The following is a 288,358-nucleotide window of genomic DNA, read 5'->3' as shown; positions in this document are numbered from 1 at the left end:
TCCCTTAAAGCCTTCCTTTGGTCATATGTTAATGACCAGCAGGATAATTGGGCCAACTTCCTCCCATGGGCAGAACTATCCCACAACACCCACGTTGCCTCCGCTACAGAGGTCTCCCCATTCTCTGTAGTCTTTGGCCGTCAACCCTGCCTACCTCTGCCAATTCCACTCAGTGTACCTTCTGCAGCAGCCCAGTCCACAGGTCAGACCATCCGTCATCTCTGGGACCAAGTTAAGGAGCATCTCCAACAGCAGCCAACTGAGCCAAAAGAGTCACAGATGCCCATCGCCATGCTGCACCAGTGTTCCTGCCTGTGCAACAAGTCTAGCTCAGCACTAGACATATTTGCCTCAGATTGCCCTCTCAGTGCCTAGCTCCAAAGTACGTGGGGTTATTCCCCGTCATTCAGCGGGTGGGAGCCGTCACATATCAACTAAAGCTACCCACAAGCCTTAGCATTCATAACACCTTTCATGTGTCTCTTCTTAAACCATAGTATTATCCTGGCCTTCTCGAAGACCTCCTCTACCGACACAAGTCTCAGCACAATCAGAGAATACCTTTCAAGTATGGGAAGTCCTGGACATCCGATGCCATAGGGGCCATTGGGAGTACCTCCTTTCGTGGGAGGGCTTCAGGTCGGAAGAGAATTCTTGGGAGCCCTCTCACCACATTCTGGATAAAGATCTCCTCCGCGACTTCCACCTTCGACATCAAGACAAGCCCAAGCCAGTAAGGGGGAGGCCTAGAAGGGGGGCTACTGTTGCTCGACCCAGCCGCGATGGTGCCGCGACCAGGCCTGCTCACCTTGTGCTCCCTTCCACCCACTCCGGCTCCTCATCTCTAGCAGCTGCGGCCAGCTCTCACTGTCCGCGGTGCACCCAGGCATCCCCAGGCCCGTCGGGGCCTTATGACTCTCAGTGCCTCCTCCGCAGCATTGGCCCCGCCCCTAGGCACGCAAGCGCGGACTGCACATCCCTTTAAAGGGCCCAGCACGGGACTGTGGCGCCTGGTGATGACATCACATAGTTACTGTATAAAAGGCGAGGCCCCGTCCCCAGAACCTCGCCTTGGCAATCGGGTCGACACCTTGGTGTTACAAGTTTGCTGTCCTTGTTCCTGTGTTACCTGCTTCCTTGTTCCAGTCTTGTTCCAGTGTTCCTGTTTTTCCGTGGTCCTTCTTGTGTTCCAGAGTCTCTCCTGATTCCTGCTTTTCGTTCCTCCTCTTGTCGTACCTCCTCGGACTGATTCACGGTACTGACCTCTGCTTGCCTGACCACGTTGATCACTGCCTGCCTTCTGACCACGTTTGACCGCTGCCTGGAACCGACCACTGCTTGCCTCCTGACCATGCTTGACCGCTGCCTGAAACTGACCTTTGCTCTTCTTGACTACGTACGGACTGATCTTGGAACTGACCCCTGCTTTGGCTGACTACCCTCAGACGGATACTCTGGCTTTGACCCTTGCACTACCAATATGGATACTCTGCTTGCTCCTGTGGTCTCCAAACCAGCCTGCTCGAACACTACCCGCGGCCTACAGCTGACTAAACCAGTAGGCGCTGCCTATCTCACCCGGAGGACCTACATCTCATGCTACATTTCAGAGGTCTCCGACGTTCCTGGTTCAGGTCTAGTTCCTTCATTCCTCACCAGCCCCACACCTTTGCACGTGGTGGGCACACCTCTCCGCTACCTTTCCGGGAGACCCTCCGAGGCCCATCTAAGTCCAGGCGGTCTGGGTACCCAAGGACTCAACCTGTGGAAACCCTGGATTGCTATTGGCGAAGCTCCAGCTAGTCTCTGTCTCCTTGTGTGCTCCGCCCCCTGGTGGCAGGCACTCTCTTGCTCCAACCAGAGGGCCGTACCAATCCTGCACCAGGCCAAGGGTCCACCTCCAGTGCAACAAAAGAGTGTTGGCCAGGAAGATTTTTCATGATTTAAGCAGATTTTCACTCTCCTTATCAGGGGAGGGTTGCAAGAAAATATCAACCCGGGGGATATTTTTCAAATCTGGCCCACATGGTATCTATCTGACTCCCTTGTGCGCTTTCCCTACAGGATGTGTTTCAACAATTCCCAAAAGCACACCAAAATGACCCTTCAGAAGTACATCATGTGGCCTGGAGCCTGGCAGAATCGAGTAAAAAATCTACAACGTATTTCTAATTTTTCCTAAATAATTTAGTAGAATATACCCTAGACCAGGGGTGAGCGAACAGAGCTGCGGGCCCCCTTCTATCCATGCAATCAGTTGCCATTTGCCCCCAAGTCTGGTTATATCTCTCCTAATTATATCTTGGATTCCTCATCTGAAGTTAAAGTCTCATCAAGAAATCAGCTCTTGAACCAGTTGCCAATTAATGTGACAACTCAGTGTGAGCCAGGGTCTGACATACACACACAGTCTCTCAGACATACCCACACATACTCTTTCAGACACCCACACATACACTCTCGCTCTCAGTGCATGGGTGTGTCATAGAGAAAGAGTATGTATAGATGTCTTTGTTAGGAAGAAAGATAGACACACACGAACGTACACATCTCTCTCTGACACAAATATTCCATCATTGTGCTGCTGCTCATATGCTCACACATTCAGTGCCCCCGGTCTAGTACTGCCATAGCATTATGTAAAAAGGTTTTGCTTGCTGCCAGCCCTATCCTAGTGTTATGGTTTAGCAGTGTTTGGGTGGATTCCTGGGTACTCTGGCAGATGACCACGCCCACAGGGAGGAGCCCCGTGGGGAACTACAGTACTGGGCTAGACTCGGGATGCACAAACACAGAGTTAGATCTTTTATTATACAGCTTGTAGTATACCACCAGAGATGGCAGTAGTGAGGTCAGGGCCGGTGCAAGGGTATTAGGCGCCCTAGGCGAAACGTCAGCTATGCCGCCCCCCCCCCCCCCCCGCCTCCACACACAATTAACTTACATTGTGCATTAATGAAAATAACGAAGTCTGTATTTATAACAGAACACTTATTTGACATTTTTATGCCATGTAAACCATTGAGATGATTTGTCTTATCGACGGTATAGAAACTTTTATAAATAAATAAATAAAAATAAATAAAATAAACATAAACCAAAGCTATACTTGTTGCTCAAACAAAAAAAGCAGACACATCACATAATATTAAATAATTAAAATGGCAGTCAATCAAGAACAATAAACTTAAAAAGCCATCTTTACTTACCCCCTCCAGCAGCTCTCTTACTCCTCTTCCATGCAGGCTGTAGTACACACCAGAAGCAGCAATAGTGGCTAAGCTCTATACTCATGGTCCTCTTCCTTAAGGCCCATGTCTCTCACACACACACCATATCAGTCATACATGCCCCCATGACCAGTTTCTGTCTCTCACACACCAATCATCTCCCAAACAGTCTTTGACAAACACACCAGTCACCTTCCTGAACAGTTTCTCTCATGCCATACACACACAGGCTTCCCACTCCCGTGTTCCACTTACATATATGGGCTTCTCACTCTCATAATCACTTTCTCTTTCTCACACACACTCACCAGTCTCTCACTCTCATGCTTGTTCTCTCCACATGCACAGGCTTCTCATTCCCATAATCACTTTCTTTCTCTCACACACAAACACAAACACACACACCAGTCACCTGATCTCTCTCATGCATACACACACACAGGCTTCCCACTCCCATGTTCTCTTTCAGATATACAGGCTTCTCACTCCCATGCTGTATCTCACACACTCCCAGCTTTCTCACTCCCATGCTCACTCTTCACATGCACAGGCTTCTCATTCCCATAATCACTTTCTTTCTCTCTCTCACATACACACAAACACACACCAGTCACCTGTTCTGTCTTACATATACAGGCTTCTCCCTCCCATGCTGTGTCTCACACACACCCAGGTTCTCACTCCCATGCTCACTCTCTTCACATGCACAGACTTCTCATTCCCATAATCACTTTCTCTCTGTTACACACACACACACACACACATACACCAGTCTCTCTCTCATTTCCATGCTCGCTCTCCAGGTGCACAGGCTTCTCATTCCCTGAATCACATTCTCTCTCTCTCACATTCACATACACACCAGTCACACCGTCACCTTACCAACCAGTCTCTCTCTCATACATGCACACACACACAGGCTTCCCACTCCCATGCTCTCTCTCACATAATCAGGCTTCTCACTCCAATGCTTTCTTTCACATACACCCTTACAACACCAGGCTTCTTACTCCCATGCTTTCTCACATACCCAGAGTTCTCACTTCCATGCTTTTTCTCTCTTTCACACACACACACACACACACATCAGTCACATCCCTGACTGTCTCACACTCTCACACATCAGTCATCTCCTTGAGCAGTCACTTTCATTGTCTCTCACATATACACATACATCAGCTCTCTGACCAGTTTCTCTCAATCACACACACATGCTCTCGATCAAATACATTCTCTCACTTACACACAGGCTCTCAATCACACACACATTCTCTCACTTACACACAGGCTCTCAATGACACACAGGCTGGCTGGCTGCTTCTCTCTCTTTCTCTCACTCACTTCCTCCCACCCCCCCAGCACAAATGGTAGCTGCAACAGCCTCCTCCTCCAGCCCCCGCAGGCCAAAAAGGAAGAATCCCATCGGCCGCGGGAGGCTCATGCTGCTGACTCCTTTCCCGATTACCGGCTGCTTCAATTGCTCGGGGACCGATGCTGCTGTCGCCGCTATTTTTTTCATGCGGCACCGCTCTTTCTCCTTCCCGCGCATCACTTCCTGTTCCGGGTCAGGGGGGGGCGGGAGGAAGAAAAGGGCAGCCGCGGATGTCACAGCTTTTTTTTTTTTTTTTGCACCGCTGCCGTTTCCGCTGGGCTTGAACGTGCTGATAGCCCGGCGGCAACGGCAGCAGGGAGAGCAGCGGGAGAGACCGGGAGCACGCGAACCGCTGGGGGAGGTCAGATGGGTCTTTTATTTTTATCGGGGGGCGGCGGCTTAATGCAGCTCTTTTCATTTTACCGGGGCAGCGGCTGAGCGCGGCTCTCTTAATTTTACCGGGGCAGTGCCGCCCCTGGGAAGCTGGCGCCCTAGGCGACTGCCTAGTTCGCCTAGTGCTTCCGCCGGCCCTGAGTGAGGTGATCCAGAGGTAGCAGTCCAGGGACCCTCGGCAGAGGGAGCCCATCTCACCAAGTTGGTATAGGGAGATTTCGGTGTAGGTTTCCCAGCACGGCAAAGCTGTGGGTGAGAGAGACTGAGAATGAGATTACTCACTAGATGGTAGCTGTAAGGTTGGCGATTCCACCAGGCTGAAGTAGATGGTAACAGGCACCGATGCAGGGAAAGCAGGCCCTCGAGGAGCGAGTACCTGATTCCAGTAAGGCACCTGAAAGGAAAGCAGAGGGCCCCCGAGGAGTGGGTACCCAGGTTAGAGAATACCCCGAAGGGTAAGGTAGTGCTTCCATTGGCAGCAGGAAGCGGCAAAGTAGCGTAGACTGGATGAATCCAATCCTTGCTAACTCAACGAGCTAGCAAACAAGTGAAGGCTAAATACCCGGATGTTGTGACGTCACTCGAGGGGGACGCCCCCGAGGTTCGCACCATAGCTGGAATAAAGACGTGGGTAGCGTGCGCGTACCCTAGGAGGACCTTGAGAGGAACATGGCGGGAGGCAATGTCATAGCTGTTCCGGGGCTTGCAGATGCGGTGGTAGTCATCTTCCCAAGGTTAGAGGGGAGAGCAGAAAAAAAGGTGAGGCACAAGGGTCAAAGCCATCTGAGACCAATGGACGCAACACTTAGCCTGCAGCAGCCCTCTCCCTTTCTCATTCCTACCTCCACCTTTCTTGGAACCCCCACTCCAGGAGACTCACTGGTTCTACAACTACCTTTCAGAAGGAAAGACCAGCCTACAAAAACCTCTCCAACACTGCATAGGCACTTCCTCTTGGCTTGCCTCCACTTCTGCGTGCCCCCGCCACCATTCCAACGCATTACCATTGGCTGAGTGCTACAGAATCTGTTGCTTTTATGGTTCCCCAGGCTCTGTATTGCCTACTAGAGATGTGATTTGGCCGAAACTTTCGGTTCGATCTTCGTTATCGGCCTTCCACTGGAAATTTCATTTTCCCGCGGTTTGGACCAATTTTATTATGGCTGCCCCCCCCCCAACAAAACAAAACCGGAAACCTGCCCCAACCCTTCAAATTTAATTAATTGCAAACCCCCTACCCTCCCAACCCACCCAAAACTTGCTGAAATTCCCTGGTGGTCCAGCGGGGGTCCCAGGAGTGATCTCCCTCTCTCGGGCCGTCGGCTGCCAGTACTCAAAACGGCACCAATGGCTCTTTGCCCTTACCATGTGACAGGGTTATTGGTGCCATTGGCCGGCCTCTGTCACATGGTAGGAGCAATGGACGGCCGGCGCCATCTTAAAAAATGGTACAGGCCATCCATTACTCCTACCATTTGACAGGGGCCACCAATGGCGCCGAAAGTCCCTGTCACATGGTAAGGGCAAAGGGTCATTGGCACCATTTTTATTAGTGGCAGCCGATGGCCCAAGAAGGTGAGATCACTCCCAGGACCCTGCTGGACCACCAGGGACTTTTGATAAGTCATGGGGGGGTCAGGCAAGTCTTGGGGGGTCGGCAGGGTGGGGGGTTGCAATTAATTAAATTTGAAGGGTTGAGGTGGGTTTGGGGCTTTATTTTTTTTTAATGTGCCTTTTCTCCCCCCCCCCCCCCCCAAAAAAAAAACCATAAGAAAACCACACAAAATATCATGGGTTTTCTTATTTCATTCCCCTCCCCAAAACGCGACTAAATAGGAAATATTGTCTCTATTTCCTATTTTGTTGCAAACGAATGCACATCCCTATTGCCTACCTAATCCAGGGAAGAAGCGGGGAGACCAGATGTATGTCTGTTCCTCCAGGACTTAAAAAGAAAAATGAAGGCCTAGCTGAGACTGGAGAGAGCCACAGGACCCAAAGCAGTACAGCTCCAGAATCCTGCTTTCCTACTGGATCCAGTGCAGCCAGAGATGGTACAAGGGTATTAGGCAACACAGGGAAACCTTATAGCATTGTACCCCCAGCCAGCCTCTCCCACCCCACACACCATTAAAAATTTTAGGGATGTGCATTCGTTTAGAACAAATTAGGCAATTTAATTCGTTCTGTTTGGGAGACCTGAATCCCGAAACGGAGTTTTCCCGGAATTCGGGAAAAAATTTGTTTTCGGGTTAGCGCAGGGAGGAGGGGCACATTTATTTAAAAAAAAAACAACCCAACCCTTCAAATTTACTTAATTATACCCCCCCCAACCACCATCCCGATCCCCTCCCCAAGACTTACTGAAAGCCCTGGTAGTCCAGCGTGGGTCCCAGGAGCGATCTTCCACTCTCGGGCTATCGAGCCTGCCAGGAATCAAAATGGCGTCGGTGGCCCTTTGCCCTTACCATGTGACAGGGGCTACCGGTGCCATTGGACGGCCCCTGTCACATGGTAGGAGCAATGGAAGGCTGGCGCCATCTTAGAAAATGGCGTGGGCCATCCATTGCTCCTTCCATGTGACAGGGGCCAACGAATAGTGCCGGTAGCCCCTGTCACATGGTAAAGGCAAAGCGTCATCTGAGCCATTTTGATTCCTGGCAGCAGACGACCTGAGAGGGAGAGATCGCTCCCGGGACCCTGCTGGACTACCAGGTCTTTTAATAAGTCTTGGCGGGGATCGAGATGGTGGTGGGGGGGGGGGGTTGTAATTAAGTAAATTTGAAGGGTTGGGGTGGGGTGGGGGGGGTTGTTCCGTTTCCGAAAGCGAAACGAAAAAAGTTTCTGGGTTCGGGGAGTGGACCGAAATTGTCCACCCCGAACCTGAAAACGACCGAAAAAAAAATTGTGCATATCCCTAAAAATTATGCATTTATAATTATTTTTATATTAAGAATGACATTCAAAGTACAGTCTTATGAAGTAAAAGTATCATTTACAGCATGTACATTATATTTACATGCACTGCTGCAGTGCCAACCAGAAAATCCTGAAAAATAAAAAATAAAGAGATATTTGGATCCCATATTGCATTAAGCATATTGTAACATGTTGGGTGTAGGCTTGGCTCTCAGAAAGCATTGGGTAACCTGAATTACAATTAAAATATAGTAAAACTCCAAAACCAAAACAGCAATAACAACCAGCATTCAAACAGTGACAACCCTACCTATGAGATGGCAGTGCTTCAAATATTACACCAGGGTCTAACACACCAATTTGGTAACCAGAACAAGTTAAGCTACTATAGGTCCCTACACAGAAACTACATGCTAGCATAATATCTTCACCTCTGACAGGCAAGCAGAATACAGATTAACCCTCACTAAATACAGAATAAAGAGACCATAAAGTATAAATAGAAATGTGCAGACAGAAAATGAATTGGAAACTGCAACAAGCTAGATCCTGTATACAGTGCAACAATGGAAAGAGAGAAGCATTACCATTCCTCATAAAATATCAAATCAAGAAATCTAAATCAGCAATAGTAAAGCTATATTAATAAAAAGAATAAATATTTCAAAACAGCTGAACATCCAATAATTAAACTCTTATAAAACTTTAAAAAATTTTCCAAAACCAATAAAATATTTTTAAACAGCAGACACATCAGCTAATATCCAATAATTTAAACCGATAAGAATTTAAAAAATCTTTCCAGTCACCCTGAGATTGTTCTGGATTAGTGGGGGTGAGGGAGCGTACAAACTTTCTTTTCCCTCACACACATGCTGGCACGTACACACACAAACTCGCTCGCACCCGTTGACACACTCATTCACTCATACACACACACATTCCCATTGACATGTACATACACATACGCTTCCGCATACCCAATGACATATACACATACGTCAGTCACACCCACTGGCTCAAATAGAAACACACACACACGCTCAGTCATAAACGCTGACACACATACACTGCCTTGCACCCACTGACACATTATGTACACATGCATGCTCCCTCGCACACTCCCACTCTCTCTCTTTTCCCCTGGGACCTCTGAATATATATATTAAAAAAAATTGTAATTACACTGGTGGGCAGGAGGGATGCAGGCAGGGATACTAGGTGATGGACTTGCTGTGGGAAGAGGTAGGTTGAAAGGCCTATGCAGCGGGGTGGGGTTATTTTTTACCTCGGCCCCAACATAAAGGGGGCCATTGGCAGAAATAAGTCAGAGGTCATCAGTCAGAGCCTGAGGTCTTCAGCCCTGGTGAGGCAGCAGCAGGAGGTCTACTGGTTGCCTCTCAAGACAAAGAGAGTGATGGGGCAGTGTGAGGAAAGGCCTCAGAGTGTTTCATGCCACCATGGTGATGAGGGGAGGGGCACGGAACAATTCCACAGAGTTCAGCAATGCCACGGAAAAGAAAACAAAAATGCAGGCTTATAGAGCCACGCTGCAGCCGTGGAGACAAAAAAATAAAAGAAAAGCCATGGAACTGTGGCTGCAGCCATGAGAAAAGAAAAAAAAACCTAAAAAAAACAGAAATGAGCAGAGAGCCTCGGTGGAAGCTCCCAGTCAGCAAGAACAGCTACTGTGGGCCAGGTTAAATTGCAGCGGCTTCGCAGGCATGGGACCACTGCGATCAACACCAGTGTCATGTGACTGGCCTAACCAGTCCACTGGGGCATGCCCGAAGCCCCGATAAGCCAATCCGCCCCTGCTCCTTATGACTTTTAGCAGCAATCTTCTAGTATTGTCAGGTATGTATACAGTTCCAAGTCACCTTGATCCCATCTGGAAAAACTCTGATGAAAATGGGAATTTTGACTTGGAATTTAATGTTCTGTAGCTCAGCATGCATAATATTCAGCTACAGGCTGAGTTAATAAAGTTGTCAGCAAAGGCTATAGGGCACCAGAGAATGCCTTGGGAAATAAGAAGTTCACTGTTCCTGTTCAGACTCTCTAGCTGAGTCCCTCTGGAATGAGGGCTTAGCTATACCTAAATAACCTGTACATAAATATCTATAATGTAACAGGAATCCCAAGCCTGTTAATAAAAAATGACAAGAATTCTGGCTAACAAAGTCATGAATTTTAGTTTACTGGCAAACACAATTGGTACAGTATTAACTATCCTTCAAATCCTCTTCCTCCGTTTCTCCACAATTCTCCTTGTTAGAGATAAATGAATTAAATCAGAAAAACAGCTCATTCTTCCTTCATATAAGCCTAGCAATTTACTGCATTTGTTTTCCAATCCAGTGCCAGAGGCACACTTAACAAGCCTCAATTTCTGGATAACCACAATGAACATTTATGAGAGATTTGCATACACTGAGTCACAGATATATTCAAATGTATCTCATGAATCTTCATTACGGATTTTCTCAGACTGGTTAGGTGTGCTCTAGGACAGGGTTGGTAAATACTGACTTACTGTTAAAGAAGGTTCTAGTTCATTGTTGCAGGGAAAGCATTACCTTACGGTCACTAAAAACAGAATGTATTGGGAAGAAGCCCAATCGGCCCTAATTTAATATTAATGAAGAGTTGAATGACTTTTAAGAAGCTTTTATAATGTTTGTGAAGTGGATTAATCTTGTTTAGTTGAATAGAACACGACTTTCCACTGCACAAATTGTACTAATGTAATTCAAAACTGGCAAGTGATATTCGGCATGTGTTCTGCCTTCTCATGCACCACACTTAATTATGCTTAGTCAGTTGGATTCATTTGATGTGCATATTTTCAGGCATTACAAAGACATCATGAGCTACTGAATAGTTATTATGCCCAAATAAACATTATAAGGTTAGTTCCCTCATACTGTGTGGCCTTTGACAGCAGAGTCAAAATCAGACATAGTAACTCTTATAAATGCTGACATTTAGAAGATATTCATCAAAAAACAAAAATATTTCTCAAGGATCAGGAAAAAAGCTACAGTGTCAGAGACTGCTGTTAAGTCAATTAGCACAAGGCAATAAGATTCATCTGTTTCAAGCTCTCTTAAAACCGAGTCTGTTAATGAGAGTAGTAATGTTTCAGTTGAGTAATGTTTCCTAAATCCAAATTGGCTTGGAAAGAGTATATTTTGATCTTCCAGGCAATTTACAAGCTATGATAATACTGATTTCTCAAGAACTTTTGCTATAAATGGCAGGTTGGATATTGGACAATAGTTGTCCCAATCAACAGTTCTACCAGTTCTTATTTTTTAGGATCGGTTTTATTACCCATTATTTTAATTCATGTGATATAATTCCTTCTGATAGTGTAGCTGTGTTTAAAAAGGATTGGATAAGTTCTTGGACGAGAAGTCCATTATCTGCTATTAATTATGTTGACTTAGATAATAACCACCGCTATTACTAGCAACGGTAACATGGAATAGACTTAGTTTTTGGGTACTTGCCAGGTTCTTATGGCCTGGATTGGCCACTGTTGGAAACAGGATGCTGGGCTTGATGGACCCTTGGTCTGACCCAGTTCGGCATGTTCTTATGTTCTTATGTTCTTATTAATTAAGGTTGTAATTGACGGAGTGATAACATGGTGTATTTGTTTCAAGGAACTAGCTGGTATTGGGTCACGTGGGTGAGTAGCAGGTTTAATTTTAGCAATGATTTGACTGATTTCAAGTTTTGATACTCTGTTGAATGTGGACTATTTCATGGTGTCATTGTTATTGTTGGAGAATTGACAGTGAGTTACCATCAAATAACCCTGAAAGGGGATTAATCGAGATTATGAAAGCAGTTTTGCGATTTCCCTGTTGGGTCCACAGTCTATCAAAACTAAAACTTAAAGAAGAAAAGGTTGATCCATGATGGAAGGTGCTATCAGGTAAGCAATAGAATGTGTGGAAGGATAAAATCATTAATGTCCATAAAATTCATCAAACATTCATATCTTTTTTATTTAAGAAGAATGAAAAGGTGTCAGCATAAAGCCCCAAAATTTGACAAGGGTAGAAAGTTTTCTGACACAGGCCATGTTTCATAGGAACTGTGTCAGGAGGGAACCCACACTTTGGAAATGCTTTAGACCAGTGGTTCTCAACCCTGTCCTGGGGACCCCCCAGCCAGTCGGGTTTTCATGATATCCACAATGAATATGCATGAGAGAAAATTTGCATGTTATGGAGGCAGTGCATGCAGATTTTCTCTCATGCATATTCATTGTGGATATCATGAAAACCCGACTGGCTGGGGGGTCCCCAGGACAGGGTTGAGAACCACTGCTTTAGACACTTAGGGGCCAATGCAATAATTTTTGTGGAAAGCGGGCATTGACTTTTCAGCGCCTGCTTTCTTAACGCACGCATAGCATCCGCAAGTGGAGCGCCATGCAATAGGCAAATTAGGTTTTCATAACTGGCCGTCTGCCAGTAATAAATAAATAAATAAATAAATTCACATGCATTTGCATGTGATGAGCGCAATCTCATTCACTCCACGTTGGACGAGGGTTAAATAGGCGCTAATCCCCCTGTTGCATTAGGGGGTGGATTAGCGCCTATTTAACCCACGTCCGACAGCGGGTTAAACAGTGTGCTCGTGTGAGCGCACTGTATTGCATCGGCCACTTAAAGATTAAGCAAACATCTATTCAAATCATTCAAACCAGGCATACCCTGCTAATGTGGAAATAAACTTGCTTCAGGTAACTGATGTGCCATTCTCTCATTCAAACCGGACTTATACTGTTAAGCTGACATGGACAGAAAAGGTTTGCTATTAGGTGCCACATCACTATGGCCCATCACCATTATGTATATTGCTGTATATGGTAATCAATATGCCAGGAGTTAAAGTGACTATGTCCGTGTATGACACTCATGCTGACCCTGCAGAAGGAACAAGTGATCAGCATGAATCTCCTGTGCAAGATTAGCCAGTTCTAGCCTTAAGGAGGGCTGTACAGGATGTGTCCTTGAAAAACCAAAGGGCTTCAGAATTTTACCCAGCACCAAACATTAACATCAAGGGCAGCAAATCCAGTATATGATGGTGCCTGATCCCTGCATTTCCTTTAACGATCTGTGGACAGCAAAAGTGGAAGCTGCAGAGATTATATTAACCCAGTAGAGCAGTATGTTATTTACCATTTATTTATTTAGATTTTTATACTCCCACTTTTTGGCACTTCAAATTGTATTATATTCAGGAACTATAGGCATTTCCTTGTCCCCACAGGGATTACAATCTAATTTTGTACCCGAGCCAACAGAGAGTAAAGTGACTTGCCCAAGGTCACAAGAAGTGACAGCGGGATTTAACCCAGGGTTTCCATGGGTGGCAGCACACCGCTTTAATCACTAGGCTACTCCTCCACAACTATGTGCATACACTTCCACATAAGAACGAGTGGCTGCTGAAATGGAAAGGGCTACCAGTGAGACCTTCCTGGACTTTTTTCTGGATGTCCAGTGGGGAAGGCCTAGAATTTTGGATCTAGATTTGCAGATGTGGCAGACAAAGTAGAGGGGACAACTAAGGCTTAGTTATGATGAGGATGTCTTATCATGGAATGGGTGTGTGAAACTTGCAAAGACCATACTGATCCCATTCCCATTGACAGAGTTTGCCATGCTTATGGACAGCAGTATTTTCCAGGTTTATGTGATCAAGAAATGGCAGGGTATTATCTAATTAAAGTATTCCCATATGTTCCTGGGAAAATTCCAGAAGTAGATGCTATGATGCAGAGTCATGCAGATCCTAGATAAGCCTTTTTATCAGCTTCAACTGATATGGCATTTTTGCTTTTTCCTAGGCCAATCGAAGTTAGCCATTCTTATCCAGGCATTAGTTATATCCAGGCTTTGTTTTAATCTTTGGAGGATTTTATTGTAAAACCTGGAAAGCGATTTATAAATTTTTATAAATAAAAATAAATAATAAATAATAAATAATTATGGTACTACTCTATATAATGGCCTACCACAGTCTACTTAAGGGCATTACATCTGGTTCAAACTCAGCAGCATGCATAATAACTGGCTGCAGTATTAGGAATCGTACTAAAACAGTGGCCAAAGCTTTCCTTTAGCACCCTATTAATTTCTGAAATCAATTTAAGCCATTATCGTTGAAATTTGAGTCATTAAGAATTCAAGATCCGAGTTATATCTGAAACCAATCAAGAGAATATAAACTAACACGAGCATTAAGATTAACCTACGAACAGCTTTTGTAAAGACCACCCTTCCCTGAGGTGAAAATTAAATGAATAGGCACACAAGCCTTTTCCTGGGGTGACATCCAGATTATGAAATGCATTGCCAAGGGAATTATGATTAACTGATGACTAGACCATAAGAACATAAGATATGCTAAACTGAATCAACCCAAAAGTCTATCAAATACAGCATCCTGTCTTCGACAGTGGCCAATCTTAGTCACACAGTAAATCCATTCCTTGTTGTTCATTCCCAAGGATAAGCAGTGGATAAGAAAAATTTGATAACAGTTATTTTATACAGCATTTGCAACAGTAGAGAAGAAAGGGAGCAGTAGCTATTACAGGATATATTATTTAATCTGTGCATATTTTAAGCTCTGTTTTGAATATATTGTATTGCATTTACTGTTATTGCTGGTTTTATTTTGTATAAGTTTTTTTTTTATTGTTTTATACTATTATAATCATAGAAATGGAACTAATGGTTTTAAAATATGAGATAAAAATATATTAAGACCAATATTAACAAAATCAGAAAAAGGATAAGAACATAAGAACATGCCATACTGAGTCAGACAAGGGTCCATCAAGCCCAGCATCCTGTTCCAACAGTGGCTAATGCAGGCCATAAGAACCTGGCAAGTACCCAAAAACTAAGTCTATTCCATGTTACCAATGCTAGTAATAGCAGTGGCTATTTTCTAAGTCAACTTAACTTAATAGCAGGTAATGGACTTCGCCTCCAAGAACTTATCCAATCATTTTTTAAACACAGCTATACTAACTGCACTAACCATATCCTCTGGCAACAAATTCCAGAGTTTAATTGTGCATTGAGTAAAAAAGAACTTTCTCCGATTAGTTTTAAATGTGCCACATGCTAACATCATGGAGTGCCCCCTAGTCTTTCTATTATCCGAAAGAGTAAATAATCGATTCACATCTACCTGTTCTAGACCTCTCATGATTTTAAACACCTCTATCATATCTCCCTCAGCCGTCTCTTCTCCAAGCTGAAAAGTCCTAACCTCTTTAGTCTTTCCTGATAGGGGAGCTGTTCCATTCCCCTTATCATTTTGGTTGCCCTTCTCTGCACCTTCTCCATCGCAATTATATCTTTTTTGAGATGCAGTGACCAGAATTGTACACAGTATTCAAGGTGGGGTCACCATGGAGCGATACAGAGGCATTATGACATTTTCCGTTTTATTCACCATTCCCTTTCTAATAATTCCCAACATTCTGTTTGCTTTTTTGACTGCCACAGCATACTGAACTGACGATTTCAATGTGTTATCCACTATAACACCTAGATCTCATTCCTGGGTTGTAGCACCTAATATGGAACCTAACATTGTGTAACTATAGCATGGGTTATTTTTCCCTATATGCATCACCTTGCACTTATCCACATTAAATTTCATCTGCCATTTGGATGCCCAATTTTACAGTCTCACAAGGTCTTCCTGCAATTTATCACAATCTGCTTGTGATTTAACTACTCTGAACAATTTTGTATCATCTGCAAATTTGATTATCTCACTCGTCGTATTTCTTTCCAGATCATTTATAAATATATTGAAAAGTAAGGGGCCCAATACAGATCCCTGAGGCACTCCACTGCCCACTCCCTTCCATTGAGAAAATTGTCCATTTAATCCTACTCTCTGTTTCCTGTCTTTTAGCCAGTTTGCAATCCACGAAAGGACATCGCCACCTATCCCATGACTTTTTCTTTTCCTAGAATGAGGAACTTTGTCAAACGCCTTCTGAAAATCCAAGTATACTACATCTACTTGTTCACCTTTATCTACATGTTTATTAACTCCTTCAAAAAAGTGAAGCAGATTTGTGAGGCAAGACTTGCCTTGGGTAAAGCCATGCTGACTTTGATCCATTAAACCATGTCTTTCTATATACTCTGTGATTTTGGTGTTTAGAACACTTTCCACTATTTTTCCTGGAACTGAAGTCAGGCTAACCGGTCTGTAGTTTCCCGGATTGCCCCTGGAGCCCTTTTTAAATATTGGGGTTACATTTGCTATCCTCCAGTCTTCAGGTACAATGGATGATTTTAATGTTAGGTTACAAATTTTTACTAATAGGTCTGATATTTCATTTTTTGGTTCCTTCAGAATTCTGGGGTGTATACCATCTGGTCCAGGTGATTTACTACTCTTCAGTTTGTCAATCAGATCTACCACATCTTCTAGGTTCACCGTGATTTGATTCAGTCCCTCTGAATCATTACCCATGAAAACCTTCTCCAGTACGGGTACCTCCCCAACATCCTCTTCAGTAAACATCGAAGCAAAGAAATTATTTAATCTTTCCATGATGGCCTTATCTTCTCTAAGTGCCCCTTTAACCCCTCGGTCATCTAACGGTCCAACTGACTCCCTCACAGGCTTTCTGCTTCGGATATATTTTAAAAGTTTTTACTGTGAGTTTTTGCCTCTACGGCCAACTTCTTTTCAAATTCTCTCTTAGCCTGTCTTATCAGTGTCTTACATTTAACTTGCCAATGTTTATGTATTATCCTATTTTCTTCTGTTGGATCCTTCTTCCAATTTTTGAATGAAGATCTTTTGGCTAAAATATCTTCTTTTACCTCCCCTTTTAACCATGCCGGTAATCGTTTTGCCTACTTTCCATCTTTCTTAATGTGTGGAATACATCTGGACTGTGCTTTTAGAATGGTATTTTTTTATAATGACCACGCCTCTTGCACACTTTTTACTTTTGTAGCTGCTTTCAGTTTTTTTCTAACAATTTTTCTCATTTTATCAAAGTTTCCCTTTTGAAAGTTTAGCACGAGAGCCGTGGATTTGCATACTCTTCCAGTCATTAATTCAAATTTCATCATATTATGATCACTATTGCCAAGCAGCCCCACCACTGTTACCTTTCTCACCAAATCCTGTGCTCCACTGAGAATTAGATCTAAAATTGCTCCCAGCTAAACTAAGGGGGTCATTTTCTAAAGCTAGCACATGCGAAAAGTCCCTTTTTGCGTGCGATAGCTAAAAAGGGGTGGAGTCGGGGAGGCATCTACCCCGGAAGAGGAGGAGTCGGGGTGGATGCTGCAAAGACAGCATGGATGGCGAAAAGGTAAGGAGCCTTTTCGTTTCCAATTTCATGCCCAATAGTACCACCTTTTACAATGGTGCTATTGGGTGCGAAAGCCGGCAGCAATTGCACCGCGGAGGTGCAATCGCTGCCGGCTATCGCAGGCCTGCCCCCTGCACTGCGCGATTCATGCTGCCGTGGTGTTTAAAAAATATAGGTCTTAGTTTTCAGGAATATTAAGTGAGATAAATGTCCTGCTGAATATCGTTGAATAAAATTAACTAGTATACATAGTCAGAAAACTTTGAAACCTAATTGGATATAGAAACATATAGAAACATAGAAACATAGAAATGACGGCAGAAGAAGACCAAACGGCCCATCCAGTCTGCCCAGCAAGCTTCCCTCATTTCTTCTCCCATACTTATCTGCTTCTCTTAGCTCTTGGTTCTAATTCCCTTCCACCCCCGCCATTAATGTAGAGAGCGGTGATGGAGCTGCATCCAAGTGAAATATCTAGCTTGATTAGTTAGAGGTAGTAGGGGTAGTAACCGCCGCAATAAGCAAGCTACACCCATGCTTATTTGTTTTTACCCAGATTATGTTATACAGCCCTTATTGGTTGTTTATCTTCTCCCCTGCCGTTGAAGCAGGGAGCTATGCTGGATATGCGTGAGGTATCAGTTTTTTTTCTTCTCCCCTGCCGTTGAAGCAGAGAGCTATGCTGGATATGCATCGAAAGTGAAGTATCAGGCACATTTGGTTTGGGGTAGTAACCGCCGTAACAAGCCAGCTACTCCCCGCTTTGTGAGTGTGAATCCTTTTTTCTTCTCCCCTGCCGTTGAAGTTATGCTGGATATGCGTGAAGTATCAGTTTTTCTTTTCCCCTGCCGTTGAAGCAGAGAGCTATGCTGGAAATTTGTGATGTATCAGTCTTTCTCCCATGCCGTTGAAGCAGAGAGCCATGCTGGATATGCGTCGAGAGTGAAGTATCAGGTACATTTGGTTTGGGGTAGTAACCGCCGTAACAAGCCAGCTACTCCCCGCTTTGTGAGTGCGAACCCTTTTTTCTTCTCCCCTGCCGTTTAAGCAGAGAGCTCTGCTGGATGTGTGAAGTAACAGTTTTTCTTTTCCCCTGCTGTTGAAGCAGAGAACTATGCTGGATATGCATTGAAAGTGAAGTATAAGAATGGAGTGATCAAGCTAGTTGAAAGGCATCAGGAATAGAGGAAGGTGGAGGTAGTAATTTGGATATTTGGTTTGGGGGTAGTAACCGCCGTAACAAGCCAGCTACTCCCGTCTTTGTGAGTGCAAATCCTTTTTTCCACATTTCCTCTTGCTGTTGAAGCTTAGAGTGATGTTGGAGTCACAGTAACCATGTGTATGTTTATTGAATAAGGGTATTATCTCCAGGCAGTAGCCATCATTCTGGCGAGTCACCCACTCTTCATTGGCGGCCTCTTGACTTTATGGATCCACAGTGTTTATCCCACGCCCCTTTGAAGTCCTTCACAGTTCTGGTCTTCACCACTTCCTCCGGAAGGGCATTCCAGGCATCCACCACCCTCTCCGTGAAGAAATACTTCCTGACATTGGTTCTGAATCTTCCTCCCTGGAGCTTGAAATCGTGACCCCTGGTTCTGCTGATTTTTTTCTTATGGTAAAGGTTTGTCGTTGCCTTTGGATCATTAAAACCTTTCAAGTATCTGAAAGTCTGTATCATATCACCTCTGCTCCTCCTTTCCTCCAGGGTGTACATATTTAGATTCTTCAATCTCTCCTCGTACGTCATGCAATGAAGATCCTCCACCTTCCTGGTCGCCCTTCTCTGTACCGCTTCCATCTTGTCTTTGTCTTTTTGTAGATACGGTCTCCAGAACTGAACACAGTACTCCAGGTGAGGCCTCACCAAGGACCTGTACAAGGGAATAATCAAGGGAATAATGTTTGAATATATCCAGTTAGATGTGAAAGTTATCGAGAAGTGTGTATTATTCTGACAACAATGCTGGAAGCTTATGCTTGCAATGCTGGAAGCATTTTTGAGGGTTATTTTGAGGGTTGCCAGGTGAGATGGAAGTGAGGAGGGTTAGAGTAGCCAGGGGAGGGACAATAAGGAGGGAGACCAGAGGAAGAATTATTTGGAGAAATTGCAAAGGAGAACTAGCTAATGGCCTATCTTTGGGGGAAAGGTGGATCAGGTACAAAGCCTGACAATAGTGTCACTTAGGTGGGGGGGTTTTCAGCAGGCCAACTAGGTTTTTTGGAGAGGGTGTCATCCCCACTTTAACCAACTATACTCTTTGGGCCGGATTTTAAAAAGGCCCAGAGACGCGTGTAAAGCCCCGGGACGCATGTAAGTCCTGGGGCTTTACTAAAGGGGCGGTCCGGGGCAGGGCGGGGTGATCCAGGGGCGGGGGTGGAACCAGAGGCCTGCATGGCCACTGTGTGAAAGAATTGTGAGCTGGCAGCCTGCCGGCAGGCACAAAAAATCAAATAAAAATTTTTTGGGGGGGTTACAGTAGGGCTAGGGTGAGGAAAGGTGAAGGGGTGGGAAGGTCAGGTTAGGGGGAAGGGAGTGGCCTGGGTGGGAACGGGGGAAGGCAGCGCGGCTCAGCGTGCAAAAGGGGCACAATTGTACACACCCTTGCACAAGGTGCACAATTGTACACACCCTTGCGCGCGCAAGTTATAAAATGAGGTGTACATATGCACGCGCTGGGTAGCGCGTGCACCTTTTTAAAATCTACTCCTTTGAATATAGCCAACTTGTGGACACATCCAGATTTAGCCAAATAACTTACTCAGAATTAGCCTAACTAAACTCTGCCCCAGGAATTCCTCTCATTTATCCAGATAAATTTTATCCACCTAATGGCTTAGCCAGAAAAATGTATCCTTTCAAAGGGGCCCAGTATTCAAACCTCAGCGTTTATCATGATAATTCGTAAGTCAGCTGCAGACAGCCCAGCCTGATTTTGTTTTGTGTTTTGTTTTGCACCTTCCTTTTGTCTTTGCTACCACAAAATCATGAAAAAACAAGGGTTTTGCTGCTTATAGCTACTTTCATCTCTTATAATATTTTCCATAACAACCTTGCTTCCTCTCACTCTTTAATTGCATGAGTAGCTTCTAAGCATGTGTTCATTCCTAGTAATTGACTGTTTGTAAATATAGTTTATCCATTTACCCGAAAGCCTGTGGGCGCACTAGGGAAGGTTATTACCAAAGGAAATTATATTGAAAGAAGTAATGTATAGGAACTAATAGCATTTTACAAAAAGTTCAAATAGGAACAATTTTCCTTCCCCCTTGGAAGAAAAAAATTGTGCATCCAAAAGTTAAAAAGAAAATTTCTAATTTTTTCCACTACAAGTTTAAAATGGAATTAAGATTAGAGTGAAAACTAATATATTACTTTACTTTAGTTCAGTAAATTTGTAAAGACAAAATTTCTGTAAAGTAAAATTATTTTGTTTTAAATGATAAAGTCAAAGCATAGTTTCTGATAGGTTAAATCTATTAACAATGATTTTGCAGTACTGACAAATGAGGAATACATTTACTAAAATGCTTATATAAGGAGTATTTCCTTATCATTCTTTCCAATGGCATGTTTTCCCATTGTCTTATTAGTATGGATCGCTTGCTGTTTCCACATTGTTTGCTAATTTTACATTGCTGCAACTGTTAAATTAGTTACACTGATTATTATGCTTCAATTGTTAATTGCCAAGAACTTTCCATTTAATTGGAAGATTGCAATCAAAGACATTGTTCTGTAACCTGGTGGTCCCTTAAGATAATTCAGTGATTTATAGCTGTGTAACATCACTTATGTCTCTGTGCTCCACTTAATTAAGAAAGACCCAAATAAAGGGTGGGGTTGTAATAAAGGATTTATTGGTTTTCATGGGTAAAATTTCTACGCTGGTGCCACTGGATTAAGTGGAACCGTTCATCACTCTTTATATGGCTTCCTCCTGTGATTATTAATGTGAGGATCTCTGTTCTAAACTGCTTAATATGGTGTAGTTTAAACTTTATTGTTATCAATCCTCATGTACAAAAAGTATGCTAAAATTAAGGAACACAGTCCTTAGGGCATGCTTTAACATGTTGGATATAAAGATGCAAACACATATCCCATAACACACACTGTATAGCACAGAGGTGGTCATTTCTGGACCTCAAGGACCACCATATCCTTAATGAATATGCATGAAACATATTTCCATACAACTGAGGAAGTATGCATGCAAATCTATCTCATTCATATTCATTAGGGATATCCTGAAAACTAGACTGGTAGATGGACTTCGAAAACTGGAATTGTTCATCTCTGGTTTAGCATTTATACAGGTACTTGACATATAAAGATGCCCATATATGCTAAACAGTTACATAGCATGCTAATGACCTTATTAGCTATTAGCATGCTACGTCCTAAGGTCCTATAAGCAAGAGCTAAAAATAATTTGCAGTTTTAATCATTAAATTTAGATCCTATCAAGTGGTGTCTGGCACAGGCCAGTTTTGAACCAGTGTCCTGGGAGTTCTAAGATTCCACACCTCTAGAAAGAGTTATTCTCCCTCAAAGGGACTGCAGTTCAGCCAGCTATCTACTGGCTGTGTCATGTGCTGCATGTGTAGGTGCATCCATGTCCTGATAGGCCCAGCAAGGACCAGCCCTCATTGGTCAGGATATTTTGCCCTATCTCAGGCTGTTTTTCTCATCATTCATTGATTCATTGCCTGGACTCCTTTGTTTCCTGGATCCAATCTTCTGTGTTTCTAGATCCTAGTTGCCAGTGATGCATCCATTTTTCTGGATCCTTGCCCGAGTCCTTGCCTGTCATGAGTTCCTGTTACTTGTATTTCTTGGATTGTCTGACTTTGCCTTGATTTCCTGCTGTTAAGGTAAAGACTGATTTAGGATTTTATCATCCCTAGGATTCAGAAGAGCTGGAAGGCAACAAATTTTAACCAGCCTGCAAGCATTAAATGTTTACCACTCTAGGCATTGAAATAATGGGTATCTATTGACAAATCCAGGGGTGTGCATAGTGAGATTTAAATAATATTGTTCATCCTCTTGTTCTAATTTATGCTTGGCAGGCATTCCCAGAAGTAAGCCCCAGGGATCCCCAATTTCTGTGGGCTGCTCATAGCAGTATGCTCAGGGATTCCCTGACAGGGGGGCCATAGTAAATTGCTAGTGTACTGATTTGGTGCACTAATAGTTTAATACTTGGGGAGGACATCTCTTTGGCCTTACTCACATGAAGGTGGAAATTTTCCCCAGAACCCCCCACCAGACAACAGCCTTGGATCTTGCCTCCCAACAAACAGGCTCCTTAATCCTCAACAAAATAAGAAGCCTCCCCTATTCCACTCCTCATACAAAAGTGCAACCCATCTAGGGTACCATAAAATAAAACCCAGTTGAATACATCTGGGAATAGAGATGGCCGCAGATAGCTTGGTCTCATTCGGAGGGCTTCTAACTTTAACATCATTTCCTCAAAAACTTTTCTTTTTGCTGATTTCATGGGGAAATGCAAAGGAATAGCTCACACTTTCCCCCAATGTTTCTTCCATGCTAGCATCCAGCCAAGGACGTGTTTAAGATTTTGTCATGCCTAGGCACTGTTGGTGTTGTCACCCCCCACTTCTCCCTGCCAAATTAAGACAGTGCCAATTAAATCAACATTGACCAACTCATAACAGAAATAAACTAATAAATAAGAAACTTAAAGAAAATATACAACTCACAGCTACAAATAATATAAACAATTTCCTTATCCTACTGGTAGCCCATGTTTAAAGTTGCTTGTGCTGTGCTTTCTGCTCAGTGAAGCTGTTAATGACATCAGCATATGATAAATAATTTGTCAATATAGATATGAGAGTGAAGTCTGGAGCCTATGCATGCAGGACCATTTAACCACTTGTGGGGCCCTGGGCAAACCTTTGTGTATGGGTCCCTTTGTGCTTTTCCAGACTGACCCCCACTTCCATGAAAGGAACAGAGAAATGTTATACATAACTTAATTATTACAAAATTAAATAACTGATCTAGAAATAGAACAGCAATATAACTAGTCTTTCTCATGCTTATTCACTTCTCTTTACACCAGATCCTAAAATCCTATTAGGGAAACAGAACAAGACAGGCTACTATAGATCCCTCCATAGACACTACACGCTTAGCAGAATACCTCATCTTGGTCACACATGTAGAACATAGACACGTGGTCACCAAATATAGTATAAAGAGAACAGAACTGCTCTAGGTCAAACGGTGCCCTGTGCAAAAGGTGGTTATGGCGGGGGGCCCCCCACCCCTCCCTCAAACTAAACCCTGCTCCTCGGGGTATGGCAAAGGCAGGGAGGAGGTGGGAGAAGGGCAAAAATCCTGCCCTCCAGAATGACATGGATTAATGGCAGTGGGCACTTGTTATCTCTCATTCTGACCTCAGCACTCTCACAGTTGCCCCCCCATCACCACTCCTGTATTGACCTTAGAAATATAGAAATACACATTCTATAGCTATAGAAATGCTTCATCTACACGACAAAAAGACATCGCTTTTTCATTTGCTGTCAATCACATGTAAACACCCTTGGACACAAAACTATTTCAGGCACGGTCATGTGGGTAGCCAGGTGATAAGGCTATTGGGGTTTCCGCTTTAAAAGATCTTGTGGAAATAGTTTGAACACCATAGTATTTTCACCGGGAAATAAATTAAAATAGACAAATGATCTCAGAGGCACTTCTATAATTAAATTAATGTTTTTATTTTTGCTGGCAAATGGATAATTTTTTAGTTTCTTTACTTCTAGAAACAAGTGTAATTATTAAACAGAATATTTTCAATGAAAAATGCTTTACTTCTGACAATTAAAATAATTTTGTATATTTGACTTACTCTATTTCTAACAACACAGTATTCTGAATAGAAATTGGTTCCTTTACAAGAATTACTTCTCATTGAGATACTATCAGATAAGTATTTTTCTCAGTTACTTCTCGATGAGAACAAATGTTAAATTTGTTCTACTGTAAACCGATATGATGTTTCGACTAATATCAGTATAAAAAATTTCATAAATAAATAAATAATAACCTTATACAACCATTTGGAACACATTATGGGTTTTTCCATTATTTCCTATGGAAAAAATAGTCTTGACTTACAACCAACCCTCTGGAACCAATTGAGTTCATAAGTCAAGGGACCACTGTATATTGTACTGTATTATGTGAATGTGTTGTATGTGTGTTTTGATGAATATGTAGGTTGTAAAGCTTTTAACAAAAGATATTTGATATAAATACATTTTGTATTATTCATATATACAGGTATGTGATATATGTTGTTCATGTCTAACTGCCATGAGAGTGTTGCACTTTACTCAACACCGACTGGCTGTATCCTTTACACATGCATTTTGTAGTTTAAAAAACTTCATAGCTTTTATTATTGTTTGTTACAATAGACACATGCATCTATTTACTAATAAAAACATTCATGTTCATGATAATTGTCCTAAGAACATAGTCAATGAGACTGTATGATAAAAGCTAAGAGCTAGATATTAAAAGACCTGCTGGGCAGATAAAATGGCTAGTTTATTTTAGCCTGTGTCTTTAGGTGAATATTCAGCTGAACCTAATCAGCTAGGATTGTAGCTGAATATTCACCTTAGCCTAGTCAGTCAAAATTTGATAAGTTAGATTTAGTGCAGCTATGCTTCCCCGGCTAAACTTAGATGGTTAGTACTGAAAATCAGGCACTAATCAGCTAAATCCTTTTCAAGAAAAAACAAACCCATTGAACCTTCTAATGCTTATATTTAAAGTGATGGTCCTGTGGCAGCAAGATTCCCTCCTTCTCTCTGGCCATTGAAATTTTGTAATAAGATCCTGCAGTGGTGAGAAGCTCCCCCTTCTCTCCCTCCAAACCTTCAAAAGGAGTGAAAAGGCCCTTCAATAGCAGGACCCTCCTTAGTTTAGATTTATCAGACTTGATATACTACTGTTGAGTAATTATCCTTTTTTGGACAGCAGGCAGGGAGGATGGTATCTCCAGCTGATACACTCCTTTCTCTCAGATTTTAGCTGGATAAGTGCCTCTCTATATTCAAAAACTTGCCATTCAGCCACATCACTTGTGAGTGATGAAGCTAAATGGCTTTGAATATTGTCCCCTAGATCTTTATCCACTACTGCACACAACTGAATGTTGTCAGCAAATAAATAGCAATCAACATTAAACTCCTTGATGGGTACAATAGTGCAAAGATAAATATTAAGAGATCCATATTGAAAGGGGTTTGTCTGGCTAAGTTGGTACTTAACAGGATAAACCCTAGAGTTTCAAAAATCCTGTCAGTTTTATTGGCCCTAAGTTATCTGGCTAAGTAGTTATGCAGCTAAGTATTTAGCCAGATAACATGGGGACAGTTACAGGGTAAAATCCTTCTAAATTTGCCAGGTAACATTAGGACTGTGTACCCCTATGCTTATGGTACTCCCATTTTTTCACCATAGCCACCAGCTTTTCCTACCAGTACCTCAGATTGCTAGACTGAAGGGTGATACTCCCTTTCATCCATGGATCCCATAGGATGACGAGAATATAAGGATCCAGTTGAGTAGGGCGTTTGAATTTATTTGCAATTGCAGCTGCATGAAGTCCACAAGCATCAACAACTGTGTGCCAGTCCCAGTTCCTGTGAAAAACTCTGTTAACTTCTCCAGAACATTTATTATGGGAATGACCTCACCCAATAACATCCAAGATGGCTGTTATTGAACTTAGATCCTCCATAGCACCTTGATGGTGTTGCGCGTCCCGGCCACACTGGTGCCGCGACCGGGCCTGCTCACCTCGGGTTACCCTCCGTGGCTCCCAGTCCGTCCTCTCTTGCCACAGCTGCCTCCTTCTGGCGTCCCCAGCGTCTCCACCGGCTGTCTTCGGCTTCCGCCTCAGTACAGGCCTCTCAGTGGAGGTCCCGCAGGGGCTCCACGTCCTCGGAGTCCTCAGCCACAACCCTAGGCACGCGTGTGGCCAACACCCCGCCCTTTAAAGGGCCCAGGGCGGGAACCTCTACCCAGACGCCTCCTGATAACGTTACTTATCACTAGTATTTAAAGCGAGGCTCGTCCCTCAGTTCCTCACCTTGGCAAACAGGTCGTCACTTATCGTAAAGCTAGTTGCTTTACGATAAGTGATGACCTTGATCCTGTGCTTGTTCCAGTGTTCCTGTGTTCCTTGTTCCAGTGCCTGTTCCAGTGTTCCTATGTTCCTTTTCCTGTGCTTTTCCAGTGTTCCTGCGATCCTATGTTCCTGTATTCCCGTGGTCCTTCCTGAGTTCCAGCGTCTACATTCCGCTACCCAGGTTGTATCTTCTCAGACTGATACATGATACTGACCTCGGCTTGCTTTTGACCACGTTTGGACTGCTGCCTGGATCTGACCTCAACTTGATCCTGACCACTCTTGGACTGATACCTGGAACTGACCTCTGCTTGCTACTGACCATGCCCGGACCGATACCTGGACCTGGCCTCTGCTTGCTACTGACCTCGCTTGGACCGATACCTGGAACTGACCTTTGCTTGCTACTGACCACGCTCTGACCGATACCTGGAACTAACCTCTGCTTGCTACTGACCACGCTCGGACTGATACCTGGAACTGACCTTTGCTTTGGCTGACACCCTCGGACAGATACCCTGGCTTTGACCCTTGCGCTTCATTTGGACACTCTCTTTGCTCCTCCTGTGACCACCAGGCCTGCCTGCTCTGACGCTGCCCACAGCCTTCCGCAAACTAGACCACTAGGCACTGCCTATCCTGTCTGGAGGACCTTCAGTTCCTGTCTTGTTCCAGTGGTCTCCAGTACATTCTGTTCCGGTCTAGCTCATCTGTTTTCCACTAGCTGCACACCCTTGCTCTTGGTGGGCACACTGCTCCGCTACCTCTCCGGGAGATCCTCAGAGGCCCACCTAAGCCCAGGCGGTCCAGGAATCCAAGGGCTCAACCCAAGGAGCCCCCGGACTGTTATTGGTGAAGCTTCAGCTAGCCTCTATCTCCTCGTGTGCTCCGCCTCCTGGCGTCAGGTACCCTCTGGGAACCCTCAGAGGATCATACCAATCCTGCGCCAGGCCAAGGGTCCACCTCCAGTGCAAAAGAAGAGCTTCAGGACTTGTATTCCCTGTATCATGTGTAACCAATTTTGGTGCCTCTGGAGGCAATGAACATCAATCTTCGCATCCTGAGACAACTCATGATGTGGGGTCTGTTGCTCCACTTACGAATGCATTATCTGATAAGTGGAATTCCACCTGATGCCTACAATCTGAATAAGCTGGTTTACAGGTTCCTCGACTATGTTGTTTTTCATGGAGCTGCTACCCACCCTTCATGCTCCAGATAAAATGCCCTGCTATTTTTCTGCATCTCTCTATTAGTTCCCTCAGGACAAACTTCCACCTTCCATGGCCCTCAGCCCCAGGGATCCCCTTACTAGCAGAAGCAGCAAATGTGCAAAGTATTGGATCCCTTCATAGCCTCTATTGCTCACTATCCTGGTGGTGTTCCTACCACTGTCTAATATAAAAATAAATAAAATGTCTTGTGTTTCCAGCCTGGCCACAATCCTCTATCATCTCCCTTATCACTGCTATGATATTGGCTGAGGTATGGCTCTGGTCCATCACTGGGATATGCAGCAGAGCCCACCTGTACCATGCAAGTGCACCTCTGCTATAGCTGCTGCTTGACCCTGCTCTATTTAGCTGCCACCAGTGTGCCATTAAGAAGAAGAAGGCCTGCACAATGTTCTGGATGGCCCAGATGTCACTATGAAATGAATGCTACAACTCTCCTCCACCTTGGCCAGCTGTATCTGCAGCCAAGCTTCAGAAGCTCTGCCTTCAATCTCTGAGATTCACAGAAGAATGCAAATAAAATGGTGTTCGGTCAAAGTGATCTTAGTTTTACTGTCACCTAAAATGTATTTATTTTTTATTTAAGAGCTTTTATATTCTGATAACTGTTTGCACATCATATTGGTTTACAAAAACAGTAACGTTTACATGGAACAATTGTTATGATATATAGTTAACAGGAGTGTGATTAAATACAACAGTTAGTGAGTAAATATAAAATGTTAAGAGAATAGCATTAACATATGTGTGTTGGACTATGTACAGATGGTAGCAATATATATATTTAGCAGGGAAAAGAATAAGTCATTCAGAAAATAGCATAACTATGTATAATAGGTAATATATATAATTAACAGATGATAATTAAAAAAGTAAGCCAGGGGGTAATGAAATGTGTTAGGAGAGAAGCGAAGAGGGTTGAACGAGTGTTGGAGGTCACCTCGCCAGAAGGGCAGAGTTAGCAATCTGTTATCTTTTGATATCTTTTCTGCTAGGAGTTGGCAGTCTGTTAGGGTTTGCTCTTCCCAAGGGGAGGAGTTAGCAATCCTGTTGAGCTTTGCTCCCCCAGAGGGGAGGAGCTAGCAAACTGTTAGCGATTCTGCTAGGGTTAGCAATCTGTTATAGGTTAGGACTGCGGAGTAGCAATCTGTTGTAGGAGCTGCTGGGATTAGCAATCTGTTGGCAAACTGTTATGGAGTTGCTCCCCAGAGGGGAGAGGTCAGCAGCCATATAAGATCTGATCTTCCAGAGGGGAGAAGTTAGTATCTGTTATGGATCTCCGCACAGAGTGGCAACCTGATATATGAGAGTTCCCCTGAAGGGAGGTGTTGGCCATCTGTATGGTTCCTGCTAAGAAGTAGCAATTGGTTATGATACAGTTCCTGAGGAAGATGTTAGCAACAGTTGAGAGTAGACTGCAAGGTAGCAGTTAGTTGTACTCAGCTCTTGAAGTGTGAGAGATGAGCACTCTAATGTAGCATGGTGAATCCTTGGGCCGATGGCAGATGACAGCGCCCTCAAGAGGATATCATGAGAGGGACCACCGGCTAGGCTGGAGTATGGAGACAGACACAGATAGTTCTTTATTAAACAGGTAGTAGAACCACCAGAGGTGGCAGTAGTGAGCTGATGTGCCTGGCAGGGCTGAAGTCCCTCAGATCCTGGAACTGCTATCTCCGGGTTTGCTGAGCTGTAGAGAGAGACTCATAGATAGTGAGTAGACAGGGTATGCTGGATACATAACCAGAAGTAGATGATACACTCACATAGATTAATAAGAAGGCTCAGTAGCTGGAGAGAGTTAAGCCCTCAAGGAGCGAATACCTGGTTCCAGGGACAGCTCTGAGAGAGCGATGGTAACTCACAGTTATCTATCTCTGCAATGGTTTCTAGGCAATAGAGAATAGATAGTATATTCAGGAACAGGAGCCTCTAGGCGAGTACTGGTTCCTGTATGCAAACTGAAATAAGAACTTACAATATCTGTATATGAAATAACTTCTGAAATAGAAGAGAGTCTTCGGAGGGTTTTAGGAACATGGGCCCTCGAGGAGCGAGTACCGGTTCCTATCTGCAATCTGTAATAATAACTCACGATCTCTGTACCTGCGATAGCGTCTTAGACAGAAGAGAATCTTCAGAGTTCTAGGAATATGGGCCCTCAAGGAGCGAGTACCGGTTCCTATATGCAACTGGAATAGAAACTCACAATGTTCACATCTGCGATCGCTTCCAGGCAATAGGGAGTCTTCTGAGCGTTCAGGGACGTAGGCCCTCGAAGAGCGAGTACCGGATCCCGTCTTCGCAATCTGAAAACAAGAGGAGAGAGCGGGGCCCCCGAGGAGCGGGTACCCCTGGTAAGATTGAAGAGGCAGAGCAGCGGAGAATGAAGCGGGTCAAGATGATCCCCGCAATCAATCCCTTGCTAACTCGATTCGTAAGCGTAAGCAAAGACCTTTTATGTTGGAAACGGATGACATAACTACGGAGGGACGCCCCCGAAGTTCACGCCCTTGCTGGTACAAACTTCAGAGTGTGCGTGCGCCCTACGTCATCAGGAACATGGCGGATCCGCAGCATCAGGCCAGCCCGGGGACTCCGGGAAGAAACTGCGAGGAGAAGCCACGGCAGCAACTGTCCATCAGTTCCGAAGGGAGTCACCTCAGAGGTAGAGAGGGTGGAGCGAGGGCAAGGGCAGGCATGAACGCAACAACTAGGTACAGGGTGAAGGGGAGGCTGGGGTGGAGGCAGGGGAAGGGATACGGGAGCGAGCGTGAATGCTTGTTGGAATACTTGGTAGGAGTAAGGGATTAGTCAAAAGCCTGTTTGAAAAGCCATGTTTTAAATTTTTTTTTGAATGTCTGTGTAAATGGTTCTGTGCAGAGATCTGGAGGCATGGCATTCCAGAGTGATGGCCCTGCTATCAAGAAAGCTTGATTTCTTGTCGAGGAGAGGTGTGTGAGTTTGGGAGAGGGTGTGTGGATTGTTCCTTGGTACGCAGATCTGGTGGATCTGTTGGAAGTATGGAAGCTTAGAGAGTCTTGTAGCCAGTGTATTTCTTCATTGAATAGTGTCTTGTGCATAAGGGATAGGGTTTTGTATTGAATTCTTGAAGAGATAGGGAGCCAGTGTAGGTTTTTTAGAGTGGGGGTGATGTGGTCTTTCTTCCGTGTGTTAGTGAGTATTCTGGCTGTAGCATTCTGTAGCAATTGCAGGGGTTTGGCGGTGAAGGCTGGGAGGCCTAAGAGGAGGGCGTTGCAAAAATCAATTTTGGAGAATATGATGGTCTGCAGAACAGTGCAAAAGTCATTAACATGTAGGAGGGGTCTTAATTTCTTTAATACATGGAGCTTGAACTAGCAATATTTTAGTGTATGTTTAATGAAGGTTTTTAAGTTCAATTGGTCGTTGAAAGTAACGCCTAGGTTTCGTGCTTGTGTTGTGAAGGGTATAGGGGGGACTGACACATTGGAGTTTGTGAGATAAATGGGGGAGGCATTGGGAGATATGACGAGGATTACTGTTTTGTTGGTGTTTAGAGCTAGGTTCATGTTTGTGAGGAGGTGTTTGATTGAGGAGAGGCAGTCGTCCCATGTCTCAAGGGCCTTAGGTAGGGAGTCAGTGATGGGGATGTGAATTTGGACATCGTCTGCTTATAAGTAATAGGTGATGCCTAGGTTTACTAGGAGATTGCAGAGTGGTAGCATGTAGATGTTAAAGAGAGTAGAGGATAAAGCGGAACCTTGGGGAACACCACGGTTTAGTATGATTGGATCGAATTCGTTATGTCCCAGTCTGACTTTGAATTGTCTGTTTTCCAGGTAAGATTTAAGCCAGAGTGGAGCTGTTCCCGTTATGCCGATGTCAGCGAGTAGTTTTAATAGTATTTTGTGGTTGATGGTATTGAAGGCAGATGAGATGTTGAGCATTGCTAGGAGGTGGGAGTGACCATTGTCCATACCTTTAAGGATGGTGTCAGTTAGTGATATTAGAAGGGTTTCAATGCTGTAGAATTTATGGAAGCCAAATTGTGATGGGGACAGTATTTTGTGGTTGTATAGGTATCCGGAAAGGCAGAGATTGATTAATTTTTCAGTGATTTTGGCTAGAAAAGGCAGGTTTGAGATGGGTCTGAAATTGGAGAGGTCAGTGTTGTTGAGGTTAGGTTTCTTGAGTATAGGCTTGACAACAGCTTGTTTTAGGGTTGAAGGGATGCAGCCTTGTCTGAGGGAGCAATTGATGATTTCGGACAGGGGTTTTGCTATTATCGGGCCGATACAGTAAAGCACGGCCGTGGTTGCATGGTTTTTAACCCGCTTTGGACGCACGTTTTGAGCGCGTAAGACGGACACGCGATTCAGTATCGGCTTTTACGTGTCCTTAGTGCTTGCCGAAAAAGACGCGTATCCATTTCCGCCCGCCACATGTATATGATATGTTAATGATCGGATTAGCTATTCCCCCCAATACAGTAACGCATGCCCAAATTATCGCCCAAATTACCGCGTCTTTAACCTCTATATTTACTGCCTACCCTGACCCTGGCGTTAGTGTGGTGTTCAGTCAGCTTCAGACTGGACAGCGTCATGGACAACATGTATATATTGGCTCTGATGATCTTTTTCATTCAGTTGAGAAGCAGAATAAGAAATGCTCGGCAAGCGAATTCTAGAAGACGGATTGGAGAAGCCAACAGGGGAGCCCAGCAGCAAGGAGAACCCAGCCAAACCAGCCAACAGGAGAACCCTGCAGCAAGACCGGAGGAGGTATGTGTTCAATGGTACCATCCATCTCTGGGCGTCTCTGAGGCTCCGGGGGTCCAGCAGAGACATGAACGCCTTTACGGATGCTGGAGAGATGGGAGCCGCTCCAGGCCTTCCTCCGACGTCTATTAAGCGTCCTGAGGATCCGGGGGTCCAGTGGAGACATGGACACTTCTACGGACACAGGAGGGATGGGAGCCGTGCCAGGCCTTCCTCCGGTGTCTATTAAGTGTCCTGAGGCTCCGGGGGTCCTGCGGAGTCATGGACGCCTCTACGGACGCCGGAGGGATGGGAGCCGCGCCAGGCCTTCCTCCGGCGTCTATTAGGTGTCCTGAGGCTCCGGGGGTGGGTGGGGTCCAGTGGACACCTATATGGATGCCTATCTCCGGCGTCTAGAATTAGGCATCCCTGAGGCTGATTGTAGTAAAAGCTTAAATAAGAACACATAGCTCATTTAAGAATAGTAAAAGCTTATATAAGAACGCATAGCTCATATAAGAAAACAAACTTGAGAATCCCCAGTGTTGCACTATTTATATGTCCTGCTAGTAAAACTATGTACACCAGAGAATCCACAGTGTAGTATATCCATGTTTGTACTGGGAAACTTTTTTATATATGTCCTGCTAGTAAATCTATGTACACCCCAGAATCCACAGTGTTGCATATCCATGTATGTACTGTTAAACGATTTATATGTGTTGATCAGCGTTTAATTTGATTTTCTTGTGTTTGCCTCTGTTGTATTCCATGCAGACACAGCACCAGGCCATCAGCAGGCCAGGACGTTTCATTCGCACATGGACAACTCTCTTTGGCATGTGTGAGCGAGATGTTATCCGAACCTCCCGGCTGAGCTCACAGGCAATCCTGTTCCTCTATGAAGATCTGCGCTTCGACCTTGACCCCCTGGCCAATTGCCACTATGCTGTGCCAGGGTTGACAAAACTTCTTGGTGCCTTAAATTTTTTTGGTACCGGAAGTTTTCAAAACCCCGTGAGTGTCATTGCAGGTATGACACAGGCCTCCATTTCACGGCATTTGGCATAGGTGTTGAAGGCCATGATGAAGCGGATGAGGAAGTACGTCGTCTATCCTACGGATCCAGTGGAGCTGCAACAGATCTGCAGTGGGTTCATGGGTATTGCGGGGATGCCAAACATGTTGGGTGCTATCGACTGCACTCATATTGTGTTTACCCCCAGGTCAGAGGAAGAGAGTTCGTTCCGGAATCGCAAGCACTTCCATTTAATGAATGTTCAAGTCATTTGCGATGCACACCTTCGGATTCTAAATGTTGTAGCGAAGTATCCTGGGAGCTGCCATGATGCCTACATTCTCACACATTCATCTCTGGGGACCCAATTCCCAGAGGGAAAGTACGGTGAAGGTTGGCTACTTGGTAAGTGACAATGGTTATTGCCTGTGATTCTATCTGTCATATGTGCAGGTCTGGGATGTTAGGGATGTTAGGTATACAATTATGTTTATGCCCTGGTTGCTAACTCCACTCCAGTCCCTACGCACAGCGGACAAAAAACACTATAATGAGGCTAATGGCAGCACCATAAACGTGATCGAGCGCACTTTTGGAGTTCTGAAGGGACGTTTCCGATGTCTGGATCGCTCTGGGAGAGCCCTGCAGTACAGTGTAGAAAAGGTGGTGAGCATAATTGTTGCCTGCTGCATGCTACACAACACTTGTCACAGATTTGGTGTGGATGCAGAGGTAGCAGAAAACGTTCCACCAGATCTGCCTGTGGAACCAGCAGCTGAAGTGGACAACACTGCATGGGGTCATGAAGTCCGACAATGGATCATCGAAAGTTATTTCTCTTGTAAGTTCTTAAATGTTATACATTCATTTTCCATACTGCTCTTCTCCTGTCTTGTGGCACCACTACAGTCTGCAGGGTCCCATACTGATGTGGCGCTTTCATTGTAGTACATCGCTCTGCTTAATTTGAAATATTAATCATTTCTACGCCTGTACAGTCTATTTACTCTTGTTTTTGTTTCAGGAGCTGTGATCCATCCATCTAACAATCCATCCATCAGAACATTTCCCAGCAAGATGACCCCTCCATCAAACCCTTTCAAAGCTGATCCCTCCATCAAACCATTTACAATCACAAAAATATTCATTGTCTTCAATTTAGAATGGTATTTCTTGAAGTATAAAATCAGAAAACTTTGCCCATTGTAACCACATTTTCTTTCTTTCCTCTTGTATGAACATCAAAGCCTTTCCCAGCAAACAAAAAATTATTCATTGTCTTATGTTTTTAATGGTTTCATTAATATTCCATGCAGCCTATAATCAATAAACAGTTTCTACACATTTAACATACTTTTCTTTCTTTCCTTGTATGAACACCAAAGCTTTTCCCAGCAATCATAAACTAATTCATTGTCTTGTGTTTTTAATGGTTTCATTTAGATTTCTTGAAGTCTAACATCAATAAACTGTGTCTACCCATTTTATCCAACATTTCTGTCTTTCCTTGTATTTTATACTCTTGCACGTGCAGCGCCCCTCCAGCGCCAAAGATTCCCAGCCTCCTCCCCCCCCCCCCCCCCCCCCGTCTCTCCTGCCCCTATCTCTTCCTTCATACCAGATATAGGGGATGAGGATGACATCAACATTGATGTTATCAACCCAGTCTCTCCCTGCCTACCACAATGGCGATGATTAAAAAAATAGCTTTTCTGCTATGTTGTAATATTGACTACTTTGATTACTCAACATTAGTTTCGAAATATTAATGAAATTATGGGTGGGATGTGACATTAAACGATACTTTGGTTAATTGCCAAAAAGAACTTTTATTGAAAAATTTAAGATTGGTTAACGGAACGATAAGCTGAGGCAAGCTCTCAAATTGCGTCGATCAATTCCGTTATCTTTTCTCAAATCAAATTTGCTTGAGCAGCCATCCCAGCGTTTAGGTCGGATCGCATCAACCGCACTTCCTGGAGCATTATGTTGATCTTGCTGTGAGGTGAGTCCAATCAAAAACTGCTCGCTTAGCCCGTCAGTTCCAAAAAGTGCCAGTTCAAGGTCCTGTGCTACTGACACCATGTCCAATACTGGTGGAACATCAGCCTGTAGCTGAGATGGTTGCGACTCAAGAAATGGTGCCAGGGGTGCTGAATCCTCATGTGCCAGGAGTACTGATGCCTTAAGTGGTTCGCTGACAGAAGACACATCAAACAGGTTCAGTGTTACCACTTCCTCTGTGAACATGTGTTGGCTGGGGAGTCAGCGCTCGACATCGGGAACATGAAATCATCTGGTGTGGGAATGGATTCCTCGCTGGTTACATCACCATTGTCCACTCTATCTGTTGATAAAGACAGAGAAAGAGGTTGCAGTTATACTTTGTAGCCTGCTATTCTAACCATTAGGCTTCTCATCAACTCCAGGTGTTCTTTACACAAGCCACCTTGAAATTTAATAATCTTGTTTTTGTAACATATCCTGAAAGTTGGCTTAACGGTTTTAAGGTTCCAGAGTTCAATTTCTTTACCTCAACCGGCATATTTTTATATGTGTTTATGGTCAGAGAACAGTTGCCGGGATAATCACCAAGGAGAGAAGAAGCTATTCCAGAAGCATGAAATAATTGTTCTATAACCTCTGAAGAGTGCATAGGATGTTATAGCAGTACCGTCGTCACACTCTAAACATGTGGCTCATGGAAACATGTGTTAAGTGTAGCCCAATTTTAAATCCAGAGGACAAAAGAAAATACAATTTCTTTAATGATATATATATATATATATATTATATATATATATATCAATATCATTATATATGTATTTATGTTTATGAATTCAACTAATCGAACAAGAATTCTTGTAACAGGAAAAGTAAAGAGAGATGTGCCATATTTTCAAAATTTATTAGGATAGTATTACCATAAGGAGGATAACGGTAGGGTAATCATTCCCACATATCTCAAAAGAACTGTAGGAAAAAAGTGGAAATCAAGAAAAGAAAAAGAGCGATCAAACATCAGTCAACCTGTCATGAGCAATAAAGTTAACATGCAATGTAAACAAGATATATGTAAATGCACACCTTCACTTGCTGCTCTGTCAGCGCCGAACTGAGTCTGCACACCTACCATGACCTCCGACCTCACAGTTCGGAGAACCAGCTCCTCCACTGGTGTCAGCACTATATGACACGGTGGCCCTCCACCGGTCCTCTTTGCCGACGCGTGAATTTTTTAGGCCTTCTCTTTCACCTCTTTTCTGGTGTCGCGCCACTGGTGCTGCACCTGTTTAACGTCCCTGGGTGTGACCGAAAGGGAGCTCACATCCTGTGCGATCTTTTCCCAAATCCTTTTCTTCATGGAGCATGAAACCTTGGACTGGAAAAGAACTTTATATTTTTCACACACGGCACGGCACAATAATCCCTTTTCTTCATCCGTGAAGCGAGCGTTACGGGTTCGCTTTTTGGATGGCTGGCTACAAATAGTGCCTTCTTGTTGTTCATGATCAATGGCATGATCCTCAACTTCAGCGATTGTGCGTTTTCCCAGCATATTAATACCTGAAAGGCAAAAAATAAAGGGTGATCAATGAATGGGAAGACAGCATGACAGAAATTAACAAAATCTGTATAAATAAAATATACTAGAAACTAGAGAGACCCATGGACAGCATCAAGCAAGAGCCTGAAGTGCCTTCATAGTCATGCCGTTTGGACTTTGTAACGCTCCTACGGTCTTTCAGCACTTGATGAATGAAATCCTCAGAGACCTGCTATATTCATTTGTCGTGGTATATCTAGACGATATACTTATCTTTTCCAAAGACCTGAAGTCTCACCGCTCACATGTTCGCACCGTTCTCCAATGTCTCCAAGACAACCGGCTGTACGCCAAATTAGAAAAATGTATCTTTGAACAGACTCGTCTTCCATTCCTGGGCTATATTATCTCCAATCATGGTTTTACCATGAATCCTGAGAAACTTCAAGGCATTCGAGACTGGCCTCAGCCAGTAGGCCTCCACACCTTACAAAGGTTCCTTGAGTTTACAAATTATTACAGGAATTTCATCGCTAACTACTCCACGCTAGCCGCTCCACTCACGGCCAAACCTTCAAGTTTGGAGTCCCAAGGCTCAAGCTGCCTTCCACACAAGTTAGTAGGAGTTTGGTGTGAATGGTGTCAGATGGGTGGGAGAAGGGTTTGATTTTCTTTAGTAGTGCTTCTGTTTTGGATGCAGAGGTTGTTTCAAAGTAATGTAGGCTGGCTGTCATGTTGGTGGGGAGAAAATTGGTGTTGGAGGTGTCAGGAGGAAAGTTAGCTGTGAAGGTGGAGATTTTGTTATGAAAGAAGCGGGCAAAGTCGTTGCACTTACTTCTGGTGTTGGAGTCAGACATGTGTAAGGAGGAAGTTTTTGTGAGGTTGGATATAATGGAGAAGAGGGCCTTGGCATTGTATTGGAAGTTGTGTATTTTAAGGGAATAGAAGTCATGTTTTGTTTTTTGGATGGAGATCCTATAGAAATGCATGGAGGTATAGTACGAGGCGCGTAGTGTGGGCGAAGGGTGTTTTCGCCATTGTCTTTCTTTATTTCTTAGGTCATTTTTTAGGTTTTTTTTAATTCAGGGGAGTACCATGGTTTTTTGTTGTTGTGTGAAGGATTTATGGTTTTGGTGATGAGTGGGCAGATTTTGTTGGCGATATCGTTAGTGGAGTGGTACCAGAAGGAAAATGTGGTTTCAGAGTTAGATAAGTCAATTTTGAGGGTGATGTTGGAGCAGGCCGATATGAGGTCATCTCTGGTGCAGGTTTTACGGAATTGGAAAGAGTGGTTATGGGGAGGTGTGGTGGATGTTGTTTTCTTTATTGCTAGAGTAGTGTTTATAAGGTAGTGGTCAGACCAGGGGACTGGGGAGCAGGATGGGGTCTCAGTGGTGAGAATGTTAGAATTTGTGAAGATTAGATCTAGTGTATGGCTGGCTTTATGGGTGGGGTGGTTTATGAGTTGTTTAAATCCTATGGCGTCAAGGGAAGCGATGAATACTTCTCATGAGGGTGATTGAGGGTAGATGTCTACATGGAGATTGAAGTCTCTGAGTAAGATAGTGGGCAGGTCAAGGTCTAGATTTTCTATGAAGAATTCAATGAGGGGGGAAGCGTTACTATCGAGGAGTCCAGGGGGAGGGGGGGGGGGGAGGGTGTAGATTAGGCATATTTGAAACTGGGGTGATTTAAAGAAACCGATTTCATATTTAGGGGATATGTTTACCATTTGTGATGTTAGTTTGAGGTCTCTTCTGGCAGCTAGGAGTATACCACCTCCTCTTTTTTGTGTCTGGGTATGGAGAATATGTCGTAGTTGTGTGAGGGAAGTTGGTTAAGCAGGGCGATGTTAGTGTGTTTTAACCATGTTTCTGTGATAGCACAGATGTCAGGCTTAGAGTCAGAAAGGATGTCATTGAGTAGGTGAGTCTTTTTCACCAGGGAACAATGAAGTCATGACATGTAGCTGCCTGCTGGGATAAACTGGTTGATAACAATCTGAAATGTGATTGGATCTGCTCCTTTCTTGTCCCATCCCCAACTGGCTTTACTGTCTGGCTTCAAGTCCAAAAAATGCATTGTTTTGCTTCCTCCTCATATTTTAATGGGAATGAATTGTATGGAACCAATCCCCTAACAAATCTGAATCCTTTCTGGGTCAAATGAACAGAAAATTGATCAACCCTATTAAAAGCACATCTCCTTAAACTGAACCAATATGCTCTGTAGGGAGGATGAAGCATGAGAATTATAATTTCCATTTCCAAAGAGAAATATGTACTCTTTCAGCATATACAAATTTCAGAAACACACATGTATCGTGGAAACTAATTGGCAAGCAATACTTTTACAAACTATCAAATGATGTCTTCCCACTGCAAAATTCATCCTCTCTGCCATCACATAAGAACATAAGAAATTGCCATGCTGGGTCAGACCAAGGGTCCATCAAGCCCAGCATCCTGTTTCCAATGGAGGCCAAACCAGGCCACAAGAACCTCGCAATTACCCGAACAGCAGACATATTTCTCCCTTACAATGTCTTGTTAACATGAACATAAGAAGTACCATGCTAGGTCAGACCAAAGTCCACCAAGTCCAGCATTCTGTCTCCAATAATGGTCAGTCTGGGTCACGAGTACCCGTCAGATCTCCAATAATTGATCTATTTCTTGTATCTCATTCCCAGGGATAAGCACTGGCTTTCCCAAGTCTACCTGGCTAATAAATGTTTATGGTCTTTTCTACAGGAACTTGTCCAATCCTCTTTTGAACCCTACATCCCCCACATCCTCTGGCAACAGATTCCATAGCTTGATTGTGTGCTGAGTGAAGAAATTCTTCCTACAATTCGTTTAAAATCTGCTGGTTGCTAGTTTCATGGTGTTCCTTATCTTAGTGTTGTTTGAAAGGGTAAATAACTGATCCCTAGTTACCCATTCCACTCCCCTCATGTTATTATATGAGTAGTAGGGATGTGAATCGTTTTTTGACGATTTAAAATATCGTCCGATATATTTTAAATCGTCAAAAATCGTTAGAGCCGCGATACAATAACAATTCCCCCGATTTATCGTCAAAAAATTGTAAATCGGGGGAAGGGGGAGGGCGGGAAAACCGGCACACTAAAACAACCCTAAAACCCACCCCGACCCTTTAAAATAAATCCCCCACCCTCCCGAACCCCCCCAAAATGCCTTAAATTACCTGGGGTCCAGAGGAAGGGTCCCGGTGTGATCTTTTACTCTCGGACCTCCTGTGCGTTGTAGAAATGGCACCGGCGCTACCTTTGACCTGTCATATGACAGGGCAGTCGAATCGTGTTGCCGTACGGCCGGCGCCATTTTGCGCAAAATGGCGCCGGCAACACGATTCGACTGCAGGAGGTCGTTCCGGACCCCCGCTGGACTTTTGGCAAGTCTTGTGGGGGTCAGGAGGCCCCCCCAAGCTGGCCAAAAGTCCCTGGGGGTCCAGCGGGGGTCCGGGAGCGATCTCCTGCCGTGAATCGTTTTTCCGTACGGAAAAACGATTCGCGTGCAGGAAGTCGTTCCCGGACCCCCGCTGGACTTTTGGCAAGTCTTGTGGGGGTCAGGAGGCCCCCCCCCAAGCTGGCCAAAAGTCCCTGGGGGTCCAGCGGGGGTCCGGGAGCGATCTCCTATGCTCCTGCCGTCGGGGGACAAAAAAACAAAATGGCGCCGGCGCTACCTTTGCCCTGTCATATGACAGGTCAAACGTAGCGCTGGCGCCATTTCTACAACACACAGGAGGTCCGAGAGTAAAAGATCACACCGGGACCCTTCCTCTGGACCCCAGGTAATTTAAGGCATTTTGGGGGGGTTCGGGAGGGTGGGGGATTTATTTTAAAGGGTCGGGGTGGGTTTTAGGGTTGTTTTAGTGTGCCGGTTTTCCCGCCCTCCCCCTTCTCCTCCCCCCCACTGGACCCCAGGTAATTTAAGGCATTTTGGGGGGGTTCGGGAGGGTGGGGGATTTATTTTAAAGGGTCGGGGTGGGTTTTAGGGATGTTTTAGTGTGCCGGTTTTCGATTTACACGATATTTAAAAAACCCAAACTGCGACGATCCGATTCCCTCCCCCTCCCAGACGAAATCGATCGTTAAGATGATCGATCACACGATTCACATCTCTAATGAGTAGCTCTGTTGCAATTGAATTATCAGCCACAGTTGCCAATGTTTATTTAGATTACACACGTTCCTGCACAGCTGAAGTAATGCTGCCAAGGTTCAGATTAACTGTGATCAGATGCCTGACCACCATCCATTGTGAAGAAGTGACCTGGGTGATCATGAAAACTCATGAAGTACATCTTTTTTAGTGATTCTTAAAAAGATATTACAATCTACTAAGACTCCATCTTTGGTGAACAGACTAAACTGTACAAGACCCAGTGTAGGCCCTCTATACTTCTATTTTTGGCATTCTTTTATTTTGAATGTTAACATTTTATTTTTATTTCTTTTGAGGAAGAGCAGTTAAAAATAATAATGTATGATTTTTAACTGAACAAGCTTTTTTAAATGTAAACTTCTTAATTGAGATATGCACATTTCAGACTCACTTTTGTAAGTAAACAATACTTTTCAGAGGGGAATGTCATGAAGCATATAATGTGTTGAACACTTATTCTCTTGTATAATTATCCATTTAATTGTCTGCACTGCATCTGACATGTTACACTGGATAATCTTTCTCCTTCTGGATTGCTCACACTTGTAAATTCAAATTTGCTATTAATACCAATTTAACATGCAAACACCTTTCTTCTAACATATAAAATACAACAATCAATTGATATGCTTAAAGTACTGCAAATAAGACTACAAGGTTTCTAATAGGTGTTTAGAATATTGGTTTTAAGACATGGAGGAGAGGGGCTGGGTGTTGGATTAAATAAGAGAAATTGTAGGCACGTCTATTCAGGATGGTTGAGAACCAAAGAAGAAAAAACAAGCAGAAACCGACATGAATATTGGAGCAGTATTGTACATCTGGCAGTTGAAACCTATGCTTAGCAGTGTAAACTGGATAGATGGGTTCACCAGATGGGCCAATTGGTTTTTACCTTCCATCATCTATTACTTTGTTACTATTCATCCATCACAGCTCTCCTCTCCAAAAAGGCTTAGATCCCAATATAAAAGAGAAAAGGAGATTAAGAACAGTACTATGAGCTAACTTTTGAGCTTGTTTGACCTGAATTTCAAAAGTCAGAGGAAGCAAGTTAATGGATAAAAATTCATTCCAATGTATCAACTGCATCAACTCTCTAAGAACTATAAAGCTAATTTTCAGACTCCCATGGATAGGAGAGCTGTGATAGAAGAATAGTAGCATAGTAACATAATAGATAATGGCAGATAAAGACCAATTGACACATTCAGCCTGCCCATTTATCTCAGGAAAATCCCTTCTCCAGTGTGGACAGCAAGTGCATAAGTACCTGTACGTCTTGCACCTGCAAACTCCCCACTGAGAAGTATGTGCAGGAAGTTAAAAATAAACTCTCCTCATGTACTTTTCCTGGGCAGCTCCAGTGCTGTCCCAGACCCTATGCCACCCTTTTTCTTGCACTGGTGGAGGGGGGCAATTTTCAAAGGGTCTTTCTCCAAAAATAAATACCCAATCACCTGCAGATAATCCCTTTGAAAATTGTTGCGGTTCCCGGCGGTGTCCGCTCTGTGGCCGGTCCTGCTCACTTCTCCCGTCTTTCCACAAGCTCCGGGCTTACCTCCTCTGCCGCCACAGCCTGTTTGCGGCATCCCTGGCTCCCCTGCTCCCCGTCTCCGATGCCGGCCTCACAGCGGAGCTTCCGTAGGGGCTCCGCTTCTTCCTGCTCCACGGCCCCGCCCCTAGGTGCGCACGCGGCCGACGTCACCCTATTTAAAGGGCCAAGCGTGGGAAACCCATAACCGGTGCTCCCTGATGACATCACACAGTCTCACTATAAAAGACAAGGCCTGTTCCCCTGAATTGTGCCTTGGCAATCGGGTCGTACACTCCGGTGTGTCTAGTTTGGCTTCCAGCGTTTCCTGTTCCAGTGTCTCTGTTCCAGCATCTCCTGTGTCTCCTGTTTTCTTCGTCGCTTTCATCCTTGATAGTACCCTCCGGACTGATCTCACGGTACTGACCTTTACTTGTTCCTGACCATTCTTGATTGCTGCCTGGCCCTGACCTCTGCCTGTTCTCCAACTACTCTTGATTGCTGCCTGGACCCGACCTCTGCCTGACTGCTGACTACACTTGATTAGGGATGTGAATCGTGTGATCGATCATCTTAACGATCGATTTTGGCTGAGGGGGGGAATCTGATCGTCTTAGTTTTTTAGGTTAAAAAATCGTTTTATCGGGGGAGGGCGGGAAAACCGGCACACCAAAACAACCCTAAAACCCACCCCGACCCTTTAAAATAAATCCTCCACCCTCCCGAACCCCCCCAAAATGTTTTAAATTACCTGGGGTCCAGTGGGGGGGGGGGGGGTCCCGGCGCGATCTCCCGCTCTCTGGCTCTGGCTGCGTTAAGAGAAATGGCGCCGGCGCTACCTTTGCCCTCACTATGTCGACATAGTGAGGGCAAAGGTAGCGCCGGCGCCATTTTGCCCTCACTATGTCGACATAGTGAGGGCAAAGGTAGCGCCGGCACCATTTTGAATATTGGCAAATCGGCCCGAGTGCAGAAGGTCGCTCCCGGACCCCTGCTGGACTTTTGGCAAGTCTTGTGGGGGTCAGGAGGCCCCCCAAGCTGGCCAAAAGTCCCTGGGGGTCCAGCAGGGGTCCGGGAGCGATCTCCTGCACTCGTGACGTCAGGTCACAGGAACCAAAATGACAGGGCAAAGGTAGCGCCGGCGCCATTTCTCTTAACGCAGCCGTGGCCCGAGAGTGGGAGATCGCGCCGGGACCCCCCCCCCCCCCCCCACTGGACCCCAGGTAATTTAAAACATTTTGGGGGGGTTCGGGAGGGTGGGGGATTTCTTTTAAAGGGTCGGGGTGGGTTTTAGGGTTGTTTTGGTGTGCCGGTTTTCACGCCCTCCCCCCTCCCCCGATTTACGATTTTTGATGATAAATCTGGGGAATTGTTATTGTATCGCAGCTCTAACGATTTTTGATGATTTAAAATATATCTGACGATTGTTTTAAATCGTCAAAAAACGATTCACATCCCTACTCTTGATCGCTGCCTGGAACCGATCTCTGCTTGATTACCGATCTCTGCCTGATTACCAGCTGCCTGGAACTTGACGTCTGCCTGAACTGACTACCTCTGGATTGACCTCAAGGTATTGACCCCTACTTCGGCTGACCACTCTGAACTGTTACTTTGGCCTTGATTCTCGCTATACTCTCGGACTCCCTGTTCTGGCCTCCTGTGACCTCTGGACATTCTGTTCTGAACCTCAACTGTGCACTCTTGTTCGTGGTGAGCATGCCCCTGCGCTTCCTCTCGAGGAGATCCTGTGAGGCCCACCTAAGACCAGGCAACCCGGGTAACCAAGGACTCAACCTGAGGGAACCCCGGGTTGCTATTGGTGAAGCTCCAGTTAGCCTCTGTCTCCTCCTGGGCTCTGCCTCCTGGTGGCAGGCACTCTTCGTGTCCGACTGGAAGGCCGTACCAATCCTGCACTGGGCCACGGGTCCACTCCTGGTGCAACAGGTTGCCAAGGCCATGGACTCGTTGGAGTCTCCCGCCTTGCAGGCCATCCCTGGCCTAGCAGCTCAAGTCCGAGAACAACAGCAAACCATTGAGGCTTTGACTTTATCCGTGGAGTGACTACAGTCTCAGCTACAGGACTCTGTCATGGCCAACTCTGGGGGTTGGGCTCAACACCCACCTCCACGGGCTTCTCTGCTTCTTCCAGCTCCACCTAGTTTCAATGGGGATCTGCGCCTATGCCGAGACTTCATCAATCAGTGCTTTATGCAATTTGCACTGCAGCCTGTCTTGTTTCCGAGTGAGACCACCAAGATTACCTTATCCTCTCACATCTCGAAGGGAAAGCCCTGGCGTGGGCTTCCCCACTTTGGGAGCATTCTGAGGATATCCTCCATCATCTCTCCCATTTCATGATTGTCTTCAAGCAGACTTTTGAGGACCCTGGCCAACAGGCGATTGTGGGTCATCAGCTTCTTCACCTCCATCAAGGTTCACATTCGCTCACAGAATTCACTGTGGAATTCAAGACACTAGCCACCGAACTGGGGTGGCAAGAGGACTGCCTTCGGGCAATCTATTTGGACAGCTTGTCTCCTGCCCTCAAGGACAAGCTGGCTGCTCGTGAGATTCCCACATCTCTAGATGACCTAATTTCCCTGGTGGGCACGATTGATCACCGCTTATGTCAGTGACACCAGGAGGAAAAGGTCTCCCGGCCATCTGCCTCACGCCCAGTTCGTGCTACGAGTCCCCCATTGAAGGCCTTACCGGCACCTCCTCAATCACCAGAGGAGCCGATGCAGATCAACCGTTGGTGTTTGTCTCCTGAAGAGCTTCTTCACTGCAAGAAGAAAGGCCTCTGCCTATGTTGTGATAGCTCCGGACATCTTCAACAATCCTGCCCTGTAAGTCCGGGAAAACTGCAGAGCCTGAGCCTGGCAGGGACCCGAGCTTGGGCGCCACTGTTACTGGCCCCCAATTATTACTTCCTGTGTTCCTCTCCAAGGAATCACATTCCTTTGCCACAACTGCACTCGTCGGCACCGGCAATCCCTCTGCAGTCTCTGGAAGTACCACTTTGAATCACTTCTATCCAGGGAGAACACCTCCCCGGATGCATCACTCATCGCACAGTGACCTTCCGCCTCTCTGTGGGAACTCTTCATGAAGAGGAGATCTCCCTATATTTCCTAAAGCGTTCTATACATCCAGTAATCCTAGGACTTCTGTGGCTCCAGATTCATGGGTCCCAATTTGACTGGCAATCTTTACAACTGATTCAGTGGGGACCCCAGTGGCAGAACCGCTGTCTTCAACAAGTTGCTCCAGTGGTCACTGTTTTGAACTCTACAACCCTTTCCAGGTTACCTGCTCCGTGTTCCGACTTCCAAGATGTCTGCTTCAAGAAGAATGCTGAAATCCTGCCTCCACTCTGTAAGTTCAATTGCCCCATTGAGCTCCTGCCAGGTGCCACGTCTCCCAAGGGCAGAACTTACCCTCTCTCGCTATCTGAAACTCGAACAATCTGAGTACATTAAAGAAAACCTAGATAAAGGTTTCATCAGACCCTCTGACTCTCCGGCAGGAGCCAGATTCTTCTTCATGAAGAAGAAGGATGGCAGTTTACATCCTTGCATTGACTACCATGGGCTAAATGCCATGACTCGCAAGGATCGCTACCCTTTGCCACTCATTAGCGAGCTTTTTGATTGCCTCCAAGGAACCTAGATCTTTACAAAGTTAGATCTTCGAGGGGCATACAACCTGGTGTGGATCCAGCCTGAGGATATCTAGAAGATCGCTTTCAATACTAGAGATGGCCATTATGAGTACATAGTCATGCCGTTTGGACTTTGAAATGCTCCTACAGTCTTTCAGCACTTGATGAATAAAATCCTCAGAGACCTACTATATTCATTTGTCGTGGTATATCTAGATGATATACTTATCTTTTCCAAAGACCTGAAGTCCCACCGCTCACATGTTTGCACCATTCTTCAATGTCTCCGAGACAATGTATCTTCGAACAGACTCGTCTTCCATTCCTGGGCTACATTGTCTCCAATCGTGGTTTTACCATGGATCCTGAGAAACTTCAAGGCATTTGAGACTGGTCCCAGCCAGTAGACCTCCACACCTTACAAAGGTTCCTTGGGTTTACAAATTATTACAGGAATTTCATCGCTAACTACTCCACTCTAGTTGCTCCACTCAAGTTTGGAGTCCCAAGGTTCAAGCTGCCTTCCACGCCTTGAAAGAGGCCTTCTGCACCTGACCCTGTCTATGCCACCCAGATCCTAACCGCCCCTTCGTCGTCAAAGTGGACACCTCCACCATTGGGGCAGGGGTGGTCCTGAGCCAATATTCCTCCAAGGGGGCCTTAGTGCCCTGCTCCTTCTATTCGCACAAATTTTCCCTGGTAGAGCAAAACTACATGATTGGGGATCGTGACCTCTTAGCGATAAAATTGGCACTCCAAGAATGGCGCCCCTGGCTAGAAGGAGCACAGCATAAATTCACGATCTTTATAGATCATAAGAACCTCAAGCACTTAAAAGAGGCCCAGCTATTGAATCCCAGACAGGCCCACTGGGCGCTGTTCTTTGAATGTTTTAACTTTGAACTCTGCTATCATCCCGCAGCAAAGAACACCCAAGCGGATGCTCTTTCTTGCTCTCTCGGGCCAGAGAATACACCAGAAACGCTGAGGCACATTATCGACCCAGTGTGTATAACCCTCGCAGTCACCAACACGGTGCCAGCTGGGAAGACGGTGGTCCCACGCCACTTCCAAGAGTGCGTCTTCCACTGGGCCCATGACTCGAAGTTGGCCAGCCATCCTGGCTGAGCCCGGACCCTTGAGATGCTAAGAAGATACTACTGGTGGCCCTGCTTGGTCAAGGACTCCCGCAGTTATGTAGATTCCTGCCCCATTTGTGCACAACAGAAGCCTCCTACCAGCCATCATTGGGGTCTCCTCCAGCCTCTTCTGGCTCCCAGTGAACCTTGGTCAAGCATTTCAACATACTTCATTGTTGACCTGCCCCATCAAAAGGGTTATTATTGACCGCTTTTCGAAAATGGGCCACTTCGTTCCTCTGCTGAACCTCCCATCGGCCCCTGAATTGGCAAAGCTCTTTCTGAAGAATGTTTTCCGCCTACATGGACTACCCAGGAAATTGTTTCTGTTCGTGGACCACAATTTGCTGCCAAATACTGGAAATCCTTGTTAGTGCAGTTAGTGTAGCTGTGTTTAAAAAAGGATTGGATAAGTTCTTGGAGGAGAAGTCCATTACCTGCTATTAAGTTCACCTAGAGAATATTCATCCAAAGGGACATAACTCAGTTGTGCAGAGATATTCCGCAGGTTGATGTTATGGGAAAGCTTGGTTGAATAACTAAGTCTTGAGTCTTTTTTTAAATGTAATGGAGCATTGCACTGATCTGAGATCTGGCGGGAGAGTGTTCCAGAGTTTAGGCCCAGCTGTGGAGAAAGCTCTTTTACTTAATGCTGACTTCATCGGTGGAATTTGAAGGTTGTTTTTGTAGGCTTGTCTCACTGGTCTGGTAGAGGTGTGGAGTTGGAGAGGGAATTTGAGCTCGAGTGGTGCCAGGTTGTGTAGTGCCTTGTGGATTACTGAGAGCACTTTGAAAAGTATTCTGAATTTGACGGGAAGCCAGTGTAGGCTTTTTAAGATGGGTGAGATGTGGTCTCTTTTGTTGGACTTGGTTAAGATCCTCGCTGCTGCGTTCTGCAGCATCTGTAGCGGTTTTATGGCGTTGGCAGGGAGACCCAGTAGAAGTGAGTTGCAGTAATCTATTTTCATGAGAATAATTGCTTGTAGAACTAATCGGAAGTCTTTGAAATGTAGGAGTGGTCTCAGTCTTTTTAAGACTTGTAATTTGAAAAATCCATCCTTTACGATGTTATTTATGAGTGATCTGTAATTCATTTGGTTGTCAAGTATAACTCCTAGATTTCTGACTTGTGGGGTTATTGTTAATTGAGTAGACATGATGGTGCTTGGAATTGTGTAGGTTCCGTTTTGGGAGATGAGGAGATATTCTGTTTTGTTTTGATTAAGGATCAAGTTGAGGCTAGCAAGTAAGTTGTTGATGGCTTGTTGGCAAGAGTTCCAGAAGTCCAGAGTTTTTTGGAGAGATTCAGTAATTGGAATCAGTATCTGAACATCGTCTGCGTATAAGTAGTGAACGAGATTCAGGTTGATGAGGAGCTGGCAGAGTGGCAGAAGGTAAATATTGAATAAGGTTGGAGAGAGTGATGATCCTTGTGGGACTCCTAAGTTGCAGGTGACTGGTTGAGATTCTTCCTTGTTGACCTTGACCTTATACTGTCTGTTCTGTAGGAACGATTTGAACCAGTTGAGGGCCTCAACTGATTAGGTGATTATCAACTGATAAGTGATTAGGAGGTATTTCCTCAGTTTGGTGGGAATCCATAGGTGAATTGACAAGTCTTTCATCAGGAAGTTTCCCTCGGCAAGCGGAATTCAGTCATAGACGAGAATCAGGCAGTAGTCAGTGGCAGGCAGACTTCAGTCAAAACTGTATGTCAAGCAAGCCAATGTCAGAACCAGAGATTTGTCCAAGGGAAGATGGGACGGATAGGCAGGCAGAGAGGTGAGGAAAAGCACAGGCAAGCAGGAAAAGGAACTGAAGACTGGCCACAGGACAAAGATGAAGAACTCAGGAATGAAGACCAAGGGCTGTCAAGACAAAGACCAGGATGCAGGAACAAAGACCAGGAACACAGAAACGAAGTCCAGGAATACTCTGAGGCACCTTGCTCTATTGAAGGTAGTCAACCTATTGCTGAGGTGTGGATTGCAGGGAAGAAGGCCCTTTTATGGGCCAAAGGCTATAATGTCATCAGTGGGCATTGTGGGAGATTTCCCACTGTGGGTCCTTTAAATTGGGGGAAGTCGGGCACCCGCACACTTAGAGCAGCACAGGAGAGTTGGCGGCATCCAGCTGCACGTCATCAGAGTCTGGTGGCCTGCCATGCCGCAGCCCATGGCATCCAGAGCGGCGTCTGGAAGCAAGAAACACGACTTGGGGCTGGAGATAAGCATGTGTGGAACCCTGCTTTGCTTATGTCTGGCTACCAAGGTGCATGGCCTTGCCCCAAAGACCGCCAAATGCAATAGGCATCCTTTAATTCAAGGATGGATGTGAGGTTCATAGCTTTTGCTATGTCTATTAATGAGAATACAGTGACCTGCTGCAGAGGAAGAATATTTTTGCATTAACTATATTGAGCTATCTCTTATGTTGGAGGCAAGGAAGTTTTATTCCACCCTTCCTGCTTCTTGCTCAAGTTTTCCCCTTTTTGGGTTCAACTAATATTTTTTCAATTGGAGCTGATAACACATGGTCTCTATCATACAGAGACTATCTGTGCTCCCCGCTCCTCAGGTTTCTACCTACGTCATCGGAGACCTGACTCAGGCTTCTCTACTTCGTGGTTTGGCCTACATCACTACAGCTGCACCTCCCCCGCTCCGCCACTCGGGGGTGTCTCTCTGGTATACCTCTTGCACGCCAGTCTCAAGCCTTCCCACCCTGCAGCCTGCCTGGCCCCTTCCTCCTCGGAGGTCTCAGTCCAGGTATTATCTTCAGCCTGCTTGTCTACTGGGGAATTCCTTCTGACTCCTTGGGACCTCTCCAAAGCCTCACCCAGAGCTCCCTGCCGTGCCTGACCTCGCCTACCGACGGTGTGGGCCTCTGGGGCTCCTCCCCACAGCTGGTAAGAACTCATACCTCGGGCCAAGGTGTTATAATTAGTGAGGTTTGGGTGGACCCTTGGACACTGTGGCAGCTGACCATGCCCACGGGGGGAAGTCCCGTGAGGGGCCACAGGTCAGGCTCAGCTTAGGACACACAAACACAGAGATTGATTTTTTATGAGACAATGTGATGAAGCCACCAGAGGTGGCAGTAGTGAGCAGCAGAAGTAGCCCAGTAGGGCTAGTATCCCTCTGGCGCTGGAACAGCGACTCCTCCGGTAGCAATGCTGTAGTGGAAAGAACTGAGAATAATGAGTACAGTGGAATATGCACAAAGCCCCAGTATGGAGAACCCCAGGATAGGGAGAGCAGGCCCTCGAGGAGCGAGAACCTGATCCCTGAGAGCTGAGAGGCTTGAAGGTAATGTACTCACACAGCGGTTCCACGTAGGAGATGGCACTAGGGCTGGAACGGAGGCAGGCCCTCAAGGAGCGAGTGCCTGGTTCCAGGGAACAGCTCTGAGGTGAAGATGGTAGTACTCACTGGTGTTGAAGATAGCGAATAGAGATGTGAATCGTGTGAGGAGAAGTCCTTTAATGGCTATTAATCAATTTTACTTAGGGAATAGCCACTGCTATTAATTGCATCAGTAGCATGGGTTCTTCTTAGTTTTTGGGTAATTGCCAGGTTCATGTGACCTGGTTTTGGTCTCTGTTGGAAACAGGATGCTGGGCTTGATGACCCAGCATGGCAATTTCTTATGTTCTTAAGCCCATAGACCCGGCAGAGGTCTCGGCACGTCACACCATTCCTGGCCTGGCACAAAGGATCAGTGAACAACAGAAATTCTTGAAGTCTCTGGCAGCTGCCATAGACAACCTGAGTTCTCGTCTAGATGCTACTGTGACAGCGACTATGACGTCTATCAAGCTCAATGCCTCCACCTCTTCACTGACTCCTTGGCTGACTGTGCCTTTGCCGGCACCTCGACACTTTTCAGGAAACCCTCTCCTGTGCAGGGGTTTCTTACATCAGTGCAATATGCACGTCTGTCTGCAACCAGCTCACTTCCCAGATGTGATCACCAAGACTATATACATCCTGGCCCTTTTGGGAGCGAGCAGACCCTGTCCTCCGTGACCTTCCAGGGTTCCTGGCCCTGTTTCGGTTCATTTTCGAAGACCAGGGCCAATGAGCCGTTTCCAGGTCATCTCTTCTTCATCTACAACTAGACTCTCACCCTCTAATGGACTATGTTATTGAATTCCGAACCCTTGCCTTAAAATTATACTGGGGAATTCCTCCTGACTCCTCGGGACCTCTCCACAGCCTCACCCAGAGCTCCCTGCCGTGCCTGACCTCGCCTCCCGATGGTGTGGGCCTGTGGTGCTCCTCCCCACAGCTGATAACAACTCATACCTCGGGCCAAAGGTCTACATACTGTTAGCATTTTGAAGTGTTGAAGTGCATTCTTGGGTACTGTGGAGATGGCCATTCCCACGGGGAGGAGCCCTGTGAGGAACCGCAGTACTAGGCTAGACTCTATACACACAGACACAGAGAATTGTATTTATTATACAGCTTGATGGTACTGCCCAGGGTGGACAGTAGTAAGGCAACCAAGTAGAAGCAGTCCAGGGGTCCTCAGCAGAGGAGACCAGTCCCACTCTTGAGTAGATGAAAGGCAGCGCAGGATAGCAGAGGCAGGACCCCGATGTAGACTCCAAGTGCTGAAGCTGAAGGTGGAACAGACTGAGAGAATTAGTACTCACTGAGTAGTTAGCTGTATTGATGGAGATCCTGGCAGGCAGAAGTGAAGCAGTTGTAGGCACCAGAGTAGGGAGCGCAGGCCCTCGAGGAGCGAGCAACCGGTTTCCCAGATAGGTACCTGAAAAAGAGAAGATGGGCCCCCGAGGAGCGGGTACCCAGGTTAGCGATGAGTTACCCTGAAGGGCAGAGAGAGAGCTTCCAGCAGCTGCTGGGAAGCGGCAGAGCAGCTTAGACCGGAGCGAATCCAATCCTTGCTAACTCGGTTTGTTAGCAAACGAAGGGCAGGCTAAATACCAGGGGTGTGCATTCGTTTGCAACATATTGGCAATCTGCAACGTATAGGGCCATATTCGTTGTATTTGTGGGGAAGCGAAATGTATCGTGATTCCCACGAATAGAACGAATCTTCACTGAATTATTCGACCGTCTAAAAGAGCGAATTTAAACAAAACCCCCATCCTCCTGCCCCCCCCCAAGCCTTGCCAAAACTCCCTGGTGGTCCAGCGGGGGTCCGGAAGCCATCTATTGCACTCACGCCATCGGCTGCCGGTATTCAAAATGGCGCCGATAGCCCCTGTGACATAGTAAGGGCAAAGGCTATCGGCGCCATTTTGAATACCGGCAGCCGTCGGCCAGAGTGCAGGAGATCGCTCCTGGACCCCTGCTGGACCACCAGGGACTTTTGGCAAGTCTTGTGGGTGTCAGGAGGGTACAGGCAGCGTGCGTCGGGCTCCGCGCGCGCAGGTTGCACAAATGTGCACCCCCTTGCGTGTGCCGACCCCAGATTTTATAAGATACACGCGCGCGTAAATTTATAAAGTCTACCCCTGAGTTTTTAGTAGGTCTCCAGATGGGTAATGATGTACTTGTTCTCCATAAATGATCTTCAGGTGTTAGCGAAGGAAGGCGGCAGATCCCCTTTGGAAGCATCCTGAGAGTGTCATGCATTTAACAAGTTTAGGCTATGCACAATGAGTCGAAATACCAACTACATACAAGGGCCATTCAGATGATAGTATTATGCTAAAACAAAGTTTCATAAATAAATAAATAAATTATACCCAATTTTGTCCAAATTTAGGTATCAGGAAAAGCATTCCTAACCATCTCTGCCTTAACCAATCTCCTCAAACTTAAGTAAGGCATTCCATATAGTAGAGGCACAGGTCCTTGATCTGACCAATTTAAATTCTTTAAGTAATACGATCCTCAAGAGACTATCTCCTGCAGACCTTTAACAATGCTTCAGGTTATACAGTTTGACCTTCCAGTCAAGTAAGCGAGGCCGGGGGACAGGCATCTATGACTGGGCGTGAGAGATGAGGACAAGCTTGAGTGAGCCCAAGGGCAGCGGAGGTCACTAACTAGTGGTAAGCAAGAAAAGCCTCCATGTCTGTGTGTGCCAGTGGGAGGAGAAAGTGGGATGGCAATTGGCCAGCTAGTAAGGAGAGGGTGGGTTAACTTTGTGGTTCTTTAAAAAAAAACAAAAAACTGAATGCTCGTGGGGGTATAATGTCCTTCAACCGTATGCTATTGGGAACATGCAGATGAATTTATTTTTATGTATTTTACAAAAATTTGTATTCAGCATAGTTCATTATTTATTTATTTATTTATTTATTTATAGTTTTTTATATACCGCCGCTCATCAGAGATATCACGTCAGTGTACAGTGAACAGGAACTTACGCCGGAGCGTTATACATTTAACAAGTGTTAATATATAGGTATTTGAACATAAAACAAGGAAAAGCAATTAAAAACAAAACGATCATTTAGGTGTAACTTAACTGAACTGAGTTAAACAAAGCTGGAGAATATAAGGATTCTAGGAATTTAGGTATGAGGTTAGGGGAGGGTAAAGAAGAGATGGAATTCTAAGTTAGAGGTGGTAAGAAGGGGGAGATAGCATTTAGTTGCAATTAAGAGCAGTTATATAGAAGGGTATTGAGGGTAGAAGCAGATATAAGGGGAAATCAGAGATGGTGTATAAAAAGGAGGTGTTGAGTAGATAAGCAGGGCATATAAAGGAGTAGAAAGACATATGTATATCAAGTATAGGCATGTGTGAATAACCATGTCTTGAGTTTTTGCTTGAATGTTTTGGGAGATAGCTCAAGGCGTAGTTCGGAGGGCATAGTATTCCATAACAAGGGGCCGGCAAAGGAAAACGCTCGTGCTTTAGTGGAGGCATGGTTATATAGTTTGGGCAAGGGGGTCTGTAAGGTGGCGAGGTATGGATTTCTGGTGGGTTTAATAGATGTTTGAAATTGTAGTGAGTTATTAAACCATTTCATTTCAGGATTGTGGAGGGCTTTATGGATAAGTGTTAGTGTCTTGTAATGTATGCGAGATTGAATGGGGAGCCAGTGTAACTCTTTCAAAACTGGCGTAATGTGTTCCTTTGAGTTTGTGTTAGTAAGGATACGGGCTGCGGTATTTTGCAGGATTTGTAAGGGGCGGATGGCATTTTGGGTAGGCCTAGGAGAAGTGAATTGCAATAGTCCGTTTTGGAAAATAACATGGCTTGTAGAACTGTCCGGAAATCAGATGCATGAAGCAAAGGTTTCAATTTTTTGAGTGTATGTATTTTGAAAAAACACTCTTTAAGGATTGCATTAATAAATTTTTTGAGGGCCATTTGGTCGTCAAGAATGACTCCTAGGTCTCGGACTTGGTGGGAGAATTGTATGTGAGTCGATGTTATAGGTGAAGTAGGAGAGGTATGTAGTGGGGTAGGAGAAGATATGATCATGAGTTCTGTTTTTGTGGAGTTAAGGGCAAGTTGTAAGGAAGTTAAGAGATTATTGATAGAAGTGAGAGTGGTGTCCCAAATTTCAAGGGCTTTCATGATTCATTTTACATCCAATATGTATAGATGTTATGGTAACACTGAACATGACAACCTTGATTTTTAGGCTTTTTAAGCATTATTTTTAAACTTTTTTTATATTCATTGTTATTTTTGTTAAATTGCAGGAATTTAAATACTATCTTGCGTAATAAAAATATTTTTGCAACTTTTGAGTTTTGGGCTATTTTTGCGCTCGATTTTGAGATTTGTTGGGCTCTAAAAAATTTTGGTATCTGGCAACTCTGCTGGAACTGGAAATAAGAGCTATTGTTCCTCCCTACACTTGGACGCCTGGACCTCAAAGAGTAAAGCTATCCGGTGGGGAGAAGGAATTGTTTAGAAGAGTCTAAGAGGAGATGTGCACAAAGGGTCCCTCTATTTTTTTCTTTCTATGTGCCCCTTGATGCCAAGTAAAGGATCTGCCCCGCCCAGGGGTTACACATATATGAACGTTTTACATATTATGCAAGTAATAAGAATGAAAAAGTGTATTTAACTCGGAATAAACAGAAATTGCAACTGCATTCTTTGTGCGTGGTTGTTTAGCTTACGAATAGAATCGGACTAATACACAGTCGACCCGGGAAAGAAAAACTATGAAGCCCTACAAACAACTTAACTGTTGTATTTCTATTTCGACTTCTGTCCCTGCTAATTTTCGAGAAGCACAAATCAGTCTGTCGTGGTCTAACGTCTGTATATGTGTCTGTATAGCGCTGCATATGTCTAGTAGTGCTTTAGAAATAAGTAGCAGTATGTTTCGCCTATGGAAATAAGCTATACCAGTATTATTCAGAGGCACAAACCGTTCATCTGTCACCAACAGCTGACCCGTAGCCATCTGCTAAGGCTAAACTAACGAACCCTACCCTCAGCTGCTGAAACGTCACACGCACCCCAAACAAAGCAGCTATGATTATGGGTTTGTTTGGGTTTCTAGCTATCGATGCTCTCGGCTATCGATTACAGCGCGGGGAAGGGAACGCAGCAAGGCAAAGTACATCGCGAGGCTGCCAGGGAGTCCAGCGTAATCGATATCGGAGAGAGCGATAGAAGCGCCTGTCCCCTGCTTTGTGCTCCGCTCCCTTGATGAGTTGCGTCGCGGTGCCTGCGATAGGGACAGTTGCTGGAGCCCGGTGACATCTCGCGAGGCGGCGTGAAGGGGAGAAGAAGCGCGAGATACATTTAGCGAGTCGCGACGCTCTCCCGGGGCACGAGCGCTTGCGCAGTTGCTGGGGTCTCATCTGCCGACGGGTCTCTGTGGGTGGCTGTCCGCTCTCCTCTTCCTGGTGGCGGTGTGGAAGTCGGAAAAAGGACGGCTCCTGCGGAAGTGGCCGTGTCTGCGCGAGTCCAGCTCTGCCGCCGCTTAGCCTTGCTCCTCGGCCGCGGCGATGGGCCGCTACACGCCTTGGGGCTCCCGGGTTGAGCCGCTGCTGCTCCTTCTGTTCCTTGGCCTGATGGGTGAGTAGAGCCCGTTTCTGCCCTGGAATAGGTTTGAGGGAAGGGGGGAAGACCTGGACACAAAGACGAGGTCTGTGCGAGCGAGCAGCGTGGCAGGGTCTGTCGCTGGCTTTGTAGAACATGGGCTTTGTTTTATTTGAAGCTCTGCTGGATGGTATGTTGTTTCCTCGCGTCAGTTGATTGTGAGACTGTTTGGGATTTTCTTTTTTAGTTACTGATATGACAGTATAGTACTTGCAGAAAGAAAACTAACAAAATGGTTAATTCTTGCTGTTTTCATGTCTCTTTTGCACTCGCGAGCGCACTTACGTGAGATCTCTGTGTATCATAAAGCACTTATAAATTGTATATTTGTAGGTGTTGTTGTAACCCTTTTTTTTTTTCAGTGTAATAATGTTCCACAAAGCATGGTTTCTCGTCCAGACATGGGATAGAATTCAAGTAGACTTGGGACAGATGTAACTGACAGTGGGTAGTAACAAAGTTGGGAGGTTTCAATATTGTAAATGGCCCACCCTTCACTCAAAGGAAAGTAATGGTAAAGGGAGAGGTATAAAGAGAAAACAAAAGGCAGAGAAAGGAAGTTGGAGCTGGGGAACCTGCATACCCTGGGATAACCAGATGGAAACCAGTGAGTTACAACTCCCTAGAAACTAGCTGGTTCAAAACCAGCAGGATGGTGATGGCTAGGTGGTATCCATCAAAGCAAATATGTAGAACATAAGCATGGAAACTTGTATGCTTATCCATCTAGGATGGTAAGATAACAAAAATGGACTTTTTGGGACTCAGCTTGAGATACTATTTGGGATCTTGCTAGATACTCCTGGCCTGCGTTGGCCACTTTTGAAAACAGAATACAAGGCTTGATGGACCCTTGGTCTGACAGTGGTTCTTATATTGTTATGATTTGGATAAGGCGTGATATCCTACAAGAGGACAAGCTTGTGGGACAGGCAGCTGGGATGTATCCTTGGCTTGGTAGACAAAAATAACTGAGAAGACTGGATGAACTAATTGTAATCTGCCTTCATTTCCAATGTGTTAACACATCCAACTGCAGTTCTACAGTGCACTGACGTTTTATTAGAATTATCATCACGGAGCTTGTCAGCCAATCAAGTAATTTAACTTAATGAATGCCCTTTAAGTAAAATTGAAGTTGCTTAAATGCAGAGGAGAATACAGGTTATGAATCAATTGTATTTCATGTATATATTGTAGTAGAGATTATAGTAGCTGTATTGATCCTGGAGAAAACTGGAGTCTTTGTATGTTCTGACATCCTTTAAAGGACCAACATAAAAGATGTTGTAGTACATGAGTTTTCAGGACTTGGAGGGCCTATTCCTGTGATGTGAGGTCTTGAAAGCACACATATTACATCATCTTTTTATTTGTCCTTTTTATAAAGATTAACAAGAAATACAAAGATGCTAGAAGTTCAGAACTCTAAGACTTGTTCATAGTATAATAATACACAGGTTGTATTCTGAATAGTTTGAAGAGATTTTTTTATGTGGGGTAGTTTAAGAACAATCTGTTTTGGACAAGGCATTTATGGTGGTTAATTTCTTATCTGCTAGGAATTATTAATTAAATGACAGTCTTCAGTTTTATTTTAAGCATTTTATTTTCCTTTAAATGACCTGTTTCAGATATTTAACTGTTCAAAATGCTCATATTTTTTAGTCATCACAAAACTGTTCTGAAAAAATATATATACATTTTTAGCTTATAATAACAATAGTCGCCGTTGGACAGAACATTCAGTGTTATGACTGTTAACTTCAAGACACCAAGAAGCAGAAGAATAAGGGAATTTAAAGTTCTGCAAATATTTGGTGCACTGGACACTGTACTAAAGATAATCACAGAATTGATATTCCATTGTTGATGCTATTTAAAAAAATGCTTTATTACAAAAGAATAATTGCTTGTTTAGGCTTAAAGCAATAGGTAGAAACCACAATTATTTGGACTCCTATTACTTTAAAGGGAGAGTTTTAAGGGATGGAAAATCCTGGGTGCCTAAAATTTGATGGTACTGCCCTGCCAACAATTGATGCCAGCACCAGCCTGTGAGAAAATACTGCTGCTGGGTTGCAGAGAGGAGGATCCATAGCCCTCCACTGGCCCCCTGCTGCTTTTATCACAGTGGGATCTGTGTTTTCACATCCCCACTCTCTTTGCTGTGGAGTATGACAGGGCTCCATTTTAATGCCCACGCTGTTCAGCATCTACTTGTCCCCATTATGCAAGCTTTTCAGAGAACATCAGATTACGTACTGCACATATGATATTCAGCTCTTGGTCCCTCTTGGCTTGGACCCAGACAGAGCAATAGGAAACTTAAATGAATGTCTGGCAAAGATTTCTGATTGTCTTGTTGTCTGTGCCTCTGTAAATTGAAACTCAACCCACAAAAGGGAAAATTACTATGAGTGGGTAAAAAGACCCCAATCTCTTAAAGCCTTAGGTGACTCTCAGACACAGATCTTCCTTTTACCCATTAAGCCCATAGCTTGGGATTTTTACTGGACTTTAAGCTCAGATCCAGGCTGTAGCTAAAGCAGCATTTTTCAACTATGCCAATTGTGACATCTTTGCCCTTTCCAGGACGGCCCTGACTTTGCCATAGTCATTCAGGCCTGTGTGATATACCACCTCGACTACTGTAGCTTGTTGTACATTAGGATTTAAAAACAAAACTCATCCAGCATCTGCAATTCATACAGAGCGCAGCAGCTCAAATGATTAGTATAAATTAATTAGAAAGCATCATGCCCTGTATATTTGTCTTGAGTAGATTGTAAGCTGTACTGGAAAAGGGAGTGTCTTGTATGTTTTTGTACAGCGCTGCATTCATTAAAAGGTAGATTTTTAAAAGCCTTGCGCACGCAAAAACAGCCATTTACTCATGTAAGTGGCCCGAGCGGGGAGCTATGCAAATTTTAAATAGCTGGAAAGGGCACGTGTCACTGTGATGTGTGTGCGCCCAGAAAAAGAGGGTGGAAAAGTGGCAGGGCATGGGCGTTCCAGAGGTGGAGCCAGCACTAACGCTCATAGCCTCTAGTTTTCCTCAGCCGGCGCGCATAACATAACCCGCACCACTTTGCTATTGCTCCTTGTCAGGCGTAGGAATCCGGAGAACTTCAAGCAGGGGGGAGGGAGGTAGAGAGAGACCCTCTTTATAGGGCTCAGTCCGATACTCTATATATGGACCATTGTAAGGGGGCATGTTGATTCGGGGTGGGTTTTCGGGAGGAGGGTTGGTGTTGGACACATTCAGATGTATTCCTTGTAAAATTGACCTCATTAAAGAATTGTTGGACTTACAAGTGATGAAAAGGAGTTGATCCTGACCCACCTCCCGAAAGCTCACCCCGAATCAAAGTGCCCCTTACAATGGTCCATGTATAGAGTTATGAGACTGAGCCTTGTAAAGAGTCTCTCTTCCCCCATGTCCGATGTTCTCCGGACTCCTGTGCCTAACAAGGAGCAGTAGCAAAGTAGTGTGCGTATGTATGTGTGTACAGCTCCAGACATGCGTGCGTGGAGAGTATTTTATAACCTGTATGCATAGGTTATAAATTGGCACATATTTTTGTGCACGGCGAGATATGTGCGTTTATAGGTACGCGCTCAGCCTTTTTAAAATCTAGCGGCAGTAGTAATATCCATACTCTAGCTAGGGATAGTTCATCAAACAAAGTTTAAAATCTTGGTTCTGCCCACCATCTGAACCCCCAACATGCCTTCCTCTTTCCTGCAGTCACTGCTACCTTAGCATCAGACTATAGGACCTTCTGAGGATCAGTTCTAACACACTGGAACTTTCTGCCTCAACATCAGACTAGTAACAAACATACTAGCCTTCAGAAAACTATTGAAAACAGGTAGTTTCAAAAAAACATATCTCGAGGCACAGCTTTAAGATACGTGTCTCTCACAGTCCTCCACTAAGCAAGTGAAGGACAAAAAACACACCAAAAGGGTGTGTTGAGAAAGGTAAAGCATCTACAGGCACAAGATCTGTCCTGAAGAAGCAGTAGAAATTTTATTCAATCAAATCAATTGTCAGGTAGACATATCTTGCAGATTAAAGCAGTGTAATCTGTTCATAACAGTGCTGTGAGTCCCCCACACGGGCCTCGTTTCACACTGGCTGCATCTGGAGGGACAAAGCAGGAGATCAAAAGGATCTTCAACAATAATAAAACAATTATATCTCCGTGTATGCGGTCAATTATTCAAGAAGGCAAAACTGGAAAAGGGTAACAGTTTTATAAACCAAGTGTTAAATGGCGTGTCAGACTGTTTCTGACAGTCCTGTCTTCTGAAACACTCTTAGAGTGAGGGTACTGTAAAATGCATCTTAAAATACTTGGTATCATCTATACGTTGCTGAATTTATAGCTCCGATTTTCAGTAACCCACCCTAATGCCCCCATCTGTTATTTATCGGATCTTGCTGTTGTATACGTGATCATATCATGCTGTAATATAAGTTATACCGTTTTATGTAACGCAAAGCGTATAGATATACCAGTTTACTTTCATGTTTTATCTGTTTTACCTCTACACATGTAATATGTTGTTTCAAATGTAAACCGGAGTGAAGGCAGCTAGCTAAACTTCGGTATATAAAAATGTACAAATAAATAAATAATGTGATATCTGCCAAATTGTACTATGAATGTACTTGTACATCTGTGGACGCTGCTATTATTCCATGTGTTTTACTTGATGCATACTCCGTGGTGTTATCCTATGTCCTATGAGGTCCATATTGAGTAAGCCAGTGAATGGGAAAGTTTTATCTGGGTAAAGTTACCTGGATAGGTGTTCCACTGAACATCCCTTGGTAAAGTTATCGAGATAACTATAGATCAAACACTTGTCTAAGTAGGCTTACCTGGCTAACTGGGCAGCACTGAATATAAGAATTTCCCAAATAAAGTAAAACTGTGCCCCGAGAATGCCCCCAGCATAGCCTCTTTTTTTTTTTTTTCTTTTTCCTGAGTAAGTTAGCTTGTTTTTTTTTTGTCTGGCTAACTGGAAAAGTTACTTGGAGAAACACTTTGAATATTGACATCTGTGAGCTCCACTTGATGCAGATTATTTATGCTGTTATCCTGTGCCCTATGAGCTACATATTTCTGAGCTGTTGTAACAGTATTTGAGTTTTTGAAAGAAAAGTGTGAGATGATCTAGAAGAGGCTGTAAAGAGAGAAGGAAAGTTTAAAAAAATTAAATAAGGAGAAAGAAACAGAAAAGATGAAATAATGTGCAGGGCTAAAGAATTGTTCCATGGCCAAAATATTTACCAGCTGTCGAGTCTTACAGCTTCTTCCACTCTAAAATGCAGTTAAGCAAGCTCTAAAATGACAAGAAAGGAAAAGGTATTAAATGCCAGCATGTTAGTTCTGTAGTGAGAAAAGTTTTAAGTGCAGAACTGAGTAGCATATTCAGCAGCAAACTGAGAACCAGGGAAACCAGGGTTGAAATCCCATTTCTCCCACGGATATTCCTTGTGCCCTTGGGCAAGTCACTTCACCCTCCATTATCTCAGGTACAAACTTATGGCCTGATTTACTCCTATTCTGTGTTTGTAGAAAAAATACGAGTAAATCAGGCCCTTAGATTATAACGACTCTGGAGGCAAGGAAATACCTGCTGTATCTGAAATGAAATTTGTGTTGAGCTCATGTTTGGAAAGGAAAGTAATCAAATCTAAACATTTACAGCTAAACAATTCTAAATCTATACATCTTTTTTTTAACTTATTTTTTTTATTCAGGAGTCATAAGAAAAAGTACAATACTAGAAAAAAGAGCAAATTACAGTCAGATAAATGGACCTCAAAGTATCAACAATTTCAAACTCTCAAAGTCACAAATACTTCTTGAGAAGCTTTTGGTTTAACCCCCACTAATCTACGACAAAAGTAATTTGGCATGCATACCACTTATATCAGACATTCATTCTGACCAGTGCTCACACAAACATTCATTCATACAGACATACACACAAGCCAAGCACCCCTAATCTTTAATTATATATTGTCACAAAAGATGCAAGAGGAGAGGGGCCCTCTTTAATCCTAGATTTCCTGCTGTTTAAATACAAAAAAAAAATCATTATATAAATACTTAACCATCAGCTGCTCCCATAAAATACTAGGGCTAACAACAAGGCCAATTAGACAAACAATGTTTGACTACACTATATTGGGCATCCTCATCTATCCCTGTCACCAACAAGGAGGCTATCCCCAAAACTACGTCCACTCTATCTTGAACTTCCAACCAGAAAGAGCATAGTGCTGTACATCATATCATTGCTGATATTTAAGGCACTAATTTGTGTCAAATAATCAAAGTTTAAATCCTCTAGCTTTATCCAGAAAAGCCCTATGCACGGTTTTGAACTGTTCCTTAGTATAAATGTCAGGCGTCACAGAGCAAAATAATAGGATGTCAGTATCATTCAGAGTTATCACCAAATCCTTGGACCACTTGTCAGAAGATCATTAAGATGAGGTGTTTGCATATTGGGGTAGATTTTATAAATTTACGCGCGCGCGTACTTTTGTTCGTGCACCAGGCGCGAACAAAGGTACGCTGGATTTTATAAGATATGCGCGTAGCCACGTGTATCTTATAAAATCCGGGGTCGGCGCACGCAAGGGGGTGCACATTTGTGCAACCTGCGCGCGCTGCCTGTTCCCGCCGAGGCTGCTCCGAAATTGGAGCGTCCTCGGAGGGAACTTTCCTTCCGCCTCTCTTCACCTTCCCCCCCCCCCCCCCCCCCCACCTTTGGCAGATCTACACCAGCTGAAAGCAGGTGTAAATCTGTGCGCGCCAGCGGGCTGCTGGTGCGCCATCACCCGACCAAGGGGCTGGTTCGGAGGCCTCGACCACGCCCCCGGGCCGGCGCCACGTCCCCGGTCCGAACCGCCCCGGGACTTACGCGCGTCCCGGAGCTGTGCGCGCGCCGGTGGCCTATGCAAAATAGGCCACCGGCGCGCGTAAATCCAGACGGATTTACGCGCGCAGGGCTTTTAAAATCCAGCCCATTGTCTCTAATCCTCAGATACCCCAGGGAATATTTTTAAAAGCTTTTGAATTAGTTTTGGACAAAGGTCAAAAGTTCCCACTAAAGATCCCAAAGAGCCATACTTAGTCATGGAAAATATAAAATGCATTGCTTCTAAATAACCATAAAACTGGGCAATTGGGACAAAGAAATACTTCTTATGAATTGGGTATTAAAAAAAAAAAAAAAATCCCACACTGTCGACAATCCTTTGTTTATCCACACATGAAATATCCCAAACTTCTGCCTTGGTGGGAATTGAGCATGGAGAGAAATAGGGGTATACTTTTTTTTTTTTTTATAAATCTGTATGCATTTTCAAACCCTGACAAGGGAAAAAAATGTGTACCTCATCTGAAATCTGAGCGGCCTACAAAACTGCCTATAATGTAGCATGTTTACTAGAGAAGAATTACTAGTTTCTGCCTCAAGTAAAGGTACCACATCATACTTATTAAAGCCTAGTAGTAAATCATCAATCATCCGCATCTGACACGCCATGTTGTACATCTTAAATTGGGGATATTCAGCCCGCACATGGATTTGGCACATACTAATTTAGCATAGCTAATCCTAGCCAGTTTCCCTCTCCAAAGAAAATGTATAAGAGCACACTTAAAGATATTTACATCAAACTGCCACATACAGCAAGGGATCGTTTTGTAAGGGATACATAATTTTTGGCAATTCTATCATTTTGATAAATGCAGCTTTACCAAATAAAGACCATGGTAAATCTTGCCATTTAGTTAATAAAGACTTCTTTTATTAAAGCTGCTTGAATATTCATGTAATAAATTTGTGCATGTATTCTAGCAATCTGAATGCCAAGATACGTAAATTCCTCTATTGCCCAGGAAAAGGGAAAATGACCACAGAGATTTCCAGATTGGCAGAATAGAAATTGGTTAAATAAATTAACCTGCTCACTAAGCAAAGTCCTGTCTAATGAGAAAGGTAATGACTTGGAGTAATTGATATGAAGTCCCGAGAACAGCCCAAAATGCGAGATAGTGTGAACCTTAATAGGGCTCGCCTTCTTTGGGTTCCCGATGTACAACAAACAGCATGTCATCTGCAAAGAGACGAAGGGGTTTATTTTCCAAGCCGCGATAGGGCCTTATCGCAGTGGTAAGACTTAAAGTAAGGGGAAGGGAGGAGTTGGGGCGGAGTTAGGGAGGAAATTATGCTAAGCGGAGGCACCGCCTCTGACAATAATGTTTCAAACATTATCACTGGCAGTAGCATGGAGAATAGCATCACCTTTTACGGTGGCGCGATGGTCTGCAGCCGACCGCAAAGGTTCTAGAAACAGGAACTATAATAATGAAGAAAGGGGAAATTCAAGTCAAGAGCCTCTCCATAGCGTGAAAGAGTCTGTGTACTGGGAGAGTCATATAGGCCATCAGATCATGAAGACAAAAGTCAGAGAACTCATAACATAAGACCAATTTACTTTGTTGAATGCCTTCTCTGCAGGGCTCACATGCTCATTTAATCTCAGACTGCTCAGCCTCTAGTGCTAGCAGGACCTTGCTATATTAGTTAAAAAAAATACTGATTTGGGGGTGGGTAACACAAACTTCTGGGAAACTGAAAAGCTGTAGAGGACAGATTATTGCATATGTGGTGGGGAAGAGGAAGAAAAGGGTTGCTTGTATCCTACATCCATCAAATCAAAAGAAATTCTTCCACCAGATATTTCTAATGACTTGAGATTGCTCCCACTTGCTGAAAGTATGATTTTTAAAAAGGAGAAAAAGACCTCAGAATCTACCCTGTTTCTCCGAAAATAAGACAGTGTCTTATATTAATTTTTGCTACCAAAGATGCACTAGGCCTTATTTTCAGGGGATGTCTTATTTTTCCATGAAGAAGAATTCACATACCGGTATATTGTTGAACAAAAAAATGAACTCGCTCCTCAAGGGCCTGCTCTTCCTGCCTCGGTGCCTGTATTCAACTACTTCTGCCTGCTGGGATCATTTTTAACTTGCTTCCTTTTCTCCATTGGGAAAAACTGAAAGGTGGAGGCTGCTGCTGACTCAACCCTAGAAAATGACCACTGATGTTACTGAATCCTGAGAGAACGGGGCGTTGAGCACATTGACAATTTCCATCCATTCTTCTCCATTCATTTGTTGATCTTTGAGAGAATGCAGAAGAAAGGAAACTCAGACTAATCTGATTAATTTGATTCCTTCCTTCTTATAGCAATTTGTATGAGATTTTATTAATCTAGATGTCCAATTATATCACCAATATATAGGGCAGTTGCTGAACAAAACAAAGCTTGCATTCTCTTCCCTTTTGGGCTTGCGTGCTCACAGAATCACAGATTGACTGAAAAAGAAGAGTGATGCTCTTTATACAGTAATTTAAAAAAATGCAAGCTGCGTCTACGGTAAGAAGCGTCCGTGAAGCGTTAGGCCCGCGCAACCCATTTTACTGTATAGAGCGCTATACAGTATCCTGGGTGCGCTGGCCTAACGCTTCACGGACATGCTGGTATCTGTTATTTCAAATGTCGTTTCAAATGACATTTGAAATGACAGGTACCAGGAAGTGGACGGTTCTCCTACGCTTGGGATTGCCAGTCCTCTCTCCTCTCCTCCCGAAGCAAGCAACAAAAGCAAAAAAAAAAAAAAAAGCGAAAAAATGAAAAAAATAAAAGTTGCAAGAGAGGGGAGAGAGGACTGGCAATCCCTCGGTACGCTGGGATTGCCAGTCCTCTCCTCCTCCCGAAGCAAGGCGCGAAAAGCAGCCTTGCTCCGGGAGGAGGGGAGAGGACTGGCAGTGTACGGTAAAGCAACGAAGTGACTTACTTTTTTCACAGCCCTCCTCCGGAGACGGATCGCAGCTCCCCTGCCTCCTGGAGGCGAAGATGGATGCCTGCATGGGCGAAAGCGGCCCGTGCGATTGGGCCGCTCAATGCGTGACGTCACATGCCGTGACGCCAAACGTCGTGACGTCACGCATTGAGCGGCCCAATTGCACGCACAGGGGCCGCTTTCGCCCGTGCAGGCATCCATCTTCGCCTCCGGGAGGCAGGGGAGCCGCGATCCGTGTCTGTCGATTTCCGTATCCGGAGGAGGGCTGTGAAAAAAGTAAGTCACTTCGTTGCTTTACACTGCCAGTCCTCTCCCCTCCTCCCGGAGCAAGGCTGCTTTTCGAGCCTTGCTTCGGGAGGAGGAGAGGACTGGCAATCCCGAGCGTAGGATTGCCCGTCGTCTCTGTCTTGCAACTTTTTTTTTTTTTGCTTTTTTGCTTTTTTTTCCGCTTTCGTTGCTTCGGGAGGAGGGGAGAGGACTGGGGCTGCCCCAGAGACCAGCACCCATGGACGCGGCCAGGGCAGGTGAGCGAGGGCTGGGGGAAAGTTTGCCGCCTACCCTTACCCCTGCCTCTAACGCAGGGGTAAGGGTAGGCGGTAAGTTAGCAGGTTAAACGCGCGGCAAAACAGCAGGGGCCCGCGTTACTGTATGGGAGGGAATACCGTAGCTAATTCGATCGTTTACATGTGATATGTGCTAGGTCTTACTTTCGGGGGAGGTCTTATATTTAGCAATTTGGCAAAACCTCTACTAGGTCTTATTTTCGGGGAAACACGGTAGCAAGCAAAATGTATTACTTGCTTTGGATGTTTTAATCACAGGTCAAAAACCTCCCATTATTTTATTCACTGCAAAAATATTTTTATTTTTTCATTTTTTATAAAAATATTGTCAGACCTATCTTATATTATTTTCTTAATTTTTGAGATAGTAATGCTGAACTGCCACGCTTCTGATGAGGGCCAACATTTTGTATATACAGCTGCTTCAAGTCGATATTGCATGTTTGGCGGAATCTAAAAAATAAAGACAAATTAATGTCTCTTACCAACAGTTATATAAAAGTAGTGTGTTGCTTACAATATATAGAATTCAGTGTCACTTTTTAACAGAGCTGCCCGCTGTCTAAACAAAATGCTTTTACTAAAAAACGCTAGCACATGCACATTGTTTTTAAACATGCCGTGATTTTTTTTACACATGCGCACTTTCACAATGTCTTTAATGCACAGATTGTTAAAATTGTTAAAATGGGATCAAACAGGCCGCAACTTTATTGTACCACAATTAGGTGCCCGAGCCAGGACTTTACATCAGCTTCCCTGCGCACCCGCCAGCAAGGTGCGCAGATATTAACATTGCGTTGTACCCACTCCCCCCGCCACCATCAGCAAGGGGTTGTGACCACCAGCTCCCGCCACCTGCAGCAAGGAGCCTTCCGCAGGACAACTGCACCAACTTCCGCAGGACAACTGCACCTCGACACATTGCCTCTCAATTGGCTCGGGCGACCCCGCCACTGGCCCAGGATGGACCCATCCTGTGAACCCCCAAAGATGCGGCCTAGGTCCCTAACGCAGCAAAGCTTCCAAGGCATCCTGAAATGAATTTAGGAACAAGTCCTGTCCTATAAAGGATAGATGAACCCCATCTGGGCGAAACAGCCCTTTCCCTCATTCCCATGACCATTCATGACAAATGTGCCGACTCCCGAATAGGGTAAGCCAGGAACCTATTTGCCTGTTTGCTTTGGCCCGGCAGCGTTTCCAAATCTTTCTATTCATTTCAGCAGGCCTTGGAATAATGTCTGACCAACAAATTATTGTAGACGGAAGCATGGCCATAGCAGATGTCAAGTCCTTCCATACCATAGCGATAAACTTGCGTCCAGACATCGAACCCCAATCGTTACCCCCTAGGTGAATAATCAGAATTTGTGGTGGCCCGAATCGCACTACGCTCCTCTGTAGGCAGGGAAGCAGTTCATCCCAGCCCATGCCTCTGCGTCCCAGCCAACGGATTGTCGCGTTGTACTGTGTTAAGTCCAAATGCGCCCCGTACGGACACCCCTGGGCATGCTTGAAAGCCCACGTGATGAAAGAGTGTCCCACTATCCATATTCGACAACCCCGACTTCTCGGACCTGAAAAGAGAGAAGTGTTAGTATGTTGCACTGTTTATAGGTTTCCTGGGCGTATGTAACCTTTGAAGGCGCCCGATTTCCAGCGCCCAATACGCTGAATCACACCTCCCGGTAGTCCGGCTTGAGCGGCTGAAGTAGCTGCACCTATTCAGAAGTAATGTGTTCCAAAATGGGACGCGTCCAATCCGAGGTAAGTTAAGCACTTGCGTAGCACCATCTCAAATTGAAATTTGGTGAGTGGTCTGCCATCTGAGTGAACCAGAAATCTGGATCCTTCGGCCGGGCGAAGTTCCACGAAAGCCCTATAGTTGGCCAATGGACAGGTCTTGCAGTTGGGAATGGCGCGAAGAACTACGTATGAACCTTTTCCCATCTGATCTGTTTTGGAACGAGGTATAAAAAGTATGATGGAATCTGTCTCCCGGGTGACGAACTGAGAACGCAAACCTGAAGACTCCCAACCTTTGGTGGCCCTGGCCACTAGTTCGCTGACCCGAAAAGCTCCAAAGAATGCGAAAACGAAAGCTACGCGAAACAAACGTGTTTCATATTCAGAACTACATATGTGTGTTAAACTGTCCCATAGTCTCAGTAGCGTGTAGTAGGGAATGGGATGTTTCCCTTCTACTGTTTGTGTCCCCTCTACATCTCGTGCACCTCATTTTGCCCATCCCAACAAAACACGGCGTATCAAAAAGTGTCCGACTGGGAAACCCCAACCGTGAGCTCTCATAAAGAAGGAAAAACCTGTTAGTTGTCTTGCCACTGCTGCCCTTGATGTCCCATCCGCTTTTGCCGCCTCTATGTAGCGCATTATGCCCCATTCTGAAACTGCTCCCCCACGCCACCCCCGTTTGGAGAAAAAGGAAACCACCTTCTCAGTCCCTTTCACGTATGCAGACCACGTGGAAGGGGCTAGTGACATTTGTAGCAACTTCCAGGCTTCTGGATACCAAACTGCCAAAGGAAAGCAGGCACTGAAGCTCCCTGTGGATCCGCCTCTGGCCCGAGTTTCCAGAAGGTGTCCCACTTTGAACGAGAGAGAGAATCAGTCAAAGTGTTAGAATCACCTGGTACGTGCAGCGCCCACGCAGTCACATTTAATTCCATGCAGCGAAGAATGAATTTGCGCAGTAAATCAGATACTAACATGTTTTTTGCTGCTCTCTTGTTGATAACCTCAACCACCCCCTGGTTGTCACACCAGAAGATCACTTTTTTGTTCCTGATCCGCTCGCCCCATAATACAACCGCAATGACAATGGGGAAAAAGCTGTAGGAAGGTAATATTCCTGGTAGTGCCACACTGTGCCCACTCCTCAGGCCACTGTGCCGCGCACCATGTTCCTTGAAAATATGCACCAAACCCTACCGATCCTGCCGCATCGGTAAACAGTTCTAATTCGTGATTTGACACAGCTTCGGACTGCCACAACAACGTGCCATTGAAGTTGGACAGGAATCTGTTCCAGATAACCAAATCCTCACGGATTCTCTTTGAGATGCTGATATGGTGGAAGCTTTTCTTGACTCCCATCATAGCGGCAGACAGCCGCTGCAAGAAGGCTCTTCCCATTGGGATAACTCTACAAGCAAAGTTGAGGCTGCCCACTAGTGATTGGACCTGCTTTAACGCCAATTTCTTTGCGCCCTGTGCTTGTGAAATCAGTCGTTTGAGTTCGTTCACTTTTTCTTCTGGTAACCGTGACAGCATGGATATGGAGTCTATTTCGATGCCCAAGAAAACCAGCCGCGTGGAGGGCCCAACTGTTTTTTGTTTTCTGCGATGGGTATACCAAACTTGTTGGCGACATTGTGAAAGCAATGCAATAGGTCTGCGCAGTCTCTCGCATGAGGACGACCAACAAATAGAAAGTCGTCTAAATAATGCACTATGTTCGCCGATCTGGATTCTTGTTTGATCACCCAGTGTATAAAAGAGCTGAAAGTTTCGAAGAAGGCACACGCGATAGCGCATACCATTGGTAGGCATTTGTCCACGAAGTAACCTCCTTCGAATTTAAAACCCAGCAATGGAAAACTCTCCAGATGTATCGGTAGTAAACGGAAAGCTGACTCGATGTCAACCTTTGCCATCAGTGCCCCTTGACCACATATCTGTACTAGCCGCACTGCTGAGCTGAATGACTGGTATCTTACCGCGCAGAGCTCGTGAGGAATGAAGTCATTGACCGATCCACCCTCCGGGAAGGACAAATTGTGGATGAGTCTAAACTTGCCTGCTTCTTTTTTAGGGATGACCGCAAGGGGGGAGAGTACCAAGTCCGGGAAGGGGGGTGTGTGGAAAGGTCCCGCTATTCGTCCTAACGCAATCTCCGCGGACAGTTTATCCTTGACTATCCTGGACAGGCTGCGCGCTGAGGGGCAGTTTGCACCGCCCCCGACTCCGGCGGGGCCCTTGAATGGGATAACAAAACCGTCCGAGAAACCTTTCCACAAGAACAAAGATGATTCCGTATTGGGATACTTAAGCAACCATGGCTTCAATGCATCAACTTGCACCGGCGTAGGTGCTATGCCGAGGTCCTCATTTCTGATTTCCTTTTGGCGCTCCTCCCAAGGCAGGCCCTGTACTCCCTTCTCCTGAGTGCTTTCCACATTTTGAAGCCGGATGACCTCCGCAGTTGAGACATTTGTCGCGGAATTTGCATTCCGGGTAATTGCATGACGCACGGTTGAATCGCCAGCAGACGTCTGACATACCTGCGCCGACTCTACCGGGAGCTCCCGGTGTGTTGCTGGCACGAAAGGAACGCCCGCCCTTCCCCATGTGCGCGCCCGCCAAGACGCTTGGTGCCAAGGAAGGAATCTTGGCATTCATCTGTGTCAACCATAAACCCATGTCTCTCGTGCGCCAAGAGAGAAATTTATTCTCTTCCATCCGGTCTCTGAAGCGCTCATCGTAATTAAGCCAGGACCAACCTTCGTAGTCCTTGCTGGCTGCCAATATCGTATCTGCGTATGCCAACATCGGGCCATACTGGGAGCTATCATGACGGCCTATTACGCTAGCCAGTCTCAGGAATGCCCGTATCCAATTTAATACAGTCCTTGCAACTCTATTCTTCTGTATGCTTGGGAAGCGTTCGATTCCTCTCTTTTTTTTAACTTTTTCTCTCTGCTCCTCCTCCCTTCAAGCAGGCCGAAGAGATCGATATATTTCCTTTGTCTAATTTTTTTCCGCATTGCCTTGGGCACCTCCTCCCAAAGTTCTGACAAGGTATCTAATGCTGGCGCCCCTCTGTTTTGCCACTTATCCCCTTTTTCTGTGTCCTCGCTAGAGGACGATCCAGAAGAACTGGAACTGGAAGAGGATGTAGAGGAATCGGAGGAGCTAGACCTGGGGCCCTTGTGCTTACGCTTGGCCTTGTCATGCTTCCTGGATTTATTGCTTGTGCCCTGCTCTGTTCTAGCCCCTTCTGGCAGTGCTATTCTTGCATTAGGTAAATTAGGGTAGCAGTCCTGCTGTACGCCGGCATTTAATGTATTAGCCACTGTAACGTGCGAATCTGCCCCGATACCAGTCTCACCTTCGTTTGCAACCTCTCTTGTTATGGAGCCAGCTGCCGAAGTCACATGTCTGGAGGTACTGTCTGTCATTTCGTTCTGTTCGATATCATAGAGCCACTCGCCCAATGTGGTTGGTCTCTGAGAAGAAAAGGAGACAGCAGACGGCGCCGGACCTAGCATATCTGACGTGAAGGTGTTAACATCATGTGGACGTGAGGTGTCCCAATAGGTGCCGCGACCTGGCTGTGATCCGGTGACTCTCCCCAACCCCGGGTGGGGGTAGTTGTAAGGGAAATCCGCCTGCTGGCCTGGATGGGTCACCTGAACCACTGAGGGGAGATGGCGAAACGCGCAGAGGGTCGAGACCGTTCCTTGTCCGTAAATCAGGAATGGGCCATCGTTCCGAATGGTAGTAGTTATCATTTAAGACGGGGGTGGAAGGACTTTGCCCCACTTGAATCCTCGCGACCGGACCCCACTCACCCGAGTGGGCTGCAGTCGCCACTGTGTCCTTGCTTTGCCTTGCCTGTCTGCTTGCTGGGGATCTGAGGTCGACTGGCTCCTCTTGCGACAGTCTGATGTTCTCGTTGTGCTGACCCAACCTTGTGGAACCGTTTACCGATCCAGTGTTATGCTCCATATGACCACGGCATACCGTACTTTGGCTGAAGAAAGTGCCTCTCGCGGGAATGTTAGGGCAGCGTTCTGCTGTTTCTACGTCGTAAGCTTCAACTCTCGTTGTTTCCGTGAGGCCAGCTGTGTCGTGGAATCGTCTACCAGGGATGTCAGTGGCACATGGGGCGCTGTGCGTTGGGCTGGGCTGCAGCCGTTGTTTCACGATCGGTTTTTCTTTTTGTGCGACCTCTTCCTCTTTTTGTGTCTGGTGGTTCTGAGTTGTCCAAAGTCTGCTGTGCTCGAGTGGAAAGTACTGTCTTGGCCTCAGATCGACAGGGCTTGGCCTGGCGTCCCTTCCCGCAAGGCATCTGGCCTGTCGTTTACTCGCCCATTGTGTCTCCTGGTGCCACTGTGGCCTCCTCGGATTCCACCTCACGTGGGCCGAGGTTAGGGGTTATGTGAAGCAGGTTTCCATGTCCTGGCTGGAACAGATGTGGCTGCATCCCGTGGAGAAGATTGGTTGGGGTCTCCATGAATTGGTGCTGAGGCGCCAGGGGTTCCATCCGGGTTGCTGGGTCGCTGGGACCTGAAGGAAGCGGAGGCAAAAGTGTGCCTGGAGCACAGGGAAGTGGTGAGTCAGCTGGAAGGCCAGTGAAGCAGAGGCGGGGGGGGGGGGGTGGGGGACAAGTGCAGAGCAAATTGAAACCCTTTTTTTTTTTTTTTTTTTTTTTTTTTTTAATCCCAGCGCTGGACCAGGGGGTGGCGGTGGCGGAGGTGTGCCCGTCAACGCGGGGGGGGGCAGTGCAGCATGACGGCACATGAGAACAGCCGGGGGGGGGGGGGGGGGGGGGGGTGGGAGGCAGGGGCTGGCGTGGAGCGGGCTAAAATATGTTTGTTTTTGGTTTTTTTTTAATGTAAGTCGGCAGGGGGGGAGCAAGGAGGCAGCACGTGGGAAGGATCGGGATGGGCGGACATGTGGGAACTGGCCTAGGCGTTTGGGGGGGGGGGGGGGTTTAACGTGTGCACGGCGAATAGGGGCCGGGCACGGGAAGGTGGGGGCGCGTGAATGGGCTTAGAGGCCGGCAGAGAGGGCCTGGAATGCTGCTGCTTGCCGGGTTGATAGGGCGCACGCGGCCACGAAGAGCACGCGGCTGGGGGGGGGGGGGGGGGGTTGGTGCGGGGAGCAGGCGGGGTGGGAATGGGTAGCTGGAAGGGAACCGGCGAAATATATATATATTTTTTTTAAGTAATTATCCTGCCCAGCATAGGGTGCCCGGGCCGCGTGGCACGGGGGAAGGCGATTCGGGCAAACAGCGCAGGGGGGACGGCGGGGTACTTGCGCGGCGGCGATGCGATCCCGAGAGTGTCGGCAGGTAAAGAGGGAGCTGCTGGCGCTCCCTGGGAACCTAATTGGCTGGGTTCCAGCCGATTGGTTCCCTTCCTCTCAGGGAGCCAATTAGGGCTCCCGGCCTGCCTCCCCAAGGACCGGATTCATCCTCGGGGACAGCAGCCAATAAGCGGGCATGCGCACACAGCGGCCCGCTTTCCCCCTTCCAACCTCCCCTCCCCCCCGGTGCTGGCGCGGCGTGTGCCTGGCACCCACATTATGCCCGGGCACCCCGATACTCCGGGGTGCCCTTCTCTTCTCAATCTTTTGAGACAGTGCTTGTGCTAGAGTTCTAAGATTTGTTTAGTTTTCTCAGTATACAAAAATGGGCATGGACGTTCTATGGCATAAACCACATAGTCTGATGCACATCATAAATTGTTTAAGTTGATATTTATGCTGATCAAATGAGAACGGGTAAATGTGAATCGGTTATTTACTCTTTCGGATAATACAAGGAATAGGGGGCACTCCATGAAGTTAGCATGAGGCACATTTAATACTAATTGGAGAAAGTTCTTTTTCACTCAACGCACAATTTGCATAGGCCCAGCGATGCGCGCAAGCCCCGGGACGCGCGTATGTCCCGGGGCTTGAAAAAAGTGGCAGGGGCATGGCCAGAGGCCTTCGTAGGGCCTCTAGGCCGGGTGATTGCACGCCGGCACTTGGCTGGCGCGCGCAACCTACGCCTGCCCAGAGGCAGGCGCAACTTGAAAAATAAAGGTCGGGGGGGGGTGTTTAGATAGGGCTGGGGGGCAGGTTAGGGAGGGGAATGTGGGGGGTAGTGGAAGGAAAGGTTACTCCGAGGCCGCTCTGATTTCGGAGCGCCCTCGGAGGGAACAGGGAAAGCCATCGGGGCTCCTCTAGGGCTCGGCTCGTGCAAGGTGCACAAGTGTGCACCCCCTTGCATGCGCCGACCCCGACCGCACGCATGTTATAAAATCGGGCGTAGATTTGTGTGTGCCAGGTTGCGTGCACAAATCTACGCCTGCGTGTAGGTGCTAAAATCTGGCTCATAGTGTAGCTGGGTTTAAAAAAGGTTTGGATAAGTTCTTGGAGGAGAAGTCCATTATCTGCTATTAATTAAATTAGCTTAGAAAATAGCCACTGCTATTACTAGCAACAATAGCATGGAATAGACTTAGTTTTTGGGTACTTGCCAGGTACTTGTAGCCTGGATTGGCCACTGTTGGAAACAGGATGCTGGGCTTGATGGACCCTTGGTCTAACCCAGTATGGCATGTTCTTATGTGCTTATGATTTACAAATTCCATGATCTCACAAAAGTGAGCAGCTTCCACATCTATAGTGTCCTCTGAGGACAGCTCCAGATACAGTACTTGTTGGAGCCAGATCAGATATTGAAAGAAGTGCAGGGCTCACATGTTCCTTTAAGTTTTTCAACCCAATATAAGATACCTGAATCTTTTTGTCTCGAAAGCATTCATGTAAATTCAAGATGAATTGATGTTTCCTCATGATTTTTACAATCCCCAGCATTGATTTAAATAGTGTGAAACAAAAGTCAATGTTCCATCCCTTGAATATTCTCAATTATTTTTGTTAAGAAGATCTCTGTTACTGAATAATGCTCTTTTGTGAGCTCGCCTGATATGCAGGAGATCAGGACAGGATGTTGACTCAGTTTGAGCAAAGATGGATTTTTCGATTAAATTCTACTGAACCATTTGGGCTTAACACCCTGAATGGGCTTTATTCATTTGGGATCAAATCAGTATTATTTTATTGAACTTAAGACATCTCAGTATTCATGTGGATGCAATAAATAAGAGTGATTTTTTTTTTTTGCTCTTATTATTGGGTAACGTGATAAGGAGATATTAACCAATGTTAATGATCATTGCATTAAAGACAATGGGGCGGATTTTAAGAGCCCTGCTCGCGTAAATCCGCCCGGATTTACGCGAGCAGGGCCTTGCGCGCCGGTGCGCCTATTTTACATAGGCCTGCCGGCGCGCGCAGAGCCCCAGGACTTGCGTAAGTCCCGGGGTTTTCCGAGGGGGGCGTGTCGGGGGCGTCGGGGGTGGGGCCGAGCGGCGCGCCATTTTCGGGGCGGGACGGCGTTTCGGGGGCGGGCCTGGGGGCGTGGTTTCGGCCCGGGGCGGTCCGGGGGCGTGGCCACGCCCTCCGGAACCGCCCCTGGGTTGCGTCTGGGTGCGCCAGCGACCCGCTGGCGCGCGGGGATTTACTTCTCCCTCTGGGAGGCGTAAATCCCCCAACAAAGGTGGGGGGGGGGGGTTTAGACAGGGCCGGGGGAGGTGGGTTAGGTAGAGGAAGGGAGGGGAAGGTGAGGGGAGGGCGTTAGCGAATTCCCTCCGAGGCCGCTCCGATTTCGGAGCGGCCTCGGAGGGAACGGAGGTAGGCTGCGCGGCTCGGCGCCCGCCGGCTACACGAAATCGGTAGCCTTGCGCGCGCCGATCAAGGATTTTAGCAGATACGCGCGGCTACGCGCGTATCTACTAAAATCCAGCGTACTTTTGTTTGCGCCTGATGCGCCTACAAAAGTACGCGAGGGCGCCCTTTTTGTAAATCTACCCCAATGTGAAAGCATGCATTTGTAAAAAAAAATCACAGAATGTTTAAATACAATGTGCATGTGCTGGCATATTTTGGTAAAAGTATTTTGTATAAAAAGGGGCGACACTGAATTCTACGCATTGTAAGAACCACACTAATTTTTGTATAACTGTTGGTGCAATATAAGCGATATTAATTTCTTTAGTTTTTAGATTCTGTCATACATGCAATATTGCCTGAAGTAGCTGCATATGCAAAACTATGGCTATCGTTGTTGCCATGGCGGTTCGGCATGAATATCTCAAAAATTAAGCAGATATGTCTGACTATTTTTTATAAAAAAAAAAAAAAAATGTATAAAATATTTTTAGTGGGAGGGTTTTGACCTGTGAATAAAATGTTGAAGGCAAGTAAAAAAAACTTTGCTTGCTGGATTCTGAGGTCTTTTCTTCCTTTTTAAAAATCATAATTTCAGCAAATGGGAGTAATCTCAAGTTAAAAATATCTAGTGGAAGAATTTCTTTTTATTTGTGAGTTTACATATAGCTTTCAGCTGCCTATTTAGTTTGGAGCATATTCATAAGCTAAAACATCAGCATATGCATTCTATGCAAGAGGCAGAGAACATACATTTGCAGGAGACCAGAAAACAGCTAGGTAATTTGTGAGAACAGAAAGCGACTACACAGTCTATTTTTTACAAATTTAAGATAGGCAGGTTTGGAAATAAAGTAGGCTGTCTCTTACCTCATCTGACCAACAGTGAAAAAAGTAGATATTTTATCTCTGCTGTTAAACCATCAGTGGGACATAGAATGCATAGGCTGTCTGAAATTTCTCAAGCTTTTGTTGTGCTTCTCTTGGCCTAATCTGGAATTGCCCATTAATTTTTTTTTCAAAATGTAAAACTAGCACGACTGACTTCAGAGCAGATAGCTCGACTAAATGAGCCAATTTTGGAGAGAGTTTTTTTTTTTTTTTTGCATATCAAGGCACTGAAGCTTTCTACGGCGGCAGGGCTTGATGGTCTGGGTAGTGAATTTTATCTCCTATTAGGACAGTTGATTCTGCCATCTTTGAAATCCTATGTTTGAAGCGGTTTTCTGCAGTTATGAGCAGATTTAATCACAAGCTTAGATAAAAAAGGAAAAGATCCTTTATTGCCCGAGTCCTTCTGCTTGTTTCCCTCCTTATGATGTGAAACTATTCGTATCTGTTGTAGCTAATTGGCTGGGAGGTGTGATCTCCTTTGTAATTGGCCCTGACCAAATTGACTTCATGCGTAATACTGTGACCAAGCCAAGGACAGATATTCTTTAAATTCCGTATCATAAAAAAGAGCAGAATTCATTCTCTATGGGCATGGAGCACCTCTCTCCCCATAATATACAGATAAGATAGTACATTATCAATAATTGTAGCACTCTTCACAGTTGTTTACTGTTCACAAAACTCTTCTGTTCCCAACTACTATGTTAACTCCATTTGATTGTATGATAATTGCATTTTGTATGACAATTGCATATTTTGTAAACCGTTATGATGGCTCTACCGAATAACGGTATATAAAACTCTACAAATAAATAAATGAGAAAAGAGACCAAGTGGGAGTATGCTCCATGGTGCAGAAAAAAAGTAAAATCTGGCTCATCCGGATGGAAAATACTCCAAATATACATAAGTTGCAGTTCTGAGGCTAGGAAGTTCAGACCCAAATACTCCCATTCCTTCTTGAATGGTTTTGATGGTGTACAATCAATACCTACTTTCAGTAATGATATTTAATTCTTCCGCAAGAAGTATGGAATAATAAAAGTACATGGATATTGTAGCCAAAATAGTAAAAATAACTGATGATTATAAACGTTTGGCGCACACAAAATACAAATTATTTATTTTAGACGCTACCCATGACAGTGGCATACCAGCCATGCGGGGTTGTCTGTGCATTTTTCTAGTTAAACAGGAAATTTTTTATTGATTAAGATCACCACTCCAAAATGCCTAGAGGATAAAGAGGCTGCATAGCAGCTACCCACCCAATCTCTTCATAACTTAGCATGTTCGTTTTTTTTTTTTTTTTAATCCAAATGAGTTTCTCCTAGGTAAACTACATCAGCTGTTTGTTTTAAACATGTTCAAAATCTTTTTCCTCTTTATGAGGGAATGGATTCCTTCAACATTCAACGAGAATACATTGGGTTTATCCAGCATCCCAAAAGCAGAAAAACCCACATGGAGAATAAAATCAAACTTAGAGCCCCCCCCCCCCCCCCCAGCTAGGCTCCCCAGGGTCAAAGAATAAACACCCTTGCAAGATCATATATGCAACTGTATGCAGAGTGCTAAAAAAAAAAAAAAAAAATCAAGCATTCATACACCACCTCCCACACTCGCCTGAACAGTGGTCACACCACACATACTTCTCCCCTCTCTCAGCAATACCCTAGCTTTGAATCCTCAAAACCACTGGTAGAGAAAAAAACCATCATGTCAGCAATAAGCAGAATAAACCTTGCCAGGTCCCTGACAATATTTAAGTAGGGCGCAAATACTAAAGAGCATATAGAAAGCATAAAAGTCACAGAAACATCAAATGCTATCAATCCCCTATGTGATGACTGTGAAACAAAAATGTAACAACAGAAAATAGTCCATTAACACAGCAGGGCAGCCTCCATCCACAGAGAATGAGAACGAAGCTTGCTCCATGGCAAATTACTAAAGCTTTGGTTGCACGGGTCAGCGCTGATAATGAGCCTCAAAGTTGGTGTGGAATTTCAGAATAGAGTTACAGCCAAATATCACACTGCCCTCTGGCCATCTGGAGATGCGCAGCAGCACGTAGAGCAAGTTCCTTGCTCGTGCTTGAAGAAAGGAAAAAAAAAAAAATCTCTTGCACAAGTTGGCTAAGCTTCACCTGGAGCACACGGGAAGATACAGCCTTGCTGCTTGAATACCATTTTGGCATGTGCACCACACAGCTCCAGCAGTACCAACGATTTAAAAGAAAAAAAAAAATAAAAAGTCACACAAAACACGACCACATATTGCATTATTGCAGTGTTTCTCAAAACAAGAACCATATAAGCAGTCATTGGTCAGATTTGAAAAAGAAATCCCGAGAACAATACTCTTCTTTACTTCGTCAGCTACGCCATAAATTTCATGACCTCCACTTCCGTGTTCAGAATTTTTGTTGACCCCTGGTAGGTGACCTACAATTTAACAGGGAATTGAAGTTGAAAATGGATGCTTTTATTATGTGGAGTAGTGCAGTAAGGTGTGATCTCTTTGCACCCTGCCAAAACTTTAGCTGAGAAGTCCAGAAAATAGAAGAACCCAGGAGCCTTCATACTGCAAGTCGCATTTTTTTTCGGAATGCTGCCATTATCTCCACCTTGTCAGCAAAGTTAAAATCTTTTGTAATGACTTGCTGGGGCTTAGAATTGTTGTTAGTTACGGTATGTTTCCCAGCTCTCTCTGCTGGAATTGTTGCTCTGTGCCCCAATAAAGTGAGCTGCTCAGGGATCCACTTCTCACAAAAGTTTTTAAGATCAGAATCTTTAACTGTCTCGGGGACCCAATCACTTGAATGTTACTCCTCTGGGAGCAGTTTTCAAGGTCTTTGACCTTATTCAATAATATAATTGGTCGTTTGACTGCTGCAACTAGGATACTTGCGCTTGTAACGCCACTGACCTGTCCTCTTGCTGAGAAATCTGGCCATTCGCCTCCTGCAGCCTGGTAGCTTGGGGGTCAACCTTTCTTCTCTTTTATTTCCTTGAGACAGGACTGCATTTTAAAGAGGTGATCTTCTAAAACATCCATATTGTTTTATTAATGTATGATCATACTGTAATCCGCTTAGTACATACTATTGTTATAAGTGGAATATAAACATTTTTAAATAAAATAGATTTAGTTATCGATTTAGGGATTTCTAATGATATTTCCTTAATCAAGTCCTCGGGTATCATTTATTTCTTTATTTAAAAATACTTGTATGCCACTACTTCCAAATAATACATTTACTGTGGCTTACAATTGAACATCCACAATGAAATAATACAATAAAAACATTACATACAGCATAAGTTCAGATGTCAAACCCTATAATGCAGGTTTGGCCTTGTCTCCTGCCACTTTCTGGACTTATCAGAGCTGTCTAATAACAAATCTGTCCATGCACTTCTCCAAAAATGTAAGTACTACTCTGATAAGCTGACACAACAATATATGCCACAAAAGTTGTGAAAAAGCAAGGTTAAGAAGCAAATTTGCTGGGTCTGCTTAGGAGCTCCTCAAAGGACATTTGCTCATCAACACGTCATCACATGACTCCCCATACATCATCTTTTTATATAATTTTTGTATGTGTAACCTTTGCTTGAGTATATAAAAAAAATAATGGAATATTTCAAACAATTATGTGAAATAGCATATTTCTAAGAGGCTGCCTCATCCAATAAGACTGCTTGGAATTTGATGGATAGTTCTATTTGGCCTATAATAACAAAAAAGAGGGTATTTCAAAGTAGTTAATGTAATAGTGGGAGGAATTGAGGATCAAAAGTATTTTCTGCGACATTTTGCCTCTTTCATGATGAGATTGGACACTTGGGCAGGTAGCTCAAGAATATGTGTGAGCTGCAGATAATATAGCTTTTACAAGAGGCAGGTGGGCCAGAAGAAAGATATTGATCGGCTAGATTTGGCCCATGGACTATAGTTTGCCCACCTTGATCTAAAAGATGCTTCTGAGATAGGGATCCAAGATGGCCGCGGAGGAATGAACGGTTGAACGCTGAGCTCCGGAGCGAAATTCAGTTTTGGCTTTATTACCTGAAATATTCTTTCTTTCTAATCTGCTTGATAGCAGGATGCCTCATACCAAACGCAAAGCCAAAATTAGAGAAACTACATCAACGCCGATTTCCTCTAGCAGACAGCTCCGTATTGAGGAAGCTTTCGCCAGACTAGTGAGTGAACACCCTGAGGGCGGAGCCGCTGGAAGCCTTGGCGGAGAGCAGACGCTAAGTTCCCTGGCTCAGGAAATATCACTAAGCCCGGGTGCACCTTCTACGCCTGACCCACCGTTCGGGAGAATGTTCTCCGAGCAGAATTTACCTGCTACGCCACAGGATAGAACTGCTGAAGGGGCCGTAGTCCAGAGAAGGAGTGACGAAAGTCTCTCTCCTTCGGTGAGTCAGAGCATGCCTGGCTCCAGCGACCGACCAGACCCAGCATGGAGGCGAGCTGAGGAAAAAGGTGAGCCCCTGGATAAGAGTAAAGGCAACGAGGGAATTCAAGTTGTTTGTGGGCTTCCTGAAATTAATCCTAAAAATATAACTTTGACTGAGATTATGAAAGCTATTACCTCTATGGAGAAATGTATTTTGCATCTGACAACAATGGTAAAAGAAAGCATTGAAAAGCATCAAGATACAGAAAGAAGAGTGGAAATTCTAGAGAATTCTGTTAAGGGACTTGAGAAAAAATTCACAGATGTAGAAAAAATTCAGGGGAACCTGATAAAATCTGAAAATATACAGATGGTAAAAATGGAAATCCTCGAGAATCATTTAAGGAGAAATAATATAAGGATACTGAATTTTCCTAAATTGAGGTTACTATCGCATCGTGAGTTATTCAAAAGTTACCTTCAGAATCTGCTTAAAATCCCAGAACAAAACTTTCCAACGATTGTTAGAATTTACTATTTGTCTCAGAGGGATAAAGAAAAAAATCCAGATCAAAAAGAAGATTCTTCGTATGATTTAACAGATATATTAGAAAAATCCCACGAGTTAATAGTGGAGGAAAGAGCTACCCTTTTTATACAATTTGCTATGCCGTCTGATAGAGACTTAATTATGAAAACTTACTTCCGTAATCAACATAAAAAATTTTATGGATATCCATTAAACATTTTTCCGGACATAACGAAGATTACCCAAATTAAAAGAAAAAAATTTATCGCCATGAGGGAAGAAGTTATTGCTAGAGGTGCAAAGTATATTCTCAGATTCCCATGCTATTGTTTGTTAATTCTCCAGAATTCACGATTTATTTTCAGGGAACCAGAACAACTACGAGTTTACCTCGACTCCCACTCTGTTTAGTTCCAAGGGTTGAAGGTATATGTGTATTTCATTTACTGTGTTTTAAATTTCTGAACAAAAATGTTCTGTACATTTGTTTTGAAAAATCCAATAAATAAATAATTAAAAAAAAAATGCTTCTGCCCGCATCCTCATCCACTCCTCCCATTGGCAATACCTACTTTTGTGGTGTGGATTGTTCTTCCAGTGCTCCCCTTTGGCCTCTCAGCTGCACCAAGAGTCTTCACCAAATGCCTAGCTATAGTAGCAGCACATCTGTGCCATCAGGGACTTCTCTTAATTGAACGGCTGGCGTGTAACGGTGAATTCCCAAAGAAGAGTTCTAACCTTGATAGCGAAAGCGATTCATCTCTTGCAGTCACTGGGCTTCTTTGTGAGTTTCAAGAAATTGATGTTGATTCCTTCCCAATAAATCAAGTTCATAGGTGTGTGGATAGATTCCCTGCAGGAGTGAGCTTTCCTGCCTTCAGATTAAGCTTAAGCTCTCCAGCAATTGGCTTTACAGACCATTGAACACAGATCAATCATCTAACAGAGAAGTGCTGGTTAATCTTGGTCACCTGGCTACAGCAATTGATGTAGTCTTGCTCACCCTCCTGCACATAGTCTTCTGCAGTGGAGCCTTCGATTCCAACAGGATCACCTTACTCAGCCCCTAACAATCAGCACAGAAATTTCAATGGAAATGAATCAGGAACGGGTAGATGTGAATCGGTTATTTACTCTTTCGGATAGTAGAAAGACTAGGGGGCACTCCATGAAGTTAGCATGGGGCACATTTAAAACTAATTGGAGAAAGTTCTTTTTTACTCAACGCACAATTAAACTCTGGAATTTGTTGGCAGAGAATGTGGTTCGTGCAGTTAGTATAGCTGTGTTTAAAAAAGGATTGGATAAGTTCTTGGAGGAGAAGTCCATTACCTGCTATTAAGTTCACTTAGAGAATAGCCACTGCCATTAGCAATGGTTACATGGAATAGACTTAGTTTTTGGGTACTTGCCAGGTTCTTATGGCCTGGATTGGCCACTGTTGGAAACAGGATGCTGGGCTTGATGGACCCTTGGTCTGACCCAGTATGGCATTTTCTTATGATTTGGTGGCTGGAACACTTGATTTTACAGGATAGAGCACTGCTGCAACAAGCTTATCACCAAGTAACCTTTGTAACTCATGCCTCCACAAAGGGTTGGGGGGGGGGGGGTCCACCTAGATCCTTTTCTAACTCAAAGGAAATGGTCATTTCTGGAGAAACAATTTCAAATCAATCTCTTCATTTTGAGAATAAGGTATACTCTAATAACTTCTCGCCTCCTTCAAGAAAAGAACATTCTTGTCCAAACAGACAATCCATGTTGCCATGTTCTATGTAAACAAACAAACAAAGAGGCACAGGATCGTGGAGAAGCGATGATAAATATGGGAATGGGCATGCAGATATCAAGTTATACCGGAAGCGACCTCCCTTAGAATCTCCAACACATTGGCAGATCACCTCTTCAGACTCTTTCATCCACATGAATGGTCCTTTCAACAAGTCAATAGACTGTTATGTCTCTGTGGATTTCCAGCAATCAACCTATTTGCTTGAGAACAAAAAAGAAAACTAGAAGTTTTGTTCATTCTTCCCAGCAAACTCAGCTCTACTGAAATGCAGATTTCATGTATGATTTTACATCAGTTTTACTAATAGCCAGAACTGTGCAAAAAAGTACTGAAGGACTCGGTCCATCTGATCCTCGTAGCTCCAGAGTAGCCCAGACAAGTCTAGTTCGTTTATCTAGTACAGCTATCCAGTTATCCTCTGATACCTCTTGGATTAGAACCATACCTTTTTAACTCAAGAAGAGGGATGTCTCTATTTCATCCAAATCTTCCCTCTCTTATCTTGATAGCTTGGATGTTGAATGCTCAATGATAAAATTTGTCCTTACCTAAAGTAGTGGAAGACATATTAGTGTCTGTCAGAAACCTTCAGCTAGAAGAGCTTACGGTTGCAAATGAAAAGTTTTCCAGGTGGTGTCAACACAACAATTTGGATCCGTTCAAATATGAACCAAAAGAATTACTAAAATATCTGTTCTCGCTTTCTGAATCAGGCCTTGCCACTTCATCAGTAAAGAGTACATATCGGTGTCATAGCAGCTTATCATGTTCACATTGAGGTTAAGCCTTTGTTCATTCATCCATTAGTGTCAAAATTCATGAAAGGCTTGTGGCATATTCAGCCACCAGTTGTAAAAGCTCCTGTTCTGTGGCAAAAAAAAGAATGATCACATTACAGGAATGCTTGCCGATCTACACTGGCTCCCAATTGAACAAAGAATTCAATATAAGGCCTTATGCATAATACATAAACTAATCCATGATGAAAAAGCTGACTGGCTTAACACAGCACTGCGCGTACATGTCCCACAAAGAAACCTAAGATCTGCTAATAAGGCTCTACTAACCGTTCCCTCTGTCAAAACAGCACGCCTCATGCAAGTTAGGAAGAGAGCACTATCACTGGCTGGCCCCGTGCTATGGAACACCATGCCACTCGAAATAAGACTGCAGAGAAACTTCAAAATATTCAAATCTAATCTGAAAACCTGGCTATTTAAACAAGCTTTTTATAAAGATAAAGAGAAGGAAAAAAAGTTGATTGATTAGGATGCACCAAACTAGAAATTGTTATTTGTAACCTACAAATGCACATTAAAGTTAAATTCTTTCCGTCTAATATGCTCCCTACAGACAAACTTAATGTACACACATAGTTTATTGAAGTAAATTGTTACCGCACTATGATGGCACATGATTAATTATAATCTATACCACTTACTTTATTCATTATCGTGCCTTGCTGTAAACCGTTGTGATGGTTATCTAACTTAACGACGGTATAGAAGAGCTTTTAAATAAATAAATAAATCTAAATGTGATACTGGCATAACTGATGAAGCCTCCCTTTTGAACTGTTGGAGATAACCTCACTCAAATTTCTAACATGGAAAGTAACATTCCTGTTACTTGGTCTCAGTAACCTCTGCTAGAAGAGTGAGCAAACTTCAGGCACTAGTTTACCTTATATGCATTTTTTTCACAATAGGGTGGTTCTCTGTACCCATACAAAATTTCTGCCGAAGGTTGTTTCAGCATTCCATATTAATTGAGCTATTGTGCTCTCTACATTCATTCACATGAAGGTGAGGAACCCCTCATACCTTTGGACTGTAATTGGGATTTGGCTTACTACAAGAGAAGAACTCTTATCTCATTGTCAGGCCTCTTGACTATTCGTCTCTTATGATCCCAGTAGATTGGTCATAACCAAGGCCAAAGAACATTGTCCAATTGTCTAGCAGAATGCATCACATGCTGCTATAGGCTAGCAGTCCTTCAAATTACAGACACTATCAAGGCTCATCAAATTAGAGCATGGTTGCATAAGTGGTTCATCTGAGAGCCATACCTGTTGTGTCCGTCGGTACCTGACGCCCTCTCTCCGCCCTCCTTACCTCTTTGGCGTCTCCCTCTTCGGCAGCGGGAAGATTGGCTGCCGTGGCGTTGTTCTGCCGAAGTCCTCCGGCGTCCTCGGACCGGCTAGACGCTGCAAACAGCCATATTCCTGGATGCCTAGGGGTGCGCACGTAGATCGGCCCCGACAGAAGTTCCGGCGATGGCGCAAACCTCGGGGGCGTCCCCCGAAGATAACATCACCCGCGACGGATATATAAGGTCTTAGAATTTGCTAACACATCGAGTTAGCAAGGATTACTCTACCTAAGCTACTCTGCCTCCTCGGACTTACTAGGGGTACCCGCTCCTCGGGGGCCTCGCTCTCTCCTTTGTTTTTTTCAGGTGACAGTCTGGAACCGGTACTCGCTCCTCGAGGGCCCTCGTTCCCAGACTTACTTGGTACTCTCTTCTGCCTGGAAGTCATCACTGCCAACTACATCAGTGAGTTACCATCGCTCTCTCAGAGCTTTCCCTGGAACCAGGTACTCGCTCCTCGAGGGCCTATACATTCCAGCTCCTGGGCTTCTATGAGACATTGTGTGAATGTTACCATCTGGTTCAGTACATGAACTCTGCATACCCTGCCTACTCACTATATTTCAGTTTCTCTACAGCTCAGCCTCCAGGGATCGCTGTTCCAGTATCTGAGGGATTACAGCCCAGCCGGGCATTCCAGCTAACTACTGCCACCTCTGGTGGTTCAGTATACTGTCTAATAAAAGAACTAGTGTGTGTCTGTCTCCATAATCTGAGCCCTCTCGGGCTCTTCCCCTGGGGGCATGGTCATCTGCCACCGGTCCAAGAATCCACCCACTACTCTCCTAAATAACAGATTGCTAACTCCCTAGCAGACAACTATCTCAAACTGAACAATACCTTTCAAAGACATCTGAAAAGCTGCATCATTATCGTCAGTACATGCCTTTACTTCCCATTATTGTCTCTGTGGTCTCTCAAAGAGTGACAGTAAATTCAGGCAAGCAGTTTTGCATTGACTATTCACCAAGTAGTCTACTCCATACAGTGAGGTCCGGATTGCTTATTCAGTAAGGGGTAGATTTTCTAAGGTGCGCGTGTGTGCGCTTCCCGGTGTAAACACATTGACACACTGATTTTATAACATGTATGTGCATGTTATAAAATTGGGCTGCGTGCACGTGTGTGCCGTATTTTGTAATCCGCGCGTGCAAGGAGGGGGGGAGAGATTTAGGAAATTCCCGCACGATGACGCATCCCGGCCTTCCCTAGTTCTCTCCCAGTCTGCTCCAATTAAGGAGCGGATTGGGAGGGAACTTCCCTTCCTTCCCCTTCCCCTCTCCCTAAACCTGCCCTACCATACCTTTTTTTTTTTTCCAAGTTGCTGCTCCTTTGGAGCAGTAGTAAATTGCGCACACCAGCAGGCTGCTGGCGCACGCTTCCCCGTCATGGCAGCAAAGAGCCCCGCCCTTCCCCACTCCCCCAGACTGCTCCTTTATCTGGGTCCAGCACTTCGCCGCATAACGAGGGTCACACATGTGGCTGAGCCCCTTTGAAGATATGCAAGGCCCAGCCGTGAGCATAACCCCCGTTTTTTTTAATATGCGCAGGGGAATAAAACCAGCCGTAAATGTTCTGCTGCAACCCGCATGAATAGTACTTTCTGTAGATAGCAGGATGAATTAGCCATACTAAATGCCACACTTCAGGAATGTGAACCCTTCGACTGGTGTTGGATTGGCGCTACCTAGTTTGTGTGGGCATGGAATAGGCTCTGACTGGCAGCGGCTAAGGTGTTACAGGATGCAGTTGGGGCAGACAGAGACTAGGCAGAATTGAGGAGTGGGCCAAGATTGAAGTTGGCAGAGTTCAGGCAGAGATGAAAGCAGGCTATGTTTAGGGCTGGCAGAATTTAGGCAGAGCAATGTTGAAAGTCAAGCCGGTTCAGCAATGAGAGGACAATCCAAAGGCAAGGACAGGCAGGATTTAGAAATCAAGCAAGAAGACCTGCAAGGACAGGAGTTAGAATCAGGAGTAAAGACAGCACCTAGACAGATGTATCCAGAAGGATCTGTTGCTGAGGCACTGATTCACTGCACTGAACTTCTTTATATCCAGAAAGAGTGTTGATGACGCTAACTGGTGCCCACAGGAAGTGCTGAATGCAGGACCTATAAAGGCTCAAGAGCTGCAGTCTACTTCCTAGTCAGAGCCACTGGATGCTGGGAGCTATGTCGGAGGAGCCTGTGGTTAGGGGGTGCTGCTGGAGAGATAAGGGGCGTTACACTAAATATTCACTTGTCTCCCTGAAGAATCAACTACCTAGCTAGATTTAGCTAGGCTCACGAGGCAATGCCCATGCAGAAATTCCCACACGTACTCTGTAGACAAAAGCTCTACTGGCTATGAGAGAGAGGTCCGTTTGGTGCCGCTGGATGATGTCACCCAGCCATGTTATGGCTAATTCTTCTTGCTATCTATGGAAAACACAGTTTACAGTAAGCAAACTTGCTTTATTTCCTACATCATGTGAAATGGTTACAAGATTTACAAAATTTTATAGCAATTTGAATTTTGATCTGCATGTTATGCATTTTGGGTCTGGGGTCCTGTCTAGAATAAGTCTTTTGCATTTCATTTTTTTTTTCTTAGTTTTAGCAAAATAAATTAAATGAAATTTTCAGATTTGAGATTGTATAGAAAATCGCTTTAGGAATATTTTGTTTTCCATGTTCCAGTGACCAATGAGATTTTCGTGTTTTCTATGTAGCAAACTATATTGTAGAGACTGGTGTGGTTGCCTTTGTTGCAGAACACTAGATATTATTTGATGGTCAATCCATTTCAAAATCAACTTTTCAGCTTCTGGGCACATCCATCTTGTACTGAGCAGCCCAATACATTGTCTAATCTCCTGGTGATTTGTTATTGGGGCGCTCCAGGGCGGGGCCAACATTTACGCACGTAAATCCAGATTTTAAAAAACTGGTGAATACAGCATGCATCGGGCTGTTATTTGTGCATATTTACTTCTGCTTTTGTTCAAGTGTTAAGCCTGAAAAACAAACAAACTTGTTATAGCTAAAAACTGACTGGGTGAGATGTCTGGATAAACTGAAGGGAATGTAGTCTGAAGAACCTAATGAATTTTGATGACCTAGAGGTAGACTAAGTGGTCAAACTAGTTATTTCCTTCATGGGCACATGTGTTTAACCTGGCTCACTAGCGCGTGTTAAAGCCGACAAATGCTAATGAAAGCTATTTGAGCGTTTCCTCATGTAACCACTTAAAATTAGGAGCATAGATACACGCGTTGGGTGTATTTTAAATTACAGACATGCGCTTGCCCGGACGATTTAAACTTCCAGCGCATGTAAGCCTGAATACTCATACACGCTGAAGTGGGTGCATGCATGCTCATTTTAAAGTTACCTTCTCAGTATTTTTGCTAAAGCCTTGTCCTTCCTGAGCATCCCTTGGTCATCTAGTGGTCCAACTGACACTCTCACAAGCTTCTTTCTTCTAATGTACTTGAAAAGATTATATTATTATTATTATTTTGCCATTATGGCAAGTTTCTTTTCAAATTCTCTTTTGGCCTGCTTTTTAATGTTTTATATCTAACTTGCCAGTTTTTATGCACTTCCCTATTTTCCTCATTTGGATCTTCGTTCCATTTCTGAAAGATATCCTTTTGGTTTAACTGCCTCTTTCACTTCTCCGTTTAACCATGCTGGCCGTCTTACTGAGTACTGTTTTATAATTATGCTTATTTGCAACTTGGATACTATAATTTGTAGGAATTGAATTACCATCTGATTTCCTGAATCTGAGCCACTTTCCTGGAATAGTTTATAAACAAAACACAAGAGTTGAATGTGACCTGCCAGAGACTTACCATAACATGTCTGTGTGCACACACAAGTGAGTAAACTGTAAAGCATCTTTTGAAGTTGAGGCAGATGCTTCAAATTAATCATACTTGTTGAGTGAAATGCAAAAGTAGGAAAACCTGCAGAATCAAAATGTCATTTAAATGAGGGATCCCATTCGCCAGACATATGTTTAAGAATTTTTAACTTTTTTTTTTTTTTGCACTTTGGAACTTCCAAACACTTTGACTTTATTTCTGTATTATAAACATGTTTTATCTTTTTAATCTTTTACAGCATAGCTGTGCAAGTTCCTTTTTGTAAGGAAAGCAGGATATAAGTTCTCATGGGCGGCTGACATCATCTGATGGAGCCTGAACTGGTGAAGTTTCCTTCATACTTTCTGGAAGTGTTTGGCATGCACCACTGAACAAGCGCATGCTGTCCCAGTTCACAGATATCATGCAGGGCACCCTAGAGTACTTGTTTTTTCCACAGAGGCCAACAGTCACATTTCTCCTTTCTCTGAAAAGAGCATTTTAAAATGTATGTTTTATCGCAGGCCCTCTTGTTTCATCTTGTCTCACCTTTCTTGAGTTCAGTAGGTTGGTTTCTCGGTTGTTTTGCAAGTTTTCTTATTCTTTCTGTGACTGCCATGCTTCGGTATGTGTGCATCAGTCAACATCAGTAGTTTTTTATTTAAAATTGAGTAGTTTGATTTCATCTCGCTTATCTTTTGGCCGATGTCCCAAAAAAGGGAAGAAAGCCAGCAGCTTCAGCAAGTGTCTTTGGTATTGCCACATCATGTTTAGCACAGATCCCCATGATAGATGTGTTCTTTCTTGGGGACAACCATGACATCTCTGAGAGTTTCACATGTAGGCAGATGACTCCCAGAGGACATTGTTTCGGCTTAGAGCTGATGGAACAGCTCTTCAGGAAAAGCAAGTCTGGTCCATTGAACATTAGCATTGAAGGGCCCAGGAGTTGCTTCATAAGAATATAAGAACATAAGAAAGTCCCCTGCTGGGTCAGACCAAGGGTCCATCAAGCCCAGCATTCTGTCTCCAACAGAGGCCAAACCAGGCCACAAGAACCTAGCATTTACCCAAACACTAAGAAGATCCCATGCTACTGATGCAATTAATAGCAGTGGCTGTTGCCTAAGTAAACTTGATTAATAGCTGTTAATGGACTTCTCCAAGAACTTATCCAAACCTTTTTTGAACCCAGCTACACTAACTGCACTAACCACATCTTCTGGCAACGAATTCCAGAGCTTTATTGTGCATTGAGTGAAAAAGAATTTTCTCCGATTAGTCTTAAATGTGCTACTTGCTAACTTCATGGAATGCCCCCTAGTCCTTCTATTATTCGAAATTGTAAATAACCGAGCCACATCTACTCGTTCAAGACATCTCATGATCTTAAAGACCTCTATCATATCCCCCCTCAGCTGTCTCTTCTCCAAGCTGAACAGCCCTAACCTTTTCAGCCTTTCCTCATAGGGGAGCCATTCCATCCCCTTTATCATTTTGGTTGCCCTTCCCTGTACCTTCTCCATCGCAACTATATCTTTTTTGAGATGCGGTGACCAGAATTGTACACAGTATTCAAGGTGAGGTCTCACCATGGAGCGATATAGAGGCATTATGACATTTTCCGTTTTATTAACCATTCCCTTCCTAATAATTCCTAACATTCTGTTTGCTTTTTTGACTGCTGCAGCACACTGAGCAGATTATTTTAAAGTAGTATCCTCTATGACGCCTAGATCTTTTTCCTGGGTGGTAGCTCCTAATATGGATCCTAACGTCGTGTAACTACAGCAAGGGTTATTTTTCCCTATATGCAACACCTTGCACTTGTCCACATTAAATTTCATCTGCCATTTGGATGCTCAATCTTCCAGTCTTGCAAGGTCCTCCTCTAATGTATCACAATCCGCTTGTGATTTAACTACTCTGAATAATTTTGTATCGTCCGCAAATTTGATAACCTCACTCGTCGTATTCCTTTCTTAATCATTTATATATATATATATATATATATATATATATATATATATATATATATATACACAAAAAAACCCAAAACTGAGATGTTTGGGAAAGAAAAGCACTATTACTTCTTATTGAATTAATTCAAAAATTGCATTGTTCAATTAAAAATTATTATGCTTTATTGAAAGTATAACACAATATTAATTTTACTCTTTTTGTAAAGCCTACCTACATCTAATACAAATGTTTTTAACTACTCAATTTGGATCACACTGTCAATGTCCACAAACATACAATCTTAAATTCAATTGATATTCACCCTCAACTCTATACTGCCTCTAATCTCACTCTGTCCCGCATTCACCCAAATAACACCAAAAATAGTTCTTTTACTTCAATATGGCTATTGGTCTTCTTTCGTGAGAAACACCTCTTGGTTTTCAAACCTCTATGTTTGATGTAATTTGCTAGTACTTAATGATATATACGAGACCAAGTCAAAAGGCTTGGTCTCAAATAACTCTTTTGAGCATTCACACAGATGATCCTCAGGTCTTCTTAACAGGTGTCCCACTTATAAATTATTCTCTTGTGTCCCAACAAGGACCTTGTTTCACCTATTAGGCTTCTTCAGGGGACTTAACTCGAAAAGACCAGTCACCAGCACAGAATTATCTTTCCCTCCTCACGATTCTGCTATTACTGAAAAATGGTCAAAACAGAGCAGTATCACACTTTGAATTACCTATTCAAATGAGTACAATTTTAATATAAACATTACATATATTGTTTTATCTAACAGCTCACAATAATATATGGCAATATTTATTCACATATGACTGATCAAAATATCATAATGTGATTCCAAAATAATCCAAAATATAAATACTTTTTGAACAGATGATTATTTAAACAAACATTCATACTGAACACACTCCTACCTGAACAATCAGGAGTGGGTCAGAAAAAGCATCCCCGAATCACTATGGCCACATTACTCCCCTTGGTTTAATATAAATATTCCCCGATTCAGGAATGCACCTAAAAATATTTCATTAAAAAAACCACAGTCAACTCTCCATCTCTTAACCATTCCGATGATAAATTCAGACTAATAATTTTGTTCTAATTAATTTTTCTACAGGCATCATATTTAAACACTCCCACGGTTTTACTTACTGTTACTACAGTTTTATAAAACTCTTATATCATCTGACACGAACTTCTGCAAGAATCACCACTTGTCAATCGAGGGTAATTAAACCCTTTGAATCTTTACCTACAAGAATATTAAAGGTATAAACTGCATATACAACCTTAATAAAGAGTGAAACCTTATGAGAACCCCCCATGTATGATATCTTTCCACGCACCTTCATGGAACAACTTTATGCTTCAAAAACCTCCGGAAATACTCAAACAACGGAGTAACATCTAACGCCGCCTCCCCCAGTTGTTATCTTGAACATTGGGTAAACGACACTAGTCTTGTCTTGATCAGGAAAAACCCGATGTATTTCTGATCTCTTAAGATTTTATAAGTACTACACAAAAAAGAAAAGGAACACTATTTCATAAAACCTATTGCTGTACCATATTCTCTCACCCACCATTATATATTATAGATAACACTCACCCTCGCCGTCCCTGCGGCTGTTTACGGTCTCTCCATCTAAAATGTTTGGTCAGACCGCCACATTCAAACCGCCTAGTTATACTCCTCCCCTACTTTCAAATCCACCCATTCAAACTGCAACCCTACCAAAACCACCAATCTTACTGCATCCAATCCAAACTTCCCCATTATCTCCTACTTGTGCCGCGCTGTCAGTACAGCCCTCAAACTACTGCTGATTTCTTTATACTACCCTACGGAGTACTTGTCTGTATTCACTATATTGATATTATCACAAACGCGTTCATTAGTTCTCCCACTGTCAGTTCATTACTTCTCCAACTGTTAATGCAGCCCTCGAACTACCACTGATTTCTTTATACTACCCTACGGAGTACTTGTCTGTGTTCACTATATTGATATTATCACAAACGCGTTCATTAGTTCTCCCACTAATGGTTAAACACTCCTATTCATTCTACCAAACCCAATCTTGTCTCAACAACACCAATCCTCAATATGTGTTGTTCTACCTCAAGACATCAATCCTCAATGTGTGTTGTTCTACCTCAAGACGTCATGATCTAATCCTTTCAATCACTGTTGCATTTTTAAATAAATGCCTCCCATTCTATCATGGTGTTTAATCCCTTCGGTGTTATTGTTTGCCAATAATAAATAAACCTTTGCTCTGTTTGTCGCAGATCTTGTGAAACATTTCCCCCCCTACGGTTCTGTCATTGTTGAAGAATGCAAAATTTTAATTGCTCCTCTGTATGTCCAAACTCTTGCCAGTGTTTTACTAATGGTGAATCAACCTTGCCAGTGTGAATACAACTCCTATGTTGTATTATTCGGGTACGTATAGGCAATTTAGTGTGACCTATATATAACTTGTCACACGGACATTTGATTACATAAATGACTTTAGCAGTGCTGCAGTCAAAATGTGCTCTCAAAATTTGTCTATGTGGTAATGAAGGATGTTGAAAAATTTTTGTCACGAAAACGTGTTTGCAAACTGAACATCCCTGGCAAGTATACTGTCCTGATGTTTCTTCTATCTGCTCCACGTGTGTATCTGAGTGTACTAATAAATCAGGTAAGTTGTGTCCTCTAGTTCGAGCAAAAAGGGGGCTATGTTGTAAACATTCATGAAAAGTCAAAACATGCCAATGCTGCAAGATAATGTCTTGGATGCTATATGACTTCTGGGAGAACGGTAACACACAGACTATCCGATCATTTTCAGCCTGGTGGCGAGTTTGAAGTAATAATGTACGATCTGCATATAATCCTCGTTTATATGCCTTCCTCACTATTTTAGATGGATAACCTCTTGCCAAGAATTTACTTCTCATCATTCCTGCTTGTTTCTTATATTCCTCAGTAGTGGCACACAGACGCCGTAATCTTAAAAATTGCCCTACAGGAATATTGGCTCGAAGGTTTTGTGGGTGGAAACTCTGAAAATGTAACAAATTGTTCCGATCTGTGGGTTTGACATAAATTGATGTTACTAGCTGATGATCCTGTTTGAACACCTGTAGGTCCAAAAAAGAGATGGACCTTTCATGAAAACTGAAAGTAAATTGTAAATTCGGATCCTGGCTATTCATCCATATTTCAAACTCTTTCAAAGCTTGATGGGTATCTGTCCAAACGAAGAAAGTGTCATCAATAAATCGAACCCAGGATAAAATGCTAGACCAATATGTTGAAGGATATATATATTGTTCCTCATATTTGGCTACATACAAACAGGCCACGGAGGGGGCCATAGTGGCCCCCATAGCCGTCCCCTGTATCTGTTGATAATATATATATATATATATATATATATATATATATATATTGAAAAGCACCGGTCCAAGTACAGATCCCTGAGGCACTCCACTGTTTACCCTTTTCCACTGAGAAAATTGACCATTTAATCCTACTCTCTGTTTCCTGTCTTTAACCAGTTTGTAATCCACGAAAGGACATCTCCTCCTATCCCATGACATTTTAGTTTTCCTAGAAGCCTCTCATGAGGGACTTTGTCAAACGCCTTCTGAAAATCCAAATATACTACATCTACCAGTTCACCTTTATCCACATGTTTATTAACCTCTTCAAAAAAATGAAGCAGATTTGTTAGGCAAGACTTCCCTTGGGTAAATCCATGTTGACTGTGTTCCATTAAACCATGTCTTTCTATATGCTCTACGATTTTGATCTTGAGAATAGTTTCCACTATTTTTCCCGGCACTGAAGTAAGACTCTTAGGTCTGTAGTTACCCGGATCGCCCCTGGAGCCTCTCTTAAATATTGGGGTTACATTGGCCACCCTCCAGTCTTCAGGTACAATAGATGATTTTAATGATAGGTTACAAATTTTAACTAATAGATCAGAAATTTCATTTTTGAGTTCCTTCAGTACCCTGGTACATTGATATTTCCTTGATGTCATTCTCCATTGACAGAGACCAGGGAGCCTAGATCATCAACTAACACCTCCCACCTGATGAAAGTGAAGAATTCTTCTTCATTGGTATTAATATCAAGAAGGACTGATATTGAGCTTCAGGCAAAGGCTAAGAAGCATTAGCATCTGTCCCTGTCAGTGAACGATGCAAGGAGATTCTGGCTGCGGTTGTAAATCCCCCTAAATATTCCTGCAAATGGGGCAGCTCGCCCTTGCAATAGTCTTGGGAGAATTGACAGCCTCTAAAGGCCCAGATGCTAGCCACAGATTTCTCTCAAGTGGCCAAGAAAGTTGTGACCACTACTCCTGTTTTCCATGTGGTATTTGCATCGGCAGTTTTTGCTAGCATCAGTGCATCAACATTATTGATAGCCTTGCAAACTGAGGTCCAACCTCTGCTGGAGACTCATGGCATCTTGCAGAAGGAACATGCTGCCAATTCCTGGAGAGATAGTATTGAGAACTATCATTTTTTTGAAAATGTTGAGTGCATTGGGGACGCTGGGAAGCTTTCTCCCAGGCACAGATGTTTTTAGACACCAACAGACGATGTATTTTTACAGAGACCTTATCTTCTAGCCATATGGACCACACTGCCAACCTATGATTCTGTTTGAGAATTTGAGTATTCATTAAGCTGCTACGCTACTCCTTGAAGTAATGTGTTCAGTTCTGGAAGCCATATCTGAGAGAGACAGAAGCAGTCCTGAAAGTGGCAACCAAAATGATGCTCGTTGTACACCAAAAGACAAATGAAATAGGACTTGAAGACCTAAATATATTTACCTTAGTAATGAAAAGGGGGGGGGGGTGGTATAATACAGACTTTTAAACACCTGCAGACTGGATGGGCCATTTTGGTCTTTATCTGCCATCAGTTACAATGTTATTATGTTAACTAGAATAAACACAAAACAAAAAAGTGTGGTGCAAGTCCATGACTCAAGGGCTTAGTGGCAGAACTGTATGTTGCCATGTGGAAGACATGGATTCCTCAATCAGGTCTTTTGTTCTTCAAGTTGTTCTGTTCCTATCTTCCTGGGCACACACCACTGGAGATGCATCCTCCGTGAAAGAAGATAATGCTTCTCCTGGATGGCAGGTACCAGGTACAGGATCACTTCTGTCATTGCAAGCTGATGCTCTCCTTTTAGGTGATTGTATTCCTCCAAAGCCGCACAGGGGATGCCAGAATAGAGGTCGAACCATTCTTTACATCCCTGAAGAGCTTCTGTCTTCCTCAGCTCTTTTAGGTTTGCCACACTAAGCTCTAGGAATTCATATTTGTTCTCTGAGAGCTACTGTAGAAGTTGTACTGGACGCGCACGCACTACCTCTCCCCAACAGGCAGGGAGTCATACATGTTGCATTCTGTATGAGAGTGGGTAGCCCCATTCTGCTACTGGACTTCTCTCTGCATTTTTTATTATTATTACTATTATTGGTTATTAAAGGGAACAGAGCAAAGGTCAGCAAAGAAGAGTTCTGCACTTTGGGGCGGATTTTAAAAGGCGCGCGAATAGCCTACTTTTGTTTGCGCTCCAGGCGCAAACAAAAGTACGCTGGATTTTAGTAGATACGCGCGGAGCCGCGCGTATCCGCTAAAATCCTGGATCGGCGCGCGCAAGGCTATCGATTTCGTATAGCCGGCGCGCGCCGAGCCGCGCAGCCTACCCCTGTTCCCTCCAAGGCCGCTCCGAAATCGGAGCGGCCTCGGAGGGAACTTTCCTTTGCCCTCCCCTCACCTTCCCCTCCCTTCCCCTACCTAACCCACCCGCCCGGCCCTGTCTAAACCCCCCCCTTACCTTTGTCGGGGGATTTACACCTCCCAGAGGGAGGCGTAAATCCCCGCGCGTCAGCGGGCCTCCTGCGCGCCGGGACGCGACCTGGGGGCGGGTCCGGAGGGCGCGGCCATGCCCCCGGGCCGTAGCCACGCCCCCGGAACGCTCCCGACACGCCCCGAAAACACCGCGCGGTTCGGGCCCGCCCCCGACACGCCCCCCGACATGCCCCCTCCGAAAACCCCTGGACTTACGCGAGTCCCGGGGCTCTGCGCGCGCCGGTAGGCCTGTGTAAAATAGGCTTCCCGGCGCGCAGGGCCCTGCTCGCGTAAATCCGCCCAGTTTTGGGCGGATTTACGCGAGCAGGGCTCTGAAAATCCGCCCCTTTATCTACAAGCCCTCGGGCCACAGTTTCTGAAGACTGTGTGCTTTTTTAACCCGCTGCAAATGATGGCGAATGCAGGATACAAATTTTTAAAATAAATATGTAAACCACCACCAGGATCATTGAGGAGATTTTGTCTTTAATCTTCCCATGGATTTACAGTCAATCAAGAAACCAAATAGACTAAATGAAACTACTGAACATCATGTACTAGCTTGATCACTACATACTTGAGCATGTTCTCTTACAGAGTTTGATAGACACTGACTATTGAGCAGGCTGCTGTATGCAGTGATCAGTGGAAGTCAAATACCTATTGAAATACAATACTTGAGTCACCACTAGTGGCTGAGAAAACTGCCTGGAGATTTCAGGCTGTGGCTGCTATAGTCAGTCTGGTGACTAATTTGAAGCGAGGAAGCAAAGTAGTGGTATAAGACAGGAAGTACTCCAGCTTCATACAGGCTATATAGTCAGATATGAGTCTTGCCAGTACTATGGGATAAGCCTTACTTTTTTCTCTGAAGGATGTAACCACATGGGTAAAAGGAATGAGATATTTGCCTTGCAGTCAGAACTATACAAACACATACGGTAATAAGAAAATAACCCTTGACTACAGCTTATGTGAAAGTATGAAAATCAATATTTTTCTGTATAATATATGCACAAACAGATGCTTATAAGAATGTCTGGGGAACAAATAAACAGATTATAATACAATACCGGAGACTCTGGGTCTTTTCTCTCAGTTCAGCTCTCATTATAATTCCTGCCTATCCCACCTTGAATCCGTATATTATGTCCTTGGCAGGTGCATGCTTAGAACAATTTCCTAAAGTTTTGCCAAAATGGCCAATGAGGAAAACCTACTGCATATGTCTCAGGGCCACTCTAAAAATGGTGGAGTTACCTGTAATTGCCATCTTATACAGACATTCTCACTTGTGAAACTACTTGCTCTTGCATTTTTCTCTGAACCTAACGAAAAATCAGCATATGTATATCTAATGTCTCAGATAAAAATTCTGAGTAGTTGCCATGTATGTCAGCTCTCAGCACTAGTAGCTGCTTGTATTGGACACAAAACCTTTAACTTTCTCTCTCCTGGCATGCTCTAAGTAAGTGGTCTTCTTATACTTTTAATTAAATCCTGTCTCCATTTTGTACTGGGTATCCATCTGCTTGTGACCTTGAAGCTTGCAGACTTCAAGTTAAGTGAAGGGAGGGCTGTGGGCTGCAAAGTGTTCCAAGCTACTTCTAGTGAAGGGGGGGGGGGGAGGCTACCTAATAGACCAGAAATCTGTAATTTCTGCAGTACGTGTGTCTGTATTATCTTTTCAGGCAAAAATATTCATTACTTTCCAACAAGTATGTGCTCACCTTGTACATATAACTGTATTTTCTCTCTCATCTAGGACTAAATTCTCTTTATGCTTCTCTTACTAACTAATATACCACAGAGTGTGGGCAGACAAAAAAGGGAGAGACTGTGATTCTGGTGAACTTCTCTGTGCTGCTGTGCTTGTTCTCCTTTTCCCAGTTGTCAGTAATAGGAGAAAAGAAGATGGGAAGATGCAGAAGGAGCAGACAAGGCATGAAGAAATAAGCTGTAGAGCAACAAAATGAGGGAAACAGAAGAGGATATCTATTTTACAATAATGTGTAGGGCCTGAAGTATATACTTAAGGCTTACCAGTCAAGGGGGGGGGTGGTAATTACTTGTGGTAATGGTAATTTTATTTTGTTATACCAATTTTCATATAATATCAAAATGGTGTATTATAAAAAAAGAAAAAAAAGAAAATATATTTGTATTATAAAACAAAACAACATTCAAACATCTGCGTCCTATGTTAATCAAAACCCTGTGAGAATAACACTTTAGTAGAGGTGGAAGGAAGGCTAAATGACTACTGGCATGGTTGAAAGGTGAGGTGAAAGTCTATAATATCTAGAAGATCATCTTTTAAGAAATGGAAAAGGGATCTGAATGAAGAAAACAAGCAACAGCATAAGCACTGGCAAGTCAGATGCAAAGCATTGAGAAGGAAGACAGAGAATTTAAAAGGAAGTTTGCCGAGAATCAAAAAACTCAATAAAAGCTTTTCTGTTACATTCAAGGTAAAAAGCCTGCAAGGGAGTCAGTTGGATCATTAGATGATCAAGGAGTAAAAGGGGCACTTTAAGGATGACAAAGCCATAGCAGAGAGACTAAATAAATTTGTTGCTTCGGTATTCACTGAGGAAGATGTAAGAGAGATACCCATAAAGAAAGCAAGGTCCTCATGCATACTTAATATTCTAAAACCCTCATAGAGGCACTACTAGCTTGATATTATTCATTTGCCTTAAATCATAGGGGTAGTCCATGGTTTTTAACAATTTTTTAACTTTGCACATAAAATGACTTAATTCATGAAATTTTCACAAGATATATCACAGTTAGTCGGCAATCCCGATATGGTCCATGTTTCAAAATAGGATTCTGCGTTGGGGTGTCCACAAACCAAATATCCTTAGAAGGCAGTAGTCATCTTCTTCAAATCTTCAAGTATTATAAACCTAAAAAATGAAATGAAATTCATGGTAGTATATTTCAAAAAGAAAGTGTTCAGTTTGCCAATGAACTAACAGAGAGCTGACCTGATGTTGACAGCGTCTCTGCTAAATGTGCGCCAAAACTTTTAAACCTAAAAGATTAAAGAAAGGGCTCAATGAATTAAACTAAGGAGTACCAAGCAATTTCTAAATTAAGTCCACTAGGGGAAAGAGTATTAAGATAAAAGATCCAGAATTGTTCTCTAAAACATAATAGCTTGCCAAACACCAGCTCTAGGGGGAGGAGTGACCTGTTCCAAAATACCCAATGAGAGATCTTGAAAGCAGTGGTTGAAAGTCAACAATATTCAGCTATCGGAGCCTGAAACTTCTGCATCTGAATACAGATCTGATGCTCGGTTAGTCAGGTCTTCACCATTCTTTGTCCTTCCAATGTAATTTGTGGGGCAGGGGCAAGTAATAAAGTAGATCTCATGAGAGGACCTGCAATTGATGGTACTGTATAGTATAATTTTATTTGAAACAGGGTCAGTCATTGTCGTGAGAGCACAAAATAAGAAAATACCACACGGGGAATGACCACTCTGTAAAGATGACTGGGGAGGATTGCACAGCTGACTTTGAGAGTGTACAAGAAAATCACGTATATTCTATCCTCTTTTATAGGCAGTCCTTGGAGAAAGCTGAAAGGTTGAATACAATTGTAGAATAGAATATTTATGTATCATTGATGCTATGCAGGGAGCGACGTGTAAATATTGTAGCACACAAGCCCATAGTCTGATGGGTTGTTTTTTTTTTAATTCTTTATTTATGATTTTTCAAATACAATTTATATACATTGTATTGAGGAAATACAATGTATTTATTTATTTATAGTTTTTATATACCGGGAGTTCCTGTATACAATACATATCACTCCGGTTCACAGTTAACAGAAGAACTACTGCCGGGGGGCAGTTTACATAGAACAGTTTACATGGAACAGTTTACATTGAACATAAGCTGGATATAAAAAAAAAAAACCTTTTAAACACAATTCTTTTCTAAACATGATAAAAAGACTCCAACCTATTAAGTGCCATTACAAAGGGGGAGATACTTATTCTCCATCTTAGATAAATGGGAGAAACATAAAGATATTAACTAAATACATGACATACGTGGTAATAACTATCTCTATTTAACTTATTACCCCATTTGGTCTATAGGAGAAGATGTAGCAGGTTGTTGTCTCAACCGTTGTTCAAGAAATGCTTTTAAGTGATCAGGAACGAAAAAAATATATGATTCTTCCTCTTTACTAATATAACATTTACAGGGAAACCTCAATTTATATGAGAAACCCAGTGACAACACCTCTTGGCGAAAGGACAAAAAGGACTTTCGCCTTTGTTGTGTTGCAACTGCTAAGTCGGGGAAAATTTTATGTGGTTTCTCCATAAATGAAACAGGAAATTTGTTGAAGTACTTTTTCATGATCTTATTCAGATCATTTACAGTGAAAAAAGTAACAAGAAGAGTACCTCAGTCGAGTACCCTTTCATTTGAATTTTCCAAAAATCTCGTAAGATCCCCCTGAAACATTTCTTGGGAAATATTCCTATTCCTAGTTGACTTTGGTAGAAAATAACAGTTATTCACAACCGGTACTTCCCCAGGGACAATACCAAGCGCTTCTTGAAAAAAATTTGTCAAAGTGATTAGGGGGGTTTCCCCTGTCACTCTGGGAAAATTTATAATACGCAAATTGAAGCGCTTTGTAGTGTTCTCTAGGGCCTCCAATCTAACTGCAATTTGCTCTCTATCCTTTGCAACAGCAATATTGAATTCCTGACATTTCACACCATTATTTTCCAATTGAGTAATTCTTTCATCGGATCTTTTAATATGATCTTGAATTTGAACCGAATCCTGGGTATATCTTAAATTATACATATCCATTTTCCCTTCCAAAACTTTAATATTAAGAGACATTGCTGCAACCATTTCCCATATAGTGTCCAAAGTAACCAGTTCAAGACATACAGGCAAGACAACTTCTTTGCTGCTAGGTGCCAAAGCATCATCAGATGTAGACCCTAAAACCTCCTGTACTGCAGCTGGGTTTAAAATACTTCCAGCTGTGTCCAGGTGGCCACTGATTTCATTTAGGGTTGAATCATTGCTTAGTCCAGATTTTCTTTGAACTGGAGGAAGTCCAACATTAGGACTTAAAGAAGCCTCCTCTGTAGAAGTGGGCAGTCCTCCCACACTACCCAACTCACCAGGATCTTTGGCCTTCTGGGATTGAGAGATAGGTGGAACTAGAAAGTTCGTGATTGCCTGTTGGATAGGTGACGCTAAGGGGGCGGGTAGGGCAGGAAAAACCCTAACCCTTCCCTTCCTTTTGGCCGGCATGATGAATACTCTGTCTCATTGGCAGTCACTATCTTTCACTATACCACTCATTCAAATGGAGATACGCGGAAGGGAGAGAGTTGAGACCATCAATTGAAAGAAAATTTTTTTAAAGGTACCTGAAGCAGTGGCTGTGGCTGTATCCGGCGGAGTCCGGCAGAGTCCGATGGAGCGCGCGCCCCTTTAGCATGCGCGGCTTCAGCGACGCGCCGGCTCTGCTGCGCGCCGATTGTTCTTTGATTTTAAAGGCAGCTGCTTCCTCCTTCCGGTCCGGGGCTCCGCCCACTGCCCTCGGCTTCGCCCTCACTGCACTGTCTAGGCTGGGACACCCCCGGAGGCAGGACACACAGGCTAGCAGGCAAGCAGTTTTTGTTCACAAACGCGGTCTCCTCTCACCCATCTCTCCCAATCTGATGGTTTTGTACCGTCTTTCAAAAGCCATGTTCTTTCAGCATTGAAAGCCTGCTTATAGGCACATCTGTTCACAGAGCAAGGGTACCCCTGCTCTAATAGATGCGTACTCAACAGATGTGATTGTGAAAGAAAATCATGTTTGTTAGAGTACAAGCATTGTATCCTTAAAAATTAGCCCACTGCTAGGCTGGCTCTCAACCGGTATGAAATATAATTGGAAAAAATCAGAAAGTTGTTTCTGTCAACTGGTTTCTGAAATAGAGTGGTACCAATCCCTTGGTTCTCTCGATTAAAAAAGAATGTCCAAAAATGGAATACGTTGGTGATGAAACTCCATAACAAATTGCAAATGATGATTGAGGGTATTCAGCCACGAAACAAATTGTTGAAAGTGAATTAAAGGTGATGATCATAAAAAAAAAATATCAATATAATGGGACCACGTGATGACATTCAAAAAAAAAAAGGGGGAGGAATATTAAATGTTCTCCTCAAAATCTTACATAAAGCCATTGTTGCTCCCACTGCTGACCCGTGTTTCTATAAATAAAATTGGTCCTGAAATTGAAATGTTTTTACACAGAGCAACTTCAGCCAATCTCAGAATAAAAAAAGTAGGTATTCTTTGCAGTTTGGGGTGCTGATCCAAGATATTACAAAATTTGCCCAGCGATCGTCTCTGAGGAATATTTTGTACAACGCTTTGTCAAGAGTAACCATCAGAAAATCAGCCGGTAGTAGTGGAAGGTCTTGGACAATATTCAGCATATACTTAGAGTGCTTTATATAAGATCGTGCTTGAATCACAGCAGGCTGCAAGAATGAATCTACAAAAATGTCAAAGGTTCTAGGACTGAACCTACAGAGGCTACTATAGGCCTCCTGGTGGATTAGTCAGACATTTATGAACTTTAGGAAGTGTATAAAACATGAGTTTTAGGGAAACTCGGAGTCAAAAATGAAATTTCCTTTGAAGTGAGAAAACCACTACTTTCATCTACAATCAGCTGGCTAACATCTGCAGTAGGATCTTGATCAAGTCTCTCATCCATAAGTAGAGTCTGACAACTGCAAGATTAATATCACGTTAATATTGGTCTTGGTTCTATATAACAATGGCATCTCCTTTATCAGCTTGTTTTAGTAACCAAATCCTGATTACACTGAAGTTCCTTGAGAGCCAAGGACTCAGCTCAAGGGAGGTTATAGGATAGATGAGGTGGATTGGTTTCCAGTAGAGTCAAATCAGTTAGGACTAGATTTATGAAAGTCTGTATGTCGTCATCTACAGGTCCTGGAGGGATCCAACTTGATTTAGGATGTACCATAGAAATGTCTAAAGAAGGGTTCTTAAAAAAAAAACAATCTGCTCTGAAGAAGCAATACATGTCAGTCCAACTCTAGTAAGCGTTATAGGGATATGGAGGGACAAAAGATAGACCTCTGTTCAAAACTTGTGCTTGTGCAGGTGAAAGGAACTTACCAGACACGTTTACAACTGCAGATCCTGGCGATACTGCGACTGAGTATAGGGGTTGTTGGTGCCCTGAGTTGGGTGGATAACAATGTGTTGAGTCTTGCAGATAGTATGAAGGCTGTTGACCCTGGTATGGGCTTTTATTATGGGAAGGCGCTGCAGCTGGGGCTAAAAAAGGCTGCTGTGGCTGATTTGCTATTACTTCAGACATACATTGAGTGGGTTCTTCATGTAAACCATCATCTGATCCAAATGAACAATCAGTGTAATCAGGGAAGGTAACATATTGGATTTGTGCTTCAGTTGCTGCCATGACTGAATCAAATCACAGTGAACCTAGAAGATGTGGTAGGCCTGATTGACAAACTGAAGAGTAGTAAATCACCTGGACCGGATGGTATACACCCCAGAGTTCTGAAGGAACTAAAAAATGAAATTTCAGACCTATTAGTAAAAATTTGTAACTTATCATTAAAATCATCCATTGTACCTGAAGACTGGAGGATAGCAAATGTAATCCCAATATTTAAGAAGGGCTCCAGGGGCGATCCGGGAAACTACAGACCGGTTAGCCTGACTTCAGTGCCAGGAAAAGTAGTGGAAAGTGTTCTAAACATCAAAATCACAGAACATATAGAAAGACATGGTTTAATGGAACAAAGTCAGCATGGCTTTACCCAGGGCAAGTCTTGCCTCACAAATCTGCTTCACTTTTTTGAAGGAGTTAATAAACATGTGGATAAAGGTGAACCGGTAGATATAGTATACTTGGATTTTCAGAAGGCGTTTGACAAAGTTCCTCATGAGAGGCTTCTAGGAAAAGTAAAAAGTCATGGGAAAGGTGGCAATGTCCTTTCGTGGATTGCAAACTGGCTAAAAGACAGGAAACAGAGAGTAGGATTAAATGGACAATTTTCTCAGTGGAAGGGAGTGGACAGTGGAGTGCCTCAGGGATCTGTATTGGGAGCCTTACTTTTCAATATATTTATAAATGATCTGGAAAGAAATAAGACGAATGAGATAATCAAATTTGCAGATGACACAAAATTGTTCAGAGTAGTTAAATCACAAGCAGATTGTGATAAATTGCAAGAAGACCTTGTGAGACTGGAAAATTGGGCATCCAAATGGCAGATGAAATTTAATGTAGATAAGTGCAAGGTGATGCATATAGGGAAAAATAACCCATGCTATAATTACACAATGTTGGGTTCCATATTAGGTGCTACAACCCAAGAAAGAGATCTAGGTGTCATAGTGGATAACACATTGAAATCGTCGGTTCAGTGTGCTGCGGCAGTCAAAAAAGCAAACAGAATGTTGGGAATTATTAGAAAGGGAATGGTGAATAAAACGGAAAATGTCATAATGCCTCTGTATCGCTCCATGGTGAGACCGCACCTTGAATACTGTGTACAATTCTGGTCGCCGCATCTCAAAAAAGATATAATTGCGATGGAGAAGGTACAGAGAAGGGCTACCAAAATGATAAGGGGAATGGAACAACTCCCCTATGAGGAAAGACTAAAGAGGTTAGGTCTTTTCAGCTTGGAGAAGAGACGACTGAGGGGGGATATGATAGAGATGCTTAAAATCATGAGAGGTCTAGAACGGGTAGATGTGAATCGGTTATTTACTCTTTCGGATAATAGAAGGACTAGGGGGCATTCCATGAAGTTAGCATGGGGCACATTTAAAACTAATCAGAGAAAGTTCTTTTTTACTCAACGCACAATTAAACTCTGGAATTTGTTGCCAGAGGATGTGGTTAGTGCAGTTAATATAGCTGTGTTTAAAAAAGGATTGGATAATTTCTTGGAGGAGAAGTCCATTACCTGCTATTAAGTTCACTTAGAGAATAGCCACTGCCATTAGCAATGGTAACATGGACTAGACTTAGTTTTTGGGTACTTGCCAGGTTCTTACGGCCTGGATTGGCCACTGTTGGAAGCAGGATGCTGGGCTTGATGAACCCTTGGTCTGACCCAGTATGGCATTTTCTTATGTTCTTATGAGTAAACTACTTCTGTCTTATAATCATTGTCGTCTCACAGCAGTATACAAAGTTTGTCTTGCTTCAAAGATGCTCGAAATTGCTTAATCATAGCAGTATGTTCCTCAAGGGATCTATCAAACTGGTCAATAGTTGCGATATGTTGAAGCTGGGACTGAGCAGCTTCGACCGAGATTTTCAGAATGTCAGTGGTCTTCTTAGTGGTCTCAGTTACAAGTAGTATGAGATCCAATGAACACTTGTTAAGGATCACAAGTAATTTCAAATTAAATTCTTCATCTTAAGTGAAGACCCTAGGTTTCTTTGCATCTGCAGACTGCAGGGAATCATCTGTTTAATATACTACAGTAGAGTGGAATTATACAGTTCTGCATGGATGAGGCATTTGTCTTGAACAAGCAAATCAGACCAAGTCAAAAGTTCTCGCTGGTTTCAGATTCATCAGTGAAATAATAGAGAGCAGATTTGATGTTAAATGTCTCTACTCCAAGAGCTACATTGGAAAGACGAAGAGAACTGTATTCAGATGCAGAAGTTTCAGGATCTGATTGTTGAACATTGTTTGACTTTATACCACCATTTTCAAGATCTCTCATGGGGTATTTTGGAACAGGTCACTCCTCCCCCCAGGGGTGGTGACTGGCAAGCTCTGTAAAATTTTAGAGAACAATTTTGGATCTTTCATTTTAATACTGTTTCCCCTGGTGGACGTAATTTAGGAATTTGATTGGTACTCCTTAGTTTAATTTATTGAGTCCTTCTTTAATCTACTTTTGGGTTTAAAAGGTTGTACTTTCGGATACAGATTTGGTGCATATTAAGCAGATATCCTGTCAACATCAGGTCAGCTCTCTGTTAGTTCATTGACAAATTGAGCATTTTCTTTTTGAAGTATACTATTGGGCATTTCATTTCATTTTTAGATTTGTAATGCCTGAACATTTGAAGAGGATGAATATTGCCTTCTAAGGATATTTGGTTTATGGACACCTGCTGATGCAGAATCATATTTCAAAACTTGGACCCTGTCAGGATTTCTCTTCATGTTGCCGACCAACTCTTTTATACTTTGTGAACTTTTCACAAGATAAGTCATCTTATGTGAAAGTTTAAATAAAAAATTTTTTGTTAAATAATTGTGGATTAGCCATATAATTTGATATAAGGTAATTGTAGGCCTGTTATACCAAGCTGGCAGTGCCTGTTATGAGGGCTTTAGAATACTAAATCTACATGAGAATCTTGCTTTGAGCACTTGATCTTTTCCTATCTTTAGAGATATACCTATGCCAGAAATGATATTCAAGCGAGATGATTCAGAGGAACTGAAACAGATCTCAGTGAACATGGAAGATGTACTAGGGCCAATTGAAAACTAAGGGTAGCAAATCACTTGGACCAGATGGTATATATCCCAGAGTGCTGAAAGATCTGAGAAATGAAATTGCGGACCTGCTATTAGAAATTTGTAAAGTATTAACATCATCTATGATGCCTGAGACTGCAGGGTTGCCATTGTAATGCCAATTTTTAAAAATTGATTAAGGGGGGGTGATCTAGGAAACTACAGACCAGTGAGACTGATGTCTGTGCCAGGCAAAATGGTAGAAACTATCATAAAGAACAAAATTTCTGAAATATAGATAAGAATAATTTAATGGAACAAAGCCAATATGGATTTAGTTAAGGGGAAGTCTTTCCTCACAAATTTTACTATATTTTTTGAGGGCAAAAATAAACATGTGGATAAAGGTGAGCCATTTTAGTTAGTATATCTGGATTTCCAGAAAGCATTTGACAAAGTCCCTCCATGAGAGACATCTTAGGAAATTGAAACGTCTTGGGATGGGGGCAGTATCCTATTGTGGATTGCCAACTGATTAAAAGATAGAAAACACAGAGGGGTAGATTTTCAAAGGGATACGCGCGTACCCCCCCCCCCCCCCCCCGAAAACCTACCCCAAACCCCCCCTGCGCACGCCGAGCCTATTTTGCATAGGCTCGGCTGTGCGCGCAAGCCTTGGGACGCGCGTAAGTCCCAGGGCTTGCATGGAGGAGCGTGTCGGGGGGGCGTGCCAGAGTGACGTGGCGTTTCGGGGGTGGGCCTCGAGTCACTGGCTCACCTTTATCCACATGTTATTCACACCTTCAAAAAAAGTAACAGATTGGTGAGGCAAGACTTTCCTTCGCCAAATCCTTGCTGACTTTGTATTTTCAGTAATTTTGTTCTTTATAATAGTTTCAACCATTTTACCTGTCACTGATGCTCTGCAGTTTCCTGGATCATCTTTGGAACCCTTTTTAAAAACTGGTTTTACCTTGACTACCCTTCAATCTTCAGGTACTATAGTTGATTTTATTGATAGATTACTAATAGTAGGTCTCCAATTTCATTTTTCTGTTTTCAGCACCATGGGATATATACCATCTGGGCGATTTGGTACTCTTTAGTTTTCCAATAGGCCCTATTTCTAGTTTCAGTTCACTGAGATTTTTTTCAGTTCCTCTGAATCATCAACTTTTTAAATATTTCTGATTTGGCTATCTTCTTTACATAAGAACATAAGAAAATGCCATACTGGGTCAGACCAAGGGTCCGTCAAGCCCAGCATCCTGTTTCCAACAGTGGCCAATCCAGGCCATAAGAACCTGGCAAGTACCCAAAAACTATGTCTATTCCATGTTACCATTGCTAATGGCAGTGGCTATTCTCTAAGTGAACTTAATAGCAGGTAATGGACTTCTGCTCCAAGAACTTATCCAATCCTTTTTTAAACACAGTAAAGACCGAAGCAAATAATTCATTTAATCTCTACTATGACGATATCGTCACTTAATGACCCTTTTACCCCTTGATGGTCCAACTGATTCCCTTGCAGTCTTTTTGCTTCAAATGTACCTGAAAAAGATGATATGAGTTTTTGGTTCCACAGCAAGCTTCTTTTCAAATTCTGTCTTTGCCATCCTTATCAATGCTTTTCATCTAACTTACCAGTGCTTATGCCATTTCCTGTTGTCTTCATTTGAATCCCTTTTCCATGTTTTGAAAGATGTCCTTTTGGTTAGAATAGCCTCCCTCACATCAACTTTTAAACATGATGGCACTCGTTTGGCCTGCCTTTCACCTTTTATAATGCATGGAATGCACCTGGTCTAGGCTTCCAAGATAGCATTTTTAAACAGCGTTCATACCAGATGTAATCACTTAACCTTTGCAGGTGTTCCTTTCATTTTTTTCTTAAACATTTTTCTCATTTTATCATAGTCTCCCTTTGGAAAGTTAAATGCTATCACAGTGGATTTCCATTCCATTCCATTCAGTTATCAAATCAAACTAGATCATGTTAAGATCGCTATTGCCAAGTGGCCCCCAACACTATTACCTCTCAAACCAAATAATGTGTTCCAGTAAGGATTAGGTCTAAAATAGTTCCCCTTCTTACTGGTTCTTGTACAAGCTTCTCCATGAAGTAGCCCTTTATTTCATCTAGAAACTTTACCTCCTTAGCATGTCCTGATATGACATTTATCCAATCAATACTGGGTTAATTGAAATGCCCCATTATTACTGTTGCTAATTTCTGCTAGCTTCCCTAATTTCTGCTAGCATCTGTAGGTTCATTCTGGCCAGGTGGATGGTAGTACACTTCCGTTGCTATTCTATTTCCCATCTTACATGGAATTTCTATCCATAAAGATTCTACAGTGCATTTTGATTCCTGCAGAACTTTTATCCTGTTTGACTCTTTGCCTTCTTTAACATATTGTGTCGCCCTTCCGCCAATTTGATCCATCCTATCATTGTGTTATAATTTGCACCCTGGAAAGACAGTGTCCCATTGGTTATCCTTCTTATACCATATCTCTGAGATGCCAATTATATCTACCTCCTCATTCAGTGCTAAACATTCTAACTCTCTCATCTTATTTTTTTAGACTTCTAGCATTTGTATGTGGACATTTCAAAGTATATTTTGTTTATATTAACAACCTGCTTATCAGTTGACAGAGGTAATTTGGAATCTTTGTGCTTGACTGCTCTTTACTTAGAGACACTGAGCTACTTTAGCATTTATTGCAACCTCTCTATCAGGAAACCCTAAACTTCCCTGTTTTGTTATCCTTCAAAGATACATCAAGGCTGCCTGGGCCCCCACATGGATGGGTTATATAATGGCATGCTTGGTATGCCCAGTGAAGCACAGTCAAAGTTCTAGTAACTTTGACATACAATTTATTTATTATTATTTTTTATATACTGACATTTGATCTGAGATCACATCAGTTTACATTTAAGTACTGTAGGTATTTCCCTATCCCCAGAGGGCTTACAATCTAAGTTTTGTACCTGAGGCAACGGAGAGTAAAGTGACTTGCCCAAGGTCACAAGGAGCGACAGCGGGACTCTAACCCTGGTCTCCTGGTTCGTAGCCCACTGCTCTAACCACTAGGCTATTCCTCCTCCTGGCCAGGCTCCACCAGATGATGTCACCCACAAGTAAGGACCGACATTCTAATGTCCTCAGGGAGCACCTGTTACACATTAAGAAACTGCTTTTTTCCTAGCGTATAGCCAGATGGACTCAGACCAGTGGGTTATATGCGCCTCTGCTAGCAGATGGGAGACTGAGTCAGATTTCAAGCTGATGACATCTTGGGTACATATACCCCTGCACTGACTTCACTTCCTTAGTATCACTCCGTCTCCTAGCAGATGCGGACACTATCCCATACACTAGCACAGTGTTTGGAAACTTGCAACAAGAAGATAAATTTACCTTAAGAAGATCGAGCCCCGCTCTCCTGCGGTGATACCTAATGGTCCCTCCCCAGTTGAGAATTCCTGAGGTGATCTCTGATATCCCTCAGAGGTGTGCCTTGGTCCCGGTGTAGACTTAGCCCCTAGAGTGGCTGAAAGGCAGCGGGTGCACATCCGAGCATGACAGTGAAAGTAAAACCCTCTCCCCCCCGCAGCTGGAGACCGTCCGATGCATAAGCGGTAAGCGCTGATGCCGGGTAAGAAGGAAACTTTAAATTCAGGTCTTTGGTCTCCAGAGCTCGGATCGCTGTACCGACTCTTGTCTGTGGCGAGTTAAAACGGGGGCACCAATTGGGTTGAGCGGCCTCGGTTAGGCTAGGCCCTGATCTGGTGCAAGGGTCCACACACGTGGAGACCCTAAAGGGGGCGCCATCTTACACGAGAGGGTCTTCGGCGCCATCGTCCCTTCCCCTCGGCGATAGGCGCAGGACAGCCTGGTGGCCGATGCGCATAACTTGTGCGCATCCCATAGAGTCGCGCGCACAACGGTGTACATAACGCAGAGCCGCGCACACAGCCAAGCCACACGCACACCGGAGCGCACTCCAAGCGCATATCTACGGCCGCGCACAAATCCTCACCGTGCACATAACTACGGACGCGCACTATTCTCGCACGCATTGAAACTACTTTGTGTGCCCAAGCATAAATTCAATGGCACCAGCGTCCAAGAAGGTCAGAAGGCATTCTCTTTGTATTGCCTGCCACATAAGAGCTGTGCAGCATGAACTGGAGTCCTGCCTGTGTCAGCTTTGTGAGGAAGCCCAAGGGGAACCAAAGCCTGGTCCTTCACTGCCTGAGGTTGGGTCTGGACCGGACCTAGGCAACTCCGAGATGCCTACACCACACGAAGGCACCTCAGGGGCTCCTATTCCAGCTCCACTTGGGATTAACATGGACCCAGGGACCTTCTCCTGTTTAGAATTTTTCCAGGGGCTGCAAACCTTTCTACAGGCACAATCAGCCCCGGCTGCAACACAGGCTCAACCCCTGCCAGAAGCACAAAATCCTCCCAGCCTTACTCGAATGCCTCGCCTAACTAAGAGTCTCCCTGACAGGGACCCAGGTAGGACTCAGATACCTCAGATGATGATGACGGCTCCTTGGAAGTAGGAGAAATACCTCCAGGCCTGGAACCATTTATTTATTTATTTATTTATTTATTTAAGGTTTTTATATACCGGCAATCATGAGGACATATCTTGCTGGTTTACATGAAATGGGGTGCATTAAATACATCAAACTAAAACTGTGGTGATCGAAGGAAACAGTTACAATTAACAAGGGTCACAGAACTTGGAGAAGAAGGAAGAGATAGGAAAGAATAACTGGTTAGACAAAATACAAATTAAATTAATTAAATACTATGTACAAATGGTATTGTTAATGGTTGAATGTTTTGGGGAGTCCTTGGATTGAGTCCTTGGATTGTGTCATTAGATTGTGTCTGGGAAAGCTTGCTTGAATAACCAAGTCTTAAGTCCTTTCCTAAAAGTTAGGAGGCATGGTTCTAGTCTGAGATCTGTAGGAATGGAATTCCATAGAGAAGGGCCAGCTGTGGAGGTGGCCCGATCTCTGAGGGTAATGTGTCTGGTCGTTTTCGTGGGAGGAACTTGGAGGGCGCCTCTGTAAACTTCTCTGGTAGGTCTTGTCGAATTGTATGCTTGGAGGGGGATTTGAAGATCGAGGGAGATGCGTTGATGTATAGTTTTGAAGATGACACACATGGCTTTATACATGATACGGAAGTATATGGGTAGCCAATGTAGCTCTTTCAGGATGGGAGTTATGTGGTCTCTCTTTTTTGCGCCTGTTAGTAGTCAGGCTGCTGAATTTTGAACCATCTGTAATGGTTTGGAATAGGATGAGGGCAGACCTAGCAATAGGGAATTGCAATAGTCTAATTTTGAGAAGATGACTGCTTGGATGATCGTTCTGAAGTCTTGAGCATGGAAGAGAGGTCTTATCCTTTTCAGGACATGGAGTTTATAGAAACAGTCTTTGGTTGTTTTGTTGATATGTGCTTTGAAGTTTAGCCGGTTGTCTATTATCACTCCTAAGTCTCTAACTTGTGAGGTAGGTAGGTTGGTAGGAAGAGAAGAGTTAGAGCTATTGTTCTCAGGAGAGATGAGTAGGATTTCTGTCTTGGAGGAGTTTAAGATGAGGTGAAGGCTGTTGAGTAGTTGTTTGATTTTCAGGTGGCATGATTCCCAGAAGTCAAGAGTTTTAGAGTATGTGTCTTTGATGGGGATGATGATTACCATACCGAACCATGCTTCGTTTCTTCCACAAGAATGAATTACCAGCCCTTGTTTCCCAGACTACAAAGACTCGGGGTATTCCAGGTATGGACCCCATGGCAGCCCCAAAGAAGAACAGGCCTCATGCTACTTCCCTATGATGGAGGCCATCCAGGAACTGATTGACCTGGAGTGGGATACTCCGGAGGCCAGCTTTAAAGGAGGTCGGGCCTTGGAAGCCTTGCACCTTCTGGAACCAGTGGCCAAGGAATGCCTGCGCTGTCTCAAAGTGAATGACCATTCCCGTTGAGGGAGGGGCCGCATTGAAGGACACTCAGGACAGAAGGTTGGAGTCCATCCTTAAGCAGGCCTTTGCAACAGCAATGACACTGCAGATTGCCTCCTGCTGCGCCCTGTTTGCTCCTCTCCAGAGAGGTAGATAGCTCCGGAACCTATACGGGCAGGACGATGGAACCTGCAGCAGTCTTCCTGACGGACGCAAGCTCAGACCTATTGCGTACCTCAGCCAGAGGAGTGGCCTTGGTAGTGGCAACCAGAAGACAGTTATGGCTGCGAAATTGGTCTGCTGATGCGACCTCTAAAGCAAATCTCACGAGAATGTCCTTTAAAGGATCTCTCCTATTTGGAAACGAACTGGAAAATTTAGCCAGCAAGTGGAGCAAATCTCTATTGTCTCAGCTACCTGAAGACAGGGGTAAAAGATCCTAGCGCCCCCTCGCCCAGAAGAGCCAGTGGCAAAGGTTCTCAACACTTTAGACCCTACAGGAACTCGCAGTTCCAAGCATCCCGTCCCTCCGGAAGGCACCAGTCCTTTCGGAACCGACAGGCCCAGGGGCAGGCTTCAGCCGTGCCACCGAATGAGAAGGGGCCGATCAATCCATGGGAAGAGGAAATAGGTCGACTTTCCCTTTTTTTTTTTTTTTTTTTTTACAAAAGGTGGGTTGAGATCATGTCTGACAAATGGGTGCTAAACATCATTCGAGAAGGTTCCTCTCTGGAGTTCCGCAACATTCCTCGGGACAAATTTATCATGTCGCCCTGCCACTCCCATACCAAAAGACTGGCAGTGGAAGCCACTCTGACGAGATTACTCAGCCTGAAGGCAATAATGCCGATTCCTGCATCCCAACAAAATACGGGGTGCTATTCCATTAATTTTATCGTTCCCAAGAAGGAAGGATCATCCGGCCCGTCTTGGACCTCAAGAACGTCAACCGTCATCTGTGGATACTTCACTTCCGCATGGAGACCCTCCGCTCTGTAATAATGGCAGTACAACCAGGGGAGTTCCTAACCTCCCTGGACCTCTCCGAAGCCTTCCTTCACATTCCAGTCCATCAAGAACACCGGCGCTTTCTACGCTTTGCAATATTGGGTCACCATTACCAGTTTTGAGCGCTACCCTTTGGCCTGGCGATCGCCCTCAGAACATTCTCCAAAATCATGGTGGTTGTGGCGGCAACACTATGGAAGGAAGGAATCTTGGCCCACCCTTACATGGAAGACTGGCTGATCAGGGCAAAGCCTTCGGAAGAGAGCCAGCAGGTGACCAGCAAAGTCAAGAACCTACCTCGGTTGGGTCATGAACAGGGGCAAGAGCAGTCTGCAGCCCTCCCAGTCCCTAGAGTACCTGGGGCTCATTTCGATACCAGACAGAACAAAGACTTTCTTCCTCCCCCAAGGAGAAGGAAACTGATAGAATTGATATCCAATGCACGCCCCAGATTATGGGACTATCTCCAAGTCCTAGGCCTCATGGCATCAACCCTGGAAGTCGTACCATGGGCAAGGGCCCACATGCGACTGCTCCAGCAATCCTTGCTCTCACGCTGGAACCCACACTCCCAGGACTACTCAATTCGTCTCCAACTTCCAGCAGAAGTACGTGCTCAGCTTTAGTGGTGGCTACAGGAAGACCACCTAAGCAGAGGAGTAAACATATCCCCACCGAACTGGATCTTGCTCACCACGGATGCGAGCCTGCGAGGGTAGGGAGCCCATTGTCAGGAACTGATGGCCCAGGGACAATGGAGCAAGGAAGAGGCGGGATGGAACATAAACTGCCTGGAAGCTCGAGCAGTCAGACTAGCTTGCCTGTGATTCAGCCACAGACTCCGAGACAAAGCGATTCGAGTAATGTCAGGCAACGCCACAACGGTGGCCTACATCAGCCGCCAAGGAAGAACCAGGAGCCAGCAGGTGACCCTGAAGATAGATCCTCTCATGGCATGGGTGGAGATAAACCTACAAGGGATCTCGGCCTCCACATCGCAGGAAAAGACAACGTCTCAGCAGAGAGAGTCTGGACCCGGGAGAATGAATGCTGTTGACCACAGCCTTCCAACTGATAGTGAATCGCTGGGGTCTACCAACCATGGATCTACTGGCCACCTACGTCAGTGCCCACGTCCCCAGGTTCTTCAGCCACAGATGAGAGCCACGCTCCCAAGGGATTGGCGCCCTCTTCCAGACCTGGCCAGAGGAAGTCTTACTGTACACCTTCCCCCGATGGCCATTACTGGGCAAGGTCATCCGCAAGATAAAACACCACAGGGGACTAGTCCTAAGAATATAAGAAATTGCCATGCTGGGTCAGACCAAGGGTCCATCAAGCGCAGCATCTTGTTTCCAACAGAGGCCAAACCAAGACACAAGAACCTGTCTAGTACCCAAACACCAAGAAGATCCCATGCTACTGATGCAATTAATAGCAGTAGCTATTCCCTAAGTAAACTTGATTAATAGCCATTAATGGACTTCTCTTCCAAGAACTTATCCAAACCTTTTTTGAATCCAGCTACATTAATTGCACTAACCACGTTCTCTTGCAACAAATTCCAGAGCTTAATTAGCCCTGGATTGGCCAAGACACCCATGGTACGCAGACATGCAAAGACTCCTTGCCAGGAGCCCTCTGTACCTACCTCCACACAGGGACCTTCTCTAGCAGGGCCCAATCCTTCACGAAGATCCATCTCTATTCTCTCTTACGATTTGGCCCTTGAGAGGACTCGCCTGAAGAAATGCTGTTACTCGAAACCCGTGATTGACACCCTTCTACGAGCGCACACGTTCTCCACATCCCTGTCATACATACAGATCTGGGGAATATTCGAAGCCTGGTGCGAGGACCGCGGGACTCTCCCGCGGACATCCAGAATCCCCATGAACCTGGAGTTTCTGCAGGACAGTATGATGAAGGGACTGGCTCTCAACTCACTCAAGGTCCAAGTAGCCTCTCCTGCTTCAGAGCCGAAGTGAACGGTATCCATCTAGCAGCTCATCCGGATTTGCTTATCTGTACACCCTCAGACTTAATATCATGGCGATATTAAGTCGGAAGTTTCAAAAGTTAAAAATTAATTAAAAATAAAAAAATTTAAAATCAAAACCGGACGCTCAATTTTGCTGGCGTCCGGTTTCCAAACCCGTGGCTGTCAACGGATTTGAGAACAGAGGCCAGCAAAATTGAGCGTCGGCTGTCAAACTTGCTGACAACCGCTGCTCCTGTCAAAAAAGAGGCGCTAGGGTCGCGCTAGTATCCCTAGTGCCTCTTTTTACCACGGGCCCTAATTTGAATAATTTGTTTTATTGAATCGCGCGCACAGGAGAGCGGGTGCTCGCCCGCTCTCCCGCGAACTTTACTGTATCGGCCTGTATGTGAGTAAAGCATGTTAACTGCACATAAATCCTGACTATAGTTCCCAGCAACAAAATTCTTGCTTCTGTCTATTGACTAACACTACCATCATAAACTTTACTCCACCTCTGACAGGAGTAAAAATTTCAGTGCTAAAAAAAATGAGTAAAACCAGTACAGCTCTTTTTATTGAGGGTTAATAGCTAATGCCTTTATTGGATGGGATTTCCATTTGAAAGCAAAAGCAATGCACAACTTTATGCACACAGTTTTTGTGCACAAAACACCTTACTGCATCAGAAATAAAATTTTACTGAGTGCACCTTATTACCCTGGGCTTTAATGTTTAAACTCTAGAAGGGTGTGTATGAGGGGAATATGATAGACATTCATATACTTAAAAGATATAAATACACAAGAGCAATCCTTTTGGTGGAAACGAAATTCTAGAACAAGAGGTAAGACTCTAAAGGGGTAGATTCAAAGGTAATGTGAGAATATGTTTCTCAGGAAGGGTGATGGTTGCATGGAGTGGCCTGGGTGATAGAAGCAAAAACTATAACATAATTCAGAATAGCATGGTATATGCACAGAGAATACCGGGTTTTGAAGACTTGCGGTCAGCTAAGGTCTATAGCATGCACCAGGAAATAACTTGGGCACACTAGGTGAGTCTTATGGGTCTTGTCATTTTGTTTTGTGTTTCTATGTTAAATGTTCTTGTCTAATCAGGATGTATGGATTAAGGTTTTTGTTTTTGGTTGGGGTTTTTTTGTTGTTTGAAAAGTTTGCAAAGAGGCAGAGACTGTAAAGTTCAGTATGTTAATAACATTTTCTCAGTTCTGGGGTCATTTTTGTGATTCCAGTAAAATATCTGAAAATTTTGTACCAATTTTATCTTACTTGGAAATTAATTTGTTCGTTATGTTTAATTCTAGGAAATGGTGCTCTTGCAGAACATTCTGAAAATGTGCATATTTCAGGAATGTCAACTGGTAAGTCATTTTTTTGTAATGTTTAAATTTCATGCATGACTTAAATGGCAAATATTGAAAGCCACCTGGTATCTTATGAAGAGATATTTGGCTATAAAAATTATTACTGCCTTTTCCAGCATGTAATAAGGAACGAAGCAACTGGAACACAAAAAAATTCTCATAAGATAAAACTGATTCCTGAATGAACAGATTATGCCTTTAAATGGCTTGCCTAATTATTTTTCCATATAAACACTGAACTAAGAGCAAAGTTGGTAGAAGTTGAATTGCCTTATTTTCAATTGAAAAGTTAGACATAATATAATTTGAGGCAGTTACCCCCAGAAATAATAGATTTAGTTGGTTCAGTTGATAAAGTATAATGTTCAGCTTTCATGACTGAATAGTTTTAACTAATTGCACTTACTTCTTTTTATGTTTTGCAGAAAGATTTATTGAGTAATACAATACTTAAGATATTTTTCAGAAATGGATGGATTTGCTGCATATGCTTAGATACTAAAGTTATTGAAAAATTCATTAATGTCTTGATTCATCTAAAATATATTTGGGCTGAAGAGGGTGATTTTGTAAAAAGTGTTTTAAAATAAATACCAAAACATTAAAAAAAAATAAAATAAATAAAAATAGTAACTGTCATAAAAGAAGATATTTGGTAGTTACTCATCCAAAAGAAAATTTATAAAAAAGATATTTGGAGTGCACAGAAAGCACTACCATTCCCCATTAATATTCTCTGTACACAGACTTAACTCTAGACTTTCATATACCCAACTAGCTATGTGCTTTTTATTTCCCTTTGGAAGTGCTTGGATCCATACAGATTTACTCCTACTCGAGGCTGGCATAAGACCAGGACAGAGCATTGTAGTTGCCTTGCAACTCACTGTATTTCCTTTGGGAACAATATCTGACACTTTTAAAACTTCTTTAAACCTGGAGAAATACAGAAAAGATAGCTGAAATGAATCCTGGAATGATTTACTGTATCATACAGTATCCCTAGAAAAATGTTACCCATTCGTTATTTTTAAACATTGGCTAAGGTTTCTCATACAAAAGTCACTTTTAAAGGGTGAAGGCTGATATTGACTGTGTGTTTTTAAAATCAGTTTAATATACTGTTCTCCTAGGTCAAACAGGATGGTAGTCCTCACAGATGGGAGACATCATCCGATGGAGCCCAGCTCGAGAGACTTTTTTGTCAAAGTTTATAGAAACCTTGGCAACTGAGCATGCCCAACATGCTATTATCCATGCTTCCACGTGAGGTCCCCCTTCAGTCTCTCTTTTACCGTGGTGCAGTTGCCTCTTTGTTCTTAGAGCTCTGTTTCTTTTCGGGTTTTTTTTGTGTCAGAAATCGGGATTTTTCCCCATCCATCATCAGGTTCTCCTTTGCAGTTGGTACCTTTTTCCTTCCCTTTCGCGGTCGATTCCTGGCATCCCACTTTTTGGTGGCTCCCATTTATTTTTCATGGCGTCGCCCGGTTATTGCGGGTGCCCCTAGTGCCCGTGGACCACGTCCATCATGGATCCACATCAGGTTTGCATCCTCTGCCTGGGGGCCTCACACGACATCCGAGGGTGTCAGCTGAGTGACCAGATGACCCCCTAGGGCCGTCGTGCTTGCCTGGACAAAATGGGGAGACTTTTCAATTCCAAACAATCCGCTCCATCCACACCTGCGTCGGGAGTCCTCGACACCCGGGGTTGAGGGGAACCACTTGTTACACTCCCTCTCACTACTTCTCCGACTGCATCTTCAAAAGACTGAGGGAATGATGATTTGTCTTCCATGATCTCGCCTGTTTATAGGACATTGAGATCCTCTGCTTCCTTGGTGGCGGGGGAAAGACTGGGCCGAGCACAGTGGGAGATCCCGCAAGCATAGACACCAGTCATCCGTCAGCGCGCAGCTCTGGTTCCAGAACAGTACTGGGGGATGCTGTACTGCCACAAATATTCCCAGAAGTCCCAGGCGTTACCCCATCAATATCACTGCCAGGCACCGTGCATTCTCAGAGAACCAAGGAAGCACTGGGATGCTTCGTTCCCCTTCCTCAGTCCTGGCTTCACCGAACTTTCAGGAGGAGTTGGATTGAAGAGTGCAGAGTGAGATATTCCCCCCCCCCCCCCCCCCATACCGATGCCGGAGCCTGCGCCGTCTATCTTGGCACCCCTGCTCGATCGCCTGGATGTCCTTCTTGGCGCCTTTCTGATGTAACTGGTGCCCGAGGGACCTTCGGTTCCCCATCTGCCAAGATTCCCCATTCGGGAGCGATCCCTATTATTGGACCTCCGAGGAGGAAGATTCGGCCAGTGCTGTGTTTCAGAGGCCTCTGTTCCCCAAGCCTTTGCCCGGGCCCTCTGGCCTCCAGCAGCTCCAGGTTCCCCTGTAACCAGGGAAACCATTGATTCCTGCGGTGTCCTCAGTGACTTCGAAACCTTCTGAGCCCACGGCTACGGTTCTCCACAGACCTCGCCCACGCCAGCCCCACGATGGCCTTAGTGAGGAGGAATCCCTTATAACCTGTGGGGGGAAAATTCCTCAGTCTTCGACTAAATTCTCAGATGATCCCCTTTCCGAGCCTTCCCCTCCGGAGGAAAGGCATCAATCCCCCCCCCCCCCCCCCCCCCCCCCCAGAGGACCTCTCCTTTATGGGGTTCATCAGGGCCATGGCCGAAACTTTTCTTTTACAACTCCTCATAAGATGTTGGAAATACTCCAATTTGTTGACGCTCCTAAGGAAATCGTAGCGGTTCCCATCCATGACATCTTTAAGCATCTTCTCCTTCGGATATGGGAACACTTGATCTCCATATCTCCAGCCAATAGGAAGGCGGACAACACCTATTTGGTACAGCAGGTCTTGGGATTCGAGAGGCGGCACCTCGCTCACCAGTCAGTGGTCGTGGAGTCTGCCCTCAAAAAGGCCAAACGTTCCCATACCCATGCCTCTGCCATTCCGTGGCGAGAACATAGGGAGCTCGATGCTCTGGGCAGAAAGGTCTTTCAGGGCGCTATGCTCATCACCCATATTGCCACATACCAGTTGTATATGACCCAATACAACCGGAATCTGTGGAAGTGGGTCCAGGACCTCACAGAGAACTTGCCAGAACAGCAACAGGAATCGCTCTCTGTCATTGTCCTGCAGGGTCTAGAGGCTGGCAAACACGATGAGAGATCCACCTACGATGTGTTTGAGACAGTGGTCCAGAGGTGCAGGAGAAATTGGCTGATCTCCCATGCACAGGTGACAACCTTTTTGGGGGCAAGGTCTGAGATGTGGTGGCTTAGTTTAAGACCACCACAACGCTCTCCACTAGTGCTTCGGATGCTCCTTCCTCTGCCAGGAAATCTTCCAGGCCAAGCTCCAGGAAATCCTTTTACAGGTAGAGGAAATATTAACACCTCCCCCCCCCCCCCCCCCCGCCTCTTGGGCTCGTATGCCGCGCACTAGCTCCAGGAGCCGCTCCTGCCAGCAGCGAGCACCTAAGCCTCAGCCAGTATCCCCGGCTAAGGGTTTTTGACTGTCAGTGAGGAAGCACAAGTCAGTCAAACGTACCCCCGGCACCGGATCCCCCAGCAGGAAGCAGGCTTATCGGCTTCGCCAATACTGGAAGGCCATCACTTTGGGCCATTGGGTCCTTACCATAATCTGTATGGTGTACAGGCTCAATTTCAGATGGCTTCCAGAGAACTCTCGCCCATGTCCATCGTAGGGTTCGTCCGCCAAGCAGGTCATACTTCGGACAGAACTCTCCGTCCTTCTCACAGCAGGAGCAGTAGAGTTTATTCCTCACCCTCAGCAGGGCCAAGGGTTCCATTCGAGGTATTTCCTCATATCGAAGAGAAACTGAGGCTTGCACCCCATTCTGGACCTTAGGGCATTGAACAAATTTCTCTTAAAACAAAGGTTCAAGATGGTTTCTCTGGGCACTGATCCCTCCTCCTGAAAAGAGGAGACTGGCTCTGCTCCCTTGATCTCAAGGAAGCTTATGGTCAAATAGCTATCTTCCCCAGCCACAGAAAATACCTCTGCTTTGTGATGGGGAAGGCTCACTACCAGTGCAAGTTTCTGCCCTTTGGGTTGCCTTCAGCCCCCTCACGTTTTCACCAAATGCCTAGCATGCCTAGATGACTGGTTGATCAAGAGCGATTCCCACACAGAGGTGCTGAATGCTTTAGCTCTGACCTGCAATCCTTGGGGATTGTTATCAACTATCCAAAGTCTCACCTCTGCCCATCTTCCCAACTGGACTTTGTAGGAGCAAGGCTGGAAATGGCGCAGGCGAAAGCATTTCTGCCCCAAGATCGGGCTCTTGCACTCAGCTCATTAACAACCTTTGTGTGCAGCAACTGGCATGCGAGTGCCAGCCTTCTGCTCCATTTGTTGGGCCACGTGGCGGCTTCAGTCCATGTTACCCTTCTTACCCGCTTGTGCATACGAAGGGCACAATGGATCTTGGGGTCACAGTGGCAACAGACCTCCCAGGCCCTCGAGACCTGTCTTTCCGTCATGGAACCTTTTGAGGGCATCTCTGTCCTATTGGGAAACCTCTCCAATTTGGAGCAGGGAATTCCCTTCCAGGCTGCCCCGCCTCAAGTGGTCCTCACCAGCAACGCCTTTCCTCAGGGCTGGGGAGCCCTTGTGGATGGCCTTGACATGCAGGGTCTGTGGACCGCTCACGAAGCTCGCTGTCAGATAAACTTTATAGAACGTCAGACTATCCGTTATGTCCTCTGGGTGTTCCGGGACCGGTTTTCATACAAGGATGTCCTGATTTGGATGGACAACCAAGTTGTGATGTGGTATATCAACAAACAGAGGCACAGGATCGTTCCGCCTCTGTCAAGAGGAGGTGCAAGTGTGGTCTTGGGCTCTGTCATGGGGGATATCACTACGAGCGATGTACCTGCCTGGGACTTTGAACATACTGACGGACTGGCTGAGCTGCTCCTTTCAGCCGCATGAGTGGGCCCTAAACTTGGAGATAGCGGGCAGAATTTTTCATCAGTGGGGAACCCCAGATGTGGACCTCCTCGCCTCTCCATACAATTACAAGGTGAGCAGTTTCTGCTCCCTGTTGCCGGGGGGCCGGACATCTGGCTTTCGATGCCTTCTCCCTTCACCGGGGGAGGGATCTTCTGTATGCATACCACTCCTCTTAAAGACCCTACTGAAGCTTCAACAGGACAGAGGGACCATGATCATCATGGCACCTTATTGTCCCTGACAGATCTGGTTCCCTCTCCTTTTGGATCTGTCGTTCAGAGATCCCATTTGGCTGGGGACCACGCCCGATCTGATAATTCAGAACCAGGGCACCCTCCACCTTCCGAATCTCCGGGCTTTGGCCCTAATGGTGTGGATGTTGAGCGCTTAGTTCTTCAGCCCCTGGATCTCTTGGACAGTGTTTCCCAGGTGCTGGAGTCTTCTAGAAAGCCTTCCACCAGGAAGTCTTATAGTTTGAAATGGAGAAGATTCTCCACTTGGTGTTGTGGGGCATGACTTGGATCCATTTACATACCCCTTTCCCAAGCTGTTGGATTACTTGTGGCACCATTCCAAGCCTGGGCTTCAAACCAGCTCAGTCAGGGTTCATCTTAGCACCATTAGTGCATACCATAACGGTATTACTGGCACACCCATATCGGTGCATCATTTAGTGGGTCATTTTATGAGGGGTCTACTTCAATTAAAGCCCCGTCTTCGGCCTCCCGTTGCGTCCTGGGACCTCAACATTGTCCTGGCATGGCTCATGCGTCCACCTTTCAAACCGCTGCGTTTGTGACCCGAAGTTCCTCACCTGGAAAGTTTTATATTCCTAGTGGCGATTATTTTGGCTCGTAGAGTCAGCAAGCTTCAGGCCTTGTTTACATACCCACCATATACAAGATCGTGTGGTCTTACGTACGCACCCTAAATTCCTACCTAAGGTCGTGACTGATTTCCACATCAGTCAGTCCATTGTTTTATCCACCTTCTTTCCCAGGCCTCATTCCCATCCAGGGGAACGGGCTCTTCATACTTTGGACTGTAAGAGGGCTTTGGCTTTCTATTTAGAATGCACAGCTGGTCACTGGCAGTCCACTCAGCTCTGTGTGTCCTTCGATACCAATATATTGAGGGTGATGGTGGGTAAACAGAATCTATCCAACTGGCTGGCGGATTGCATTTCCTTCTGCTGTGCGCTAGCGGGCCTTCAGTTGGCAGACCGAATCAAAGCTCACTCTTTGCGTTCCATGGCGAAGTCTGTGGCTCATCAGCGAGCAGTTCCAGTTGCCAAAATTTGTCGCACAGCAATGTGGACTTCCCTTCACACATTCGCGGCCCACTACTGCTTGGACAAAGATGGTAGACAGGGCAGTCCATCCTATGCATTCTCTTCCAGACTTAAACCCAACTCTCCCAGCCTAGAGCCCCTGGTCAAAACCAGGCTGTCCTCTGCTGACCAACAGTACCGCCCGTTTGGCAATTTGTTTCAATACCTGTTTGTCGCACCTGGCTGACGGGGACAGCTGGAGCTTGATATTCACCCATCTGTGAGGACTACCATCCTGTGTGTCCTAGGAGAAAGCAGAGTTGCTTACCTGTAACAGATGTTCTCCTAGGACAGCAGGATGTTAGTCCTCAGGAATCCTGTCCACCACCCTGCAGAGTTGGGTTCTCCTTTTGTTTTTATTTTTTCGCTCTTATTTTTTCTCTGTTACGAGACTGAAGAGGGACCTCATGTGGATGCACGGATAGTGGCATGCTGGGCATGCTCAATGTGCCGGTCAAAGTTTCTAGTGCCAAGCTCCAATAGATGATGTCACCCATCTGTGAGGACTAACATCCTGCTGTCCTAGGAGAACACCTGTTACAGGTAAGCAACTGCGTTTAACGACTAGAATTTTGCCATCACTACCATTCCTCCTCTTCTAATGTAAACCTATTTTCCTTAATTCACATTTTCTCTGAGGACGAGAAGATATATCATCCGAGCAACTGGCCTGCTCTTTGCCTGCCTTGGATTCCTGTCTAGCTTCTCTGGACTGATTCTACCTGAACACGGTCTTTCTTGATCACTCATGTTTCCAAACATACCTTCCAAATTACTACAGATGCATCCAACCTGGGCTAGGGAACTGCCCTAGTACAGCTACACACAAGTGTGTGTCCTCCCCCCCCCCCCCCCCCCCCCCCCGAGTCCTCTAAGAAAAATCATTGTAATTTGATCTCTTCGTGATATGGATAGTTCTAAATGCTGAATAGGCCTTCAGAGATGGAGAAAGCTATTCTAGTTCAGACAGCCAGATATCCATATTGTAGCTAAATAAGCAGGGAATAACGGAATCCTGCCTCCTGTGCCTGGAATCTTTCAAGGTGTGAAACCAGGCATCCTCTCATTGTGGTGACCTTATATGCCACTTAACTGAAAGGAAGAGAGAGTATTCTGGTAGACATAGTGACAACTAGACAGAAGTCGGGGTCTTGGGAACAACAGATAGGGGGGGCAAATTAAAGTAACATCAAATTAAAGTAACATCATGGCCACATGCCTTTAAATTGGTTATAAAAGATAAAAATAAGACAAACTCCCAAGGTCCTATGCAATTTGAAACTGGGCAGATTTTTTTTTAATCTCCCAGTAAAACTACCATTAACATTTTATAGCCTCTTTGAATTAATTATTTTGTATGTACATGAGAGTGAAGTCTATGCAGGAAGGGACAGAATCTCAATATAAATTGTATACATCCAATTCTGTAAACACACTCCGCATTCACAGAAATTCCCCCAGTTGACAAAAGGGTGCTGACCCTTAGAACTAATCAGAAAAAAAAAATTCTAATACTGTTCCACCTCGCTTTGCTCTTCCCCAGCACAAACATCTTCCACTGTCAAGTAACACAAAACTCTGCGCAAAAGCAAAAAGACTCAGAACCTATATAACAAACCTCCCATACTATAACAGAACTGACTTGAACAGCAACAACTGTATCTTTTGAAAAGACCACACTGTAAGGCCATGGAATACTAATATGCCTCTTGTAGAGGAAACAAAACAAACTGGATTGCTGCAGACACGTTTATTGTGCCATTTAAATGTACAAGTTTTACATTTTATGTTTTAACCATCAGACTTATTCATTTAAATGGCCCATAAACAGCAGGGTACAACAAACTTGTTTTGATTGTTGTACTCTGCCATAATCAATTTTATTGGAATTTTTGTAGATTTATAAGATTAAATAAATGAAATATTTATTATGAAGCAGGAAACAAGCGAGAGAGTCAGTTGGACCGTTAGATGATCGAGGGCTTAAAGGGGCATTTAGAGAAGATAAGGCCATTACGAAAAGACTATATGAATTCTTTGCTTTCGTGTTTATTAATGAGTATTTTGGGGAGATGCCAGTTCGGAAATGGTTTTCAAGGATGATGATTTAGATGAACTGAACCAAATCACTACGAACCTGGAAGATATAGTAGGCCAGATTGATAAACTGAAGAGTAGCAAAGGACCAGATGCTATACCCCCAGGGTTCTGCAAGAACTCAAAAATTAAATTTCAGACCGATTAGTAAAAATTTGTAACCTATCATCAAAATCATCCATTGTACTTGAAGACTGAATGATGGCCAGTGTAATCCTGATATTTAGAAAGGGCTCCAAGGATGATCCGATAAGTCTGGCTTTGGCACTGGGAAAAATATTGGAAACTATTCTAAAGAACAAAATCACAGAACATATAGATAGACATGGTTTATTGGAACACAGCCGGCATGGATTTACCCAAGGGAAGTCTTGCCTCACAAATCTCCTACATTTATTTATTTATTTATTTATTTATAACTTTTCTATACCGAAGTTCAAAAAACAGAGTTAATTATCACTCCGGTTTACATTGCAACATTTAACATGGTGACAGAAAGTAACTGTCTTACATAGAACAGGAGGAGAAACTTGGATGCAAATTAAATTAAACGGGGATTAATAAACATGTGGATAAAGGTAAACTGATAGATGTAGTGTACTTGGATTTTTAGAAAGCATGTGACAAAGTCCCTCATGAGAGGCTTCTAAGAAAACTAAAAAGTCATGGGATAGGAGGTGATGCCCTTTTGTGGATTGCAAACTGGTTAAAAGATAGGAAACAGAGAGTAGGATTAAATGGTCACTTTTCTCAAAAGGGTAAACAGTGGAGTGCCTCAGAGATCTGTACTTGGACCGGTGCTTAGAATGTGAGCCCTCTGAGGACAGAGAAATAACTATAGTGCCTGAATGTAATCAGCTTTGAAGTGCTGAAAAAGTGGAATATAAATAAATATATAAAAAATATATTTATAACTCATCTGGAAAGGGAAACAGCGAGTGAGATGATCAGATTTACAGATGACTCAAAATTATTCAGAGTGGTTAAATCACATGCAGATTGTGATACCTTGTAGGAGGACCTTGCAAGACTGGAAGACTGAGCATTCAAATAGCAGGTGAAATTTGTATAAAAGTGCAACGTGATGCATATAGGGAAAAATAAACTTTGCTGTAGTTATGCTATGTTGGGTGTTCTATATTAGGAGTTACCACCCAGGAAAAAGATCTAGGTGTCATTGTGGAAAATACATTGAAATTGTCGGCTCAGTTTGCTGGAGTGGTCAATAAAGCAAAGAATGTTAGGAATTAATAGGAAGAAAATGGTGAATAAAACGGAGAATGTCATAATGCCTCTGTAACGTTCCATAGTGAGACTGCACCTTGAATATTGTGTGCAATTCTGGTTGCCAGTTCTCAGAAAATATATAGTTGCACTGGAGAAGGTTCCTGGGACAACCAAAATGATAAAGGGGATGGAACGGCTCCTCTGTGAGGAAAGGCTAATGAGGTTAGGGCTGTTTAGTTTGGAGAAGAGATGGCTGAGGGGAGAATATGATAAGAGGTCTATAAAATCAGGAGAGGACAAGAACAGGTAAATGCAAATTTGTTATTTACCCTTTCAAATAATAGAAGGACTAAAGGGCACTTCATGAAGTTAGTGAGTAGCACATTTAAACAAATTGAAGAAAATTATTTTTCACTCAACGCACAGTTAAACTCTGAAATTTGTTGTGCTTAGGATAGCTAGTTTAGCTGAGTTTAAAAAAAAGTTTGGATAAGTTCCTGGAGGAGAAGTCCCTAAACTTCTTTTAATCAAGTGGAATTAGGGAATAGCCACTACTATTACTGGCATTAGTAGCATGGGATCTATTTAATGTATGGGTACTTGCCAGGTACTTGTGACCTAGATTGGCCACTGTTGGAAACAGGAAGCTGGGCTTGATGGACCCTTGGCCTGACCTGGTATTGCAGCTGCTTATGTTCTTATGTTCATAATCTGCTACATCCATACCATGTGATCTGTGCAGATCACATGTAAACCTACGTAATAAAACACAAAAACGCACTATTGCATATTCTCATATTTAAACACATTGGGTCAGATTTTAAAAGCCCTACATGCGCTAGGCAATGCGCATAAAGCCCTGGGACGCGTCTAAGTCCCAAGGCTTCGAAAAAGGGGTGAAGCCAGAGGCCTCCGGCACAATGGCCATTTGCCGCTGTGTCGGAGGATCACGTACCGGCAACTTGCGCCTGCCCGGAGGCAGGCAGAACAAGTAAAATAAGGGGGGGGGGGGGAGGGTTTAGGATAGGGCTAGGGGGCGGGAGGGTTAGGGGAAGGGAGGTTAAATTAGGGAGTTAGGAAGTTCCCTCCCAGGCCGCTTCAATTTCGAAGCGGCCTGGGAGGGAATGGGTGAAGGCCGCGGGTGTCGGCACGCGCAGGGTGCACAATTGTGCACCCCCTTGCACGCACCCACCCCCGATTTTATAACATGCGCGCACCTGTTCCTAAAAACTAGGAACACTCAATAAATTTCAGTCAGATGAACACACAGATCGAACACTAGAATATTTTTTAATTAGCTCTGCTAATGCATACTCCTCCACATTTATTGCCTTTAAACCCTTTCAGCTCTGACAACCAGTATAATGCTTCTAACCAGAGATAATGTGCTCATGATACTTTTAATATTCATGCTACACTATTCTGAGCTAACTGTAAAACATGTAATAACATTTTTGGCAAACCTATATATATACACTATCAAAAAATACCGGAAAAACCTGTCTCCTTACTTAAACATAAACTCTATTAAAGACAAGGCCTCAATTTATGCTCACTCAATAACACATTTTTACATTTGTCATCTAATAATCTTTATTTTTCATTAATCATTTCATTTTTTTACTTTTTAAACTGTATAAATACTAAAGTTGAGATTAAAGGGCTGAGGGGGTTTAAATGTACAGATGGGGTATGAGTCAGGATGAGTGAACGTGTGGTAGTTTTTAAATTAGCAAAAAAGAAACACATGCATTTAATCCTGTACGTTACAAAAATGGAACAATACACATTCCAATCTCTAAAAATTGAAAACACATTCAGGCAAATTTTTATAGGGCCATGTGCGTAAAAATCGGAACTTACGTGGGTGGCTGTGGCGCGCATTTTCAAAAGGGCTCGGCCACATGTGTAAGTCCTGATACGCACACAAGTGGCAGGCCCTGAAAAAGGGGCAGGCCGGGGGTGTAGTTTGGATGGGGTGGGGAGGGGCGGGACGGAGGCCGGCTGGGACAGCAGTCATTAGCTATTGTTCCGGGGAAGTGCGCGCTGGCGAGCTGCTAGCATGCGGAAGCAGTAAGTAAAAAAAAAAAAACCAAAATAAATGGGGATAGTTAGTTAGGTTAGGGGTTGGGGTGGAGAAGGGGAAGAGGTAGGAAGAGTAGGGTAAGAGATTAGAAAGTCCCCCCCCCCCCCCAGTCTGCTTCTTATTTGGAGCGGACTGGGAGGGAACTGGGAAAGGCCTGATTGCGTTGCCTCGCATAATTTACTAACATCCCCCCTCCCCCCCCCCCCCCGGCATGCACCACCTGCACATGCGCACATGGCCAACGGATTTTATAACATGCGCGGCCGGCACGTGCATGTTATAAAATCGGTGAGTCCATGTGCGCACGTCGGGAACCACGTGCACATGGACACGCACGCACTCCTTTTAAAATCTACCCCATTTTTCTTTTGTACTGTTTTCTGGGCATTGGTTTTTCTTAACGGGGTTATTCCCAGTCTCACTTTTTTCCTTTTTTCTTTTATCAGTCTTCTCCTAATTTCTTTCAAGGGTTTCCTACTTACTTCTCATTTTTCTCTCTACTTCTGTCTTTTTCCTGTCCTGTGTCTGACATTGATCTTTCCCTTTCATCTTTTTCTGCATTTCTCTCTCCTTTGCCTCTCTATCCATTCATAGCTAAATTGTATCCTTCATTCTCCCCTTCTGTCACCCTCCAGTGTATAATCTCCCTCTCTTACCTCTCACTACATACCATATTTCTATCTCTCCATCCTCAGCTTCCAGTTCCCTCTCTGCTTTCATTCACTCATTTCCACAGCCTTTACTCACCCCTCCTTGTCACCCATTTCTTTCCTTTCACAGTCTATTATTGTCCCTCTCTCTCTTTCATTCACTCTTTAATCCCGCATTTTCATCCTCTTTTTCACCCCCTTCCCAACTCTCATCTACTTTCCTCTAACTTCCATTTCCTCACCTGCCCTATCTCCTTTACTGTCACTCTTCACCTTCTGGCATCCAGCCCCTATCTTCTTCCTCTTACTCCCTTCCCAGCTTCCCACCTCCCTGTTTCACCAAATCTGCAGTCCCATTTCCATACTCATCCTCTTCATAATTGTCCCTTAATCTTTTTACATTGCCTCTCAACACCTTCCCTTCCCCTCCACGTCTTTCATATCCTCTTTCCCTCAAGATGTTCTTTGTCCATTTCACCCACTCTCTCTAGATGCTCTTCTCTCCTCATTTTCTACCTCTTCAAAGGTTCAACTCCCCTCCCTTTCACCCCTCCTTCCAAATGCTCTTTTCACCTCCTCCCCCATCAGACCCCCATATGTTTCCCCTCATCCCTCCTCCTCTAGCTAGTTTCTCTCTCCCCAGCTCCCACAGGCTTCTCAGTTCCCCTTCACAGTCTAATTAGTCCCTCACCAGTTTCTCTCTCTTCAGTCTCTCACCAGTTTTTCTCTTTTTCCTCCTCTAATGCCATTAACCCTCCACCATTTCTCTTGTTCTCCTCTTCCCCAGTCCTCCTTCATTTTCCCTCCCCTTCCTGCCACTGTTTGAGGGCTGCCACATCTCCTAGCCCCTGCTATTGTCTTGGCTTTTGCTTTGTCTGTGCTGGCCAGCAGTGCATGATCAGCCTACAGGAGGTGCAGGCCAGCAAGTTTTGAACATGCTTGCCTGACTGGTAGAGTGGCCCGTGTTTCCATGGACACCCCTCCAAACTTAAGGACTGGGATGGAAGTGGCAGGGTTACCTTCTGTGTTTGAGGATCCCAGGAGGGAGGGGGGTGGCAGTTGCTATCAGTTAGCAATCCTCAATCCTCTCATCACTTGGACTTCAAGCACGCCCCTCCATATACATTGCTTTATAAAATGTTATTTCAAGCAGCCTCATAAAAACATCAACCATAACCTCATTCACCCACAGTTTTACCCTCCAATACATATACACACCTCCTCTTCACATACCCATATATATTCCCAATTTGCAACCTCCTTTCTTAAATATACACATTGCTAAGCACACAACCTCCTTTCACAAGCATAAACTTCTTCTCATGCACTGCCAAAGCCTCCTCTCTCTCACACTCCCTCTCTCACACTCATGCTGAATGCATGTTTCTTTCTCCTTCACACTGGCTCTTCTCTTCCTTTACCTTCCAAATCTGCCCTCCGTAGGCAGCTCAAGGTTGGATTATAGATTTCAGGAAGACAGGGCTGCTAACAGGGAGGAGAAGCAAAAGTAAGTATGTACAGCATCTCTCACCCAAATGGACATAAAGCTAAAAAGAGTAGATCAGGTATTGGACATTACAGCAAGAATTTTAAAAATATATAAATCATTAAAACATTTTCAGTTATGTAATAGGATAATCTGAAAATAAGACATGTTTATCTTTGCCTTTTGTCCCCATATCATAATGTTCTCTCTCCTTCTGGTTTTTCTTGAGCCCTTTCCTTCTTTTTTTTTTTTCTTTCCACCTTTTCCTTTTATGATGGTCCCCTTTCTCCTGCTCCCCCTACAATTGATATTGTTACCCCTTCATGCCACTTCTCATCATCTCTCTTCTCTCCAATCACAGCCCAGCTGTCTCCCAGCCAGTTCTGCCCTCCCACCCTCTAACCAGGAAGCCTGAGAGGGAGAGGAGGAGCTGTCACCAAGAACTGGATTTCCATTGTCTGGTCATACTTCTGACCAGACACTGCAAAGCATCATTAAAATCTGGGCTGTCGAGAGCAAAACCAGACAATTGGCAATCCTCCCAGTTAGACAGCACAGACCATAGGAGCAGTAGAGACAGCAGCATGGTTGCCTGCTGCTTCTCTTGCTGGGTCCAGGTCATGCAGCATGCGCAGCTGCTCTCCTTATCAAGAACAGTGGCCAGCAGCAGGATCACTGTTTAAGCACCACACATCAACTACTGGTACCTCAGGGCCAGTCTCTTGGTAGGAGCAGCACGATCTTGCAGCTCCTTCCGCGAGACTGATTCCATGGCAGCAGGAAATGACTTGCGCCATTTGAACACTGCTCCTGCAGCCAGCATGTGGGGGTTGGGCAAGAATCAGTTGCTCTGCACTACATTGAACCTGACAGAGGAAACCCAAACTCTTGCCCAATCCAGTTTCTGAAACTGTCCAAAGAATAACTGTTCTGCTTTCTATTTTTGCCCCACCCCTCCTGTTCACTGCAGAGAACAGGAGAGAGCTGAGGCTAGAAAACAGCAGGGAGCAAAGACAATCCACTCTGCTCCCTAATCTATCCCCTCTCCTGACATTCAGGGACATGAGAGGAGGAGGTGAACCTGGAATAGAGATGGCAGAGCAAAGAAGGCTGTGCCTTAGAACTTCTGTTCTGTTATCCCTTGTCTTGGAGGTAGCACTGTGGGGGTAGCACTGTGTCTAGTGGTGCCAAAATCCTAAATCAGTCACTGCATATACCTCAGACCACTAGCATAGCTGATCCGAATATTTGATTATAAAATCATTCATCTATGTAGATGATCTCCAGCTCTTTCTATCAAAGGACCTGGGCCTTTCAACGGTTATATTTCGATTTCGATTTTTTTTTTTTAATATTCTGCTTTTCGTACTTTTTTCAGCGCTTCAAAGTGGATTACATTCAGGTACTGTAGGTATTGCCCTATCCCCAGAGGGCTTACAATCTAAGATTGTACCTGATAAAATAAAAGTTAAGTATGTGTCTCTCAGCCATCCAAAAATGGACTAAAAACATCAAACTCTATCTGAATCCAAATAATAAAGAGATCATTTGGATACAAACATGCCCAGCTTGGCCCATGTTGAAAACAACATGGTTTCCACAATTCATATACCTTCTATGGCACATCACCATATGAGACAAGTACAATGGACCCTAAAGTCCCAGTGGAACCAGATAATTCAGGAATTTAGAACATCTCTGTCGTGGAGGAGTTCAAAGATTCCCTTTTTTGGTAACTTGCATTCCATTTTGGTCTGAGATTTCCCTTCCATATTTTTCATTACCAAATTATCTTAATTATAGAGGCTTCTGACCTGGGTTAGCTTGGTCATAATCAGGGGCTTAGCATCCAGGACCCTTGGTCTCTCCAAAAGGAAGGGGTTGTACATCAACCTTCTTGAGCTACAGATAGTTTTAAATGCTCTAAAGGCTTTCAGAAATCAAATAATCAATCAAATTGACCTAGTCCAAGTGCAACCAGGTAACAATGTGCTACCTGAAAAAATGGGGAGGAAAATACTTCATCACCCTGTCAGGAAATTGTCAAGTGGTGGAATTGGACATTCTCTCAAGGGATGATCATAAAAGCCATGTACCTGACAGGAAGAGAAAGCATCCAGGCAGACAAATTTAGTCAACATTTAGATCAGGATGTGGCAAACACAATTTTCCCTGAATGGGGCAGGCTTAAGTCTGGACCTGTTTGCAACAGTCCAGAACAGGAATGTATCGGTCCTTTCCTGCAAGAGATGATTAGAAGACAGAATAGCAGCTCACCTCTTTTTCCTTCCTTGAGGAACCGGACATCTGAATATGTATTCTTCCATATTTGAGATGGCCAGAACATTGATACAACTTTGAGGAGACCAAGTTGGGAACTTTCCCAAATCTGAACACACAGAAACAGGGAATGTTGCTCCATCCCATCAACCAGGCTTTGGTCTTCACAGTCTGGATATCGAAGGGGATGGAATATGATCTCTGTTTCTCTAGCAATGTGTCTCAAATCCTTGTATCTTCTAGAAAAGAATCCATGAGGATGTTTTCCATCTGGCGTGAGGGCAAGGTTCTAGATCTTTTCTCTTGTCACAGATTTTTTTTTCTGATGATGTGATAGAGAAAAACAGTGTGGGTATTTATTGTTAATGTTACCCTTTTTGTCAGGAAAGGAAAATAGTCAAAATTATTTCCTTTGACTACATAGCTATGGCATGGGACCTTCTGGAGAAATTTCAGCCTGAAGCAAGAATAAATAAATTCAGATTTGATGACCCCCAAGAGACAAATAAGATTCATAGGTATAACCCTTTGTGCAGATCTGTGTGCATAACCACAGTGGTTATTGGAGCATCTGTAGGGGCTCCTGCCCAAATATCTGTTTTGATTCTTGACAAATTATTATTATTTTTTACCATCCCTGGTAATGTTCAAATATCCCCATTTGACGGTTTGCTGTTCAGGAACACTGGAATATTGTTAGATGTTTGCCCTCCAGAGCCCAAAAATATATAAACTGAATTGAGCCCAAACTGGAAAATATGTTTACATGTCCTTTTATATTGCAAGATGCTGATTTCACTTTAATTGTATTAAAGTAGAGAGAGTTATTTTTCTCGTATGATTTTTTTTTTAACCTGAGGGCATATTCATTGAACCCTCTTACACATTAATACCATAATCTTTGATTGATATATGTATGCTGTTCAGTCTGTATTTGTAGCAATAAAATACAGCTATTAATTGATAAAATGCATGTGAAGGTGTAATAGCACCATCTATTGGATTTGTAAGAAACCTTTTAGAATTTTTTATGGCATCTTTGTTGGTTATGGTATCTTTTAAAAGAACCAATAAAATGTCGTACATGAGCTTTCCATACTATACAGGTCTCCTTTTTTTTTTTTTTTTTTTTTTTTAAGGTGATCTATGCTGTATTGAAAGATCATGTACTTAAATACCTTCTTTTAAAGGCTCAACAAAAATAATCACAAAGACTACAGTGTTTTCCAGGACAAATACAATTACTGGAATTCAGTACTACAAATCTTTAAAAGGAAAATACTAGTGCAACGTTTTACAAAAATATATATTAAGTACATGTTCTGTAGCACAAGTATTTCCTTATTTAGAATTCGTGTTTGAAGTGACACACTACAAGTGAAAAGAAATATTTTGCACAGGAATACAAAATTCCAGAATATTTTCTGGAGTGATATCATTTGATAATGTAATAATCAATGGGAGGGGGAAGGATATCAAAGACCCTACAATGTCCATAAAGTCCCAAAACACAATTTTATTGTATATAAGCAAGCAGAAAGGTTCAAAATGTCAGCATTGGGATTCAAACATTTAAGCAGCCAAGGAGACATTAGCATCCGCTTAAATCTGTGAAACCAGACTTGTACAGTCCCTTATGAAACGACTTTAAAAGATTTTCTGAACCAAGTGGTTATCTATAAATTTGTTGATTATTTTGACCCTTCATATCTCTCCAGAACTGCATTCAGGGCTCTTGGTCTGCCCTTGAAAAGTTACATCAGATAAACTTCCTCGAGCTCCAAGGCTTTCAAAGATTGGCTGTCTAACAATGTTATCCTTGTGCAGATGGACAGCCAAGTGGTGATGTATTACATCAACAAGTGGGGAGGTATGGGCTTGTACCTTCTATTTCAGGAGGTCATCCAACTCTGGAGTTGGGCCATCTCTCAGGAGATGGTTCTCAGAACCACTTACCTAGCTGGAGTGGAGATTGTGCTAGTAGACAGACTATAAGAAAATGCCATACTGGGTCAGACCAAGGGTCCATCAAGCCCAGCATCCTGTTTCCAGCAGTGGCCAATCCAGGCCATAAGAACCTGGCAAGTACCCAAAAACTAAGTCTATTCTATGTGTTCTTACAGCTAAATGAGTAGTCTCTGAACCAGGGGTAGCAAACCACATCATCCACTGCTGGAGAACACCAGTGATGGTCTATTCATGTCTCCTTGGGACAGAAAAGTCCCTGTCTTCTATTCCAGGCAGAGGGTGTGTGGCAAACTAGTCTGTAATGTTTTGCCTTGCATTGGGGCAAGGATCTTCTGCACATGTATCCTCCAGTAACTCTAGTAGTGAAGGCTTTACTCAAGCTCAAAGACAAGGGGACCATGATTTTCATAGCCTCCTTTTGGCCGAGATAGGCCTGGTTCCCGCTTCTGTAGGAGATATCTCTCAGGAAACCAATCAGGCTGGGAATTTCCACAGATCTCATCACTTAGGATCAAGGCAGGTTGCACCATCCCTTCCTCAAGTCCCTGTCACTCACTGCTTGGATGTTGAGAGGTTCTCCAACCTCTTGAATTGTCTGAAGATGTTTCTCAAGATCTTTCCACTAGAAACTCCTATGGATTTAAGTGGAGGTTTGCATGTGGTATGAGCAAAAGGTCCTAGATCCTTTCTCCTGCTCCACACAAAGCCTGCTTGATTACCAGACTAACTCAGTAAGGGTCCATCTTAGTGAGATAAGCGCATGCCATCAACATGTAGAAGGTGGACCTGTTTCTGTACAGCCTTTAGTTGTACGTTTCTTGTGGGGTCTGCTTCATTTGAAGCCTCCTACCAGATGCACTTTCATAGTTTCTAAAGTCTCACAACAGGTTATTGACCTAATGTTTGCACAGATTTATTTCAGAGAAATTACAGATTAACTACCCCAAAGCAAAGAGTAACTTCAGACTTTAATTAAAAGTTAGTTTGTCCTTTAATCACCCTGGCAAACAGTGGTTGAAAGAGACTGGTAGCTTCTCTCTGTTACGACATCTGCATCTGTGTTCATCCATGTGTAGGTCTGGAAGACTCAACAGCTGGGTGCAGGCATCTCAGATGAATGTCTGCTTAAACACTGAAGAACAGGCAAGAATGCAGGCAGGCAGGCTTTTATTGATGCTGGTCCCAAGGATGCTCTACATTGATATTGGCGGGAGATTCTTTTGGCAGGCTTTTTGACTTTGTTTTAACTCGCTTTTATAGAAGTCAGTAGACATAATACATGCATAGTCAGTGCATATGGATGAGGGCCAAGCACATCTCTCTGATTAGAAGGTTCATACTTTTTTATAAGAAGTGACGAGTTCTGAAGGACCCACAGCTAGTCAGGTTTTCGGGATATCCATAATGAATATGTATTACAGATATTTGAATGCACTGACTCCATTGCATGCAAATTTATCTCATGCATGTTCTTTGTGAATATCCTGAAAACCTGACTGGCTGTGGGTTCCCCTGGACAGGTTTGGGAACCACTGGCATAGAGAACTGAATGGATTCTAAATTACATTAGCGGTAAGTGCTCCAATCGGCATCCAAGCTCTTTGTTTCTAGCAAGGCTAATGGTAGACAGACTGGCTCTCACACATCCCCTCCTCAGATCCCCTTGCTCCTCGCTACCCAGTGATCCTCTGCATCATGATCTTCCAATCCTCCCCACTTGGCAGAAGGAGCAGCACTTTAACATAGTATCAGCTTCCTATGCTGTTTGAGTCCAGTCTAATGGTATGAGCCATATGGATCCCAAAAATGAGGTAGGCAACTCCAGTCCTCAAGTGCTGCAAACAGGCCTAGTTTTAACGATATCCACAATAATTATGCAGGAGATATGCTTTCATTGTATGCAAATACATCTCATGCATATTTGTTGTGTATATTCTGAAAACCAGTGCTATTTGTGGCACTCAAGGTGGTGTTGCCTTCCTCTGCCATTGATCTTGAGCCTCGTACCATGAGACTGGCCCCTTATAGCACGGGAGTTGATGTTTTTTAAGCGCTATTCCTACCAACAAATGAGAAGAAGCGGTGGGTAGGGCAGTTACTGTACATTAGGATATGGAGAAGATAAACCAGATTCTGCACTGCTTAGACTCCATAAGCTGGCACAGTGGGTTGTGCCAGCCCTGCAAAATAAAGAATATCCATAATGCTTTGCATCCTCCCATTTTTTTTTTAGTTCAGAGAGAACAAGCTCCTTTAAGATATACTCAGAAAATGGTGGCCTGAATTGTCCCTATACTAACCTTAAAACTAGCTCCCAGTATACACAGCCAATAATAGTTTAACCCTTCAAGAAATGTTTTCTCAAGATTTAAACAATCTTTCCCAGCAAGTCTAACTTACCACCATCAGAAGAAGGTTCCGCTGTCAGTACTCCCTCTGAATTAAGAGATTGGATATTTCAGCGAGATAGCTATCTGAAACATACTTCAAAATCAAGCATGAAGTACTTAAAGGAAAGAGAGATGTAGGTTTTGGAATGGCTTTCCTAGTTCCCAGACCTGAATATTACTGAAAATGTGTGGGGAGTGCATGCAAGGAAACATAGGAATGTGCCTATGCTAGAAGAATTCTGTAAGGAGGAGTGGGAAAAAATTCCAAAAGCAAGAATAGAAAGACTGAGTGGCTACAGGAAACATCTGGAAGCTGTTATTTCTGCCAAAGGAGGTGTTAAAAAAAAAAAATACTAACTGAACAAGTGTTCAAACTTCTGTACATGGCATATTGAATTTATAATTATTTCAGTCTGTTAAAGTCAGCAAATAGTAATATTGCCTTAAAAATTTCTGGAATGTGACCTGTTTAATTTTCTACCATGTACAGTTTGTGCCAACTTCTGTTCACGTAAAGATCCATTGAAACGTACTTTGACCAAGGGTGCCTAAACTCTTGCATACAATAGTATTTGGTGGTAGCTACATCAGCCTGTAAAGTCAGTAAGCTCTTGACCCTAGTGACATTTCTGCTGTATATTAAGTTTCATCAAAATAAAGGGATGCTGTGCACTGACCCAAAGTTCTGACTAAAATTGTATTGAATTTCTACCATAATCAATTAATTGTCCTTCTACCAATTTTCCCAGTCCACACGCTTTGCACAATCTGGATTGCAAGAGAGCCCTTGCTTTCTATTTGGAGCAGACCACATTTCTTAGAAAGTCCACCTGACTTTTTGTTTTATTTTATCCAAACAGGCTGGAATTGCTGCAGCCAAATAGATACTTTCTAACTGGATAGCAGATTGCACCTCTTTCTGTCATGCCCAACAGTTCTAATATTAGATGGCTATGGCAAGGCTCATAATGTTAGAGCAATATCTGCTTTGATTGCCTATCTAAGATCAATTTCCATTGAAGAGATTAGCAAAGCTACAACCTGTATTCACACATTTACCTCTCATTGTTATTTGTCACAAACTCTTGACAGGTTTGCTCTGTTTGTCCCTTAGGGTTTATTTGAAGGGTTGAATTTAACTTCACCCCACCACCATATCTTTTTTTCACGTAGATAAGCAGCTGAATTAACCATGCTGTATGGGTACGTCCTCCGTGCCACTAGGTGGCGGAGCTCTCAAAGTCTAGTAAGACAGGATCACCTCAGGCTTCTCAGTCTAATTTTTTCCATGCAACATAGTGTACGGAGCTCTCTACTTCTCCTCACTATACTTGTAAAAACCTATATCTATATGTAAAAAAAAAAAAAAATAAATAAATAAATAATCTCTAACAAGAAGAAGAGAAAAAAAAAAAAAGGAAGACAGAAATCTTCCTCAACAGACTTGCCCTCACGAGATTGCTTAACATCTCGGGGTACCCCCTCCCCCCGCTCCCAGCCGATGTGCTGCTTTCACTTGTCTCCTCGGTTAACCCCCCGGCCTACCCGGGCAGGCACAGAGTAGAGACTGGGGGAGGGGCGCCCTTCACAGCTGATCTTTCCTGTGGCAGGCCGGTGAGTTGAGCGCCAAATTCATGCAAGCGCCGAGGCATCGATGTTCGTGCCATGGCTCCGAAACATCGACTTGCACGCCGGCGCACCGACTGATTGACGTCAGCTTCGGCAAGCTGAGGACATTGACGTGTGCGCCGGAGGTCCGGCGCTTCGCGTGCGCCAGAGCGCGGGCTCATTGCAAGTGGCAGCGCACTAAAATCAGCAGACGCATAGCTAGCATGCCGAGTCATCGATGCAACCACAAGCGCACCTAGGCATCGATATCAACCTGCAGTGGCCTTGATACGAGCTTCGGACATCCCAGCCATTCATAGCAGCATCGGCACTGGCGCAGCATGCACCTGAGCTTCAGCACGGGCGCCAACTGCACCAAATGCACCGAACATTGACACGGGCACCAGGGCATGCCAGAACATGGGCGGGGACGCCGGGGGCGCTGAATGTCAATGCGGGTGCCGGTGATGCCGAACATCGGCGCGGGCGCTGGATGCGCATGGCCATAGGCGGGGGCATTAGGTGCATAAACGCGGTTATGCACGCCAACACCTAACAACATCACGGCATTCGCCGCTATTAAAAAAAAAAATAATAAAGTAAAATAAGAACTCAAAAACAGCCATGAACGCGCCGAAGTGCCAACGGGATGGAAAGATGTTGCAGCTACAACGGAAAGACCTCAAAGAACAGCTGTGTGCCTAACCACGCTAAAGCCTACAAATGGACATTACTAGAAAAAAGAAAAAAAGACAAACTTCTTACCAAGACAAGGGAACACTGCTACATCCTCTTTACTTCTCCCTACGCCTCACGGCATGGAGACTGGAAGGATCGCTTACCAGCACTTACGCATTTCTCTTACCGTTAATGAAATATTGTCAGCATGGAAAGGGTCAACCACACTTAATTACCAGAGAAAGTGCTCCCATAACACTTCCTGGTGCACATCAATGGGTCTCCACCCATTAACTTATTGCCTCAACGGCTTCTCTCCTCTCTCCATCTGCTTACAGCAAGGGCCTTGCTACGTCCTCGCAACAAGTTCCTTTAAGCACTCCCACAGCTTATCACATTCATCTGGCTGGAGAGCTTATTTCATGTCATTCCTTAGTTTCCAGCTTCATGAAAGGAGGATTGCACCTAACCACCGGTACCGTGGGTCGTTAATATAGTTCTCGAACAGCTAATGCTTTCACCTTTGAACCTTAGGACACTTTTCACCTTCGCTACCTCACATGGAAAGTGTCTTTTCTGGTTGCTTTAACTTCTGTAAGGAAAGTAAGTGAGTTACAAACATTGGGTTCACTACCCTCTTTATCGTCAATTCTACCATGACAAGTTGGCCTTGCGCATTCACCCAAAATTGCTACTAAAGGCTATTTCAGATTTCCACATTAACCAATCCGTCACCTTATCCAGGTTCCATCCAAGACCTCATGCCAATGCCATTAAGGACAAGTTACGCACCTTGGATTACAAACGCGCTCTGGCTTACTACAAAAGCACACTCTGTCACCCAATCGACCCTCTCAACCGGGTCTTTTGTTTTATCCAAACGCACAAGGGCGTCCAGTGACGAAAATAACTTTATCCACAAGCATATCCAACTATTCCAGTTCAACTTTAATAGAAGGTCTCACACGCTATCTGCGACTTTAAGGGCACATCACATGCATGCAATAGCAGCCTCGATTGCCCCTCTCCGTCAAGAACCTCTCATAGGCGTTTGTACCGCAGCGACATGGTCATCGCTACACACTTTTCACATCCCACCTTGTTTACACAAACAGACGGCAGATGATCCTTTTTCGGATGGACTATCCTACAGGAGTGTACAAATTTCAAACAAATACAGCCTTCATAGGAACTGTCTGCCACTATTATCGTATTGAGCAAAAAAAAATTTTTTCAATGACATACACTAATTGCTCAATATGTCAGCTGGGGACTCCCATACAGAATGGCTAATTCAGCTGCTTATCTACGTGAAAAGAGCAAGTTTGCTTACTGTAAATGGTGTTTTCCGTTGATAGCAGATGAATTAGCCATGCTGACCCGCCCGCCTCCCCGGACAGTTCTAACATACCTACCTTGCTTTCAAACTGACCGAGGAGCCTGAGGTGATCCTGTCAGGATACAGGAGGGAGGGAGCACCTAGCTAAAAGACTTTACTAGACTTTGAGAGCTCCGCCACATAGTGGCACAGAGAATGTACCCATACAGCATGGCTAATTTATCTGCTATTTATGGAAAACACCATTTACGGTAAACAAACTTGCTCTTATTTATTTATTTTATTTATTTTTTTTATTATAACTTAAGGTTTTCTACCTCCTCTGTTACCCCCACCCCTGAAACAAAAATAATGGCACAAATATTATTCTGCCTATTGGTGTTTTGTTTTCCTCCGATATATCCTGCTTTTTGATGAAACAAATTAAGTTGGTTACCTATAACAAGTAAGTTTCTGTATATCCCAGGATAATTGGGGACACATTCCCTCCTGCCTCCCCTTTTGGAGCTGGCTTCTATAAGCTGTTATATAGGACTGAGGGGACCTTCATGGTGGTGGTTGTGCAGGAAGGTGCTGCATATAACCAGTAAAGTCTTCTTGGCTGTTCTGAATTTTGCATGAAATGTTCTGTATCAGTGCTGTCAGATGACATAACCTATATTCCACTTGCATGACTTATTCTTCTGTTAACTGAAAATACCTGTTAACAAGTATGCAACTTATTTATCCTCAATTTTAGTATTTATTTGACTAATCATCAGGGATAATTACCAACATTTTTTTCTTTTTCCAGTTAAATCATGTTTCTAGTTTATTGTACATTTTCCATATCTAAGACCATCTAGTAGAAGGAGGAAAAAGTTATCAAAACCCAGAGCTTGTGAGTGCACAAAAGTAAAGCTCAACAAATTGTAAATAAAAAGGGTTTTCAAATGCCATTTTGTATTCAATCATTATTTACTGTTATATAAATACATAATTATGTAAACTATTAAAGGCCATGCCTAAGGGAATGGACAGTATGAAAAGCAGTCTAAGAGCTGAAGGATTATTCAACTGATTTCAGCTAAATATGGAATTATGCATTCAGAATGCAAAATTCTGAGGAAGCGCTACATGATGGAGGATGAGATACTGATGTTCACAGAGCAGGAAAGAGACCTTGGGGTAACTACAACCATGATTTTCAAGATTGCAAAACAGTGTGATTAGGTAGTGGCCGGAGCTGGTGGCATACCAAGGTCCGTTGAAGGAAGCATAACTAGTAGAAAAAAAGGAAGTGATTATACCATTGTACAAATTGTTGGTGAAACCTCACCTGAAATATGTCCAGACTAGAAATGTTTCAGAGAAGGACTGCCAGAATGGTGGAGGGTATGAACCAAAAGCCTTATGAGCCAAGGCTTATGGATCTAAATATGTATACCCAAGAGGAAAGGAAAGACGGGAGGGTTATCATATGGACATTCAGATACCTAAAATTTGTTAATAATGTAGAAACTGTAAACATTTTTCAGTGAAAAGGAAATTCTAAAGGAAGAGTTCATGAGATGAGGCTCCAAGGGAGTAGACTCTTGAGCAACATCAGGAAATATTTTTTCACAGAAAGAGAGGTGGGTGTGCAGAATGCCTTTCCAGAGTAGGTGGTAAAGCCTAATATGCTAACAGACTTCAGGAATGCATGACATAAGGTCCCTTAGTTGCAAAAAAAGTGAAGAGAAAAGAGAAATATGATCTAGCACATGTGGTTAAGGTGCCCAATTCAAACGATTCGCCAAATGTTGGGGCTACCACAATGGCAGGTGAGTAATGTGAAATGTTAGAAGTCTAGCAAACCATTCATTGGGGTATGCCTGGCAGACTGCAGTGACAGAATTATCTAGCAGCTGGGTCTGTCTGGCAGTCTGCAAGTACAGTGATAACTAGAAGTCCCAGTGGAAATGCAGGTGCTCTCAGCTCCTCTCTGCTGATGCTTGGGTAACTACCATACTTTCTATTGTTAGTTATTTAGATTATTACAAAGCCTATGGTTAGATAGGGAGAGGGATGCTGGAGGATCTTTATGCCATAGATGGTAAAATACAAAGGAGGATAATGACAAAAAGTGTTCACCCTCTATGGCTGGTGACTGGGCTATATCCTTAACACTCTAGAAAGAAATAACAGGGCACATTGGATGGACCTTTTCGTCATTTCCTGCCATCACCTGCCATATCTAATAGTCTGTGGCAATTTTTCTTTTCATTTACCTTTTTTGCCTATTTAAATTATTCCTGATTTCTTTCAGACATTTCTTTCTGCTTTGTAATCATTACATGTTTTATCTATACATATAATTTTGAAAATGTGTCCTGATGATTTAAAATGTAATTGGATTACTTTCAATATCTTTCAGCTTGTGGAGGAATTCCAGAACAAATTAGGGCTCCAAGTGGGATAATCACCAGCCCAGGATGGCCTGTTGAATATCCTGCTAGAACTAACTGCAGTTGGTACATCAGAGCAAATCTAGGGGAAATAATTACTATAAGGTAATTTTGCTATGATGCAATTATAACAGTCTAGAGGAAATGTATTTTCTTGATCTTGCTATTTCAAATTTAGACTAGTAATGATCAGCAATTTCACTACAACCTTGAAAAAAATGCAGAGGTCTTTATTCAGACACAATCCAGATAGCAATGTTAGCCAGATAAACTTATCCGGCTAACTTTGGAGGCATTTTCAACAGTGCAGCCACACTATTGAATATAGCCATCTATCTTAATTAGTTAGCCAGCTAAGTCTAGTCGAGTCAAAGAGCCGACAGCTCTTTGACTCGACTAGACTTAGCTGGCTAACGCATCTGGTTAACTCTGAATATTGGAGTTAGCCGGTTAACTTAGCCAGCTTATTCAGCTCCTCCCAGTTATGCCCCGGACCACCCCTAACTTATTCAGCTAAATTCTAGCTCCCTAACTTCTAGCTGGCTAGAATTTAGTCAGATAAAGGTTGAATATTGCCGGGTAAGCCATTTAGACAGATAACTATTATGTTATTTGTCTAAATGGCTTTGGAATATGGAACTCTCAATGTATAAACTCCACTTGTACATTCATCTCACAGTATTCAAATCAGAGCATAAAAATTGTTGGAAATACAATGTATTGTATACCTAGTCATATTAAATAATTTAAATTGAATAACTTTAAATTTGGACTAGCAACTGGGAAATTCACATACATAAATTTAATGACTTTTCAATATTTTTTGACTTGCAAAAAAATATTTTTAAACCATCTAGTGCAAAATTGCTTCATTTGGCTGCATTCATTAAAAAAGCTCAATCATACTTATGCATAATAGAATATGTAAAAATTTACAGTACAGAAGGCTACAGTTTACGAATCTATTACAGATTAAAAAAGGATAGAGAAATGTTCTCATAACAAGCAAACTCAGTGGAGTGTTACATATGGGTCACATGCTTCAAAGGAAAGGCTGAAGAGCTTTTGAGAAGAACCTTTTCCATAGGCATGTTGGTAATACCATGTGCTACCAGAACAACTGCTAATCACTTTCATCATTATCTGTCCAAGCAGGAATATCTTGCCAGATCTGTTGCCAATGAACCATTTTGGGGTTTTGTTTTTTCACTACCAATTTGTTAATCTGAATCTGTGGTGCCTCATATTGGCTTGGGCTTTCTACTTTGTTCTACAGTTGTCTTCCTTTTCTTTTCATAAGAAAGTTTCTCCCTTTGATTTGGATATATTTTTTTCTTGGAGATGTAATCAAAGCAGGCCAGCAGTGTCATTTATTTATTTATTTGATTTATATTCTGCTTTTTCAGCACTTCAGAGTGGATTACATTCAGGTACTATAGGTGTTTTGCCATCTAAATTCGTACCTGAGACAATGGAGGGCAAAATGACTTGCCCAAGGTCACAAGGAGCAGCAGTGGAATTTGAACCCTGGTTTCCCTGGTTCATGGCCCAGTGCTCTAACCACTAAGCTACTTCTCCACGCCAAGTATACCAAAGTACTCCTATAAGATGTCTATCACCAGAAATTCACAAGGATTTTCACAGCTTGCCTAGACAAGAAGCACAGTATCTCCAGTTATGACACTTGTAACTTTATGTTCCATGGAGTGGTTTCTAATTGGCAGAAGAGGCTTTCAGTCATTGTAATCATGAGGTCATAGGAACATCCTTGCTCATTGTAGTCCATGAATAAAAAATGAATATGCACTACCATGTTCATTCTACTTCAGATTTGACCACAGGGAATGCCCATCCGTAGCACAATAGTCAAGTTGGATGGCAGAAAGCCAAGGAACCTAGAGTTCATGTGTCTCTGTCACTAGGCTAGAATCCTAACAGGCTTCACCTGATGGAAGAAGCTTTTGCTAAAATGTTGTATTTGGGATTTTTTTCCATTATAACAGATTATTAGGTCTGAATGACTTATTGGCTGTATAGCTTTTGGAAGGAAGTGCATACTTTTTCTTTGCATTAGCCTCAAGATAAACAATAGGAATTTCATTCTGTTATAACTAAAGGAAAGAAGTTTAGTGTGCATCTAGTCTGCTCAGCCTCTTTTTAAGCTTTTAACACATGCAAAATTGAATGGCTATGGGCTTCAAACTTCAGATTTGAGGACAGCCTTATTGATATCCAATAAAAACAAAAAAGGAACTAAACATAATCAAACCAGTCTTTTTAGAATGGTATCATTTTGTTGTGCTATTTGTATGAATCAGTTCATGCTCCGCATGAGACCTGAAATTAACAACCCAAGCATTGTTGAAAAATATGTAGTTATAAAACAGTCTAGTGTTGTCTAATACTGCATTGAATCAAATGTATCTGTAGTGAAAATGGAAGTATGTATATAACACGGTTTTGACATCTTTTAGGCTCTAAATTTCAACCAGAGTTAGTCCAGAGTGATCAAATGTAGGCTTGTTTTAACAATTTTATAGGGATAAAGAATAGTAAGATCTTAAAAACAAAAAAAATATATATCAATTATTTCCTCACTTGATAAGTGACACTTGAATTTTCTTCATAACTTATTTATCCTCTGGGGAAAAAAGCTTGCAATTCAATTGTTGTCCAAGTTCATAACACCAAAACATAGTGAATGGGGACTTTGGCAGCCAAAGCTATTCAGAGTTGAAAATGCATAATTTGCCTCATCAGGGGTTATAGTGGCCTCCATTGCCATTCCTTTAGTCTGCCAGCTATCAAACATAAACATGCTGAGGTAGATCTTTAAAAAAGTACGCGCGCGAACAAAAGTATGCCGGATTTTATAAGATACGTGCGTAGCCGCGCGTATCTTATAAAATCCGGGTTCGGTGCGCACAAGACTGCGCAAAATCGGTAGCCTGCGCGTGCCGAGCCGTGCAGCCTGCCTCCGTTCCCTCTGAGGCCGCTCCGAAATCGGAGCGGCCTCGGAGGGAACTTTCCTTCCGCGTCCCCCCACCTTTCCCCCCCTACCTTTCGTTGTGCAAGTTTCACCTACTTGAAGCAGGCGTAACTTGCGCGCGCCGCCTCGGCATCCCCCGGCACAGGCCGCAGTGCCGGGGGACTCGGGACCGCCCTCCCGGCCCGCCCCCGAACCATCGCCACGCCCCTGGACCGCCCCTGACCCCGGACACGCCCCCGGACACGCCCCAGGACTTACGCGCGCCGGCGGCCTATGCAAAATAGGCACGCCGGCGCACGAGTGCCCTGCACGCGTAAATCCGGCAGGATTTACGCACGCAGGGCTTTTAAAATCTAGCCCAATGTATGTATCAGTGTGTCTAAAATATCTTGCAAAATCTGAATCACTTCATCTTCAGGGGAATTTGTATTTAGTGATTCAATGTCAATAGTTACCAAAGTTGCATCATCAAAAGAACCTGATAGATTCTAACATTGTAATAATATCTGCAGATTTCCTAATATTTGAGTGTAGTAATGAAATAAATGAGCACAAGAAAGTATCAATAAATATAGACAGGGAGGATAACTTTCAAATAAATGCATGCGGCAGCTTATACATGTATAGATGGTGGTGAGCAGATCTATACTAGTATTTTATAATCTATGCATATAATATATACACACACTTTATAAAATAAGTGTATCGCTACCCCGTAACATAAGCATGTATGTAGGTTTATGCACAAATACATGCAATGCATAAGAACATATATCAATGCATTGTGTACACATACTTTTCCTACCTATTTTAATATACACATGTAATAAAGTAAGACTTACTCGTGAGCACCCTGAAACGCCCTTAGACTACCTCTTTTTTACATGCATATATTAGTGATAAGCCCTTATATATATATATATATGACCTAATCAAGACGCTTATCATTATTAATGGTCACTGTAGGTTCACCCTATAAAGGGAGATAAAAAGATGAGTCAAATAACAATAAGTTCTCACTGATATAATCTTGTCTATTCAGCACCACAAGTTGGTCCACCTTTATCCACAGTTTAAATGGCAATATCTGTCTCATTTCTCAAGGACTTTAATGCCAAATGTTCATCCCATGTCATATTTCAAAAGGAGTTCAAAGGATGTGACGCTAGCATGCAGTCTTCCTAACCAGTTCCAGAAAAGTAAAAATAGCTGGATTTATGGGGCCAAGTGGCAACCATTTAGATGGTCTAGAAACCACCAAACTTACAAATTCATCTGTAGCTTGCTCAGAAAAAAAAACAAATAATTCAAATATAGAATTCTATTGAATTTTTGAAGACATATTTCACCTATCAGATGAGCAAAGAGTTTACTTCTTTTGTAGACCTTACTGTTTGTTTACCTGGAGACCATTTTGGTTTTTCAATTTTTAGGAAATTAACTGATCATAATATAATACTCTTTTGAAATTCTCTAGTTGTCATCCAAGGAGGCTGCATGAAAATCTTCCTACTGGACAATTTGTATGGCTCCGTGGGTTTTGTTCTGCATCTGGAGAATTTAAATCTCGGTCTCATAAGATGAAAACATGTTTTTATGATTGTGGCCATCCTTATTGTTAAATATGCCTGCATTTGAACATGGTGGGCTATCCATGATTTACAGCCTAAAAGAAATTAAAGTGAAAACCACTTAATTGATGTACCTCCTTTTTCGCTGCAGTACATTTGGTTCAATGCAGTTTTAGATAATGCTGCAGTGGTTTAAAACTACATATTTTTCAACAAATATTTGCCTTGATAAGAGGAACACAGTATTAGAGATCATATATTGTGTTCTTTTTTTGAATTGTCTTCAAAAGAAGTTTCATCTTTGGAATTACATATAGGATTCCATTTTTGCAGAGTATGCATTATATCCCCTCAGTCTTGAAAATGGTGATACTCAGCCTTGCTGATATATCTTATAAAGGAGAAAAACATGCTGAGGACAAGTTGAAAAAGGCCTTAGATATCATCAAGGATTAATGACCATCCTGCACACTCTATTGGGGTCAGATTTACAATTGGATCCAGAAAAGATGATCAGTTTTTTGCCCATGCTCCTTATAATCTCAGATGGCTGGACTCTAACTATCAGTGGAAAAGGATACAGATTATACTTTTTGGGAAAGTCCTCCAAATTATTCTATCTAAAGACATTCAAGACTGTGTTTCACCAGAACCTGCTGAAGTTTAGAGGCCCATCACAGGAAAGAGAGAGTGTGTATGTGTGTGTCTGGGCAGTGGGTGTGCTGGGGGTGTTATTCCAAATGCTACCTACTTCCCAGGAAGAATGAGGGATTGAGACACAACTTAAATCTAAGAATCCCAGCCCTCTATCTGAAAAAGGAAAAGTTCAGGATTATTTTCTTGGACACCATTCTTCTTCTTTTAAATTGTGAACATTAACTACATTCTCCGTAGGCAAGCAGGGGGAATCCAGCCAAACAAATGGATGTGACCACATCCTCAGAAGCCCATCTGAGCATTTTGCATATGTCAAGTAGTGCTATATAACAGGCCGATACAGAAAAACCCATGTGAGAGCCGGTGAGCACCTGCTCTCCCGACGTGTGCCCAGGCCACTCTCCTGGGCGCGCGATTCAGTAAAAAAAAAATATGTAAATGAGGACCTGCTATAAAAGGAGGTGCTAGGGACCCTAGCGCCTCCTTTTTGACAGAAGCTGCGGCTGTCCGTGGGTTTGACAGCCAACGCTCAATTTTTCCGGTTCGGTTCTCGAGCCCGCCGACAGCCATGGGTTCGGAAAACAGACGATGGCTAAATTAAGCGTCGTTCTTCCAACCCGCGGGCCTTGGGAAGATTTTTTTTTTTTTACATTTTTTTTTTTTACTTTTTGGGGCCTCCGACTTAATATTGCTATGATATTAATTCGGAGGGTGTACAGAAAAGCAGTTTTTTCTGCTTTTCTGTACACTTCCCCGGTACTGGCCAAAATTAATGCAGGCATTTGGCAGGCGTTAATTTCTGAAAGTAAAATGTGCGGCTTGGCGTTTTCGATGCGCTATTACCCTTTGATTTTAGAGAGGCATATCAAAACCCAAGTTGCTTGATCTGGTTGTAACATGTTACCAATCTAAGGCTTACCTCCTTAGAAGTTTGCAAAGCTGCACTGAGTTAAGTCCATTCATCATGAATCTCACTGCCCTTTGAGATTCAATTTTGACTATTCTTGCTACAGGGGCTATTTTTAAAACTAAATCTAACTCCCACCCTCCAAAAGCACACTTCTGCAACCTAAGGCTTACCTCCTTAGATGCATCGGATGGCCTCCCCTCTGACCTGTCTCCTCTCAACGGCAGAAGGAAGTCTCCCCTGGAAAATCTCTCCTTCACAGGCTTTGTCAGATTGATGGCCAAAGCCACCCCATTTAATTTTCGGTGAAGCCTCCTAAGGAGAACATTGTAGTCCCAGTGCACGAGATCCTCATGGAATTGCTGTTGAGGATGAGGAAAAATCCCCTCTCAGTGGCTCCTGTGAATAGTAAGGCAAACACAGTATATCTTGTCCAGAATGCTCCTGGATTTAACAAGCAACAGCTGCCACATCAATCGGTCATGGTCAAATCTGCTCTCAAGAAGACCAAGTGCACTTGTACCCATTCCTTGGGGAAGGATCAGAGGGCCATGAATATCTTGGGGGAAAAAGTGTTTCAGGGTGCTATGCTTATCGCCCACACAGCGGTCTACCAGCTCTTTATGGGCCAGAATGTGCAGGACATCTTGAAACTGATGCAGGACATGGCTGAGCAGCTGCCTCAACCCTCTTCAGTCCCTGGTGCACAAAGATCTAGAATGCGGAAAACACAGGGTTTTTTTGAGGTGGCATCGAAGGTCTCTGCTGCAGTGATTGGCACACGCAGACCCAATTGACTGCGGAGCCTTGGATCTCCATCAGGAGGTACAGGAGCGACGAGCTGTCATGCAGAGCACAGAAGAGAATCTCTTAAGAGATAAGGTGAAGTAAGCAGTGGCCCAAATTTGTGAACCACCATGCAGTCCTCCAACAGCTTTCCACTATATTCAGGACCTATCCTCCTCATCTAGGAGGCCTTGTAGGTCTGGCCCCAGGAAGTCTTTCTTCCACCCAAGGAAATACTGTCCTCTGCCACCTCAATCTCATCAGTAGCAACAGGCCGCTCGTCGTCGTCCAAGACAATAGAGGGCCCCAAAGCCTCAGCCAGCACCTCAGTCAACTCCAGGGATGGGGTTTTGACTAGATCAAAGGGAGAGTTGCCAAGACCATTGTAACTGTGGTGATGGATCTTCTAGTCAGGGGCAGGCTGCGGTTCTGCACGAATTGGTGGCCCAGTATAACCTCACACCAGTGGGTCCTCACCATCATTCACAGAGTTTGCAAATTAAACCTTGAGTGCCCCACCAAATTGCCCTCTAAATCCATTTTGGGGACTGGTAGTACATCAGGAAGTGCTTTTGTCGGCGCTCTCCTACCTCTTTAACAGTCAGAGCGATTGAGCTCTTTCCACCAGGGCAGAGAGGGCAGGGATTTTTACTCCTGGTACTTCCTGATTCTAAAGAAAACAGGGGGACTCAGTCCCATCCTAGACCTAAGGGCCTTGAACAAATTCCTCAAAAGAGAAAAGTTCAAGATGGTTTCCGTGAGCACCCTGATCCATTTCCTGCAAAATGGGGATTGGCTTTGCTTTCTCGATCTAAAAGACGCATATATCCACATCGAGATCTTTCTCAGCCTCCGGAAGTATCTCCAGTTTGTGGTCGGAGAACAGCAGTTGGTACTTAGTTTTTCCATTTGGGCTAGCATCTACCCCAATGGTCTTTATGGAATGCCTGGCCATGGTGGCAGCGCACTTTTGCAGACTAGGAGTTTGTTTTCTCCTATCTGGATGATTGGCTGGTCATGAGTACCTCTGGGGCAAGGGCCGAAGGGTCCATGCGCTCAACCATCTGGGTGTTGGAGTCACTAGGTTCGTCATCAACTGCCCCAAGTCTCATCTCAGCCCGTTAACTCAATTGGAGCTCATCAGAGCCCTGCTAAACACGGCTCAGGCCAAGGCTTTCCTGCCATTGCAATGGGCCATCACTCTGATGACCTTCATGGCAGAGATTCAGAAGAGCCAGTAGATATCAGCATGGCATATATTGAGACTGTTGGGCCACATGGCCGCCACAGTACATGTTACTTCCTTGGCATGCATGAACATGTGAGGAGTCTAAAGGACCTTGTGATCTCAGTGGCTTTGGGCCATTCAGGATCTGCGGGACTGTCTCTGTGTCATCCCGTCCCTCCAGGAATCCTTGTCAGGGTGGTGGGAAATTCCAACAACAGGACATCAGTCCTCAGAAGACCCACCCGCCTCGCTGTGGAGTTGGGTCTCCACTTTGTGGGTTTTAATCTTTATTATTTTTTTCTTAATTCTGAGTTGTAAGTCTGAGGGGACCCCATGTGGACATGTGGTATATTGCATGCCAGAGCAAGCTTAGAAAGGCTCAGTCAAAGTTCTAGAAAGTTTGACATAAGATTTCCATGCCGGATTCCATCAGATGACATCCTGCTGTCCAGGTAAGCAATTCTGTGTTATCTATTCTCAAGTTTGTATGGGACCTAATTCATAGGAAGTCTCTCATTTCCCATATATTTTGGTGGTCACCAGTTAGTAGAATCAGTGAGCGCCATCCTATACTAAATGTTACAATATTAGTCTGGGCATGGGTCATCGCCCCAGGTAATGGCATAAACTTGTAACATTTTTACCTATTTTAGTCAATTATCCTTCCAGTATTCTTCCCAAAGCCAAATTCACAAAGGAGAATCTACATTTTCTTTGTGGGACTGCAAGAGGCATTACCTTCTTTGTGGATTATCTTTTCAGTTTTGAAGGTTCTGACCAATTTTTTTTTTATTTCTTATGACAATAAACTGGCTAATTCTTTGAGTAACAAACAGTATCATCTTTTAATTGATAGCCATAATTTCTCATTGTCACCTGGCAGCTTTGATTTTAGAAAGGCATATCAAAACCCAAGTTGCTTAATCTGGTTGTAACATGTTACCAATCTAAGGCTTACCTCCTTAGAAGTTTGCAAAGCTGCACTGAGTTAAGTCCATTCATCATGAATCTCACTACCCTTTGAGATTCAATTTTGTCTATTCTTATCTTTTTATTTATTTATTTATTTTAAGTATTTCTATACCGGCATTCGCGATAAATATCGCATAATGTCGGTTTACAATTAACAAGTAGATAGGGAACAAAAGGCAGAGAATAACATTGATCTAAGTAATAATAGTAATAGTAGTAAAAACATTAAACAAGAGAAGGCTAAGGAATGCAGTTACAATAAAACAAGGGAGTAAATATAACTTGGATCAGAGAAAAGAAGCAGGGGTTTAAATATAGATAACATATATGCCAGTCAATGTGCTTATAGCGTTGAATAATTGCCCTTATGAGGTAGTGATATTAATTACTAAGATTAAGGCAAAGTCTGAGCGAATAGGTAATGATGGAATAGGTTCAGTTTAGTTCAGGGTTCAGTTTGGTTCAGGAAAGGCTTTCATGAATAGCCACGTTTTAAGTCTTTTCCTAAATGTAGGAAGGCAGGGTTCCTGTCGCAAATCTGGTGGGATGGAGTTCCACAGTTGTTGGTCCTGCAGTGGAGAAAGCCCTGTCTCTGGCGGTTATGTGCCTCATGGATTTGGAGGGTGGTACTTGTAGGGTTTCTCTATAGGACTCTCTGATTGGTCTTTTGGACGTGAATTTTTTGAGAGGAATTTGAAGGTTGAGCTGAGAGTGTTGATGTATAGCTTTGTAAATAATGGTTATGGACTTATATATGATTCTGTAGTGAATTGGCAGCCAGTGCAGATCTTTGAGGATTGGTGATATGTGGTCTCTTCTTCGTGTGTTAGTTAATATTCTTGCAGCCGTGTTTTGGACCATCTGAAGGGGTTTGGTGTGAGATGATGGAAGACCTAATAGCAAAGAGTTGCAGTAATCTAGTTTAGCAAAAATTATTGATTGTAGAATAGTTCTGTAGTCATGAAAATGGAAGAGTGGTCTTATTCTTTTTAAGACTTGGATTTTATAGAAACAGTCCTTAGTAGTTTGATTTATGAATGCTTTTAGGTTTAACCTGTTATCCATGATAGCTCCCAAGTTTCTTACTTGTGGAGTTTGTAAATTGGGTGGAGGATTTGAGTCGATGTTACTGTTTTCAGATGAAATTAGGAGGAGTTCGCTTTTTGAAGAGTTTAGTATTAGATTAAGGTTTGAGAGGAGTCCATCAGTTTTTTGAAGACAAGTTTCCCAGAATTCTAGAGTTTTGGTGTATGATTCCTTGACGGGGATGACTATCTGGACGTCATCTGCATACAGAAAGTGTTTAAGGTTTAAGTTGGTTAGCAGTTGGCAAAGAGGGAGCAGGTAGATATTAAAGAGTGTTGGTGAAAGGGAGGAGCCCTGTGGAACTCCCGTAGATGAAGAGTAATGTTGAGATTCTTTGTTGTGAATTTTGACTTTGTATTTTCTGTTCCCTAAGAACGATTTGAACCATGATAGTGCTGTTCCTGTTATTCCGATATTTGCTAATTGAATTAGTAGGGTGGAATGGTTAACCGTGTCAAAGGCGGCTGAGAGGTCCAGGAGGATCAGTAAATAAGTGTGACCTTTGTCCAAGCCCATGATGAGGTAGTCGGTCAGTGAAATTAGTAGTGATTCAGTACTTAAAGCTTTTCTGAAGCCATATTGAGATGGGAACAGAATTTTGTTCTTCGAGGTAGTCTGATAGTCTGGAGTTGACTAATTTTTCCATTACCTTAGCTATGAAAGGGAGATTGGATATAGGACGGAAATTGGTAGGATCATTAGGATTTAAGTTGGGTTTTTTTAAGAGCCCCTGTATTCTTGCTACAGGGGCTATTTTTAAGAGTGAATCTAACTCCCACTCTCCAAAAGCACACTTCAGCTTCAAAAATTGCATCTTGTTTTTTGTTTTATTCTATACCAAAAAAGGATAAAAGACCAAAAATGTTTTCATTTCCTTTGATGGTAGTATTTGTTTTGTTTTCAAGTTTTTATTTGCCCATAGCCATGTATTCCACTAGATATGACTTACTGAGTCTGCTTTTTTTTTTTTTTTTATGAGAGAGAAGTTACTTGGCTGCAATTATTATTCTCCAAAAACAGCAGCAGAGTCAGCTCAAATTTCTATTTTTTGGGGAGTTATTCTTTGTACTCTTTTTTGCTTTTTGTTGTGCTACTCATTAAAATCAAATGGCAGTTGGTATGGTAGTGTGTGGGATTCCTACCACAAATGTCCTAAAACGTCTAGAAAGTTTTCTGAATGTTTTGATGACAACACACATGACTCTCCAGCATGACTTATATGTGCAACTCCATGAAACTGCTGTGATTTAAAGAAAACAATTATAGGTAAATAACTTCACTTTACACTACAATCTTAGCTTTGAAGCTCATTTAAGTGCTACCTCAAAAAAACAATTTATTTCCTAAGGTATTTTGTTAAACACTTATTCCAGGATGTCTCTTGCTATAAAATTTATGAACTACCTCTTCGTTCTTTTCTTTGGGTTAATTTTCTATCTTTATTTTCTTCTCTTAAGCTATAAATCTTTTTGTGGGTGGGATGTGTTGTATTTTATATTTTTGTAATATATCTTACACTGTGGAGAGGGGTAACTGTGTTAGTTTGTATTAGCAAAAACGACAGAAGCTGGTGGCATCATATAGATTCATACACAAATATCCATCCAAACTTATTGTATTAGTGAATAAAGGACTTTCATATGGGATAGCATTGTATACGCCAATATGTTGTAGACCCTTGGGATTTGTAATCATTGATCCAAATATTAAAAAAGATCTTGTGCTGCGTGCATCTTCTATTATTTTATCCATAAACCTTTTACTCTGTGTGATTACTCTGAAACTATCTATAATTAATACATCAAAGAACCTCCAGATCAGAACTAAGGTACTTAGCTAGATCATTGAGCCTTATAAGATGATCAGAAATGCTCCCAGATGATGATAAACTGGTGAGGACAACTCCTTACGCAGTTAACTGTTTCAATAGTACTGTATCAGAGGAAGCAAAGTTGCAGATTATCTTCAAGTCCTGTGAATCCTCCTTATGGTTGGACCTTACCGACTTGATAAAGAAATTAATTTGAGAAAAAATGCATGAAAAGACTTTAATTGAAAATGTGAAACGACATATAGCAGCATGTAGACTGTTAACAAAGTACTCAAGTTGTTCAAAGATAATTCAGAATATATTTCCAAATGGATAGCCATTTTGAAGAAGTGTTTTTGTGATTTGATGGTACTTATAATTGAATTTACAAAAAAAGATGATTTTGTAAACACAACTTTTCAGTCTTTGAATCATTGAGCAAGATTAAAGAGAACATCTCACTCTTTTATTTTAAGCAATGCTTGGAGATTTTCAGAGATCTATGGAACAATATTGTCCATCTTTTAAGCAGGTGAAAATCAATAAATTATGGCATGATCAGAGTGACTATGAATCTTATACTGTATACTGGTGGATACTGAAGCTCTGGAGCAGAATCGCCAAGAATGAATCATTCCGTCTATCATCAGATGGTAATTCTAGCAAATCAGATGAATCAGATGGTCCTGAACAACATCTGAAAATATATAATGATGATTTTTCAATTAAAGATTCACGAGCACCACATTTTTCAATGCAGGTTGAGGGAACAGAAGCACATAATGGAAATACAATGATCAGCGATATCCCAACCACAAGGGAGAAGGTGACAGGTACAGTGAATAAATTATGGACTGTCCAATCACATGGTCCCAGAGCAAGAAACATCAGCAGTGATCAGTCTTTCTTATTGTGTCTTATCAGAACAAGAAGCAGTATTAAATCAAAGCTTATCCTTTGTCACCACATCCCAACACGATCCTTTTAGATGCCAGAATTTTTTGTTTTGGTTTATCAGGTCACTGCAAGTAAAGTTATTTTCCTGTGAAATTACTGATAGTTCTATAATTCACAGGAAGTGCAAGTGGATCCCTCCAGGACCAATGGACCAAAATATAGCTATATTCAGAGATTTGTTATTTCAAAATCTATAGACAATAGAAAAACAATCAACCAAGACTTATTTAATCTTAGTAAAATAGCTAATGCAGTATTACATTTATTGTCACAGAACAATTCAGTGGTTCTTATTACTAAAGAAATATCCATTTTGCGCATACAATGTTCACACACACATTATTTACAGGGTTCCAAAAGTTCCTAAGTCAGTTATATCACCTGCAGCCAGACCCATAATATTACCCAGTGAATCATTATTAGAACCCTTATCACAATTTGTTGATTATTTTTTTAAGTTAGAGATTCCATTCTTCTAGTGCTCACTAGACCATTTTAAAAAATCAGTTGATAAGTGTTGACATCGGTGCTGCTTGCACATCTCATGATACATTCCACCTGAAGAAGATATCTCTGTCAAAATGCTGCCCTGCATCAGGGTTTGAAATGTTGGACAGAAACTTGAAAACATGCAGTCAAGAAGAAATAAAGTGCACCTTTATACACCATGGGGAAGTTACATGGGCATTAAGATAAGTGATGCGATTTATTTTTTCACATTGGATTGGTGCACTAATGAATATCATTTTGAACCCCTGACTTATGATTATACTGAAACTAGGCATTTTGGTTTGCACTGAAATCCAGCAGATGTTGAATGTGTTTGAGGTCATGTAGGTTTCTTTCAAGATTAATATAATGAAACAATGGAAAAAAAAAAAAAAAGAAAATTTGAGTAGGATTGACTCATTGCATATTATTCATGTTACATTGATGACACCTTTTTTATATGGACATGGTCGGTGGAAGAGCTTAATTTCACTCATGATTAAACATCTGGAACACAAATTTGAGATTTACCATCACTTGGAGTTCGTCACAAATCTCTTTTTTTTCTGGACATAATGATTTTGAATACGAAACAAGGATGGCAAACCACATTATTTAGGAGACTGGTGGAAAGAAATAATTTATTGAAATTTATCAGTCATCATCCAAGAACTCTAAAGTTGGGTTTGCTGACCAGTCAATTTTTTTTCAATGTATCAGTTGTATTCATCATTGACAGACTTTCAGCAACAAGCTAAATCCTTAGCAGCTCGCTTTGTAGCAAGAAGCTATCCATATAAGTACATCCAGACAACATATCTTAAAGCACGCTACTCAGAGAAGCTGTTTTGCAATACAGAGTTGAGAACAAGCCCTCTTTGGTGTGCACATAATCATAAATGGAAAGGTCATCAGCTATTGTGACATCTATTTACAAGCTTTGGTTAGTTTAGACAGAATAAAATGATTGCTGAGCAACCAACATTTGCATACACAAGAGGCACTAATATCCGAGAACGTGTTGTGAAAGCCGTACTTCTGGATATCGAATTGGATCCCCCACTGTCAACAGCAGGTCACTCACAACTTGCAACTCTTATGACCTAAGTAAGTGATTTGGTTTCATTAGGTGCATTTGTTAATCAAGAGAGCAGTGAGCCACTCTGGCTGACTAACTGAAGTTAGACTGTTTGTATTTCCCAACCCTCCCACCCCTCACCCACCTACCCCTAGCTCATCCTTTAATTTACAGGCAGGTGCCACTTTCAAAAAAACAAAACAAAATAAAAAACCTTATTGAGAGTTTGATCATTCTCCTGTAGGCCACTACTAGACATATAGTGAATTCACTAATACACTTAAAGGACATTAATTAGACACATTCCTACTCCCATAGCAACATAAAACTTAAGTAGGAAGTGAACAAATTTGAGATGAAGGCTGCAGTCCAGCAGCAAGAGGGGGGCTTCCCAGTCTTTTGCATCGAGTGTCACAGGTATGATTTTTTACCCGCTGGTGAGAAGTTGTACATGTGCGTGCAATGCAAAGAACTCCTGGCTCTCAGAGAACGAATCTGATCTTTGGAGGCTAAAGTGGCAGACCTGGAGGAGCTGAGGCAGACAGAGAGGTAGATAGATGAGACCTTCAGAGACATAGTAGCCAAGTCCCAACTTCAGACTGGCAGCCCTGGTGCTGCCTTGGAGGAAGAAGGTCTCATGATTGGAGAGCATCAACCTGGTGCAGCAGGAAAGTATCCTGTAGCAAGGACCTCCTCTCCAGGTGATGCATTGTCCTTTCGCACTGAGGATATCTCCCCAAGGCCTACTGCCCAGGACGGAAGGCTTTGGTCGGCCATCATAGTTGGTGATTCGATTATTAGGCAGCTGGGTGGCTGGTGGGCGTGAGGATCGCCTGGTAACATGCCTACGTGGTGCGAAGGTGGTGGACTTCATGCATCCCCTAGATACGATTTTAGACAGTGCTGGGGAGGAGCTGGCTGTCATGGTTCTTTTCTTTTCTTCTCTTTCTGGCTTTCTGGCTCTCTTTCTTTTCTCTTTCTCTTTCTGGCTTTCTGGCTCTCTTTCTTTTCTTCTCTCCTCCCAGTTCTATTACCTTGTTATTTGTAACTGCTTCCTTCTACACAAATAGGTTATTGAATTGTTTACTGTACACCCCTGTTATATGTAAACCGGCATGATGTGTTTGCAACATGAATGCCGGTATATAAAAATTTTAAATAAATAAATAAATAAATGGTACATGTGGGCACCAACAACATAGGAAAATGTGGGAGGGAGGTTCTGGAAGCCAAATTTTGGCTCTTAGGTAGAAAGCTTAAATCCAGAATCTCCAGGGTAGCATTCTCTGAAATGCTCCCTGTTCCACGCGCAGATCCCCAGAGGCAGACAGAGCTCCGGAGTCTCAATGCATGGATGAGACGATGATGCAAGGAAGAGGGATTCAGTTTTGTTAGGAACTAGGGAACCTTTTGGGGAAGGGGGAGTCTCTTCCGAAAGGATGGGCTCCACCTTAACCAGGGTGGAACCAGACTGCTGGCACTAACCTTTAAAAAGGAGATAGAGCAGCTTTTAAACTAGAACAAAGGGGAAAGCTGACAGTCGCTCAGCAGCACATGGTTCGGAGAGAGGTATCTTCAAAGGATACTAATGATGCATTAGAATTAGGGCATCCCAACAGTGAGGTTCCAATAATAAGAAAAGTAGTCCAAGTGCCTGTAACTAAAAACTCACCTGAGCTAAAAAAATTCTAACTTATCCCTATCAATTAAAAAGCAGAATAAAAATACAAACAAAAAACAAACTTTGTAATGTTTGTATGCTAATGCCAGAAGTCTAAGAAGTAAGATGGGAGAGTTAGACTGTATAGCAGTGAATGATGACATAGACTTAATTGGCATCTCAGAGACATGGTAGAAGGAGGACAACCAATGGGACAGTACTATACCGGGGTACAAATTTATATCGCAATGACAGAGAGGAGCACCCGGGAGGTGGTGTGGTGCTTTATGTCCGGGATGGCATAGAATTCAATAGGATAAACATCCTGTAAGAGACTAAATGCACAATTGAATCTTTATGGATAGAAATCCCTTGTGTGTCGGGGAAGACAATAGTGATAGGAGTATACTACCATCACCTGGTCAAGATGGTAAGACGGACAGTGAAATGCTAAGATAAATTAGGGAAGTTAATCAAATTGGTAGTACGGTAATAATGGGAGACTTCAATTACCAAGTTCAAACAATGTGGAACCCAAAATATTGTAAATAATAGCCTAAGAAGGTGTCAGCAAGCCTGAACGGTCTTCTCAACCATTCACCTTCATCATTTTTTAATACTTCAAAAATCATTTTTATATAAATTTTTTTTCTTTTTTACTTAAAATAGTCCTCCATCCATAGAGATTACGATGACCCAGACTCTTGAAAGTAATTTGTTTACACAGCCCAACACGGCCAGTGTTTCGCTTATCAGCTTCCTCAGAGGCATGCGAAAAACATTTAAACAAGAGTCATTAACCCATTTAAACAGGACGTAGCGTCTCAACCATCTCATCGGGAAAACACGGCCAGTGTTTCGCTTATCGGCTTCCTCAGGGGCATGCTATTATTTACAATATTTTGGGTTCCACATTGTTTGGACTTAACTTTGTTGTTGTGGTTAACCGCTGACTCCTTTTGTTTAAGTTGTAGACTTCAATTACCCCAATATTGACTGGGTAAATGTATCATTGGGACATGCAAGAGAGATAAAGTTCCTGGATGGAATAAATAACATTTTTATGGAGAATTGGTTCAGGAACCAACAAGAGAGGGAACAATTTTAGATCTAATTCTCAGTGGAGCACAGGATTTGGTCAGAGAGATAACGGTGGTGGGGCGACTTGTCAATAGTGATCATAATATGATCAAATTTGAATTAATGACTGGAAGGGGGACAGTAAGCAAATTCACGGCTCTCATGCTAAACTTTCAAAAGGGAAACTTTGATAAAATGAGAAAAATTGTTAGAAAAAAACTGAAAGGAGCATCTACAAAGGTAAAAAGTGTGCAAGAGGCGTGGTCATTGTTTAAAAAAAAAATACCATTCTAGAAGCACAGTCCAGATGTATTCCACACATTAAGGAAGGTGGAAAGAAGGCAAAACGATCACCGGCATGGTTAAAAGGGGAGGTGAAAGAAGCTATTTTAGCCAAAAGATCTTCATTCAAAAATTGGAAGAAGGATCCAACAGAAGAAAATAGGATAAAGCATAAATGTTGGCAAGTTAAATGTAAGACATTGATAAGACAGGCTAAGAGAGAATTTGAAAAGAAGTTGGCCGTAGAGGCAAAAGCTCACAATAAAAACTTTTAAAAATATATTCGAAGCAGAAAGTCTGTGAGGGAGTCAGTTGGACCGTTAGATGATCGAGGGGTTAAAGGGGCACTTAGAGAAGATAAGGCCATCGCAGAAAGATTAAATGATTTCTTTGCTTCGGTGTTTACTGAAGAGGATGTTGGGGAGGTACCCATACTGGAGAAGGTTTTCATGGGTAATGATTCAGATGGACTGAACCAAATCACGGTGAACCTAGAAGATGTGGTAGGCCTGACTGACAAACTGAAGAGTAGTAAATCACCTGGACCGGATGGTTATACACCCCAGAGTTCTGAAAGAACTCAAATATGAAATTTCAGACCTATTAGTAAAAATTTGGAACCTATCATTAAAATCATCCATTGTACCTGAAGACTGGAGGATAGCTAATGTAACCCCAATATTTAAAAAAATGCTCTAGGGGCGATACGGGAAACTACAGACCGGTTAGCCTGACTTCAGTGCCAGGAAAAATAGTGGAAAGTGTTCTAAACATCAAAATCACAGAACATATAGAAAGACATGGTTTAATGGAATAAAGTTAGCATGGCTTTACCCAAGGCAAGGCTTGCCTCACAAATCTGCTTCACTTTTTTGAAGGAGTTAATAAACATGGATAAAGGTGAACTGGTAGATGTAGTGTACTTGGATTTTCAGAAGGCGCTTGATAAAGTTCCTCGTGAGAAGCTTCTAGGAAAAGTAAAAAGTCATGGGATAGGTGGCAATGTCCTTTCGTGGATTGCAAACTGGCTAAAAGACAGGAAACAGAGAGTAGGATTAAATGGACAATTTTCTCAGTGGAAGGGAGTGGGCAGTGGAGTGCCTCAGGAATCTGTATTGGGACCCTTACTATTCAATATATTTATAAATGATCTGGAAAGAAATATGACAAGTGAGGTAATCAGATTTGCAGATGATACAAAATTGTTCAGAGTAGTTAAATCACAAGCAGATTGTGATAAATTGCAGGAAGACCTTGTGAGACTGGAAAATTGGGCATCGAAATGGCAAATGAAATTTAATGTGGATAAGTGCAAGATGATGCATATAGGGGAAAATAACCTTTGCTATATTTACACAAAGTTAGGTTCCATATTAGGTGCTACCATCCAAGAAAGAGATCTAGGAGTCGTAGTGAATAACACATTGAAATTGTCGGTTCAGTGTGCTACGGCAGTCAAAAAAGCAAACAATGTTGGGAATTATTAGAAAGGGAATGGTGAATAAAATGGAAAATGTCATAATGCCTCTGTATCACTCCATGGTGAGACCGCTTCTTGAATACTGTGTACAATTCTGGTCGCCGCATCTCAAAAAAGATATAATTGCGATGGAGAAGGTACAGAGAAGGGCGACCAAAATAAGGGGATGGAACAGCTCCCCTATGAGGGAAGACTAAAGAGGTTAGGACTTTTCAGCTTGGAGAAGAGACAGCTGAGAGGGGATATGATAGAGGTGTTTAAAATCATGAGAGGTCTAGAACGGGTAGATGTGAATTGGTTATTTACTCTTTCAGATAATAGAAAGACTAGGGGGCACTCCATGAAGTTAGCATGTGGCACATTGAAAACTAATCAGAGAAAGTTCTTTTTCATTCAACGCACAATTAAATTCTGGAATTTGTTGCCAGAGGATGTGGTTAGTGCATTTAGTATAGCTGTGTTTAAAAAAGGATTGGATAAGTTCTTGAAGGAGAAGTCCATTACCTGCTGGGTTCAAAAAAGGTTTGGATAAGTTCTTGGAGGAGAAGTCCATTAATAGTTATTAATCAAATTTACTTAGGGAATAGCCACTGCTATTAATTGCATCAGTTGCATGGGATCTTCTTAGTGTTTGGGATATTGCCAGGTTCTTGTGGCCTGGTTTTAGCCTCTGTTGGAAACAGGATGCTGGGCTTGATGGACCCTTGGTCTGACCCAGTATGGCATGTTCTTATCTTATCAGACCATCATGAGTCTAGAATGACAACATCCCACTTCTGGTTTCAAAGTAATTCAGAAAGATAACACCAGCTGTCAGACTGATTTTGTAATCTATGTGATACAATGTCCTTGGCAATCTGGTTTATATAAGCAGAACCAAAAGAGCTATCTACTAGAGATTAATTGAACATCGTAGTTAAAGAATGAGAGACTTTCGGCACCAATAGTCCAACATTGTGTAGAGCATTTTCAGGTATATACTGAACATTTATGGACGATCATCAAATATTTGCAGCTTACCCTAGATGTAATCAACATGGGAGCAATTATGGATATCCACTTTGAATACGATAGTACTACATGGTCTTTATGAGGAGATTGATTGGTGGTCATTAGTCTGTTTGGTGCCCTTTAAATTTGTTTTAGTCACAAAAATGGAGGTCCCACTAGTGAACTGTGGGATACATTTTCAACACTGATTGGTTAACTATATTGTTTAGAGAAACTTAAAAATGGCATTTCTCATAGGATTCACATGACTTCAGAGATATGCTGCAAACTTGGAGCAGTGTTGGGAGTCATTACCAGTTTACCATCATCCCGGGAGCATTTCTGGTAATCATATAATGATCAGCAAACCAATTGAATACCTTAGTTCTGATCTGGAGGGTCTTTAAAATATTAATTATAGATAGTTTAGGAGTAATCACATAGTGCGCAATAATTTTGGATAAATAATGAAAGAGCAACAATGTTTTAATATATAAAATAAATAGAAGAAATGAAGCACAAGATCAGTTTTTATTATTTTGGACCGATGATTACAAATCGCAGGAATCTACATCATATCGGATTATACAGCGCTATCTGGTATGAAGGTCCTTTATTCACTAATACAATAAGTTTGGATGAATATTTGTGTATGTAGCTATTTTCCATGTCAGTGGTTTTCATTTAGGGCACCTTATAGATTAACTGATTTATTAAAGTGGACTTTTGTCCTTGAAAGTTCATGCTTTATAAGATGCACATACACTGGCATTTATAATTGTCAATGATTTAAAAAAAAAAAAAAAAACAAACGAAAAACAAAATGAAAAAACTGAGATTTACTCTTCATTAAACTTTTTAAAATTGAAGTTTCTTTAATTTGTTTCCCATCTTTGAGATGTAATTACAGTAAAACTCTCATTTGTCTACTAGACATAAATGTAGAATAAATATAAAGGTGCCTTAAGTAGTAGCTTTAAGATACAACATGTAGTATCTATTTTATGGTTTTAGCAGACTTCGTAAACTCAGATGCCAGGTCATCATGTGCCAGTTAGGTTATGTTTTTATGCTGTGGTTTAGTTATAAGGGAAAATGAACAGTAATATTCTATAAAGATTAACAGTTTGCTTTAGTAACTCAGAAGGGTGACATCATTCGACAGCGTAAACATGGAACACATTTTCCAAAATTTTCCAATGAAGATTTTAAATATCTCTTCCTTTAGAACAGATGGTCACATTTCTGTGCTCTGCTTTGATCACTGCTTGCTGCAGTAATTTTTCAGTAGGTTTTCTTCTAGCTTCTCCTTTTTGTTTAGGCAGCAGTATGTCTTGTGTGTTTCTTTTTTCCTTTTCATTTTTTTTTTAGTTGTTTTGACATTGTAACATTTGATTTCTTTTTTGTTTTCCCTGTTGGTAGCTCACTTTCGCAGCAATTGTTTTACGGGCTTTCTCAGGTGCTGACCTTACTTTTTCTCTTCAGGCTATCTTGCCACATAACATTTTTTTCTCCTTTTGATTTTATCAATTTTTCTGATGATGGGAAAGAAGGCCAATGGCTTCAAGAAGTTCCCAGACTGTAGGCAAAAGATGTCCATTACTCACCATCATAAGGCCTGCTACTAATGTCTGAGTGAGAATCATATGTCCTGCTGCAACATCTGTTCTATGATGTTGCCAAGGGCCATAAAGATTTACAAGGTCAGACTAAGTTAAAAAAAAACCAAACAAACAAAAAAAAAAACTCCATTGAACTGGCATTGAAGACACTGAACGAATGTCAGCTGCTGAAGGAATTGCATATGCCAAGGAAGTTAGTGACTTTTTTGGTGGCAAAGCCTAAGGAACAGTTCTCATAATCCTTGTTGATGCTGAGCTTTGAACTCTAACCAGTTGCTCACAGAGCCAAGGAGAAATGGCACTAAGGGGTTATCGATGGAGAAGGTACATAGACGTCAATCTCTTCATACCAGAGTATGCTATTCCACACTCTAAGCAATTGTGCAAGGAGGAAAGAAACAGTCTCCGGATGTATAGCCTTTAGCTTTTTGTTTACCTCAAGATAAATTGAAGAAAGTCAGTCCTGCAAAGCCTTATTGACTTTTCAGATCAGCGGTCATTGAGGAGGAAAAAATTAGAGAAGCATTTGTCCAGCACATGAAGAGTGCTAGACATCAAGTGTCAACTGATTTGATTCCATTTGGAGCATCAAGTAATCTACCAACCACAGCATCATCTGTGCATCTTCTGTGCAATATTCGATATTGGTGTGACAAGCCATAGTCAAATGGTCCCTGAGAGGGAAGCTTCTCTAGACATTCACTAATGACTGGCTCCAATGCCCCAAGAGTCAACCATTGGTGCTAAAAGGCAGCCACCTTTAGTTTGAAAAGTCTTCTGTTTACATTGAGTGGCACTGAATGTTCGTGGACATTCTCTTACAAGTAAGAGGAACTATGCTCTGAAGAGGAATTCTCATCTGAACTCCTTTTGGATCCCTTTCCTTCACAGTTAAAGTGTAGATCTCTACCTGAAAACCTTTTCTTTTCAAATTTAGTTTATACTGTTGCCAGGTTTATTCCTAGTCAGTTCCAGGAAAAGCCCAGGACACCTTTATTTGACCATCTCAAGTACCTGGATGACAGAAGAGTTGGCAGTGCATCTACCAGAAAGTGCATAAGAAGAAAGATGCCAAATATAATGTCCTAGTGACTGAGGGATTTGACTCAATTGTTACATCTACCTTTGGTGGTTGAATCCATGCTGAATTGTGCCAAACATCCAAGAAGCATATTTGTCTCCTCTTCCGCCCATACGCCCCATCTCCAAGGCATTAATCTCAAAAACTGAATCATTTGGTAGGAGTTGTCATCAGAATGCTCAGCTTCAGTCCTGTACAGCACATTACCAAACTTACACAGTACAGAACTTACAAACTGTTCTCAAGGAGCACTAGGATTCACTGACCACCTTTATCAAAAGGATCTAGGTGAATTGTCACCCCTGGCTCAAGACAAGGTGTGTGAGAAGCATCTTCTACATTCAGCATGTAATGCTATTGAGATGGCATATATAGCCTTTGCATTTGCTATAGAGGAGCACATACTCATGGCCATGAGTGTCTAGCTTACATAAGGAAAGCTCACTGATGTGCCTGGTATTAGAGGGACATTTTTTTGGAACTAAAGCCAGAAGTAATTAAAATCCTGAAAGACAGCCATTCAGTGATGAGAGCTCTCTACATATTAGTACTGCTCGTCACTTCTGTAGCACTACTTGATATATTTGATACTCTATAAATACACAAAAGAGATAGTTCTGCTATGTAGCGCTTTTAATCTAATCAAGGCAAAAATACATGATTTTCCAGTACCAGCTCCTGCCAACTTTTCTACCAAGACAATTTTCAGGATCAGGAACCCAGGAAGCAGTTTTTCCATCTGAGGAGGTATGTCCAGGATCCACCTTGTCCCAGGCAGTAACAGGACTTCAGGCCTCATCAATGTGAGGTCAGAAATACTAAGCCCCATAACATTACCTAGTTAAAACTAGGGATGGGATTAGGACTTGATCCAAGGCAATAGCCAAAACTCCAGTCTCCGTTCTGGAGAAACACTGTTGAAGGGGGCTGAGGTTTTACACAAGCCATTGACCTACAATAACCTTCAACAGTTGGACCCTTGGATAATATTGGAAGGCTACATATTGCATCTATTGGGAATGCCTCCAAATTGCCCACTGAGAAGAATGTTATCTCACAATTTGTACAGCTCAATACAACTATTTCCTTCTTAATGTAATTTGTAACCATCTGTCGTGGCCATCATAATAGGCACTCCCAGTGTCCAAATAGCTTTCTTGCCTTCTCTTTAATCATAGGTCAGTTTTCAATTTTTTAAAGTTTTATGTAAATTAAAAAGTCACTTATCTTGTCCTTTAAGGCTGACTCCCTGACACGGAGCTGTGTTTCGAGCAACAGTTTACATCAAGGGGACCTCATCTTTTGACATTTTAAAAAATGCAAATAAAATTACTTATCTCACAATGATTTGGCTCCTCATAACATATCTACTCATGTCATGCTTCTGTGAAGCCTTGTGGAGATCCTCATTGATGAGTCTTTCAACTCAATTGGCACTTTTAAGTTCTTTGATTTAGATTTGTTGAAAAAAAGTTTACTGAAAACTGCAGCGTGGATCCATGTTTTGATTAAATAAAAAAAAAAATCTGCATCAGGGAAATGATTCCAGGAATCTCTCACAATCCAGCCTGCAAAGAAACTAGAAGGCAGAATTTAAAAGTACCACATGCAACATCACAATCAATCAACGTCAGAACATAATCTTCATAATACATTGGTGAAACCTCATTTTAAAAAAGCTTATTTCACTGATCCATATTGAAAACGTGACAGGTGGCGATAAAGTATACCAGTCAAGTTTATAGTTAATACCATGAGGTTGCACAGACTTTAATGTGAAAATCCAGTACTTTTCTCTAAGTTCTGCAGCAACCAGCATTTTCTCAGTGTGGATCTCCAGTCCTAGTCCTATTCACAATGGATCCAAACAGAAAGATATCAGCATTCTACTCCAAAAGGAAATCATAAAGCATCAGATATTTTCTTGCATTTGGCTTCTCTGCACATATCTTCCAATTCCTCTAGAGTCTGATCTTCAAACTAACTCTGTCAAAGTATACCTTAATTCAGCTGGCATATCATAATGTAGAAAGGAGACAAATTTATGTACAACTGTTAGATGTACAGTGCTGAGACAGTATAATAATTAGAATTGCAAGTTCTTACCATGATACCCTTGTTGTTCAATTGAAACCAATTTTTTTCTTATGCAATTAAAAAAAAGTTTTAAATTTGGTTTCTTGACATACAAAAATATACAAATTAGGAACAATAAGACTGAGAATTAGTGAAATACTATCTGAACCCCTAGTTTTCTTAGGGCAACTAATTGGCTATTTAGAAATGGATGCTTAAATTGGTGAACAGGTAAACCACCTTGTAGAGTATAAATTGTACTAAAATACAGACCATCCTAGGAGGTTCACAAACTTGTTCTCAACAGCATAAGATTCATTTGGAGCTTCCTTCATTTGAATCTTCCCATCAAGCCATCTGCAATACCATGGGATCTTGGTGTGGTTTTAACTCAGTTTATGAAAGTCCCTTTTGATCCTCTAGCCTGATGTGGCCTAAATTACCAGGGACTGGGTCCAAGCAGAGTGGAAAGCAGCATTGGTGGCATTGGCCGTGACAATAGCAATTCATCTCTCCTGTCTTCCCTTCCTCCCCTGCCACCCCCCATCCCTTATTCACCCTTATCCTCTGGAATAGGAAGAGGACAACAGTGTTGCAGTGCCATGGGACAATGCATCATTGTCCTCCACTGCTAGGGCCAAAGTGTCGTGCTTGGAAACACATGACACCCCAGCCTGGTCAGTGGAGGCAGAATACACAACCCAAGGCACTGCAATGCAGCTGTCCTCCTCCTAGCCCCAAGCTGAGATGGGATGGTGAATGAGGGGATCGGGGAGGGGAATGGAATGGAAGTGAATGAGGGATAGTGAGGAAATCATGAGGTGAGTGGAACAGTGAGTGAGGGGATTACTGTACAATGCGAAGGAATGTGAGGAGAAAGTGAATGAGGAGACTGGAGGTTGGGAGGGGGCAAGATTAAAGGAAGAAAATAATTTGAGGGATTGTGAGGGATGGGGGATGGAAAAAATTGCCATTGAAAGGGAGGGAATATTGGAGGGGGGGGAAGATTGGAAGGGGCATGGAGAGTGAATGAAGGGATCACGGTAGTTGTAAGTGAAGTGAGGAGATTGGAAGGGGGTGTAGAATGTGAGTCAGAGGATTGGAAGGGCTTGGTCTCAGAAGAAGTAGATATTCCCTCCTTTTCTCAGATCTCCACTTTTCTGGTCCAGGATACACTTTTCTTTCTTCTTCCTTCTTTCTCCTCAACTCTTTCCACTTTATCCCACTGCTTCCTGATTCCCTTTAGAACTCTTCCCCGTCTCCCTTTGAGATCTCCTCCCCTTTCTTGCTCCCCCCCCCCCACCCATTCTCTATCCCCTTTCTCTTCCCAGCACTAGTTGTTTTTCCCTGCCAATAAAATAAATTAACCAGACACAAGAAATATCAGAAAACAACTTATGAAAATATCAGAAAACAACTTTATGAACAACTTTATGAACATGTCAAGTTAACATGATTTAATATGTAAATCAATTCAGAGTTATGCAACTGTTCCAGATAATTGTCACACACAGAGAAACTTTGCCACAGAATTTTCAAATTCTTACCACAGAATCATAGAAACTTAGAATTGACAGCAGAAAAGGTCTTTATTGACCCATCCAGTCCACCCAATCTACTCTTGAACCTGATGTAAGGAACTGGTGACTAATACTAAATTCCATCATGGTGTGGCGTAATAGCTTAGTGCTTAGAGCCGCAGGCTGAGAACCTGAAAAGACAGGGTTCAAATTCATGTGTCTTCCTTCAAGTCACTTCACTCTCTATTGCAGAGGTGGCTAACTCTGGTCCTTGAGAGCCATAAACAGGCCAGGTTTTGAGGATATCCATTGTATGAAAATCTATCTTATGCATATTCATTCTGGATATCCTCAAAACCTAGCCTGTTTGGCTCTCAAGGACCGGACTTGGCCACCCCTGCTCTATTGTCTCAGGTACAAACTTAAGGGGCCTATTTACAAAAGCTTTTCTCCCATTCTGTCTCTATAGGAAAAATGCTTAGTAAATGATCCCCTTGTAAATCCTCTGGGGACAGGGAAATACTGTAAGTACGTAAATGTAACTCACCTTCAGCTACCAATGAAAAGGTGTGAACTAAATCTAAATAAATTAAAAATAACAGGGTAGTGTTTCACATGCATCCTAATTTCTGCCTAAACTTCTACCTTAATCAGTCAGTTGTCCTTCCTTCATTTTTTCCATGGCCAACAAAGATGAACAAGCCCTTCATACTTCCGATTGTAAGGCAGCCATCACCTTCTATCTGTAGCAGACTAAAGCCCTTTGAAGGCCTATCCAATTTTTTGTTTTTTTTCCAACAGTAAGCCTGGGATTGCTGCTTCAAAGAAAACTAATTGGATAGCAGACTCCATACCCTTTGATTACACCCAATCAGGTTTGACCTTGGAAGGGCATGTCAAGGCCCGTAATGTTAGGGCCATTTCTGCATCGGTGACCCATCTGAAGTTAATCTGTATTGAAGGATTATACAAAGCTATGACATTGACTTAGTTTCTCAGCCTTCTTCTGGAGGCATACCTATCTAGTCAGATTTTCAGGATTGCTAAACTGAATATGCATGAAATAAATTTGCATACACTGGGTCTCCATCTAATGCATATTAATTGTGACAGTCCTGAATACCCAACTGGATAGGTGTGCCTTCTGAAGAGGGTTAGGAAACATTGACTGAGTTCACATGTTTATATCGTATTATTGTGCAGATCCAGACTGCCAATGCAACAGTAGGATTGGGCAGGCTATTCTACAGGGTCTCTTTGAAGGTTAAAGGCCATCTCCAGCTTATCCAGGGCCCATTTGTTTTGTTTAAAGTGGTGTTCCATCTTAAAATAATTAACAGCATAAAACCCATCAAAAACAGTGTTCCACTCTAACAAGTTGTTGCTTTCCTCCTTTTGTTAGACAAAAACCTTTATCTAAGGAATCCCATCTGTATGACTGAAGTGAATGCCTGTCTTCAGAGAAGCTAAAGCTTCTTACCTGTACAGATATTCTCTGAAGACAGCAATTCACTATTCAATATCTCTCCCTCTTTTCCTTCTGCTGCTGATCTCATTAGCTTAATTGCAGAACTGGAGCACATCATGGGAACTACTGTGCATTGCCCAGAGGGGTCATCCTGGTCCTCGCTGGAAAATGTGTTCCATGTTAATGTTGTTGGATGATAACATCAGTCTGTGTAACTAGTCAACTGCTGTCTTTAGAGAACACCCATTACAGGTAAGCAACTTTGCTTTATTACTGTCTTTACCTTTACAGTTTTCAGGACTTTGATATTCAGACATCACGACTATGCAGTTCCGATTGGTTAACAATAGGAACCTACAGGAATGTTGAAGGCTACAGAGCGTGTGGCTCCATAATTCCAGCACCCTACATCTCTTCGCAGGAACATGTGTGGATCAAATTTCATTCAGATGACAACATATCCAGAAAAGGCTTTAGGTTGTCATATTTTTCAGGTATGCAGTATGTAGTGTAAATGGGCTTGCCTCTGACCAGTGGTCTGAATTCCTGTAGATTCGGCCAGCAGGTTTAACTTATTTGTTAATGAGCTGCACTGGTAGAATTGGTCTGTTAAGTACTTGTCCCTTCCCCCTCATAAAAAAAAAAAATTGGTTAGCTACATGTTCGTGGGTTAATATAAATAAGGATGTCTTACAGAAGCAAGAATATATGCAGAGTTAAAAGTAGTATAAAAATAATGAATAATAGTCTTATGAGGAAGTTTGATGACACATTTTCGTTTAGCTTTAGAAAAGAGGGGCACAGAATCTTGAATATCAGACAGGAGTTGATCCCGGGAAAAGTGATCAAGGTGAGAAAAGGCCTGAAAGTGGGAAGAAGCTCATTTATCATGAGGTTGAAAAAGAAAGGTGCAATGAGTAGAATTTGGTGCAGAAAGACAAGGGGGAGGATAGCTACTTACTTAGCCATGGATGCATTTGAAAGTTAGCAATAGAATTTTGTAACAAGAGTAGAATCTGACAAGGTGGGTATAGAGTTGAGAGATGACATGAAAACAATGAAGAGACATTCAGCCAGATAATTTTGAGGAAGAGTCTGGTCAGCAGAGCATTGCAGTAGTCAAGGTGCAAGAAAGAAAGAGGCACGGAGGGTTTGCTTTACTAATCATTTTTCCTCATAGACACAAAATGGCAAAAAAAGTCTCAGTACATCAAGCCTGAATGAGAAAGGAGTTGGAGCAAGCAGACAAGCAGGGGAAGGGTTTCCCCAATAGTGTATAGCTGGAAACCTGAGAAAAACAGAGGTTGAATTTGAGAAGAGAGTGACAGGGATTAATATGTATACCAACATCCCTAACAAAAAGCTTTGGCTTGATAGTCACACTAGAGGAGAGAGAGATAAACTAAAGGTAGAAAGCATGGACATGAAGGAATGCAGGAGGTAGTATTCAAGGTACTAGCACAGTGGAAAGCAGACAAAGTAATGGAACCTGTTGAAGTACATTTCAGAGTACTAAAGAAACACAATGAGGTGCTACCAGTACTGCTCAATGCTTATAACTATGTAACCCGTGTATTAAAATTCCACATTTATTGATAATAAAAATATCCTTTCTTTAAAAAATAAGACATTTGCTAAAAAAAATTTTTTTAATAATTTATATTTTTATTGATTTTTCATGTTTAAAACAGAAACAAAATCATCAAGAATCAAAAAAGAAATACATTAGAGTTGGTACAGTTAACAACCTTCCCAACTCTTTCCTTCAAAATTACAATGACCATACATTTGTTTTTTTCATAATCAAAAGAAAAAGGTACTTTTGTCAACCTAAACAGAGGCTTGGTAGCATTTAGGGAGAATACTATATCACATGACTATAAGTTCAAAAAGAAAAATGCACAATACTGTACTATAATTATACACTTTCACTGGTTAGTGGGGAAGAGGTAGTTATTTTTCTTTGGTCAATAAAGTTTAACTGGTCTGGTAGAAAAAATATAAACACATCCTGTTCTTTCCTTATTACACATTTACAGGGAAATCTCAGGTTAAATATATACCCCATAGCTATTACTTCCTGACGGTAGACCAAAAACTGTTTTCTCCTTATCTGTGTAGTAAATGAGAGATCAGGAAAAAAGTTTTATAAATATACTTAGTGTCAACATTTTGAATGAAAGGTCAAAACACTTTAATGCAAAAATCCCAACATAGCTATGTTTTGGTACTCTTGTGTCTTGCATTAAGGGAAAAGTCTTGTCTAGAAGTTACCAGAGAAATGCTGCAGAAAAACACTTTAAATGGGCTATACAATCAATATATAAAACTTACAAACTGGGAAATGCACCAAATTGAAACACCGAGGGGAAAAATCACATAATGTCAACAAACTGATGATATTGGTGAATTATAGTTCATCAATTAGAGCATGACTAGAGTACCATTCACTATGATTTGTTGGGAGACTATACTGCCTTTGTCAATACTGACTTTTGAACACTGAAAAGCCATGTGATAGTATAATATATCATTATTGGTAGACAGCAATATAATAAATATCAACAGAAAAAGATCAACTGATTCCATTCAGTCTGCATGATTATTCCTGTCCATGCTCTAAGGATATATCCCAGCTGCCAGCCAGAGTATGACCACTTGTAATATAATTCTCCTTATCCAAGAAAGTTTTTGTTGCCTACCTCCTCCACCATCTTGACTAGGTGAGCATACAGGTGCTACTATTTAGTTCATATCCAGCACCCCCTACATTCCCACAAGGCTTTGTTGTAATATAAGTGCCTGAATATTTGGCCTCCTAGGTCCCTAAGGCCCTTTCAAATAGTACTCTGCGACCACCATCCTACCACATTGACCCAGCAGTTCTCTGTAGAGTTCTAGCTTTATTTACATAATTGCAAAATTAACTATTGTCAACTTCAACTTAACTGCAACTTCAAATTTATTTTTATATTATGCCTTTATCAGTCATTCAAAGCAGGGAACACAGTCAAATAGTAACTTAAGACAACAATGAATAAAGATTCCTTCATCTGTTGCAGCAGTATAATTTATATCAGTTCTTCTAGGACAAGCAGGATTGTAGTACTAACACATGGATGACATCGGGTGGAGCCCAGCACAGAACTTTGATCTCAAAGATTCTAGAGCATTCAGCATGCCCTACTGAGCATGTGCAGCTGTAGTGATGATCCTGCTCCCTAGGCAGAGTCCCTCAGTCTTTTTCTTTTCTGCAGAGCTGTCTCACGGTTGTGGAGCTCATTCTTTTTTTTTTTTTCTCAGAAAATGTTTTTTTGGTATTTAGCTTTGCTTTCTCCTATAAGTTTTGTAAGGGATTTTTTTCTAGAGCTACAGCTTTTTTCTTCTGGTAGTTTTGTTCTTGTTTCCAACTGTCTGCCGGCCTCATGGTGGGTTCTCCCCTGTGCAGCCTGGCAGAGTCTGTTATTTAAAAAAAAAAAAAAAAAAAAAAAAAGCTTCTGCAGGTTTTGTAATTGTGCCCTCTCCTTGCTCTGTCTGTTCTTTCTCTTTTTCCACAGTGCTGACAGGACTGGGCTATGCAGTCCATCGGTGATCTTTGTAGAGCCTAGGGACTCACCTACCCGGGCTGGAGTTCCATGGTGGCTCACCGATCACTGAGCATCAGTGGATTCAGATGGTGGAAGGATTGAGAACTCATCCTCCCCACGTATCAAGGAACTTGTCTCCACAGGCAGGAGCCTTGGATGATATTGCCTCCTCTCTTGCTTGCCATCCTTGGCAGTGCAATCTTTGAGAGAGAGTTGGTGAGTGGAGCCTGGGCTAGCAGCTTGCTGCCACAATTTGGTGCCATGCCCTTGAACGGTTGCCCATGCACTGCTGTGACCAGTGCACTGTTCATCCGATGAATCGATGTCGGGACCACGTCTGGGACCGCGGCCCATCCTCTGGTATCATGGTCATCTTGATGCTGTCAAGGTCCGGGACACCCTCGTTGCGTCGACATGCGTGACTGCCCACGATGCCACGGTGGCCTTCAGTGCTGACAGCATCTGTGGAACTGGAGTCTTGCTGCACTGGTTTGGGCATCAAGGCCTCCCTGCCCTCTGTGCCGCTGTGCCATGGTGCTGTGCACTCGATGACTTTGTGCCCTCTGTGCCGGGTACTCGATGACTCTGTGTCGTGGTGCAGCGCATTCGGTGACTCGGTGCCCTTGATGCACTCTGTATCCTCGGTGCTGAGGTGCAGTGCACTGGATGTCACGATGCACTCTGACTCTGTGTCCTCGATACGCTCGAGACCTCAGTGCCATGGTGCCTTTGCTGCACTCGATGTCACAGTGCTTTTGGCTCAATCCCTCGGCACAGTGTCCTCTGTGCACTTGCCATGGTGCCCTCGATGCACTTGATGTCTCAGTACCCTCACAGCTTTCGGTGCTGTTGTGACCACAGTACCATCGATGCCGCTGTGCTCTCAATGTCCATGCTGCTCTCTTTGCCAGCAGAGCCGTCGACGCCTTGATCTGTACAAGTGGGTGTATGGCCACCCTATGGGCTGCCAAGGTCGAAGTGGCAGGCCATCGATACTGCGGCAGCCCTCTCCGCCATTGAAGGCATTCCCTGAATGCCGCTGGCCCCCAATAGGTCATCAAGGTGCACGGCCTTGTTGCCATCATGGTCTCAATGCCATTGACTCCCTCGAGGCCATAGAGGTGTGGGGCCACCAGAGAGGTCTTCAGACCACTGATGCCTCTCGTTACCGCCTTGGCTATATTGAGTCTCCACCGACCAGGCACTGGATCCACCATTGAGCGCCCTTGTTACCTCTGTGGCCGTCAACCATCGGGACTCTCTGAAGCTCTGCATGACATGGCAGCCCTCGAGGGAGGGGATGCAAAGGCGTTTGGTCTCTTGTGGATCGAGCAGGGGTAGCCACCTACTCGGTACCGTGGTGCACTGGTGCACTTATCCGCAGTGGCCCGGTGCCCTTGGGGGCGCCTGTGCAATGTCCACTGCCAAGCACTGGGAGACTCGGAGCTGTCCCTCCAACTGATAATTCCAGAGTTGTAGGCCCCGCCAAAATGCGCACACCATCGATATTAATGGTCACTAGTGAGGCTCTCGTCAGCCGTACTCCTTGCAAGGCAATCGAGCTCGCAGCATCGATCCCACTGGCCGAATTGCTGAGCCGAGGGGAATTGCTGTCAGCACTGGCGGTCATCAGTTCCTTTTGATATCGATGACCTGTCTGGGAACTGCAGAGCCTCTCCCTGCAGTCGCCCATGGCTTCATTGGTCCATACCTTTGGGCGTCGGGGCCAACCAGTAAACTGCTTACAGATTGCAGGACATGTCCGCAGTCCTCCATAAGCAACTGTACTCGTCAGGGACTTTGCTGCAGTGGCTCCCAGTGGGACTCGTAGATGAGCCGGTTCTGACACAGTTCGATGGCCTGCCTCTCAGAGCGTTCTCTGGTACTGGAGTGGGTCGATGCCATAGGTCGCCATGCTCCACCATGCCTTACCCAGGGCACCAGTGGTGCTGGGGATGCCACTGTCACACTGTACTCTCCACTCCGCTGGAATTACTATGGCATTGACGCGCAGCCGGCAAGGTTTAGACAGTTGAGGCCTCTGTTCCAAGGATCTCAGACGCTGGCAGATAGCATTCTCCCTGGCTGTGCATTCCTCAGCCATACTAGAGTTCTGCCATCTTTTGGCCTGGTCTTGGACTCCATGTCGGTCCGCACCACATAGTGCTGAGGAGCAGTGGCAGGGGATGCATCATTAAACACACTCTGCTTGGTCATGGGGTGGTGTGTAACCACTGACACTGGCACGTGGTTATCGACCCTCGCTGGGGTGGGATTTCTCCTACAAGCACGGCACTCAGGATCATGAGTGTGCCACCATTCATGGATGGGTTACCACTTCATGAGTTCTGCCCAACGACGCTTTTGCAACCGAGGGCTTCCAGTTGCCCTCTGTCGTCTGGGCATTTGTGTGTGCGCGTGCTTGTTCCCTCCAGGCAGTCACAATAGGTTGTGTTCCGCAGCTGCAGGACTGACCTAGGACTCCACTTCTGGTCGGATCCTAAGGTGAGTGGACATTGCGAGAGTGGCTAGAGTGCCCTCTCCTTTCTCAGCAGAGGCCTGTGTCTTTCGCCCTTTACCATATTCTTGTGGAATAGTCCCTAAGACTCTGTTCCTGAGAAGTTTTTCTCTGATCCGGGGCCCCGATCCTCTGCATTGGTTCATCTCCTTGGAGGCCAGGGCCAGGGAGCAGCTGAGGCAGTCGTTGGACCCCCGAGGTTGGTGGCCTGTGGTAGGTTAGTCACTTCGGAACCTCGGCAGTTTGTGATTGTGCATATACTCTCCTTCGGGAAATCGCTCAGTCTGTCATGATCAGGAAGCCCTGATCCTGCGGCTTTCCTCTTCCCCTTGAAAGGGAAGATTCCTCTGGGTTTCAGGGCAACCCTTTCGGGTTCTCCTCTGGATGTCCCATTGTGCACCACTTTGAGGGGTGTCCTTTGTTTCCATTCCCAGACGAGGGATGTCACTACTCTGACAGGCTCCAGCCCCAAGAATATTTGAGTTTAGCACTCTCCCTTGTATGCTTGAGGCGCGGCAGGTCAATCCTCAAGGGATCCTGTCCAGTGTTCCCCCGGCGATCTTCCAGGTTTCCTCCAGTTCGGAAGCTACCTTGGTCTTTACTGGACTCTAGCGTCTTCCTCAAGGTTTGTTATCAGTCATCCTTTTCTGGGGGACCCTCCTCTGCGAGGAGTGTTTTAGCCATCAGCTGTCTGTGGCTGAGGGAATTGAGGGCCCAGTTCCGACGTGAGGGGCACTGCCCTCTGCTAGTGGCAGCGTGCAAGCTGTTATTTCCCCTTATTTTAGGATTGTCCTGTTTGCTGACAGAGCAGTCCTGGGTCATGTAGCATTGTCACAGTGCTGTCAGCAATTCCCCTCGGCTCAGCAATTCGGCCAGTGGGGTCGATGTTGTGAGCTCGATTGCCTTGCAGGCAGTATGGCTGACGAGAGCCTCACTAGCGACCATTAATATTGATGGTGTGCACATTTTGGTGGGGCCTACAACTCTGGGATTATCAGCTGGCGGGACAGCTCTGAGTCTCCCAGTGCTCGGCAGTGGATATCACACAGGAGCCCCAAGGAAACCGGCTCATGTACTCCCTTAAGAGCCTTCAGGGCTTCTCCCTGGGGACAATTACTCTTAGTTTCCGCTCTTTCAAGAAGACTGAGGGCTCCATCTCAGTAGGATACTCCCTGCTGTCTTCAGCAGTGAGTTATTCTCTTGGAGTTTATACCCAACAGGATTAATTGTGCTTGCCCGGGCGGTTCGCCGCTCTGCCTCCTTGTGTTCTTTGCTCCTCCCAAAATTGGTTTGTCGGGGTGAGTGGAGAAGAAGCTGTGGTATCTCTCCGTATACCTGCAGGGAGAGCTATTGCTCCCCTGCTATCCTGTGACACTACTGCTGAACTGGCTCTGGCAGGCGTTCTTGAGTGAGCTTCAGGCATATTTTATCTCTCTACCAAGAACTTTGGGCTACAGATCTGTTTCAGAGATTGTTCTCATTCTCTGAAACCCTTGATAATGTCCTGCATGGTCAGCAAAGTCTGATGCTTTGGCACGCAGTGTCTGTCCCAGGCCCTGCCGTGAGTGTTCTGCTTGTTCTTCGTGGAATGGCATGGGTTTCTTTTGCCCATTCGGCCTGTCAACCATACATGGGCACTCTTCTCCAGACTTTTGGCTGTCAGTGGTCGACAGTCTCTTTCTGGAGGGCTCTCTGACCCCAGTTTGTTTTTTGGTTGTTTTTTTCAGACCGACTGTGTGGTTTTTTTTCAGACCGACTGTGTGGTTTTTTTCAGACCGACTGTGTGGTTTTTGTCCTAGAGTCTCTTATTTACATCTCTGGGTCCTTCCTGTATCCAAGAGGATCTAGATCCACTGTTTTTGTCAGAAACCCTGCTTGACTGTTTCTGTGAATCACAGTTGCTTCTGCTTGCACTCGCATCACTCCCCTGCCTCAGGCATCCCTGCTACACATGAGGATTTGTGTCTCACTCTTTTTCTTGGCTTTCTTGGTAGAACCCAACTCTTCTCCAGCTTGCACCCCTGGTGGGTGGGCTTCCTCACAAGCAAAGGAGGGAGGGAGTGCTCCAGCACACTGCGGTTTACCACTTTGTCCTGCTCGGACAGCCTGGAGCTATATATTCACCCATATGTGAGGACTACTATCATGCTTGTCCTAGGAGAAAGCAGGGTTGCTTACTTGTAACAGGTGTTATCACAGGACAAGCAGGATGGTAGTCCTCACATATGGGTGACATCACAGGATGGAGCCCAATCACGGAAAACTTCTGTCAAAGTTTCCAGAACTTTGACTGGCCTCTACTGGGCATGCCCAGCATGGCACTAACCCTGTAGTCAGCAGGAGTCCCCCTTCAGTCTTCTTTTTTCCGCGCAGTAGTAGCCTCTTGGTTAAGGAGCTCTGTAGAGATTCCTGACAGGAATTTTCCTCACGGAATTATTAAAAGTTAATTTGCCCCACAGGGGTCCCTCTGTTTTCAAGCTGATGTACTCCGGTAAGTGTCTACTCGTTTTCTGTCGATTACTGTCGAGTTTGGCCCTCGCGGCCTACTGGCCGTCGACTGTACCACGGCTTGATTTTTTCTATGGCCATGGCATCAGGGTTCCGTTGGTGCCTGGACTGTACTCGTACCATGTCCATTACAGACCCCCATAAAGTCTGTAATGTGTCTTGGACGCGAGCACGATGTCTTGACCTGCACCAAATGTGCCCTAATGTCACCAAAAGATCGCAAGGCCAGAATAGAAAAGATGAAACCTCTTCCGTGCTCAAACCCCGACTCCGTCCATTGCATCGACGTCATCTGAACCGGCACCGTCAACTTCGTGACAGCATCGACCACCGGCCGGTGACCGCCTGGCATAGACGACTTCTCGGCTATCGACACCCTCTACTCCCCCTCAGGACCGAGGGGATCGTAGGGAGAAACATCGCACTTGGCACCGAAAGACTCGGACCATTGAGGGAGCGAAATCATCAACCTCGCCATCGTCCGAGCCGCCATCGAAGAAACCCCATCCAGAAAAGGCACCGACCTTTTCGGCGACCGGGTCATCGAGGCAACCCTCCCCTGATGGGGCATCGGGAGCCGCGACTCCACCTTTAACAGTGGTCCCTCCGGCTATGCCTCTGCCTCCTTCTTCTGTTCCGGAGCTGGGGCTGCTTGCTCCAGGTCTCTGAGAAGAACTGGACCAGATGGTTCAGGAGGCCATCGACAAGGCGATGCATCGACTCCAGGTTCCCCTGACACTGGTACCGATAGTGGAAATGACCACCGACCCGATTCCAGCAGCGTTGGCACCACTGCTATCCAGGATGGAAGCGCTAATCGCCGCTTTTCCACCGATGGACCCCAGGTCACCGATGGCTCCAGAGCCCTTCCCGCTTGCTCTGTCATCGGGTGGAGAAACACCATTCCGCATCCCTCCATCGGGAGTTCTGCCGCAGCCATCAAGGCCAATTCCATCAATGCCGATACGTCCATCGGCGCCATCGAGCCATCCATCGATGCCCTCGATGCCTGCGCCGAGACCTTCGATGCCTTCATCAGTGCCTCCGGTAATTCTTTTGATTCCTTCGGAGCCTAGACCAGGGCCTTCAGGTAGCCAACCACCCCATCCCCCTCTGTTTCCTACAGGGACAGGTGCTGATCCTTATGATACCTGGTCTGATGACTCCTCACCAGACACCGATGACTTGCCATCACCACCTTCACCCACTGAGAGTAGAAAGCGTTCTCCTCCAGAGGACCTTTCTTTCATAAATTTTGTGAAGGAAATATCTGAATTGGTTCCCTTCCAATTACAGACTGAACAGGACGATAGACATCAGATGATGGAGTTGCTCCAATTCCTTTGTGCTCCCAAGGAAATAACCTCCATCCCTGTCCACCAAGTTCTTCTCGACCTCCTCCAGAAGAACTGGGAACATCCTGGCTCCAAGGCACCAGTCCACAGAAAAGCTGACACTACCGATTTGGTGCAGTCAGCTTCAGGTTTTCAAAAACCTCAATTGGATCACCAATCTGTGGTAGTTGAGTCTGCACAGAAGAGAGCAAAAAGATCAAAACCTCATACTTCCTTTCCCCCTGGAAAGGAGCAGAAGTTTCTAGATGCCATTGGTCGCCGAGTCTTCCAAGGATCATTGCTCATCTCTCGAATAGCCGCTTACCAGCTTTACATGACCCAATATAATAGGCTCATATTTAAGCAGATACAAGACCTGACAGACTCCATGCCTCAGCCTCTTCAAGAACATCTACAAACCCTACTTAATAAGGGTTTTGAGGCAGGCAAACATGAGATCAGATCATCTTATGACATCTTTGACACTGCAACCAGGGTATCTGCAGCTGCTATTTCAGCAAGACTATGGGCCTGGCTCAAATCTTCAGACCTTCGACCTGAAGTCCAGGACAGATTGTCCAACCTCCCCTGTGTCGGAGACAATCTGTTTGGAGAGCAGATTCAAAAGACAGTGGCTGAATTAAAGGACCATCACGAGACCCTAAGATAACTCTCTCTGATGCCTTCGGATTACTCTTCCAAACAGCCATTCTGGAAAGACTCTAAAAAGTCTTTCTTCCATCCGAAGAAGTCCTACCCGCCACCAACCAGATCCCGTTCTACGAGACCATTTCTAAAAACACAGTCTCGTCAGACCAGGAAACAAAAGCCACAAACAGCCCCCCAGCCGGGCCCTGCTTCTGGCTTTTGACTCTCGCTTAGAGAGCAGCAGCCAGCTTCCATTACCCCACATACCAGTGGGAGGTCGATTGTGCCATTTCAACAACAGGTGGCACTCAATCACCTCAGACCAGTGGGTCCTAGCGATAATTGCTCAAGGATATCATCTCAGTCTTCTCTCTATCCCACCGGATTCCCCACCTCTAAGGATGTGGAAAACATCCGACCATTCATTGCTCCTGGAATAGGAGGTCTCCCTCCTTCTCCAGTCCAGAGTAATAGAACCAGTACCATCCCCTCTGAAAGGCCTCGGGTTCTATTCCCGGTACTTTCTAATCCCCAAAAGATCGGGAGGCGTTCGTCCAATTCTGGATCTACGAGCCCTAAACAAGTACCTCCAGAGAGAAAAGTTCAAGATGGTAACCTTGGGCTCACTTCTTCCTCGTCTACAAAGAAGAGACTGGCTCTGCTCTCTAGACCGCCAGGATGCATACACTCATTGCTATAATGCCATCTCATTGCAAATACCTGATTTTTCTCGTAGGCCCCAAGCACTATCAGTACCGAGTGCTTCCATTCGGTCTCGCATCTGCACCACGAGTCTTCAGAAAATGCCTCGTCGTGGTTGCAGCCTTCCTCAGGACTCAAGGTGTTCACGTCTGCCCCTATCTGGACGATTGGTTAATCAGGGCTCCGACTCATCAAGCCGCTCTGTCGTCCCTACATCTCACCTTAAACACTCTAATTTCACTCGGATTTCTCGTCAATTACGACAAATCCGGCTTAGTCCCAACTCAAACCTTATCGCTTATTGGGGCAGACTTGGACACCTTGCAGGCAAAGGCTTTCCTGCCTCGACAACAAGCTCTCATTCTTGTGTCTCTGGCGAATCATTTGCAGTCTCAACATTCAATCACTGCACATCGTTTTCTCATCCTCCTGGGACACATGGCATCCTCAGTTTAGGTCACCCCAATGGCCCGCTTGGCCATGAGAGTCATGCAGTGGACTCTAAGGTCACAATGAAACATAGAAACATAGAAATGACGGCAGAAGAAGACCAAACGGCCCATCCAGTCTGCCCAGCAAGCTTCACACACTTTTTTTCTCTCATACTTATCTGTTTCTCTTAGCTCTTGGTTCTATTTCCCTTCCACCCCCACCATTAATGTAGAAAGCAGTGATGGAGCTGCATCCAAGTGAAATATCTAGCTTGATAAGTTAGGGGTAGTAGGGGTAGTAACCGCCGCAATAAGCAAGCTACACCCATGCTTATTTGTTTTACTCAGACTATGTTATACAGCCCTTATTGGTTGTTTTTCTTCTCCCCTGCCGTTGAAGCAGGGAGCTATGCTGGATATGCTTGAAGTATCAGTTTATTCTTCTCCCATGCTGTTGAAGCAGAGAGCCATGCTGGATATGCATTGAAAGTGAAGTATCAGGCACATTTGGTTTGGGGTAGTAACCGCCGTAACAAGCCAGCTACTCCCCGCTTTGTGAGTGCGAACCCTTTTTTCTTCTCCCCTGCCGTTGAAGCAGAGAGCTCTGCTGGATGTGTGTAGTATCAGTTTTTTCTTCTCCCCTGCCGTTGAAGCAGAGAACTATGCTGTATATGCATAGAAATTGAAGTAACAGGCTTATTTGGTTTGGGGTAGTAACCGCCGTAACAAGCCAGCTACTGCCCCCTTTGTGAGTGCAGATCCTTTATTCCACATTTCCTCTTGCTGTTGAAGCTAGAACGATGTTGGAGTCACAGTAAGCATGTGTACGTTTATTGAATAAGGGTATTGTCTCCAGGCAGTAGCCATCATTCTGGCGAGTCACCCACTCTTCATTGGGTTCAATCCCTTCAGCCCCTGTCGACCATTGTCCATGTAACCGACTCACTCCATCTCTCTCTCGCCTGGTGGACAAATCAGACCAATCTTCTACAGGGCTTGCCCTTTCAGGCGCCAGACCCTCAAATAATTCTCACCAGCGATGCTTCCAACTTTGGATGGGGAGCCCAAGTGGCCGATCTGCAGACACAAGGTTCTTGGTCTCCAGAGGAAGCCAAACACCAGATAAATTTCCTGGAGCTGCGAGCAATCCGATACGTTCCCAGAGTATTTCAGGATCGCCTGTCCAATCAAGTCATCCTGATCAAGATGGACAACCAGGTGGCCATGTGGTACATCAACAAGCTGGGAGGAACAGGCTCCTACCTTCTGTGTCAGGAAGCTGCACAGATATGGGCGGAGGCCCTCTCCCACTCAATGTACCTCAAGGCCACCTACTTGCCGGGAGTGGACAACGTGTTGGCAGACAAGTTGAGTTGCACCTTCCAACCGCATGAGTGGTCTCTAAACCCCTCATTAGCGAACACCATCTTCCAAAAATGGGGTTATCCTCAAATAGACCTCTTTGCATCACCCCAGAATCGCAAAGTAGGCAATTTCTGCTCTCTCACTCGCAGCCAACATTATCCACCAAGAGATGCATTCTCCCTATTATGGGTAACCGGTCTCCTATACGCATTCCCTTCACTTCCACTTCTCTCGAAGACTCTCGTGAAGTTACGTCAGGACAAGGGAACCATGATCCTGATAGCTCCCCACTGGCCCCGCCAGATGTGGTTTCCAATACTTCAGGATCTCTCCATTCGCAGGCACATTCCTTTGGGAACAGACCCGCTTCTAATCACTCAAAGCAACGGGTGCCTTCGCCACCCCAATCTTCAAGCCTTGTCCCTGACGGCATGGATGTTGAAAGTTAATCCTTCAACCTCTTAACCTTTCTGATCCAGTTTCCCGTGTCTTGATTGCTTCATGGAAGCTTTCCAGGAGAAAAGCTTACTCTTACAAATGGAACAGGTTCGCATCATGGTGCTCTTCTCAGGCTCTTGATCCCTTTACCTGTCCAATCCCGAAGTTTCTAGACTATCTCTGACACTTGTCAGAATCAGGGCTAAAAACTTCCTCTATCAGAATGCATGTAAGTGCGGTAGCCGCCTTCCATAAAGGTGTCGGGGATGTCCCTATATCAGTACAACCCCTTGTCACACGATTTCTGAAGGGCTTGCTTCACCTCAAGCCTCCACTGCGTCTTCCGGCCCCTTCTTGGGACCTCAACCTGGTTTTGGGTCGGCTTATGAAACCACCATTCGAGCCTCTTCATTCCTGCGATCTTCGCTATCTAACATGGAAAGTGATTTTCCTCTTGGCAATCACTTCCGCTCGCAGAGTTAGTGAGTTACAGGCACTAGTTTCCTATCCGTCTTACACTAAACTTCTGCAGGACCGGGCAGTACTCTGCACTCACCCTAAATTCCTACCTAAGGTAGTTTAGGAGATTCATCTCAATCAATCCATCATACTACCTTCCTTTTTTCCTAGGCCCCATTCCAATCCAGGAGAGCAGGCTCTGCATACCCTTGACTGTAAACGTGCTCTAGCTTTCTACCTAGACCGTACAGCTGCCCACAGAAAGAGCACTCAGTTGTTTGTCTCTTTCCATTCTAACAAATTGGGACAGCCTGTGAGTAAGCAGACTCTCTCCTCCTGGCTAGCGGACTGCATATCCTTTTGCTATCAGCAAGCGGGCATTCCACTTCAAGACCGTGTTAAAGCACACTCTGTAAGGGCCATGGTGACTTCAGTAGCACACCTACAATCGGTGCCTCTTCCTGACATTTGCAGGGCTGCCACCTGGAGTTCTCTTCATACTTTTAAAGCCCATTATTGCTTAGACAAAGCAGGAAGACAAGATTCCATCTTCGCCCAGTCTGTATTGCATAACCTATTTATGACGTGACGTACCAACACCCTTCCGCCTGCCTGGTGGGGTTCAGGATGCCCTCTCACAAATTCCACCCCAGTTGTTGTGCCTGTTGCATGCCTTTGGGTACATTTGGTGCATGTTCTGACATCCTCAGCTCGGTACTCACCCATATTTGAGGACTACCATCCTGCTTGTCCTGTGAGAAAGCAAATGTTGCTTACCTGTAACATGTGTTCTCACAGGACAGTAGGATGTTAGTCCTCACGAAACCCGCCCGCCACCCTGCGGTGTTGGGTTCATTTTCTTATTATATTTTTCGGCATTGCCTGTAGCTTTGTAACAAGACTGAAGGAGGTCCCCTGCTGGCTGCAGGGTTAGTGCCATGCTGGGTATGCCCAGTAGGGGCCAGTCAAAGTTCTGGAAACTTTGACAGAGGTTTTCCGTGATTGGGCTCCATCCTGTGCTGTCACCCATATGTGAGGACTAACATCCTGTTGTCCTGTGAGAACACCTGTTACAGGTAAGCAACATTTGCTTTCTCCTAGGACAGCAGGATGTTAGTTCTCAGGAAACTCTCCTACCTCCCCTGGGAATTGGTTTCTCCATGAATAAGCTATATCATGGATTGAGGTACTATGCCTAGGGGGCAGGGTTATCACTACAGCTGCTCATGCTCAGTAGGGCATGCTGAAAGCTCTAGAAATTTTTAGATCAATGTTCCGTGCCAGGCTCCATTCGATGATGTCACCCATGTGTGACGACTAACCTCCTGCTGTCCTAGGAGAACACTTGTTACAGGTAAGAACATAAGAAAATGCCATACTGGGTCAGACCAAGGGTCCATCAAGCCCAGCATCCAGTTTCCAACAGTGGCCAATCCAGGCCATAAGAACCTGGCAAGTACCCAAAAACTAAGTCTACACATGTTACCATTGTTAATGGCAGTGGCTATTCTCTAAGTGAACTTAATAGCAGGTAATGGACTTCTCCTCCAAGAACTTATCCAATCCTTTTTTAAACACAGCTATACTAACTGCACTAACCACATCATCTGGCAACAAATTCCAGAGTTTAATTGTGCGTTGAGTAAAAAAAGAACTTTCTCCGATTAGTTTTAAATGTGCCCCATGCTAACTTCATGGAGTGCCCCCTAGTCTTTCTACTATCCGAAAGAGTAAATAACCGATTCACATCTACCCGTTCTAGACCTCTCATAATTTTAAACATCTCTATCATATCCCGCCTCAGCTGTCTCTTCTCCAAGCTGAAAAGTCCTAACCTTTTTAATCTGTTCCATTCCCCTTATCATTTTGGTTGCCCTTCTCTGTACCTTCACCATCGCAATTATATCTTTTTTGAGATGCGGCGACCAGAATTGTACACAGTATTCAAGATGCGGTCTCACCATGGAGCGATACAGAGGCATTATGACATTTTCCGTTTTATTCACCATTCCCTTTCTAATAATTCCCAACATTCTGTTTGCTTTATTGACTGCCGCAGCACACTGAACCGACGATTTCAATGTGTTATCTACTATGACGCCTAGATCTCTTTCTTGGGTTGTAGCACCTAATATGGAACCCAACATTGTGTAATTATAGCATGGGTTATTTTTCCCTATATGCATCACCTTGCACTTATCCACATTAAATTTTATCTGCCATTTGGATGCCCAATTTTCCAGTCTCACAAGGTCTTCCTGCAATTTATCACATTCTGCTTGTGATTTAACTACTCTGAACAATTTTGTGTCATCTGCAAATTTGATTATCTCACTCGTCGTATTTCTTTCCAGATCATTTATAAATATATTGAAAAGTAAGGGTCCCAATACAGATCCCTGCGGCACTCCACTGTCCACTCCCTTCCACTGAGAAAATTGTCCATTTAATCCTACTCTCTGTTTCCTGTCTTTTAGCCAGTTTGCAATCCATGAAAGGACATCGCCACCTATCCCATGACTTTTTACTTTTCCTAGAAGCCTCTCATGAGGATCTTTGTCAAACGCCTTCTGAAAATGCAAGTATACTACATCTACTGGTTCACCTTTATCCACGTTTATTAACTCCTTCAAAAAAGTGAAGCAGATTTGTGAGGCAAGACTTGCCCTGGGTAAAGCCATGCTGACTTTGTTCCATTAAACCATGTCTTTCTATATGTTCTGTGATTTTGATGTTTAGAACACTTTCCACTATTTTTCCTGGCACTGAAGTCAGGCTAACCGGTCTGTAGTTTCCCGGATCGCCCCTGGAGCCCTTTTTAAATATTGGGGTTACATTTGCTATCCTCCAGTCTTCAGGTATAATGGATGATTTTAATGATAGGTTACACATTTTTACTAATAGGTCTGAAATTTCATTTTTTAGTTCCTTCAGAGCTCTGGGGTGTATACCATCCGGTCCAGGTGACTTACTACTCTTCAGTTTGTCAATCAGGCCTACCACATCTTCTAGGTTCACCGTGATTTGATTCAGTTCATCTGAATCATTACCCATGAAAACCTTCTCCATTACGGGTACCTCCCCAACATCCTCTTCAGTAAACACTGAAGCAAAGAAATCATTTAATCTTTCCGCGATGGCCTTATCTTCTCTAAGTGCCCCTTTAACCCCTTGATCATCTAATGGTCCAACTGACTCCCTCACAGGCTTTCTGCTTCGGATATATTTTAAAAAGTTTTTACTGTGAGTTTTTGCCTTGACAGCCAACTTCTTTTCAAATTCTCTCTTAGCCTTTCTTATCAATGTCTTACATTTAACTTGCCAATGTTTATGCTTTATCCTATTTTCTTCTGTTGGATCCTTCTTCCAATTTTTGAATGAAGATCTTTTGGCTAAAATAGCTTCTTTCACCTCCCCTTTTAACCATGCAACTCTGTTTTATGTAAAATAAAACCAAAAGTACAAAATGCATAATATCCAATAAAATAAAAAGAACCAATCCCTACCCTGCCAATTCCAGCCTATAACAGATCCTGATATAGAATTCATGATGCAAAAATTACTTGAGATCCAAAACAATAATCGTATCACATCATTACCTTTCTGTATATAGTCCTATGGTTTGCCATTGTTAATTCTACAGAGTCTAAATCCAGTTGATTACTACTAGTTTTGTGCAACCTGCCAGGCAGACCCAGCCTGTCCCCTAATTTGTAGCCTTTCTAGACCATCTTGACTGCCACTTCCTTTCTTTTCATTCTTTACTCTTGTGACTTGCAATGTTGTTAGGTCATGCTTTCACTATCGTGTTTGCTCTTTGCAACTAAAGATTTTTTGTGCTTATCCCATGCTTTCAGTGAAGATTGCTACTGTTTTATGCTTCACCCCTGGATATCAATACAACAATCCCAGCAAATGTTTGCAGTACTATTTATTACTTACTAATATATGAATTTACGTTCAGTCCAAATACCTGCAAATAGTCATTCTCCAAGGACAAGTAGGATAGCCAATTCCCACAAGCTGCCTTCGATACCTTTAATTACCATCTCCTGATCCAGTTCTTAAAGGGTATCAGTATTGATGACACTGCCCTAAAGTGGTTTGAATCATTCCTTGCCAACAGATCACAATTGGTTATGTGGGCCAACAAACTGTCCTGCCCTAGAGAGAGAGAGCTCACCTGTGTAGTTCCTCAGGACTCCGTCCTCTTCCCGATACTTCCACATCTTACATGCGTTTTATCTGTGATCTCATTAAGTCCTTCAATATCGAGTGCCACATGTTTGCGGATAACATCCAATTCTGCATCAAAATAGGGTCTGACCAAACTTCATTTAATAGCATTTTTAAATTACTTTCCAGATTAAAAATTGCCCAAAGCAATGTATGAAAAATACAGAAGATAAAATTACATTAAAACTCAATAAAAACTAAATATAACATTCATATATACATAAGCAGTACTGCTCCTCACTGTTAAATGTCCTTCCATCTCATGTCCAACTACCTTTGGGACATAAACCATGTTTTCAAGCCTTTCCGTAATTCTAAAGATCCCCTTTCTCTCTCAACATAAGGGGTAGTTCATTCCAGATTTTAGGAATTGCTGCAGAAAATGCCCAATTTTGAAAATATATAGGCCTAAATGATCTAGCTGCTGGAAGCTGAAGCTGAAATCAGTGGTTCAGTCTTAAATTAGGACTACTAACTGTCCGCCTGAATCGATCTTTCAAATGCAGGGAACACAATCACTTCAGTACCTTAAATGCCAACACCAAACACTTAAACTTACACTGTTGTACAATAGGCAACCAAGGCAGTTGACTAAGTAATGGGTCTTCAGGAGTGTGAAGTGAACTACCTGTGGTATGGTGCACTGCAGAATTTTGTATTATCTGCATTTTTTTTCATCATTGTACCTCAAAGCCCCAAATACAAGGCATTGTAATAATCAGTTTGTAACTAAGGCATAAAATACTTTCTTTAAAGCATTAAGTTCCATAAAAGGTTTTAGTTGTATTAACTTTAACCTCACGTATGCATTTCTTGCCACTTGTAAAAATCTGTTTTTCTAAAGCAATAAGCCATCTAGTTTTATTCTCAAGGACTTTACTTCATCTCTCTGTATCAACTTTTGTGCCCCAACTAATGGAAAAATATGGCTACTATTCAAATCTATTTGCAACAACTCTGTTTTACTAGTATTCAAAACCAAGCTGTTCTTCTTTAATCATTTGCCCACTGTCCATAAACATTCATTAATTCAACAAACAGTATCTACATCAGCTCTACTCAGGGGCAGTACTAGCTCTATGTCATCTGCTTAAATAGAGGTAAAACCGAATGGCCAAATAATATCACCTAGATAGGCGAGAAAGATATTAAAAAGAAGAGGAGACAAAGACAAACCTTAAGACACACCATATTGAAGTTCTCTAAAAGTAGATAGGTTTCCTTGGAAAAACTTTTTTGTTCGTTCTTATAAAAAAAAAAAAAAAAGCCACAGACTTTACCCATTACTAGTCTCAATAATTATCTTATAGCAGTAGCCCAAAGGCCTAGCAAACACAACCTCAGACTAAACCCATCTAAATCAAAACTCATCTGGCTCAGCAGCCAAGGTCACCCTCAGAAATTGCTTCTCTCACTAGCAAGTACTGCCTTATATACTAAAGAGCCAGTATGAAGCCTAAGGGCTCAACATAATCAAAACCTCACAGTGGAACCCCACATGTCAAAACTACTTCATGTATCTGCATCAGTCTGCCAACTACGTAATTTCCTTGATAAATACAATCTTGCTACTGTAATCCGTGTGTTAATCACCAGCCAAATCAATTATTGTAATTCCCTATACAGTGTTAACTCACAATATTGTCTGAAGTGCCTACAGCTCCTACAAAGTACTATCAAGATAATTTTGATAGGCTTGATATGATCAGCTGCTTTTGCATCTATTTTACATCAACTTAACTGGCAGGATAAAATTTAAAATTCTGTCGTTAAATATTTAAATAAACAGGCATCTGAATACCTCAACTTTTGTTCCCTTACATGCAACGCCCTCAAGGGAACTCCATTCTGCTGAAATGGTTCTTCTTTACTTTCCTCTACTGACTGATGCCTGATTGTCCTGCATTGAGACTCCATGCTTTCAGCTGTTATGCACCAAAAAACTTAGAATACAGAACCACTAGCCCTGCACCTAGTGCCATGCTATCTTAAGTTCATGAAAAAATTCAAAAGCATGGCTTTTCAGCTAGGCCTTCCCTCAAGACCCACATCTTCAGCTCACCTTCTGAAACCCAACGAGGGCATGTGTTGTATTCCTCAGAGACACAACTAAGTCTTGAAACAATTCACAAATGGATTTTCCTATGCTGGATCTCAATGCCACGTTAATTGCAAATTCTGATTTAACTGTAAGTTTTCTAATATCTCTGTTCATTTACATTTATTGTAATCTGCCTTGAAACCAACTTTGGGAAAAGGTAGAATATCAAATGTTCATAAATAAATACTATATTTAAGCCAGAAGGCATGAAACATAGAAGCGCAGAATATCATGGCAGATCATTGTAAGACTCATCTACTGTGCCCAGTTTCATTCCTGGTGTAATGCCATAGACCCCAGTTCATCTCTGACTTTCCAATCACTTGAGAGAGTCCAATTGAAAATCCACTCTTCTGTGTTAGAGCTGATCACTCTCGCCATCTCAATGCAAATGTAAATACTCATGTGATGCCATATTTCCAAATAGTGAACAATAAAAGGAATGTCAATTTTACAAGTTCTAAAAAAGCTCCTCTGTTCAACTAATCAGAGACAGACTAGTTTTGATTTTGCCAATGTATAGACATTTGCATGGTAATGTATGATAGATATCTTAACTTGCAATTGGTGAAATACTTCAGTTTGTGAAACTAACGTGATGGAATTCCGTTGTCTAAAAACTGTGAACATATTGGACTATTTCAATATTAGAAATTATCTCATAGCTTTTAGTCTTAACTTCTACTTTTTAAGGGCTCATGGAAGAAGACAACAAGCCCCCAGACATTTCTACCTTGCTTAAAAGTGAACAGCAAATATTCCTCAAATATAGGATGCTTTTGTAGACTGGACCAATGTTTGCTTGATGCTTCAAATTTGTTGTGCTCTTGGATCTCTATATTAAAGAGGGCTTAGCAGTAAGGCTTCTATGTTCAGCTATTTAAAGATGCAAATTAAGATGCTGTGAATGGTTGATTTCCTATCGTGTAGCAGTTGGACTCAGGACCAATGGGTATAGTGTACGCCTGATAACAGTTGGAGACGGATCAGGTTTCAATCTGACATCGGCCCCTAGTACATATACCCCTGCAGGAAGTGCAGCTGTACAGTATTTTCCGTCTCCATAGCAGTTAGAGACTGTCTGCACGCTCTCACAGCATTAGAACAAATTCAACGAAGAAAACCAAAATTCGAAAGAAAACCTACCTCTGAAGACGAGCCCCGCTCTCCTGCGGTGATACCCTCGGGTCCCTCCCCCAGTTGAGAATTCCCGAGGTGATTTCCGTGGTCCCTCGGAGGTGAGCCTCAGTCCGGCGGCCGAATCACGGCGAGGACCTAGCCCCCGATCTCAGGCGCGGCTGAGAGGCAGCGGGTGCACCCTTGAGCGCGGCGGTGAAGGTATTTGCCCTCTCCCCCTGCAGCCGAAGAATGCCCGGAACAAAACCGGGAACCGCCGAAGACAAGGTAAGGTAGAAATCTTCAGCATAGATGCCGGTCTCCGAGGTTCGAGGAGTCGCACAGGTCGCCGGCCGGGACCATTGCCGCCGGGTTGATCCGCCCTAGCAGGGCCAGGCCCCGGTTAGTGCCAAGGGTCCTCCCACATGGAGACCCTCCGAGGTGGTCGCCATATTGCCCGCGTGGTCGCCGTCGCCATATTGGCCCTATTGATCCGGACGCACAAGGCAAGCTAGGCGCACAAAATACATGTGCGCATAAAGTTACATGCAGAAGGGCCATGTGCGCATAAAGTTACACGCACAAGGGCCACGCGCATAAGATATACGTGCATCGCGTGCATACCAGTGACTTGGGCGCAAACCTACGCGCACAACTCGCACATACATCTTAGACGCGCTGGAGCACATAAGGATTTACACGCCTATAGCCATGGCACCACTGGAAACGGAGCTCAAGGCCTCTGCCCAGCATGCCATATCATAGCCACACAAAGCGAAGAGGCCAACGCCCTGTGCGCTCAGTGCGAAGAGGCCCTGGGAGATCCAGTCCAGGGCCAGTCCCACCCAGGGCCGAGTACTAGCTCCTTAGTGAGTACCCCAGACCTAGCAAATTCCAGCAGGACACCCCCTCAGACGGGGACCTCCAGGGACCCAGCGTCTATCTCATGGGTGGAATTCTTCAAAGGGCTACACACCTTCGTCCACATGCAGACGGAGCCTCCGGCTAAACAGCCACAGCCTCCACCAGAAGACCTTTATCCCTCAGGCCACACTAGGCCAAGACAAATGTTTCCACCGCCCAGAAGCCCCACCTATGGGGACATGGACAACTCTGAAGAGGAAGCAGAGCCCCTAGAAGAGGGGGAACTCCCCCCTGGGACAGAGCCTCACCGAACCATGAGACGCTTCTTCACCAAGGACAAGCTCCCAGATCTGGTCACCCACAGCCTGAAGGAGCTCGCTATCCCGGGCACAAGTGCTTCAGGGGAGCCTAAGACGAATCCCCTGCTAGAGGGACTCCGCCAGACCTCTCGTCATTTCCCCCTCTTACAAGCCGTCCAGCAGCTAATTGACCTGCAATGGAGTGCTCCAGAGTCCACATTCAAAGGGGACGAGCTATGGCAACCATGTACCCCCCTGGACCCGGCGGCCAAAGACCTTCTGACATGCCCAAAAGTGGATGCCATGGTCTGCGTGGTCTCGAAGCGCAGTACTATCCCAGTGGAGGGAGGAGCAGCGTTCAAAGATGCTCATAATCTGCGTCTGGAATCCATCCTTAAACAGTCCTTTGACGTCACCACTATGTCTCTACAAATAGCGGCCTGCTGCACAGTAGTGACTCGTGCCTGCCTATCTCAGACCAGGAGCAACACCCCTGGAGAGGCCATGGAACCAGCAATATCAATCCTTGCGGACTCTGCCTCCAATCTGGTGCGCACAGCAGCCAGAGGAGTGTCATCAGCTGTGGCTGCCAGGAGACAACTCTGGCTCCGAAGCTGGTCGGCCGACGCATCTTCCAAAATGCGTCTCACAAGGATGCCCTTCAAAGGATCCCGTCTGTTCAGCAGTGAACTAGAGAAACTGGCCAACAAATGGGGCGAGTCCCCATTGCCGTGCCTACCAGAGGACAGGAATAAGAGAAACCAGCGACCCTTCCCCCAGGCCTCCAGGGGGCAGAGGTTCACAACGCTTCAACTCATACAGAAGCAACTATAAAGCGCCCCACCCTACGGGCAGGAACCAGTCCTTTCGGAACAAGCACAACAAGAGGGGAACCAGCTCGGGTCCAGGCCCCTGCCACACCCCACAATGAGATTCAGCCGATTCGTCCAAGGGAAGAAGCCATAGGGGGCAGACTAGCCCTATTCTACCACAGATGGATAGAGATAACTTCGGACAAGTGGGTCCTAGCCATCATTCGAGAAGAGTACTACCTGGATTTCCTACGAACCCCTCTGGGCAAGTTTGTAGAATCCCCCTGCCACGACCTCTCCAAGAGGGTGGCAGTGGAAGCTGCACTGACCAGACTACTGGCCCTCGAGGCCATAACCCCGGTGCCTCCACAAGAAATAAATACTGGGCATTATTCCGTTTATTTTATCATCCCCAAGGAAGAGGGAACGTTCAGGCCCATCCTGTACCTCAAGTCGGTCAACCGTCGCCTGAGGATTCCCCGCTTCCACATGGAAACCCTGCACTCCGTAATAAGGGCGATTCAACCGGGGGAGTTCCTCACATCCATGGATCTTTCGGAGGCCTACCTTCACATCCCAATTCATCAGGAACATCAGCGCTTCTTATGCTTCAAAATCCTGGACCGTCACTACCAGTTCCAGGCACTACCCTTCGGGTTAGCTACAGCACCCCGGAAGTTCACCAAGATCATAGTTGTGGTGGCAGCAACACTGAGGAAGGAAGGAATCCTCATACACCCTTACCTAGACGATTGGCTAATCAGGGTGAAATCCCCAGAGGAAAGCCACCAAGCAACCAACAGAGTCAAAACTCTACTGGAGAGCCTTGGATGGGTGGTCAACACAAACAAAAGTTGTTTGCAGCCCACATAGTCGCTAGAATATCTAGGAGCCCGATTTGACACCAAAGAAGACAAGGTCAGCCTGACTCCCACAAGGAGATCAAAACTGAGGAACCGGTTACGAATCCTGCTGAGCGAACCTCGCCCCACAGCATGGGATTACCTACAAGTCCTCGGTCTGATGGCATCCACACTGGAAGTAGTGCCATGGGCGCGCGCTCACATGAGACCCCTGCAGCGATGGAATCCACTGTCTCAGAACTACGCCGTTCGTCTATCACTCCCGGGCAGGGTCCGGACCCAGTTACGGTGGTGGCTGCAGGGCAGCCACCTAAACCAGGGGGCAAGGCTATCTTCACCAATCTGGACCCTGCTCACTATAGACGCCAGCCTGCGAGGATGGGGAGCACACTGCGAGGAGTTAACCACCCAAGGGTAGTGGAACACAGAAGAGTCGGGATGGAACATCAACCACCTAGAAGCGCGGGCGGGCAGACTAGCCTGCCTGCGATTCGATCACAGACTTTGAGACAAAGCGGTCAGAGTAATGTCGGACATCGCCACAACAGTGGCCTACATCAACCGTCAGGGGAGAACCAGAAGCCAACAGGTGTCTCTGGAAATCGACCCTCTAATGTCATGGGTGGAAGTAAACCTCCAGGAGATCTCAACCGTCCACATCGCCGGGAACAACAACATCATGGCAGACTACCTCAGCAGAGAAAGTCTAGACCCAGGAGAATGGAAGCTGTGGGGGATACCAGACATGGACCTTCTAGCAAACCGGTCCAACGCCCAAATACCCAGGTACTTCAGCCGCAGGCGGGGAACCTCAGTCCCAGGGGATCAATGCCCTGGTACAGACCTGGCCACAGGGGACCCTATTATACGCCTTCCCGTCGTGGTCCCTATTGGGCGCAATCATCCACAAGATACAGCTGCACAGAGGACTAGTACTTCTAGTGGCCCCGGACTAGCCAAGAAGACCGTGGTACGCAGACATGAGAAGACTACTAGCAGGGACCCCCCTGCCACTACCTCCACACAGAGACCTGCTTCAACAAGGACCAATCCTCCACGAGGATCCAGCTCAATTCTCTCTTATGGCCTGGCCATTGAGAGGGCTCGCCTGAGAAAGACCAGATACTCGGGGGCTGTAATCGACTCCCTACTCCGAGCACGCAAGTCTCCACATCTTTAATGTACATAAGGATTTGGTGAGTATTCGAAGCCTGGTGCAAAGACCACGACATCATGCCACGCTCAATTAACGTTCCCGTGATCCTGGAATTCCTACAGAACGGGCTACAGAAGGGTCTGTCCATCAAGGTACAGGTAGCCGCATTGTCATGCTATGGCTCCAAGAGCGAGGGCGACAGCATAGCTTCTCACCTGGACGTTTCACGCTTCCTGAAAGGAGTCAAGCACATCCGCCCACCACTAAAGTGGCTGGTACCTCTGGAATCTCAACCTGGTCTTGGATTTCCTAGCAGGAGTCGCCTTCAGGCCCCTCCGAGGTCTGTCCCTCCGCCTGTTAACTTTAACGACAGCATTCCTGCTGGCAGTGTGTTCAGCCCGCCGCATTTCGGAACTACAAGCACTGTCCTGCCGTGAGCTGTTCCTCAGGCTCACGGCAGGACAGTGCTCACGGCAGGAACCATCCAGCTACGCACGGTCCCTTCGTTCCTTCCCAAAGTGGTGTCACACTTCCATCTTAACCAAACCATCTCGCTACCATCGCCAGATGAGTCGAAGAATTCGGAAGAAGCTCGTAGTCTACACCACCTCAACATCGGCAGACTCCTATCCAGATACCTGGAAATGTCGGAACCCGTATGAAAGACGGACCACCTGTTCATCCTCCACAGCAGGAAGAGACAAGGGGAAGCGGCCTCGTGGGCAACCATAGCCCGCTGGATCAAGGAAGTCATCAAGGCAGCCTACGTAGAAACAGGCAAGCCACTTCCTCTACAGGTCAAGGCCCATTTTACTAGAGCCCAGGCAGTGTCCTGGGCAGAAACCAGAATGCTGTCACCCGCCGAGATTTGCAGGGTGGCGACATGGTCCTCCATCCACACCTCCAGATTCTACCGTCTGGATGTTCCGGCTTGGGAGGACATGGCATTTGCAAGGGCAGTACTAAGTGGGTCACGGGCAGCCTCCCACCCGGTTCGGGAGTAGCTTTTATACATCCCATTGGTCCTGAATCCATCTGCTACACGATAGGAAATGGAGAAATTACTTACCTGATAATTTCGTTTTCCTTAGTGTAGACAGATGGACTCAGCATCCCACCCTTGGCTGCCATTACTTATGGAATTTCGAATGATACAAGGGTAAGCCATGCTTTCCTTCACTTTGGACACCCATTCTACCAGGTGTCGACGCCTTCTGTTTGAGGGCACTGGCGGTCTCCAGCTATAGCCAATTAACCAGATCAAGTTAATCAAGTTATAAAGTTTAACCAAGTTATGAAGTTATTCAAGTTAATCAAATTAGTCGGTCACTCATGTATCCACAATGCTTTTCGAGGAGAATACTGAAGAGCTGCACGTCCTGCAGGGGTATATGTACTAGGGGCTGACGTCAGATTGAAATCTGATCCGTCTCCAACTGCTATCAGGAGTACACTATACCCATTGGTCCTGAGTCCATCTGTCTACACTAAGGAAAATGAAATTATCAGGTAAGTAATTTCTCCAATATAGGCACCTAAATGAACTTTAAGGCTCCTAAAACTAGGCAAGGTATTAAATCTCCTAAATTTAGGCTCCTAATTAGGTGTTTGGTGCTAGAAATCAGTGCTGCACTCCTAAAATTGTTCTCCACCACTGACCATGCCCCATTTATATGGTATCGAAATTTAGGCTTTGGACATGGCAAAATCTCTAAATTCAAAATTAGTTGCCTAGATCTTTTGAATATTAGCCTTTTGGTGTAAATTATAACTTTCAAATTGATTAACTTAAATGGTTATTGTAAAAGCAATTCAGTCAGAGTTTTTTTGTTTTGTTTTTTTAAAGCATCCTTGACACAGTGGGGTTATCCTCTGTTCAGGAATCATTTGACCATATCTTGCTAGTATTCGTAAGTAGTAGATCAGATATCTAAATCTTAAATACCTATTGATAGAGTTTTCTTTGTTGTCTACTGTGAAACTTTGAAAGTGAAGTAGCATATTATGATTCATTGCTTCCTGAAGATAGTAGCTGGAAGCTCAATTGTAATTCTTCTTGATCAGGATATATAAATCTCAAGGGAATGTCCATGATAAACTTTAAATTAGGCTCAAAAGAATTAAGCCATGTATGAAAATTACTCGTTACTTCAAGTATCTAACCATAATAAAAGTATCACAAATATGTTTCTACAAAACTTATAAAAGAGGAATTTTTTCTTATCTTAGTAGTTCTGTAAATTGTTACACAAGAATGGACCAGTCCTCCTTATTAACTAAATGGTATGTACTACTACTAGTACTAATTAATATTTCTATAACACAATTAGGCATACATTTACACACACAAAATAAAGACAATCCTTGCCCCATGAGGTTTACAATCTAATTCAGACACACAGACAAGACAATTTCTTGTATTCACGTACGTACTATAGTAAAAACATATTTGATGGTGGCCCCGTCCCACCTTCCCAGCTTATGTCATCCAGGGAAGTCTTTTAGGTAATCCCAGCAGAGCGGGAAGAAGACAATGCTTCTAGAAGCTCCCCCTATTTTCCACCTTGGGGGCTGATGGAAGAACCTAGTACGAGCCCTGGGATCCACTATGCTTTAGACTGCAGAAAGCCTGTAGCTACCTCTCATTGGTCCGGTGTGTCTCTGCCTCCACCCTGCTAATGACAACCTGAGGAGCCTTTTAGATGACCCGTGCTGTGGAGGTGGGTTGCTCCTTTAGGAATAGCTGAGAAGACTGGGAATCTTATGTTGCAGGTAGCCATTTTGGGTTAGGGATGGAATTGGGTGTTATGGGAAAGAGGGTGATAATGGGATATTGTTTAATGGATGAATTAGTGAGAATGGGGTATTTGGATCACATATTTTCTATATTGTTATGTATATATTAATATAGTGCTGCTTTTTATTTATTAGCATTATGATTTGCATTTAAGAATGTATTTTTATATTCTATAACTGTATCATGTGTTTATATTACTTTTCAGTTTTTGTAAATTTTGTTGGCTGGACAATTTGTGTGTTGCAGTATCTTTTAGTATTCATAAAGTAGTTTTTCATAGAATGAATTCATAACTTAATATTTCATGCTTACATATTTGATTTGCATGCAGAAAACATCATGTAGCAGGAATGGCCAACTCAGGTCCTGAGCATCCACAAACAGGCATGGTTTTCAGGATATCCACAATGCATGTGTATGAGGTAGAGTCGCATGCACTGCCTCCACTGTATATACAAAACTTTTTTATGTATATTTATTGAGAATATCCTGAAAACCAGACCTGTTTGTGCCCTTCAGGACCAGAGTTGGCCACCGATGGCCTGTTGTATAATCTCAAATGCCTATTTATTTTTCATTGATTTTAAACATTGTAATGATTCATTTTCAAAATGTATTTCTTCCAGGGAGGTCGGATGAGCCAATCTGTGATGGTGACCAGTTTCATTGTGATAATGGAAAATGTATCCCAGAAACTTTGAAATGCAATAACATGGATGAATGCGGAGACAATTCTGATGAAGCACTTTGTGCCAAAGTTATTTCCCCAACAGCTGCTTCTTTTCAACCTTGTACCTACAACCAATTCCAATGTCTTTCTCGCTTCACCAAAGTTTACACTTGTCTTCCGGAATCCTTAAAATGTGATGGAAACATTGACTGCCTTGATCTTGGAGATGAGATAGATTGTGATGTTCCGAAATGTGGGCAGTGGTTGAAATATTTTTATGGTACTTTCAGTTCTCCAAATTATCCTGACTTCTATCCCCCCGGTAGCAACTGCACTTGGCTGATTGACACTGGTGATCATCGCAAAGTTATTCTGCGCTTTACAGATTTTAAACTGGATGGAACTGGTTATAGAGATTATGTCAAAATATATGATGGATTGGAGGAAAACCCACATAAACTTTTGCGTGTTCTTACAGCTTTTGACTCTCATGCTCCTCTTACAGTTGTTTCTTCTTCCGGGCAGATCAGAGTGCATTTTTGTGCTGATAAAGTCAATGCAGCACGAGGTTTTAATGCTACGTATCAGGTAGATGGTTTCTGTTTGCCTTGGGAGATTCCATGTGGTGGAAATTGGGGCTGTTATACTGAGCAGCAACGATGTGATGGCTATTGGCATTGCCCCAATGGAAGGGATGAAACCAATTGTAGTATTTGCCAAAAAGAAGAGTTTCCTTGCTCCCGGAATGGTGTCTGTTATCCTCGTTCTGACCGCTGTAACTACCAAAACCACTGCCCAAATGGTTCAGATGAAAAGAATTGCTTTTTCTGCCAACCAGGAAATTTTCACTGTAAAAATAACAGATGTGTATTTGAGAGCTGGGTATGTGACTCTCAGGATGATTGTGGTGATGATAGTGATGAAGAGAATTGCCCAGTAATTGTGCCAACCAGAGTAATAACAGCTGCTGTCATTGGAAGTCTTATCTGTGGACTTCTGCTTGTCATTGCATTGGGATGTACATGCAAACTTTATTCCTTACGAATGTTTGAACGAAGGTAAGTAGCTTAAATTTTTATCACAATTGCATTAAAATTGGGCAACATTTCCTGACATGCGGGTATCCCAATTTAGGATTTCTTTATCTTTATATTTATTAAAATGTATTCATCGTCGACTGCAAAAGTCTTCAACTTGTTAATCTGTTTGACATAAGAGCGAAAGACTTGTAGTAGAGAGAGAAGGAATATGTTCCTATGATTGATTTTACTGAGACCACTCTGTTATGTGATCTAGCATCATTTTTAAGTGAATTTACAGATTGCATTCAACAAATGCAAAAGAAAAATAGAAAACATTTCCCCAAACAGTTGGCTTTTAGGGGGCACTTTTCAAAAAGGATTAAGCTGACTAACCACTGAGTGCATAAATGTAGCTACTTCATTTCATTAAATGTCTGTTATCTATTTTTAAAATAAGCCTTGTTGAGGGAGTAAACTACATACATATAATTGTATTTTCAAATATATATATGCATAGTTTCTTCCCTATAGCACCAGCCACAGGAAGAAAAATATTTATATTCTGCCTTTCATGACACTTCGGAGCAGATTCTACCCAAAATCAAAACAACTGCAGGTCAAATATCTAGTGAAAATACTCAAAAAATCAACCCAATACTTAGGATCACCACAAAAGCTCATAGCTTATCTTGCATATAAATTGAGAGATCTCAAACCTTGCACCTCAACAGCATTCGTGCTGCAGAGAAACAGTCATCATTAGTCTCTCTTATTTTATATATTTCTTAGCGTTTAGACAGGTGGATGCAGAACAAGTGGATTATGCACCTCTACCAGCAGATGGAGATGGAGCAAAGCTGACATTACAGTATATATTCTCCTGCAGTGACGACAGCTCGCCAGTTTTCACCATCTCCAGAAAATGGTGGATGTGCATCTCCCTTCTGGGGATTGCTTATAGTTTTTAGAGGAAAAAAGAGGATAGAAATTTAATTCGCCCCGCTCTCCTGTAGTGATATCATATGGTCCCTTCCTCAGTTGAGAATTCCTGAGTGGTATATTAGATCCATCCCTCAGATGAGTGCCTTGGTCTGGTAGCCGGTTTTCAGCCGGCTTGGAAGTAGCTGTAAGAAACAGCTGAAAGGCAAGCGGATGTAGGAAGGCAAGCATGGAGGTAACTGTATATACCCTCTCCCCCAATTCTGTACTCATCCGGGACAGGCTGAGCACTGGTAAAGAAAGAAAAAGAATACAGAGGAGGATTGTTCTTTTCTGGTCTCCATACTTGGTACGCCAATCTGACATTTGTTCCCACCTCAAGGGGAGCTGAGGGGACGTGGACAGCCTGGCGGTTGAGCAGTCTTTTGGCTAGGTCCCACTTTCAGGTTTCTTTCTTTTTTTTTTTTTTTTTAACTTTAAATTCGAATACAAACATATTCGATAAGGAAAACATAGCACTGAAACAATATAATGGTAAGAATAAAAGAAACCAATTATACAGTATCTTTGTTAAAGATTACCTTATACAGGGGGATTTAGAAAATAGTCTAAGGGCAAGACCCTACATAACAAATTTAAACTAAATAGTTATAAGATAGACACTGTTGATTGTAATCTGCCAACTCTATATAAACCTGACCATTAAGAGGAAGAGGGGGATGCTTGGAGTTGGGAATCAATTAAATTCCTCAGCTGTGGGGGATCAAAGAAAATAGATTGTACTTGGACCGGTGCTTTTCAATATGTATATCAATGATCTGGAAAGGAATACGACGAGTGACGTTATCAGATTTGCGGATGATACAAAATTATTCAGAGTAGTTAAATCACAAGCAGACTGTGATACATTACAGGAGGACCTTGCAAGACTGGAAGATTGGGCATCAAAATGGCAGATGAAATTTAATGTGGACAAGTGCAAGGTGTTGCATATAGGGAAAAATAACCCTTGCTGTAGTTACACGATGTTAGATTCCATATTAGGAGCTACAACCCAAGAAAGAGATCTAGGCGTCATAGTAGATAATACATTGAAATCGTCGGCTCAGTGTGCTGCAGCAGTCAAAAAAGCAAACATAATGTTAGGAATTATTAGGAAGGGAATGGTTAATAAAACAGAAAATGTCATAATGCCTCTATATCGCTCCATGATGAGACCACACCTTGAATACTGTGTACAATTCTGGTCGCCGTATCTCAAAAAAGATATAGTTGCAATGGAGAAGGTACAGAGAAGGGCAACCAAAATGATAAAGGGGATGGAACAGCTCCCCTATGAGGAAAGGCTGAAGAGGTTAGGGCTTTTCAGCTTGGAGAAGAGACGGCTGAGGGGGGATATAATAGAGGTCTTTAAGATCATGAGAGGTCTTGAACGAGTAGATGTGACTCGGTTATTTACACTTTCGAATAATAGAAGGACTAGGGGGGCATTCCATGAAGTTAGTAAGTAGCACATTTAAGACTAATCGTAGAAAATTCTTTTTCACTCAGCTCATAAAGCTCTGGAATTTGTTGCCAGAGGATGTGGTTAGTGCAGTTAGTGTAGCTGGGTTCAAAAAAGGTTTGGATAAGTTCTTGGAGGAGAAGTCCATTAACTGCTATTAATCAAGTTTACTTAGGGAATAGCCACTGCTATTAATTGCATCAGTAGCATGGGATCTTCTAGGTGTTTGGGTAATTGCCAGGTTCTTGTGGCCTGGTTTGGCCTCTGTTGGAAACAGGATGCTGGGCTTGATTGACCCTTGGTCTGACCCAGCATGGCAATTTCTTATGTTCTTATGTTCTTAATAATAATACAGGAGGCCCCCAGGGAGATGACTTCAGGTCTCATAGATAGAAATTTCCTTGTTTGATCGAGTAGATGGCTAAGTCTGGGTAAAATCCAAACTTTCTCGCCTTTAAATGAAACATTGCGATGAGAAAAAAAAAAACGAAGGATATTATTTCAATCTTGTAAAAAAAACAAAACAAATAGTAATAAAGTAGCAAGAGAGAGAGATTGAGACTGAACACTAGAATTCTCGAGAAAATCAGTTAAATTAAATGATGTACCCTGAGTAACTCTATTTTGGCGATCACTAGCCAATATCATCTTTTTAGTTGATGCTAAGCAGAACATTTTCTGAACTGGAGGAAAATCTATTTCTGATATTTGCAGAACTTCTTTCAAATAAATTTTAAACATTTCCAATGGAGAGATCAAAGGTATCTGAGGAAAATTTATAATCCATGGATTCAAATTTTTAGATAAATTCTCCAAATTTTCAAGTCTGTAAGATACTAATGCAGATTCTACAATCTGCTTAGATTGTACTTCTTGAATCTTTAAAATAGAATCTTCCAAATTGGATATCTTGGTTTCACAAAACTGTAAACATAAGTCTTGATGGTAAATATTTGAATAGATTTCAAAAGTAAATGAGATTAAAGATGAAACTGATTTTTCAATAGAAACCATAACACCCCATAGGCTATCAAGTGTCACAGGAGTAGGCTTGATAATAGATGATCTAACCTGGTGGGAATTGATAGCTGCTAGTACCTCCTGAAATCGGCATCTGGAGCCACCAGCACTTAAGGAATCGCACCGATAAATCTCTCTCCAAAAGCATTGCCTCCTAATGACCTCCCCAGCTCCTGGAGAGGAGAAGATATTTCTGCAGGTTCCTGCCTTGAATTTCCATCTTCAGCAGGAACCTTGACTCCGCTCGACAAAAGAAGGCGTCGCCAGCATCTCAGGTTTCTTTCTTGTTCACCAAGTGGCAGGCCGCAGCGGCATTTTTGTGCATTTTTTTCCTGCGCATTAGGTTGCCCTATTCAGATCCGTTAGTTTGTGCAAGTACGTCTGGCTGTGCATCCGGTTTGGGTGCCTAGTTGGGTGCCTAGTTGGATGCTTAGTTGGGTTCCTGATGGGCATCCAGTTGATAAAGGCATATATTTCAGAACACACACACGTTTACTTATACGCACAAGTTAAGCAGTGGGTGCTCAGTTTTTGGGCGTTCATCAAGGCTTAAGGTTGCACACCTAAAATTTGGACTCCTAGTTTTTTTGCAGCGCGGATACAACTGGATGCACACTTCTCAGTCACCTGTTTGTGCATGCTGATAGACTGATGTCACCTGTAGCTAAAAATCTCATTGTCCTCTGTGCTGCTTGTCATATTCGGGCATCTCAGCCTGGCATTCCCTCTAACTTGTATCAGCGCTGCTTGGAGTCTCAGGTGGAATTGCATTCGTCTGATTTTACTAAGCACGGTTCTTCCCAGCCTGATGCAGGTCTGAGTAAAGACATGCCAGATGGGTCGCCTGACTTTGGAGCTCCTCTAACTGGTTTGTCAGCAGGGGAAGGTAGTGCACTGGGCATAGGAGAGGTACCTTCTGGGTTTGGCATGGATCTCTTTGCCTTTTCTTGGGTGGAATTTTTTTCAAGGATTGCAGTCTTCAGGCACAGTCCTCTGCCCCGGCTAATCGTACCAGGTCAGAGTCACAGGTGGTGAAATCCTGCATGCCTGGTGCTATGGGTAAGCGTCAGAATGCACCTAGGTCAACGCCCAGTCTTCCTGATAGGGATTCTGATGGCATGGATGATGAAGCCAATCCTTACTCCTTGGAGGATGGGGATATTCTTCTGGGATTGGAACCATACAGAACTATGTTGCAGTTCTTTCATAGAGATGAGTTGCTGGCTCTGATTTCCCAGATATTGAATATGCTGGGAGTGCCTGGGGCTGAATCTGTGTCTGAAACAAAGAAAGATCCCAATTTGACTTCTTAATGTAAAGCCTCATGTTTTTCTCTATAATGGAGGCCATTCAAGAATTAATTGATCTTGAGTGGGGTGCCCCTGAAGCGAATTGTAAAGGGGGATGAATCTTGGAAGGACCGTACCCCCCTAGAGCCAGCTGCAAGAGAGCAATTGCGCTTTCCAAAAGTGGATGCGCTTGTGTGTGCTGTCACCAAGCAAACTACTAGGGAGTGGAGGAGTAGCCTAGTGGTTAGAGCAGTGGGCTACGAACCAAGAGACCAGGGTTTAAGTCCAACTGTTGCTCCTTGTGACCTTGGGCAAGTCACTTTATCCTCCATTGCTCAGGTACAAACTTAGATTGTAAGCCCTCTGGAGATAGGGAAATACCTATGGTACCTGAATGTGAAGTGCTGAAAAAAGTGCGAAAAGTGGAATATAAATCTAAATAAAATCTACATAATTACTATTCCCGTAGAGGGAGGAACAGCCTTGAAGGATGCACATGATAGAAGAATTGAGGCCATCCTTAAGCAAGCATTTGAAGCAATGGCAAATGACTTTGTAGATAGCTTCTTGTTGTTCCCTGGTGGGTCGTTCTTGTTTATTTCTTTTTCATGAGGTCGATGAAGCTGGTGTGAATTCCACGACAATAATGGAACCAGCAGCTGCCTTTTTGGCAGATGTGGGCTGCGATTTGATCTGCACTTCAGTCAGAGGGATGGCTTCAGTGGTAGCAGCCAGGCTTCAATTATGGCTGAGAAATTATTTGGCCGATGCGACCTCCAAGTCTAACCTAATGAAGTTGCCCTTTAAAGGCTCGCTCTTGTTTGGGAGCGAGTTGGAGAAAAAAGCCAATAAATGGGGTGAGTCCCAGTTCCCTCAGTTGCCGGAGGATAAGCAGCAGATGCCGCGTTCCTTTAGCATGAGAGGCCATTCTAGGGGATCCAAGGGTTTTCAATCCTACAGAGGAGCGGCTTTTCAGAGGACTCAGCCTTTGGGTAGGTCTCAGTCTTTTCGTCCCAGACAGCCCAGATGGGATGCAGGCTCAGGTAGCAAAACCTCCTGAGCCTCCCAATGAAGGTGTGCTAACCCACCCCTGGGAACAGGAAATAGGGAGTCCCCTCTCTCTCTTTTAGCAGAGGTGGGTCGAAATCACGTCAGACTCCAGTGGGTCCTGGAGGTGATACAAGATGGATATGTGCTGGAGTTTTGCAGTGTTCCTCGGGACGTAATCATGGTGTCTCCCTGCCACTCCCTGCAGAAGAGGCAGGCAGTGGAGTGTACATTGTCGAGGCTCCTCAGTCTGAGGCTGTGGTTCCAGTGCCTATCTATTTATTTCATTGTGCCCAAGAAGGGAGGGCTCTTTTCATCCCAAGCTGGATCTCAAGGGGATCAACCGACATTTGCAGGTGACTCCATTTTCGTATGGAAACCTTGCGCTCAGTGATAATGGCCGTGCAGTCGGGGGAGTTTCTGACATCCTTGCATTTTTGTACCTGCATATCCCCATCCGGCTAGAGCATGAATGATTTCTGTGCTTTGTGGTTTTATAGCGTCATCAGTTTCAAGTGCTACATTTTGGTTTGGCCACCACGCCCAGAACTTTTTCCAAGATTATGGTCATTGTGGCAGCAGAGTTGAGAGAGAATGGGATTCTGGTCCACCTGTACTTGGACAATTGACTGATTCTGTGGGAAATATGAGCTTTGCCAGCAAGCCATGTCAGGGTTTTACACTATCTTCCCTTCTCCCTGGCCTTGCACTGAATAAAAGCATCACTTGTGCTTAAGCCTCTCTGCCTAGGAAAGGATACCTGACTGTCATGTATTTCTCTAGCTTATAATTAATCCTGATTGCCTGAAATAAGGGCTGGGTGTTCCCTAGTCAGAGGCAGGACAAAGTCAGGAGGTATAGATTTCAGCAGCCAATGAAATGATCCATACACCCCCCCTGAGCCAAGCCAATAGTGTGGTGATACGTCTGTTGCTATGTGGAAAGGAACCAATCATGTGATGACACATCATCTGCCTTTGTATGAATGTACAATAAAAAGAGGGCCCTGGGGAGTGCTCAGTCCTTTTTTCTGCCTGCCATGAAAGCTGCCTGATGCGTATTCATTGCCTCCATATTCTACATCTGGTGATCCCACGACGTGATGATAAACTCTCTGCTCATTCGGCTGGACATAGCTTAGGTACGTACCGTTCAACAGATTTGCAATCGTAAGTATTTTTAAAGTACTTTTTAGTATTTTTTAAGTATTTTTCAGCAAGTTTGTTCCCCACATTCGTGAGCATGGGAAGTGATTTGTCTGTACAGCAAAGGCTACATGCTAGGGAGCTGCAGAAAATCATCAAGAATCATTATTTCATCACCAGAAGGAAAAAAGCACAAGTCAGCCTGGGGGACTTAGAAAAATTAATAAGTGAAATAGCTTGCCGTTGCCCTTGGTACGTTTGGCCACCACGGCCAGAACCTTTTCCAAGATTATGGTCATTGTGGCAGCAGAGTTGAGAGAGAATGGGATTCTGGTCCACCTGTACTTGGACAATTGACTGATTCAGGCCAAGACTCTGGAAGAGAGCCTCCTGGTGTCACGCAAGATGATCTCCTTGTTACAGGAGCTCAGTTGTGTGGTGAATCTGGCCAACTGAGGTCCTCCAGTCAGCCCTTCCAATCGTCAGAGTATCTTTGTGTTTGATTCAACATGAAACAAGGCAGGTTGTTCCTGCCAGAGGATCGTATTCAGAAGTTGATGATGCAGGTGCATCTATTTATTTATTTATTTATTTAACACTTTTTTATACCGACCTTCATAGTAAATAAACCATATCTATTGATGAACAAAAAATGCCAGATAGTGTGGTCTTATCTACAAGTGCTTGGATTTTTGGCGGTGATCCTGGAAGTGGTGCAGTGGGCAAGGGTGCATATATGTCCTCTTCAGCGCACTCTGCTGTCTCGTTGGAACCCACAATCTGAGGACTATTTGATTCTGCTTCATCTGCCGATGGAGGTCTGCACACACCTACAGTGGTTAACAGCGGATCATCTGAGAAAAGGGGTTTTCCTAATCTCACCAGACTGGCTACTACGCACGATAGATGCAAGCCTCCAGGATTGTGGAGCTCACTGTCATGAGCTGACGGTGCAAGGGCTCTGGAGTGCATAAGAGAATCTCTGGAGTATCAATTAGCTTTAAGCCATGCGGTCTGGTTGGCATGCTTGCAGTTCAGCAATTGATTGCTGGGTCGAGCAGTCCGAATAATGTCGGACAATGCGACAACAATGGCTTTACATCAATCAGCAGGGAGAGGAACCAAGAGCCAGCAATTGTTGCAGAAAAAAGCCCATGTTATGGAATGGGCGGAAGTGCATCTTCAGGAGATCTCAGCCTCGCACACTGCAGGAAAAGACAATGTAAAAGTGAACTTTCTCAGCAGAAAGTCTGGATCGAGGAGAATGGGAATTGTCAAATGAGACATTTCAGCTGGCAGTGGACCACTGGGGCCTTCCATTTCTGGACCTAGTAGCGACTTCTTGCACTGCAAAGGTTCCTCGTCTCTTCAGTCGCAGGAGAGATCCGAAGTCCTTGGACATCGATGCCCTCGTGCAGGAGTGGCTGGTGGGCAAGCTGCTGTATTCCCCCCCCTCCCCCCGTGGCCCATGTTGGGCAGGGTGATTGATAAGATTGAGAATCACAGGGGTATGGTGCTTCGGGTGGCAACAGATTGGCCCAGGAAACCATGGTATGCAGATCTGTGAAGGCTCCTAGAGGACTCTCATTTTCAGCTTCCGGCACACAGGGATCTGATGCGGCAGGGGCTTGTTCTTCACAAAGATATGACTCTATTTTGTCATACAGTATGGCCCTTGAGAGAGCTTGCTTGCTGAAGTGTGGATATTCTTCTGCGGTGATTACCAGCTTGCTGCGAGCAAGAAAGTTCTCCACTTCCTTAGCCTGTCTGTGGGTTTGGCGAGTGTTTGAGGGGTTATTCTCATTTGGTTAAGATCCTGCTCATTTTGGAATTTTTGCTGCATGGATTGAATAAAGAGTTGGCCCTTAATCCCTTAAAGTTGCAGATAGCGGCTCTTATCTGTTTTGAGGGGGGGAGGGGGTGAATGGTGGACTCTTGTCGGCTCATCCAGATGTGGTCCGTTCATTGAAAGGAGTGAAACATCTTCATCCTTCCTTGTGGTTACCGGTGTCCTTGTGGAGTCTTAATCTGGTTTTGGAGCTCTTAGCGGGCCCAACTTTTCAGCCAATGCGTAACTTTTCCTTGAGGTTACTGACCTTGAAAACGGTATTTCTTGTGGCAATTTGTTCTGTGCGTAGAGTATCCAAGCTGCAGGCCTTGTCGCGATACGGCTATGTACTGTTCCATCTTTTTTGCCAAAAGTGGTCTCTGATTTTTCACTCGAATCAGTCCATTTCCCTGCCATCTATGGACAGGAAGAGAAATGTGGAGGAATATCACCTGTTGCGACCCTTGGAAGTCAAGAGACATATCATTTATTTTTATTTATTTATTTTTAATTTTTATATACCGAAGTTCTTGTGAGAATTACAAATCACTCCGGTTTACAAAAAACGATGAACTGCCCAACTGAGAAAGGGGGCTTTACATGGAACCATAGAACAGATGGAACAATATCATGAGATATCTGGAGGTTTCTAAACCTCTCAGGAAGATGGATTGCCTATTTGTCCTCCATGGTGGAAGTAAACAGGGCAAATTGCCCTGATGCAGAGAGTAAATGTTGCATTCTCTTGAAACGCTGTTAGGCATTGGGTTGACCGGACATATTCGCCCACATTTTTTGACCAGGATAAGTGACCATGACTTTATTTAAGCACTATAGACTTTATTAAGAAATTGAGTGTGATTTTAATTGCAAAATTTAAAAAAAATATAAAATATGAGAGACCGATGACAGTGCTTCCCCGAAGCACGAATGCTGTTGAGGTAAGCTTTGAGATCTCTCAATATATATGCAGGATAAGCTACAAGCGTTTCTACTGGATTGATTTTTTTGAGTAACTTCAAAGCCAATTACTTTCAAGTACTGTAGATATTTCCCTATTCCCAGAGGGCTTAAGATCTAAGGGGGTTATTTTCTAACTCTATCGCACGCGAAAAGGGACTTTTTGCGTGCGATATCTAGATCGGGGCGGAGTCAGCACCGGAAGAGGAGGAGTTGGGGCGATGTCGGGGCGGACGCCACGGAAACTTCACTGACTGCAAAAAGGTAAGGCCCCTTATCGCCGCCAGTAGCACGCCCAATAGCACCACCTTTTACGATGGTGCTATTGGGTACGAAAGCTGGCAGCGATCGCACCGCGGTGGTGCGATCGCTGACGGCTTTTGCAGGCCCGCCCCCCTTTACCACCGAATTTAGAGAGGCTTGCGCAGTTACGGCGCAGAGTTCTTTGAATCATGCGGTAACAGGAGGTGAAGCGGGGGGCGGGCCTGCGAAAGCTGGCAGCGATCGCACTGCGGTGGGGCGATCGCTGCCGGCTTTTGCCGGCCCGCCCCCCTTTACCGCCGAATTCAGAGAGTCATGCGAAGTTGGAAAATCCAGCCCTTAGGCAGCGATAAGAGTTCTTACCTTTTTCGCAACCAGCGATGTTTCCGCCGTGTCTGCCCCGGTGCCACCCAGACTCCTCCTCTTCTGGTGCCGACGCCGCCCCGATTTAGCTATCGCACGCGAAAATTCCCTTTTCGCGTGCGATAGGGTTAGAAAATGACCCCCTTAATTTGTAGCAGGGCAAAATATTTGGGTAGTTTTCCTCTGAAAATTTGTTACATTGGTAGTTTTGTACCTGCATATCTTGTATCTTATTGATAGGTGGCTTAATGGAACAAGTCCACGGGAACTTGTTACTCGGCACTTTGCCCCAATGTACAAAGCACAAGCATACTCATACTTTTGCTTTTAAATTTCCCTTACGTACAAAGTACCCACAAATATTTGCACTTACTTTTTATGCAGCTATGTTTTTCTCGGAAAATATCATAACTGTGAACTTCAAAGGCATGGCCTGTCAGACTGAGGGATTCCTATCCATCTGCAAAAGTAGCATACACAAGTGCAGCATCTAAAGCAAATCCTACAGGAGGCAAAAATAAAGTTTACCATGCAAAACAAATGCCAAATATTTGTTGAAAAAGTATATACATGGAAAAATGTAGAATACGGTGAAGACTTCAATACCAGAATGCCAATCGCTTTTACAAGTCATTTGCTTCAGTATGAGATATGCTCTATTTGTTTGACTGTCTGTCTAAAGTAGTCAAATACACTACATGAGCAAATAATGTGTTCTTCCTCTCTATAAATGTTTCAAAGTGCAGTGTATAAACATGCATTCAACAGGCCTGCAACAGAGGGAAAGTGTTAAGTGCCCAAAATGCATTGAGTGTTAATAAACTATAAGAAAAATGTAAAGGAAAAATCTTAACATTGATGGGCTCAGCTTCTATAGTTATACACTTACCCAAATAGGAAGCATAATAAAATAGTGAATGACAACAGATAAAGACCAAAAAGGTCCATCCAAACTACCCAGCAAGCTTTTATATTATTTTTTTTTTATTTTATATATTTTTATAGTAGTAGCAGCTGCCACTCCAGGCAGGCCACCCCCAATCCCTCTGTTAAAAATAATTGCAGCTGCCACTCCATGCAAGCTACCCCTAAGCCTTCTGTTAAGGGTAGTAGCAGCTGCTTCTCCATGAAGGCTACTCCCAAGCCTTCTACTAAGGGTAGTAGCAGCTGCTGCTCCATGCAGGCTACCCCCAAGCTGTAATGTAAACTTTAGTGTAATAGGAAAGTTGCCATATTTCTTCATTTTCATTCTCTAACCAGCAGGGATCCCTTGTGGCAGACGCCCTTTTGAATTCCATTACTGTTCTTGTCTTCACTGCCTCTTCTAGGAGGGCATTCTATGCATCCACTACCCTTTCCATGAAGAAATATTTCCTGACATTGTTTCAGAGTCTTCCCCCTTGCAGTTTCCTATTGTGACCTCTAGTTTTACAGCATCCTTTCCATCGGAAAAGATTTGATTTTTTTCTGCATACCGTATTTTCCGGTGTATAAGATGACTTTTTAACACCTGAAAATCTTCTCGAAAGTCGGGGTCGTCTTATACGCCGGGTATCGTCTTATAGGGCAGCTCTTCTCACCTGTGTGTCGCGTGCTCCCGGTCTCTCCCGCTGCTCTTCCTTCCCTGCTGCCGTTGCCGCTGGGCTATCAGCACGTTCAAGCCCAGCGGGAACGGCAGCGGTGCAAAAAAAAAAAAAAGCTGTGGCATCCGCGGCTGGCCTTTTCTTCTTCCCGCGCCTGCATTTCCTCCCCCCCCCCCCCCCCCCCCGGACCCGGAACAGGAAGTGATACGCGGTGCACGGGAAGAAGAAAGGCCGTGCCACGTGATAAAGTAGCAGCGGCCGCTGCAGCATCGGCCCCCGAGCAATTGAAGCAGCTGATAATACGGAAAGGAGACAGCAGCAGGAGCCTCCCACGGCCGATGGGATTCTTCTTTCTTGGCCTGCGGGGGCTGGAGAAAGAGGCTGCTGCAGCTACCATTTGTGCTCGGGGGGCGGGGGAGGGGACAGGAAGTGAGTGAGAGAGAGAGAAGCAGCCAGCCAGCCTGTGTGTAAGTGAGAGAATGTATTTGATTGAGAGCATGTCTGTGATTGAGAGAAACTGGTCAGCAAGCTCATGTGTGTGTATATGTGAGAGACAATGAAAGTGACTGCTCAGAGAGATGACTGATGTGTATGTGAGTGTGAGAGAGAGAAAAAGCATGGAAGTGAGAAATTCTGGGTATGTGAGAAAGCATGGGAGTAAGAAGCCTGATTATGTGAGAGAGAGCATGGGAGTGGGAGGGCTGTGTGTGTGTGCGTGCATGAGAGAGAGACTGGTTGATAAGGTGACTGTGTGTGTGAGAGAAAGAGACTGGTGTGTGAATGTGAGAGAAAGAATGTGATTCAGGGAATGAGAAGCCTGTGCACGTGGAGAGTGAGCATGGAAATGAGAGAGAGACTGGTGTGTGTGTGTGTGAGACTGAGAAAGTGATTATGAGAGTGAGAAGCCTGGGTATGTACGGTAAGCAGAACACGGGAGTGGGAAGCCTGTGTGTGTGTATGGCATGAGAGAAACTGTTCAGGAAGGTGTCTGGTGAGTGTGTCAAAGACTGTTTGGGAAATGATTGGTGTGTGAGAGACAGAAACTGGTCATGGGGGCATGACTGGTATGGTGTGTGTGTGTGTGAGAGACATGGGCCCTAAGGAAGAGGACCATGAGTATAGAGCTTAGCCACTACTGCTGCTTCTGGTGTGTGCTACGGCCTGCATGGAAGAGGAGTAGGAGAGCTGCTGGAGGGGGTAAGGAAAGGTGGCTTTTTAAGTTTATTTTTCTTGATTGACTGCCATTTTAATTATTTAATATTATGTGATGTGTCTGCTTTTTTGAAATATTTTATTGGTGTTTGGAGAATGTTTAATAGTTTTTATGAGTTTTTAATTGTTGGATGTTATTCTGTTCATAGCTGTTTTGAAACATTTATTCTGCTTATTAGTATAGTTTTACAATTATTTCTGTGTGGGGATCTATAGCTGCTTGCTAGTTCTCTTTTCCTAATAAGAGGTGTATTGGTTTTTAGGGCCTGATTTAATATTTGTAGTGTTGCCTTTTCATAGATAGGGTTGCTCCTGTTTGAGTGTAAAATTATTTTTTTTCTTAAAAATATGTATAAAAAAGGGGGGGGGTCGTCTTATACGCTGGAAAATACGGTAATTAATTCTTTTCAGGCATTTGAAGGTCTTATAATATCTCCACTATTTCTTCTCTTCCAGGGTATAAATATTAAGGTCCTTCAGTCTCATCTCATATGGCTTTCTGTACAGATCCCACCTCATTTTGGTCACTTTTCTCTGGACCACTTCCATTCTGTCCTTATCCTTTTTGAGATGAGATCTCACAAACTGAGCACAGTATTCAAGGTGAGGCCTCACCAAGGATCTATATAACAGCATTATCACCTTCTTTTTCCTTCTGGTTATGCTTCTTTCGAAGCAGCCTAGCAGCCACTGCTTTGTCGCATTGTTTTGCTGCTATCAGATGATCAGACACTATCACCCCAAGATGTGTTTCCCAGCTCGTGCATATCAGTCTCTCACCCCCTGCACAGCCCTGTTGAGTACCTCTATGCAAGTGTATTGATTCTGATAGGAAACCATTACGGGCAAAGCGGAGAGCGGATGATCATAAAGAAGATGTATACAGCCTATAAAGGATTCCCCACATCATACCAACGTAACACCTCAAATAAATAATCCCATTCAACAAGATAAAAAGTCTTTTCTGCGTCAAGCAAAACTGCAACCATCTGTTCAGGTAATTCTTTAGCAACAAAAAGCATATTATGAAGAAGACAAGCATTGTTGGTGATAAAGCGACCTTTCATGAAGCCAGATTGATCAGTATGAATGAGCTTACCAGTAACAGAACCTAATCGAAAGGTCAGCAGCTTAGCTAAAATTTTATAATCAATATTAAAAAGTTAAATAGGTCTATAATTTAGTCACTGAAAGGGAATTGCGATAAGTCTTGGGAAAGACAATTTTCACATCATTAAAATGTCAAGCAGAAAGTTTGGTAGTTTACATAATGTGACAGCAACTTAGGGGTTGTTAGTTTTGCAGAAAAGGCTTTGAAGAATTCAATGGTAAACCCTTCTAAATCAGATAACTGCAAAGGCCCTCTGCAACTGAAGAAAAGAGAGCCAGCCTGACCACCTGTAGTGAAATCAGGGAATCAAGTCTGGCTTTCTCCTTTGCAGTGAGTGAAAGATGATTCAAAGCAGACAAAAATTTAGTGAAAAGAGAGGGATTAAGCATAATATTCCCACCATCATCTCGATTTAAGACACGCTTCCTGCATTTCAGTTGCTTGGATATTATTGATGTAAAGAGTGACTCCTCCCCCATTTCTGTCTTCTCTATCCTTTCTGAACAGGATATAGCCTGGTATGGCTGTATCCCATTCATAAGATTAATTGAACCATGTTTCTGAAATAGCAACAATATCCAAGTCCACCTCTACTATTAGGGCCTACAGATATGAAATTTTATTTCCCAGACTACAAGCATTTGTGCTCTTAGCTTTCCAGATTTTCTCAGCTTGCTGTTCTTCCTGGATACCTTTTCTTTCCTTTTGTTTAAAAGTGCCTATTGAGCTGACGTTTGTTCATTTCTCTACTCACTGTCTTTATTTCTCGGGGATGACATTGAAACGTCTTTCTCCTACCCCTTTAGTTTAAATGCTTGTGACATATGATCTGAATTTCATACTTCGGTTACTTTGTCTTGCCATGACAGATGTAGGAAATCTTTACAATATAACTTTTTTCTGTTCTGTGCATGGCCTCATCCACCAATATATCCAAAATCATTTTCCTTACAACAGGGTTTGAGCCATGTATTGAAGAAGTATATAAGTTTTAGCCTTTCCTTCCCCTTTCCATGAATAGGTAACACTTGGGTTATAGTCTTCGCCATGTGCTCAATCTGCTTCTCCAGGTTCTGGAAATCTCTCTGTACTGATGCTGTTTCTAGCAAGGTCATTGGTCCCCAGATAGATAAGAACATAAGAAGTGCCAGCCTGGGTCAGACCAAGTTCGATCAAGCCCAGAGTTCTGTCTTTGATATTGACCCAATCCGGGCCACTGGTACCCATTAAATCCCCAATAGTTGATCTGTTTCTTATATTTGAATCCCAGGGATAAGCGCTAGTGTTCCCATGTCTTCCTGGCTAATAACCGATTATGGACTTTTCCTTCAGGAATTTGTTCAATCCTCTTTTGAACCCCACTATGTTAGTTGCCTTGCTGTCCTCCAGCAACACATTACATAGCTTGTTTGTGTGCTGAGTCAAAAAAAATACTTCCTATGATTTGTTTTAAATTTGCTGGTTGCTAGTTTTATGTGGTAGCCCCTAGTCCTAGAGTTCTTTGAAAGGGTAAATAACCATTCCCTATTTATCCATTCCCACCTCAGTCATGAATTTATAAATTTCAGTCATAATCCCCTCTGTTGTCTCTTTTCCAAGCTAAAATGTCCTAATCTATTTAGTCTTTCTCTATAAGTGAGGTTTTCCATTCCCTTTATCATTTTTGGGGCGACCAGAACAGCATACAGTTCTCAAGAGGCAGTCCCACCATGGATCAAAACAAGGGCATTATGATATTCTCAATTTTGTTCTCTATTCCTCGCCAAATAATTCCTAACATTCTGTTTTGTTTTGTTTTTTACCACCACCACACATTGAGCCAAAGATTTCAAAGTATTATCCACAAGGACTTCAAAGTCCTTTTCCTGGGTGATGACTCCTAACACAGAACTCAGCATCATATATTTGTAGTTGGATTTATTTTCCCATCTGTGCATTACTTTGCACTTGTCCAGATTTAACTGCATCTACCATTTAGAAGCCCAGTCTCACAAGGTCCTTCTGCAGTTCTTCACAACTGCTGCCATTTTAACAACTGAAAACAATTCTGTGTCATCTGCAAATTTGGTTACCTCACTCATCCCTTTCTCCAGATCATTTATGAATGTGCTAAATAGCACAGATCCCAATACATATCCCTCGGGCACTCCACTAACAACCTTTCTCCATTCGTAAAATTGACCATTTAGTCCTACCCTCTGGTTCCTATCTTTTATCCAGTTACCAGTCCACCATAGGACACTGCTTCCAATCTTAAGACCTTCCAATTTCCTGAGGAATTTCTCATGAAGGACTTTGTCAGATACCTTCTGAAAATTAAAATATACTATATCAACAGACTCACCTTTGTCTACATGTTTATTTACACCCACAAAAAATAATCTAGTAAATTGGTAAGGCAAGACTTCCCTTTGCAAAAGCCATGTTGACGCTCTCCCTTTAAACCATGTCTGTTTATATGGTCAGTAATTTTGTTTTTAAGAATAGTTTCAATCATTTTGCCGAGCACCAAAATCAGTCTCCCCAGTGTATAGTTTCCCAGATCATCCCGGAACCCCTTTTAAAAACCGGTGTCATATTTGCCATCCTCCAGTCTTCTAGTATCATAGCTGTTTTAAATGATAGGTTGTAAACCACTAGAAACAAGTCTACAATTTCATTTTTTAGTTCCTTCAGAACTTTGGGATGAATACCATCCAGTCCTGGTGATTTGTTCATCTTTAGCCTTTCAATCTGAGTTATTGCGTCTCCAGTTTCACAGTGATTCCATCTAGTCTGTCATAGTTATTGCCATCAAAAAAATGTTTCCAGTGTGGGCATGATCTTCAACATCCTACTCATTAAAGACACAGGCGAAGAATTTGCTTAATTTTTCAGCTATTTCCTTGTTCTCTCTGATTACCCATTTACTCCTTGGTCATCTAACAGCTCAACTAACTCCCTCAGACTTTTCACTTCGAATATACTTAATGTTTTTATTACTTGTTTCTATCTCTGTGGCAAGCTTCTGTTCAAATTATTTCTTAGCCTGCTTAATTACTTTTTTACATCTAACTGGCCACTGTTTATGCTCTTCCCTACTTTCCTCTTTTGGGTCTGTTTTCCATTTCTTGAATGATACCCTTTTAGCTTTAATTGACTTTCTCCTCACTGTGAAACCACACCAGCGCTGTTTGCTTTTTCCTTCAGCCTTCTTTAATGCACAAAATATATTTTGTCTGGACTTTAAAGATGATAATTTTAAACAATGTCCAAATCTCATGCAAGTTTTAAACCTTCTGGATTGTTCCTTTCAGTTTTTCTAACAAATTTCCTAACTTTTCCATAATCTTCATTTTTATAGTTAAAAACTACTGCAATTGTTTTCCTTAGTATTCCCCCTCCAGTGATTGTCAAATTGTATTGTATTGATTTTGGGGGTCTTACTTTCTTCATTAATTGCATTGACTATCTGGATTGCATTTCTACCAGCTGAGCATCCTGGAAACCATTTAACTATTATGTTTCCCTCAAAATAAATTCCCAAATTAGTGTCTCTGATGACTGATTCACCAGTTACAAAGAACTTTCTGTTGTGACTTTTGATTATGGGATTGTTGTGTGTACTTCCTTTTTTTCAGATACCACTTCAGTTTCCATTGCTAGAGCATCTTTATTTTGCAATACAGAAAAGGTATTTTGTACCGGTATCATTTGAGAAAGCTGGTGTCTTCTGTGTTAAGGATCTTCTCCTAGCTAATTTCTTTATGTCAATAATTTTACTTTTTCTTTACTTGCAAGTTATAGCTTGGCTGAAGAATCTGTTTTTTGAAAAAAGACATTTAAAAGGTCTGCTCTAATATTTTAAGAGAGACTTTGTTTGGTAAATCTACTCTTGGGAACAATGATTGGATTTAACTTTATTTCGCCCATTTTTTTAAACCTTCCTCTTTCTGGGGAGGGGCCATTGAACCGAATGTGCTTGATAATCTGAACTGTTACATTTCCTCCCCACCTCCCTCTCTACCCACCCATTATTTTAGCACATTTGAGGATGATGTAGTTATTTTCCCAAAGGCGCATCGGTCCTCTAATGTGAGTCCCCTATGGTCCTGCAGGAAAATTAAAGGGCCAAGGTGCCCAAAACATACCCCTGAAACCAGCAAAAAAACGACCCCAGAGGTAATTAGAGACTCCCGCCCACCTCCCCCTGCCACTTTCTGAGACTGCTCTGGTGCCCCCGCCAAAAGAAAAGAGGGCCATCACTGTGCAATGGCCTACGCCCTCCCCTTAAACCAAAAAAAATGGCTTTTTAGCCACAAGACTCCCCTCAAATAAGGACCTTCCTTTCCCCCTCCAAAGAAAGTTAAATCCCTGGGGTCTGGTTATCCTCCCTCAATCCTCCAAAAAATAACCGTGGCATTCTTTGGAGGGGGGGGAGGGCAAGTGAACCACAAAGCCCCCATACCTCTAAAGTGAATCTTCGATAGCCAGCGGAGGCCCAGAGCATCTAACTTCATGGAGTGCCCCCTGGTCCTTATATTATCCGAGAGAGTAAATAACCGATTTATATGTACTTGTTCAAGTCCTTTCATGATTTTGTAGACTTCTATCATATCCCCTCTCAGTCATCTCTTCTCCAAACTGAACAGCCCTAACTTCTTTAGCCTTTCCTCATAGGGCAGCCATTCCATGCCCTTTATCATTTTGGTCGCCATTCTCTGCACTTTATCTAGTGCAGCTATATTCTTTTTGAGATGTGACCAGAATTGCACACAGTATTCAAGGTGCAGTCTCACCATGGAGAGATACAGAGGCATTATGACATCCTTCATTTTATTTGCAATTCTCTTCCTAAACTTCCTAACATTGTTTACTTTTTTGATCATCACAGCACACTGGGCCAATGATTTCAATGTATTATCCACTATGACGTCTAGATCTCGTTCCTGGGTGGTAGCTCCTAAGATAGAACCTAACATTTTTAACTATAGCAAGGGTTATTTTTCCCTATATGCATCACTTTGCATTTGTCCATGTTAAATTTCATCTGCCATTTGGAAGCCCAGTCTCGTAAGGTCCTCCTGCAATTCATCACAATCTGCTTGAGATTTAACTACTCTGCATAATTTTGTGTCATCCCCAAATCTGATCACCTCACTCGTTGTACCCCTTTCCAGATCATTTATAAATGTATAAAAAAGCACCGGTCCAAGTACAGGTCCCTGAGGCACTCCACTGTTTATACCTTTTTCCACTGTGAAAACTGACCATTTAATCCTACTCTCTGTTTCCTGTCTTTTAACCAGCTTACAGGCCGGTGGAGTACACTGTTAGCCCAGGTTTTCGACGCACTAGCTTTACCTCTTGTACAGTAAGGGGTAATAGCGCGTCAAAAACGCGTGTCCAACCCCCCGAAACTAATAGCACCCGCAACATGCAAATGCATGTTGATGGTCCTATTAGTTATTCCCACGCGATACAGAAAGTAAAATGTGCAGCCAAGCCGCACATTTTACTTTCAGAAATTAATGCCTGCCCGCGCCGGCTTTTCTGTACATTTCTGTACAAAGCGAGGCCCCAAAAGTGTGTAAAAAAAAAAAAAAAAGTAAAAATTAAAAAAAAACAAAATTAAAAATCAGCCCACGGGTCGGAAGATGGATGCTCAATTATGCCGATATCCGTTTTCCGAACTCATGGCTGTCAGCAGGTTTGAGAACCGACGCCGGCAAAATTGAGCGTCAGCTGACAAATTTGCCGACAGCCACCGCTCCTGTCAAAAAGGAGGCGCTAGGGACGCGCTAGTGTCGCTAGCGCCTCCTTTTACCGCGGGCCCTAATTTGCATAGGCCACTCTCCTGAATCGCGCGCCCATGAGAGTGGCTTGTGTGCGCGCTGGGAGAGCGGGCGCTCACCAGCTCTCCCACGCGTTTTTCTGAATCAGCCTGATAGTATCCACAAAAGGACATTGCCTCCTATCCCATGACTTTTTAGCTTTCTTAAAAGCCTTTCATGTGGGACTTTGTCGAACACCTTCTGAAAATCCAAATACACCACATCCTCTGGTTCTCCTTTGACCACATGTTTAATTACCACTCAAAAATTGTAGGAAATTTGTGAGGCAAGACTTCCCTTAGGTAAATTCATGTTGGCCGTGTCCCTTCAAACCATGTCTATTGAAATGTTTTGTGATTTTATTCTTTATAACATTTTCCACGATTTTTCCCGGTACCGAATTCAGGCTCACTGGTCTATAGTTTCCTGGATCACCCCTGGATCCCTTTTTAAATATAGGGGTTACATTGGCCATCTTCCAAACTTCAGGTACATCAGATGATTTTAATGATAGATTACAAATTAATTGAAATAGGTCTGAAATTTTATTTTTTAGTTCTTTCAGAACCTTGAGTTGTATACCATCCAGTCCAGGTGATTTACAACAGCGGATAACAGTATAGAAATAAACATTAAATCTTTCCTGTTCATGCTGATGAATTTGCACCCAGACATTCTGCCCCAGTCGTTACCCCCTAAATGGATAATTGGTACTCATGGCTGATCGAATCGTGCCAGCCTACGCTGTAAACATGGAATCAATTCATCCCAAAGCAACCCCTACACCCCAACCAGTGAACAGTCACACCGTGCTGAGTTAAATCCAGCTGTGCCCCATAACGGCAACCACATGCATGCCTATAGGCCCACACAATGTACGAATGTCCAACAATCTCTGCAGTCGGCCCCCCCCCCCCCCCCCCCCCCCCCCCCAGCATGCAGAACCTGTAAAGAGAAGACAGTTAGTAAACTATGAATACGTCATAAAAACCCTGGGTGCACATACCCCTCAAAAGCATCAGACTTTCACCGACCAGTCCTCTGGATCACACAGCCAGACAAGCCTCAATGAGCCGCTGATGTTGCAACTCCAATTCTGAATGAGAGAGTTCCAAACCAACCCAAATCTAAACCGAGCATGACACAGTTGGTACTTGGTCAGTGGACAAAGGTTAGAATGTGCTAAAAAAAAAAAAAAAAAAAGAGATTCGCCCATCGGTCGAATCTGACTAAAAGCTATAGAATTGACCACCGGACAGGTACGTAAACCCAGAACAGCTCACAGGACCACAGAAGCCCTCTTACCACCCTGATCAGTTTTAGCCCTAGGCGCGTAAAGAATAAGTGAATCACTACTCAAAGTAATATGCTGAACTAACAGTCCAGTGGACTCCACCCTTTTTGCCGCCCTAGCAACCTGCTCACTAATCTGAAAAGCCCCAAAATACACAAGCACAAAAAGCTAACCAGAACAGAGAGCATTTGTACTACGACACACAAATGCTCGCTATCACATCCTATAAGCTAAGTAAGATATCAGTAATGGGCAGCTGCCCATCTGAACCCAGCACGGCACCACTGGACCAACCAAGCAACAAGCAACGGACCAAGAAAGCCCCAATCGTGTGTCTGCATAAAAAAGGAAGTCCCCAATAACTGCCTAGACACTACTACCTTCTAAGCCCCCTCTGCCTTCACTTTCTCAATAAATTGCAACAAGAAAACATCAGGGACAGGGCCCCACCACCAGTCCATAGATACAAGAAAAGACTCCACCTTGTTGGCTTCATTCAAGTAATCTGTCCCTGTAGAAGGGGCTAGTGATGCTCGCAGCAATTTCCTTGCTTCCAGGAACTAAATTTCCATAGGAAAGGAGGTACTGGTGTTAAGAGCAAGCACCACAAAACATCCGTACAAATGCTCAAATCTGCCTTGCCCACAAATAAAATATCATCTAAATAGTGGATAATGTTCAAAGTCCCAAACTGCTGTTCAGCTACCCAGTCGACAAAGGTTCTAAACACCTCAAAATACGCACATGCGATAGAACATCCCATGGCCATATATTTGTCAAAATAAAAGGAGTCATTGAAACGAAAACCCAACAATGAGAAATTTGCAGATGAACCAGCAAGAGCCAGAAAGCAGACTCAGTATCCACCTTGGCCATCAAGGGCCAACAAAGGCCCCCAACCACTACGCCGAACCATCCGAACTGCCAAATTAAAAGAAGCATATCGCACAGCACAGAGGTCTTGTGGGATAAAATCATTCATATAACTATCCTCAGGGAAGGACCGATTATGTATCAATCTAAATTTGTCAGGCTTCTTTTTGGGTACCACCGCTAAGGGTGACAAAACTAACCACTGAAACTGAGGTTCCACAAAAGGACCCACAATTCTACCCAACCCAGTTCCTCCACACAATTTGTCTCTTAACACATTTACCATTTTCCATTCTGAAGGACATTTTTCCCTAACCCCCCCCCCACGGACGCCAGCCCCGAAAAAGGGATACGCAAACCATACTTAAAACCCTGAAACAAAGAAGCACAACCGCTACACTTGGGTAAGCCTCAACCCAAATCTGAGTAGGAGCCCCCCCAAAGGACTCATTTTGAAGCTTTCTTTGCAGTGGGCCCCCCAGAGGCTCTATCACCCATCCACTTAAGGCATTTGGATACCAGCTCCACAACTGGAGCATTCGTGCCGGAATTTGCTGTACGGAAAGATGCAAACTGAATGGTTGAAACGCCAGCAAACATCAAGGAAACCTGTCCCTGTTCTTCCCGCACCAACAGGGCTGCCTGCTTGACCCACTAGTTATACCATTCACGTTACCCACCGAAGAGGAAGAGACCTTGCTATTCATCTGTGTTAACCACACGCCAGCGTCTTGAATGCCCCAGGACATAAACTTATTCTTCTCCATACGGTCATGAAATTGCTCATCATAATTGAGCCAGGACCAACCCTCGTTGGTCCTGGCTCAATTATCTGGCAGCCAAAATCACATCAGTATAAGCCAATAAAGGCCCATGCTGCGAAGTGTCATGATGACCTACAACACTTGCCAGATGAAGAGAAGACTGGAGCCAGTTAGGTATATTGCGCAAAAACCTTTTTTTGAGTCCCTGGGAAACGTGCAACACCCCTTTTCTTTTTCTCCTTCCTCCTTCCTCTACGACCTGCCAACAATTGAAATATATCAATATTCTTGTGATGCCGAATCTTCTTCCTAAGAGACCTAGATATATCCTCCCACAATTCCGAGAAAGTCACCAATGTTAGGGCCCCTCTATCAGCCCCTTTATCCCCCGTCTCAAAACCAGCCAAAGACGAAGCACATGAAGAATCCGATGAGGAAGAAAAGGAGGTAGATTATGAAGAATCAGAAGTATTGGATCTATCACGCTTCTTCCTATGCCCCCCAAAGAATTACCAGACTTACCCACGGTGACGAGAGATTCTCCCACAACAGGCAAACCCTCTGACGAACTCGTCACAATAGAAACAGGAACACGCTGAGCCGCCACCTCCCCTGCCTCAGATGAGCCAACAGCCGTTAACTCACTGTTGTGTTGTGCTCAGTTCAACCTCTCCAGGAGCCTTGATCAATTGCCCGGATGCATTGGCTGCCGCTGACGCTAGGTCATTTCGGCACCCTTCCTTACATGAGGGACCTGGACTATCCATTGATTCTCGCAAAGTATGTGCCTGTGAAGGAACAAAAGCTGCCGAAGCAGCAGGCCCAACAAGCCCCGCTATCCTAGGGTCCCTGTCAGCCACCCTTGATGCCTCAGGCAAAGAACCCCAACCTGAAAAATAGTCTGAGGTAGGACGCCACAGCCCCTGACCAGGGTTGCCGAAAGGAACTCCACCAAAGTCCGAGCCGGCTGGCCAATAACAAGGGATGCTACCTCAGCTACCCCCACTCGAAGAAGAAAACCTCCCCAGAAAACACGGCCCCAGCCAAGGCACTTCGGAACCCTTCCCTGCTACAGGAAAATAATGTACCCAATTTTCCCATAACCCCCTAAAGTTAGCGGCCTGACCCCCAGTCCACAGGGATTCCAACACCAGGCAAACCCCCCAAATGCCCATCAGCACCAGCATGCGAAACCCCCCAAGCACTGGGGCCACCCCATTCGGGCCACGAACTTCCAGGCCCCACTGAACCTGAATTATGGACCCAACCCGATAGATACTCTGCAGCCTGACCCTCTGAAGGGGCAGGAAATGTGCAACCTGGAATTTCGGCGTTAATCGACTCTGACAGACCGAAAGCAAAGGCAGCAGCCATGGGAAAACACAATGCAGCTGCAGTACTAATAGCCCCTGCAACCACTGAACCCACAGCTTGAGAAGGAGGCACAACAGGCCCAGTTGAGGACCATGCAGCATCAAAGGCCGAAGCCCTCTCCCCCTGCGAGGCCTGCGGGAGTGCCGTGACTATGCACGCGAGAGCGCGTGCCCCGGCCTCCAAGTGCACCCTTGGGAACCTGCGCCCTCCTCATATAGCGGCGCAGGAGGGACCACCTCTCCCTCATCGCCGGCAGGCAAGAACCGCGCACTCACCAAGGAGGGGGGGTCCCGATCCAACTGCAGGTCCCACTGGGCTGCTCACACCGACACTAGCTGCCATCACCGCAGGCCTCAGGGAACCGCTCGCCTCCCTGACATCTTCAGCTGCCTTAGCCACCTCCTCGGACTCCATAGGGACAAAACCGCAACAGCGAACCAACCGCGTGGCCTCTCACCGAACGAAAGCCAACAACAACAGCATCGACAACAGATGAGTAAACTCAACACTGTGCACTCCCCCCCCTAAACCACCAGACTCTTCCCATTAACCTATAGGCCCGGTGCCGAGGAACCAATCGACTCCCGATCCCACCATGGTTTGAATTGAAACCATGCAACAACTCCTAACCTGACAGACTGGAAATTCCCATCATAACTGACCTCCCCCAATCCGCCCCCCACCCCCACCTGTTCTCGAAGTGAGCCTGGCACCATATTACTACGGGCCACAAGGTACAAGATCCGTCTGCCCATCCAAACTGACTTTTTTTAAGCCTATAAGTTTAGGGTTTTTCAGGTGGCCAGTTCTGAGGAGGTTTGACCCATGAGAATAGTGACCACATCTCAGGCAGAATGGATTTGTCATTTGCCGAGAAATGCAAGGCATATACTTGGAGCTATGTGCATGCTTTCACACAATATTATGAAAGTGACAAGTGGTCATGTGCTGAGGCAGCATTTAGAAGACAAGGCTTCTATGAACCCGCACACCCTGTTAAGATACTATTTTGGTAATTCCTTATGTAGTTCAAAATGATACAGAGGAAACATTTATTTTTCCAGTTAATTCCTTTTCTGTTAGTTTCACGTAGTGTGGATCATCTAACTCTTATCTTCTGAAAACATATATAGCATATGAAATACAAAAACTTAGACCAAACTTGCATTCTCAGTTATAAAAGGACCCTAAGTTTGGTTTTTTTTTTTTCTAATAGTTTGTTCTGAACTTACATAGTCTTGGGGGTTTTTTTTATATAGTAGTGTTTGACATAGAAACATAGAACATAACAGCAGATAAAGACTATATATGGCCTATCCAGTCAGCCTATCCATACCTCCTGTTCATCTGTACAATCCTTTCCTCCCCTCAGAGATCCTTTGTGCATAGAAACATAGAACATGACAGTAGAGAATCTATTCCATTTGTATGTTAGCAGAATGGGATGATATGTAATAGTTTGTCTCTGTCTTTCATGTATTGTTTATAAAGACTTCATAAACAATACATGAAAGACGGAGGGAGAAAAGAAAAGTAATAAGGGATGTCCTGGCATGGGAAAATTGGAGTGTTTGCAAAGCAGTTATTCTGTCACTTTCCCAGCAGATGGCACTACTGTATCTGGCTCAGGAAAAGAATTGGGGAAGGAAGATTTCTGTTATTCAAAATGTCTTTTTTATTTTGGATCTCCTCATCACTAGTTACTTCAGCAGTATGTTTTAAGTATTAAGATATGGAATGTCTTGAAATCAAGGTTGGACAGGCAAAAGGCACTGCATAAATCTAGGTTACAAATAATAATAATCTAACAATAGAGTCTAAAATTACTACTAATCATGGATCACCTTAAAAATGTAAATAAAATCACCATTGTAATTAACTAGAAAACGTTTTCTCTTTACCAAGATTAGTTTAAAGTAGTGTGATTGCCATGTTTGTTCACTTCAGTGCACGGAAATATAGGTCAATTTTGTTGTGTTATGTGTGTGTGTGGGTGTATTATTTATAGTCTAATTTTTGGCACTTCAAAGTGGATTACATTCAAGTACGGTAGGAATTTCCCTGTCCCCAGAGGGCTTACAATCTGAATTTTCACCTGAGGCAATGGAGGGCAAAGTGACTTGCCAAGGTTCAAAAATTTGTAACCTATCATTAAAATCATCCATTGTACCTGAAGACTGGAGGATAGCTTATGTAACCCCCATATTTAAAAAGAGCTCCAGGGGAGATCTGGGAAATTACAGACCGGTTAGCCTGACTTCAGTGTCAGGAAAAATAGTGGAAAGTGTTCTAAACATCAAAATCACAGAACATATAGAAAGACATGGTTTAATGGAACAAAGTCAGCATGGTTTTACCCAAGGCAAGTCTTGCCTCACAAATCTGCTTCACTTTTTTGAAGGAGTTGTTAAACATATGGATAAAGGTGAACCGATAGATGTAGTGTACTTGGATTTTCAGAAGGCATTTGACAAAGTTCCTCATGAGAGGCTTCTAGGAAAAGTAAGAGTCATGGGATAGGTGGCAATGTCCTTTCGTGGATTACAAACTGGCTAAAAGACAGGAAACAGAGTAGGATTAAATGGACAATTTTCTCAGTGGAGTGCCTCAGGGATCTGTACTGGGACCCTTACTTTTCAATATATTTATAAATGATCTGGAAAGAAATACGAGTGATGTAATCAAATTTGCAGATACAAAATTGTTCAGAGTAGTTAAATCACAAGCAGATTGTGATAAATTGCAGGAAGACCTTGAGGCTGGAAAATTGGGCATCTAAATGACAGATGAAATTTAATGTGGACAAGTGCAAGGTGATGCATATAGGGAAAATAACTCATGCTATAGTTACACAATGTTAGGTTCCATATTAGGTGCTACTACCCAAGAAAGAGATCTAGGCGTCAGAGTGGATAACACATTGAAATCATCGGTTCAGTGTGCTGCAGAAGTCAAAAAAGCAAACAGAATGTTGGGAATTATTAGGAAGGGAATGGTGAATAAAACAGAAAATGTCATAATGCCTCTGTATCGCTCCATGGTGAGACCGCACCTTGAATATTGTGTACAATTCTGGTCGCCGCATCTCAAAAAAGATATAATTGCGATGGAGAAGGTACAGAGAAGGGCTACCAAAATGATAAAGGGAATGGAACAGCTCCCCTATAAGGAAAGACTAAAGAGGTTAGGACTTTTCAGCTTGGAGACGAGACGGCTGAGGGGGGATATGATAGAGGTGTTTAAAATCATGAGAGGTCTAGAACGGGTAGATGTGAATCGTTTTTTTACTCTTTCGGATAATAGAAAGACTAGGGGACACTCCATGAAGTTAGCATGTGGCACATTTAAAACTAATTGGAGAAAGTTCTTTTTCACTCAACGCATAATTAAACTCTGGAATTTGTTGCCAGAGGATGTGGTTAGTGCAGTTAGTATAGCTGTGTTTAAAAATGGATTGGATAAGTTCTTGGAGATGTCCATTACCTGCTATTAATTAAGTTGACTTAGAAAATAGCCACTGCTATTACTAGCAACAGTAACATGGAATAAACTTAGTTTTTGGCTGGATTGGCCACTGTTGGAAACAGTATGCTGGGCTTGATGGACCCTTGGTCTGACCCAGTATGGCATATTCTTAGAAAAAAACAGCCTCTTCCATATTGAAGATGTATCACCTCTGACCAAACAATGTGTCTAACAACGGATGCTGTCATCACAGAAGTCTATAGTCAGAAGTGTAGTTGAAAGGTACATAAAGCAGTAGTCTTCTTCATCTCTAAGTGGCAGAAATGTGCAGGTGCCAGGTCCAGACAGAACATAGTGTACATGTAAACCTTGTGTGGTGTTAGATGCTCTGACACTAATCACCCCACAAGAGATTACTTTGGACCCCTTACTTGTGTCCTCATTCCTCTTAAAAGGCATTCAAATATAAAGCTTTTTTAGGTATGACCTTTTAAAAAAGATTTAATCTCCTTGCAGCCTGCTTGAAGAGTATGTCATCCCAAAAAGTGCCCTCAGTGAAGAGTTCATAGACAACTGTGTACAAGTCATCGAGGTTTGGAGGATAGAGCTTCCTCACTGCCCAAGATCAGACAGTGATGAGGTCTGCTGTTGCTTGGGACCAGGCAGACTTCACCAGAATGGCTCCCACCTCTGTACTGCCTTGGGTTGGTGATCTGTACACATACCTAATAGCTGATCTATGATCCTTAGCTAATAGATATGTACAGAACACCACCCCAAGGCAGTGCAGGGGTGAGAGCCAGTCTGGTGAAGTCTGCCTGATCCCAAGCAACAACAGGACTCATCACTGCCTGGTCTTGGACAGTAGGGGGAAGCACTATCCTCCACATCTCCGGGACTCATCCACCATTGTCACACAGCAGCCTCTATGAGCTTTTCATAGGGGTCACTTTCTGGGATGACACGGTCTTCAAGCAGGCAGAAAGTAGACAGAGATACATAATCATGATGTTGGGTAGTGGACAATTGATACAGCTCCAGTTAGCAGCAAACCTGTCCCCTATAATTAGCAGGACCAAAGTGCCACCTAATCTGTGCACCAAAACGTATGCAGCTACATAAGTCAGAATCACCTGTAGGCCTTACCTGCCAGCTTAAACATATAGCAAAGTAAGCATCAAGTGATGAGGACTTGTGTGGCAGGGTCACAGTCTAGTTACCAATACATTTTCTGCAGATAAGTGGATAAGTAGGCCTCTGTCTAGAAAAACAGGCAATGAAATCGGGATCCTGGCAGGATTCCTGCCCCCCCTCCCTCCGCAACCCACTGGCCAGGACCCTTCCCCCATCCCATTTATCTGATTAACATTAAAAGGCCTGGCATGATGCCACCATTTGACGTCCACTTTCGCACCAACCCTGCCATCTCCAAAAGAAGTTGACATCATCAAGCCCCCCATCCCCAAACATCACTGCCTCCCTGGCATCTGAAGCTTTACCAACCACTTCCCCCCCCCCCCCCCCATACCAATACAAATAGGCCCACTCTAAGTACTAGTAGGAGAGCCTCAGGTGGCGGGGAGGGAGGTGTACACTACAGGCAGATATCTACTTATCCGGCAAAGTTGCACAGCATATGTGAGCTCTGATGCTGCAAGTTTACACACTTCCCTCTCGACTGAATGAATCAATACTGTCAGGCCAAGGTGGAATGTTTGGTTTCAATCCGTGAGGCCATTTTCTCCCCCGCATAGCTGTAACATCCATTGTAAAGAGTAGAAGCACAGGATTGCTTGTGTCCAAAGCCAGTGTGTGCTAATTGGGTGCACACACTGTACATGCTCTGGCATATGCATTGGTGTGGTAAGGAAGATTAAAAACAAGCCCCACATCACCCTCACTCACAGATATAGTCAGAAGCTAACACAGCACTTTCCTCACCCAGACACACACAGACACACATCAGTTAGGACATTGTTGGTAGACTACCTCCAGCACTTTGGTTACCTACTGAGGCCCAGATATGCTGTTCCTTGCCTATTTGTCATCAACCATCAATGATGTTTGTGGCAAGCTTGCCCCTACCTGCCATTAAGGTAGTCAGTCATAACTCCTCACAGAAAACAGTCTACACCTGGCAGCCTGACAGCCATCTGTCAGAGCTATATATGCTCAAATTTGTCCTTGTTACAGACATGTGCCCCTCCAGGCCCAAGGTGCCCCAAAATGCTTGTCTTTCTACATAACATTTGAAAGTGCAGAAGATATCATGCCTACCACATGATACCTCTGGGAGCAGTTGCCCTATACATTTTTGCACAATGCCAGGCTTCAGAAAGATGCTTAACGTTGGCTCAGTATTTCCAAATGGCTACCTGTGACATGTCAGGCTAGGTTATTAGCTTCTAACACAGTTTTGCCTTCGATTCAGTGAGGTGAACCTTTTGTTATGTAACATGGGTGCTGATAAAAAAAATGTTTTTAAAAATCGCTGAGCTATCCATTTCATTGGTGACTTTCAACAATATGTGAAGGCATGACACTATCCTATTCCCAGTCCAGCCTTCTCATAGTCATACCAATATCCTTGTATAGCTTCCCCGAGCAGCTAACATAAACATGACAGCCCAATGGCCAAGGCCCTCACCATCTGTACATGAGTTGACTGTTTGCTTATGTAGTTGTAGCAGGGCCCAGATATGCATGGTCATGTGCAACCCCTATGAGATATGCTAGCTTGCAGTGGCCTGTGAGAAGTTTGGGATTGCCACAATATTTGACATGTACTTCCCAAAAGGCTGTAACTGAAGGCCTGCTAGGTAAGCATTCTGATGTCATTACTGCCTTAGGAACAGCTGAAGTAGTGCTGACACCTGTGTACTTTGTAGGCCCTTTTGACACTATGCATCCAATGTACATGTGGAAATCTTTAGATGCACATTTATTTTATTTATTTATTTACGATTTTTTATATACCGATGTTCATTTCAAAAAGAGATATCACATCGGTTTACAATAAGGTACAATAGGTAACATGGATATCAGCTAGGGAATCTGGCTGTAATGTGAAGTCTGTGATTGATGATTATAAGTGTCAACTTGTAGCTTGAAGCTATGCCTTTAAGCAGCTGAGCCACTTGTGATTTCTATGACTTCTGGAGCACTTGGCTCTATGTCCTAGGCCCTGCTGGAGTTCCATCATATCTAGGCCACTATCTCGCACATGTGAGGGCTAGGACAGGGTCCAATGAGTAACTGAGGTAAGCAAGAAGGTGCAAGCTATGTACACTGTGTTGGCAGTTGTGCACAAATGCTTGGGCAAGATATATCTCTTTTGGACTGATAATCACTATGAATACATTAGGCCAACCACATCTCTTTGGTGTAATGTTTATTTAGTGTCTACTTTGTCTACCACTGTCTGTTGCACCTATTGCTCTATTATCCTGATGTTGCCTGACCAGGCCTAAGTGGTTTCTGTTACACACTGACCCAGGCAGAGGACCTGTGAGTAAAAGATAAAGATGAGACCAGCTCAAAATACTCTGCTGGGCTATCTTCCATGGAAGGGTAAGGAGTAGATGAGGATTAACAGGCAAAACAGCATTGTATGACGCTTTGCTGAAGCTGCCTGACGCTTTGCTGAAGCTGCCTGTCAGTTTGTGGTCTCCCCGGCTTCTGTGGGGGAGACGGGATCCTCAGGTAGATAAGGAACAATGTCTACTGGGTTACGTATCATAGAACCATTATGGAATACACAGCAGAGCAGCACTATTTATTTATTTATTTAGCATTTTTATATACCGATTTTCCAGTAACAGAATTACTCAACGACTATGGGCAGGGTGTACATTAAAGCTCCCCCTGTCTTGTCCAAACAGCAAAATCTAATTTTGAGAACTCCAAAGGTGCATTCTATGACACAACAGATAGAACATAAGGCCTCTTTTTACTCATCTCCGCTGGCATGTTGGGAATAGCAGTGGCGTGAGAAGGCAGGTCCTGCAACCATATCCCAATTCTCCTGCAGCAAAGAGAGAACGGTTGCATCACTTGCACCATTCGATGTACCTCAGGGCCACCTACTTGCTGGGAGTGGACAGTGTGCTGGCGGACAAGCTGAGTCGCGTCTTTCAACCGCACGAGTGGTCTCTCAACCCCTCTGTAGCGAACTCCATCTTCCAACAATGGGGATATCCTCGGATAGATCTCTTTGCGTCCCCACAAAACTGCAAAGTGGAGAACTACTGCTCTCTCATTCACAGCAAACACTCTCAACCCAGAGATGCATTCTCCCTCTCATGGGCAACCGGTCTGCTCTATGCATTCCCTCCACTTCCTCTTCTCTCGAAGACTCTCATGAAGTTATGTCAGGACAAGGGAACCATGATCCTGATAGCACCTCACTGGCCATGCCAAGTGTGGTTTCCAATACTTTAGGATCTCTCCATCCGCAGGCACATTCCCTTTGGAAAGGACCGCTTCTGATTACTCAAAACGAGGGTGCCTACCTTTTGCATACTCATCATCTTTGCATGCTAGCACGCGACACGATAAACATCGCATGGCTAACGTGCATTAGACCCCATTTATCGCTCCATAAAGTCTGTTAGATTGTGATCCCTCTGGGGACAGGGAAATACCTACAGTATTTGAATGTAATCTGCTTTTGTAGTGCCTGAAATGAATATAAAAAATCAAACAAATCAAGAGGTACATAAAAGTAATGATCTTCTAGTGTGCCTATTAAAACATAAATATATTGGGGTGAATTTTCAAACCTTTACACACATACATGCATAAGTAGCCTCTACTCGTGTATTCTGAATTTTCTAAAAGTCTAAAATGTGTGCATATTTTCACTTTCACATGCACATATATGCTGGATTTTCTGAGTCAGGGACAGCACTTAGGCTAGTCAGTTTGCTATTTTAAAATATACATATGAATGTATATTTCATTCCAACTGGCATATTTTTATACCTGTTAATTATCTGGCATAAATGATATTAAGCATGTTTATTGTGTAGTACTGACTGGGTGGGAGGTCTGGGTGAATGGGGAGGATGTCAGACTGAAAACCCAAAGAAGATCTCATGACCTGAAGAAGGACTAGGCAAACTAATGAACTAATAGGTAAATAAATTAACTTCATTTACGTGTGCATGTTTTAAAATTGACCAACTTGTGCACATAAATCGGGCTTGAGCGAGTACTTAATACTTTAATTTTATGCATAAAATATTTGTGCGTATTTTTTTAAAACAGGTAGGAAAATGATGCACGTTCAATGCATTGATATACATGATTTCATTGCATTATATGGCTTATGTGCGAACACTACATATTTCCTTATGGGGTAGAGATATGTATATTTTATAAAACATGTATATGGCTAGAAAATATTTGCATATATCTGCTTGTGTAATTGCTGCTGTGCACATTTGTTTGAAAGGTATAATTATGTATAAATTATCTAAATCTATATAATGTAAAAATGTTAATCAAATAATAAATAGACAAACCAACCATCAGAAATCCATAACATAAATTTAAGGCTTAAAAACACCCACAAAATATAAGAAATATGAAAAACACAGAATTTTAAAACCATAGGAATATTAAAAAAGTTTAATGATTTTTGGTCAATTAGACCTTGAAGCATGTTTTTATGTAATTGTGATGCTCAGCAATAAACTTTTATTATATATTCTTGGATGCTGACAATTTTTATAAGAGTTTTTTTTAATTATTTTTATTTTATTTAACTTTAGCCAACTTTAATTATTTATTTCTATTGTTACTTTGTATTTATGGTATACCATTTGTTATCTTTATACCTACCACCATGGGCTGTATTTCAGACCTTTTTAAGCGACAAACAAGAAAGTTATGTAATACAAGGATATGATCTCTGGTCCTTGAGTCAAACAGATCTGGTTTTCATGCCATCCAAACTATATAAATTAGCCTCGTTCTTTGATCATATATATGCAAAAAATGTATATTCGTTGTGGATATCGTGAAAACCAGATTTTTTTATAGCCCTCACTTTCAAGACCACTCAGTCCTCTTCAAATATTATGTGCTCATGTACTATAACATCTTTTTGTTGGCTCTTTAAAGTTTAAAGGATATTACAACCTGCAACGACAGATTTATATGGAAGCATGATCACTTTATTTTTCTTGTTGGTGGTTATTCTTATAATATACATCAGCATCCTGTCTTTTGCCACTGCCTTATCAATCTGCTTTGATAGCTTAAGGTGCCAAAGGATCCCTAGATCCTGTTCTTATTAGTGCATATCAGATAAGCAAGGGGCATCCAAGATGGAAGGTAATAGAAGGGGGGAATAAAAAAAAAGAAAAAAACTGTCAGCAACCTTTACCTTACTTTTAAATATTGGCTCAAGTTCCCTATGCCAAAGCCATGTTTAAAAGGGTTGGCCTATTTTTCCTACAGGGAATCATAATGCTTACTTTTTAAAAATTATTTTTTGACATATTATAACAAATATAATCTCATAACACACATCCTTTTCTTTCTTAATATAAACCTAGTTATTTTTTTTTACATTTATTTCTTTCGTCCATCTCATCTTTCTCCAAACTACCCAATGAAGATACCAGGAAGGTGACTACATATCTGAAAAGGGATAATGAGGTCTATGCATATTATAATAATGGTTATGAATTAATCATGCAAGGCAATGACCCTTTTAAAAGCCTAAATGTTGAGGGTATTCGTTTCTCCATAATCTATATAACTTCTGATTTTGTTGGGATTTTGAACATAGAATTTTATTCTTTTCTTCTGTTACATATCGATTGGACATTTTTCTACACTATAAATTTGGGTGACTCCAGCACTTTTAGCATATATAATGGTAGAATAAAAATGTCAGAAGAATATATTTTCTATTATATCAAAACAAATGTGCTAAAATGGTAAAGTCTGTCTTGAAAAAATATCATGAAAAAAAATTAAAAAAAAAAAAATTCCTTCCCACCTCCCACCGCCTTGCAAGACCTATTCAATTTCTACAGTAGTGTAATATGACTGTTTTAACTCTTGGAGTTATGGGTTCTTATTGTACATGCATGTGTGTGTATTTATTCTTCACAGGTCCTTTGAAACACAGTTGTCGAGAGTGGAAGCAGAGTTGTTGAGAAGGGAAGCTCCTCCATCTTATGGACAGTTGATTGCTCAGGGTTTAATTCCACCAGTTGAAGATTTTCCTGTTTGTTCACCCAACCAGGTATAATTGTGTTCTTTTCCAAAACTGGAAAGCATTTGGCATCCTCAAAAAGCTAGCCAACTCTCTTGGTGCTATTTTAGCATCTGTAAACTGGTCAATTATATTTATAGTATAATGATGTTAAGTAAGTCTTTGTTGACAGAAAACCATTCTTAGAAACAATGTATCCCCGGATGGGTACAGCCTCTTTGTGGAATTTTCACTTCTCAAGCTTTGCATGAAGGTGGTACTCATGCAGGCGTCTTAGGACTTTAACATCCTCCTGATGACTGCAGATCTTGAGAAAAGATCAGTATATCATTGAGATAAACCACTACGCATTGATACAGTAAGTCCCATAAGATGTCATTCATCATATTTTGAAAGACTGTGGGTGCGTAACTTAAACCGAAGGGCATGACGAGGTATTCAAAGTGTCCATCACGGGTGTTAAAAGCAGTCTTCCATTCGTCGTCTCCTCGAATTCGCATCAAGTTGTAAGCTCCTTTTAGGTCTAATTTGGAGAATATTTTGGCCTCTTGGAGCCTATCAAACAGTTCAGATATTAAGGACACGGGGTACCTGTCCTTGACGGTAATCTCATTCAGACCCCTGTAGTCGATGCAGGGGCATAAGGTGCCATCCTTTTTCCCCACGACAAAGAAGCCTGCACCAGCAGGTGATTTGGAAGGTCTAATAAATCGCTTTTGCAGATTTTCTTGTATGTAGGTAGACATAGCTTTGGTCTTAGCTACTGAAAGAGGGTAAACTCTTCCTTTGGGAGGTTCTGAATTTGGCTTCAGATTTATGGCACAATCGAACTCTGTGTGGTGGAAGAACATCATCTGCTTGCTTTGAGAAAACATCCTGGAAGGAGGCGTATTGTGGAGGTAAGCCAGGTAATGATGGGGTAGTGGGCATGCAGATGAGCGGTGAAACTTCAGCAAGACTCCGACCATAAAAGTCTGGTCCCCACCGAGACAGTTCCAAGGTAGCCCAATTAAATTATGGCATATGGTCTTGAAGCCACGGCAGCCCCAATACCACCGGATGCATGGCTTTTTCTAACACTAGAAAAGAAATTGATTCAGAGTGTAGAACTCCAGTGCACAGGCCGATGGCCTGGGTGGTCAGTGAAACTTCTCCAGGAAGTGGTTCTCCATGGATGGATGTCAATAGCAGAGGCTTATCTATTGGTGTGGTAGGAATCCATAGATGTTTAACTAGGCACTTCAGAATAAAATTACCTCCAGCACCGGAGTCAATGAGGGTGAGAGTCTGAAATTCGAGACCTCCGTAAAGTAGAGATACGGGTAATGATAATGGAGGAGTAGGAGACGTCAGGCCCAGGAGAAGTCCTCCTGCATATCCCAGGCCCGTCAGTTTCCCGGGCAAATGGGACAGGTTTGGACTGCATGACCCGATTGGCCACAGTACATGCACAACCCCATGCACTTGCGATAACGTCTCTCCTTAGAGGTCAAATGGCTTTGGCCTAGTTGCATAGGCTCTTCCTCCTCTAGGGGTGCAGACGGTAAGCTGGAAGCAATAGGCACAGGTTTAGGACGGTTAGCCCCCACTGTAGACTTTCGTGGACTCTTAGCCTCTTGAGTACGATCACGGATACGGCGGTCAGTTCTCCCTGCTAGTTCCATCAGGGACTCAAGGGTATCAGGCAAGTCACGAGCCACTAATTCGTCCTTTACGCGAGAGTGGATACCCTCCATGAATATGGCACGTAAGCATCCAGTGTCCCAATATAGTCCGGATGCTAGAGTCTTAAATTCAATAGCAAAGTCAGATGCTTCCTCTGAGCACTCTTCACAAGCTTCTGAAGAGATTCTTTCAGAACCTTCAGCCGCGGAGGAAAGGCGCCATTCCCCTCCAGAAAACCTCTCCTTTGCCAGCTTTGTCAAGGAGATGTCAGAGACTATTCCATTTAAACTGGTAACGGAGGAGGACGCCAGACACAAAATGCTGGAGGTACTGCAATTTATGGATGCTCCAAAAGAGATAATGGCCATTCCTGTCCACGAGGTTCTTCTAGACCTCTTACACCGCCTCTGGGAGCACTCAGGAACTGTGCCTCCAGTCAACAAAAAGACTTGACACCACATACCTGGTACAACAAGCCCCAGGTTTTCAAAAGAGCCAATTACCCCAGAGTCAGCTCAAAAGAAAGCTAAACGGTCTCACCCTCATTCTTCTGCCCCACCGTGGAAAGAGCAAAAGTCATTAGATGCCTTAGACCGCAGAGTATTCCAGGAGTCAATGCTAATGGCTTGTATAGCGGCCTATCAGCTTTACATGACCCAGTATAGTAGAAATCTCTGGAAGCAAGTCCAGGATTTCTCGGAGACTTTACCTGAACAGTTCCAAGAGGGCTTGTTCTCCATCCTACAAAAAAGATTGGAGGCTGGGAAGCATGAGGTCAGGGCAGCCTACGATGTTTTCGAACTCAGATCGAATGTCGGTATATAAAAATAATAAATAAATTAAATTAAATAAACTGCTTCCAGGGTCTCAGCAGCAGGAATTAGTGCTAAGCACTGGGCTTGGCTTAAAGCCTCTGACCTCCATCCAGAGGTTCAGGACAGATTAGCTGACCTTCCCTGCACAGGGGACAATTTATTTGGTGACAAGATTCAGGAGGCAGTAGTGCAGCTCAAGGATCACCATGAAACCCTGCGCCAGCTGTCCACTGTCACTTCAGATACCTCGGCTGCAACCGGAAGAGGTATGAGACAAGATGCCAGGAAGCTAATTTATAGGCCACGGAGGTACTATCCTCCTCCATCCCGTGCTAGGACGTCCAGACCTTCTCACAGAGGCCAACCTAGTCAGCACAGAACCCCTAGGACACAGCCAGCCCCCCAGACTCGTCCTGCAGTGGGGTTTTGACTCCTATCTAGAGAGCAGCAGTCAACCTCCATTGCACCCCCCAGCCATTTTACTGGTGGGAGGCGGTCTATGCCACTTTGCTGTTTATAGTAACCCCCGGCTACCATCTAAATTTCCTTGCTATACCCCTGGACTCTCCACCAGTCCAGGCATGGAGCCTAAACGATCACACAATGCTCCTCAAGGCACAACTCTCTCTCCTACTGCAGTCCAGAGCTGTGGAACCGGTTCCCCGAACACAGCGAGGAAGGGGTTTCTACTCTCGATACTTTCTAATCCCGAAGAGAACAGACGGTATACGTCCTATCTTGGACCTCCGCACCCTAAACAAATACCATTGCAAGGAGCGGTTCAGAATGGTTTCCTTGGGAACCATGCTTCCACTTCTGCAGCAAGGAGATTGGCTCTGCTCTCTAGATCTTCAGGATGCTTACACCCATATAGCAATTTTTCCTCCTCATCGCAAGTACCTATGATTTGTAGTGGGACACAAATACTTACAGTACAGAGTTCTACCATTTGGCCTTACCTCAGCACCCTGAGTTTTCACGAAGTGTCTGGCATTCATGGCAGCGCAATTGAGAAGCGAGTGTGTCCACGTCTACCCATATCTAGACGACTGGCTTCTCAGACGTTTATCCAGGAAGGAGCACTTCACTCCCTCCATCTTACCATACAGCTGCTGAACTCATTGGGATTTCTGATAAATTATCCCAAATCCCTTCTCACTCCATCACGCCAGCTCTCTTTCATCGGAGCAGATCTAAACACCACCATGGCCAACGCGTCCCTCCCCGAGGACCGTGCGAAGACACTGTTCAACATGGCCAAGACAATCCAGCGTCGTCAGACAGCATCAGCTCTTCTGCTCCTAACCTTACTGAGGACTCGGCACAAATATAATGCCAATAAATATTCAAATGATTTTATTGAAAAAAAATTTTTTCTCTTTTTTAATTAGAACCAACATGTGCTAAAGAATATCACATATTAAAACTATTATCGACGCATCATCATTCTGTCACCATACATCCCATACATTCATACACCCATACCCATAATACCCTAAAATTATGCCAGTAACTCTTAAATATACCAATACCATACAATGTTGACAAGCCCAACATATAGCTTTTTAGTGATATAACATATATATTATACAAGATGTTATAACGTGGCTACAATAGCCTACATACAAGATAATATTAATTATGCAATCATGTGTTATATATAAGTATGTATTATCATTGTTATGCATCCAACAGGACACCTGTTTCGCCCAAAATTAAGGCTTCCTCAGGGAGAAAAGTATATATTATTATATCAGCAATCTGTGCTATCATCACTTAATTGACACTTCCTTGATGCGAATAGCATTGATGACAACCCATCACAAAATTATCAATTGCACATGATCCCGGTCTCTATACCTGTGAAGAAAAATGAACAACAACATCTATTTTAAATCACCAAGCGTCTTATATCCGAGTGCGTACACCCTGTGCACCGCCACCTTTAGAACAGTACCAACCATTCCATTAACTTTATTTATATGCATGATCTTTATCAACTTAAAAACTTCCAGGAATCCACAAAAAACCTTTCGGGTGACTCCACTGAACCGCCAGTCATAGATAAAATCAGCCACGATTGTTATCTTCAAACTTCATGAATTATCCTCCTATAATACAACCATAACACAAAACTTCATGAGTTATCCTTGCTAAATCTCAAGCGAATGAACATTTGATGCGTGTACCATGCACTAGCTTCAAAACAACGTTACGCACTGGTCACTCAAAAGACGCCTTAATATCTATTATATATACCGCTAAGTTCAAAATAAATACACAGAACTATCTTACCAGTATCATCATAAGCCGAAACGCCATGGGTAAAAAGATGTTCTAATACACATTTCTTCCTGAAAAGCACATCATTCAACGATGCCGACCAAATGCCTCCATCTGCGTAAAATACCTGCCTCCTGTGCGCGCGCCGACAGCGTTATTTAAACTGACCAAAAACCTATCACGTACCCAAACACTTGACGTGTTACGTTCACGTTTCCAAAGCGTACTACGTTGCCAAAACGTACTACATATCCATGAAGTGCTGCGTTCTAGTTGCTATAACGTGCTATTGTTTTTGTTGCTATTCTTATAACTACAGAGAAAACTCAATGACGTCCTCCGTACACGTCACCACAACATACTAAGATTAAATGACCTATTACTTACGATGAAATGGCATTCTTAATTTGAACTACGATTAATCACCATAAAAAGCCTGTAGCTCACTGTTCACCCATGTGTGAGGACTACCATCCTGCTTGTCCTGGGAGAAAGAAGAGTTGCTTACCTGTGTTCTTCTAGGACCTCCTAGAGTTGCTTACCTGTGTTCTCCTAGGACCCTGTGTGGCGACAGGGTTGATGGCATGCTGGGCATGCTCAGTGTGCCAGTCAAAGTTCTAGAAACTTTGACAAAAGTGTTCCGTGACAGGGCTCCATCTGATGCTGTCACCCATGTGTGAGGACTAACATCCTGCTGTCCTGGGAGAACACCTGTTACAGGTAAGCAACTCTGCTGTCTAAGAGATTGACAGGTGGGCACAGAAGATATGAGAGTAGGGGGATAGGAAGTTACTCTGAGCCCTAGGTCTGGGACTGAACCAGTACTTGGTTCTCAGCTGACGATGGAATTAACTTATCTCTGACAGATGGAGAGAGATAAAATTGCAATATTTTAGTACATTTGAATGTTAATAAATTTAGCTGAGATCTAGAATTTCAAATGAGTACAAATTCACTTATAAATGAAAAGTTTAAAAATGATCTCTAGACAGGCCTAAGAGCGACACTAACCATATATTTTTCTGTGGGATCATATTTGGATAGAAAAAGTCAGAAGTACTGCCAGTTTACAGATACAACATGTAATTTCCCAAATGACCAGATTTGCAACTTCCAGCCCTATTAAGAAATTATTTTGTGTGATAACAAGGAGTTGTGATTCCTCTTTTGGTTCATGCAGATGATGTATTCTTTTTGGCACAGAGTGGCGGAGCCAGAGAGAGGATTAGAATGCACAACCAGCGGTTCCTCAGTTGTCCCAACTCATGACAGTGAAAGTCACAATGTTAAGCTTTGTGCATATAATAAATCCCTTATTTTGAATATAAAGAAAGAGGTTTTAATTATTTAACAGATATTTAATTAATATTGGTTTGAGGGGGCATCTAATTAATGTCCGTCCAGGAACAAAGAAGTGACATTTGGGGCATTCCCAGGGTGCAACTTCACTTTTGGAAACTGATCTTCAGTGCTACCCAGACAGAATTATCCAGGTAATTCTGGTTGTCCAGCTAGCTGTCCTGAAGTTACCCGGATAAGTAGAGGGAAAATAGTAGCAGGCCAGTGGCACCCTGCCCAGTCCCCCTCTGTAAGATAAACTTAACAACTAGCAGGCTGAGTACCAACTGATTTCTGCCTCCCTCCTCTTTGCCCCAGGATTTTAAAAAAAAATTGTAGTGGGCCAAGTGGTGCCAATTTCCCCCTCCCCCCCCCCCCCCCCCCCCCCACTCCCACCACTTCCTCTACATTTTTAAAAGGTGATGCAGCAAATGTCCTCCCAAGCCTTGAAACCCCAAAAAGCAACCATTGAAACACAAAAGGAGAGGCTCTTACCTCCTTTCACTGTGCTGAATATTAAGTGCTGGTACAATTGGCAACTTCCAACACTTTATTTTCATTTATTGATGCACTGTGTATATTAGTAGTTAGAGCAGCAGGCTACGAAACAGGTTCAAATCCCACTGCTGCTACTTGTGATTTTAGGCAAGTCTCTTCACCCTCCATTGCTTCAGGTTCAAAACTTAGATTGTGAACCTTTTGGAGAGAGGAAAATACCTACAGTACCTGAATGTAACCCGCTTTGAAGTGGCTGAAAGGTGGAATATAAATCAAATAATTAAATCTCGTTCAGATCTTGGATCTCAGATCTAAACAAAGTTTATTTATAAAGAGAAATTCAAGATGATCATGTTGCCCATGATCTTGTTAGACAAGAGATATTGGCTTTACTCTTGAGATGTGAAAGATCTATATACACACATAATGATGCATCCAGATCACAGACTGTACCTCAGATTCATCATTAGCCTCTTGTGTCTACATTTGTTTCCAAACCTAGATGATTTCTAAACTAAAGTAATTCACATGCCACAGCAGAGGAAGTGTTAAATTTAGTAATACAACAACTAGAACATCCAGGATTTGTCATAAATTATCCAGAAATCCAATCTAAAACTCAACATCCTAATTAGAGTTCATTGGAACTCTATCAGATTCTTAGGAAGCAAAGGTGTTCCTTCTCTCCAACAGAGTAACTGATTTGATATCTTCAGTGATCAAGATTTCCACAGCTCATAATTCCCTCATCACATATTGCCCTCATCACATATTGCCCTCATCACCAGATTCCACATGTTGGTCCCAGTAGGCATTAAGAACCTAGTTGAATCATCTTTGCAGAGCCTACAACACCAGATAGAAATGACCAAAGAACTAAAATAAATTCATTTCTCAGTCACTTTTAAGGGACAGTCTGATGACAGGCTTGCTTTTCACAAGGCCCTGAAGCAGGTTATTCTAACTACAGATGATTCACTCCTAGGCTGAAGAGCAAACAACCAAGGCTTCTAAACACAAGGCCAGAAGATGAAATACCACATCATCTTTAGAATTACAAGCCATGTGGCTTGCTGTTGCAGCTTTCCAACACCTGATATCCAACAAGATTATTTTAATCCAAACTAATAATTAGGTACATAGAGAGGAACTGGAGATTTTCAGGACTGGCCACTTTTAGAGATGGACCTTGGTCTGACACAGTATGGCATTTTCTTATGTTCTTATGATGATATCCGAATTTGGACTATGGCAATAGTTCATGCATCTATTCTCTGGGCAGCTTATTTGCCATGCAAGGAAAACATGATAGCAAACAAACTTAACCAAGTCCTTGGCCCTCCTGAATGATCTCTGGACCATCAGGTACCAAACAGCATTCTCTGTCCTGGGGAATCCTGAAGATAGACTTGTTTGCTACCCATGTCAACAGCAAGGTTCAAACACTGTACTTCAATAGGAAGTCCCCACATAGTCTAGCATTGGGTGCCTTCTTAATATGCTGAGGAATAGGCCTTCTCTGTGCCTGCTATCCATTACCATTAATAGCCAACAACTTGTTAATTTATAATTTTCTTTATTTAATTTATTATACATATAGTTTATTTCTGACCCAGATTCTGTCATCATCTTCATCTGTCCATAGGAATACAATTCATTTGATCTCTCTTTGAGGCCTGGTGATACAGAACTAAGGTACCTTGCTTCATCTGAACATCCACTCTTTAGCTCTGAAGGCATGGATGTTGAACAGACAGTAATTTCCTCTTTCAGCCTTTCACACAATATTTCTCAAATGTTCTTAAGAAAACTGTCAACTGCAGCCTTACATTTTCAAATGGAAAAGGTTTTGTCTATGGGCTATATATAAGAGCTTAAATCCCTTCTCCTGCCTTGTACCAAAATTACTAGACTATCTTCTCCATCTATCATAGAAACATAGAAATGACGGCAGAAGAAGACCAAACAGCCCATCCAGTCTGCCCAGCAAGCTTCACACATTTTTTCTCTCATACTTATCTGTTTCTCTTAGCTCTAGGTTCTATTTCCCTTCCACCCCCACCATTAATGTAGAGAGCAGTGATGGAGCTGCATCCAAGTGAAATATCTAGCTTGATTAGTTAGGGGCAGTAGGGGTAGTAACCGCCGCAATAAGCAAGCTACACCCATGATTATTTGTTGTACCCAGACTATGTTATACAGCCCTTATTGGTTGTTTTTTCTTCTCCCTTGCCGTTGAAGCAGGGAGCTATGCTGGATATGCGTGAAGTATCAGTCTTTCTCCCATGCCGTTGAAGCAGAGAGCCATGCTGGATATGCATTGAAAGTGAAGTATCAGGCACATTTGGTTTGGGGTAGTAACCGCCGTAACAAGCCAGCTACTCCCCACTTTGTATTGCGAATCCTTTTTTCTTCTCCGCTGCCGTTGAAGCTATGCTGGAAATGCGTGAAGCATCAGTTTTTCTTTTCCCCTGCTGTTGAAGCAGAGAGCTATGCTGGAAATGCGTGATGTATCCGTCTTTCTCCCATGCTGCTGAAGCAGAGAGCCATGCTGGATATGCATCGAAAGTGAAGTATCAGGCACATTTGGTTTGGGGTAGTAACCGCCGTAACAAGCCAGCTACTCCCCTCTTTGTGAGTGCGAACCCTCTTTTCTTCTCCCCTGCCGTTGAAGCAGAGAGCTCTGCTGGATGTGTGAAGTATCAGTTATTCTTCTCCCCTGCCGTTGAAGCAGAGAGCTATGCTGTATATGCATTGAAAGTGAAGTATCAGGCTTATTTGGTTTGGGGTAGTAACCGCCGTAACAAGCCAGCTACTCCCCTCTTTGTGAGTGCAAATCCTTTTTTCCACATTTCCTCTTGCTGTTGAAGCTTAGAGCGATGTTGGAGTCACAGTAAGCATGTGTATGTTTATTGAATAAGGGTATTGTGTCCAGGCAGTAGCCATCATTCTGGCGAGTCACCCACTCTTCATTGGCGGCCTCTTGACTTTATGGATCCACAGTGTTTATCCCACGCCCCTTTGAAGTCCTTCACAGTTCTGGTCTTCACCACTTCCTCCGGAAGGACATTCCAGGCATCCACCACCCTCTCCGTGAAGAAATACTTCCTGACATTGGTTCTGAATCTTCCTCCCTGGAGCCTCAAATCGTGACCCCTGGTTCTGCTGATTTTTTTTCCTACGGAAAAGGTTTGTTGTTGTCTTTGGATCATTAAAACCTTTCAAGTATCTGAAAGTCTGTATCATATCACCCCTGTTCCTCCTTTCCTCCAGGGTGTACATATTTAGATTCTTCAATCTCTCCTCGTACGTCAACCGATGAAGATCCTCCACCTTCCAGGTCGCCCTTCTCTGTACCGCTTCCATCTTGTCTTTGTCTTTTTGTAGCTAACTTGAAAACATAACCATACAGGAAGGAAACCAGATTCTTCCATCCTCTAATAACTCATTTTATGAAAGACCTACTTAAGTGTTTCCCAGCCAGTGTGCCTTCAGACCCAATTAGGTATGCCATGGAAAAGTCTCCATTGACTGACGATCAGATGCAAGCCAGCACTTGGGCTGTGCTGTCAGTATCACACAGCAACAAGTGACCCCTGAGTGGCTCTTCAATGTGTAAAAACTCCTTTCTGAGAACATTTGTAATCATGCATGCATTTTCCAGCATGAGCCTTGGAGTGTGGTAATTTATGAGCAGAATTCAGGGCACGGATAGCTGGGCCCCTGTTTGTGCAGCACACACACTGCCGCTTCCTTTGAGTCCTTCCACCCTCTGTCCTATCTCCAGGCTGAGTGAGATGGGGAAAGCATGCACTGAGCACTGGATGTGACTTTCTCTGACTGCTGGAAGTGGCAGCAGTGAAGAAGATCTGGCAACCACATGCAGCAGCCAGGGGTGTAAGGTAAGTAACTTAAGTCAGCTGCCCGCACCACATCAGCATCTTTCTTATCCTGCATTTGTAAATAGAGTAAGCTGGTCCATCATGACAAGTTCATATGTGTCTCCCACCCCCTTTCTCCCTTTGTTTTAAAATTTTGGAAAAAGACTGATGGGACTTCCAGTGCTTCTGGAGCTCTTCTTTTGGTCATACAAGTCCTTTCCATGTCCACACTGCCTGCTCCATGGAGACTGCTGGGCCATACAACAATTTTGTTATTATAGATATGTCTTTGGCTGGAAAAGGTTGGGAAACACTGGCCTACTTCATCTTAAGCATCCTATAAAACCACCTACACTCTCCTGGGATCTCTTTGCAGTCCTCACTCAGCTGTTGAGACCACATTTTGAGTCCATAAATGCTCGTCTCTTTAAGTATTTATCCTAGAAAGTAGTGTTCCTTATTGCAAAAAGAATCGGCAAACTTCAAGCATTAGCAACTTACACACTTTACTCAAAATTGTATCAACACTTCCAAAAATTTCTTCAGAAAATAATCTCTGATTTCCACTTAAATCAGTCTGGTTTTTCTTTTGACCACCTCTCTGACTTCATACTAATAGGGCTGACTTGGCCTTATATACCTTAGATTACAAAAGAGCAATGTCTTTTTACATTGACAGAACTAAAGATGTTAGAAAATCCACCCAGCTCTTCATCTTTTATTACTCTAACAGACCTGGGCTAGCATTCATAAAACGTATAGCTGCAAATTGAATCTCAGAATGTATCTTTCTTTGCTACGTCAAAATTGGCCTCTTGCTAGAGAGTCATATAAAAGTACACACGGTAAGAGCAATGACTGCCTTTATAGGTCACCTTGACTGTAGCTCTATTGAAGAAATATATAAATCTGCTATATGGATTTAGTGCATACACTGAAGTACCACAAGGATCAGCACTCTCCGCCACCCTCTTTAACACCTATATGCTTCCACTCTGTCATCTGCTTTCTGGACTTGGACTCACCCACTACATCTATGCAGACGATATACAGATTCACATTCCTATCCATAGATCTCTTGCATCCACCAATAAAAATGCAGCGATATATTTAACAATCATCAAACAGTTATTATCCCACATGAGGCTCATGTTAAATGTTGACAAAACTGAAATCATTTTCCTAGATAGAAGACCTACTCTTGGCAAGTTACCCGCCCTCAAATTAGAAGATCAGCTGACTACATTAAATCCTGTCCTTCATACCCACAACCTGGGAATCATAGTCGATTCTGAACTAAATTTTAAAAAACACATTTCAACCAAAATAAAGGAAGGGTACAGCAAATTTCAGACTTTAAAACGATTGAAACCATTACTAAAGCCCTCTAACTTCAGATTAGTACTCCAACTTCTAATTTTTGCTAACATTGACCTCTGCAATTCTCTACTACCTGGCTTACCATCCTCCACCATACTTCCTCTCCAAATTCTACAGAACTCTGCAGCCTGAATTCTAACAGGAACCAATAAACATGACCATATAACACTGATCCTAATATCCTGCACTGGTTACCGGTTAAATATCGAATCGAATACAAAGTCTTATGTATTCTTCACAAAATCATATATGGTGAACAAACAGACTGGCTTAATGCTGCCATTAGGATTCACATTCCACAATGCAATCTCCATTCTGCTAATAAAGGTCTCCTAAATATTCCCTCTGTCCATTCAGCTCACCCCTCTCAAATAAGAGATTGGACACTATTATTGGCAGAACCCAAGTGCTGGAATTCCCTCCCAATAGAGACACGGCTTCAACAAGATCTAAAAATATTCAGAAAGGAGGTAAAGACGTAGCTTTTTACAAAGGCTTATCAGGATCCAACATGATTCTTTTTATAACCTGTTAAAGAGCTTTTCTGTTTCAGTCCTGACTTTGACTATGTTATCCATTCACGCTTTTATTGAATACAGCTGCCTCTAGTATTTTATTTTCCTTGATCTTATTATCTTTTATTTTATTCTATTAATCATGTATTTTTTACTCTCCATTTTATTTATTACTATACTCTCTTATCTTTACTATTTATTGTAAAACTCTGTAAACCATTGTGATGGTTCCCAAACGACGGTATATACAAGTTATTAAATAAATAAATAAATAAAAATAAATACTACTCACTACTGCTGAGATATTGACTCACGCCAAGATAATAGAATTGGGCATTCAGCGTTAAATATTTTTGAGTCCGTTTTTTTTAAAGATTTTTAATTCCTTTCATCCAAAAGTATATTTTTTGCAGGCTATTTTCAGGAGAGTGTGCATAAGGGACTTTGTCAATCTTAGTTTATGAGTCCTGTATGTGGAACAGATTGCTCCTGCTTATTCATGGAGAAAGCAAATTTGTTTATGTGTAACTTTGGACCACAGGATAAATAAATTACACATACCCTCCTACCTCTCCTTGGAGTTAAAACATTTTTTCTCATAAGCTTATGAGTAGGTCTTGTGGCACATGGCTCTGCGGTGCTGACTGTGCATGAGTAGAAAAGCCCTCTAGGCTTTTCTAACTCTAGCTTATAAGTATTCTGTTGTCAGCAGTGTCAGATGATGTCATCCACAAGTGACTGATTTATCCTGCTGCCACAGTGGACATCGGTTACAAGTAAGCAATTTTACTTTCTTAAGAATTTGGAAATTTGCCACCTGTTCCATTAATGTCATCCAGTACCAGGCTGCTGAGCTTATAGCTTTGGAGTCTGTTCAGTTCACAATGGTGAAAATTATATAAAACAAAAAGCATTCTAGTACAGAAGCATCCCCTTTTACTTAAATTAGCAAAACTATTATGAACTCTGCTTATTTGGCAAATAAAGGCTCAAAAGAAGATTGCCTTAAAAGTTAATATTTTGATTGCAAATTCCTGAGTGAGCAACCTTAATACAAATCAAAGTCCCAAAATCTATTATCTAGATAGGATTTAAAACATGATGTGGTCACCCATTAACTTTATTTCTCTGGACATTCTAAAGTGTGGGGTTCATATTTGTTGTATTAGGATTAGGGTGTTTGAGGACTTAAACTTTACTTATCATAAGGGATTGCATTTTAAAACACTGAAATAGATTTTTTTTCCCATTCCATTTTATTCACATTTATCTGTATTGATCCATATAGCATAACATTTTTTACTGCAGCTTTCTTTTCTTTGAAACCTTTTTGGCTTGGGTAATTTTGAGATCTGAGTATCTGAGAAAATTGAACAATCTTTTTAAACTCATACATATCCCTTATATGCATGATATGAAAAGAGAACAAGTAAAATATAATTTTAACATTTGTAACAATTTTTATTCTTTTTGCAGGCTTCAGTTTTGGAGAACCTAAGATTAGCAGTTCGATCTCAGCTTGGATTTACCTCTATTAGGCTACCCATAGCTTCCAGATCTAGTAACATATGGAATCGAATTTTCAGCTTTGCACGATCACGCCACTCAGGATCACTTGCATTGGTCTCAGCAGATGCAGATGATGATATTGTAAGCCAGAGTGCAAGCAGAGACCCTGAAAGAAATACTCATCGAAGTCTGTTTTCAGTCGAATCCGATGACACAGACACAGAGAATGATAGAAGGGACACACAAGGAGCTGTTGGTGGTGTTGCTGCTCCATTGCCTCCAAAAATTCCCCCAGTATCAGCAATAGAAGCTGTGGTAGGAGCTTGTGGAAGCTCTTCAAGTCAGAGTTCCAATATTAGTACTACTGAAAATGGAAGGGAAATACCAGGTGTGGAACCTCCAGTTGTGAGTCCAGTACGTCAACAGCTGTCCAGTGCATTAAGTCGAATGACCCAAGGCTTACGCTGGGTACGCTTCACTTTAAGACGGTCAGGTTCAATAAATCAGCACCACAGTCCACTGAGACAGCTTGACAATGGGGGAAGTGGAAGAGAGGAAGATGATGATGTTGAAATGTTAATTCCAGTTTCTGACATAGCATCAGACTTTGACATGAATGATTGTTCCAGACCTCTACTTGATCTTGCTGCAGATCAAGGCCAAGGACTCAGGCAGACTTACAATGCAGCACATCCTGGAGTGAGACCATGTAATCGAGATGGGCCTTGTGAGTGTTGTGGTATAGTGCACACTGCCCAGATACCAGACACCTGTTTAGAAGCAACACTTAAAAATGAAACCAGTGATGATGAGGCTTTGTTACTTTGTTAGGTACAAATAGAATAGGGGAAGACGTGTACAGGTTGGAGCAATATGCAGTCATTGTTTTATATTTAAAAATAAATGAGAACTAATTTTTAGGTTCACATAGTCCAGTTCAAGATCATGTGAAAAAAATATTTTTAGCCCTCAGGGTATAATAATCATTTCTAATACTGGGTAACTCTGTGAAATACAGTTTAGTGTTTTTCAATAAGCATTATGGATACTCAGAATCCATTTCTTAAGGGACAGTGTTTCCCTAATGATACACATTAGGGACATATTTTACACTGTTACAGTTCGTATACAGGATATAGGATCGATATCCTGTAGAAGTTATCCATATTAATTGTAAATTCTAACTTTACAAATACACTTAAATAGAACAGTCTGGAAATAAGAGCCATGTTGATCCTTTCATATTAATTGACATTTGCACTGACCATTTTTTTATATGAACCTTTACCAGTGATTCTCCCAACTGAGTTGTACAGACAAAGTAGCATGAAGCTACAGGTACGTAAAAGATATAGAACAGGAAATGTTGCCCCCGCCCCCACCCCCGAAAGGGGAGAGTCTTTCCTCATTGTTCAGCTTTTCTTTCCAGCTTACTTTTCTAACATAAGTCCATTAAAATATAATAGTATAGCATTACTACCACCAATTAAACAAAAGGTCCATTAAATCCAGCATCCTGTCTCTAATCATGGCCAGTTTGGGTCACAAATACTCAGTAGATCCCAAAATGTAGACCTATTTCTTGTTGCTAACTCCCAGGGATAAGTGATGGCTTTTCGAAGTCCAGCTGGCTAATAAATGTTTATAGACTTTTCCTCCAGTAACTTGTCCATATCTCCTTTAAACCCTGCCATGCTAGTTGTCTTGCAAATGAGGTAGAAATGTGGAATACTGCATGTTACAGATTTTTTTTTGTTAATTTCCACTGATATGTATAATTCATAGTTTAATTTGGTTGTGATATTATGATGGATACCTTTGAATTTATTTTCATTATTAACTTTCAGTCCCTTACTATAAAATAGCAAAATGAAGAAAACCTATGCAGCCATTACTGTGTGCTGTAGAGGCTGCCAATTCACTTCAGCTATTGTAGAAACAGTCCTTTATGTGAAAGATCTCTAGTTGTAGAGTTACAAAAGAGAGAACATTTAGCTAGTATATTATTTTCATTGGGAAAACAGTATTGTGTTATAATTTAGAAAAAATATAATTTAGAAAAAATATTGAAACATTCAGCCTGAATATTTGTCACTTTCATTATGTGTAAACTATATTCTGCTTCAGCCTCTGTTTTAAGCACATCTTGACAGTCTAAAAACATCAGTATGCCAGATCAGTCTTCCTTGTGCTTGCACCTATTTGAAGCCATTAGGGCTATTATCTTTAAAGAAAAAAAAAAGTGCTCCAAGGAAACTTCCAGAGACCATGAATGCCAAATGCCAACATTTCTACTGAAATGCAGTTCCATTGAAATGGAGCTAACCTAATAGTATAACAAATAACAGCCCTGATAGTCCTTTATTTTTTTTTTTTTTTTAGTTACTGAAATGTTTTTAGGGTTTTGCTTACAACAAAAACTCTAAAAATATCCTTAATTAGATGTTTTAAAATTGACTCTCAAAAACACACATAGCTTTGGGGTTTGGTAAGCCATAAAAGCAATGGAAGAAGGGTTATAGAGGACTGCAACTTATAGGATGAACTTTAAATAAGGGAATCTCATTGTCAATATAGAAATCTTTTTAGTTAAAAAATCTGAAAAGAGAAGTAAACAAATTTCCACAGTTTTGGAGATGAAATATAGAAATCCATTTTTTGTTGATATCAGTCTCAAGACTTGCAATAAAAGTCCTTGATCACTATAGTGCAAGACAGCATTGGTACAGTACTGAATGTTGGAAGGAGGACAAGAAAAAAAGCTCTTAAAAATGTATATCTGATATAATTTATTTTTCTCATTCATTCTGCTGCATCATGGTACAATAATTTCTAAACGAGATTATATATTGAGTTATGTTAAATGATTGTAAGGTTCACATTATTGCAGCACTGATAGAAATAAAATATATCTGAGGAATAGCTTAGGGGAATGCAACTCTTAACTGATTTCTTCCTTTCATACATGTTAGCAAATATATACTCTTGGGAAGTATCAACTACTAGGAGGTCTGGAACTACACATTTTGTTAGTGCAAAACTCACTTAACTGAACAACACAACAAAGGAATTAACAAGATATGTAGCCTGGATATCCTGTATATGATACTTATTGTAATAGTACAAAATATGTTGCCAAGGATATGGTCCTTTTACGTAATAAGTTTATCCCATTAGTTTCAGATATGTGTAGCTTTCAGTGGAGAGGTATGATTGCTCAGGAGTGTTTGTATCATTTTTCTTTTTTATTAAATAGATATATATATATATATATATTGCTGCCAATATATCTTATAACTTAATATAATAATCTGCTGGTAAAGATTGCAAAATCTAAAATGTTTGTCCTATGACATTTAACATTTTGGCAAATTATTGTAGGGTACCATTAGAAGTAAAGCTACTTCTTTTGTTCTTGTTTCTTTTCAGTCAAACATTCATAGTGTACAGAGAAATTTTAAATTAATCTGGTAGGAATAACTTTCAGGGACTACTTATCCACATATTCTGTATTCTTAATTTTTTACTTTTTATTTGCCACATGAAAACTCACCTTTTCTAACTAATCCTCGCTGTAAAACTAATTGTTAGATCAACTTTGTTTATGCTGCAGTGAAACTTGTCTAAAAAATTCGTTTTGGTTTACACTGACATTTGAAACATGCTACAATGATACATTATGGGTACAAACGTAATAGGTTATAATTATTGTAGCTTGATTTTTATGGTATTCCATTGATGGACTGTGGTGAAAAATAGCTTGGCTTGTGAAGATGTAGAATATATGAAAGCAATGTATTCCCTGATGGATGACTTTAGTTATGACTTTCAACTCCTTCCTTAAGATATAAATTTGAACTTGCATTTGTATGTAAAAAGCAGTTCTGTAGATTTTATATAAAATTAGCTATACAAAACTGAAGAAATTGAACTTAGCTTGATAATAGAAACAAATGATATCCAAATTAAAGCCATTCATTTGTTTTTTGTTTTTTTTGTTATAATTTAAATTGTATTATTCAACACAGAAAGAAATACAAAATTTTGGGCTACACCAATTACTCAAATGTAGCAAATAAAAATAGCTAAAGCTAAGTGTATCCTATGCTTAGTCTATATGATTTCTGAAATGTCTACAAGTATTATACAAGTTCCAAATCATATGTTTTCCCTGGGTAGATACCATTCCATTATGTTAATAAAGTGCACGTTCCACTTCTATTCGCCAATATATCCCCAAGAGAAATGACAGTAAAGAGGGCATGTAGAATGACTGGATATAGCCTGTATACTGTAAATTTGCAAGGACCTAGGGTATTGCACTAAAGTCATATGTGTCTTGATTGAGCTCAGTGCCCTTGCACTATCACTTTAAGTACTATTATTGTCCGGTACTACAATGAATATATGATTCCAAGACTATTTTCTTGAGTATTGCTTTTTGATTTCTTTTTAAAAATTTTGCTACAAAGGATATGCAGTACTAAATCCTTATTTATTTGTTTTATTTAAATAATGGGCTGAATTTCAACTGGTTATTAGGCAAGTATTTTGTCACTCCATATAATATTTTGAGTTTTCTAATTTTTGTATTATAACAAAACGTCAGTGAGAGAAAAATGTTAAGTGTTCTAAATTGTATGACAAGTAGGTTTATATGCAGCTATCAACATGAATATTAAGAACCTACTTTTCAGAAACAACATGTCAACTGCTGTTTATTTATTTTGCCAGTCTGTTTTAGTAACTTTAAAGATTCATTATAAAAAATGTATTTGTGTGACTGTATCCTATTTATTAAATTTTAAATACTTTGCTGAGTGTCATTTTAAAGCATGTTTAAAGTCTTGTGCATTTCTGTCATGTGTTATGCTGTCAGGCAAATCTGACTCTGTTTAAATATGTATCAAAAATTAAAAGGTTTTTGCTAAGTGTTAAGGTAATTTCTTCAGATAAATTTAACATCTTTTTTCCATTTTTAACCTATATAGACTTGTATGTAATAACTAACCAGTCGGGCACAACAGGCTAGGGGCTGGATAAAAATTGTACGTCCACTGTTGGATACTCAATTGTATGTTATAACAAAACTGTGAAAAGGGATTTAGTAATTGACATTCAAAAATTAGAATTATATCTTCTATTTTCAAGTTTTAATTAATAAAACACCTGGATCCAATAAAATAAAATAGGTGTTTGGATAAACACCAGAAAATCACCACAGCCCCTAATACTCTCTCACCTCTTGCCTGCTTTGGATCCTTCACTCTGTTTATGTGCCTTTTCTGTGCTGACAACAGTGCAGCTGCACAAGTTTTTAACAGATGATAAGCGTCCAATCTCCTACCTCCTGCAGGCTCCACTGTACACTTGTTCCAAAAGGCACTCATCAGACCTGATGGTAAGAGTACAGAATGAGCAAAGACAGTAGCGACAGCGGTGGAGACAAAATGTTGATCTGGGGTTAGTAGGATGTGGGGCAAGAATACTGGGGCTGGAGTTGCATGAGGAAAGAGTGCGGAGCTGGGGTTATATGGGAAAAGACGTTTGGACAGTGGGGGGAAAATATATAGGTATGGGTATGTGCTGGTGACTGAGGGAATGCTAGTGCTGATGCTGGTTATTGGGGCAATAAGATTGGAGTTTTGCTATGGCTGGTCCTAGCTACAGGATCACTTCCTGCCACAGAAAGAAAATTATTACCTTGGACCTGACCTCTAGGTGATGCTGTATCCTTTTGCACAGAGGATGGCTCTCCAGGGCTGTGTGCCCAGGTGGGAAAGGATTAGGATGATCGTTATCATAGGTGATTTGATCATTAGGAACGTAAATAGGTGGCTAGTGAACATGAGAATTGCTTGGAAACTTGCCTGCCTGGTATATAGGTAGAGGACCTCACATGCAACCTAGATATCATTTTAGAAAGTGCTGGAGAGAAACCAGCTGTCATGGTACATGTAGGTACCTATGACATAGTGAGGTTCTAGGGGCTAAATTTAGGCTGTTAGGTAGGAAAATTAAATCTAGAACCTCCAGGGTTGCGTTCTCAGAAATGCTTTGCATTTCATGTGTAGGAACCCAGAGGCAGGCTAAGCTCCAGAGCCTTAATGCATGGATAAGAAGATAGTGCAGGGAAGATTGTTTTAGATTTGTTAGGAACTGGGGAACATTCTGGGAAAGTGGTAGCCCATTCCAATGAGATGGGCTCCACCTTAAATGGACAGGAACCAGGTTGCTGGCGTTAATATTTAAAAAGGAGATAGAGCAGCTTTTAAACTAGACCATGAGAGAAAGCTGATAGTCGCTCAGAAGCTCATGATTTGGAGAGATGTATCTTCCAAAGATAATTGCAAGACAGGGAAGTTAGAATATCCCAGTAAAGAGATTGTGTTTAAGGCTGAAGTAGCCCAGACTAGTGTAGACAAAGCACCTAGATGCGAATGACTCTAAACTGCCTGTATCATTTGTTAACAAGCAGTTTTTGAATACAAAGATAAATGAAAGTACAAATAAACATACTTTAAAATGTCTGTAGGCAGATGCCAGAAATATTAACAGTAAGATTGGTGAGTTAGAATGGATGGCAGAATTTGAGGTTGTAGACATTATAGGCATTTCAGAGATGGGGTGGAAGGAGGATAATCATCAGTGGTACACTGTGATAATAGGGCCTAAATTATATTGACATAAGGGAGGTCGAATTGGTGGAGGGGTGACATTATTTAAAAGATTGCAAAGTGTTAAGCATGATAAAAAAAAAAAAAAATTACAATAAACAAAATGCACCATGGAATCCTTATGAATAGAATTTGCATGTGTGATGGGTAAAGTATAATAGTGGGTGCATACTACCTGCCACCTGGCCAGAATGAAGAAACAGACTGTGAAATGCTAGCTGAAATTAAGAAAGCAAAAAAATTTGGCAGCACAATAATATTGGGAGATTTCAATTACTTCAATATTCAGTGGGTCTATGTTTCATCAGGACATATTAGAGAGGTTAAGTAGCTAGAGGCCATAAATGACAGCTTCATAGAGCAGATGGTCCTAGAATTGAGGGCAGCTATTTTAGATCTAGTCCTCAGTGGATCGCATGGTGGGGCCGTTAAGCAAATGCAATCAAATTTGAAATAATCACTGGAGGAAACACATTTATTTATTTATTTAATAACTTTTATATACCGGCATTAGAAAGACACATCATGCCAGTTCACATAATAACAAAAGCATGGAAATACATTATAACAAGGGATTAGGGGAAGGGAAAATAGAAACTAAGGCAAGGCAAAGAAAATACAGAATTGCAAACTGATTAAATAATAATAAATTAAACCAATTGTTAATTGACAAGTTCCAACGGAAAAAGGCAACATTTTAATAAAAACATTCAGGAGAGTAGATCAGAATATAGGGGGGATACTATAGAATGGAGGTATTTGATTCACAGGGGGAGGTAGACTAGTCTGGGTAGGCCTGATAGAATTAAATTAAAAACCTGGCTGTTCCAAATTTAATTGGGCAAGATTCTAAGCGAAGCGTCGTGGGCATGGAATTCCAGTGTGTAGGGCCTGCGATAGAAGAGCTCTTTCCCTAGAAGATGTGAGGTGTGCTATTTTTAGTTCCTTTGTGAACTGTCCTGGTAGGATGGTTCTGAATGACAGAGCTGAATGGTATGTCGAGCCAGAGGGAGTTGTGAGAGAAAATGGATTTGTGTATGGTAGTTAGTGTTTTATGGAGTATTCAGAAGGGGATTGGCAGCCAATGAAGGCCTTTCAGAATCGGGGTGATGTGATCGGTTTTATGGGTGTTAGTAATGATTCTGGCTGTTGCATTTTGTAATATTTGGAGCGGTTTTATCGTCGCGTATGGGAGTCCTAGGAGTAGTGAATTACAGTAATCAAGTTTGGAAAAGAGGGAGGTTTGGATAACAGTGCGAAAATCTTGAGAGTGTAGCAGTGGCTTAAGTTTTTTTAGAACATTAAGTTTGTAAAATCCGTCTTTGAGAATGGAGCTTACGTATTTTTTCATGTTTAATTGTTCATCCAGGAGGACTCCAAGATCTCTTACCAAAGGGTTGATTTATAGTGGATTTACAAGAGAGGTCGGGAGGTAAGTGGGGTTTAGGATGGGGGGAAATAAGGAGTAGTTACGTTTTGTTGGTGTTCAGAGCGAGGTGGAGGTTCGTTAGGAGAGAGTTAATGGGAACGAGACAGGTTTCCCAATTAGTTTAGGTTTCCCAATTAGTTTACATTAAGCAAAACTACAAGAACAAATCATTTTTTAAGGGAGATTATGATAGAATGAGGAAATTAGAAAAACACTAAAAGCGGTTGCAAGGGTTAAAAGTTTACTGGACGCATGGACATTGTTTAAAATACATTTTCTCATAGGACAAGCAGGATGGTAGTCCTCACATATGGGTGACATCACAGGATGGAGCCCAATCATGGAACACTTTTGTCAAAGTTTCTAGAACTTTGACTGGCCCCCACTGGGCATGCCCAGCATGGCACTAACCCTGCAGCCAGCAGGGGTCCCCCTTCAGTCTTCTTTTTTCCACGCAGCAGTAGCCACGAGGTTAAGGAGCTCCACAGAGATTCCTGACAGGAATTTTCCTCACGGAATTACTAAAAAGTTTCATACCCCACAGGGGTCCCTCCTTCGAATTTTTGACTCCGTGGCACTCTGGTAAGTTTTTACCTGTTTTCGGTCGATTCCTGTCGAGTTTGGCCCTCGCGGCCTACTGGCTGTCGACCATACTGCAGCTCGAGTTTTTTCATGGCCATGGCGTCGGGGTTCCGCCTGTGCCTGGACTGCAATCGCACCATGTATATAACAGACCCTCAAAGTCTGTAATGTGTCTCTGATGTGAGCACGATGTCCTGACCTGCACCAAATGTGCCCTAATGACACCCAAAGGTCGCAAGGCCAGAATGGAGAAGATGGACCTTCTCTTCCGTGCTCAAATCCCGACACAGTCTATTGCATCAACGTCGTCAGAACCGGCACCGTCATCTTCGCACCAGTATCGACCACCATCCGGTGACTGTCCGGCATCGATGACTTCTCGGCCTTTAACTCCCTCTACCATCCCCTCAGGGAAGCCTCGGACCATCGAGGGAGCGAAATCATCAACCTTGCCATCGTCTGAGCCACCGTTGAAGAAACCCCGTCCAGAAAAGGCACCGCCTTTTCAGCGACCGGGTCACCGAGGCAACTCTCACCCAAAAGGGGATTGGGAGCCGGGACTCCGCCTTTAACAGTGGTCCCTCCAGCTATGCCTCTGCCTCCTTCTTCTATTCCGGAGCCAGGGCTGCTTGCTCCAGGTCTCCGAGAAGAACTGGACCAGCTGGTTCAGGAGGCCACCGACAAGGCGATGCATCGACTCCAAGTTCCTCCGGCACCGACACCGGTACCGATCATGGAACCAACCGCTGACCCGATTCCGGCAGCATTGGCACCGCTGCTCTCGAAAATGGAAGCGCTCGTTGCCGCTTTTCCACCGATGGATCCCGGGTCACCGATGACTCCGGTGCCCTCTCCGCTTACCTTGTCATCGGGAGGAGAAACACCGTTCCACATCCCTCCGTCAGGAGTCCTACCAATGCCTCAGCCATCGATGCCGATATGTCCGGCGCCACCGATCCATCCATCAATGCCGATGCGTCCATCGGCACCACCGATCCATTCCTCGATGACTTCATCGGTGCCTCCAATTATTCCTTCGGAGCCTAGACCAAGACCTTCAGGGATTCCACCGTCCCGTCCCCCTAGGGTTCCTAGAGGGGCAGAGGCCGATCCCTACGATACCTGGACAGACGATTCTTCACCAGACACCGATGACTTGCCTTCACCACCTTCTCCTTCTGAAAGCAGAAAGCGTCCTCCTCCAGAGGACCTTTTCCTTCATAAACTATGTGAAGGAGATGTCTGAATTGGTTCCCTTCCAATTGCAGACCGAGCACAATGACAGGCACCAAATGATGGAGTTGTTGCAATTCCTGGATGCTCCCAAGGAAATAACCTCCATCCCCATTCACCAAGTTCTTCTGGATCTCCTCAAAAAGAACTGGGAACACCCTGGCTCTGTTGCTTCAGTCAACAGGAAGGCTGACACCACTTATTTGGTACAGACAGCCCCAGGTTTTCAAAAATCTCAATTGGATCACCACTCTGTCGTCGTGGAATCTGCCCAAAAGAGAGCAAAGAGATCAAAACCTTATACTTCCTTTCCCCCAGGCAAGGAGCAAAAATTTCTAGATACCATTGGTTGCCGGGTCTTCCAGGGCTCAGTGCTTATCTCTCGGATTGCCTCTTACCAGCTTTATATGACCCAATACAACAGGGTCTTATTCAAGCAGATACAGGACTTTGCAGATTCCCTGCCGCAGCAATTCCAGGAACAGCTTAAAACCTTAGTAAACAAAGGTTTTGAGGTGGGCAAGCATGAGATAAGATCATCTTACGATATCTTTGACACTGCTACCAGGGTATGTGCAGCTGCTATCTCGGCGAGAAGATGGGCCTGGCTCAAGTCTTCGGACCTTCGCCCTGAAGTGCAGGATAGATTGTCTGACCTGCCCTGTATCGGAGATAATCTGTTCGGTGAACAGATTCAGCGAATGGTGGCAGAACTCAAGGACCATCGTGAGACCCTGAGACAACTATTTCTTTCTTTTTTTTTTATATTTTATTAAATTTTCAACAGTTTTTACACTTCATGAAAACAAGAAATTAGTGACATAATGTGATGACATAATGTGATATCATTTCTATAATATCATCTTAATATTAAATGTAAACATAATCATTCAAATCACATTCCCCTAAACCCCAAAACTGGAGGAGACGATACCTCATAATATATTTAAATATATAATTTTAACAATAATTCCGGGAGTGAGGAGTAATACTATTTCTTAATTGGCTTCTGTCTCTGATAATGAAATTTGACTTTTATCTGATAGAAAAGTTTCCAATTGGATCGGATCTAAAAATCCATATCTCTTTCCTTTATAATTCAACAGACACAAGCATGGAAATTTCAGAAAGAATGTAGCACCTAGTGCTATCACTCTAGGTTTTAAGGTCAAAAAAGTCCTCCTCCTTGCCTGAGTGGCTCTATCCACATCAGGAAAGATTTGGACTCGATGTCCACAAAATAAAATATCTTTTACTGCAAAAAATTTCTTAAACAACTTTTCTTTATCCTGTTCTGCTATACACGAAACTATCAAGGTAGCTCTGTTATTAATCAGGTCTACCGACTCTTCAAGAAAGGATGGTGAGGAGGATTCTTCCTTTTCAGCTTGTCCTCTAGTATTCCTAGTGGCTTTTTTTGGCAAATAATAAATTTTAGAAAGTTTAGGAATTTCCTCCTCCTCATGTAACAGGTTTTCCTTGAGAAATTTCTTGAATAATTCCCAGGGTGAGAGAAGTCACGTTAAAGGAAAATTTATAATTCTTAAATTCTTTGCTCTAAATAGATTTTCCATATATTCCAAATCTTTGTGAATGGTCAAACTATCCCTAACAAAAGCATCTCCAGAACTTTGCATTAATTGTAATTTATTAGTGACCACCACCATGTCTTTTTCACATTTCTCTATTTTCTTTCCCTGAGATTCAATAGACATCTTATTCTCCTTAATAACAGATAACAAAGAATCATTCATCTTAATTATATTCCCGTCTAGTTTCATTATCATTTTCCCCAAATCCTCTAAGGTTAGATTCCCCTGAATACTTCCAGGGGAATGACTACCCTTAATACTCGGAGGTTCTATTTCTTGAATTACAGAAGTAATATTGTTCTCAGTCCAAATGGCTTCAGCCTGGTTCCTCAGGCTGATATCCTCTTGGACTTGTCCTACCGGGTTTCCAGCTGAGTCCATTGATGTTATTCCAGCTGGCTGCAGGGGAGACTTTGGGCCTTCGCCAGGACTTAAGGAAGCAAAGGACACTGCTCCCAAACTGTCCTCTCTTGGCGGTTCCACCATCCTAACCACGTGATGGTTCATGGGTCCTATGCGGGGGTGATGGCTTGGAGAAGAGGTTAAGATCCGGGCCTTCCTCTTTCTCCCCATTAAGGGGGAAAGTATCCACCTAAGGAAAAAGGCTACAGAGATTCTTGCCGGCCTTCGGCCTAAGCCGGCCCAAGCCGTGCGCCCCTTTGGCTTGCGTGGCTTAGGCGTGGCGGCAGCGGGGCGCCGCCCCTCCGCCGATTTTGTGGTTGGGGGACGTCAGACTGACGTCACTAGGCGGCGCCCACTTTCGCCTCAGCTGTTTCTCAAACCGGCACAATGTTCCTGAGAAGGAGCGGACCTTCTCCTCACTGCTTCTTTGCGTCTCCTCTCAGTTTCTGCCTCCCCTCTGCCGATTTGTAGTCGGAGGGCTGGGGGACGTCGGACTGACGTCACTAGGCGGCGACCACTTTCGCCTCAGCTGTTTCTCAAACCAGCACAATGTTCCTGAGAAGGAGCGGACCTTCTCCTCACTGCTCCTTTGCGTCTCCTCTCAGTTTGTGCCTCCCCTCCGCCGATTTTGTAGTCGGAGGGCTGGGGGATGTTGGACTGACGTCACTAGGCGGCGACCACTTTCGCCTCAGCTGTTTCTCAAACCAGCACAATGTTCCTGAGAAGGAGCGGACCTTCTCCTCACTGCTCCTTTGCGTCTCCTCTCAGACAGCTCTTTCTGATGCCTTCTGATTATGCCTCCAATCAGCCATTCAGGAAGGATACTAAAAAGTCATTCTTCCTTCCAAAGAAGTCCTATCCACCACCGTCTAGGACTCGTTCCACGAGACCTTTCCATAAGGCCCAATCTCGTCAGACACGAAAACAAAAGCCACAAGCAGCTTCTCAGCCGGGCCCTGCTTCCGGTTTTTGACTCCTTCCTAGAGAGCAGCAGCCAGCTTCCACTGCCTCAGATACCAGTGGGAGGTCGATTGTGCCATTTCAACAACAGGTGTCACTCAATCACCTCAGACCAGTGGCTCCTAGCGATAATCGCTCAAGGTTATTATCTGAACTTTCTCTCAATTCCACCGGACTCCCCACCTCTACCAACGTGGAGAACATCCGACCACTCCATCCTCCTGGAACAGGAGGTCTTCCTCCTCCTCCAGGCCAAAGCAATAGAACCAGTACCCTACTCTCAGCACGGCCTAGTGTTCTATTCCTGGTACTTTCTAATCCCCCAAAAATCGGGAGGTGTTCGTCCAATTCTGCCCTCAACAAGTACCTCCATCGAGAAAAGTTCAAAATGGTAACCTTGGGTTCTCTTCTTCCTCTTCTGCAAAGAGGAGACTGGCTCTGCTCTCTAAACCTCCAGGACACATACACACACATTGCGATAACTCCATCTCATCCCAATACCTGAGATTTCTGGTAGGCCCCAAGCACTATCAATACCGAGTGCTTCCATTCGGCCTCGCGTCTGCACCACAAGTCTTCACAAAATGCCTCGTAGTAGTTGCAGCCTTCCTCAGGACTCAAGGTGTTCACGTCTACCCCTACCTAGACGATTGGTTGATCAGGGCTCCCGCTCAGCGAACTGCTCTATCGCCCCTACATCTTACCGTACACACTCTGATTTCGCTAGGATTTCTAGTCAATTACGACAAATCCTACTTAGTCCCATCTCAAACTTTATCATTCATAGGGGCAATCTTGGACACCTTGCAGGTAAAAGCTTTTCTGCCTCGGCAGCGAGCTCTCACTCTCGTCTCTCTTGCACATCAGCTACAGTCGCACGACTGCACGCCACTTCCTCATCCTGCTGGGACACATGGCGTCCTCATTTCAGGTTACCCCAATGGCCTGCTTGGCCATGAGAGTCATGCAGTGGACTCTAAGGTTACAGTGGACTCAATCCATTCAGCCCCTGTCGACCGTTGTCCATGTCACCGACTCACTACGTCAGTCTCTAGCTTGGTGGAAAGATCAGATCAATCGCTGCCAAGGCTTGCCTTTCCAGGCTCCAGACCCTCAAATAATTCTCACCACCGATGCTTCCAACCTCGGCTGGGGAGCCCATGTGGTCAAACTGCAGATACAAGGATCTTGGTCTCCAGAGGAAGCCAAACACCAAATAAATTTCCTGGAGTTTCGAGCAATCAGATATGCTCTTAAGGTATTTCAGGATTGCCAGTCCAATCAGGTCATCCTGATTCAGATGGACAACCAGGTGGCCATGTGGTACATCAACAAACAGGAAGGGACGGGCTCCTACCTTCTGTGTCAGGAGGCTGCGCACATATGGGCAGAGGCCCTCTCCCACTCGATGTACCTCAGGCCCACCTACTTGCCGAGAGTGGACAATGTGTTGGCAGACAAGCTGAGTCGCACCTTTCAGACACACGAGTAGTCTCTCAACTCCGTAGTGGCGAACTCGATCTTCCAACAATGGGGTTACCCTCATACAGATCTCTTTGCAACATGTCAAAACCGCAAAGTACAGAACTTTTGCTCTCTCACTCGTAGCCAACACTCACAACCAAGAGATGCGGTTTCCCTCTCGTGGGCGACAGGTCTCTTATATGCCTTCCCTCCACTTCCATTTCTCTCAAAGACTCTCGTGAAGTTACATCAGGACAAGGGAACCATGATCCTGATAGCACCTCACTGGCCTCGCCAAGTGTGGTTTCCAGTACTTCAGGATCTCTCCATTCGCAGGCACATTCCCTTAGGAAAGGACCCGCTTCTGATTACGCAAAACGACGGGTGCCTGCGCCACCCCAATCTGCAAGCCTCGTCTCTGACGGCATGGATGTTGAAAGATTAATCCTTCAGCCACTTAACCTTTCTGAATCAGTTTCCCGTGTCCTGATTGCTTCATGGAAGCCTTTCACGAGAAAATCTTATTCTTACAAATGGAACAGATTTCCTAGCATGTAGCCAGATGGACTCAGAACAAATGGGTATAGTGTGCTCGTGCTAGCAGTTGGAGACGGATCTGACGTCAGCACGGGTACATATACCCCCACAGGAAGTATAGCAAATCAGTAATTTCCGTCTCCAAAGCAGTTTGGCGTGCCTGCACGCTCGCTGAGCGTGTTTTCCAATACTACTTTACTTCTATTTTCTACTTCTATATTCTACTTACTAAATTTCTACAGGAACATCGAGCCCCGCTCTCCTGCGGTGATACCCTCGGGTCCCTCCCCCAGTTGAGTTTTCCGGGGTGATTTCCGCGATCCCTTGGAGGTCTAGGCCTCGGTCCGGTGGCCGAATCGTGGCAGGGATCTAGCCCCCGAGCGTGAAGGGCTCGGGTCGGGCTGAGAGGCGCCTCTGTCCCGGCGTGGACTTAGCCCCGAGCAAGACGAGTTCGGCGGCCTAGAGGCAGCAGGTGCATTTCCTCAAACGCGGCGGTGAAGGTATTTCCCCTCTCCCCCCGCAGCTGGAGACCGCCCGGGTTCCAACCGGGAAGCGCCGAGGATCAGGTAAGGCTTATATCTCTTACTTTTGGTCTCCAAGGGACGAGGATCGGCGGCGTTGCCTGTATGCGGCACGACGAGGTCGCCATTTTGTCGGCCTTGTTCAGGTATTGAGCGCCCATGATAGGCGCCTGTATATGATTAAGCGCATATTATTGAGCGCATATTGTATATCATTAAGCGTATATTGCTGACCGCACATTATTGAGCGCATATTGTATGCTATTGAGCGTATATTGCTGACCGCACATTATTGAGCGCATATCATAATCAAGCTAGATATTTCACTTGGATGCAGCTCCATCACTGCTCTCTACATTAAAGGTGGGGGTGGAAGGGAAATAGAACCAAGAGCTAAGAGAAACAGATAAGTATGAGAGAGAAAATTTGCGGGGCAGACTAGATGGGCCATTTGGTCTCCTTCTGCCGTCATTTCTATGTTTCTATGTTTCTATGTTTATTGTATATCATTGAGCATATATTGCTGACCGCACATTATTGAGCGCATATTGTATATCATTGAGCGTATATTGCTGCCGCATATTATTGAGCGCATACTGTATTGAGCGTATATTGCTGCCGCATTGAGCGCATATTGTATTAAGCTGCCGCATATTCTTAGGCGCATATTCTTCAGTGCTACATTCACAAGCCGCAATGGAACATTCGGACACCCCAGCGTCTCTTGCGGCGGCGCCTCCTGCTTCAGGTGTAAAAGCTCTCGGCCTCTGCTCAGCATACCAGCTTAGAGCCACGCACAGCGAGGAGCCAGACTCCCTTTGTGCCCAATGTGAGGAGGCAGTGGGAGCCTAGGGCCAGGACCAGTCTCAACCGAGGTTTGCTGACAGTTCCCCAGGGGCCACCCCGGATCTAGCGGGCAGTCTCGACCAACCTGGGGTTCCGGGGGACCTGGTACCCCGACGACTAGAGACCGCTTCCATTTCCTGGGTGGATCTCTTTAAGGGGATCCATGCCTTTGTACAGATGCAATCAGCTTCCCGTCCAGGCCCTGCTGCTGCTCCAGCTGATCCTGCCACTGGACCTTCGTGCCCTTATCGTGGGCACCCGCCTCCGGGCAGTCCGGTTCAGGCGGACCTTGATGTCTCGGAGGACGAGTCCGAACCCCCCGAGGAGGGGGAACTTCCCTCGGGGATTGAGCCATATCGAACCATGAGGCGGTTCTTTCCCAAGGAAGATCTCTCTGATCTGGTATCTCAGTGCCTGGCGGAGTTGGCTATTACAGGTCCCAGCACTACGGTGCCCTCTACGCAGAACCCTCTGCTGGAAGGTCTTCATCCTACAGCCCGCCATTTTCCCTTCTTACAAGCAGCACAGCAACTGATAGATTTGGAATCGGCTGCACCAGTGGCCTCATTCAAAGGGGGTCGGGCCCTGACGGCATGTACCCCCTGGAACCGGCAATCAAGGAGATGCTGGCATGCCCTCAGGTGGACGCCTTGGTTAGCGCTGTGGTCAAGCGCACTACCATTCCAGTTGAAGGGGGGGCGGCCCTCAAGGAGCCTCACGACCGGCGACTGGACGCCATCCTGAAACAGACCTTTGAGGTGGCAGCTCTATCTTTGCGAATCGCAACCTGCTGCACAGTGGTGACGCGTTCCTGTTTGTCACAGGTCAGGAACAATGCTCCGGCAGCTGACATGGAGTCAGCTCTCTCGTTCCTCACGGATGCCGCATCTGACCTAGTCCGTACGACAGCAAAAGGGGTCTCATCCTCTGTAGCTGCCAGGAGGCAGCTCTGGATACGGAACTGGTCAGCCGATGCTCCTTCGAAGACACGCCTCACCAGAATGCCCTTTAGGGGTTGTTTCCTGTTCGGCAGCAACCTTGATAAACTGGCCAGCACATGGGGCGCCTCTCCAGTACCGCGACTGCCGAAAGATAGGTTCAAAAGGAACCAGCGCGCCTTTCCGAGGCCCTCCAGAGGTAGAAGCTCCCAATGCTTCACTCCCTATAGGAGTCGCTACCAAGCACCTCGTCCTCAGGCCAGAAACCAGTCCTTTCGGACCAAGCAGCATAAGAGGGGAGCCGGCTCGGGTTCACGGCCCGGCCGCGCCTCCCAATGAGAATCAGCCGATCCATCCGGGGGACAGAGCCATAGGGGGCAGGTTAACCCTCTTCTACCCCAGATGGGTCGAGATTACGTCGGATCAGTGGGTCCTCGCCATCATCCGAGAGGGGTATTATCTGGACTTCCATCACCTCCCTCCGGACAGGTTTGTGGAATCTTCGTGTCCAATACACAAAAAGGCGGCATTGGAAGCTACCCTGGCGAGGCTCCTGTCCTTGAAAGCCATAATCCCAGTACCTGCATGGGAAATGGATTCTGGGCACTATTCCATTTATTTCATGGTACCCAAGAAAGAGGGCACTTTCCGGCCCGTACTGGACCTCAAGTCAGTCAATCGATACGTAAGGGTCCCTAGGTTTTGCATGGAAACTCTGCGCTCCGTCAAGACCGCAGTACAGCCAGGAGAATTCCTCATGGCCTTAGACTTGTCGGAAGCCTACCTGCATATCCCGATCCATCCGGATCATCAGCGCTACCTACGCTTCAAGGTTCTAGGACGCCACTTCCAATTCCGGGCTCTGCCCTTCGAGTTGGCCACGTCACCGCGGACCTTCACCAAGGTGGTCGTAGTGATAGCAGCGGCACTCAGACGGAAAGGAATCCTGGTCCATCCCTACCTAGACGATTGGCTGATCAGGGCGAAATCACGAGAGGAGAGCCATCGGACAACCGACAGAGTGATCGACCTTCTGGAAAGCTTGGGCTGGGTAATCAACCTCAGCAAGAGTTGCCTACAGCCTTCCCAGTCGCTGGAATACCTGGGAGTACAGTTTGACACCCAGGCAGACACAGTCAGTCTCACTACCAAGAGAAGGTTAAAACTTCAGACATGTATCTGGTACTTGATGAGAGCCAGTCGGCCCATAGCTTGGGATTATCTGCAGGTTCTCGGCCTCATGGCATCCACCCTGGAAGTGGTACCTTGGGCAAGGGCCCATATGAGACCTCTGCAACGCTCCCTGCTCTCTCGCTGGAGCCCCCGTTTCCGGAACTATTCCACGCACCTACCTCTGCCTGCCAGAGTACGGACCCAGTTACTGTGGTGGTTGCAGTCCAACCACACGAGCAGGGGGTCGAAGATGTCCTCCCCCACGTGGACTCTGCTCAACACAGATGCCAGCCTGAGCGGCTGGGGAGCACACTGCGAAGGACTCACCGGACAAGGGCGGTGGAACAGAGAAGAGTCAGCGTGGAACATCAACCGTCTAGAGGCTCGGGCAGTCCGATTGGCATGCCTTCGATTTGCTCACAGACTGAAGAACAGAGCAGTCAGAGTGATGTCCGACAACGCCACCACGGTGGCATACATCAACAGTCAGGGTGGAACCAGAAGCCGACAAGTATCTCTGGAGATCGCCCCACTGATGGCTTGGGCAGAGGCGAATCTTCAGGACATCTCCACCGTCCACATTGCCGGGAAGGACAACACCACGGCAGACTTCCTCAGCAGAGAAAGCCTAAATCCGGGAGAGTGGCAGCTGTCACCCACAGCCTTCCAGATGATTGTGGATCACTGGGGGATTCCGGACATGGATTTACTGGCGGCAAGTCCAATGCTCAAGTACCCAGATACTTCAGCCGCAAGCGCGACCTGTTCTCACACGGCATCGATGCCCTGGTTCAGCCATGGCCTCCAGGGACTCTGCTATATGCCTTTCCTCCGTGGCCTCTGCTGGGCGCCATCATCCACAAGATTCAGAAACACCGGGGCCTAGTTCTTCTAGTGGCACCAGACTGGCCAAGTAGACCCTGGTACGCGGACATGAGAAGACTGCTGGCAGGGGAGCCTCTTCCCCTGCCTCCTGTACGGGACCTTCTACGTCAAGGTCCCATCCTCCACGAGGATCCAGCTCAATTCTCTCTTACGGTCTGGCCATTGAGAGGGCTAGACTAAAGACTAAAGAAAAGAGGTTACTCGGAGCCCGTGATAGATACACTCCTCCGAGTTCGCAAGTTTTCCACATCCCTTACCTATGTCAGGATCTGGAGAGTATTTGAGGCATGGTGCGACACTCATGGCACCAACCCACATGCGACTACTATCCCTATTGTTTTGGATTTCCTGCAGGATGGACTTCAGAAGGGTCTCTCCCTCAGCTCCATCAAGGTTCAGGTGGCTGCGCTGTCTTGCTATGGTCCCAGGAGGGATGGCAAGACCATCACCACGCATCCAGATGTTTCTCGCTTCCTGAAAGGAGTCAAGCACATTCGTCCGCCACTGAAGTGGCCAGTGCCTTTGTGGAACCTCAACATAGTTTTGGATTTCCTCGCGGGATCCACCTTCAGACCCCTTCGGGGCCTGTCTCTCCGTTCTCTCACTTTGAAGATGGTGTTCTTGCTGGCTGTATGTTCAGCACGCCGCATCTCAGAGCTACAAGCACTGTCCTGCCGTGATCCATTTCTCAGAATCACTCCTGAGGCTATCCATCTTCGTACGGTTCCCTCCTTTCTACCTAAAGTGGTTTCACAGTTTCATCTTAACCAAACCATATCCTTGCCTACCATGGCGGGTTTGAAGAAATCTGAAGAAGGGCGTTTATTACGCCATCTCGACATTGGCAGATCGCTGCCCAGATATCTGGCAGTGACACAGGAAGTACGAAAGACGGACCATCTGTTCGTCCTGCACAGCGGAAAGAAACAAGGTGAAGCGGCCTCGCGGCCCACCATTGCCCGCTGGATTAAAGAAGTTATCCGAGCAGCTTACGTAGAGGCTGGGAAGTCTCCGCCTCTACAGGTCAAGGCTCATTCTACCAGAGCACAAGCGGCATCCTGGGCAGAATCCGGGATGCTGTCGCCTGCAGAAATATGTAAAGCGGCGACATGGTCCTCCCTCCATACCTTCTCCAGGTTCTACCATCTGGATGTCCAGGCCAGGGAGGACACAGCATTTGCGAGGGCGGTCCTACAGGGTCCTCAGGCAGCCTCCCGCCCAGGCTGGGAGTAAAGCTTTTGTACATCCCATTTGTTCTGAGTCCATCTGGCTACACGCCAGGAAATGTTGAGATTACTTACCTGATAATCTCCTTTTCCTTAGTGTAGACAGATGGACTCAGCATCCCGCCCAGCTGCCTGTGTACATGGGTTTCACCGATTCAAGGTAAGCCATGTCATCTGTTTCCATAAGAGCGTCCCCTTTGCCAGGTGGCGACGCCTTCCGGTTGGCAATGCTGGTGGTCTCCAGCTACTGTCAATCGGTCAGGGGAATCAGATTTCACTGAGCGTCAGTACACACATCCATAACAGCTTTTGCAAGGAAGATTACTGAGTTGCTACGCTTCCTGTGGGGGTATATATACCTGTGCTGACGTCAGATCCGTCTCCAACTGCTAGCACGAGCATACTATACCCATTTGTTCTGAGTCCATCTGTCTACACTAAGGAAAAGAAGATTATCTGGTAAGTAATCTCAACAATGAAGAATACTGGGACTAGTGCATGTGTCCCGTCAGTTGGGCTGAGTCTGGATTGACATTTTAGAAATTAGGGGAAGGCTCAGAGGAAAAGCCAAGTCTTAAGTTTTCTTTGGAAGGTAAGAAGGCAGGGTTCCAGTCTTAGGTCAGTCGGCAATTTGTTCCAAATGACTGGGCCCGCTGTGGAGAATGCATGTTCTTTGGTGGAAGTTAGGCAGGTGGATTTAGTTGGTGGGACTTGTAGGGTTCCTTTATATGCTTCTCTGATGGGTCTTGCGGATGAGTAGAATTTGAAAGGGATCTGAAGGTCTAGTGTGAGCTGATTGTGGATGGTTTTGTGGATTATAGTGAGTGCTTTATGTAGGATTCTGTATTTTATTGGCAGCCAGTGCAGGTTTCGGAGTATGGGGGTGATATGAGCTCGCTGGTTGGTGTTGGTTAAGATTCTGGCTGCTGCGTTCTGGAGCATCTGTAGTGGTTTGGTGGCGGAGATGGGGAACCCCAAGAGTAAAGCATTACAATAGTCAGTTTTAGAGAAAAGGGTTGACTGGAGGACGGTTCTGTAGTCCTGGAAGTGAAGAAGGGGTTTGAGTCTTTTCAGAACTTGAAGCTTATAGAAACAGTCCTTAGTGATATTGTTAGTTAGATGGAAAACATTAGTAAGACAAGCCAAGAGAGACATTGAGAAAAAGCTTGCCAGTGAGCAAAAACTAATAATAAAAACCTTTGCAAGTATATTTAAAGCAAAATGCCTATGAGGGAGTCAGTTGGGCCAGTAGATGATAGAGGGGGCAAAAGGGGTGCTCAGGGAAAACAAGGAAAGAGCAAAAAAAACCTGAATGAATTATTTGCCTCTTCCTTTAGAGAGGAGGATGATAAGAACATACCTAAATCTGAAACAGTCTTTAATAGTTATGTTTTATTTGTTCAGAATCTTATCTGTGACAATGGAGGATGTTTGGTTTGTTTGGTTTTTTTTATTTTTTAGTTTTTTTAGTTTTTGGGTACTTGCCAGGTTCTTATGGCCTGGCTTGGCCACTGTTGGAAACAGGATGCTGGGCTTGATGGACCCTTGGTCTGACCCAGTATGGCATGTTCTTATGTTTTTATGTAGTAGATCAAATTGACAAAGTATAGAATAACAAATCACCAGGACCAAATGGCATCCATCCCAGAGTTCTAAAAGAACTAAAACATGAAATCACTAACCTGTTACTAGTACTCTGTAACATCATTTTAAACATCTGTGATTGCTGAAGAGTAGAAGATGGCCAATGTGACTGATTTTTAAAAGGGCTGCAGGAGAGATCAGGGAAACGCTAGACTGGCGAGTCTGACACCAGTGCCGAGCAAAATGGTAGAAGCCATTCTTAAAAAAAAAAAAAAAAAACAAATCACTGGCCATATCATAAATGGACATGACTTAATAAAGAAGAGTTAACATGGTTTTAGCTAGGGGAAGTTTGGGCTTTCCAATCTTTTAGAATTCTTTGAAGGTGTAAATAAACATATAGATAAAGATAAGCGGGTTGATATAGTATATTTGGATTTTTGGAAGGCATTTAACAAAAACCTCTGTGGGATTCTTCAGGTGTTTACAAAGTCATGGGATAGGAGGCAGTGTTACCTTGTGGACTGGTAATTGGTTAAAAGGCAGGAAACAGAGGGTAGAACTAAATGATTAATTCACCAAATGGAGAAAGGTCATTAGACTACCACAAGGATTGGTACTGGGATCTATGCTGTTTAACATATTCATAAATGCTCTGGAAAAGAGAAGGATGAATGAGGGAATCAAATTTACAGATGACACAAAATTATTCAAAATTGTTAAAATGGCAGTGGATTACGAGGAACTACAAAAATCTTGTGAGACTAGGAGACAGGGCAACTAAATGGCAGATGAAATTTAATATAGAAAAATGCAAAGTGATGCATAAAGGGAAAAATAATCCCAACTGTAGGTACTCTATGCTGAGTTGTCTATTGTAAGTCACTACCCAGGAAAAGGACATTGAAGTCCTTCTGATCAATGCAGTGAAATCCTCTGCTCAGTGCATGGTGGTGGTCAAAAAAGCAAATAGAATGTTAGGAATGGAGAATAAAATGGAAAATATCATATTGCCTCTATATTGAGCCAGGATGTGATCGCACCTTGAATAATTGTGCAGTACTGGTTGTCCCATTTCAAGAAAGACATAGTGGAAGTAGAAAAGGTGCAGAGGAGGGTGACAAAAATTTTGATAAGAGGCTGGAACATTTCTCCTATGATGAGTCTCTGCAGCCTAGAGCTTTTCAACTTGGAAAGAGACAATTGATAGAAGGTTTTCCATTCATAAGCAACCTAAATTAGCCATTATATGTAAGCAACATCATCTGGCAGCCCGAACGAATCATCTCTCCAAACTATTAGAGCTTGGAGCTCTACTGAGCATGTGCGGGAGTTGCCTCGTGATTCTCCTCGGTCATTTTTTATCCAAGCACAGCATGGATGTTAACTCTGCCTCTTCTATATTTTTCTGTAAAAATCCTTAAAACCTTTTTTAATTTGATATTTTTCTTCAGTTGCCACAACAATACTTTTTAGAGTTACCCACAAAAAATTAAATAAATAAACCAGCCAAGCATGACTTTCTTTTCCACCATAGCCGGTCAGAAGATGAAATCAACTACAGTATGTGATTTCAAAAATTATATCTGTGGAAAGATTGTCCCTCACCAACAATCACAAATTGTGTTAATGAAGCCTTGGATCAGTAAAACTGCTGTGCCTGTGGACAGATGTTCCCGCACTTGCAAAGATCCAGGGCTCATCGAATTGAGCAACTCCGTAAATCTCTCCTCATCCCACAGTGCAGCTTTCTCTGCCTCTCCAAGAAAAGAGTTGAGCAGGAACTCCTCAAAAACTCCCCTGTTGGCTCAGACCAAAGCTGCTGGGTCAAGTTCCACCAGCTGCCCTGCATCAAAGGCAAAGCAACATCAATCACTGGAGCCATCACAGTTTACGTCAAAGAAAGTACAAACATTCTAAGTGGAGTGCACTGGCACTATTAATGCTATCATTGGCGGCATTGACAACGCATCTTTTACTGATGCAAGTGAGGTGCTCAACGCAGGATGCTCTGAGGTGCTTAACACACATCTCTCCAATGCACTGGACAGGACATACAGAATTCTGGTGCACTTGATGCATCGATGCATACAACGCGCCAGTCACTCAATACTTGATACTGCAACACCACAGAAATGTGAGACCTTGATGCCTGCTAAGGCATATCCCCTGCAGACACACAATCCCACCATGCACGGTGCAAGGACTCATAGTGCAGCGCTGCTGCAACCAATGCTATATCATCAACCTGTACCAGATTCCTCAATGCGCATCTCAAAAGACCCATCGAAACATACCAAAGCATTCAAGATGACCAAATACTCTACCCCATCAAAGCCACAGACACATCCATTTCAGACTTTATCAGGCTATTTTACCAATATAGCTCATCCTAGATCTGTAGGAGAAGAGTGCAGGTTGCCCTTGCTGCCACCAATAACCAGGGTGCTCAACCTGCCTAAACTAGTAGTGGAAGGACTTCCCCTGGCGACTGCAGAACCAGTGACCTCCATAGTGCTGCTTACGTCTAACAGACAAACATTCTTATGCAGGAGCCTATCCTGGTCTCAGACGTTGTTACACCACCTGTGCCAGGTCAAAAAATATATCAGTGACTCAACCAGATCACAGACTTGCTGAGGAGTTTCTTTACCTCTCTGATCAAGGAGATGGAAGGAACATTCTAGGCTCTCTTTTCTATGATGATACACAGACCAAAATCTTGATATCACCTATAGGGGAAACTCATTAAAGAGGACATCCATAAAAAAATGGCGGACCTTCCCAGCTTACAGGAAAATCTCTTAAGCAAAAAGCTCCAGGAGACTGTTCAGATAAAAGACTAGAATGTGGCAGTGCAGTCACTCAATGGCTCTTGAACAGCCCTCCACGGTGATATGTCACTTCTACCCATACAAACAACCATACCTCCACAGGAGGCTTTACCAGTCTTTTCAACATTACAGTCTGCTGCTCCTTCCAGTCCAGTATCAGCTTCTTCCATCCAGGATTTGGCAAAGAGAATGCCTTCAGCAGAAATTGACACAAGCCCAGCCTAAACGGGCCTAGATTTTGATCCCGCCAAATACTCAGTTTCTGACTCCCTAGTAGGGGGAAGAAACAATGTTTTGTGGAGTAGTGGAGTTAGATTACCAAGGATCCCTGGGTCCTCCAACTTATGCAGTCAGAGTACCAGTTGCATTTATCTTGGCTTTCATCCCTCCCATATTGTTCAGCATTCCATCTGGATCCATTTCATTCACCGCAGCTTCAACTGGAAGTGCAATCACTTCAACAACAAGCGATAGATCCAATCAGAGCATTTCAGCATGCTCTGGGCTTCTATTCCCAATACTTCCTTTTCCCAAGAAAACGGGTCTATAGCCCATTCTTGACTTCAGATTCTTGAATTAATATATACTCTGAGAGAAATTCAAAATTAACTCCCTCAGCAACATCCTGCCTTATATACAGAAGGATGAATGGATGTGTGCCTTGATCTAAAGGATGCATATGCTTACATACCCACCTACCCTTTGCGCTGGCACTACCTCATTTTCCAAGTGGATACTTCCCACTATCAATACAGAGTACTCCCATTCATAGAAACATAGAAATGATGGCAGAAGAAGACCAAGTGGCCCATCCAATCTGCCCAGCAAGCTTTCACACTTAAGTATGAGAAAAATATCTATTACTCTGACCGCTTACTCTGACCGCTAACTTTTTTTTTCTATCGGTAACTTTTTGGTTCTAATTTCCTTCCACCCCCGTCTTTGTTGTAGAGAGCAGTGCTGGAGCTGCATAAAAGTGAAGTATCAAGCCTAATTGGTTAGGGGTAGTAATCGCTGCATTAAGCAAGCTACTCTCATGCTTATTTGTTTACCAAGCCTGTGCAATTTAGTCCTTGTTGGTTGTTGTCTGAATATAAATCCTCTTTTCTTCATTCCCCCCTTGCCATTGAAGCAGAGAGCTGCTTGGATATGCATTGAAAGTGAAGTTGCAGGCTAATTTGGTTTGGGGTAGTAACCGCCGCAACAAGCAAGCTACTCCCATGCTTATTTGTGAATGCAAATCCTTTTTCCCACATTTCCTCTTGCCATTTAAGCATTTAGCAATGTTGGAGTCACATTAACTATGTGTATGTTTATTGAATAAGGTTATTAATCATCAGGTAGTAGCCTTCATTCCTTCAAGTCACCCCCATGGCTCTACTCTTCATTCACATCCTCAAGACTTTATGGATCCACAGTGTTTATTCCATGCCCCTTTGAAATCCTTCACAGTTTTGGTCCTCACCACTTCCTCTGGAAGGGCGTTCCAGGCATCCTCTTGTCAGCTCCAAGGATATTTATGAAATGTCTCGTAATAGCGACAGCTCATTTTCACCAGGGAATACAAATCTTCTCGTGCCTGGATGATTGGTTTATGACAGCGAACTCTAGGGATGAAGGGATCCATGCTGTGAAATCGAGTATGGAGCCCACTCAGAGACTCAAATTCATTGGGTCTTGGATAAACTCAATGCAAGAAAGAGAGCATTCCTGCCTTCCAACCAAGCAAAACACCATGAAAATTACTCTTGAACGAGTAGATGTGACTCGGTTATTTACACTTTCGAATAATAGAAGGACTAGGGGGCATTCCATGAAGTTAGCAAGTAGCACATTTAAGACTAATCGGAGAAAATTCTTTTTCACTCAACGCACAATAAAGCTCTGGAATTTGTTGCCAGAGGATGTGGTTAGTGCAGTTAGTGTAGCTGGGTTCAAAAAAGGTTTGGATAAGTTCTTGGAGGAGAAGTCCATTAACGGCTATTAATCAAGTTTACTTAGGGAATAGCTACTGCTATTAATTGCATCAGTAACATGGGATCTTCTTAGTGTTTGGATAATTGCCAGGTTCTTGTGGCCTGGTTTGGCCTCTGTTGGATACAGGATGCTGGGCTTGATGGACCCTTGGTCTGACCCAGCATGGCAATTTCTTATGTTCTTATCTGCAGCCTACTCTCTTCTTCACGCTCGTCCACCAGACGACTCCTATAGACCAGTGAGCCTGACTTCAGTGCCGGGAAAAATAGTGGAAACTATTCTCAAGATCAAAATCGTAGAGCATATAGAAAGACGTGATTTAATGGGACACAGTGAACATGGATTTACCCAAGGGAAGTCTTGCCTAACAAATCTGGTTCATTTTTTTGAAGGGGTTAATAAACATGTGGATAAAGGTGAACTGGTAGATATAGTGTATTTGGATTTTCAGAAGGCGTTTGACAAAGTCCCTCATGAGAGGCTTCTACAACAACTAAAAAGTCATGGGATAGGAGGCGATGTCCTTTCGTGGATTACAAACTGGTTAAAAGACAGGAAACAGAGAGTAGGATTAAATGGTCTAATTTTCTCAGTGGAAAAGGGTAAACAGTGGAGTGCCTCAGGGATCTGTACTTGGACCGGTGCTTTTCAATATATATATAAATGATCTGGAAAGGAATACGATGAGTGAGGTTATCAAATTTGCAGATCATACAAAATTATTCAAAGTAGTTAAATCACAAGCAGACTGTGATACATTACAGGAGGACCTTGCAAGACTGGAAGATTGGGCATCCAAATGGCAGATGAAATTTAATGTGGACAAGTGCAAGGTGTTGCATATAGGGAAAAATAACCCTTGCTGTAGTTACACGATGTTAGGTTCCATATTTGGAGTTACCACCCAGGAAAAAGATCTAGGCCTCATAGTGGATAATTCTTTAAAATCGTCGGCTCAATGTGCTGCAGCAGCCAAAAAAGCAAATAGAATGTTAAGAATTATTAGGAAGGGAATGGTTAATAGACTGGAAAATGTCATAATGCCTCTGTATCGCTCCATGGTGAGACCGCACCTTGAAAACTGTGTACAATTCTGGTCGCCGCATCTCAAAAAAGATATAGTTGCGATGGAGAAGGTACAGAGAAGGGCAAACAAAATGATAAAGGGGATGGAACAGCACCCCTATGAGGAAAGGCTGAATAGGTTAGTGCTGTTCAGCTTGGAGAAGAGACGGCTGAGGGGGGATATGATAGAGGTCTTTAAGATCATGAGAGGTCTTGAGCGAGTAGATGTGACTCGGTTATTTACACTTTCGAATAATAGAAGGACTAGGGGGCATTCGATGAAGTTAGCAAGTAACACATTTAAGATTAATCTGAGAAAATTCTTTTTCACTCAACGCACAATAAAGCTCTGGAATTTGTTGCCAGAGGATGTGGTTAGTGCAGTTAGTGTAGCTGGGTTCAAAAAAGGTTTGGATAAGTTCTTGGAGGAGAAGTCCATTGATGGCTATTAATCAATTTTACTTAGGGAATAGCCACTGCTATTAATTGCATCAGTAGCATGGGATCTTCTTAGAGTTTGGGTAATTGCCAGGTTCTTGTGGCCTGGTTTTGGCCTCTGTTGGAAACAGGATGCTGGGCTTGATGGACCCTTGGTCTGACCCAGCATGGCAAGTTCTTATGTTCTTATGTCCTTGGTCACATAGCAGTGGCCATGTATATTTTTCCATTAACCCGTCTTCGCATCTGCTACCTCTAGTGGGGTCTGGTAGCTAGTGGTAACAATTGACTGAACTGCTGTCATTTCAAGTGCAAAAGTGGCTAGGAAATGGGAGTACAGTGGTGACTATACCCATGAATTCTCAAGGAAGGAGCCCCTCTTCACTTGCTCCCCTATCAAGTGGTTCTGGTGATGGATGCCACTATCCAAAGGTGGGGAATGCACATCAGAGCCCTTCAAGCACAAGGCAACTGGACTCAAGAGAGCCACTATTAAATCAATCTTCTAGAGTTGAGGGCAATCAGAGCTCTATCAAATCTGCTCATCTTCTTCAAGGGAAGAGCATTCTTATTCAATCCGACAACCATGTTGCAATGTTTTACATCAACAAACAATGAGTAACGAGATCATGGCCTCTATAGAATTGGGCCGAAAGAAATTGAGCTGCTCTACAGACCCCACCTATCTGCCGGGAATCCCCAATACACTAGCAGATCGACTTAGCAGACTGTTTCAACCACAAGATCAGTCTCTACAGCAATCAGTGGCCAACAAACTCATCATCTAATGGGGTCTTCAGCATCAGTGGACCTGTTCATGTCACAGCAGTTACAACACTAAATCAATTCTCATTTCTACCAAGCAATCACAGACTAGCACAAGATGCTTTCCTCCTCAACTGGGGCCAAAGCCTCATGTACGCATTTTATTGTTCATTCTTATATCCAGAGCATTGCAGAAGGTTCTTCAGGACTATGCTTGTCTAATTGTCATAGCTCCGGCGTGGTGCAGACAGATCCAATATGTATAATTTATACAACTTTCCAGGCGTCCTCCCTTACATCTGGGACAGACCCTGCGCTGTTGTCTCAGGAAGACAGGATATTGTACCATCTCAACCTTTCAGCCCTCAATTTCACAGCTTGGATGGTGAGTGTTCAAGGATCTCCACTTACCTACAGAGATTGTGGACATACTATTCTCACCTAGAAAGCTTACCACTATAAGAACTTATGTTTTCAAATGAAATATGCACTCTAAATGTTGTCATCAAAAAGCTTTGGACCCATTTTCATGTGAGCCAAAGCATCTGCCGAAATATTTGCTCCACCTTTCTGACTCAGGCCTCACCTGAGTCAGAAAGGTACTATAGCAACTCACCATACTCCAGTAGCAGAAAACTGATCTCTACCCATCTGCTGATATCTCATTTCATGAAAGGTCTATGGCATGTCAAACCCCTGATACAAAAGCCATCTGTTCCATGGGACCTGAATGTAGTCCTTTCCCAACTGATAATGCTTTCTTTTGAGCTATTAGTCAACTTATCTAAAGTACTCGTATGGCAGGTGCTATTCCTAGTCACAGTGACTTCCACTAGGAGAGTCAGCGAACTCCAACCTCTCGTTCACTATCCTCCACATGTGCAATTCTTCCATAACAGGGTGGTTTTCCATACCCCTCTGAAATTTCTCCCGAAGGTCATCTCATCTTTCCATATCTATTAATCCATCATAGTATCTAAATTTCCTAGGCCCCCTGCATGACAGCGAAAAAGCCCTACATACTCTGGACTGCAAAAGGGCCTTAGCATATTGCAACAAACAAACTCAGCCACATTGTAAGACCTCTCAACTGTTTGTCTCATATGATCCCAAACAGACTAGGAGTAGCGGCTGCCAGATGTACCTTGTCTAGCTGATTGGCTAAGGGTATTCCGCATTGCTACATCTTTGAGGAACTGCAGTCTCACCATGAAGTGATAGAGGCATTATGACATCCTCCGTTTTATTCACCATTCCCTTCCTATTGATTCCTAACATTCTGTGCTTTTTTGACTGCCACAGCACACTGAGCAGATAATTTCAAAGTATTATCCACTATGATGCCTAGATCTCTTTCCTGGGTGGTAGCCTCTAATAGGGAACCTAACATCATGTAACTACAGCATGGGTTATTTTTCCCTATATGCATCACCTTGCACTTGTCCACATTAAATTTCATCTGCCATTTGGATGCCCAATTTTCTAGTCCTGCAATTTATCACAGTCCGCTTGTGATTTAACTACTCTGAATAATTTTGTATCATCTGCAAATTTGATTACCTCACTCGTATTCCTTCGTATTGAAAAGCATGGGTCCTAGTACAGATCCTTGAGGCACTCCACTGTATACCCTTTTCCACTGAGAAAATTGTCCATTTAATCCTACTCTCTGTTTTCTTTTAACCAGACATCACCAGACATCACCACCTATCCCATGATTTTTACTTTTCTTAAAAGCCTCTCATGAGGAACTTTGTCAAATGCCTTCTGAAAATCCAAGTACACTATATCTACCAGTTCACCTATATCTACATGTTTATTAACCCCTTCAAAAACGTGAAGAAGATTTGTGAGGCAAGACTTGCCTTAGGTGAAGCCATGCTGACTTTGTTCCATTAAACCATGTCTTTCTATAATGTTCTGTGATTTTGATCTTTAGAATGCTTTCCACTATTTTTCCTGGCACTGAAGTTAGGATAACTGGTCTGTAGATTCCCGGATCACCCCTGAAGTTCTTTTTAAATACTGGGGTTACATTAGCCACCCTCCAGTCTTCAGGTACAATGGATGATTTTAATGTTAGGTTACAAATTTTAACTAATCTGAAATTTCATTTTTTAGTTCCTTCAGAACCCTGGGATGTAAACAGTCTGGTCCATGTGATTTACCTCTCTTCAGTTTGTCAATCAGGCCTACCCCATCTTCTAGGTTCACCGTGATTTGGTTCAGTTCATCTGAATCATTACCCATGAAAACCTCCGGAACGGTTATCTCCCCAACATCCTCTTCAGTAAACACCGAAGCAAAGAAATTATTTAATCTTTCCACGATGGCCTTATATTCTCTAAGTGCCCCTTTAACCCCTCAATCATCTAACAGTCCAACTGACTCCCTCGCAGGCTTTCTGCTTCAGATATATTTTAAAAAGTTTTTACTGTGAGTATTTGCCTCTACAACCAACTTCTTTTCAAATTCTTTCTTAGCCTGTCTTATCAATGTCTTACATTTAACTTGCCAGTGCTTATGCTTTATCCTATTTTCTTCTATTGGATCCTTCTTCCAATTTTTGAATGAAGATCTTTTGGCTAAATAGCCTCTTTCACCTCACCTGTTAACCATGCTGGTAATTGTTTTGCCTTCCTTCCACCTTTCTTAATGTGTGGAATACATCTGGACTGTGCTTCTAAGATGGTATTTTTTAACAATGTCCATGCCTCTTGCACACTTTTTATTTTTGTAGCCGCTTCTTTGTTTTTTTCTAACTATTTTTCTCATTTTATCAAAGTTTCCCTTTTGAAAGTTTAGCGCTAGAGCCGTAGATTTACTTACTGTCCCCCTTCCTGTCATTAATTCAAATTTGATCATATTATGATCACTATTGCCAAGCGACCCCCACCACCGTGCCCTCTCTTACCAAATCCTGTGCTCCACTAAGAATTAGATCTAAAATTGCTCCCTCTCTTGTTGGTTCCAGAACCAATTTCTCCATAAAACTGTCATTTATTCCATCCAGGAAATTTATCTCTCTAGCGTGACCCGATGATACATTTACCCAGTCTATATTGGGGTAATTGAAATCTCCTGTTATTACTGCACTACCAATTTGGTTAGCTTCCCTAATTTCTCTTAGCATTTCACTGTCCGTCTCACCATCTTGGCCAGGTGGCCGGTAGTATACACATATCACTATACTTTTCTCCAACACACAAGGGATTTCTACCCACAGGATCTTTATTCTGTGGAGTGTATGCCATCCCGTACATAAAGTGCCATCCCGCTTCCCAGATGTTCCTCTCTGTCATTGCGATATAATTTGTTCCCCAGTATAGCACTGGCCCATTGGTTATCCTCCTTCCACTATATCTTTGAGATGTTAATTAAGTCTGTCATCATTCACTGCTGTACATCCTAATTCTCCCATCAGACTTCTGACATTAGCATACAAACATTTCAAAGTGTGATAGGGATAAATTTCAAATTGATAAGGATAAATTGCAATCTTTTAGGTCAGGTGCGTTTTTATTACAGGCACTTTGTTTACCTTTCTTATTAATGGAACCTCACTGATGGAATGCCCTAATTGTGATGTGTCATTAAGTATCCTTTGAAGATACCTCCCTCTGAAGCATGTGCTGCTGAGTAACTGTCTACTTTCCCCTTTGTTCTAGTTTCAAAGCTGCTCTATCTCCTTTTTAAAGGTTAGAACCAGCAGCTTGATTCCACCCTGGTTAAGGTGGAGCCCATCCCGTCGGAAAAGACTCCCCCCTTCTCCAAAAGGTTCCCCAGTTCCTTACAAAACTGAATCCCTCTTCCTTTCACCATCGTCTCCCACTCATTGAGATTCCGGAGCTTTGCCTGCCTCTGGGGACCTGTGCGTGGAACAGAGAGCATTTTAGAGAATGCTACCCTGGAGATTCTGGATTTTGGCTTTCTCCCTTAGAGCCTAAATTTGGCTTCCAGAGCCTCCCTCCCACATTTTCTTATGTGGTTGGTGCCCACATGTACCACGACAGCTGGCTCCTCCCCAGGACTGGCTAAAATCCTATCTAGGTGACGGGTGAGGTCCACCACCTTCGCACCAGGTAGGCATGTTACCAGGCGATCCTCATGCCCACTAGCCACCCACCTGTCTACATTTCTTCTCTGCACTGGAGAAAGTGCAGAGAAGGGTGACCAAAATGATAAAGGGCATGGCTCCCCTATGAGGAAAGGCTAAAGAGGTTAGGGCTGTTGAGCTTGGAGAAGAGACATCTGAATGGGGATATCATAGAAGTCTATAAAATCATGAAAGGATTTGAACAGGTAAATGTAAATTGGTTATTTACTCTCTCAGACAATAAAAGGACTAGTGGCCTCTCCATGATGTTAGCAAGTAACTCATTTAAAACAAATCTGAGAAAATTCTTTTTCACTTAACTCATAATTAAGCTCTGGAATTCATTGCCAGAGGATGTGATTAATGCAGTTAGGGGCGGATTTTAAGTGCCCTGCGCGCCGGCACGCCTATTTTAGCATAGGCCGCCAGCGCGCGCAGAGCCCCAGGACGCGCGTAAGTCCCGGGGCTTCATAAAAGGAGTGGGGAGGGGGCGTGTTGGGGGCGAACCCGAAACGACGCAGCATTTCGGGGGCGTGCCGTGGCGTTTCGGGGGCAGGCCCGGCGGCATGGTCAAGGCCTCTGGATCAGCCCCTGGGTCAGGTGATGGCGCGCCAGCAGCCTGCTGGCGCGCGCAGATTTACGTCTGCTTTTAGCAGGCGTAAATCTGCCAACAAAGGTGAGGGGGGGGGGGGGTTAGATAGGGCCGGGGGGGTGGGTTAGGTCGGGGAAGGGAGGGGAAGGTGAGGGGAGGGCGAAGGAAAGTTCCCTCCGAGGCCGCTCCGAAATCGGAGCGGCCTCGGAGGGAACAGGCAGCGCGCGCTGGGCTCGGCGCTCAGGTTGCACAAATGTGCACTCCCTTGCGCGCCGACCCCGGATTTTATAAGATACGCGCGTATCTTATAAAATCCAGCGTACTTTTGTTTGCGCCTAGTGCGCGAACAAAAGTACGTGATTGCGCAAATAAAATTTTTTAAATCTACCCCATAGAGTAACAGTTTTAAAAAGTTTTGGATAAGTTCCTACAGGAGAAGTCCATAAACTGCTATGAATCAATAAGGAATAGTAACTTTGGGATCTATTTAATGTTTGGGTACTTGTCAAATATTTGTGACTTGGATTGGCCACTGTTGGAACTAGGATGCTGGGCTTGATGGCCCCCTTGCTTTGACCCAGTATGACATGTCTTATGTTTGTATGATCATCCACACTTTCCAGTGCTTGCCTATCACTATCAGCTCCACTCTCTTCTCTGCTGGCATGGCCTGGAGTAACTTTAGGCTGGTGGTCAGGTCTTAGGCGAGGGGCAGGACAAACCATGTACGAAGAAGCCCAGAGGTGAGCCATCATAGTCATAGAAGGCCTGTCACCCACTTTCTAGCAACTAGCTGCCAGGTACTCCTGAGATAATTCTGCATCCACAAATTTAAAATGCTGCAAAATTGGGCATACTTTATATTAGTCAATATAACAAAATGTACATCAGTCTTTGAAAAAATAATGTAAAATGTAATACATAAATATTATTACTTAGAGGCAGAGTTAAATATTTTGAGCAGAATTCACCTAGAAGAACACTGTAAGAGTGTCCCACTCTGTCTCCCTTCTTCTCTGGCTCGCCCTTTCCACTATGCCTCTTGGGCCCCAACTCCTCCGCTCCCTATTAACTCTTCCAAACCCCTCCAGGCTCAGCCCCCTTCCCCGTGCCCCCCAGCTCTCCATTCACAGAGTTTGACCTCTCATACATGCACTCACACAGGCTACTATTCACACCCTCAAGCAGACTCCCTCCCTCTCACCCAGGCTCCCGCTTGCTGGCACACACACCCTCATAAAGGCTCCCCCTCTTGGGCACACACACCCTCACATAGTGTGTGCGAGTGAGAGGGGGCCTATCACACAGGCTTCCTCTCTCAAATATAACCTTTCACACAGGCTCCCTCTCACACACAAACATCCCTTCTGTCTCCCACACCCACCAAAACACCCTGACAGTTTCTTTTACATAGCCTCATCTGTTAGCTCTCTTATTCTGCTGCAGTGGCACAGCTATCCTGGGCCTCAGCTTCTTTCTCCCTCTGGGCCTAATCCTTGGCCGCAAGCAGGATGGGCTCTACTCACAGCCAGGGGCCAGGTCTCTTCTTTCATTGACTGCAAGCGAGGATGGATTCCGCTTACAGCCCCCTGATATGCTTTTTCCAGTCTTCGGCTGGGAACAGGACGGCCTCTGTTTGTAGCTCGCCGATCCTCGATGCTACTTGACCATGCGCGGGATGGGTTCTGCTCGCAGCCCTCTGGCCTTTCCTCCAAATTCTGTGAGAATAATGCAAATTCTACATGCGTGTAGAATTCTGCACTCTGCAGTAACACAGAATCCCCCCAAGAGTACTGCCAGAAGCGCCCAAGCTGCAGGTTCAGTGGGCCAACGTGAAAATATCCTGCTTAGGAACCCCTTGCTGAAGCTCCTATGTTTGAAGGAAATATGACTTGGAGAAAATGTACCACTAACATGGTCAGTGTTCATCATAATAAAGCATATAGCCACAGACTTAATGATCTAAGTATATATACCTAAGAAAAAAAGTGGGATAGGGAAAATATGCTAGAGAAATTAAATATCACCAAGGAATAAATAAACAGTGTTCGGACCTCTTTCAACAGAAAAGGTCTGGAACAAGACGGTCATGGGATGAGGATGAAAGGGAGTAGACATAGGAAATATTTATTTAAAGTAATATTTATTTAGAGACAGGGTGATGGATGCATTGAACAACCTCCCTGTGGATGCATGGAGAGTATTAGGATGCAAGAGAATATGGGACAAGCACAGAGGATCATTGAGGCTGTGGAAGGGACAATAAAGCAAAGCAGGAGATAGGAAGGGCAGGATTGATAG

General features: G+C 43.5%; 1 protein-coding gene across 1 annotated transcript; it reads left to right on the top strand.

Annotated features, from left to right (window-relative positions):
* Positions 1-56,126: 56,126 nt before the first annotated feature.
* Positions 56,127-257,174, top strand: LRP12 (LDL receptor related protein 12). The gene is made up of 7 exons (XM_029591864.1): positions 56,127-56,543; positions 118,942-118,998; positions 145,536-145,671; positions 173,647-173,849; positions 202,216-203,317; positions 238,255-238,387; positions 252,209-257,174. The coding sequence occupies exons 1-7, from the start codon at positions 56,474-56,476 to the stop codon at positions 253,070-253,072; spliced, it is 2,565 nt and encodes an 854-aa protein (XP_029447724.1). The 5' UTR covers positions 56,127-56,473; the 3' UTR covers positions 253,073-257,174.
* The last annotated feature ends 31,184 nt before the right edge of the window (positions 257,175-288,358 follow it).

This window comes from Rhinatrema bivittatum, chromosome 2, assembly GCF_901001135.1.
Source record: "Rhinatrema bivittatum chromosome 2, aRhiBiv1.1, whole genome shotgun sequence".
In the NCBI taxonomy this organism is placed as follows: Eukaryota; Metazoa; Chordata; class Amphibia; order Gymnophiona; family Rhinatrematidae; genus Rhinatrema; species Rhinatrema bivittatum.
The sequence above is the reverse complement of the archived record's forward strand: the minus strand, read 5'-3'. Positions and strand labels throughout refer to the sequence as shown.

Excerpts from the sequence above, each read along its gene's own strand:
- LRP12 (XM_029591864.1), top strand. The coding sequence starts at position 56,474 with ATGGGCCGCTACACGCCTTGGGGCTCCCGGGTTGAGCCGCTGCTGCTC. Across the intron at positions 145,672-173,646 it reads GGGGAAATAATTACTATAAG|TTTTCAGGACTTTGATATTC; the intron begins GTAATTTTGCTA and ends TTACCTTTACAG. Across the intron at positions 203,318-238,254 it reads TTACGAATGTTTGAACGAAG|GTCCTTTGAAACACAGTTGT; the intron begins GTAAGTAGCTTA and ends TATTCTTCACAG.